This window comes from Lepidochelys kempii, chromosome 4, assembly GCF_965140265.1.
Source record: "Lepidochelys kempii isolate rLepKem1 chromosome 4, rLepKem1.hap2, whole genome shotgun sequence".
NCBI lineage: Eukaryota > Metazoa > Chordata > Testudines > Cheloniidae > Lepidochelys > Lepidochelys kempii.
This window is the reverse complement of record NC_133259.1, coordinates 87,859,580-88,095,278: the sequence shown is the minus strand read 5'-3', so window position 1 is coordinate 88,095,278 and position 235,699 is coordinate 87,859,580. Positions and strand designations below refer to the sequence as shown.

The window sequence follows — 235,699 nt, the reverse complement described above, 5'->3', positions numbered from 1 at the left end:
GTTGAAGGGTCAAGCAATAATTTAAACACTGAACTACATAGGCTTTCCAACACTAGCAAAATAAATTAAATAATAACCAACAACTTTATTGTGCTGCTCTCTCAATCATTAGTTTTAAAGAGTACAGATTCATTACTCTTCTTGTTAACTGATCAAGATAGAATGGAATCAAAATAGAAATTTACTTTAAAAAAAATCCAGGCTTCTATATAATAAAATCAAAGTGGCATGTGGCACCTGAAAGTAGTAGAGCATTGACCGTTTTCAGGTTTGCTTCTTTTCAGCCCCCAGATGAGAATGCCCTAGATCCCTTTCAGATCATCTAGATACTGGAGTATCCAGAATTTCTGGTACTGGAAGCTGGCATCCATAATGCAAACTAGCCATTGTAACTTGAAGTAAAACCAAGAAACCAGGGTGGAGGGGAGAAAGACCAAAGATAAAATTTGCAGAAGCACCCAACTCCCATTTCAGAAATGCCCAGGTCACTTAGGACTTTCAATAGGACGTGCAGATTTTAGCTTCATGACTTCTTGCCTTTAAGTGATTAGTGGTCTGTAGTCATTGTGAAAATTTTGTATAAAGATGGGGAGAACCTGGCAAAATTTAGATATAGAATATTGTGAACTTTGGATTTGTTTATGATTTATTTGGACTTGTCTAAACACAGAAGTTGTACCACTTTTTAACTATATAGAGATAGTTAAAGTGGTAAAACGCTCACAGTGTGGATGGAGTAATATCTGTATAAAGATCCTTATGATGATGTAGCTCGTTCCTGTACAGGAAGAGGCATAAGTTATTCCTGTATAAGTCATTTTTATATTGAGATAATTGCATTGGCACAAGTGTTGTACTGGTTGTAGAAGATTATTATTTAGAGACGCTCCCTCACAAGGGACAGTATTATCAACATAGGACACATCTCCAAATTCCTGGAGGTGGGGATTGGGAACACCGCATGGCTGGCTGTGTGCAGCATCTCCGAAGCTCTCCAGTTTGTTTTAATAAAGTTTTATTCCTTTCTCATTCACTGGTTTTGTTATTTAATGAACCCCAAGATCGGGCGGTTTAGGGATCTGGAGCAAAAATTGGGGATTGGTCCTGCTTCAAGCAGGGGGTTGGACTAGATGACCTCCTGAGGTCCCTTCCAACCCTAACCTTCTATGAATCATTACACTAGTCTAATTATTTTGGATCACACCCCTAACTGCCACAGTTATACAAAATCTGTATGTAGGCCAGGCCTTTAAGAAAACATCAGTGTTAAAACAGGATACAGTGGATGAAATCCTGGCCCCACTGAAGTCAATGGGAGTCTTGCCACTGACTTCAGTGGGGCCAGGATTTCTCTCAGTATGTGCCTCTTAAAGGATAATGAAAAATTTGGAACAGTATGTAGGTGATTTTGACACACCAGATGGCTGTGTTTAAACCTCTGATGGTACAAAAGGAATTCATTTAGCTTTCTGGCATAAGGCTTATTTTTTATCCTGTGGGTTAGTGCTTGAGTTTAAATTGAGTATTATTATAATGAAATAGAAAAAGTACTAATATAGCAACATAATGTTAAATTGTTATCCTGTCAATTTGCATTGTTTTGTAAAACATGAGAGTAGTTGCCAATCCGTTTTTTTTTTTTTCAGTACCAGCAATCTAATTATGAAAGCTTAATATTCTTTGTAGTTGATAAAATTCAAGTTAGGAATTTTTTTAGCAAGTCATCTGATTTATCACTTCAGATATGTAAAATGTAGCAATCTTTTCTCCTCCTTTCTTTGGTGGTTGGAATTTTGTTGCTGCTCCTAAACTCTGTTTTAGGTTAGGAAGTGAAAATATTGGCTTTGTATAATTCAGTACATATATTTTGCATACAAAATAATGCTAATTGTTTAGTAATAGACAGTGCTGAAACAAAACATAGAAGGCTTAATTTCAGCATTGAGTCCTACCTTGTGCATTGCAAACACTTAAATATCCTACAACAAACACAACAGCTTTTAATGTATTGCTTCTTTCTAATTTTACTGCCTTGGATGTGTTAAAATGCAGTCTAGTAAAATGAGCAAGGGTCATTGGGTTTATGAAATGTAATCATCTTGTAAAAAAAGACATTTGTTTCAGGTTCCGTGCCAAGTATAAGAAATTTAATCTTAAAGGAAAAAAGGTCTGTGGGGTAGTCACCAGATTTCCCGCCCCCCCAGCTCTATTTCTAATTTTTAAAACGGTTGTGTTAGTACCCCATCACTGATTTTGATTTACTAACTACCTTTCCAGGAGCACTGAATAGCAGAGCCTTTTCTTATATTAATATTTATGAGATACTGAGAGCACTGTCATGCAAGGAGTCAGAGGTTCTGCTGGAAGACTTATTGCAGTAGAAAATTGGATGGGAAAGCTGTCCATTTGTAAAAATAATAGTTTTCTATTAATACATCACAAAGAGCTGCATTGGGGGTAATCCCTTATTCGTTACCTCACATCTTACCAACTATTATTTTGTTAAAAGAATGTAAATAATTTTAGTGGCAAGACTGACCAGTGGAAAAACAACATATAATGCTCCCTGACTTCCGTGTTGCATGTAAGTCATCTAGAAGCTGAGGCCATAATGATAAACTCTATTTAATTGGGGCATGCTAATAAGAAAACCTGTTTAATTGAGAGGTCTTCCATGGAAAGTGATTAGTCCGAGATTGAAAGGAAATAACAGCTGCTTAAACAAGATGTTATAAACAAAAAATAATTCTTAATGAGGATGCATTTGGCTTAGGCCAATGTATTAAATAATGCAAACCAGGTGTTAAATAGGTGAGAAATGTTAAGATCCTTTTCTATTCTAAGATCCTAGATTTTCTATTAAATGCAGAAAATATCAAATGAAATTAAGGAGCAGAATCTTAGCTAATGGAAATTTGACATAAGTCCCTTAATTTCACTGAGGCTCTGTCCCTAAAAAAACCAGGAAATAAAAATGAAATGCTGTCATGGATCCACAGGATCTGTTCTATGCCCCAGTTTTTAGACAGTCTCTTGGAGGCACCACTTTAGTGTGCTAGTTCCCCAGGGCAACTCACTCTTCCTTCCACACGCTAACTCATTGCCTCCTCAACTGAGCCACAGCTCTCCTGCACTCCTGATTCACCTTGTGAGCTCTGCTCAGCGAGTCCAACTGAGATAGACTCCTGGCAGTGACTTGTACACTCTTCAGGAACTAGTGTACCTCAGCAAGTATTTTCAGTGACCTCCAAGCTGTGTTTCAAAACAGAGTAGGTTTTATTAGTCAACTGGAACACAGCATTGAAAGTCCTTAGGTGAGCATAGAGAAGTAAAGGTTAAAGCATAGTCCAGTCTGGCCAAGTCAGAGAAAGTCACTAGCCAAGCTGTAGGGAACTTCATTTCAGGTGTGCACGCTTTCTCTCTCCTTCATCATTCCCCTGAGAAAGCAGCCAGGTTCCTCCAGAAGCCCACACTTTATTCCCTGACTGTCCTCTTTCAGTCCTTTGTATTCGAGCTGGGGTCTCTGCTCAGTTTCCCTGTTGAGAGGTGGTGAGAAAACCTCCTTTCTCTTGGTCCTTGTGTCCTAGGTGTCCATGTTTTGGTCACTGGGGTTTTCCAGTGTCTCTTTGAGATTCCATATTGGTATGGGTCACTTTCAGCATGTTCCAGCTATTCATTCATTACAGCCCAGACAGCAAGGCAACACCTACACCTCATGTGCTGCGCTGCCCCCAAGAGCAGACTTGTCACTTTTCCCTCCACTGGGTAACCACACACCAGGCATTATTGGACAGCTGCTGAAAGACTGTGGGGGTTGACATCGTTAATGCAGTATCTACACTCATTCTGCATCAACCTCAGTACATTGACCATGGCTCAATGCCACTCAGGGAGGGGGTGTTATTGCATCACAGCAATGGGACACTTACATTGGTGGGAGACAAAGTTATGTGTAGACACATGCACAACCTAAGCCAGAATTAATATAATGGTAGAGGTGAGTAATTAATTACTGATATTAATTTCTGAGTTTAGATTGACCCAGCCTGTATGCTACTTAACTGTCAAATTAGTGTGTCCCTCTTAATTCTCAAAACGTCTGAATTTATCACTCCCTTTTTAGCAGAAATATAGGTTTAAAAATATTATCTCATCTGTCTGCTTGTGGACCTTGCCAAATCATCGAGAACTATATTATTGTACATTTTCTGTTTCAGCAGAACAGATATTAGATACACAGGAAGGCGTTTGTCACTAAATTTGTTAGCAGCTACCAGCAGGATGGGTTAATATTAAATAGCCTCATTTTCAGAGTGCCCCATTCCCCTTCTTTACCTGCCAAAGCCCTTTCACTTCTGAGTCTTTGATTTTCCTCTCAAGTGAGGCAGTACAGAGGGCTACCTGCTCAGATGGTCTTAAACTAAGAGCAATCATCAGTGTACCACACCTCTCTGAATGTAGTTCCTCAATCCCATGGCTTTTGCCTTACTCAGTCTCTGACTTCAGGTCTACTTCTGCTTCAGTGGGAATTTTGCAAATCACTTCAATGGCAGTAGGATCAGGCCCTTCTATAGAAACATCATTCTGTAGAAGTGAAATCTAGCTGACTTAAATATATCACAGAATGAACTTTCTTCTAACTGTTTTGCTAGACCTTTGGTTGAATCTGACATTTCCAGTCTGACTGTATGCATCTCTTGGATGTGTTTATAATAAGCATTTGTCTTAACTTATATTTGTTGCCTTCCTCAAACCAGTCATAGTCTTTTTGGGTAATTATGCCAAATCTTGCTGCATGTCACAGATCAAGTACTCAATCTTCTGAAATGCTGTACGTTTTCCAAAAGCAATGATATGTATAAATGTAAAATGAATCTGGTTGTCTCCTGTTGGCATAGCTTTTATCAGAGGCCATGTCACTCTGTTGTAGACTTAAACCCATGGACTTTAAGGCCAAAAGGGATCACTATTGTGATCATATAGTCTGATCTCCTGCACATTGCAGGCCACAAAACCTCACCCACCCATTCCTGTAATAGACCCTAGCCTCTGGCTGAGGTCCTCAAATCATGATTGCAAGACTTCAAGTTACAGAGAATCTACCATTTACTCGAGTTTACACCTGCCAAGTGACCCATGCCACAGAGGAAGGCAAAAAAACTTCCAGGCTCTCTGCCAATCTGACTTGGGGGAATATTCCTTTCCAACCCTAAATATGGCAGTCAGTTGGACCCTGGGCATGTCGGCAAGACCCACCAGTCACACGCCTGGTAAAAAAAAAAAAAAATTCTCTGTAGTAACTCAGAGCCCTCCCCATCTCTGGCTATTGGGAATATTTGCTACTAGTAGTATCAAATGAGTCACATGCCATTGTAGGCAGTCTCATCATATCATTCCTTCCATAAATTTATCAAGCTCAGTCTTGAAACCTGTTCAGTTTTTTGCCCCCTCTGCTTCCCTTGGACAGCTGTTCCAGAACTTCACCTCTCTAATGGTTAGAAACCTTCATCTAATTTCAAGCCTAAACTTGTTGATGGACAGTTTATATCCATTTCTTCTTGTGTCAATACTGGTGCTTCACTTAAATAACGCCTCTCCCTCCCTGGTCTGATGTACTTATATCTCACCTCAGCCTTCATTTGGTTAAGCTAAATAAGTCAAGCTCCTTGAGTCTCCTCTCGTATGGTAAGTTTTCCATTCCTCTGATCCTCCTAGTAGCTCTTTTCTGCATCTGTCCCAGTTTGAATTAATCTTTCTTAAACATGGGAAACCAGAACTGCACACAGTATTCTAGATGATGTCTCACCAGTGCCTTGTATAATGGCAATAACACTTTCCTATCTTTACTGGAAATACCTTGCCTGTCGCATTCTAGGGTTGCATTAGTCTTTTTCATGGATGCATCACATTGATAGCTCATAGTCATCTTATCAACCAATACACCCAGATCTTTCTCCTCCTCTGTTGCTTCCAACTGTTACGTCCCCAGCGTATGGCAAAAATTCTTGTCTTTAGTCCCTAACTGCATGACCTTGCACTTTGCACTATTAAATTTCATCCCATTTCTATTACTTCCATTTTTAAGGTCCTCCAGATCTTCCTGTATGATATTCTGGTGTTCCTCCATATTGGCAATACCTCCCAATTTTGTGTCAGCTGCAGATTTTATTAGCACACTCCCACTTTTTGTGGCAAGGTCAGCAATAAAAATGTTAAATAAGATTAGTCCCAGACTGATTCCTGAGGAACTCCACTGGTAACCTCCCCCCAGCCTGACAATTCACCTTTAGTATGATTCATTGTGGTCTTCTCTTTAACCAGTTCCTTGTCCACCTTTCAAGTCTCCGATTAGTCCCCATCTTCTCTAATTTTACTAATAATTTCCTATATGGAACTATATCAAATGGCTTACTGAAATCCAAGTAGATTAGATCTGCTGCATTTCATTTGTCTAAAAAATCAGTTATATTTTCAAAGAAAGAGATTGTGCCAGACCAACCTGATCTATCTTTTGTAAAACCATGTTGTATTTTATCCCAATTACCATTTACCTCTGTTCTTAACCACTTCCTTTTTCAAAATTTGTTCCAAGACCTTGCATATAATTGAGGTGACACTCCATTTATGTTAAGATATAGCACTTTTGCCTCCCTCTGAAATACTGGCGTCATCTTCTCCAGCATTCTACTTAGTTTTAGTCTAATGAGGCATGGAACTCATCCTTGTGACTTCCAGGAATAAGAGAAAGGGCTCTCTGTATCTAAGATGGCACTAAAGATTTCTTTAGCCAAGCAAACAAAGCTTATTTGTGTCTGTCCAAGCTAAGCAAGCACAAGTCAGCAGTTCAGTGGAAGTGAGGCTGACTTCTCACAATGCATGTGTTGATATTGCCCAGCAGTGTTGCCCAGCTCTGTCACATTGCAGAATGTTGTGTGGCTCAATGTGGCCTGCTGAGGTCCAGCTACTATAGTAATGTAATTAAATACTGGATGATATAGTCTTTGTTTTTCAGTCAGGAACAGATGCATTACTTATTCATTGTGTGAAATATGAATAGGTTTTTGATGTTAATGCTTTCCCTCAGTAAAATGAACAAACATTTTTTGATTCACAGGGAAGGAAGGACTGGCCTTTTGTAATTTAAAGTATTTCATGAACAGCTGAATGCTTCTCCTTAAATGCACAATAAACTTATAGTATTTCTAACATGGAGGTCAGGCTGGATTAGTTACGAGAGGCAACAGCACAAGCAGAAGTTGGATGGGGTGGGCTGCGTTCATTGTGGTGGAGCAAGAACTGATTTCCATTTAATGCTTCCTTTCCACATGGCTTCTCTTTACATAGTTCAGTGAATATCAAGGGTTAGATTGTGTCTGTGTACAAAGCTGGGAGGGCTCAAGGAACCTAACACCCCTGTGCTCCCTTCTGCAATGGCTAGACTGCTCCCTCCTAGAACTGGCTCAAATGTGCTCAGGCCGGGGGGTGAGGAGAAGATTGGGCAATGGCAGAGATTGTGCAGTGTGCCCACTTCCCTTGTATGCCAAGGGCACAGTCCTTCCCAGAAGATTCCCTTTTCCAGTGTGGTTCCATGCTTACCTCTTAATGGCACAAACTGGCAATGGGTAATATTGAATGCTGCAATTTCAGCTTCTGAAAATGTATTTTTCCAGGCTGAGTGGAAGGAATATTATTTGTTTGCATTTGCTGAATTTCTTTAGAATTGAAAAGTATTTACTTTCCATGTTATATTGAAACGGTATTGCCGATATAACCCTTGAGGCACTCCACACCATGTGAGAGTTATTATAGACACACACCTTTTTTTTCTCTTTCCTCCAGTCAGTAATGAAATGGTGCTTGGGAATATGAAAGCATTTTCTAGTCATAGTGGTGATGCATTGTTCCCATGCAAGTTATAAAGTTTGAAGATCTCATGGTAAAATCAGTTTCTCAATGGCAGTTTCTCCTTCACTGGTACTCCATGTCCTGATGCCTTGATCTCCAGTTTGTGCCCAAGGGCTATTTTTGACTTCCTTTAACTTTTAGATGAAATGGTCATATTGTTCCCCTGAAACTCAAAGACACTGGTAGCATTTAGAATGGAAACCTATTGAATCTCATGGCAAGCTGTACACAAAGCATGTTAATCAGCCTGTTCAGTGGGGACTTTAAATCTGATTCAACCCCAAGGCCAATTCTACCTAGCTACAGAACCCAGGTCTGCAGGGGGCCCTAAGTTGAGAGAGAGATTTCTGTGCAAAGTTACTCTGCTCCGCCTCACTCCTTCACATACCATGTTAAGAGTGCATGTGAGTAGAGCACCCCTTTCTCCTGCAAGGACAGAACTGCTGTCAGGAGAGGACAGATGGGAAACTGTCCGCGCTTGGAGCTCCTACTGACCTGTCTGAGCATTTATATTCAAATTAGCTGTTCTACGCAGAAGGTATGCTGGAATCACCTCTCTCTCTTTCTCCTCTGCACAAAAACTGGATGGAAAAAGGAGCAAAAACCTCAGGGGATGGGGAGAGAGGCCTTGCCAAGGGGAAAGGTGACTTAATCATGGTCAGTGAGGTCCTACATGGGAAGAAGATTTCTCATAGTAGAGAGTTCTTTTATCTTGCAGTCAAAGGCATAACAAGATCCAGTGGCTGGAAGCTGAACAAACTCAAAGCAGAAATGCAGTGCAAATTTTTAGTAGTGAGGGTCAGTTACCATTGGAGCAACTTACTTGGGGGTGTGGTGCATTCTCTATCCCTCAAAATCTTTTTGGGTGTTTTTCTAAAAATCTGCTATAGTTCAGACAGAAGTAATTGGGCTCAATGCAGGAATTCTTGGGTGAAATTCTGTGGCCTATGTTAAGCAAGAGGTTAGACTATTTGATCATAATGGTCCTTTCTGGCCTGAACATCTATGCATCAACAGCTTGCACTGGGTGATACTTCCCTTTCAGCCATCTGGAGAACAACAGTGTTTCCCTCTTCTCCTGGAAGCTAGGAGGAAACAAAGAAGCCCTGACCCTGAATAAAGGTTACAAAGTAATCTATATTTTTGAGAAGCTATTTTGCCCACTGGAGAGGGGCATGGAATTGCTGCTAAACTAACTAGATCAACTTCTGTATTCATCAAAATCCTAGAAATCAACTGAAAATAATCCTGTCACTGAGGGCAAATTTAGTCTACTACATTTTATATTTATATTTTATATATTTTTTCCAGGCTGCCTAACCAGAAAATGTGTTTTCTAAGTGAGCAGTTTTAGGCTCCTATCCTGAACAAACAGCAAGATCTAACTGCTAGGAGCTATTCCCAGTGACAAAGTCATTCATATCGCTCCTTCCTTTGACAGAGCTTACTAAAGTGATAACCAGTACCACTGTCCGATTGGATCCCTGCCCTCCCAAGTGTAAACCCAAAACAAGCCTCATGCTACTGCATGAGCAATGTGCTGCCAATATTTTAATTAGAGATGCATGTAATGTGTTTGACACCATGCAACATTTTTGTTTGTGTGCGATGGGCGTGTGCCTTGGGCAGCAGCTCTGCACTTCTCAGAGAGACCAATGCAATGAAAAGATGTACTGGTGATACGCAGCAACTTCTAACAAGAACTCCATCACAACTAACCATATCCAGGAGCTCACTATCTATACAATTACTAAACTAAAGTTGGTGCTATTATAAATAATCTTAGGTATAATTACTTCCAATAATATTAAAGCTTCCACAAAAAAAATCTTTTAGCCTGTTAATCCTGTGTATCTGGTATGTGTGCACTTGCAGAAGAGGGGGCTGAGAAGCAGGGGAGTCCACTGGATTGTTTTCATTTCAATGGGAAAACAATTTCTCAAACCATATAATCAAAAAAGGAGACAATAACACCTGACAAACAAATAGAAGAAATATGTAATGTAGTACAGATTTGTTGAAATGTGTTTAGATGGTGCCTAAAAATATACTGATAATTGTTCAACTTGGGTAATTTGGAGAAGAATGTGTATGTCTTTACAGAGGACACTAGGAGTTTCCTACCTGTGGAACGATTTTGGAAAATATGTGATATTTGTTGCAATGTGGTACCTTCCAAGGTAAAAAATAGTCTCTTCATAGTATTTGTATGAGCCTTCGAGAGCAATCATCTGCAGCAGGGTGATTTAGCAGCAATCAGAGAGGGTGAAAATGCCTTATGTCTGGGAAACCACCTCTACATTCCCTTCAGTCTGAAGGCAAAGTTATAACAAGGAGTCCTCTCCAGCACCACTGCTGCAAAGGTTTCAAGCTCTTGTCAGGAAAGGGAAAAGAGCAGCCTCCTGATTAAGTCCACCAGGGACCACGCTGTGCGTACCTATTTTTCCTAGAAAGTGGTAGGTACTGTAGAAAGCAATAAAATAGATTCCCTATCAGTACTGGCATTTGTATTGCTGTTGTTTTTAGAAAATCATTTAGATATCAGGACTCGTAATTTAGGATGCTACTCACAAAGCCTTAGCTTTGGAGGAACAGTTTTATTCCACATTTGAAAACCCATCAAAAGTTGATTGTCTTCTCACCAGTGTGTTCAAAATTTAAGGAAGTTACCTGAGTATGGAGAGATCACAACTTGTTAAAGTGAGTAGCAATTCCCTTTTATCTGATTACTGTGGGAGAATGTTCTTTTTCCTCCCTCTGGGTCACAAGTAAGGGAGAAATAGTCTTGTGTTTGATTGTCCTGATGGTGCAGTGCCAGAACAGAACATCAGCTCATTGGTATGGCAAGAACTGGAACTGTAGTTCATCAGGATGTAGTGGTCACAGTGTGTCGGTTGCTCAGTGTGTCTCTTTAGTCTCCAGAAAGGAAGCAACTTCCTTGTTAGAACACTCCCACCTAGCAGCAGATCCCAAAACATCCACGTCAATACTGATAGACAGGCAGGACACTGTTCTTCTGATTTTCCTTACAGCCGGAGCTAGCGAACGTCTGTGCTGGTTACTGAAACTGTGGGGGGAGTAATACACTGAAATAGAAGAAAGTGGAAGATATTGCAGGATTGGGGGTTTGATACAGTAACCATGAGAACAGGTAGGGTACTGGTAAGGCAGAAGTCTAATCTCCAGGCGGTATTGCTTAAAATAATTTTTAAAACAAACTGTGGACCTCTTTTTATTTGCCTTTGCCTTCACCTTCACTGAGTCTTTAGGGTCTGCATTTTCAAGCTTTCATCCATACCCATGAGGACTAGGAACTTACCTTAATATTAAAGTTGAGATTCTTGCATAATCATGTAATTCCAGGAACTGGAGATTTAAGAAACACACCAAATGTTGCGGAATTTGCAATTTTGGATTCTGAGCATCCGAGCTAGTTAGAGAGTAAATCTGTGTGTGAAATTCATAATTTAAAGGGAAAGAGAATTATTTGGCACTAAACCAACAGTCTCAGGGGGCTATGAGTTGTGAATCAAGCTTAGCTCTCTATTGTGTTAGCCAGGAGTGCTGCAGAGGCAGCATGCTCAGTTCCCAGAGATGGGCGAAAGAGTGTGTTTTGCATTGTTCTTGAGTGGTTTCTTCCAGCTGATGCATGGAGTGGAGATTGTGGGTTCCAGAGAGAGGGGATGAGTCTTGTTCTCCTTGGCAGAATAGTGGAGTTGTCATATATAAGACTTTAGAAGATGGAGTGGAGAAAAGAGGAAAACCCTGTAGAGTAAGGAAGCCAAAATCAGCCTGTGTCCAATAGTAAACATCTTTTATAAAGGAAAGTGTTTAGTGAAGGCTATTATTTTTAGTACTAGAGTTAGTAAAACACACACCTGCATGGGACTCTGCATGGGACTACACGCTTTGAAATCTCACTGTCCGTTTCTTTTGGATGTTCTTCTGAATTTCTTTTGCTTTTTACAAAGGCATAACTCTTTCAAAGTGTGGTTTTTCTTTCTCCAAACGAATGTGGGTGTTTGTGAATACCTAATACAATTAATTACTCATAATAGATGACATTTCTTTTTTTAATGGTGCTGAAATAGAAGTCAATTATCACTCCAAAACAGCTCAAGTTTCCAGCCTTCAAACAAATCCAAAATGATATAAGTTTGGTACATGATGACTATACTGAAGGCAGACTCATCTCCCTGTGTTCATGAAGGCTCTTACATATTATTGGAGAAAATAAGCTTCTCTCAACAGAGCATTACCTGGGATTATGGACTGGTTTGATAGGCTACAGAAGAAGCTAAGATCCTTGTTTTGCCCAACTGTCCCACAATAACCCAGTAAAAACTGCTTATTTCAAAACTTTTTTTTATTCCTAGTACTGCGAGTCAAAACTTGCTTATTATTGTTGCATAAAACGTTCTTCAGGGTCTCATATTTCATGTATGCAGGCAACTCCCACAGAGAGGGAAGAATAGATGCTACTCTTTGGTTTAATTTTTGTGGGCTGTATAGTTAAAATTCTGGGCTAGATCCTCAGATGTACCAGAGCAGTGCTTGGTGCACTTGTGTGGAGGAATAATAAGTGGGTTTTCTTCCACTTTTGCTACACAGTACCCTTGTAATGTTGGATGCTGTCAGTCTTGGAAACTCAAGTTGCTATTTCTCTGGTGATCTTGGTTGGCGCCCATCATTCTCCAGCAACACCCTGGAATACTGAAGACACTTCCCATCTTTAGTCCATGTTGGAATGGTGGATCCTTAGCTGCTGCATTGGAATAAGAGTTACCTTTCCATCAGTGGAGCAATACCAATAAGACTTAGGAGGGCTTGGGGATCTGTCCCTTTGTCTCTCTCATTTTTCTTTTACAGACGGTTTCTAAATACTTTTGTTCCCCATCAGTTTGTCCTCTTGCATTTATTTGGTCTTTTTTGCTTTGATATGATTAGGTTCTGCTGTGCAATGACTGCACATGGGCAAAACAGTGTGTTTCAATGTTGTCTGGCAAATGGTGCAGGTGTAAAGGAACAGTGGTTAACTACAGCTACAAGAGGGTTATTTTTGTTTTGTTTAGTTTTTGCTGTTTATGAAGTTATTTCTGACTGACTATTGATAGCTGCCATATTTGGTCATTTGGATGCATATCAGCAATAAGAACAGGAGTACTTGTGGCACCTTAGAGACTAACAAATTTATTAGAGCATGAGCTTTCGTGAGCTACAGCTCACTTCATCGTAGCTCACGAAAGCTTATGCTCAAACAAATTTGTTAGTCTCTAAGGTGCCACAAGTACTCCTGTTCTTTTTGCGAATACAGACTAACACAGCTGCTACTCTGAAACATATCAGCAATAGGCTCAGTCCAAACTATAAGGGTGAATGGAGAGGATGGGTGGGAATTCTGCCATTGACTTTAATGGGGCCAGGATTTCAACCTAAGTATTTCATTAATTGCTGTTTAAGGTTGGGTGCTCACAACTCTTATGATTCCTTTACAGGTAAACAGTAGGCAAAATTAAGACGAAATCTAATATTTGCTTGCTATCCATGGCAATCCACAGACGCAGAACATCTCTAACCACCACAAGAACATTTTGTTCTCTTTCTAAAACAGAGGCTTCTGTTGCTAATGTACTAGCACCCACTCAGCTAGGAATGTGTTCTTTTTTTTATATACTGTGTATGTTACTTGGGAAAATGCTTGTCCTGTGTCAATTTCAACACTTACAACTATATACAACACTATCAACTATAAACTCTTTCAAGCGGGGGCCTGTTTTAGAGAGATGGAACTGAATCAAAACCCTGCATCCAAATCTGGATCTGAGACTGATCTTTGTATCTCTTTAGTGAGCAGAATTGAAATCCTCAGATCTGAGCTGAACCCTTCCCAAAGTTCAGGGTGTTCAGATTCAGGCCATAATAGACATAACTTTCAGCCACAAACTCGTTGTGTTCGGTTTGAGAACCCATCTCTAATTGTAAATAGTTGAAATACTTGAGAGTCATTCCAGCAGCCTGTGCATTTCTGATATCTATAGCATGGTATTTAGGCACCTAATACAAAATTAAGACATTAATTTTTGTTTGCAAAGGATCGTTCTCTGTGCCACGCCTTGATTCAGCTTATTTTAATTAAGGACCCTTATACAAGCCACTTGGAATGTAAAATCTAGTCTATTCCATATAGGTTTTTATACCACCATTGTAGTGTCAGAATCTGTAGATTTCTATAATTTGTGTTGCCCAGAAACCCTGGATCCTTTTTGCTGGATTAAGTCCTAACTAGATGAGAGGTTTTTCTCTTCTGGGGAAAACTATTATACCTATCATAGGAAAATACTACTAGAGGCTTTACAAGAGAGTGATTTTTAACTAAAGACAACACTAATATAAAATCCCTTTTAACCAAGGTATTTAATAGCCAAATGAAATATTTTATATGTTCAATAGAATATAATAAGCTATCAGAACAGATACAGACACTTCTCTTTGCACCTGCTGGGTGCAGGGAGGCCTGCTACTGCCACTGAACAATGGTACTATAGCCCAGGAATCTCCACTGTTGAAACACACTAAAGGTGAAAAAGAGAAAGCTGTTAACATCCTGAAGCTGTCATCACAATATAGCACACATCAGAGTCAAATAGTGATAAACATATACGAGCTGGCAGATTGTTGGTAGGTGGTTATTTTTAGAAGTAATTTTAAAACATTTTTAGGGCATGTAACATTTATTATTGCTCCTATTTTATAATATATTGTGGTGGGATTTTAAAGAGGCTTTTAAAAGTACAAGGAAAGCTGGCCAAATAAATGATTTCCCCCCCCCCCATTCCCAAATTAAACAATTGCATCTCTGAGACTCTAAAATCTGGGTTTCTTTTGCTAGCATCCAGACCAGCAGTCATTAAACATTGTTTTTCAGTGAGCTGCAAAACACACTTTCACTTTGAGAAATTCCTGACCTCCAATCATCCATTTTCTCTTTGGTGACCTTTCTTATCAGTCCTGGTGATCTACTTTGCGCATCCAAGTATGAGAACTCCAGGTCTAGTGTGTTGATAATTATTGCTTTAAATCGTGTGGTAATGCTTGAGAACCAGTGGCCTAAGCTGCTATGATGAAATCCTGGCCTCACTGATCAATGATAAACTCCTGTTAACTACAGTGGGATCAAGGATTTCACCCCAGGAAAAAAAGGTGTGATCCCTGCTCTGAAAAACTGACAATCTCTATAGTCAACACAAATCAGACATGCAACACTCATATGACAACACCCAAATGAAAGTTCTTAAATTTGCTGTTCTGTTTTTATGTACCATAATGAAGCCATTTATAAATATTACTATTTCCTTTTTATCTATGTGCTCTCGGTGTAATATTGCTGCTTACTGCCTCTGTCATCAAAAGACTAGTCACATGTTCTCTATCCTGGAAAGAAGACCCAAATTGTTAAAGTAAGAGTATATTTATAAAAAGGAAATTCTCTGAGATAGGACTCTGTGCCTTTAGAAATAAACTTCTCTGTTGAAAGGACCAGACTTCCTGCAGCAAATAATTAAGTGACAATACACTGAAAAAGACAAGGAGGGTGAGAGAATATCTTTTATTGAACCAACTTCTGTTGGTGAAAGAGACAAGCTTTTGAGTTTGCAGAGTTCTTCTTTAGGCTTGGTCAGGACTGAAAGGCAACTGGGGTAACAGTTTGCATTTCAGTATGCCATTGGCATTTATAGTAAAAGGGACAAAGGTTTGGTAATTGAATTCTACCTTAGTAATAAATGTCTCAACCAGTACAAAATGCCTAGACTATCACAGTACAAAGAGCAGAAAGATTATTAACATGCTGATGGGTTAGCCCTCAGACCTGTAGCCATCAAACCAGGCAGGAACAAGATACAGTATGAAGTGGTTAAAATATCTTACCTGTTAGTATAACTAGGTATGAACAATTCTTTGAGAAATACATTGCATATTTCCCCATGTGGTGGATACATTTTTGTCCCTGATACTGCTGAGCTTCAGCAACCATTTAGAAATCAGTGTCTTTTGGGGGCAAAGGAGGGCCATTTCACAGCACGGAAAGTTAAGAGCCATGAACTCATCACCCCAGTGCTCCACACACTGCATTAGGTTCCTATTGAATACAGAGTCCAGTTGAAAAATTCTGTCCTGACACACACACACAGCCTTCCTGGGCCTTGCTGTCCCTGTACAACCATGGCACTCCAACAATAGATACATTCCGTCAAAACAATGAAACTATCAACCAATAAAGTAACCAGTTGGAGGTCATCATGTATTGCTCCTTCAGCATGAAAAGTGACTTGTGGGGTCAAGAATCAGACCCACTAGTTTCAATACATCTTTATAGACCAATTGATGATGTGGTATTTCATTTTTAAGACTTATACAATAACAAGACAGACAAGATAAACTAGAAGAGACTTCCCTCTGAGTTTCCCAGATTTTGAGAGTTAGATCTTTGTTACTGTACTTACTTACAAGAGACTGGAAGTAACTATCTGGCACACCTGGGTGTTCATGAGTTCATGAGATCTTCATTCCCTGCATGTGTTTCAGACCAGCTGCAGCTGCCTTTCATGCTCTTACAGGAGCTGCCACTTCTAAAATGCTATACTTGCATAGGTGTCAGCAGGGCATTGCCCTTTCAGCATTGTCCAAGGTTATATCATCATTATAGAGAGTTCTATTCAGTACTAGTATTGGAAAGCCCATTACATTGTTGTATATCACAGTGTGCTGCCTAATGAATATAGGGTTACTCTCTTGTTTCGGAGGGGCTCTACCCTGGGCTAACCGGGTTCTCTTTACATTTACAAGTACCTGCTCCAGCGAAGTGTAACGGCCCATCTCTAAGTGCCTTAGCTTTTTGAGTTGATGTTGCTCTGTGTCTAAAATACTGTCACAGATGGTATTGTCATGTTACACTTTGGGATTTTGGTACATTCCTCAGCTGCAACTCAATAGGCACGTGAGTGTGTCAGTAATTCTGGAAAGGCTCATTAGCCCTCTGCTTTGCTCCACAGAGGATGAAAGGGATCTGGCTGCTCTGTATATGTGACACAAAACAAGAGTTAACTGTCTGACACAGCACAAAGATCTTTCTATTTGTTACATTTTCTCCAATGTCAGGGGAAGTAGGAAGACAAGAAAGGGGAAAAAAATGCCCCAATCTTCTGTACGGGGGTGCTGTTACACAGCTCAGAACACTGATTTACGTGTAGAAAATATTGATGTTGTCATAAGAAATAAACCTGAAGTGGCCTTTAATGCCATTTTATCCATGTTTCTTATTTTTTCTCACATTTGTGCACCTGTACTTCACAGAGATGCTGCTAAATTGACCTGAGCTGCTGCCTAGATTGTAGGCTGTTAGAAATAGATCTTAAATTATTAGTCTCGATAGTCTAGTGAAAAGTGGTTTGTAAAGAACATAAAGCATGATTTAGGACCTCTGGTATGAGTTATTTTCACGCTTTCAAAAGCATGACATACTGTGACTTGCTTCTACAAACTCCTCCCCCAACCCCCCAACACCTGAACAGACAAGAAAATCATCCTCTGATTCTGTCTAATAAATTCATAAGAATGACACCTCATCTCGTAATTAATTTGTTTTTGTTACATACCCTTCATTGTTGCTGTCATGAATGCTCCTTGACATGGGCTGATGAGGGAAGATCTGATCTCAGATTTTCAGAGTATAAATATATTTGACAGATAATTAAAAAAGTGTTTGTTTTAATTTACCTGGATAGATTGATAGATAAATAATGCATCAGTCCATATATAAATAAAAAGCATTCATTAGTACTTTTATAGCCCCACCTCCAAAACAAAACAAAATCCTCACCAGAAAACACAATACACATTGCACCACAGTAAGGATGAACTGCTTGATGTACATGAAAGCAGATGGTTCAGTGGGCTGCATTTGAATTGCAGGTATGCTGTTCTTGTGGGCATGAAATAGAATCATAGAATATCAGGGTTGGAAGGGACCTCAGGAGATCATCTAGTCCAACCCCCTGCTCAAAGCAGGACCAATCCCCAATTAACTCATCCAACCAATTTTTGCCCCATATCCCTAAATGACCCCCTCAAGGGTTGAATTCACAACCCTGGGTTTAGCAGGCCACTGCTCAAACCACTGAGCTATCCCTCCCCGAAAGTTCCTCAGTTAAATTAATACCTTTGTTCAATTTGTTTTGCACAGGAACTTCTTTAAGTGCCAGTAGACCTATTTATTCCTTTATAATGGAGAAGATAGTTCTGTTACCAGGTGCAGTTCCTATTTAACATTCCAATACATTCGTAATGAAAGATAATAAAAAAGGGCAACTGTGAGAGTCCTAAAGTGCTCATAATTTGATTATGAAATCCTTTATTCAACAGAGATTTGGGGTTCTGAGGTTTTGCTCAGAGAGGCTTTGTAAGGGTGTTTCAGGATTAGCTCTTACAAGGGCTACACATAATTCAAGATGACATACTTTTGTGGTTGTTGCAGCTTACCTTGATTATGGGGCTTTGATAATATTTCGCCCCTTTCCCTCCATGTGTCCTAATTACATCCTCATTTTGAGGAGGACATGCCTAAAGCTGATTGACAGCAGTAAATTGCTGTTAGATAAACCTGTAACCTTAACGCCTAATTTGAAGCCCACTGAAACCTCTGGGAGATTTTTTTATTGACTTCGTTGGATTTTGGATGAAGCCTGTAAAGAAGAAATGCCACCTAGAATTGAAAATAAAATACTAAGAACACTGAAGAAAGTAGATGATGGATATGGATAGGTAGATGGATATGGATATGCTCATTAGAGACTTGCAAGAATTTGGCTGCTAAATTCTCCAGAGATTCTGTCTGCACTAAGCATACTCTCTCCCCGCACAATACCTATGTATTGACTGAACTGCAGATGTGCCATCCCCACAGAGTGACTGCACGTGCTCCATCCCAGGGCTTCAGGAGCAGAGTAGGACTTTCCCCGAAATTGCTTCATGTTATCTTCATCCAATGTGTGGCACCCTGCCTTATTTACTTCACACCTTTCAAACCTGGCTCTGAATACAGAATTACTAATTTCTTTGTGTTTTTTTTCACGGAGCCTCAGTTCCTCAGCCGTAAAATGGAGATAACACCCCTGTGAGATAAGGTGGTATTAAATCATTATTGTTCATGAACCAGTATAGTGCTGCAATGAGAACACTAAAAAGACCATGAAGAAATTAATAGTTCTTTATTCAGAGTCAGATGTGAATGGTGTGCAGTAAATAAGGTCTATGGCCACACATTCAACAATGAGGATAAATTGAAACATTGAATAGTTGCTCATTATTTGAGCATTGTTCATCCTGTGCACTGAACGAGGCAGGCAAAAAAAAAAATCATGAAATTAAAGACAAATCATAAAGGGGGTCAAATTAAGGTTGCTCAAGCAACCTTAATTCTGGTATTTCCTAACTTTTTAGTGCTTGAATTTGCAACCTAAATGACTCTTTAAATTAGTCATTTGGTTGTAATTAATTATCTGTGTTCCGGGTTCACTAGACACTGTCCAAACAGACAGGAAGATACAGTCCCTGCCCCTTCTAAGAAATTCAGTAACTGAGTTATTCCTTTAGCTCCAACAGTAGTGAGCTGGTATTTTGGGAATTAAGATCCTTATCAGAGCCCCACTGATTACTTCAATGTCTGTATATCTGTGGTGATGGCTTGTTAAATATGTGGTTTTTAAACCTGGTGTCTGAGACAGAGCTCTATTCTGTTACCAACATTGATGTATGGGCTCCCTTCTTAATATCAGTTAACTGCTCTGAAAAGAATTCCTGGCTCATGTAGAGTGCTTCAAAGTGCTTTACAAAAACAAGTGTATTCCTTTTAATGTTTTTTGTTTTGTTTTTTATTTTTAACTATTTCAGGCTGCTTGATTTTTACACCAGTTCTTCTACAGAGTGCTTTGCTTTAGTCATAAATAAATTTGTGGTTTTTTGCTGCATAGTGTGTGGACTTTTATGGATGGCTGTTTTTCTCTCACTGAAGGAAGGTATGCATGTCTGGGAGTACTGAATATTTTACAGAAAATGTATTCTTTCCCTCCAGATTTTTTTTTTTTTAAATTCACCTTTTGTACCACAATGTGTAGCTGACACCTAGGACTGTGGCTTGTAAAGGTGGATGGAGGGTCCATAATTTAACGGTAAAATGCCATAAGATGGCCCGTTTCAAGATCATATGCTCTGCATCTATCTGTAAAGCAGTAAAAGGCCAAGCCCCTGCTGCAGCCATTTGTAATAGTGCCTGAATAATTAAGTTCATCACAGCTGCAGCTGTTTCCAGGGAAGATCACTGAACTCCATGATTATTACTTCTCTAATCCATATTCTTTGCATAATACCTTCATTCTTCTTGGCGGGGGAATCTTACCTCGTTCCAATTTTAACATACTGTAGGCTGCTGAGGGACAGATGATGTCATAATAGGTAATTTGCATCTCTAAGTCTTGTGATTCTATGATGTATCATTATTTAATTTGAAATTTAATTATTCATCCGTGTGCATTAGAGAAAATTTTAAAAAAATGTTCAGAAAATAAAATAGATCCTTTTAAAAAAAAAAGTTGCCTTTATTTCTGGATCTGAGTCATGCATTTGAAACTAATAATTGAAATCAGTCCTTGTTTCTGCAAATCGTGTATTTCTTCTGAGGCTGTTAAATTATATCCATCATTGCTTTTCCTGGTTAAGCAGAATGACTCATATGAAGATTTTTCTCTCCCACCTAACTCCATCCCAACCAGTTGTTTCACAAATAAGGGTTTTGGCTTGAGTGTAGATCTACTGCTTTCCTCTTACCTTCCCAAATACCTGTTTACATGTACATCTCAATAACTGTCTTTGATTTCTGCTTGTGGAACTTGCCTACTTGTCCCTTGCTAAGACTTTGTCTACATTACACAGTTTTGTCGGCAAAAGCTGCCTTTTGCTGACAAAACAGTGGAGGTGTACACACTGCAAAGCTACTTTTGGAGGCAAAACTCTGCTGTTTTGCCAACAAAATAAAACCACCTCAATGAGAGGTATAGAGCTTTTTGTGGCTAAGCTAAGTGACAAAGCATCTGTGTAGACATTGCCATTCATTATGTCGACATAACTGGCCTCCCCAGCATCCCACAATGCCTGCCGTGACCACTCTGCTCATTAGGCATGCACCCTTCCCCTTTCAAAGCTCTGGGAAGCTTTGACATTCCTCAGACTGAGAGCTCACAAAGCTACTGAGGATGCTGCTTCCAGCAGCTGAGGAGGTGTGGGAGCACTCTGAGGGAATCAGACCCATTGGCAGGCAGAATGGACTTCTGCTGGGGGTGGGGGAGGGAAGGGGAGACTGCTTAAACTGCTGTCTGAACTTAGAGACAACATGCCGACACACGCTTCCCCAACACACACTCTGTCTCTCTCTCATATATACACCCTCCCACACACACACACACTTTCCCAACACACACTCTGTTTGCCTCCCCCCCAACACACACACACACACACACTCCCTGTCACGCACTCTTCCCCCCCCCATACACTTCAGTTGAAAAGCAGCTGGTAATCTAGTAGGATGCCCATGGAACAACGGGATTGAGAAACCTGCAACATGTGATGCCCCATGAGGCACTGCAAACCCTTCCCAAAGCACCCTGCTGCCAGTTTCACAGTGAGATAGCTACACACAGTGCTCTGTGTCAATGCAAGAGCTGCTAGTGTGGATGTGCTCTGCTGACACAAGGAGCTAGTATGGACATGCACCAGTGGTTTAATTAAAGTGGCATAACTTTTGTCAACAAAACTCTGTAGTATAGATGCCTAAAAAACTGCAGTGTAATTGTCTGGCTTAACTAGAGCACCTCTGGTACTTACTTTCAAATTGCTTTCCTCATTCAAAACACTGAACTGTACAACATTCTAAAAGGCATCAATAACCCATATTTTGCCAAGACAACAATAAATCATAGTTTAACAAGAGGGATAAGTCCCATCCCGCCCCTTCCCCCCCAACACACACACACACACACTAGAGCAGCCATGATCGAGACCAGTGTTTACCGTATGGCATTTTGACACTCAAGACCTGTTCATTGTGTTATGGATTTGCAGTCCCAAATCCTATTTGGCAGCAGGATATGAACTCCTTACCTAACTATAGCAGCTTCAGCGCAGCAAAGGGATACAGTAATATGATATAAATGCATCTGTTTCTTCCAATTACTTGTTCAAAGTTGATTGCATCCTCTTAGCCGCCTACAGGTTACAGCTGTTTAACTGGCTCACTTTTCAAAATCAGGTGTCCAATACCAACACAACATTAAAGTTTTCAGCACAAGGAATTCCGGTTAAAACACACTGGGTATGTACTCTGCAGTGTAAGCCCAGACTCAGGCTTGAGCCCAACCTCTCCTTCCCTCAACACACAATTATGTCTGACTTGGGCCTGGACCCCATAGGGGTGAAGAGTTTGAGCCCAGGTCCTGCGGCAACTCTGTCCCAAACTTCATCATTTTGAAGTATGGCTGCAACTTGGGGCTGGAACACCCGGATTCAAGCCCTGAGAGTCTGCAAATTCTATCCCACAATCCCATGGGCCAGTGTTCTTTGGCTACTCTTAGGATAGAGAGGGCAATCTGACTCTCAGAAACTGGAAGCAATTCCCCTTGTTCAAGAGTACAGCTGCTGGGCATTTAACCCTTCCATTTTATTCTGACCACTGAGCTGCAAACAGTGAACCTTCTACATTGGCAATGGCCACTGACCAGAAGTCCTTTGCCAAGGGTGCTGCTACCTAGGTGCATGAGCATAGACAGGTTTTGGTGAATCTCTGGTATGAGATGAGCAAACAGTTTGACTTTAGCAAGAATTCCAGTAATGATCATACAAAGAAGCTGGCAGCACTGGGCATTCACTGGACTCATGACCAGTGCAGGAAGAGGATTAAGCAGCTCAGGCCCAACTACTTGGAAAGCGAGGGATGAGAGGAGCAGCCTGTCACGGAGTTGGCAGCAGAAATTGGAGAAGCAGAACTCACCCTATGGCCTGCTAAGTTTCTGGCTCCGTGTTTATTGTTGTTAATACATGATCCAACGCAAAAGTTATGACGAGAGCTGTCGGTGGTAGTGTATGTCTGAGAATGGCAGCCTTAGCATCTCCCCGCTTTTCCTCCCTCACATGGAGTTCAAAACTGAGATGGAGAGGCAAACAGTGAAACAAGCTTTTAAGATTTAAGTTTTGCTAGAAAGTTGCACATTCTTGCTAAGATGTGCTGGAATGTTAAAAATAAGAACCTTACATTGCCTTCCTGTGACTACAGTGTAATGATCCATCTGTAAACAGGGAAATGTATGGCAGAGGTTTGGGGGAGGTTGAAATGTAGTCCATTTACAAATGCAATCCATTTAGTTAAGGGTAGTCCATCTGGGTGATTAATTCATGTGTCTGAAACATAGCTGGGGGTTTGTAGGCAGTCCAGAAATGTGCCGGGGGGAGGGAGGGAAGAAAAGGTTGTGATGGTTGTGGAATTCTGTGTGTTTGCATGCTATCATAATAGGCTGTCGTGGCAGCTGTGGGGAGGCACTAATCCATGTGGACTGTAACACAACAGCCTCTTGTTTGCCCCAGGAATTTTGGCAAAATGGAAAGGCAAGTTGAGAGTCAAGAAGAAAGGCACAGGAAGGCTGCAGAGCTTGCGGACAGAATAGCAATGCATAATCGGACATTTGTGTTGCAATTCCTGGAACAGGAGCGTCAGTTGAGGAAGGAGGATAAAGCTCAACAGAAAGACCCATTTGAGTAGCTGCGTTCGCTAATGGCTGCAAGACTGCAGGCTCCTGCATCACAGCCTAAATCCCCTCCACATTACCATAGACTGCATACCGGGAACACATTGGACAATTCCATGACTGGCTGGTCCTTGCAACCGCAACTTAGCAGCTGGACAGTGCAAATCTATCCACTGCAGTCTTCCACCCTTGGACTGATTCCCTCCAGCTTGCAGTCTGCAACTGCCCCACCCCCCTGTCGGCCTCCGTAACCATGCAGCAGAGGCAAGCGTGTGCTAAACCCATGAGAAAGGAAAAGGAGAACATGCCAGAGGACGGCCAAGATTAGGGCACTTTTTGATGGCACTGTTTGCACTATTCAATGTTTGGTTTATGTACTTTGTGTTTGTATTATTACTGGTTGTGGTGTTGGCTTATTACGGTTCTTTCAATGTTCAGATGGCAACAGTATGTTTTCAACTTTTTTTGTAATTCAAATAAAAGCTTTTATTTTATTAAGAAAGTTTATTGGCATCGTTACATCCCATCTTATAATGTGAAAGTTGAATAATAAAGAGAAACACGTGCTAAAGCACAAATGGGGAGTTACACTCAAACACAATTTCTCAATACATGACCGTCATTGCATTGTGTGTTGTGACAGTTCCTCATTTACTGTAAACATTGCTGTACAAAAACATACCGTTCTGCCTTTCCCATTGGCCCATTCAGGTCTGTAATGTGGGAGCATAGAGCATCCCTGATTTCTGTTGCCAGGGGCCATCTTACTGTAAGCAGTGTCAGGATGAGGTGTGACATCTGGTGGTGAGGTGTGGCAAGTTGTGGAAAAGAACTTCAGGGGCCGATCTCATTTGCATAGGCACACCCACCACGCCTAGAATGAGACCATAGCTGCCCAAATGGTCACTTTGGCTGCTGTGGGATCCCCAGTGTCTCTGTTATTGGGGCAGGAAGAATAAATTGTTATTACCCTGATTATGGGAACTGTGCTTGGAACTGTACGTGGCCTTTTGTTATGATGGAGGGATTCACCATCAACTAAGTAGCACTCGCTAGGCAAGGGTCATGGGTTCCAAAACTGTGTGAATAGAGAGAGGCTGGGGACAAGTATTAATACTTGGTGGCATGGGCCCCTTGGTGAGGGCCTTACATGCTAATTGCACTTCCTCCTCTCTCCACTGTGGAATATCAGAGCTAATTTTGATTTCATTAGAAGTCTAGTTATAGGCTGCTGAGCTCACTTTGGGCTGACAGTGCACCAGCACTGGGGCTCCCCTACTATAAGCTGAATTCACCTAAGAGCTGAAATCACTGAGTGTTGTGTTAAGTAGTGGGGGAGCCTGAAGATATATTGTGGAGCAGTTTGCGGAACGGCTGGTGAAGCAGTTTGACGCGGAGCAGTGTGTGGATGGCAGGAGCTGCTTGTGGGCCGTGGAGCTGAGCGAAGGAGTTCGTGGGGTGGCTGGTGGAGCGGAGCGCAGCTGAGCGAAGGAGTTCGTGGGGTGGCTGGCGGAGCGGAGCGCAGCTGAGCGAAGGAGTTCGTGGGGTGGCTGGCGGAACGCAGCTGAGCGAAGGAGTTCGTGGGGCGGCTGGCGGAGCGGAGCGCAGCTGAGCAAAGGAGTTTGTGAGGTGGCTGGCGGAGTGGAGCGCCGCTATGGGGCTATGGGGCGGTCAGCTTCAGATCACGTAAGGTGCCTCTTACCCCTGTCCCATTTCCACCCAGGTTGGGAGGTAAAGCTCCGCAGATAAACTTTCGAACTCTGGGGCTGCCCTGACCAGGGACAGAGACTTTTGGGGCATTGGACTTTTGGGACTTTGGGTGATTTGGGGTTGCTGGACTCAAGAACCAAAGGGAAAAGGGCATGCCCCAATTTGCCTGGGGTGGGGTTTGTTTTGCTCATGGGTTGTGTTATGAATCCTGTTGGTGGTGTTTCCCCAACATAATGCCACATTGTTTCTCTCTGTTATTAAAAGGCTTTTGCTACACTCAGACTCTGTGCTTGGGAGAGGGGAAGTATTGCCTCTTGGAGGCGCCCAGCGGGGGTGGTATATATTTGTCCCAGGTCACTGGGTGGGGGCTCGAGCCGGTTTGCATTGTGTTATTGGAATGGAACCCCTAGATATTGAACCCGGCCCTTGTTGCTGCCAACTCTGACGGGCAGAAGGGTTACATTACTGCTGCTGTGATAGGTGCACTTTCTGGCTGAGTGTACTGATTTCAGCAATTCATTGGTATCGTAGGTCTATTCAGGGGCAAATGTCTCACCTTTGTCTTCACAAAGAGCACAGCAAGCCACAATAATGTGGACAGCATTGAAGACTCTGGAATCCAAATGGGTCTGTAGACAGCACCAGTGGGATTTCAATCTGCTGAATGCCCTTTTAGTTATTATTCTGCATCTACTGAGAGTGTAATTTAACCTTCTTCTGCCTGACAGTCTGAGATCAGGATATGGTTTCATAAGCCAAGGCAAAAAGTGGTATGTGAGGTCCCTCAGGATAATATAGGGACAGTTATTCCATTTATGGCAATGTCATTTGGCGGGAATAATGTCATTGCCTGTCCATGAATGTAGACTCTGGATTGTTGGACAACCCTGGCATAATGAACATTTTCAAGTGCAGTCCATTCTGGCGTCCATAAATCAGCCTTTGTGGTCCACAAGGGCCTGCATAACAATGGAGTAGTATCCTTTGAGGTTTATGTACTCATGTGCCCCTTAAGGAGGGCAAACTATCCTATCAATGCCCCCCCCCCCCACAGTTTGGAAACCCCATTCTCTCAAAACCAGCAATTACTTCAGGAGTATTTTTTATGTTCACCTCATTGCATGTGGTTTACTGTCTGATTGCCACAGAAACCTCTGCCATCACTTTCTCTCGGTCAGTGTGGATGCTTAAGCTCTGGGCTTGCAAACCCAGTGTCCGCAGACCCAAGTTCCACTAACCCTGGGCTTACACTGCAGTGTAGACATATTCTAAGACTTCAGTTGAATTCTCAGATAAGCAACAGAGTTACCTTTGGAGAATACTTGACAGTTGCTTTATTTCTTAATATTTTTGCTAGAATCCCCTAGGACAAGCACCCAGGGCACAGAGAGGATTCATAATCCATATCTTCAAAGTTCTGTCTCTGTAATATGTTCATACCAAGTGAAGATTCCACATAACTGCAGCCTCCTGGTTATCAGATTAAAGGTGCATACATTCTTATGCCAGAAATTAGTGCTGACAGTTTTAAAGGAGGGGGAGTTTGATTTTCATAGATTTACATAACTGGGAGACTAAAACTGAGTAATGAGAGTATTACTCTGTCTCTACAGAAGTGTATATGTCATCCCTGTATTAGTAATAACCAAACCATACTACTGAAGTGGGCAGTACTACTCAGAAGTTGTCCCAGTTGTGTAAGCACATAACAGTTGTGCTCATATCTTTGCTTTGGCTTCCTATTCAGTTCTATGTACAGTTCATGTTAGTGAAAATCTTTGAAGCCCTGTATTTGGCCTGGGGACCAGCTATCAGTGAAAATGTCTTTCCCTCTATCTCTGTATGACCTGTTCAGCAGAGATGCTCTTGCTATTGGTTTACAGAGCAAAATTCTCCAGGGCTAATGGCAGGGATTTGTCAGTCAAGGAACATTGCCTTTGGAATATACCTATTTTTACAGTTTGCAAGAGCACAAGTTTTAGGTTACAGTTCAAGATGTATTTATTTGGTTTAGTATTTGTATTTTTACTGTAATTTTATATAATTAATTTTGTAGGTAAGTGCCTTATTCTATAGAAATAAGATATATCTAAAATTTTGGTGGCCCTCTTAAATCCATATTCATTCCCCCTTAAATAACCAGATTCAGCTTTAGGGTAACACCAAGGATGAATTTGGCCTAATATGGTCATCTACTCATGAGCACAGTCATAGTTCAAATGGAAAACTCAACCTCCATAGGCAGCAACGTCACTACCTAAACCAACCATGAACCTTTCTTAGGCAAACAAGTAGAAATCGTGTTACACTTGACTTGGCTGGAAGTCACTTTGCCTGTTTAATACAATTGACATTTTAAATGAGGAACCCATCAGGAATCTCTTGTTTTCAGAATCTACATATAACACAGTGTCAATGACAGAGTCAGGGGTGGTCTGGACTCTGTCAGCCAGTGCAGTCAATCTAGGGGCCATGGGACCTGGTTTTGCAGTGTAGTTCTAATGGGAGATATGTATGAGTTCTGGAGCATAATGTTTTCTCCTGGCTCGCACAATCACTATTCTAGTCTATAGCCCTCCCAATCCACCAGATAATAGTTTGCCTCAAACTCACTTGGAGTCTAGGATTTTCCAGACCTCATACTTCTCTTGGCCCTGGGCAGATACAGGAGATAGTGGTGGAGCAGAGTGGCTGGGAAAGAAATTCTCCACATAAGGTTTGAGAAGGAACACACAGAAAACCAGGTGGGCCTTCAAGGATTCCAGTAGCTGGAGTGTAAATGCTACAGGGTCCATTTGTTTTGTGATCTTAAATGGGCATAGCTACTGGCAGTCAAATTTGTCTGAGGATGGGTGGATTTTAAGTGTCTGGAGGAAAACCCAACCTTATCTCCTACAGACATGGCCATTGTGGCTTGGCATTTTCAGTCATCATGATGTTTGCCTGCCTACTTGGAGACTTCCAGGTGTTCGGTAAGCTCTCGGTGGGCCCGGTGAAGGTGGCAGAAACTTGGGAGTCTGAAGGTGTGGTCAAATTAAGTTGAGGGTGGAAACAACAGTTTGTGTAGAATGGGCTGTATTGGGTAGATGTGTGGCTGGAGTTGTATAGAAACTCTGTGTAAGGCAGTAGGATGACCAAATCATCTTGACGATAGCTAAGAGAGCAACAGAGGTATTGCTCAAGGACCTGGTTCCATCATTTAGTTTGCCTGTTGGTATGTGGGTGATAGGTCAAGGAGATAAGCAGTTCCATTCCTAAGAGTTTGCACCAAAAATAGGAAGTAAATTGCAAACCTCGATCTAAGACTATTCTGGTCAGCAGCCTATGGACCCAAAAACATGGTGTAGAAAAAGGTGAGCCATTTCCTGGGCAGTTGGGAGAGAGTGAACAGAAATAAAATGTGCCATCTTAGTGAGGAGGAGGAAGGTGCAGCCCTGGGGGTGGGGTAACTCTACGATGGAGTCCAAGGATACCAACGACCAGGGTCAAAATGGTGTAGGCAAAGGCTGGAGAAGACTGAGTGGTTTGACACATATGCACTTGCTCACCACAGATCACATAAATTACCTCTTAATATCAAAACTGAACCTTGGACATCAGAAACTCTGTAACACTAGGTCTTGGGTTTTGAAGCAGCCAAAGTGACCGGCAATTGGTGTATCATGACACATCTTTAACAGCTCAGATATGGACTGGCTGGGTGGAATATACAGGACTCCTTCCATGATAAAGCGGACCATCCTTTAAATGAAAACCTGAGCTGTGCAAAAAGTTAGGATCATCTGGGTGTAACAGATCTTAGCAGCTTGGAGGTCTTGGAGAAGCAGGGACAGGGTAAGGGACATCCGCTCCCTATTTGTTGTCCCTTGAATAAAATTTGACAGATGTAAAATGGTAGCCAAGGGAGCTGTATCTGTCTCAGCATATTCATCCTTGTGGCATAGGGCATTTGCCTTTCTATTCTGTGATCCATGCTGGTAGGTGACAACAATATTGAATCTGGCAAGGAAAAGTGACCAGCAGAACAGTAGCTAGTTAAGGTTACAGGCAGTTGGAAGATAGTCCAGATCAATGTTCCCTCTAATTTTTGACTGGCCGTGTGCGCAAAAAAATTCTTCTGTGCAAATTGTTGTGCTTCTGTGCAAATTTTTGTGTGCACGGTGTTTTGCCGTTGCACAGGGTTTAGGATCTGTGCGCACACACACAGCTTAGAGGGAACAGTGGTCCAGATTCTTGTGATCAGTGAGAACCTGGACTGGGAACCAAGCTCCTTCTAAGGTATCTCCATTCTTCAAGTGCCACCTTGATTACAAGATACTTCTTGTCACAGATATCATAATTCTTTTCAGCATGGGTTATTTTTCATAAATAAAAGGCACAGGGATTTTGTTTTATTACAAGAGCTAGTATATTGTGACAGAACCACTCCAATGGCAGAGTTCAAAGCATCTGCCTTTATGGTGAAGGGCTTGGGGGGGATCCAAATGCACAAAAAGAGGAGCTGAGGTAAAGATCTCTTTAGCTGATCAAACATGAACTGTGCCTCTGGTGGCCAGATGAAGGGGACTCCTTTTCCAAGGAGTGCAGGTATCAGGGCAACTAGGTGAGAGAATCTTTTAAAAAAACATCTGTAGAAATTGGCAAACCCAAGATACCACTGAATGCCTATCATGTCCTTTTGGGGCGTTCCACCTGGAGATGGCAGATAGATCCATTGTTAGCCCTTCAGGGGAAACAATATACTTGTGGAATTCAATTGTATGTCTATCAAACTCTCATTTCTCCATTTTGGTGTAAAGATGGTTTTAGTGGCATCTGTTGAGAACATGGCATATGTGTTGCTCATGCAGTTCCTGGTTTTGTGGGAAAAAACAAGAATAGTGTCCAAATAAGTAGCCACAAACTGGTTCAATATATCCTGGAAGATATCACTGATGAAATGCTGGAATGTTGCCAGAGCATTACATAACTCAAAAGGCATAACTAAATATTCAAAATGTCCATATTGGATGCAGACTGCAGTCTTCCATTTATTACCTTCCCTGATTCAGACCAGGCTGTAGGCCCCACAAAGGTCTAACTTTGTAAAAATCTTGGCCGAGTGGAACCTCTCAAAGATCTTGTTAATAAGTGGGTTACCAGCGGGTAATGGTTTTGGACTGTCACTTTGTTCAGAACTTAATAGTCAACTCAAGGATATAAGGAGCCATCTTTCTTTGCCACAAAGAATATTGGACCCCTGCCAGGGGTAGAGGGGTGAACAAACACCTTCTCCAGTTTCTCGCAGAGGTAATCCCAGAGCACCTGGAGTTCATGTTCTGAGAGAAAATATATGTGGCCAAAGGGGATCTCAGCTTGAGGTTGCAGGTCAATTTTCAGATCATAACTGTGAAGGGGTGGCAAAGTATTTGCCCTCTTTTTATCAAAAACATTGGCCATAATCCCAATATTTCACTGTGATTTCTGAAGCTATTGAAGGGGTTGCAGGGATGGTGGTAGTCATCTTTAGTGTACCTTCTTTGGTCTCTGAACCTCAGATAGGTGGTGAAAATTCACAAGGGGTTTCTGGTTCTGTCTCATTTTGGAAGGCAAAGTTGACAGCAGTCTTGACATGAAGCATACCATGCCTGTCCCTCAGTGGATACATGATTCATGATTGATGAGCCAGGGAATGAAGAGAATGACAAGGGAGTGAGGTGCATGGATCAAAACAAACTGTAGAACCTCCCAGTGATGCTGCAGTGTGGTAAGCACCAAATGCCATTTGTTGAGTAACTTGGCCACAGGAGAGGAGGGATACATCAGTAGACTCCACAAAACTGGCGATGCTCTAGTTCTGAGTTAGACTGTTGTGAACCTGGGCAAAGTGTGTTTCTCTGGATAAAGCTAAAGGTTGTAAAGGATGCAAAATGCGTCCAGTGAACACCCAGTAAATAATCTGTGCAGGCTTTATTAATGAATTCCTCATATCACTAAAATGAAAAATAACTTGTTTTACAAGGCAGTAAAAAAAAATGCAAAGGGCCTTTTACATCCAGTCCAATTTTCTTTTTGTAACTGATGGCTCCTGTGGAAGATGCATATGCAAATTAGAAAAATAAGCACAGAAAGATATTCATTATCTTCTGCTTCAGTTTGTCAGGAGACAGAGCTATTAGGTGAAGAGAAGGAATGACCTCTGAATAACAAGAAAGAGCAAAATTCACCTTCTTTTTCAGGAAATGGGATTCCAAGCAACTGCAGCAAACCAGGATGCTTAAGGTGACCTCAAAAGGTTTTTAAAAATATAAATATCTTTCTTTTCTGTTTTGGGTAAAGAAGGTCTGCAAAGTGGACTTTGGGAAGGAAAAAATATTCCTTATTTATTTTGTTATTTATTTTAACAGTTGTCATGAATTTCAAATCTGGCTTTCCTTGGTTTTCTTGGAGAGTTTCTTGCAAGTGTGTCATGAGTTTCTCTCATCTTACTGGAAAGAGCAGGATGGAACCTGAATTGCTAACGTAAAAAACAAGGAGAAAAAACACTTCTTGTTTTTAGAAAATTACCTTTAAGGCTCTCTTTTATACATCGTAAAAAGGCAGTAACCCATTTTCTCCTTGTACATCACTTTAAAAAAAACTATCATAAACATAACTAATGAGGGATACAACTCCACCTGGGGAATGAATTGATATTTGATATTAATGTGCTTGCTGGAGAAGTTTATACTTTGTTGACAGTACACTGAGATTATTGATAATATTTTACAGTGTTCAACTTGGGTCACTTCAGAAGACGGATAAGCAACAGAGCAGTAATATGCACATATTGGTAGCTAGCACACTCAATAGTCATGATTTAAGATTGCAGCCCCTCTGGGAATGTATTTCTTTACTCTCTTTGAGCCTTTTTGCTTTTCTTATGGGAGACTTGCTAAGAGTGTCCCCCAAACATGAAGCATTTAAAAATTATTCTTAAAGGGTAAGATTATTAAGAATCAGATATACTTTATTATATATATCTTTTGTTTTGGTCTGTTTTATTATCATGATTCTCACATTAAATATCCTTAAATTAACGCCAACAACAAAAACATTTAAGTGAAGAGACATGGAAATAGCAGTTGGTTTACAGGAACTTGACTCAGTAAAACCAAAGTATAAAATCCATGAGTTGTCTCACCAATAGAAATATGAGGGATTTTCTCCCGCTCCCCACCACCTCCAAATTTCTACAGTTCTCTCAAAGTATTAACCAAGAAAGAGTTAATTTAAAGAGGATTAAAATCCCCACAGAGATAGGACCAGTTATGAGCATTAAACAATTCTAAGTCTGTCTGTATAAAGTAGCTTTTGCTTATGTATTTATTACAAGCAAACAATGATAAATCTCTCCACAATCCCACCTGTTTACTACTAGAGGACAGATGCACATCCTAGGGGAAAAGAAAGCCCCATCTGTACAGCTGGCTGTTGCCTGAGCAATGATACATCAACACTGGAGAGGTGGATGTGAATCACAATGTGAGGACAAACAAAAACACCCATCAGGATGAGGTTACCGAGCTGCCGGTCATAATCAATCAGGCTTTTCAGGGTGCTGCCTGAATTAACACACATTAACATAGAGGTAAAAAGCCATAACAGAAACAGGCTAAAAAAAAAGTCATCTGAGTTTGCTTTGACTGGCTAGTAAGGAAAAGACTGATATTTTAAAATCTTTAGCAAAGGAGGCATCTTAGAATATTTGTACATGATGTTTAAATCACTGCTGTGCTGAAGATGGTGTGATGTTGGGTTCTGAGTTTCTTCCCCCTGCTGCCATTGTTGAAGGGGTAGAGGGAATCGATCAGTGAATTATTCCCTCTCAATTTTCTGCCAGAGAAGACAAGACTGGTCTGTAAATTGCAGATCTTACATGAAGCTTTTGGCCCCAAGAAGAACAGCTCTGCAAGTGTCCACTTTCTCTGCTTGCTTTGTCTCTTATCGTGGCGTCTTTTATGCTCCACCAATGAAGTCTGTCTTGCAAGGCCCTCCTCCCCACTTCTGCTTTTTTCCACAAATGTGTCGGTGTTTTCTTCCATGCTATCCCTTGTGCATGGAACACTCTCTCCAAAACAACCTATAAGGTCACTCCCCTTTCCTCTTTTAAATTCCCCCTCAGGAACTGGTAATGTTATGATGCCTACAAGAAACCAGCTAATCAATTATTGTTAGTTTGTGCAACGGTCTAGGGTAGCTGGTTGTATTATAGGCCATGCAGGTAGTGATGCCTATATCAACACTTTGTCTTGAACATTTACCAGCCTGGACATAAGGTCTGGTCATCCACTCATCATGATGAAGATGATGTTAATGTCAAATGCATATTTTATACCTAAATCCAGAAGAATTACTTAAGGCCAGCTCTGTGTGAAGATCAGAGATCTAATTATTGTCCTAGATGCTAGTTTGTACTCAGGAAATTTTGTTTTTCACCACAACAGAGGGATTTAGCAGCCCTTCATCACTGTGAATCCATGGCTGATGAGATGAAAACTAGAAGCTTGTCAAAAAGAATTTTCTACCCACTGAAACATAAGGATGGATGCCTGTGCTCTTGTCTGACCACTGGTGCACAGCATTGCTGACTGGCTTCTCATCTATAGAGCATATTTCTTTTATGCTTCTTTAGTTATGAAAGGGACAAGATCACTTGCTTTTTGCTTGTTAATGATTTATGTTTGTACAACACCTTTTGTCCAGAAGGCTCCCAAGGCACCTTACAAATTTATTCCTATACAATATAATATGAGACGCATTGTTTGTTGCCTTGGCGCACACACGGATTGTGGGGATAAAGAACCACAAGGAATCCTCAGTCACGCTTGTCCCCCCACTGCATATGGGGCTAGAGATAGATAGTCCATGTGATTTTTCCCAAGTGCAAGGATTGCGCCTACCTACTGCCTCCAAGGGTTCAAGTTCCATCAGAGGTGGTGGAAAGTTAGAGCCACCCTCCCCCCCCCCCAGATCTCTAGGAAGCTGAAATCATAGCCAAAAGGCCTAATTCTGTCACCTTTACTTTCACTGAATGAAATCCGACTGCATGTTTAACCCCATTGACTTCAGTGGGGCTACTTAGAGTAAGAGTCTACACAGTTTGAAAAAGGGTCATAGAATCTGGCCCCAGAATGAATATTGGGAATGATTATTTGCCTAGCTGTGTATTGCCAGAAGATATTAGAAATGGCAGTGGTATACACCTGTAAAATGTAAATACTGAAAGAACCCTGAAACTATCAGCAACCGAATTTTTTTATTTAGCTTTAAATGGAAAAAAATGAACGTTAGGTCTTGTTAAGGAATTTTACCTGTCATATCCTGTGTTAAGGGGATCCTGCAAAAGCTGATGACCTGTTATCTAAAGCAGTGTAGGGAATGCAGCCACCTACTTTGTGTTAGGTGTTCAGGGTACAATCAGCAGGAACAACAGAAAATCATAACACACAGGTCTTGGCAGGTAAGTAAATGAATGGTATTAATATTTAGCACTTCTTGTCTTCAAAGTACTTTACACACATTAATTATTAAGACAAGACATTTCTAGTCTTCTGTAAAGAATACAAATAAAAACAGGAGGTAAGTATTCAGTCTCAATTATGCAGATGAAGAAACTAAGGCAAAGAAGCTAAGGAGGGGGGAGGGATAGCTCAGTGGTTTGAGCATTGGCCTGCTAAGCCCAGGGTTGTGAGTTCAATCCTTGAGGTGGCCATTTGGGTCAAAAATTGGGGATTGGTCCTGCTTTGAGCAGGGGGTTGGACTAGATGGCCTCCTGAGGTCCCTTCCAACCCTGATAGTCTATGAATCTCTATGTGCAAATAGTGACATGGTCCTCAGTTCACATTTGCTAGATGCTATGCAATTACTCCTGCATCAAAGTGAGATGCGAATGTGGGGAAAGTGGTCCTACACTCCCTCTTTCTATGAGACTTTTAGGCCCACCTCTTTTGAAAACAACTTGGCAGTTGGACATTGTAATGGACATATGCAATCCTTTGAAGAAGAAAGAACAGTTAATCACCTTCTAGTAACTGTTGTTCTTTGATGTATGTTGCATGCAATGGTGCTGGAATGATTTGTATAGTGGTGGTGCTGAGAGCCATTGAACCAAACTGTAAACCCTGTATATGATGGAAACCACTTCAAGGGGGTGAGGCAGTACCCCCAGCACCACTAGTTCAAGCACCTATGGTTGCATGTATTTTACTCAACTCACCCTCCTTTCCCAATAAAGTCTAGATTCTGGGATTATGGAACTGAGGGATGGGTGGGGCAGCTCCACACTTTATACCGTGGTCTTGGAGCATGAGGGCAGTCAGGGCATGTGCCTGGTTGCCCCTACACACATTGCTAGGGAAACCTCTCTGGCACTGGTGCATGAGACATGCACACACCGACAGTGTAATAGACATACAGAGCACATCTCAAAGTTATGAGAAGATGAGTAACCATATTTCCTCTCTTACCCTACTGAAATGAAATGAAAGCGGTAAGAGGGAAGTGAAGGGTAAGATAGTACAGAAGGTTAATGAAATTGCATGGATCAACAGGATGGCTTCATCCTGAAACAATAAGGTTATACAATGTAAATAAGAACATTATTTGACCTGCAGAATCTTTTACTGATGATTCATGAGAAAAAAGAACTCGGCTTGACTCTTCAGGCTGGTTATTCCAGATTCCAAGCTGTCTATGCTTTTTTGGGTAGAAAAGAGGTAAGATAGTGACATGTAAATATTTCATGTAAATTTGAGTTTCACCTTTGCAGACTAATCTTTTGGTTTCACCATCATAAGTCACTGAAAATGGTGTCTGTGGGATTTTTGTGCATGTGTCACCATGTTCCAAAATATGGTGGTATAACTAATAGACTATCTTAATATCTGCATGGGCTAATCCATTTTTAAAATTCCTAATTTGATTAGAATATAGTGTGTGTAATCGGAAGACTTAAAAAATAAGAGTGGCCGTATTGTTAGATCAGTGGTCCATCTAGACCAGTATCCTGTCTTCTGACAGTGGCCAGTGCCAGATGCTTCAGAGGAAATGAACAGGACAGGGCAATTTATCGAGTAATCCATCCCCAGGTATCCAGTCCCAACTTCTGGCAATCAGAGGTGTAAGGAAACACAGTGCATGGGATTGCCCTGACCATCTTGGCTAATAGCCACTGATAGATCTATCCTCCAGCTGATGTGCTGGTGGGAAATGACAAAACTGTTAACATTGTGACCTGTAGCAAGAGGGAATGTTTTGAGTTCCCAGAAGTAAGCTCTGAGGAGAAAGAGACAGCTGAAAGGGGAGCCATCCATTGTCATCCAGTCCCAGCTTCTGGCAGTTGGAGGTTTGGGGACACCCAGAACATGGGGTTGCATCCCTCACCATCTTTATTATAGTTTCAACCAATTTGCCTTGTACTGAAGTTAGGCTCATCATCCTGTATTTTCCAGGATCACCTCTGGAAACTTTTTTTTAAAATCGGCATCACATTAGCTCTCTGCCAGACGTCTGGTACAGAGGCCGATTTAAATGATCGGTTACAAACCACGGTTAGTAGTTCTGCAATTTCATATCTGAGTACGTTCAGAACTCTTGGCTGAATACCATCTGGTTCTGGTGTTTTATTTCTGTTTAATTTATTAATTTGTTCCAAAAAAAACCTCTGTTGACACTTCAGTCTGGGACAGTTCCTCAGATTTCTCCTGATGTGGTAAGCAGAGGTGGTTTAAAAAAAAAGAATATCTTGTCACCTGCTCCCTGTCTGGCATAGGGGCTTGCTGCAGGAGGATGTATTCCAGAGTGGCCTGGGTCATTGCAGGTTACATAAAGCAAGTGATGTTGATAGAGGAGATCTAGCGGTAGGTTCAAATCCTGCTCACGGGTGTGTGTGTGTGTTTGAAATTGTTAAGCAAGAGAAGGAACTCAAAGGAGGGAATGGGAGTCATGAGATCCAAGAAGGGTCCCCACTCCCATAATCAGCATTTCTGAAAATAATCCCTGCGATCTTGAGCTATTACATTTCCAAGCACATAAACATTATGGCTAGGGCTCTACCAAATTCACCGTCCATTTTGGTCAATTTAATGGTCATAGGATTTTAAAAATAGTAAATTTCATGATTTTAGCTATTTAAATCTGAAATTTCACAGTGCTGTAATTGTAGGGGTCTTGATCCATAATGGAGTTGTGGGGAGGTCGCATGGTTATTGTAGGGAGGATTGCAGTACTGCTATCCTTACTTTTGCGCTGCTGCTGGCAGCGGCGCTGCCTTCAGAGCTGGGCAGCTGGAGAGCAGTGGCTGCTGGCTGGGAGCCCAGCTCTGAAGGCAGAGCCACTGCCAGCAGCAGCAGCGCAGAAGTAACGGTGGCATGGTATGGTATTGCCACCCTTACTTCTGCACTACTACTGGCGGGGCGCCACCTTCAGAGCTGGGCGCCTGACCAACTGCCGCCTCTCTCTGACCACCCAGCTCTGAAAGCAGGGCAGAAGTAAGAGTGGCAATACTGCAACCCCCCTGCAACTCCCTTTTGGATCAGGACCCCCCAAGGTCAAAAACACTAGTTTCCCCTGTGAAATATGTATGGTATAGGGTCAAAGCACACAAAAGACAAGATTTCATGGGGGGAGACCAGATTTCACATCTGTGACTCGTTTTTCATGGCCATGAATTTGGTAGGGCCCTAATTGTGGTATTGAATTATACTTTTCAAAGCTTGGAAATCTGACATTCACTAAAAGAAAACAGAGAAGCTAAGGACAGTATTTGCTTTTGTTTAAATAACAAACCAAAATTAAATAACAAATCATAAAGCCCTTGGGCACCATTCCCATCCCCAGGATATATGCATTTATTTTTAATTTATGAATATTTACTAAAATATAGCTTTATTTTTGCCATTTTTTGCTGCACTTTTAATGGCTAGTTATCAATCTTCAGATTCTTAGGGATAACTGGCATGAGATTAGTTTGTTTTTACAGGGAAAGCAAGTAATGAATGTAATTTTGTCAGGAAGCACTAAAATAAAATTTTATTTCTGCATATATTTACATAGTTGACAAGCAGTGCTTGAATTCTCTGGTTCTGAGATAAGACTAGATAAAAGCCTCCTGTTTTTTCTAGGTATATGTTAAAGAAATACATATACTGCTCTCATCAACACTGATTTTATATCTGTGTAAGTCCACTGACTTCAGTCAAGTTACTCCTGATTTACAGTGAGAGCAGAACTAGCCCACTGTATTTTAATGGCTGGGGAAAATGTACTTTATTGTGCCCAGTAGACCATTTGCTTTTCTGGTAAATAAAATCATCTTGATTATGATCTGTAAATTGTTTTTTTGCCTATTTCTATTTCCCTATTCTGTAAAGAAAATACTCAGAACCAGGATGGGACAAGTGAAATTACCTCTCCTTTGATAACAGGGAAGCTCAAGAACAAAAGTAGATTACTTCACTTTTTTTAAGATAAGTGACTATACATCCATTGTAGCCTAGTGACAATTGAACAGCTAGGTCAGTTTGGCCCCCTTTGTCTTTGACTAACTGTACGTACCTAATACTTTACAGAGTGAGCAAGGAGTAAAGTTGCAGTTAAGCTGACCTGCAGTTTCAATGCTTAATACATATGGAAAAATTATGTGTTCTTAGAGGGCCGATTTCACTGAACTCAGTGGGAGCTGAAGGTGCTCTGCCACTGGCAGGATCAGGCCCACAGTAAGGACCTGCTTTTATTGAAGTCAAGACAGGGCTGAATTATGACATTCTGAGGCCGTAAGCTATGTCAAGTGTAAGAGGCTTCACACCATAAAAAAAAAATTATTTTCACAGAAAGGACATTGAATATATAAACACGAAAGCTTTATATTGGCATATATACAAAGGTGAAGTTATAAAAATAGAATAATAATCTTCATTTTCATCAGCCCTCTCTGTAATGACATCATGACAGAAATAAATTTTAGAAAAATTCTTTGAACTAATTGTGTATGTAAGTAAAGCAGAAGTAAACAATACAATATAAAAAAAATACAAAATCAAACAAAATTAGAGTAAATAATACAGTTTACTAGAAGAGTTCTCAGGAAATTTTTCTTCTCTGTTGGGGCATCTAAATTGTGGGATTCCTTGTCTGAATAAGCAATGAGACTCTTTTGTTTTTTGAAGGTTATGCTGAATTACCTGATATTGGTACTAAAATTAGTAGCAAAAAGTTTTTATTGAAATCAGTAAAAACTTTAATTTTATAATATAAATATTGAGATTTGTATATCTATACAACAAATATATAGTCTATATTAATATTATATATAATATTATATATAATTATATCTATTATATTATACATGTATATATTAATATAATCTATTCTATATAATAATACGCTCCAAAAACCTATGGCTTTTTACCAGGATATTTCTGTGAAAGTTAGTGCTATTTTGTCTATGTTCTCACAGGAGAACAAGAGAGGATATATCTTTTTTTTTTTTTTAACACCATGAATAAGGAAAATTACAAAACCCAGCATTGCTTTTCACTGAAATGGCTAGGCCTTTAACACTGGCTTCCTCCCCAAACCAACCCCTGTCAGAAGCATTGTGGTGAATTTCACCGTCAACAAACCAGTTTTGAATTTTCAAACTGATGAATGGTTTGAAAAAAGGACACTCTTTCATGGCTACTAGGCTTTCCTTCTTGATATCTTCTTGATATTCATTTCTGTATACCTTTCACAGTCTTTAAATTGTAACTGTTACTAAACAACAGTGGCAACTGTGAATAAAACACATACATAAAAACAACTGAAAATACATTAGTGTAAAGAAAAAATCCACATAAATGTATCTTTTCATCCTGAAGCGGTTTCTGTGGTTTTGTTTGGATTTTTTAAAATAAGATTATAGAATTTTTATTGATTCTATGAAAAATAATTTTAAAAATACATGAAGAAGTGATTGTCTCACCTTCTTACATCACTTGTAAGTGTTCATTACAGCACTGTTGGTGATATTACTCACTGCATTACATAAATCTCTGGTGGCTTGGTTGGTTAAATCATACAATGTGAGCCCATGGGATTCTTGCCTGAGTAATATGCTACTTGCAGTTTTCATATCCAATGGAAATGTATTTTAAATGTAACCCTTCTGCCCGTCAGAGTTGGCAGCAACAAGGGCCGGGTTCAATATCTAGGGGTTCCATTCCAATAACACAATGCAAACCGGCTCGAGCCCCCACCCAGTGACCTGGGACCAATATATACCACCCCCGCTGGGCGCCTCCAAGAGGCAATACTTCCCCTCTCGCAAGCACATAGTCTGAGTGTAGCAAAAGTCTTTTAATAACAGAGAGTAACAATGTGGCATTATGTTGGGGAAACACCACCAACAGGATTCATAACACAACCCATGAGCAAAAACAACCCCACCCCAGGCAAATTGGGGCATGCCCTTTTCCCTTTGGTTCTTGAGTCCAGCAACCCCAAATCACCCAAAGTCCCAAAAGTCCAATGCCCCAAAAGTCTCTGTCCCTGGTCAGGGCAGCCCCAGAGTTCGAAAGTTTATCGGCGGAGCTTTACCTCCCAATCTGGGTGGAAATGTGACAGGGGTAAGAGGCACCTTACGTGATCTGAAGCTGACCGCCCCATAGCTCCATAGCGGCGCTCCGCTCCGCCAGCCGCCCCACGAACTCCTTCGCTCAGCTGCGCTCCGCTCCGCCAGCCGCCCCACGAACTCCTTCACTCAGCTGCGCTCCGCTCCGCCAGCCGCCCCACGAACTCCTTCACTCAGCTCCACGGCCCACAAGCAGCTCCTGCCATCCACACACTGCTCCGCGTCGAACTGCTTCACCAGCCGTCCCGCAAATTGCTCCACAATATATCTTCAGGCTCCCCCACTACTTAACACAACACTCAGTGATTTCAGCTCTTAGGTGAATTCAGCTTATAGTAGGGGAGCCCCAGTGCTGGTGCACTGTCAGCCCAAAGTGAGCTCAGCAGCCTATAACTAGACTTCTAATGAAATCAAAATTAGCTCTGATATTCCACAGTGGAGAGAGGAGGAAGTGCAATCAGCATGTAAGGCCCTCACCAAGGGGCCCATGCCACCAAGTATTAATACTTGTCCCCAGCCTCTCTCCATTCACACAGTTTTGGAACCCATGACCCTTGCCTAGCGAGTGCTACTTAGTTGATGGTGAATCCCTCCATCATAACAAAAGGCCACGTACAGTTCCAAGCACAGTTCCCATAATCAGGGTAATAGCAATTTATTCTTCCTGCCCCAATAACAGAGACACTGGGGATCCCACAGCAGCCAAAGTGACCATTTGGGCAGCTATGGTCTCATTCTAGGCGTGGTGGGTGTGCCTATGCAAATGAGATCGGCCCCTGAAGTTCTTTTCCACAACTTGCCACACCTCACCACCAGATGTCAGGGTGGAGCTCATCCTGACACTGCTTACATCCTCCCCCCAGCCGAGACTTTGTCGTCCCGACAAATCACACTCCCTTTATACCAACTCATTGGTTTCCTCCAAAGGGCCTCAGGAAGCCCACTTTAGCTTCCACAAGCCTGTGTGCTAAATGTATTGGCTCCTCACTAGTCACCCCAGGTGCATCATAAGTTAACCGTTTCACTGGTCTTATCACCCTGTCTCGTCTATTGAGAATCTCTGTTGCCGAAGTAAGGGGAACATCCTCTTGAGTGACGGATGGAGAGGCTTCCCTGGAGGGTCCCTCGGCTACTGGCGTAGGCCCCTGCACTCCTAGTTCTAACGCTGGAGGGTCCAAGGTGCCCAGGACATCCTCTACCTGTCTGTCCCCATTGTCCAATAACCTGTGTTTGTCATCACAGGGGGGTCTCATCAGCAGCACCGGGGTATCAGAAAGGGGCCTAAATAGTTCCGCCAATGGGTTTAGGGCGGAAAAGGGAGAACTCTCGTTTGGTTCAGCTGATCGAGACTGAAATCTTGTCTCCATCCCAGGATACACCAGGGTTGTGTCTTCCTCCTCAGACTCACTCTCAGATGTGCAGAATAGGGGTAAGTTAGCTGCAGGGGGCCCACTGTCTGTGTTGGATGGCGGCTTTGGTCTAGCACCTCTGTTCTGCCCGGCGGCCCTGCCGTGGCCCATCTCACAAGGGGTGCTTACCAATTCCCCCACAGGGAGCAAAAGGTTTCTATGCACCGTCTTTATTTGCCCTGGACCGTCTTCAGGTTTGATCTTGTAGACCGGCAGATCTCCCAGCTTTTCCATCACCAGGTAAGGTATTGCCTTCCATCTGTCAGCTATCTTGTGTTTGCCAGCAATACCCAAATTTCGCAGCAGGACTCTGTCCCCCGGCTGGAGCTCCTGCGAACGCACTCTAGCATCATATCGATGTTTGTTGCGGTCTGCGTTCTTCCGAGCCGCAGCGGTAGCTAAGCGATAAGCATCCCGCAGCTTTTCTCTTAGTCGGGATACATATTGCTGATGAGTTTCATAGCTATCTCCATCCTCTGATACACCAAAGCACAAGTCTATGGGTAATCTTGGTTCTCGCCCAAACATCAAGAGATATGGGGTGACTCCCGTAGCATCGTTCTTTGTGGCATTGTAGGCATGCACCAGAAATGCGACATGCTGGCTCCAGGTTGCCTTCTGCTCTGGTCGCAAAGTTCCCAACATATCTAATAGGGTTCGATTGAACCTCTCGGGCTGAGGATCACCTTGGGGGTGATAAGGCGTTGTCCTAGACTTTTTAATTCCTGCTATCTTCAGCACCTCCTTCAGAAGGTGACTCTCAAAATCCCGCCCCTGATCAGAGTGTATCCGAGCCGGGAATCCATAGACTGAGAAATATTTGTCCCACAATACTCGAGCAACGGTGGTGGCCCTCTGATCACGTGTGGGATATGCTTGTGCATACCGTGTAAAATGGTCAGTCACTACTAGAATGTTTCCAACATTCCTCTTGTCTACCTCTACAGACAAGAAATCAATGCATACCAACTCCAAAGGTTTGTTGCTGGTGATGTTCTTGAGATATGCAGCCCTCGTGGGCAGAGTTTTCCTTTGAACACATCGAGCGCAAGTCTCACATTTCCTGCGAACATCTTCAGCCATTCGGGGCCAATAGAACCTACTACGAATAAGTTCCAGGGTCCTCTCCATCCCTAAATGCCCAAAGTCATCATGCAGGGCCCTCATGGCCAGGGCTCTGTACTTTTTTGGCAGTACTAGTTGTGCTCGTTGTTTTTGTAAAGGGTCAGTGGTCATTCGGTGTAGCACTCCCTGAATCAGTTTTAGTTTGGTCCATTCTCTCAATAGTAGTTTACCCTCCGGGTTAGGTGGGACAACCGCAGTTGGGCTTCGCCCCTCCCTTTTGGCAAGTAGTGTATCACGAATGTCAATATCTTGCCGCTGGGCTTCTTGCCAGTCAGCCGCATTGAGCATGGGCAAAGGAGATTGGTCTAATGCAATATAGTTCACCGAAGCAGAAGGCATGCATTCAGGGGGCAGGCCCAAAGCTTCTGCAACACATCCCTGAAAGTCTTCACGGGCCTCTGGCTCTCGGCGACTCACACTGCAAATAGCTCTCACTCCATCTGTGGGTATCACAGCAACTTCTGGAGCCTGCGGACGCCTGGACAATGCATCTGCATCTACATTGCTTCTCCCTGATCGGTACTGAATGCTGAACTCATAGCTAGCCAAGGCGGCCACCCATCTCTGCCCTGTAGCATCCAGCTTAGCACTTGTTAACACATAAGTCAGTGGATTGTTATCTGTCCACACCTGGAACTGAGCACCATACAAGTAGTCTCGAAATTTCTCAGTGATGGCCCATTTCAAGGCCAAAAACTCCAGCTTGTGGGTGGGATAGCGAGTTTCACTATCAGACAATCCTCGGCTGGCAAAGGCTACAGGTTTACATTTGCCTTCCACTTCCTGGTACAGGACTGCTCCCAGACCCTCCAAACTGGCATCAGTATGCAGGATAAATGGTTTGCTTGGGTCAGCAAAAACTAGGACTGGAGCATGAGTTAGGCAAGTAATGATTTCTCGAAAAGCCCTTTCACATCTCTCATCCCACCGTGGCCCAAATGGTGCAAAGGGGCCATTGTGTCTCTGCACAGGAGGCTTTGGGGACCTCCCCTTATTCTTGGACTTAGATTTGTTCTTGCTGAACTGATGTCCCCTGGTAAGATCATTCAGAGGCTTTACAATCGTAGCATAGTTTTTCACAAATCTGCGGTAGTAGCCACTAAATCCAAGGAAGGTCTTGAGTTCTCTGTAGTTACTTGGACGTGGCCATGTAGTGAGTGCTTCTATTTTATCAGGATCAGTACTCACACCTTCTTGGGACACAATGTGACCCACATACTTCACTGAGGTTCTGCAGAACTGGCATTTGTCAATTGAAAGCTTCAGACCATAATCCTCCAACCTATCAAGCACTTTAAGAAGTCTTTCTTCATGCTCCTCTAAGGTTCTTCCAAACACAATCAGGTCATCCAAATAAACTAACACTTGCAGTAAATTCATGTCTCCCACAACTTTCTCCATGAGACGTTGAAAGGTGGCAGGTGCTCCAGAAATCCCTTGGGGCATGCGTTCAAACTCATAAAACCCTAATGGGCAGATGAAGGCTGTCTTCTCCTTATCTTCTTCTCCCAGAGGGATCTGGTAGTATCCACTTCGAAGATCCAACACAGAGAACCACTGGCTTCCCAGCAAACAGTCTAAGGCGTCTTGCACTCGAGGCATAGTGTACTGGTCGACCACAGTACGGCTGTTTAGGGTGCGGTAGTCAATACACATCCGGATTTTCCCATTCTTTTTGCGGACTACCACAATGGGTGAGGCGTATGGGCTGCGGGACTCTGTAATGATGCCATTCGCAGCCAGCTCCTGAAGATGATGTCGCACATCTTCCATCTCAGAGAGAGCAATCTTCCTAGATCTCTCCCTGAAAGGTCGAGAGTCATGTAGTCTGATATTGTGCTCTACTCCTTTTGCACATCCCACATCCCACTCATGCAGTGAGAACACCTTGGATCTTTCACAAAGTTTCTTCCTCAGGCGATCTTTCCAGTCCTCGGACACTGGTGAATCTCCAAAGTCAAACTTTGCTGGGTCTATTGCCGAAACTGGAGTTTCATACTGGGGTTTTACAATCGACTCAGGCTCAAAGAGGTCTGCTATCTTTTGTCCTTGCTTCACAAAAATATCACGACTCGTTTCATTAGCAATCAATATAGTCACCCTTTCCTGGGCTTCAGCAGGTAGGGTTATGACTCCACTGGGGACCAGCACTCCTTCAGGGAGCTCTCCTCCCATCGGCTGCTCTATCATTGCTAACGTCCCTTTACTGCCTTTCAGACAGGTACTCATGACAAGCACTTCTTGCTCCGTCCTTGCAGGCACTACTAAGGGGGTTGTGCCCGCGTACTTCAGTGCCCCAAGCGGTAGCTCAGATGTGTCCCTTTTAGCGCTCTCAATTTTCCTATAGGCTTCAGCACAAAGCGTATGGATCATCAGGGTATTCAGGTACTGGTCCCCAGCCCGCCTTCTGCAGTAATCCGCGAGTACCTTGAAGAGACTGGAGTTGGTCCCTATCAGCACAGACACATCAGAAGTCCCTTTAGGGTCAGGGCATATTAAGGCAGCTGTGTCTACCTCTTCTCTTACCCCAGCAACCTCCTCTGGGAATTCCAGGTGCACTATGACATACCCTTGATAGGGGTATTCATCCATGCTGAGGCCACATAGGCCAAGGCCAGTCAGTGGCTGTATAGGCAGGTGCCTAAGCATCTGTTGGTAGAATGACTGAAATATAATAGTCACTTGAGATCCAGTGTCAAGCACTGCTTTACACTCCACCCCTTCGATCCTCACCATGACCTCTGCTCGAGGCCCTATCAGTCCTGCAGGGATCCCAGCTGGACAGTCTTTTCTGGGGGAATCTTCAAATCCTGCAGACCTGGGGGGTCCCCGTCCCCAGACCCTCTGGCAGCTACCGGATCTCTCCCAACTGATCCTCAGCTTTCCATACACTAAGGAGGGGTTTTCTTCATTACGGCACTTGGCAGCACTGTGTCCATCCTGACCACATCGGTAGCAGAAGAATTGACCTTTCCCCCTTCGCCTGGGGGGGATGGTGGCTCTAAGTGCGGGCTTCTCAATCGCCACAGTTTGAGGCTTCTTATTCCTAGAAGTCTTAACTCGGTCAACGGTACTTTGCAGCTCAGCTATCCGTTCCGTCAGGACCTGCATTTGTTGGGCAAGTTCCTCTCTGGTGCTCACCATCAGTACACTGGCCATTTGCAGTGGTGTTGTGCTGGCTGGCTCCGATGTTTGGGCTTCCCAAAACTCACTGGCAGCCTGCCTTTCTTCCTCCTCTCGGACCTCTTTTATCAGCTGGGAGTAACTTGGGGGATGTTCCCGTCGTTCTCTTAGCCGGAGATGAAGTAGAATCGGGTTCTGATACTGAGTTCCTCTTACAATTTGAGCCAGTCTGGTCTGATCCATCTGCTCAGCAGTCACTGCTCCCCTCATGACAGCTCTCTGAAGCAGTCTCTCCAGTCTCTGTATGTAGGCTGAAGCCTTCTCGCCCTTTTGTTGTCGGGAATTAAGGAACTTACAGTAGCTGTCTTCAGGGCCCTCTACGCTCCCAAAGTTGTGTTCAAGGGCCTCTAGGCAGTCCTTCACACTGACCCCAGGGTCAATGAGCTTCAGGGTGCGAATCACATCTAATGCTGGGCCGCCAAGGCTCTCTATAAGGCATCTTCGCTTTTCTGCATCTGGTACGGCCCACTCTTGCAGCATTTCAGTGGTATGCTCTAACCAGGGTTCAAACTCCTCCTCCCCAGCAAATAATCTTAACTTACGACAAGAGTCTGACTCAGCATGGGGAAGCACAACCTTTTCCAATATTTGCCCCAGAGCTTTTGTCCAATCATCAGCCGAGGCTGCAGCCTCTGAGCTAGAAGCTGCTGAGCCAGGGCCCAACAAACCTGACATATTAGCCATTATACAAACAGTAATTTCCTCAAAATATAAGCACAAACAAAAAAAAATATAAATTGTTTCCCAATGTAGTGGATCACTCAACAGGTGCTTGCGAGGGGTACTGACCCAGGCGATCCCGGACGAGCCCCCAAAAATGTAACCCTTCTGCCCGTCAGAGTTGGCAGCAACAAGGGCCGGGTTCAATATCTAGGGGTTCCATTCCAATAACACAATGCAAACCGGCTCGAGCCCCCACCCAGTGACCTGGGACCAATATATACCACCCCCGCTGGGCGCCTCCAAGAGGCAATACTTCCCCTCTCGCAAGCACATAGTCTGAGTGTAGCAAAAGTCTTTTAATAACAGAGAGTAACAATGTGGCATTATGTTGGGGAAACACCACCAACAGGATTCATAACACAACCCATGAGCAAAAACAACCCCACCCCAGGCAAATTGGGGCATGCCCTTTTCCCTTTGGTTCTTGAGTCCAGCAACCCCAAATCACCCAAAGTCCCAAAAGTCCAATGCCCCAAAAGTCTCTGTCCCTGGTCAGGGCAGCCCCAGAGTTCGAAAGTTTATCGGCGGAGCTTTACCTCCCAATCTGGGTGGAAATGTGACAGGGGTAAGAGGCACCTTACGTGATCTGAAGCTGACCGCCCCATAGCTCCATAGCGGCGCTCCGCTCCGCCAGCCGCCCCACGAACTCCTTCGCTCAGCTGCGCTCCGCTCCGCCAGCCGCCCCACGAACTCCTTCACTCAGCTGCGCTCCGCTCCGCCAGCCGCCCCACGAACTCCTTCACTCAGCTCCACGGCCCACAAGCAGCTCCTGCCATCCACACACTGCTCCGCGTCGAACTGCTTCACCAGCCGTCCCGCAAATTGCTCCACAATATATCTTCAGGCTCCCCCACTACTTAACACAACACTCAGTGATTTCAGCTCTTAGGTGAATTCAGCTTATAGTAGGGGAGCCCCAGTGCTGGTGCACTGTCAGCCCAAAGTGAGCTCAGCAGCCTATAACTAGACTTCTAATGAAATCAAAATTAGCTCTGATATTCCACAGTGGAGAGAGGAGGAAGTGCAATCAGCATGTAAGGCCCTCACCAAGGGGCCCATGCCACCAAGTATTAATACTTGTCCCCAGCCTCTCTCCATTCACACAGTTTTGGAACCCATGACCCTTGCCTAGCGAGTGCTACTTAGTTGATGGTGAATCCCTCCATCATAACAAAAGGCCACGTACAGTTCCAAGCACAGTTCCCATAATCAGGGTAATAGCAATTTATTCTTCCTGCCCCAATAACAGAGACACTGGGGATCCCACAGCAGCCAAAGTGACCATTTGGGCAGCTATGGTCTCATTCTAGGCGTGGTGGGTGTGCCTATGCAAATGAGATCGGCCCCTGAAGTTCTTTTCCACAACTTGCCACACCTCACCACCAGATGTCAGGGTGGAGCTCATCCTGACACTGCTTACATCAATAAAATCTAAACTTAGCAAGAGTTCTTAGTAGACACAGAAAAAATTATTCTTCTTGCTCTGCACAAAGAATAACATTGAAAAGCTGTAGTATTCCATTATTAATGTGTCAGTTTCTAATCTCCAGAAATACAAGGCTTTTCTCCTCATGTTGCAAAGCAAGATTATGAAATTAAAATATGCACACCTTCTGAGGTGAATGTTATAGGGTTTTAGACTCTTTTATAACAAATAAACTGTAATAGTATTCCCAACAGAGATATTCAAAAACTACAACAAGTTCATCAATGGATAAAGATGGATGTCCTTAAAAGCTGGGATTCTATGTTCCATTGGAAAAAAGGATCGGAGACCCCTTACATATTTTGAGTCTTCTTATAGAAAAGGAGAGAAATTGTAGTTATATCTATTATAGTTGTTCTGTCTCTTATTCCAATTTCCACATTTTCTTCAGAAGGTTGTACCTGTGATATCACAAAATTCTCCATTAATGTTGGAACTGCTTGCTACTGTTGAAGCTATAGATGTGTTTTCTTCCAAGTTACTGGTTACAGTGTAAATTAGTGTACATAGAGACAGCGGAGAAAGTGGTAAACTTGTCTAACAAAATTTAGAACAATGTTATTTTCATGTGTGATTTTTGAAGCCAAATTTCTGCCCATGATAATACTATTTCTGCATTGCTTAGAGAGAGTATAATATTTCATTGGCCAGAGAGAATCCTAGAATAATAGAATATCAGGGTTGGAAGGGACCTTAGGAGGTCATCTAGTCCAACCCCCTTCTCAAAGCAGGACCAATTCCCAACTAAATCATCCCAGCCAGGGCTTTGTCAAGCCCAACCTTGAAAACCCCTAAGGAAGGAGATTCCACCACCTCTCTAGGGGTATGTCTACACTACGGAATAAGGTCGAATTTATAGAAGTCGTTTTTTTAGAAATCGGTTTTATATATTCGAGTGTGTGTGTCCCCACAGAAAATGCTATAAGTGCATTAAGTGCATTAACTCGGCGGAGCGCTTCCACAGTACCGAGGCTAGCGTCGACTTCCGGAGCATTGCACTGTGGGTGGCTATCCCACAGTTCCCGCAGTCTCCGCTGCCCATTGGAATTCTGGGTTGAGATCCCAATGCCTGATGGGGCTAAAACATTGTCGCTGGTGGTTCTGGGTACATATCGTCAGGCCCCCCTTCCCTCCCTCCCTCTCTCCGTGAAAGGAAGGGCAGACAATCGTTTTGCGCCTTTTTTCCTGAATTACCTGTGCAGACGCCATACCACGGCAAGCATGGAGCCTGCTCAGGTAACCGTCACCGTATGTCTCCTGGGTGCTGGCAGACGCGGTACGGCATTGCTACACAGTAGCAGCAACCCATTGCCTTCTGGCAGCAGACGGTGCAATACGACTGGTAGCCGTCCTTGTCGTGTCCGAGGTGCTCCTGGCCACGTCGGCTGGGAGAGCCTGGGCAGACTTGGGCGCAGGGACTAAATTTGGAGTGACTTGACCAGGTCATTCTCTTTAGTCCTGCAGTCAGTCCTATTGAACCGTCTTATGGTGAGCAGGCAGGCGATACGGATTGCTAGCAGTCGTACTGTACCATCTTCTGCCAGGCAGGCAAGAGATGAGGATGGCATGCAGTCCTTCTGCACCGTCTGCTGCCAGCCAAAGATGTAAAAGATAGATGGAGTGGATCAAAACAAGAAATAGACCAGACTTGTTTTGTACTCATTTGCTTCCCCCCCTCCCCTGTCTAGGGGACTCATTCCTCTAGGTCACACTGCAGTCACTCACAGAGAAGGTGCAGCGAGGTAAATCTAGCCATGTATCAATCAGAGGCCAGGCTAACCTCCTTGTTCCAATAAGAACAATAACTTAGGTGCACCATTTCTCATTGGAATCCTCCGTGAAGTCCTGCCTGAAATACTCCTTGATGTAAAGTCACCCCCTTTGTTGATTTTAGCTCCCTGAAGCCAACCCTGTAAGCCGTGTCCTCAGTCGCCCCTCCCTGCGTCAGAGCAACGGCAAACAATCGTGCATCTGAGTTGAGAGTGCTGTCCAGAGCGGTCACAACGGAGCACTCTGGGATATCTCCCGGAGGCCAATACCGTCGAATTGTGTCCACAGTACCCCAAATTCGAGCCAGCAAGGCCGATTTAAGCACTAATCCACTTGTCAGGGGTGGAGTAAGGAAATCGATTTTAAGAGCCCTTTAAGTCGAAATAAAGGGCTTCATCGTGTGGACGGGTGCAGGTTTACATCGATTTAATGCTGCTAAATTCGACCTAAAGTCCTAGTGTAGACAAGGGTTAGGTAACCCATTCCAGTGCTTCACCACCCTCCTAGTGAAAAAGTTTTTCCTAACATCCAACCTAACCCTCCCGCACTGCAACTTTAGACCATTACTCCTTGTTCTATCATCTGGTACCACTGAGAACTGTCTAGATCCGTCCTCTTTGGAACCCCCTTTCAGGTAGTTGAAAGCAGCTATCAAATTCCCCCTCATTCTTCTCTTCTGCAAACTAAACAATCCCAGTTCCCTCAGCCTTTCCTCATAAGTCATGTGCTCCAGCCCCTAATAATTTTTGTTGCCTTCTGCTGGACTCTTTCCAATTTTTCCACATCCTTCTTGTAGTGTGGGGTCCAAAACTGGACACAGTACTCCAGATGAAGCCTCACCAATGTCGAATAAAGGGGAACGATCATGTCCCTTGATCTGCTGGCAATGCCCCTACTTATACATCCCAAAATGCCATTAGCCTTCTTGGCAACAAGGGCATGCTGTTGACTCATATCCAGCTTCTTGTCCACTGTAACCCCTAGGTCCTTTTCTGCAGAACTGCTGCCTAGCCATTCGGTCCCTAGTCTATAGCAGTGCATGGAATTATTCCATCCTAAGTGCAGGATTCTCTCTATGTAATATCTCCATAAAGTATGTGTTTTGGAACCTAAGGGGAGAGTGGAAAATCAAAGGATTGGAGCACCTGAGAGAGCTGAATATATTATATTGTTCAATTAAACAAACAGAAAAGCTAGCTGTATGACTCCAGCTCAAGGCTGCTCTCAGCTTGCTATCTGCAAGAAAATTTCTAGAAGCCAATATACTACTACTCCTAACCCAGTACGACTCCTCTGTGAAACTTAAAATCCAGTTCTTCTCAATTAAAGGGCAGATTGCCAGAGAATTAACCTATATACTTTTAGCACTTTTGATCTGTAGATGTCAAAATTCATTCCTAATAATAATAATTCTGCGAGGAATGAGTCTGTTTATATGGAAATTAATTGATCTTTAAATATTTGTGGTAAATAGGCCCAATGACCTGTGATGGGATGTTAGATGGGGTGGGATCTGAGTTACTACAGAAAATGCTTTCCTGTGTATCTGGCTGGTGAATCTTGCCCATATGCTCAGAGTTTAGCTGATCGCCATATTAGGGGTCGGGAAGGAATTTTCCTCCAGGGCAGATTGGAAGAGGCCCTGGAGGTTTTTCGCCTTCCTCTGTAGCACGGGACACGGGTCACTTGCTGGAGGATTCTCTGCTCCTTGAAGTCTTTAAACCATGATTTGAGGACTTCAATAGCTCAGACATAGGTGAGAGGTTTTTCGCAGGAGTGGGTGGGTGAGATTCTGTGGCCTGCGTTGTGTAGGAGATCGAACTAGATGATCATAATGGTCCCTTCTGACCTTAGTATCTATGAATCTATAAATGATTGAGAGTGAGACCTTCCCCTTGTTCATATTAAAAAACTATGAGACACAATCACTCTATCCTTTCCATCTGAGCCACAATCAACATCCTAATGCTTTCTCCAGGGGTCATCAGTATTATCTATGTTTGAGGGAAGCATATACATCTTACTCTGAGTCAATGCCATCCTCTCCATGGAGAGAAAGTGTTTTATGAATAATGTTGGTAGCATCCATTATCAGGATGCAAGTCACTTTCACTTGTCCTGAGGTTTTTTCCCTAGCTCCAGTGTTCTGCAAAGAAGAACACTGAAATATTTTCCCAGGAAAACAGAATGTGTCAGTTGTTTACCCTAAAAAGTAATCAGGTTTTACCTTTCTATTGCACATCTATTAATAAAATGTGAAGTATTTTGCAAACTATAAATGTTTGCTGGTTTGCTGTGTTTACCTACCTCCCTGTCTCATGTTGCATATCTGAATGACAACCCTGTGGAGTATGTACAAGAACAATTGTCCTTGAGAAGTTGAAAATAGAGCACTAGATCAATTTACCTGCTTGTAACTCTAGTACTAAGAGGGCTATTTTTAGGGAGCTACTTTTATAACAGGCTTCTTTTGCTGCAAAGCTTTGTACTAGTGTAGTTCTGGAGGCAGGATGCAAAGAAGCGTATCTGTATGTTTAGTTTGTTTGAACTGTAAAAAGGTCCACTATATAGAGTCTTTCTCCACTTCTCCCACCCCAATACAAACATGATAAATTCACACAGTTTTTCCTTTCCTGAATTTCATTCCAATTAGTTTTCTTGTGTATTCTGTGTGCCTTCCCAGTTGCTTCCTTCCGGGTGTTAATTATTAAGTGGGCCGTGATAATTGCTCCTAAGTGTATATAGAATATGCATCTGCTTAATTTTTCTGTTGGAACTGTACGTTGTAATGCTGTATTGAATCTCACGGCTGCTTTGGAAAGAGAGAATTTAGGATGGTATCCTGAAAGAAATTTCCAAGGACCTCTTCCTTCCCAGAAATCTGTGGCAACAGTGGCAGCAGAACGCTTCTCATCTGGGGAGGAAGCTGAAAGCTACTAGATGTGGGAAGAGCTTTTGTTCCATCACATTTCTGGGTGCGTTCCCAGTGCTGGTATACAGTGATTAATCTAAGTGTTTCTCTTCCTCACAGCTCTGCAAAGCAGGTTTGTGCTATGCTTCAGGGTTCTGTTCCTTTGGCTTTTCCTTCTGGTTTTTATGTTTTGTTAGGCACAAGCTCAGTGAAAAGTCACACCATTGTATACACGCCTCAGAACCTTAAGGGGGTAAAAGGAAACATGACACTATATAGTAACAGCTACCAATAGGCTAACTATTCCCAGAGGGATGCAGCCAAGGTAATTGAACTGTAGTCTGTCAGTTACAGCAGGTTCTTTTTGCCAATGCATTGAACCCTTGACATCTGCTCTGCCAGGACAAGTATAATAACTGAAGTAAGGGGGGGGAAATGTGTTTAAATGAACTAGGGAGCAGTCCCACTGAGGGAGATATGGGTTTGACTTCCCATGCTTGCCATTTAGCACTGCCAGGACAAGGAGTGCTAAAGAGGTTGCATGCTTGTTATGACTTATGGTCTCACATATGGTTTACAGAAATCAACTAACAAACAGCACTGTGACTAGAATTCACAGCTTTTAGCTCTAAAAGCACAGAACTGATCTTTGTGAGCTAAAAGAGCAACTCCACTATCACCATGGGCTTTTCACAGACATTAATGCATGCTGGTCCGGAAAGGTGCATGACGCACGCATCTTTCCGAACACAGGCCTGTTCAGGAAGCTGCAAGCAGGGACTTTCTTCCCAGACCAGAAGATCACCGTAGGGGAAGTCGAAATGCCCATTGTGATCTTGGGAGACCCCATCTACCCCTTAATGCTGTGGTTTATGAAGCCATACACGGGGCAACTTGGCAGCAGCAAGGAGCGATTCAATAACAGGCTGAACAAGTGCAGAATGACTGTGGAGTGTGCTTTTGGCCGTTTAAAGGCCTGCTGGCACTGCCTATATGGGATGCTGGACCTGGCCGATGACAATATTCCTATTCTTACAGGTACATGCTGTATGCTCCATAATATTTGTGAAGGGAAGGGTGAAAGCTTCACTCAGGGCTGGACCACTGAGGTTCAGTGCCTGGAGGTTGAGTTTGAACAGCCAGTGACCAAGGCTATTAGAGGGGCACAGAGCGGGGCCACGAGAATGGCCAGTGGGATGCTTTGAGGCATCAATCTGAAGCTGAAAGCCACTAATATTTGTTGCTATGCTTGGGAGTGCAGTGCTTGTAATGCTAGGAGGTAATTGTAATTGTGCAGACTATGCAATATGAAGGTTTAAGATAATTGTCTGTTGCTTTGCAGGGCTCTGTTTGCTTTCAATTAATAGAATAAAGATTGCTTTCAAACCAACACAATTCTTTTATTAAAACGAGAGACAAACAAACCAACACATCAGCAGTGAGGGGGATGGGGGAAGGGAAGGTCCCAAGAGGAGGTGGGAACCCTGGGACGGTTAAAGATTTGTGTATGCCCAGGGATCATATCCAATCTTCTTTGGAGTACAGTGCAGCAGGTGCTGTACTTCAGCAGGGCCAAACTGCAGAAGGATGGGTGTTGAGTGCAGTGGGTACTGGGAGTCCGCAGGACAGGACTGTGGCGGGGCAGGAGTGGAATGCAGTGGGTACAAACTGGAGCCAGGTCAGAGTGTGTTGGCGGTGTCTGGAGGCACATGGGAAAGAGTTTTGCGACAGCGGCTTCAGGGGAGTACGGGCACGTTTGCAGTGCTAATATCAGCTGGAGCGTGTCCGCTTGGCGCTCCATAACATTTAAGAGCCGCTCTGTGGCTTCAATCTGGTGCGCTGCATTCTTCTTTCGGTCCCTCTTCTCGCTGTCCCGCCTCTCCTTCAATTCCTATTTTTCAGCGGCAGAGTGAATCATAACGACACACAGAAAGTCCTCCTTAGTTCTTTGTGGCTGCTTTCTAATTCTATGCAGTTGTTCAGCTGCCAATAACGAAGAGGGAGGCTGGGCTCCCAAGGCCATCTCTATGCAGTTTAAACGCAACATTTTACAGAAGCAGTATTGTTTGCAGCACAGACAAGACTGATTCAGTGCTTTGACACACAGCCAGTACTCATACCTGTCACTCACTGGCTGACCCCAGGCAAGCACACATGAGCCACAAGACCCCACAAATGGTGAGTAGCCACAGGGGCAGGGTAAATCAGTGTTCCTGGTCCCTGCTCTACACTGGGCACGTGGCTTTTGGGGAGAGCCAGCACTGTAGGGGGGGCCTGATAATCATTCCTGTCCCCACGTTTTCCACAGGCTGTGTTCATTATAGAAGATATCTCGCTGCTGAGGGTGAACAAGGAATCAAGGGAGGGTCTTCTCCAAGATTGCGGCTTCTGCCCTGGCCCTTATGCGGCTCGTCTGTGTGCAGCAATGGTCTCCCCGCCCCCGGTGATGGCAGAGTGGCACGGGAAAGTTACCATTAATGGGGCAAGAAACAAAGCAGCTCTGCCAAAGAACCTGCAGCAGTGGATTGCCCAGTATCTCCGTGAGAGTTTCATGGAGCTTTCTAAGCCAGATTCCTGTGAAGTGAGGGAGTCAATCGCCTGTTCCGCCGCTCAGACTAGGCATGTGGTGGTACGTGCATCATACAGACACAAGCCTGCCTTCTGCAGTCCTCTTGCCCCCAGTGACTTGCTTCAGCGATTCCCAAAATCAAATCCACTTACCAGGGGCCTCCTCTCGTATTTGCGTTTCGCCTTGAAATATTACAACAAAATAAAAAAATAAAAACATTATCTTTCTGGAACTTTTTAAAGCAAATAACATACATTTTTGACCAACTTGTGTTTTGAAGAAAACAGTTTGCTTTTGTTAAAGCTATGATGAAAAATAATCTAATTTTAAACTTTTTTTTTCTTGAGAAATTTGTGGCCAACAACTGCCATCATTACTCTGACAAAACTCCCATTGAAACCAGTGAAATGTTTTTCTTAAATGAGAACTGATTTACAACTGCAGGATTTGGCTCTTTTGAAGGAAAAGTAAGAAAGTATTGCTGTTTTGCCAGTCAGTGAGGGGAGAAAAGAGACTATTTTGTATGAAATTCTGCCTCATATGAAAGTAAGAAGTTCATCCAAATCTCCCTTGTGTAATATTTTTCTAAGTGGTTTTGAAATGATCTAGCCAAGAGATGTGACAGATAGGAAGTATTCTGTTCATAAAGCACCTGCTTCATATGGGAAGATGTAAAATATTCTAAGGGTATTCCAGTAAAGATTGAAGTAAAAGCTCTCTCTTTCTCTTTTTCCCTCAACAGTTGGGAAGAACATCACTGGCAATGCAATTTGCTTTCTGATATCTGTTATTAAAGAAAGCTCCCAGTTCCAGAAGAGACTCTAATAGGAGTATATAACAACAATACTTGGCTTAAGAAAGGTAAGGAAATTATTGCTCTCCAGCTTTTGAATTAATACTGTAAGGAATATCTTGGTTTTAACAGTTCAAGAAGTTGGATGGAGGGGGAGATGTGAGAGAAGGTAGATTATGATTGATAAGAAAAGGACATGTCTTAGCTATTATGCCTTGAGTTGTAAACATACAGAACAAGAAACTCTAACTTCATGCTAAAGGTAGAAAAGCATGCAAATGTGTGTGTTACTGTACTTCTAACCACCACTGTATATGGAATCAGACATTTTATTTTCTTCTCAGCCAAAAGGGTCAACATGGGCTATCCAGAGGTTCAGGAATGTCTCAGGTCTCCTGTGCAACTCTGTCTTGCTTAGATCAGGGGTCAGCAACCTTTCAGAAGTGGTGTGCTGAGTCTTCATTTATTCACTCTAATTTAAGGTTTCATGTGCCAGTAATACATTTTAATGTTTTTAGAAGATCTCTTTCTATAAGTCTATAATATATAACTAAACTATTGTTGTATGTAAAGTAAATAAGGTTTTTAAAATGTTTAAGAAGCTTCATTTAAAATGCAGAGCCCCCCCGGACAGGTGGCCAGGACCCGGGCAGTGTGAGTGCCACTGAAAATCAGCTCACATGCCGCCTTTGGCATGCGTGCCAGAGGTTGCCTACCCCTGGCTTAGATAGACATTTTTCCTGTTTGCAGAATGTGTCACCATTGGCAAATTATTGACAAGAAGTGATCCATCTTTTTAAAACCTAAAGTACTGATCTGCACTTCATTTCTTAATGGAGGATTTTAGATTGACTAGTGGCACATAAAATATTCTTAACTCTCCTGTCCCAACCCCCTCAGCACTAACAGGAAGAAGTTGGAAACAGCTAAAACTTATTGTAAATGTTTCTAATGAAGGTTCAATGACAATAACAGAAAATAAATACTTTGCACCCCTCACTTCATATACTTTCCCATATGGAAAGATCACATGAACTGTACATGGTAGATTTTAATATCTCTGTAGTGTATATTTGGCCAAGCTTGCAAAGACTTCACACTCAGCTTGATGGCATTTCTGTGTTTGTCTGTCTGTATGTAATGCAATAACTTCTGAATGACGCATTAAATCAATTCCAAAATTGCAGGTGGTAATCTAGGCATTAATGGCAAGAACCCCATTATTTGGGGGAATATTGAAAAACTAAAAGGGGGAGAAATGGGGACCCATGTAGCCCCTACCCTCTGTGTAGCACAGCTAACAGCTTCAATCACCTCTACAATTGTGTATCGATCAAACCACTGGCTGATAGGATAGATGAGCGGCAGACACCACCAATCTGATTGACTTAATGTACCCTCCCTCCACACATGCACATGATATATTATTTGAAAGCTCATATGTCTATTTTAAGATTGAGGTATTATGTGGAACTGTCCTGTGGTGCCGTTCCCATATAAAGGGTAATAAACAATGACACCATCAACACATTAACATGACCACTTTGAAAGATCTGCATTCATTTCTGTTAGTTTAATGACTCCATGTATTATTTCAAGACATAAAATTGGATTTTTTTTGTGACCTCAAAGGATCACAACAACAATCTAAAGGGTAAAACAAAATCTAATAATAAATGTGGATATGTATCGTTGAAATGTAATAGCGTTGGTGACACTTCTAGTCAACATCATTATCATCAGCTTGTTCATCGGTATGATCTCTGTCAAGAGTGCTTGGTTTAACATAGTCTTCGTTGTCCTGGCATGCACACGGTTCTGTGCAGGGAAGATTGTTCTGACTACAGACACAGTTGACTGACAAATAAGGTCCAGTAGAAGCTCAGGTGCCATTGGATCCTTGAAGAATATAAGTAGTAGTTCATTGTCCACTTTTTTCCATCCTTGTTGCATGGTGATCCAATAGTTTGGTCTATCTATGTGTGAAGCCATCCAAACCTTTGTATGCCAAGATGCTCTTCTGACCTGCTCTTCAAAACTGTTCTCATATGGTGGGAGTTTGGCCGGTGACTTGTCCTTTTTGATGGCTAGATTGAGGCACAAGGAATTCAGGTCTCTGGGCCTATTCTTTTTCTCTCTGATCATACAGCATTGCCACCAACTTCCTTGCTGCAGAAATTGTAGATTACGAGTTGATTTTCTCAAATACTTGTTGATGATGAATCAGTTCTGGATGTGATCTAGGTTTTTCAGATGCTGCCTACTTCATAAGAGACACTAATTACCTGGGGAGAGTAAGTGACTTTTCTTCCAGTGCTTCAGTGATATTTCTTGTGATGCTGGACTGTCTGCAGACTTTTCTTGATATAGCATCTTGCCATTGAATGAACAATAGTCTCTGTCCTGATGTCTGTATTATCATCTTCTTCATGGATGAGATTTCCACCAGCATGCATGGCACAATTCCATTTGGAATGAACATACCTCCCTGGAGTCTGTCTATTTTAATTTTTGCAGCACTAATGATGAACCACCTCAGCTCATCATAATTCATGCAGAATCCATGAAAGTGTAATCTTTCAATTACATTGAGAATTCATGGTGTGGCTGTGCAGCAAGGCTTGTATGAAGTTGTGTTTATAATTGTGGTGTTACATACTATGCACTTCACAATTGACAGGCACCTTCTTTGAACGTCTTCTGAAGGATGATGCTCACTGCAGGCTGAATTATATGGCTTTTTGTCTATTAACCAAAGGACAAACTCCTGCACCACTTGGGGCACAAAAGTAGCTGACGTCTGTAAACAATCACTTGGCTTTGGATAATATTCTGAGGTTTACATTTTGGTTATTTCAGACCAAAGAACTGAAGTGGGCATTAAAAAAAAAACACTTGTTCATTGGCAAGTTGTTCATCAGGCTCCTTCGCCAGAACAACATCCACAAAACATTTGGATGACGCAAGTTCCTGCTTCACACTACTAGCAGATTGAATAGTATCAGCTAATGTTGTTGTTTCATAGAACAATGGTAGATTTGCCTTGTCCATGCTGTGCATGGAATGAAATTGCAGAACCATAGTGTTTTTTCTAATCTTGCCTGTAATTTGCTACTGGAATAGCTTGCAGTTTCTACAGCTGAGGGAAGTAGGGCTTTATATCTTTGTAGCAGCATAGACAGGAGAAGAGTCTTCTTGTTGTATACAAGATCATTGTCTATCTCTTCAATCAGCTGATCAAATGCAATGTCATACAGTTCCCATATTGCTGCAGTGTAGGTAGGCCGTTTTGCTTTAAGATTTGTTTTACTCACATAGGAAGAAAGGCATGTTGAGTGATCTACTACATCCTTAGCAATCAAGTCTTCTGCAGATATTCTGCACACCATGTCATCATCTCCTCTTTGATGTGCTGCCTCCCTAAGATTGATTGCTCTCTCAAATGTTTCTATTTTATGAGGGAATGGCGAACCATGGCCACTGGGAGCTGCAGGTGGCCATGCAAATGTAAACAAACTGTCTGGTGGCCCACCAGTGGATTACCCTGATGGGCCATGTGTGACCTGTGGGTTGCAGGTTGCCCACTACTGGACTAGATGCTGCATTGTATGTACAAAAGATTGCAAATGGAGAAGCATTATATTAGGAATTCACATTAATTTATATCTACCCACTATACAGTACAAATTATGGGCACATATTCTCCTGCTACTGGTGCACAACCTGCAGCATGAGACTGATCGGGTCAGCAATTCTCAACTAAAAATATAGAAAACTATTATAGTCACTTGTGAGATACTTTGACAATTCAGAATATATAATGTGAAAATGCTTCATGTAATATTTTGCAAAATATTGATATTTGCCATTTTTGCCATGTGCTAAACAGGTTCATTTCTGAAAAGAAAATACTTGCCTATGCAAAACCAATCATGTTTTTAAAATACATTGTTGTTTGATAGCTTTTATGAATAAATATCACATTATGGGTGTGAAAATTAGCTTAAACTGTAGTCCTAGTCATGTGGTAGTGTTTCTGGAACTGCAAAAAATGACACTTTCTCATTCTGGGTTCCATTGTTTCACCTCACCTGCAGGCTTACAGCACCGCTTGAAAGCTCCACATCATACCTCATCTAAATGTACATAAAATAAGCTTTCAAATGAGATGTGATGTGGGTGTAGCTCCTTTTGGAGAATTGCCACATACCGATCAATGCCTTCCAGCCTAACAATGTCCCTGCTCATCCTCCCAATAGAGTTTAACATGTTGACACCCTGAATGACTTGTCTCCTAGACAAATAATAATGATGGGGGAAGGGGAATGGGGGTGTGCACAGATCCTGGCATGGGGGAAGGGGAATGGGGGACACAGGTATGGAGGAAGCGAATGATGGGAGGCACACAGAACCTCGGGGCGGGGGGACTAGAGAAACCTAGTATGGGGGTGGGGAGCATGCAGAGCCTTTGCTGTGGAGGTAAGGAAAGAATGGAGGGCATGGGGGAAGTGGGAATGTGGGCATATACAGAGCTGCTGGCATTGGTGGGAAATGGGTGACCCTCATACGGGAGGAGAAGGAATAGTGGGCACACACAACCCCTGGCAGAGGGAAGTTTGGAGGGAGTCCTTAAAATAGAGGGGAATGAGAAGGTGACATATAGGGAGGTTGTGGATGGAATGGAGGAATGCAAAGAGCTGCTGGTGCAGTGCTCTTAGTCTACAGAAGCAACAAAGTATTGGACTCCCTAGTATAAATGTATAATAGTACATCTGTATAAATTTAGGTCCAGTTTTTTACTTAATGCAGGGATTCAACCTCTTTGTTTTGTATGAAGAATATAGTCTGTCTTCCTAAATTTACTACACATAATCTGGGGATTAATGATGAATTTTCAGCTAATTCTGTTACTTAATGTATGGGGGTGTAGCATTAATTTTTTTAAAAAAAAGTTAAGTAATGTTTGCTGTCTGACCGAATTTTCACTCTTTTGCTAACAAATGACTAGCTCGTTACCTTTCACAGTTTCCACATAGTTAAAGCTCATTGCCAACATTCCTCAAAAGTATATTTAAATAAATTATGCTGTTATCAAGCAAAGTTTATAATATGATCCTCCCCCACATTTTTCCTGTTATAAGGTCATAACATATCCCTCCATAAAACTTAATGCAGGGCACACTTAATCTGTGCATTATAAATTGCTGAGGTTGTAATTAAGGTTTAGAATTATTCTGTGAGGGAGATTAATGTGTTTGTTTTCTTATTAGCTGAAGGCAGAAGGAAGTTCCTTGTGAAGATGTGGAGTCAGTCTCCATCAGTGGAAAGATGCTGTATGAAAGTTAGGGTATAAAAGGCATCCCATAACTTTGTATTTCCATGCTTTTTAGGATTTGTGTAAGGGTGATATCCCTCTGAGCCAATTTTTATTCCTTTTTAAATGAAGCTTTTGTTTATACATAAACAATATGGTAGTTTGCAAGTGGCATATATTTTACTCTCCTCTAGTCTATATAATACCACACATTTTTAAAATAAAATACTTATATGAAAGAGGCCACTTTCATATTAGTTTATGTATGACACTGTATCTCATAAGTACTATATGCAAAACATACACTACTTATTCCGAATTTGCATGTATGTTTAACAGGTTTTTGTTCCATGAGAGTTAATAAGAGTTTTCTACTACAAAATTCTGTGACAAGAACACACTGCTTTATACTATAGAAAGTAAGAGGCAAAAATGTAACACTGAATAATTTATACATTTTTGAATCTCCACATCATTGTGTTAATGCTCTTTTTTTATTTGTATATTAAAATGCATCATCTTATTTTATTTATTGTAGTATGCTTCTGTTGTCTTTGATGTAGTTGTAAATAATTATTTTAGTATGAATTTTTTTTGGTTTATTTAGTTCTAGTTCCATCTCCTCTCCTTTATTTATACTTAAGTTTTCTCGATTCTCAGTCTACGATTTCATTTTCTTTCTCAGTGTAACAGCTGATGGCATCAGGCTTGTTTTGCTTGTAGCGCCTGTCCTGGTGATCCAAAAGCTTAAAATTTCCTTCTAGGCGTTCTTTTGCTCTTTCATTCCTTGAGCAGATAGGGGGAATAGAAAAGCCTTCGTTTTCTTTAATTCTGTTAAACTTCCTATTTCCATTGTATCATTCATAGCAGTCTTTTTCCTTTGCTCCATTAATTTCTACACTAGCAATGTCTACGCTAGCACTTTGCTGGTAAAACTTTTGTCTCCCTCTCTTGTTCCTTATACTCATCCAATTCAGGCTTCTCTCTTTTTCTTATAGCAGCACAATGACTATAGAGGATAAATGCTTTGTCCCTTCAGATATTTGGAAGTTCCATACTACAGTTCTTCCTGTTCATGGAAAATTGTTTGACAAGAGCCCGTTGGAGTTTTTTTACAAAGCAAGAGATGAAAAAATGTGAACAGATAAATCACTGTGCAGCAATCAGCTAAGCGGATAAAATTCTTTATTTTAACAGAATAAGTAGAGGGCCTGGTAAGAGACCTTGGTTTATGTGACTTTCTAACGTAGCATTAGATGACTCATTTTCCAGTCTTCTCTTGCTATATTTACAGCATGTTTTGGTGATAAACAGAATTAATCCATGTACATACTGTCACTGCAACCAAATTGATTTTCCATCCAAGTTTTTACGGATGCAGGTTCTGATCTCCAATGACTCCAGGGCAAAATTGCCCCAAAGCTTTGTGACTGGTCTGCTGGTTTTGGCTCCAGTGGCTAGAGTGATGAAATTCCAGTTATTCTGACGGTTGGAAATGGGAGGTTCAGAAAGGTCTCCAGAACAAATAAAAGCTAGGGAAGTTTCCCCAAGGGGAGGGTGAATAAGAGTTGGGCTTAGGGGAAATTTGCAGAGCTGCCATTGCCTCATGCATTCCTACAAGCAGTGCTGAACAGTTAAGCAGGAGGGTTTGGACCGTAGTTTATCCTGAACACCAGCAGGGGGTGCAGTGCAGCCTACCCAGTGGACAAGCAGCGGTTTGCCTTCCCCACTTTTAGTCACCCTGCTGATTGCCAACCAGGTGGAACAATGGGATGGAAGGAGGGGCTGTGGGTGGTGTGAGCACTCTACGGAGTGGGGGGGGCGGGCTGCTGGGGGAGAAAGGAAAGGAGAAGGGACAAGGGCTACTGGGGGAAGAGGCTGCTGTGAGGACAAGGGCTGCTGGGGAAGTGAATGGGACAGGAGCTAAGGGAGAAGCCGTCCCCACTGTCAGGGGAGCAAGGAATAGAGAGGGAATGGGATGTAGGGACAGGGGGGCTGCTAAGAGGAAACCCTGCAGAAACTCTCGCTTCTGGTGGGTTTCCTCACACCCAGAAACCACCCCTCATCCACCCTATCCTCAAAAGTCCCTGGTCATCTCTAGTTCCCCCCCAAGCCCCACACCCTATGCCTTCTGAGAAAGGCAAGGAATAAGGTCCCACCTACCCTCACTGTTTAGGGGGAGCCCTGTGAGGAAAATGCATTGTAAATCCAACCCGTTTTACCTGTACTAAGTCCACACGTTTTCAAAACTGATTTTTGTGGTTATATCAAAGTTACTTTCAAATGTGCAGATTAGTGAATTACATGGAGCGGCACAAAACTTGGCAGCTAAGAATTTGGGGGAGTCAAACAGGGAGGAGAGGAAGGGAGAACACAACCAGAGTGCTCAGTTTATCCTCTGCAAGTTCCTGCCCCTGCTACTGACACAAGGCACCTGAAATCATGTACATCACTTAAGAAGAACCTAGGTACTGGCAGGCCAAAGACTAAGAGGAGATTGCCTGATCATGCCCTGCTCAGAAGCACCTGGGCTCCCACTCCTTGCCAGGAGGACACAAACTGTGAGTGTGTGTAATCTCCACCCCTGAAATTGATAGGTGGTAATTCCTGAGAGATCTTTAGATCCTTTGTCCCTCATCCCATCATATCATTGGAGTTCCTTGTCCATGATGATGGGTTCTTCCATCTATAAACTGGTCAGCATTTGTGCATTTCAGACTGAGTTTTTAGTAACTGAGTACTCAGGTGCTTTAGCTTACACATATAATGTGTACTGGGAATTAGTCTTTGCACCAGGGGACTCTGTTCAGAGGAGTGTTTGCAGGGGAAGTTGGATTGCAATTTGTGGGGTTTTATATTATTAGTCTATTTGCAACAGTTGTTTCAAAAGCTTGGGCTTTTGTTATAGTTTTCTGTCTGCACTTTCCTTCCTTTGTTAGGACATAGGACTGTCCACATTTTGTGCTTTTACTATCTGCTTATGTGTGTGTTGTTAGGGTGCAATGGCAGCTGTGTAATAGTTAAGTTGGCATTACAAAGTTCAGTTTTAACAGGAGATTTAAACCTTTATCTTGTAAAAATCTAACTGAAATTACAAAAAACAAAACATAGATTATAAACTTTGAGTACTGTTTAGATTTTTCCTTGGTGGTTTGATGAAAAATGAATTGGCAAAGAAAGACTAATAATTCAAAAATCACCCATTCTAATGATTTCCCCCTTCTCCCACCATCCACTGGACTGTCTCACTTTTCTTAGTATCCTTTTTGCAAGAAATCTAAGACACCCTGAGACTGTCCTTTTGCCTCACTGCTGCTCCTCATGCAGATTCCTGAAATATCATCTGTTATACCTGGGTAGTGTTTGTTTACAGTGTTATATAACTTTTTCGCTACAATTGAGAATGTGTGTGCCAAGGTGAACCCACCAAATTTTAGTTGGATGAAAAATCAGAGTGAGACACACACAGTCTACCTCCTTCCCCGACTGCATATCCCTGTAGTTTAGGAGAAAGTTCCCAGATTTGGGAGGGGACATCAGGAGTTCACATCTCACCTAAGTGCTGTTTGAAGTCCTTTGAAATTCACTACCATTATTAAAAACTACAGATGTGAACGCCAATCAAGAAGACAAGTAGGGAAGAGCTGCTAAACAGTCTCATCTCCCTGTTCTGCTCCATTTTTAAAATAAATTAGCAGAGGACTTATGCAAGGTCACTGCAGGTCCAGACCATAGGTCTCTAACATTTACTATCACGAACATTATTTATTGCATCACACTACCTTTTAGAATGACTGACTAATTTAGTTTGTGTTATCCTGTCTCTAACCACTATAACCCGCTCTTCTCTCCCAGACTCAGGGATAGAATTCAGGGTTCTTGATTACCAATATTATACAGCTGATTAATAAACAGCTGTGTAAACCACTATGAAAATGTATGTCAAGTCTTCCTTTAGTGAGTGGTCTATGCAGAGGCTAACCGTTATTCTGCATAGGCTGCAGAGATGCGGGGTGTGGTTTGGGGGACCATCCAGTCCATGGCCCGACCACTTTTTGGCTGGGCCAAACCTGAGTGGTGCTGCAACCCCGTGTGCCAGGTCACAAAACCACTTGCTCAAATTTGGTGGGGATGGATGTGATGCTCATGGGCTGGGAGGATGGGGCCTGGGGGGTCAGGCTGCTGATAGGGGAGAGGCACCTGAGAAAGGAAGAGGGAGTCAGGGAAGGGAAATCTGTGCCCCCCAGTTTAATAGCATCCTGCAGCCCCTGTTCTGGTAGCTAAACAGAGAGTGGTTAAGTTAGAGATCTGAAGGTGAAGGGGTTCAAAAGCCTGCTTCTGATCCATGTGGGAAGATGCTATAGTTACATGCAAGTCACACAGTGCAAAGATTATTTTAAAACACATTTGTATTTAAAAACTATGTAAATTATGGTCTGAATCACCAAAATACACGTTTTACATTTAACTCCTTTGTTACACGGTTTGCATGTGTAACCTACTGATCGGTGTGTGTGTGTGTGTGTGGTATATCTCCTGCTGTCCAATCCACAGAGGATCTAAGCCTGTGATTGCTCTCATCTTGAGATAGTGGCTGTTAGGACAAGCTGTAAAGGATCATGCTTTTATCTCTGGGGATCATAAATTCAATCCCTGGTATTTGCCAAGATGGTGACTGTCACACTTGCAATGCAGCAAGTTGGTATGTTTGAGGATGAGAGGAATGCTTCATGCTGGCCCTGAAGGGGAGAGCAATAGGCAGATCTGCTGGTGTAATGTAGGAGAAAACACCCTGCAGCTCTCCTGGCTGTATCAAATGTCCAGAGATCTATGAGGCTACAAAATGTTTGGGAAGTGAGTGATGACACAGCCTCCTTCACAGAAGTTCCCTCTAGCTGACAGGTTATATTGTCACTGCTAAACATTGAGGGCTGCTCTTGCTGAACTTACTTTCAGTCATTTCTAAATAGGAATAAAATATGAACAAAGAAATTACCAACGCCCGCTAGAGCCTCTCACTCTTTGAGTGCTAACACAGGAGCAACAGTTTCTCCCTCTGATTCCTCGGCAGTGTAGCTCCTCTTCTCCATGGCTTTACGGAGCTATCCACTGAGGTACACAAGAGATGTTAAAAAAAAAATGCTAGGAATTTAGCACAAAACCTATATTTAATGGCAGTTTAAATTGTGTCAGGAATAGAGCTGTGTGAATAACTGATCTTTTGGTTTGGTGGCTAACCTGAAATATTGGGGGAAAAATAATTTTGGTTGAACAAAAGTTTTGGGTTTTATTTTGTTTTTCAGAGTTTTTGTCTTAATTGTTTTAAATATAATTAAAGTAAAATTCAAAATGAAAAGTCATTTTTAATTGAAAAGTCAAAATGCTTCATTTAGAAAATGTCAAAATGAAACATTTTGACTTTTTAATTTTTTTTCCAACTGAAACAATTTGATGAATTTGACATAAATTTTATCTGAAAAATTCCACCCAGGAATTTCACCCAGGTTTTGTATTCTGATGTATAACCAGCATGAAACACAGTAGGCAAAAGGAATCCCAAGACACTGAAGGACTCTCCAGATATGTGGACTCTCTACTCGGACCCTATGCCACCAGCACTCACAGCTATCTCCGTGACACTACTGATTTCCTGAAAAAACTACAATGCAAAAAACTACAATGATCTTCCAGAAAACACCATCCTAGCCACCATGGATGTAGAGGCTCTTTACACAAACATCCCACACACAGATGGAATACAAGCTGTCAGGAACAGTATCCCTGATGATGCCACAGCACAACTGGTTGCTGAGCTCTGTGACTTTATCCTCATGCACAATTATTTCAAATTTGGTGACAATAGATACCTCCAGACCAGTGGCACCGCTTTGGGCACCCGCATGGCCCCCAAATGTTGTAGTGGCAGTGCATTAATTGGCTAAATAATCTTAGAGGCCCCAGTTCAGGAGAACATCCCTATTCAGGAAAGCGCAGAAGCACATGCTGAACTTTAACCACATAGTTAAGTGTGTTCCTGAATCAGGTACTAAGTGACTGGCAAGATATCAACAGAGGCAACTTTTCTGAGAATTCTAGAAGAAAAAGAACCAATATTTAGATTTTGATGATCACTTGATGATCACTTTAGATAAGCTATTACCAGCAGGACAGTGGGGTGGGAGGAGGTATTGTTTCATGGTCTCTGTGTATATAATGTCTTCTGCAGTTTCCACGGTATGCATCCGATGAAGTGAGCTGTAGCTCACGAAAGCTCATGCTCAAATAAATTGGTTAGTCTCTAAGGTGCCACAAGTACTCCTTTTCTTTTTGCCAATATTTAGATTGGAACTCATGACATAACACTATTCTCTGTGATCTCACTGTAGCTTTTCATCTTATGTCTGTATTGGTAATGCATTTCTGTTTATCTCTGCAAGTAGTCATGGGACACTGTGGGGTACATTTTCAAAGCAGTGCGGAGGGCATTATACAAGTCTCATGAATCTACTTGGTAACCATATGCAAAATGCCTTCTCCATCTCCATTTCAAAAATTTTCTAAAACCATATATTCTGTGAAGCCTTTTTTTCTTGAATGACCATATTCTGCTCTGTTTGTGTTCAGCTCTTCAGTGTACTTTTACCATTAGGCTACAAGTTCTTAGGGACAAGAATCTGTTAATTGCTGAGCAAGTCACTTACTGTACCATGCTAGCCTATGTATGCTTATGTTGCTATATAAATAATAGTAATTAGAAACTTTTTATAAAATTATGCTGCGGTATTCTATGGTGATAATGCAAAACTGTTTCTTACAGTAGTGTTATTACAGTGCTGAGGGCCATAATTGTACAATATTGCAACATTTTTAAAATAAAGCCTGAGACAATTAAACTCGAGGACATTGCTTCCAAAATGCACCTCAGAAATATTGCCACATTTTCAAACATATATTTCATACACCGCACCTGCAAACGATATGCACACACTTGCAGCAAATAAAAGTACATGGAACACACACATGTGCAAAAGTTATAGTTACATGCAAATGGTTCACTCACAGTTCATTTTGCATGTGCCTATTTTGTAGGTGCAACTTAAAGCACGTATACGATGTTTGAAAATTTGGCCCATAATGTCTTATATACCTCTGCCTAATGTTCACTGCTGTCTATAGTTGCCTTGAAGTTCTGTGATTTACTGGATTTACAATAGAGAGACAAGGTGGGTGAGGTAATATCTTTTATTGGACCAACTTCTGTTGGCGAGAGAGACAGGCTTTCAAGCTTACGCAGAGCTCTTCTTCAGGTCAGCGTACAGCTCTGTGTAAGAGTGAAAGAGTTTCTCTCTCACCAACAGAAGTTGGTCCAATAAAAGATATTGCCTCACCCACCTTGTCTCTCTAATAACCTGAGACCAACATGGCGACAACTACACTGCATACAACAATGTACTTATAATAGGCAGAGATGAGTTGGAGAGATGTCTCCAAATCTGTATCCTGGCTAGTAGCAAGAGTTGAATTTTCCCTTTAGAGTGACAACCAGTTAATTTAGTTTCCCATCATCAGGTCTTGAAAAGGTGTACTTTGTGTTAATGCAGTATCCAGTAGAAATAATATCTTACAGTATTGTCTTATCTGTGCCCATACTGTATATATGTACCACTGTGTCAAGCAACACACCCCCACCATATCATCCTTCTCTCCCCTGAAAAAAGAGAGGAGAAAGTAATTCTAGGAGATTGAGATTTAGTTTGATAGCAGGTACACAGCCTACAGGAAGATCTCCCTACAATAGTTTTTGAAGACCTTTTAAATGGTTATCTAAATTTGAACCTATGTTTACAGAAAGATAAACCCCATAATTATTTAATGAATATCCTGCTGGTTCTGGAAGGTATAGTCTACTGGTATGAATAGCATTCTTAATGTAGGCAACAAAGTGTCTCTTCCTTTAGTGAACCTGTAACATTAGTTCTTCATCACCTGGTAGAACTTAAAATCTTAAAAATATACACTCTTCTGTAAGTGAAAGCTTAGGGAACAACTGAACTTCCAAAGAGATGTGTTCACACCGTAGTTGTTTGGTTAAGTAAAAATATTGCAAACATTGTAAAAATATCTGTAGACCTATTACTTCTTTCCATCATCACCAAGAGAACAATTCTCAATAAGCTAGACACTGACATTAAATACAAACATATTAATATCATACAGTCTCCTTATTACAAGGCTCCATAATTTGAGGGAGGTATAATTTACTGGAGCTGCAGTTGTTCATTTCTTATGAAATGCAATTATAATTCTTATATTGTATTGAAGATTTAATAGTCAAACTGGATAAGGCATTTTATTGCATATTTTAGCATCTGTATCTAAATAATGTTAAAACATAAGAAATTTCATTGTAAAAGGACAGAGAAACAATGAGTGGAGCAGAACTATGCATTTCGGTCTTCCTAAATTCATTGGTTATGTAAATCTGCTGTGTTGTACTTTTTGTTTCAGTAACATTTGACAAAACCATGGCTACAGATGAAAGGGACAATAAACAGAATGTTCAAGCTGAGGTACTGGGTACTGATGCTTCAGGTACTGTAAAAATAAATTGGTGCTTTTGATTGCAACTTAAAGAGGCAGAATCCATTTTCTTTTTCATTTTGTTTATGTATGAAGCTTCCTTCTTCCTCATGAACTGGGCAAAAGAAATGTAAAGCAGCCTAAAGGATCTGTGCTCTTGCTCTGACTGAAAGGTTGTAGTGGTGACCGTCTTCCAGGTTTTATTTATCACAGACTGGTCTCCTGACATGCTCCATTTTAAATAAAAGTGATATATCATAGTTTGAGATAGCAAGTTCTTAGTGATTGTAAACCACTGTTTTTTTCAAAACAGGTCTTTCTTATTTTTAATAGGTCAAATCCTATAGCCCTTTTTCAGGAAAAACTCACGGGAGTTTTCTCTGCATAAAGACTAGGTAATGACAGCAAGCATTTGGCCCAATATTTCTTCCCTTTCTTATAAAGTTGCAGTTATGTCTTCTTATTATTTCACATGGGTTTCTATGTTGATCTTATATAATATTCAGCTCAGATTTAGCCTCATGTGAATCAAAGAATTCTAGAAATTAGATATGGAGAGGTAATCCTGTATTAGATTATTTTGTTACCCTTATTTCAATGCGGGTTTGTTCCATTTAGTATATTCCTGTGTATACCGTGTTACCCCCCATGTTAGCAACAGTGAGAGCTCTGCTGCTGCTAAGCTATGTGTCAGCTCTCTGACACAGCATCCTGATCTGCCTTGCCAGCAAACTCGTCAAGACTTTGCCAGTCTAAACCTTGCCATGCTGATAAGTCAGTGAACCCCAGTTCCCGAGTTCCCCAGAGATGTCCCCCTACGTTGTCCAGTCCCTCTCACTGTACACTCACAGAAATTATTGAGTTTGCTGCCTCCAGAAAGGTAGAGCACATATCAGCCAGTTAGGCTAGCTGAAGACTCACTCTTCACTCTAATGCACAGCACTTGAGATGCTTTGTAATAAAACTAGAATACGTTTATTAATAAAGAACAGAGATTTAAGTGATATTAAGCAAGAGAAAAGAGACAGGTCTGGTTACAAACAAAACAAAATAAAATAAAACACGCTTTCTATTGACTAAAGCTTAATCTTGGCAAGTTACAGTCTTTGCCGAAGCAGTTTTCTTACTTACATCAAGTTACCAGCATCTCCAGCCCAGGGGACCCAACATTCACAAAATGCTGTTCCCATGGTTCCCTAAGTGATGGATCCCTAAAATGCCTTTTTGTATGCCTTATATTATCCATAGTCCAGTGTGTCTGCCTCAAGAGCTAGGAAAGATTCCTGGGGTGCAGACTGTGTCCCCCAATGTGCTCAATAAACTGCCACTTGATTGTTAGTTTATCATATATGTAAATGTGCTTTCATTGCCCTCTGCCAATAGTGAAGCTGGTCAGACAGGTAAATACACATTCCTTTTGTCTTGGGGAGGCTGGGTTTATACGCCGCTTCCCAAACATATTTTAAGAACATATTTCCTGCAGGCGGATATAACTCTTTGTACACAAGCCGTACATACATCACACAGTGATTTTTTTTCAGGGCCAGCGTGTTACCAGTTTACATATGATATCTTACATGACACCTTTTAGATACATATTAGGACAACAGTATGTTGGGGGTAATGAGTGTGTCAGGCCTGATCTGAGTTACAGTATGGTGTGCCCTCTGCCAGTTGGCATTGTGGGGGGCTCCCAGGAACAGAGAGGAGGCCACAGATACGTGGAAGGCCAGAGGATAGGAAGAGCAAATCTGGCTGGTGACAGGAAGCACTTTATGTGCTCTCAGCACTGTTGCACAATAAATGCCAAGAAACAAGTTGTCCGCTGTCCCAAAAGATGTATTCAAACCAGGATAAAACCATGGAACTTTTCAGGAGGACCCAGGGGCTATGTACTAAAATAGGGATGTCTGGTCTTTGTATCTGGGGAAATATGCAAGGTCACCCTTGCTGTAGTTTCTCTTAAATTCTCTGTTTGGCTACAGAGCCAGAGGAAGGCTAGAAGGGGCCAATTAACTGGTATTTTTATTCACCAATGAATAAGAAATGGTTCTGTCTCTTTAAAATGGCTAACAGTGTGGTATTTTTGTGTTGTGATTATTACTGCAGTATATGAACATGAAATTGTTCAAGTGAATAGAATAACTTCATGGTATACTGTGGTGTGATGTGGCCTCATTCTACTCAATTCCTTTTTCTTTCTGCAGGGCTGTCTCAGCTTTGCACTTTCAGTGCTGGCAATGATTAGATTTCTATTACTTTGATTTAAAAAATTTAGAATTGAAAAAAGTGTCAAAGTCTTGTCAATGTAAGTTGGTGAATGGAACCTATCTGGTAGAAATTTAGCTGATCAGATCTGAGATGAACAGTAATGGACTAAGGGGTCTGTGGTTTAATGAGATAAGAAAGGATAAGTGCCCAGGTCTTATTTGGGTAAAATGCCCATAATAAGAAGAAGATTAGTGGTGAATTACAAGAATGATCATTAAAAGAAGAGACTGTTCTCTCCAATGGCAAGCTTAGGGGCACACCTTCAAAGATCACTTCATGTGTGTCTCTCTTTGTCTGTGTGAATTTAATTTGTTTGAAAGGTGTTGGACTGGCAGCCCTAGCAAATGAAGACCTCTGTTTACCCTCAGAACAGGTATAGCACAGACAGCAGCAGTGTACATTTTTCCACTTTGCGTTCAGTGCCTTACACCTAAGGTAATGCATATTGAAAAGAAAATAACCCATGTAATGAAGCAAAAATTAAAGAGCCATGTCTAGAATTAGCTAGAATTATATCTCACTCTTAATGGTCCCAGTGGTTTCACCTCACCTTGTATCCAATATAAGACAAGATGAAAATGTGAGGTGAGCCGTGCTGCCAAGAGAGCACAAATTTCAGGATGTCATCAATATTATTAATACCGCTAATGGAGCTTCTTAAGGGTGAATTTACAGTTACATTCGGGGTCTTCTCGCTGTTGCTCCCTCTGGAACCAGGTATGAAAGTAGTGCTATTATCTGCATTCCTGATTTTTAAAAACTTATCTCATGGTTTCCCAACTAAGGCTCCAGAGCACATGCTTAACCTTATTACTATGAGCAGTCCCATCAAAAGCCCACCCTAAATACATTTGTGCCTTAAAACCTTGAAGTTCCCCAGGGCTCCCATGGTTCTGCAGGAGTCCCTACATATCTATATTGACCTCTAGTAGTGTCACTTGTCCAGTTCCTGGCAGCATGTTCCATTGGCAACAGTCTACTCATGGCTGTCTGCTGGGTGTGAGGTGGGGGTGTGCACAAGCTGGGGCTGGGGAGGGTGCATAGAGGTCTGGCTGGATTAATTTTTCCAGGAAATCTCTGCAGGGCTGGGGAGGTGAGTGTCTCCTTCCCATTTTAGCCTCCCTAGTACTGACCCTAAACTGCACAGTCTCCATCTGCTTCCTTCAGCATTGATCACAGACCCATAGACTACCCTCTGAAGATAGGGAAATGGTGTCGTGAGAGTGGTTAAACCTAACCATGTAATTGCATGGGAAGGGGAAAATCTGTGTGGTGCATTTCCTCTGCATATGGATCTAGTGGTTGGGATGGGCTGGGGTGATCCACATCCGGTATCCTTCCAGACCACGGTCAGGTACTGTTTTAGGAGGGCTCAGTAAGAAATTTTTTGTAGCTCTGAATATTTCAGGTAACATGTCAATGTGGCTTAGCCAGTAGAGCTTTGGCAGCTGTTCAAGATACAGATATTTGTGTATATAAGATATAATATGTATGCACTACCAATACACACACACACACACAGAGTTCCTCATCGAATTCTTACAAAAATAGTTCTGTTTTCATCTACAGACTTGATAACAGTCACGTTTTGATATCAGTCAGTTCCCACTTACATGGGCGGTGGGTATTGCAGGCCAGGGGAGTCTGGGCATCCCCAAACAGTCAGGCATAACCCTGCCTATGCTCCGCCCCGAGGCCCACTCCTGCTTTGTACCGCTTCCTCCATGGCCCCAGCCAAAGCAGGCTGTTCCTCTTCCCCTAAGCAGGCTGGGGCTAGGGTGGGCTGGCCTGCAGCCGGGGACTTGGGGTGGCTGGGGACGGCGCTGGGGGGACCTGGCGCTCCGGGGCTGGGGGTGTTGGGATGGGGTGGCGGGCATGGTGTCCACAGTGAGGGCTTGGTGCTCTGTCAGGGGAGGGAGGGCGGATGTGATGGAGGGGGCAGGGCCTCAGGCAGAAAAGGCAGGGGCAGGAGCTAGCCTCTTCAAACGGGCAGTTCACGTGCTGTCAATGCCCACTTGCTCTCCGACCAGCTGTTTAAACTTGTCAGAAAACAGGACCTAACTCTCTGTTGTTAGGCTTAAATTTCTTCCTCCTTTTTCTCTGCTTCTTTTTATTGTTCTTTGTAAAACTGCACCCCACCACTCCTTTTCCAAATTGAGACTCAGTTTTAAGAAACTCATGCTACTTAGAATTCAGTTTTTTAATTAATCATTACCCAAATTTGTCTCTAGTTATAAACTCTTAAGATCTACAACCTTTTCGATGTATGAATCAACTCAAAGTAAATTGCATAGATTTTAATCAACTACCAATATTTGAACAAGGGAGGCTTTTCAAACATGCTGCCTTCATTTTTATATAAAAGACTATTCAGCTTTTGCAGCTAGTCATTCAATAATTTAAAAGATGGCTTGTATACTTACTTCATTTTAAAACAGGACAAAAACATCCTGCCTGTTTAGGTTAGTGGAAGTACTCATGGTGCATTGAACCCAACCATGTTTTCCCCTGAAATGTTTGTCTTGGCCCTGATTTTGCCAAAGCTTTGAAGTCAATTGGAGTTTCTTGTGTTGGCGGCCGGGGGGGGGAGGTTAATCAAGACCCTTTTAATGTTTGGTCCATTATGTTCTCCAGTGGCCAAATCTTGTTTCCATGGAAGTCAATGGAAAAACTGCCTTTATTTTCAACTGGTCCAAATTTTGACCGCGTCAGCTTTATAGCCTCTGCTTTCTCTATAGTTGGTGGGTTACCACATTCTGAACCAGTTTAAGGAATGCTTCCAAGTGTTAACGCATGACGTCTCCAAGATCTGTACTACCTGCCTGTTGGTCTCCAGACTGAATTCAGTTGTTGGTTTTTACCTATAAATCCCTAAAGACCTTAAAGTTTAGACCTTGCCTTGTGCAATTTTGCCACAGTTGTTGTCAGTGTAGGCACTCAAAGTGGTGGTAGTGTTCTCTGTGATGGGTCCACTGTTCTGTGTAAACTCCTTGTGGTCTGAAATAGTCTTGGTTTTCTGACTGTTAGGGCACACTGCAAGGCACATCTATTTGTGGTGCAGGGTGCTATGGAGGGAGGGGTTTGGTGGACAAAGGAGTTTGAACTGTGGGGATTCAGGTTTTGTTGATGAGGAAAAAGCTGCTTTTCAAGATTTGTGTTCTGCTCATGTAATTTGTCAAAGACACTTGGGGAGTTGGATAATCGCTTTTTAAATTAGAAATAAAAGTAAACTCAGACAAGACTAGTCCTCTTATGTCATAAGAATCTATCAGTTTCACTAACAGAATGAGTCTTACAAGAAACATACTGATAATAAAATTTACCCCTTTGATAAATGTACTGTAAAACTCTTGGTAATGCCCTGGGAGGCAGAGGATATGAGGAGCAAGTAGGTATATTCCCAGTTCTCCTTACCTGTTCCTCTTCCTCCCCTATCACCTCCATCTCATTTGTCTGTCTATCTGTATTTTGGGATATAACTGCCTTTATGTTGTGTGGTTTTTGAGGTGCCGGAGCAGTGATTGGGATTCTGAGACACTGCCATAATCATAGTTTGGTTATTTGAACTGTGTTAACTTGGCCAGAGAGAGAAATCGTGATCCAAGAAATCTTTTTTTGAATGTGCCATGGGTTTAATTAAGGTGCTACCCTGTTAAGAAACATTTGTTTATCCCTTTCAAGAACCACCTTCACTGGTATGCAGGAGCCAGGATCTCTGTCACCCTAAGCAGAAGATAGCCATTAGCTATTTTCGTTTCTTATAAACCCAGTCTCATCAGAGTATATGTGACAGCAAAAATTCCAAGTGCAGAGCTGTGAACAATTTTGCCACTAACCCAAATGTGTTCTGGGGAGAGAGATCAACTATAGGATCTAAAGTCTTTGAGGTCAAGATTTTCAAAAATGGGTGCCTAAGTCTAGGCTTGAAAACCTATGTTTGAAAATCTAAATAAGTGGCTTTAAAAGGCTAACTTTAGCCACCAATTTTTTTTAAAAAATCTGTCCAAAACCTCTAAGACATCAGATTGTGAATCACAGTGTAACAAGAGATGGAGAAAGAATTTAATTCAGGATTGCCTAGCAAAGGGCTACAAGATAGTAGCTGCTGGGTGCTCTGCACTTTGAAAACCAGGCCGCTTATTTAGGTGCTAAATATGGACCTAGGAGCCTAACTTTTGGCTACTATTTTTTCAAGTCTTGCCCTCAAAGACTGGAGGTCATAGATGTTTGAAACTTCTGTAAAGTAGTAGCCAGTGGCGTAATACATTAAGGGCCCAATACAAAGCCTATGGAAGTAAATGAAAGGACTTCCACTGATTTCAGTGGGCTTTTGCTGGTGGCCAAAATGTGGGACTAGAACTGATTAGTAAAGCCGCCTTTAGATATTTGAGCTTTTCTCACTTCTGGAGAGGAAATCTCATTATTTTCACTTCCTCTGTGAAGATGGAGCAGTCTGGCTAAGGCCTGGTCTACACTAGAAAATGAGGTTGGTTTAACTACATCGGTCAGAGGTGTGAAAAATCCACGCCCCTGAGCAGCGTTGTTAAACCAAGCTAAGTCCCTGTGTAGTCCGCGCTAGGTCAACAGAAGAATGCTTCTATCAACTTTGCTACCACCTCTCAGGGAGGTGGAGATAGTGTCTACACTGAAGCGCTACAGCGGCACTGCTGCAGTAGTAGTATTTTAAGTGTAGACAGGCCCTGTCTCACTTCTCATCTCCATTTCATACCATATAACCCTTTCTCAGAAAGTACTAGTACCTAACGACAGTGTTTCTCGCTAAACTCAGGGAGTGGATTGCATGGTGATTACTTGATGTATAATAGTTTCTCTAGATGTTGGAAATGTTAATTGTAAAATAATTTTAATTTTTTAATCTGTTGCCTATTAAAATGACTGACTCTTTTATATAGCAGTTGTTATATCTTCAAAGTACCATGCCACCCGTTTACTTTGTTTACCTCTTTAAAAAAGGTAAGTTGTCATTTTTCAATTTTATAGGTGGGGAAACTGGAAACAGAGAGTTTGAGTAATTTACCTCATTTCACATAGCAAGTGAGTGGCAAGTGAAGAGTTAGAATTTAGGAGTTCCTGGCTCCTAATCCCATTATTTTGGTTCATAATCACACTGATTTACCAGCTAAGAATTACCTTTTGCATTTTCTTTTAGAAGCTCCTTTACTTTATGAGGACTTTAGTGCGGTTGAGGGAGTGTTAAATAAAGCTAAGTATAAGAGTGCATGTGCAACTTGATCCATAGGGCTGCAGCCACAAAGTTTCCTTTCACTTTACAATATGTCCTTAAGGGCTCTCTAAAAAAAAAAAAAATGTTCTCTTGGTGATTTCATGGCTTCTGTTATTTCCTCCTCAGAGAAGAGAAAGTCTGGAGGTTTTCTGACTACATCTGAATTTGTAGGGATGATCAATTTGTTTAAGAAACCTTGTAAGTACACAGCTGGTTTTGTGCATTCTGAAGCATACAATGTTCTGTAAGTCAAACGGGTGTTGTTAATTTTTTGTGGTTTAACTGTGAGTACTCCCAGTGAATGGCTGATTGAAGGCATAGTGTTCTGTGCTTCATGTTTGTAAATTTGAGCTGCTGCTAATTTATGTGCTGCTTTCCTTCATTTCATCAGGTCTTTAATAAAAAAAAAAAAAGTGTGTGTATGAACTGGAGTCAAATCCAAATGAAAGAGTAATAGAGGGAATGTTCTTCCATTATTCTGTTTGCATTTTTGTAGGCAACTAGCATCAGGGGGAACTAGCTTCACCTCGATGGGGAGATTTTAATCCTCATTATTTCTATTTCATAGCTGCAATCTATATCTGTCTACAGTCTATATTTTTCTGTTGTCTTTTGAATTGGCCCTTTTGACCTATGAAGGTACAGAATTCAAGTATGTGGAGCTAGAAGATAACTTTAGTGAGGAATGTGAAAGTGTGTGTGTGTGTGTATGTTGAGGATCATTCTGATTATTTTTCAGCATCAACAAAGATTATTTTTAAAAGCTTTCCTCTGAAATTCCATTGCTACTGGATTTTTCTGTATTGTCAAATGGTACCATCTTTAATTGCGCTGATATTCGATGATAAGAATGGAATGATACTAACTGTTTTTTATCTGCTACATGGGATTTGCAGGGATTATTTGACAAATTTAATATTAATTTGATTTATGCGAACTGAATAGACACCAATAATAGATTTGTGTCTCTGTAATTACTGAGCATTATATGATGCACTGAAGCTGGGTTAAATGTGTTATCTTTATTTCCTAATATTTTTTTCTGACCAAACTGCTGTTTAAATGAACAGGATTTATTTTTAATAAAAGCCAATGGACAATGTTTTTATATTATAAAAGACACTGCATAAGATTTCAGGCTTTCCTGATGTATGTGAACAATGATTCACAAGCAAGTAAAACAATAGCACTCTGTTCTCATTAGATTAGATGAAGCTTCACCTGAGCCTGCATGCTTGAAAATCCACCAAGGGTAAAAAGAATTTTTATTTAACTCACATCTTACCATATGGAATAGTGAAGTAAATCCCACTGTAACTAGCTGTCAGGTCAAACCTTTCATCAGGGAAATAAAGAACAAATGAGTGAGTACATTGAGATCTTGAGCACTCAACATATTATATAACCAGCTCTAAATATATATTCAAAGGATGGCAGAAGTAGGGAGAGACAGACATACAACATTAGGAGGAAAACATTTAGGAAGAAGACACAAATTATTTAACATTTGAATTATATGAAACACCTGGCCAGCTCTGTATTTGTAATATATTAATAGATCATATGATCATTTGATTAGCAATTCACTGAGAAAAACAACAGATTTTATAGTATAAAGAAGCTCTTCCTTTGTGAATATGTGTAGGAGTACAGTGTGTTCGTTCAGTACAAAGGAAAGGATTTACTCTTGTTACATTTTCAGACTTTTTTAGGTTTCCTCTTGTTCCATAGTCAAGACAACTTTGCCATTGGCATTGTGGGAAGGAAACTGCCCTCCTTTTATTATGTGGCTTTACAATACAGTGTTAGCTATTACTAGTTATGGGACTTATTGAGATTTCCTCTGAGACATCTTTCCACTTGGCTTCCCAAGAACTCAGCTCAAGCCTGACCTGCAAATTCCAGATCCAAACTTTCTCAGACTTAGGAATGTTTGAATCCAGGGTTTGGTTTGTGGTTACACACTTGCTAGGACCTTACCACTGACATAATGATTGTCTTGTCTTATATTACATGTTTGGCATAGATCATTAGATCACATTGTGATGGATTGGATCACGGAAACCCCCTTGGGACTGCCACCTAATATGCCAAAACTACTTCAGCCCTTGCTTTCCTTGCCAGCTTGCTGAGCCAGACACGCCAGTCTGCTCCAACACACACCCAGGGTCTCAACTACGTGCCCCAAAGCTGCAGGCTTAGCTGAAAGCAACTTAAGAAGTGTTCATGTCTTTGACACTCAGATGCCCAACTCCCAATGGGGTCCAAACCCCAAATAAATTCGTTTTACCCTGTATAAAGCTTATGCAGGGTAAACTCATAAATTGTTAACCCTCTATAACACTGATAGAGAGAGATGCACAGCTGTTTGCCTCCCCAGGCATTAATATATACTCTGGGTTAATTAATAAGTAAAAAGTGATTTTATTAAATATAGAAAGTAGGATTTAAGTGGTTCCAGGTAGTAACAGACAGAACAAAGTGAATTACCAAGCAAAATAAAATAAAACACTCAAGTCTAAGACTAGTACAGTAATAAACTGAATACAGGTAACATCTCACCCTCAGAGATGTTTCAATAAGTTTCTTTCACAGACTGGACGCCTTCCTAGTCTGGGCACAATCCTTTCCCCTGGTACAACCCTCATTCCAGCTCAGGTGGTAGCTAGGGGATTTCTCATGATGGCCGCCCCATTTGTTCTGTTCCACCCACTTATATATCTTTTGCATAAGGCGGGAATCCTTTGTCCCTCTGGGTTCCCACCCCTCCTTCTCAGTGGAAAAGCACCAGGTTAAAGATGGATTCCAGTTCAGGTGACATGATCACATGTCACTGTAAGACTTCATTACCCACTTGCCAGCCCACAGGTATACAGGAAGACTTAGAACTAAACAGAGCCATCTACAGTCAATTGTCCTGGTTAATTGGAGCTATTAAGATTCCAAACCACCATTAATGGCCCACACTTTGCATAACTACAATAGGACCTCAGAGTTATATTTCATATTTCTAGTTTCAGATACAAGAGTGATCATAGAATCATAGAATATCAGGGTTGGAAGGGACCTCAGGAGGTCATCTAGTCCAACCCCCTGCTCAAAGCAGGACCAATCCCCAATTAAATCATCCCAGCCAGGGCTTTGTCAAGCCTGACCTTAAAAACCTCTAAGGAAGGAGATTCTACCACCTCCCTAGGTAACGCATTCCAGTGTTTCACCACCCTCCTAGTGAAAAAGTTTTTCCTAATATCCAACCTAAACCTCCCCCACTGCAACTTGAGACCATTACTCCTTGTCCTGTCCTCTTCTACTCCTGAGAATAGTCTAGAACCATCCTCTCTGGAACCACCTCTCAGGTAGTTGAAAGCAGCTATCAAATCCCCCCTCATTCTTCTCTTCCGCAGACTAAACAATCCCAGTTCCCTCAGCCTCTCCTCATAAGTCATGTGTTCCAGACCCCTAATCATTTTTGTTGCCCTTCGCTGGACTCTCTCCAATTTATCCACATCCTTCTTGTAGTGTGGGGCCCAAAACTGGACACAGTACTCCAGATGAGGCCTCACCAATGTTGAATAGAGGGGGACAATCGCGTCCCTTGATCTGCTCGCTATGCCCCTACTTATACATCCCAAAATGCCATTGGCCTTCTTGGCAACAAGGGCACACTGCTGACTCATATCCAGCTTCTCATCCACTGTCACCCCTAGGTCCTTTTCCGCAGAAAAAGACTGGTGATACATTTATACAAATAGGATGACCACACTCAGTAGATTATAAGATTTGTAATGATACCTTACAAGAGACCTTTTGCATGAAGCATATTCCAGTTACATTATATTCACACTCATTAGCATATTTTTATAAAATCGTATAGAGTGCAACGTCACACACATCTCCCATAAAAACTGCTAAATATCTGGCAGCCATCCATGAGATACATTCAAAGATAGATTAATTGTCCTGAGAGTCACCATCTCTTTTTCTGATGTAGGAAACTTATATCCTGAGGTACCTCCTACTTTAATAGAGAGAGACACATAAATTGGGTTTGCATCCCACATCTGACCCATACACCTTGAGTTCTGTGAGGTGGTAGAAGGGTAGAAGTTCTTGTGGAAAGGTAGATAGAACTACCACATAGCAATCTTTTGTTACTGAAATATAACCCAGGTAACTGGCATGAAGCTTCCTTTGAATGCCTCAGGCTTGCATCCCTTTCATTGTCCAGAATGGGCATGGGTATTAAAACCTAACTGTTACCATTCCTCAGACCTTCCCTGATCCAGTCTCTGGTCACTCCAGACCTTTCCATCTTGCATCTATTTAGCACACATAGATTATATATGAAATAGCATGTGAGTTGACCATAACACCAAATAAATGATAAATGGCTGATGAAATGAATCACTTGGCTACAGTTCTGAACTCCTGTATGTGATTCTGCCACTTGCTAATCAAATTCTTACGCAAATAGCACGCTGACCATGACTGGTCCTTGTCTACACTGTGAGGTCATGGTCATCATTGCATTGGCAAACATGATTGTTAGAAATTGTGTTTAAAGACCTACTGAATTCCAAAGTGCAGATGGCCACAAGGGACATGGACAGTCTCGGTCCCTAAACTCAGAGCAGCACAGGGACTGCTCCCTTTTGTCACCACTATAGCTGTACATCCTTCCAAAGGGAGTGGGAAGGGATGGATGGAGGTGGGAGCTGTGCCTCTTCCTTAAGCTTTGCAACAGCCCACACATCAAGCCAGGCACACCCAAGGGATCAGACTGCACACCAAGGAGCTTCCGGGGTGTTTGTGCCTCTTTAAGGAAAAATTACTTCCCAACCCACCACCCACCTAGTGTGATTCAAAAGCGGGAGGAAGTTTGGTTTAAATCAAAAGTGAGGAAAGCCCCTGGTAGCGAGAAACATTAGAGATGATGCTTCTCTCCCCTGGTGCTGCAACCTGCTGCTGCCCAGCAATTGACAAGACTGACCTAATTTATTCTTTCATATAATCACAAGAGCCTATTTTTAAAGAAAAAGAGGGAAGCATGAGCTTAACTTACATTACAGATAAATATTTCATTACCTTACACATACCTTAACCATCTTTGCACAGTTACCTCAGATATGCAGACATTTTTACACAGTGTCAGGAGTCATGCAGAGCATTAAAGGGTCTTCCCCAAAATGCAGTAGGAAATCTGATGAGCTCTGGCATAGTAATCTGATGTTAATAACTGGGAAAACAAGAGCATTGAAATTTGGAAAGAACTTTCTTTAAAGTAAAATGTTAATTTTCCCCTTCTACAAGTCATGATTGAGATGGCTGCCTACAATGCAAGGTGACTACAGCTTTTGTTTTAATGTTCAAACTTGACAACTCTTTCAGAAGTGGTGGTGTGAGGAAGACCCCCCCCCATATCAAACAGCTGCAAACTGGATTTGCTGCTTGCTGCATCTCAGCTTTAAAATGCATGAAAAAGAGAGAGGTGTTCATCTGTCCAGAATAGCCAGTCACACAGCTGAGAAGGATTCCTTTGCTATTGTTCATTTCTTTTCAGTAGCTTATTCATTTCCACGCATCTCACTTTTTGTATTGAACTTCAAATTTTAGCATTTGCATACAGTGTTATTGTAACCCACACGCCTCCTGGGTGTGGTGCTTTGTCTCATGTAGTGGTACCGAGACCACTTAGAGAGAGTAAAATGAGTCTGCTCTACAGCCTTAGCTAGCAGCCAGTTGGATTTTAGTTCATGCAGTAGAGGCTCATGCACTAAGCTCCAGAGGTCCCTGGTTTGATCCCGCCTTCTGACGACTGCGGTCTGTTGGCGTTACATAATCGCTGTGCATGGTGCTGTACAGACAGAAGGAAGACCCTTTTCTACCCTTTCTAGGTTAGTTATGACACGATGCAAGAAGACATGACATGAGGCAGATGGGAGGAATAAACTACATTAATACCTCCTCCTTCTTTCTTTCTCATCCCACCAGCTCCCATTCTTCCCCCCAGCATGGATTCACATAAGAATGTCCTTTTGAAAATCCCATAGTTGGACAATGGCCTCTGTAACCATATGTCAGGGCTGGCCAAAGTTACTAACCATCCAAGCCGCATACAGCAATCTTTAGAAGTCAAGAGCTGGGGTGTGCCTGCCATGGCTTGGGGCTTCAGCCCGGCGAGAGATGCCTGCCAGGGCTCGGGGCTTCTGCCCTGCCCCTGCTGAAGCCCTGAGCCACGGCAGATGCACCCTGCCCGGCTGAAGTCCCACATTCAGTAATTGGTGCCTGGGCCAGGATTAGAACTTGGATATTTCTGGCTCCCAGAGCTGTACTCAGATCACTAGACAACACCTCTCTGGGGAAAGGCACCTTAGAAGTGATACTTTCTAGAAAGATGCTGCAACAAGAGATGTTCTGGTGGGCTGATACGGAGAGGTCACTGTACCCATTTGCAGTGCCTACTCACGTGTGTAGGATACCACCTGTAAGGAGAAAGTATTTCAATGATCTCTAATTTAATTTGGAAAAGAGAGACAATTTCTGAATTTCTCCTTCAATATTATTGTGCTAGTTTCATTCAATCCAAAAAATATTGAAACAAAATCTGATATCCAAATATAAACCAGTTAAAACACAAACCAGTGTTCTCATTGGTTGACTAGTGTTTCTCTTGGAGGAATTGATCCTATCATATGCTGAACATCTCCTGCACGGTACTGAATCCCCTCAACTCTCAGTGAAGTCCATTGGAGTTGAGAGCACTGGGCACCTCACATTATCATGTCCATAGAGAGTCTGAGACAGTCTGCTGGTGTAATCGCCTGGGAACACCAGGAGTGATGATGGAGTCTGTCCTAGGAAGCAAAGAGCCTAGCAATGTAGCACTTGTAATCTGCACCTCCAGTTGTTTGTCCATCTAGTGTTGATATCTAAGATACATGTTGTTGTGGTATCTTAGAACCTGTAGTGCATTAATTTCCCTTGAAAATAGATACACTTAACTGCCTCTACTGATCCTTATAGGACCTGCATGGAAGATTGTGTCCTTTTATTAGTGTACTGAGTCCTTCCTACATCCTCTCTTAAACTGTGATGATGTGTTATACAATTGTAGGTTCACAAAAACATAGGACTGGAAGGGATTTCATGAGGACATCAAGTCCAGTCCCCTATGCTAAGGCAAGTAAACCTAGATCATCCCTGAGAGGTGTTTGTCCAACCTGTTCTTAAAATCCTCCAATGAGATGGGGATTCTACAACCACCCTTGAAAGCCTATTTCAGAATTTAACTAGCCTTATATTTAGAAAGTTTTTCCTAATACTAACCTAGATCCCCATTGCTGCAGATTTAGCCCATGGCATCTTGTCTTACCTTCAATGGACATGGAGAACAATTCATTGCTGTCCTCTTTATAACCGCTTAACAAATTTGAAGACTGTTATATCAAATAAAATAAAATACAATGAAGGTTGATGATGCTGAATAAAAAGCACTGGCGGTCTCCTTTGGCATTCAGATGTAATTGGGTTCAACTTTTATTCCTAAATGTAAGGCATTTTACTAGTGTAATGGTATTAATGATTTGTAACCCACACAACAAAGAAACTCTGCATAATTAGCATGATTTATCATAATGGCAAACTTTGCCTGGAACTAAGCTGGCATGGAAATGGAATAGTGTCCCGTTCTGCCCCCACCTCCCAAAAATTGTCTGGTTGCAGTAGCTCAGGGATAAGGACATTTGCTCATTAGTTAAAGGCCCTTTCATTATTCAATTACTTTATGTACTTTTCTAAAGTTCATGCTTTTTTGTTCGTTAGCTTCATTTTTATGGCTTCTGCTCTTTTCTCTTGAAAGTTATAAACAATCCCCACTGCCATAAATTAGAACCAACAAAACTGTAATGAAGATTTCATCATTCTGAATCATCTACAACTTGTTTTTTCATTTTGTCAGCACAGATCTTATAAAGGGGTCTTTTTTGATACCTTATAGTTATTTTTTTAGTAGATGTACAGCTTTCTTTTTGGGCTGACATTAAAATATCAATGTTATGTTTATTTTATTTTTATAAAAGATTAAAAAGATACTTAATGCTATACAGAAAAATATGAAAACAAAGTTTTTTAATTTATATACTTCATGCAGCAGAAGACAGTGGTTTTGCAAAGATCAAACTAACAAATATCCACAAGAACTTTTTTTAGATGTAAATGTAAAAAGACTAAGCCCAGGAAATATGCTTTTAAATATTTAATCTGATCTGAACTTTGAGTTCAAGTAATGAATATTTACTGTGTGGTATGTCTACACTGCAGTTGGACACCCGCGGCTGGCCTGTGCCAGTTGACTCGGGCTTGCAGGGCTTGGGCTATGGGGCTGTTCAGTAGTGGTGTAGATGAATGAATGCTAGCTCGGGTATGTCTACATGTGCTGCAATCACACCTCCCTGTAGGAGTATAGAATACCCATACATCCCTGGTGATATGCCAGGTTTGGGAGTGGCCCCACGGTTGCTTTCTGTAGGGTGGACAAACCTCACCTGTCCAACCAAAGGAGGAGGGAAGGGGACCTGTACGATGGAATCCTCAGCTATTGCCTCTCCCAGACCCCCTCCCAAGGGTTTTACCACAGCAGGGGTATCCAGGCATTTGCTGTTATTATTTAGTTAGCAGTGTTGTGTAGAATGTGACTGGTGCTTTCCAAATGCTGAGGATGATGCAGTCGCTGCCCCCAAAAGTGTCTGATCTAATATACTTTACTACTCAGAGCTCCTTTGCATAACTTTCTGATCTTAACCTCCATTTTATCAATGCAAGAAAATAAGCCAGTCAGCACATTCTACTTGTTTTACTTAGGGTCTGCAGAATTCAATTTTTTAAAATAATTTTGACAGATAATATATTTTATTTTCAAGCATTTTCCCTTTTTTATTGATTTAAATTTTCACAGTTGTGGGAAATTATGGGGAGAGGAGTGTCAGATAATGTGGAGATCAGGCAATAAATTATTTAATGACCATAGGAGCTGAGATTCAAAATGTTAAGGCTTTATAAGAGTTAAACGCAAACAGTCAACATCAAAAACAGGCAATGTAAATATCCTTAAATCAAACTCCTATAAGTTCTTAAGCAGCATTTTGCTTACTTTGCCTATTTGTAAATTTTGATGATCATCAATAGAAATATTTTTGTCAGTTTGTGTGTGTACAGTGAAATCCTTGTTTACCAACATTTACCAATAAAAACCTAATCCTTCCAATTCTAATTTTATTAGACATGCAGAGTCTGAATTCAGATTCCCATCCATCCCCCAAGGTTAGGGTCATTTGGAATCTGGAATTTTGTTTAGGTCATTGCAAAATAGAAGACTGTTGTGAGCTGGGGGTGCTTGGTTTGAGTCAGATCCACTCTACAAGGTAGAATCATAGAACTGGAAGGGACCTAGAGAGGTCATCTAGTCCATTCCCCTGCACTCATGGCAGGATATGCCGTGAGAAGATTATAGACATATGGTATTTTCCAGCCTCATATTGTTCAGGCAGCAAGCAATGTTGCAGTTGGTAATTTGCTTGGAACCTGAGTCTTCATGTTCTGTTTCCTCACATCAGACTAACTTTCACAACTATGAAAAACCGCATACAACATATTTATCTTGTCTGTGTCTGGCACTTTGTATGTGGTGCAGTGCTGGTGGTAATGCTGGCTGCATTTTTCTCATTTGGTATTTCTGCTTCATAGAACAAGTAGTGTAAGAATGACTTAATGGATTCTAAGTAAACCAAATCAAAAGAAGTGCTGGTTGGAGAAAAAAAAATACTATCCATGTGTGATGGCCTTCAAGTAGGAAACATCTTATAATGAGAATCTTACTCTTTTTACTCCATCTGACCTCCTTTTCACCTGCTAGTAAGAATGTCATATCAATGTGTCTGTGTTATGGGGGTGAGATTCATGTTTTTGCACTTGCCCCCAGAAAATATATCTAAATGCATCTCCTGTGAGATAATCTTCAGCTGGGTTTTTCTGATCCTTGCCAGTCACAGTGACTCAAAATATATTTTTATCTACTGCTTTGCTTCATTAATAAGGTTCTGTTGTTTTGAGTAATGACACGCTGCTATGGAAGTGCTTCATAAATTTCCAGTTTTAGTGATTCCGGCTGCTTTATGAAATACTGTATCTAGATGTTTGTCGTGTCAAAAATCCAGCTAGAATTTCATTAAATAATAGAAACCTTATGTGACATTCATAAAAGAACATTTCTTTGTCAGAAAGTCTTAGGAATGTGTTTGCTCCTTTTGTGTCTCACCTTGCACAAAAAGAGAAAAATGATACAACTGGCATTATCCAATCACAAGTTTTTAAAATGGAAATCTTGATTGTGTGTCTTCTGAATTGACTATAGGAATAGAAAATGCGCAAAACTGTGCTGTGAGATAATTTTATTGGCCTGAATTTTGGTTGGAATCATTACTCATAACTGGTGAAACCATGTCTGTGATCCTATATAACTCATGGTAATCAAGACCTAAGTTTTCAAAAGTGACTTGTGATTTTTGGGGTGATTTCTTGAGATAGCTTAAGGGGACCCAAGTTTCAGAAAGAGCTGAACAATCAGTCTCTGAATGTTGGGCCTCTTTTAAGGTGTTTTGAATTGGGCACCCAAAACTTGAGCCACTCAAAATCAGTAGTTTGTTTTTGAAGATTTACACTAAAAGTCATATATTTTGTTTGTTACATTGTACTGAAAAATGTTTTTAGAAATAAGGTAATATTCAACGTGCAACAAAAACTTATTTATTTAAAAAAAACCTGAGGGAGTAAACCCCACATGGCATATATATTAATGATAAAACTCTTTACTTTATGAAAAGCATGATTGGCCACAGTTCCTCCCCTTTGCTAGCATAAGCCTCAGATTTTACTGGAGCTACATTTATACTTGGGCATATCATGTTAATGTGAACATGGTATTTTTTGTTTTGTCCTTGGTCAAATCAGGTTACAAACATCTGGATATTGGTGGTTGGGCTGTTATACCTTTTAGGCTGTTGGTTCCAGATAGTTTTATTAGCTATATGATAGTGGTTAGAGCAGGAGAGCAGGCAATTCGCTTTGGCCAAAATTTTCTGGAGTCTACTAACTTTGTGTTTCCAGTTTTGAATGCTCAGTTTGGGACACACAGGGCCAGAATTTCACAGATGCTGAATTCTTTTGAAGATCTAGCCCTCCAGGTCACAGTGAAAATCTTGTGCCTAGAGCCTGATTTTTTCAAGACATGCTAAGCACCCGTAACTCCATTTGAGTTCAGTGGCAACTTTGGGTGCTTAGTGCCTCTTAAATCCAGCCTTCGGTGTCTCAGGTTGGATGATAAAAATAAGGAGATACTTCGGAATATTTTGGCCTTTACCTCTCTGTTCCTCAGTTTATCCATGTGTCAAATTGAGATGGTGATACTTAAAGTACATGGGTCTGTTACCACTACTGAAGCTAGTGGCACAGAATCAGGCTCTAAGACTGTGTGTTCTTTCTTCTTTTGATCTGTACACACTGTGACAGGGTCAGGCCAGATGGCTACAGGGGAGTGACAGAAGATAGATATATTAGCCCCAGATTAAGCAGGTCCCTTTTCCCTAAGTAAGAGAATGGGCTGTTCCAGAAAAATCAGGAAATTGATGGAACCAATTAAGGCAGGCTAATTAGGACACCTGGAGCCAATTAAGAAGCTACCAAAATCAATTAGGACAGGCAGTCTAATCAGGGCACCTGGTTTTAAAAAGGACTTCACTTCAGTTAGCGAGGTGCATGCGAGGAGCTGGGAGCAAGAGGTGCGCAAGAAGCTGAGAGCGAGTAGGCGTACTGCAGGAGGACTGAGAAGTACAAGCATTATCAGACATCAGGAGGAAGGTCCTGTGGTGAGGATAAAGAAGGTGTTGGGAGGAGGCCATGGGGAAGTAGCCCAGGGAGTTGTAGCTGTCACACAGCTGTTACTGGAGACACTGTAGACAGCTGCAATCCACAGGGCCCTGGGCTGGAACCCAGAGTAGAGGGTGGGCCTGGGTTCTCCCCACCCCCCAACTCCCTATTTGATGTAAGAGGAGTTGACCTGGACTGTGGGTCCCACCAGAGGGGAAGGTCTCTGGCCTGTCCCCCTACCCATTAGGTAGGCCAGCAGAGACTGTGGGGATTGTTCTCCTCCTTTTTCCCATTTTGGCCAGTGATGAGGTTAGTTGAGCAAACGGCAGGTTTGTGCCACTAACAAAAGGAGCCAAAGTGAGGACTGCCGTGAACCAGCAAATCCACCAGAAACTGAAGGACCCACCAAGGCAGAGGAGGAACTTTGTCACAATACATACAATTGTGTATTTTAGTGTGCACACCACTTTCTGCTTCATGCGCTATCCATGCTTCACATGATTGAGTTTGCAGGTGATCATTTTATGGACTTGGGTTGAGTGGATCTTGAGGAGGATAAATTTGTGTTGGCTTCCCTCCATCAATTTCGGGAACCTTCACAGTAAATATTAGAGAGTGCTGATGAAAGGATAGATAGAGTGTTTTGAGAGAAGTAGAGGAAGATATACATATCTATCAAAATATTCTAAGTACTTGGTGAGCAAATTATTTCAAACTATGTGCATATATGATTTATAGGCTATTAAAGCCTATAATGTTCATTATATTTGCTTGAGTATAGGCTAGTTTTTCTCACTTTCTCAATGGCCGCCTAGAGATTACTAGTCTTTTTTCTGGTAAATTCTTTCTTTCTCTTTCACGCACATAGCTTGTTGTCACTCTGTGTCTCCAAGGTGTTTACTTGAGATTAATTAGTGGTCCTAGGGGAGACAGGATAGAAAAGCGAATGCGAAGAGAGATGTCTGCCTAGAAAGAATACTGAGATTTTCTGCTCAGTGATTTTGGAGTACGCAAGATAATATTTTATTATAGATAGTAAGTTATGTAAAAATTCTTATATAGACTTGTCCATCACATATCATATGCATAATACATTGTATTTTTATAGTATGGCAAAAGAAAAATACCAACAATTCATTGTGAAAATTAAATTGGAGTAAACATTTGAAAATATATTTTATATATAGTCTGGATAAACTTTGGATTTCCCTAACAAAATTAATCAAACATTTTTTCCTTTATTCATATGAAAAGAAGGATAATTTTCCTTATTCATGGTGTTAAAAAAAAAGATATATCCTCTCTTGTTTTCCTGTGAGAACATAGACAAAATAGCATTAACTTTCACAAAAATATCCTGGTAAAATAACACAGGTTTTCAGTGTGTGTATGTGTGTGTGTGTGTATATATATATATATATATGTGTGTATATATATATATATATATGTGTGTATATGTATATATAATGCGCACCGGAAACCTGTGTGTATATACAGTTGTTGTATAGCTATACAAATCTCAATATTTATAATATAAAATTAAACTTTTTACTGGTTTCAATAAAAACTTTTTGCTACTAATTTTAGTACTAATATCAGGTAATTCAGCATAACCTTCTATAAAAACAAAATAAATCAATTTATTGGAAAAATATAACCCACATACAATATTCTGATGGTTTGCTTGTTAACAGGATGTAATTCATATCAATATAACTAATAGTTGAGCTTTAAGCTTATGGGTATCTGCATCCTATATCCTCTGTTGCCATTTTAGGTCCTCTAAGAGCCTCATTGCTTATTCAGACAAGGAATCCCACAATTTAGATGCCCCAACAGAGAAGAAACATTTCCTGAGAACTCTTCTAGTAAATTGTATTATTTACTGTAATTTTGTTTGATTTTATATATTTTTATATTGTTTACTTCTACTTTACTTACATACACAATTAGTTCAAAGAATTTGTCAAATTTATTTCTGTCATGATGTCGTCATTACAGAGAGGGCTGCTGAAAATGAAGATTATTCTGTTTTTGCAACTTCACCTTTGTCTGTATGTGAACATAAAGCTTTCGTGTTTATATAGTCAATGTCCTTTCTGTGAAAATAATAAATTCATTTTTTATGGTATGGGCCTCTTTTTTTTTTATAGCTTAGGGCCTCAGAATGTCATAATCCGGCCCTCGCTCCAGTCCCTCAGTAAATATAGCTCCAGTCCCTCAGTAAATATAGCTAAGGCTGACTATATCTGCCCTTAGCATTCTAAGGGTTAAAACACGTTCGGACTCAGCGTCACATGTACACATGCAAACAGGTTTTACATTTTCTATAACTTCCTGCTTCTGTAAACAGAAGTGTTGAAATATTTGATCCTGATGGTAAAGGACTTTACATAGTATTTGGACTCTGATGCCTTTAACAGAAGTCTTAAGTTTATTATGCTGATTCATATATTTTATCCTAACAAGTGACTATATCAGCCATGTGTGGAGCAGCAGGCAGGAAATAAAAATCACATAGGTAGGGCCCTACCAAATTCACAGCCATGAAAAACGCGTCATGGACTGTGAAATCCGGTCCCCCACACCCCATGTGAATTCTGGTCTTTTGTATGCTTTTACCCTATACTATACAGATTTCGCAAGGGAGACCAAATTTGGCATCCTGACCCAAAAAGGAGTTGTGTGTGTGTGGGGGTCACAAGGTTATTTTAGGGGAGTTGTGGTATTGCCACCCTTACTTCTGCACTGCCTTCAGAGCTGGGCGGCCAGAGAGCGGGGGCTGTTGGCCGGGTGCCCAGCTCTGAAGGCAGCGCCCCACCAGCAGCAGCGCAGAAGTAAGGGTGTGAATACCACACCATGCCACCCTTACTTCTGTGCTGCTGACTTCAGAGCTGGGCAGCCGGAGAGTGGTGGCTGCTGACTGAGGGCCCAGCTCTGCAGGCAGCAGCACAGACGTAAGGGTGGCAATCCCATACCGTGCCCTCCTTACTTCTTTGCTGCTGCTGGTGGTGGCTCTGCCTTCAGAGCTGGGCTCCCGGCCCTCAGCTGCCGCTCTCCAGCTGCCCAGCTCTGAAGGCAGCGCAGCTGCCAGCAGCAGTGCAGTGCAGAAGTAAGTGTAGCAGTACCACAACCCCCCCCCACTACAATGACCTTGTGACCCCCCACAACTTCTTTTTGAGTCAGGCCTCCTACAATTACAACACTGACATTTTAGATTTAAATCGCTGAAATCATCAAATTTACAATTTTTAAAATCCTATGACCATCAAATTGACCAAAATGGACCATGAATTTGGAAGGGCAATGTCACACATAGGGCAATGTCATCTGTGGAGATATGTTTCCTTGCAAGTAGCCGAGAATCTACAAGAGATAGATTTGTCTTGACTGTGTTATTGGCATTTAAGTCAATATCACCAGTTCGTATCAATCCCATGTGAAAACCAAAAATAATTTAGCTTCTCTCGACACCTCTGGACTTACATAAGCTCTCTTTCATTTGAATGTTTCTCAGTTTCATCAAAGAGGTTAGACATGTAAAAGACCATTTATATAACCTAGTTAAGCTCCTTGCCAATAGAGAATTGTCCCTATACTTGTCAGCATTTTATCCAGTCTAGTTTTAAATATCTCAAACAATTGAGGTCTGAACTCTCTGTCTAGAAGTTATTCATGATATCTGATCTAAATGTTCCATTTTTTAAATTTTCATCCCATTATCTTTCTTGTACTAACTTAAATAATTCCTCACTCTCCCTGGCATTTACATCTTCTGCATTTGGACTGTTTCCCTCCCCACATTCCCCGAGTTCTTGTTTAGCCAATATATGGAGAAGCTAGATGAGTGGGGGGTCATGAGCGAAGTAGGCCAGAAAGTGGATCTGCTGTGATGTCTAATAAATGAAAAGAGACACAAGAGCACCAGTCTGTTAAACCCTAGGCAATTCAGCAGAACAAACCTCCACGCCACTCCTCTTCTTTGCCCCTCCATGTCATCCCCATTCTTCCCCACAGAGAGCCCTGCTCCCCTACCGTATTCAGCTTATAAGGGTTGACATAGATCTAAATGTGGATATATCAACAATAATCAGCAAAGTTTGGGATATTCAGGGGAGGGCATGTTGAGGAGGAGGCCACGATGGATTATGGAGGCAATCCAGGCTGTGAATGGAGGAAACTTGGGGAAAGGTCTGGTCCCTATGAGGATAGATTGTGGGAGAAAAGATTGTGGGAGAAGGGAGGACAGCCCTTCAGAGGCCAGGAAGGGAAACAAGTCAATGGGGGGCACATGGGTGCATATAGAGGGAAATACATATCAGCGTTACTAGTTAGCAATATAGACAGCTATCAATGTTGATACATACTTATTTTTAAAAAGTGGAAATTCTTACATAAAAATTCCATTAACTTAGAGCTGAGGTTGCTAGAATTTATCACCAATGCAAATTGGAAAAAAAAACCCCAAGGAAATAAGCATTTAAGTTCTTCAGCATTCCATCTCTGTTCCACTAATTGGTTCCAGTTTACATTTTGTTTCCCTCCACTCCACCACTTGCAGCCCAAATTTCTTCATCTTCATCCTAAACATCAAATTGCTACCTTGATTCTGACACCACATGTAGTATAGCAGTGTCATGGGTGGGTGAGATTCTGTGGCCTGCGTTGTGCAGGAGGTCTGACTAGATGATCATAATGGTGCCTTCTGACCTTAGTATTATGAATCTATAAGCAGATTTCAATTCAGTAATTTCCACGTAAAAATTCATACCAAATTTATTGTGACCTCTAATCCAGATGACCCATTCACAGACGTTTTGAAACGTTAGAGAAAAACATGCATTGCAGCCACCATTTGTAATCGGCTACTGTAGCTCTCACTTACTTACGCCGATCTGTAGCTGAGTACATTTTTATGAAAGCCACACCAGCCCTATGTACATAATCACCCACCCACATGATGAATAAACATAATTTAGTTAGGGCTGCTGCCTCCAGGTCAACGCCCATCTCCAGATGTCTAATAAATAGGGTACTGGACTAGGAGTCAGAAGACCTATATTCTGTTCCCTGCTCTGCCACTGACCACTTGTGTGATCTTGGGAAAGTCACTTTGCATCTCGGTATATACCTCTGTTTCCCCTCCCATCCACTGTCTGTCTGTCTGTTCTATTTAGACTAAGCTCTTTGGGGCAGAGCCTGTCTCTTATAATGTTTTTGAACAGTACCTGGCCCCATGGACTTCAGTCTTAGAGTCTTGAGTCATTACTGAAGTACAAATAATAATAAATGTTGGTGGACAGTGTAAAGAAGCTTGCACTGCTGCTGCCTGTTCTGTCTATTTTGCCAACAGAACTGCAGTTTTAGGGGTTGCCTGTCCAGTATATTTTATGAGTATTAAATTCACTGACAAGGAACAAAGATAGTTTAACCTCCAAGGACAATGTCTGAAGTCACTTTATGCCCCTGTCTAGCGAATATCTTGTACCAATGTATAAAAGATAAATGAACACAGTACAAAATTTAAAATAGAATATAATGCTGCTTCTGAGAGTCTGTATACCTACTGTATGAACGCAGGTGTTAATGGGCAAGCTACTACAATCTGGACAGTGAATGGACATATTGATGAGTTTTGTGTGATCTTCACAAACTAGCACCTACCCAGCTGAAAATCAGGGTTGAAATCCTGGCCCTATTGAAGTCAATAGGAGTTTTACCACTGACTTCAAATGGTCCAGGATTTCATCCTATCTTTCAATACTCCCCTTTTTAACTAATGTAATTCCTTTTCATAGTTTCCCTGTATCCCTTCTCTTTAAACACAGCCCGCAGCATCTGTCACCTTCATTTGCTTCCTGCCTATTTTGAATCCTATTCTGTGTTGTTCTGTATAGGTTCTTATACCACCCTAATCACCATGGTAACTGAGGGCCTGCCAGTAGTGGATTATGGGACGTGATTAACATCTGTCACGTGAAGTTTGTTCTTTTGATTCAGAAGTGCCTGTCTGGTTTAACACCAATTTTTGGCATCTCCTTTTCCTGTCTCTTATCTGTTGCTTGGGAACACTCTCCCACTCGCTATCTAAGCAACTGAGTTTCTTCTACTCTTTAAGTGTCACATCTAAATTGTTATCTGTTTATATGACCCATAATTGAGTTGAGTGCTTTATGCTATTTGTTCAAAGGGCACTATAGAAAATGTATTGCAATGGATTCCATTGATATTTGAGTACCTTATTTACAACTCTTATTGTGAGTTTAGCCTAGGCAGGGGATTTGTCAGTTGCCACACTTGTTGGGGCAAGGGTGTCCATACTCTGACAAACCGAAAGGGTGCTTTGGGCTTTTGACAGGAGTCCAAGGGCCAGATCCAATTTGCATAAAATACAGCAGATTGCAGCTGTCTTCAGCTTTATTGGGGAGGTGTCGCTGGTAGAGATTACAAGTTTCAAGTGTAGTGGACTAAGATGAAAGATGGATTGTGTCTCTGGGACCCATCTTTCTAGTAGAGATGAGTATGATCATGTGCTACATTGTAGCATGCCAAAAGTTGCATCAGACTTCACTTTAACTAGATCTCTGTGTTGCAGTTGTTGCATCTGTTGACCAGGGTGCAACTGAGGAATTATATCCCAGGTTAAAGATTGTTTTTAATGTGTTCATGCTACTCCACTGGAATCAGATACAAAAGGAGCATATACCATATATGATGAGTTATTCTACTTCCTGTATCCATTTCTGGTTAGCTATTGCCTTCACACTTTATAGTTTCCCATGATTTAGACTCTGAAGTACAACATTCCTCAATTTGCTATTAACTATTCATAGTGATTTTCTAAAAGAAATAAAGGAAAAGGTGTGTAAACCAAGCAAGGACAAGGTTCGAGTGCTTATTTCATTTGCTGTCTTGGAGCTGGATTTGTATAAGTCCAGATCTGGTAGGTAATAGAACACGAGGAAATTGCACATATGACTAGAGTTGTTTTCAGGCTGTTTCAGCAATTGTCTTTCAGGCTATTTCAGCAATCAGCCCTGTAGCATCTAGGTCTCCACCATCATCATCACCCTCCATAACATTTAATATGGTAAGGAATAAGTCAGCTTTCATCTCAGAGCACCAGACACATTATGGCTTTGGGAGATCTGTGTCCACCACATTTCCAACTTTTTGATTCCTCTTAGTGTCATATCAGCATAGAAAAGGAGACTTGTCCCACCTTCTATCCCTTGGGAATCATCGAATGTCTTGTTTTATAAAACAACATTTATGAAACAACCAAAAGCCTGTTACAAAGGCCTTGCCCAAGTGGTAGTGAACTGCACTATCCTATGGAAGACATGGGTTTGACTACTACTTGTGTCAATGCTGGAAGGATCTGGGGAAGTTGTAGGCACAGCTTGCTCAGCCCTGAGGGTCAAGGGCTGCCTCAGATTGCCCATCCATTTAACAGTGAGCCATCCAGCTTGATTTAAAGGATTGACTTTTATTGGCTCTGGAGAAAAACTTGTCCTCATATGAAAGAATGGCAGCTGTGATGTGCAGATATAAAGTGAGGGACATGTTGCATCACTTGGGAAGACTAGAGAGAGTGAAATGTTGCCATAATAATATATACTGATTTATTTCTTCATCAGGGCACCGATCGTAAGTTAATTAAGCATATGCCTGTGTGTTTGTATATGTTACTGACTTCAGTTTATGGTTTGTATCAACCTATTCTAGCCCGGGAACTTTGGTTGTATGCTTATGTCATAATTTTCCTCCTGGGCCTGATCCTACAATTGTCCTCTCAAAACTTTCATTAACTTCATTGGGAGTTAAATATATGTAAGGAATGCAGGGTTGAGCCCATTTAGTATTGTTGTTCTAAATTAGTTCAAATATTTTGTTCTCTGCTGGGATTATCAAACTGAAGCTCCAATATCTGCTCATTTAAAGCAAATGGTCTGTCGGTATCTCTGTAGAAAGCTAAACACATATTATTTGCTATGTGCTTGGAGACACATTATGCACAATTTCATATATTGGGGTATTTTGAATAAAAATATGGTGCACATTAAAAACATCAGTTGTTTGTGATTTCCCAAATGCTCTATGGTGATCTTCAAACTACATGTTGATATGTGGAAGCAATACCCAAAACTGCTTCCTTTAATGAACATGAGAGTTTGAAAACCGTAGACTACAAATATACAAAGATATTTTAATTATAAGTACTGTGTTCACAGCTGTTAGTTTAATGAAAAATCTGTGGCTTGAATTTATCTCCGGACCCATGTCCAATGCGGGTTTAGACTTGATGTTCTGTTGCCAGCCTACAGAGGGGACAGGACAGCAGCAAGTGGGCTGAAAATACAAGGGCCCTTTCAAAAAGTCGTTGTGACTGTACTGGCCTATGCTATATGCTGTGTGAGCTAGCTGTGCTGTTGGAATGGTATGGACTGAAATCCTTATTGAAAAAGAAGGGAGAGATCTGTCTCTGTTACAGTGGCAGGCATATGAAAAATGTGGCAAACCAGTGCCTTCCATAAGTCTTGTTTCTGGTAGTGCACAATTTGTTCAGTGCTCTACCAGTCTACAAGAGCCATTTTCATTAATAGTGCCTATGATGTTATAAATGTTATATGTATCTTTATGTGCTTGCTAGTGTTTGTAGTTCCTGGCTAAATAAGTAACACAAGGAATGCTTCCTGCAGGAATTAAAGATAATGGAGGTAATTGAGGCAAATCTTCAATTCTGAAATAATCCATGTAACAAGTATTTTGAAGTTTTACCCCCTACCCCTGCCCCTGAGTCGGAAGCTTTATAGACTGGTTTGACCTAGTTTAAGAGGCCTAAGAACACAAAGGACTTGAAATGGTATAAAAATAGTGACCTAAGAGGGGGGAAACTCCGTCCAAGAACTGACAAGCATGAGACTATGACCAACAGAACCAAACCCTTTGGAAGGACCTGAAGTATTTTACCCAGGTCCCCAAGTGAAAGATGGCTGACCACTTTGTAAGCTCATCATGCATATAAGCTGTTTATTGTTTTTAAGATATGTTTTCTCTGAAATGCTTTTGTTCTGAATAAATAGTACTTTGCTTTATGAATGTGATTGGCCACTGGATAGCCCTGTCATTGCTCCTGGGGGAATGCAGGTGCTGAACTGAAGTCAGACTTGATGAGTTAACCACAATGATTTGGAAGGGTCTGTAGTAAAGACCTGGACTAAAGGGAAGGAATCATAGGGTTCTGTCATAAGAAAAGTGATGGCTGGAGGCCTGACACCTAAGTGGGGTGCCCTTGAGGAGCACATGAGGGAATCAGACTCAGCCGACTCAGGAATTGTGACAGTGTCTTTTCCAAATGTGGAAAAATCTCAAATGTGTGTAGATTAGAGCCAACTGTAGCCTAATGCAATGGTTCCCAATCTTTTTTAACCTGAGATTTTAACCGAAATCTCCTTGTAGTTTCATGCCAGAACGTTCTTGCAAAGAATTGTGAGTTGGTAGGGTACCAGGCCTGGCTAGAGGGTGAATGGTGGAAGAGTTTCTCCCTTCTTCTCCACAATCCCTGCAACCTGAGAACTGTGCAGGCTGGAAGGAGGAGAAGCTGTGAGACGGGGTTAATTGAAGGTGAGCAGGGGCTGAGCGGGGAACATAAAGGGCTGAGCTACTCCATTCCCCCCCTTCCTTTTCTCCTGCTGGGTCCTAGCACTCATGAGATTATGCTGATTTAAACATTTTTTTCCTAGCCCTACTGTGGGTCACGCTGGTTTGAATTTGGTTCTGGAAATTAGGCAACCAGGGTTCTACTCGTGGCCCTACCACTGACGCACTTTGTGACCGGGGTAAGTCACATAAACTCTCTGTTTCCATTGCCCCATCTGCAAAATGAGAAGAATGATACCCTCCGTTATAAACTTCTTTTAGAGATTTTCAGATGAAATGCTGACTGGAGCAGAGTGTTATTTGTTTGGCTTTAATGTTTTGGGCCAATGTCTCTACTGCATGCATTATCTGCTTGGCATACTGATTGTTACCTATCAGCTCTGTGCTCTTGGGAAACCAGGGCACAGTTCCCAGCCTGTCTGACTCACGAAAGACCTCTCCCCTTCCCGCCCCCCGCCCCGCCTCTGCTTGAACCAAAACCGATCAGAAGAAAGACTTACAAAAAGCAATGAAAAGGCAGTGGAAGACACAGCTAAACCCCTGGGATAAGGGTGACAGGATTAAGGAAACTCCCCTAGCCTCATTTACATCAAAGATGGGACAGGGAGGCATCTCCATTAGCATACAGAATTTAGAACAGAGACTGAACTTTGGGACTAGAAAAGCAGGGAAGCACTGCATGATGGGGAATCTCTGTTCCAGATGTTAATGAACCCATGCCTGCACACACCCAGCTCAGTAGTTAGCAGACCAATTCTAGTAATAAATCCTTTACTGGTATCCAAAATACTGAAGTTGCCTAATTGAATTGTGAGCTCCCTGCAAGGAACACCGCCCATAGCCAGGAATGATCAGTTTATTGTTTAGCCTGAACAAAACAACTTTGGAATACTCCCTTGAGCCATCAGTTTACCCATAAACAAATCTAATGTTCTCCCTTGAACCATTGTTCTTTCCCTACAAAACTCCTACCCATGGTCAAGTAAGTGTTCTGATGTCTGGATCCAAAATCTGCATCAGTTCCATTGAGACTTCATCTTCTCCTGACTGATCATGCTGGGGGCTCTGCCTGTCTCCAGCACTCTGGATCCTCAGCTACCACCACTATCTGGGAACCCCGATGGATTCAAGCTTCAAAGAGTAGTGAAAATCCATCTCTCGCTCTCGGTATAGCCTTCTGACCCTGACTTGTGTGATCAGTTATAGTTTTCTAAACCTGCCCTTTTTATAATCAAATTTAAGTTAGATTTAATATTATCACTGGTTTGTTTGTTTGGCACCCCTTGTATGGTTATTACCCGGCAATAAATAACTGTCATGGTTAAACTGGTTTCTTCTCTTTCTCTCCCTCCCCCTCGAGGGTGTTTTTTGGCTTCCCCATTCGCTCTGCAGCACCGCTCCTCGTATCTAAGCTAAAGATCCCTGCAGCACCCAAAAATTCTGTGGGGTTTGCTCATCTAGTGGGTTACTACCAGAACAATTGTAACATGAAAGTGGGGATAGGAACGTGCTGAACCTGGGGCACATGAGGTGGCAGCTTGGAAGTGTTGCTCGACCCAGCCTGCTGAGTCCAGGGACATATAAGGGGTCAGCTTGGGAGTGCTGATTAACCCAGTCTTCTCAGACATGCTGTTAATGTTTGTGCGTTCCTCTGACTCTGGGGCTGGAAGAACCCAGCCCTGGGGAACCTAGGTCTTGCAGGATAGCTCCATTGAGAGGGAACTTACAGAAGGGAGAAGTAGAGCTCCTTATGAGAACACAAGTGAGACAAGCAGTACATTGATAGAATTACAGACACCCCCCCCCCAAGAGAAACATTAATAAACCCAAAGTGACAGGAAAATCTGATAACATGATGGGGGGAAGGGGAGTGAACTAACAGGGAGGCTCTTACAGCTTCTAATTCTTTGTCTAGCTCTGTCCCTGCTCCTGGGCTCTTCTAGTCCACCCCAGCTGACTATCTGCCTGATGGGCATAGCTGGATTGCAGTGTACTCTGGCCATACCCCTCTCTGCCCCTGACATGCCCCCTGTATTGTAGAGGGGTGTGGCATAGAAGCCGGATATGTTGGTGCTTTACCCATTAGGGTCTCCCCCACTTTGGGGTAATTTTAGCTGGAGAGATGAGGACAAATGCCGTGGAGAGAGGTGGAGAATCTGGCCCTTTAATCATAAGACTACTACAGCACAGTAGTTTCCAGGTTTATTGGTCAGTTCATAGAATAATAGAATATCAGGGTTGGAAGGGACTTCATCTAGTCTAACCCCCTGCTCAAAGCAGGACCAATCCCCAACTAAATCATCCGACTCAGGGCTTTGTCAAGCCTGACCTTAAAAACCTCAAAGGAAGGAGTTTCCACCACCTCCCAAGGTAACCCATTCCAGTGCTTCACCACTCTCCTAGTGAAAAAGTTTTTCCTAATATCCAGCCTAAACCTCCCCCACTGCAACTTGAGACCATCACACCTTGTTTTTGTCCCTACATGTGTATAACATGCATCTTGCAACAAAATTCATACTTTTTGCTGAGCAGCAGCTCCCTGGGGAGGGTAAATGAGAGAGAGAGAGAGAGAGAGAGAGAGAGTAGGTAGTATGTATGAGAATTCTGGATGGCTTATGAAAATGTTTGTCACAGGTGAAACAGTGGAATATTAGAAGAGCTGCAGTTCCAAAAAAATGAGAGTGCATTCTAAGGTATCTGAATGCAAAATTAAGTCAGGGTAAATTAAATGAAACTATGATAGTTTCGAAATGTTTGAAATTCCTCCTTTGTTACACCATGCCAATATTTAGCAATAAGCTTTGATTTTTTATATAGTTATTTATTTATTTTAATGTTTTTGGTCTAGGCTGTGAGGAAAAAAGTTTAGCTTCACAAACTTATTTATTTGTCTTCTATGTTATCTCTGTGAAAGGTGGCATCCCCTCTCTTTTTGCTTACTGTTTCCTTCCTTGTGCCTGCCAAATTGTCTTTCTCTGAGTTTTGGGTCTAACTTCAGTTTGTAAACATTACAGGGCAGGGATGCTGGGCCAGATTCTGCTCTCAGTCACTCAGGAGTAAAACCAGAGTAACTTAATTGGCTTCATTTTGGATGTATATTGATGCAACTCTGAGAATTTAACCCATTATCTTTGTTTGTCTGCAAAGTACCTTGTTCACCTATGACACAATATAAATAATATATACTAAGTTATTTTCAGTTTCTTTCATTCAAACCAGTGCATGTAGCCCCTGCTGCAGTATGGTAATGAATGCAGAGCTTTTCTTGAGTGACTAGGACAAAACAAAAGCACTCCACAAAATCTAAAAATGAATCTCCTCCTGTTAGTTTTTCATTCTGTCTCTTGTAAATGATCTTTTTGCCCTCATCCAAGCATTTGACCGCACTGACACCTTAGCATGAATCTTTAATCCAGAGAGCAGGTGTTTTAATGCTCTTTGTTTTGCTCTGTCAATATTGTGCCTTGACAGTGAGTTGCAGCCGTGCATTTAAATTCCAAGTACAGGGTTTGCTCAGGCTGGTGATTGCTCTTTGACCTCATTTTTCCTTTGCAAGTGCTAGCTGTTGTGATTTTCTCGCACACACCAAAGTACCTTCTTGATAAGCTACCATATGTGTTTGTCTTGTGATCTGCAGACAAGAAAAGGGCAGGCAAATTCCAGCCTTTCAAGAAGTTTTTTGGTAAAAGGAAAAAGAGAGAGACAACATCAGACTGTGTGGAAGCCAAATTGAAACCCAGCCACTCTTTTGGGAATGTATGCAATGGCACCCTCTCTTCAGATGAAGAAACAAACAATGGTTTGAGGTAAAAACATACATGTGTTTGTTAAATTTGTTTGTTTTAAACTGAATCCATAAGAATCATTGTAGATGTAATGAATGTTGTTCCTGTTTAAATTTCATCGCACTGAATGATAAGTGGTACACTGCATATTTGAGTGTCAGTGTGCCTTTCTAGTCATATTCTTATACTGTAGAATCTAAGTGTTTAACTTCTTGCACATGTCAATTATTGGTTCCATGTGTAGATGAATAGAAAAAAGAAAGTCCAGGGTTAAACCAAACAAATTCAAACCTACTTTCATGGATTAGTAAAACTTAAGGACAGACAGACAGACATCAAATCACCAGCACAATGGGTACCCTAGTTAGTACCTGAACTGACTGGACATGGAGACTCTGCTCTACTCTCTTTGCCCTCGAGGTGGTACCTTCAGGTCAGGAATGAAGCCTGCAGGTGGGAAGTGTGGGGGAAGCTTGTCACATTGCGGCGTGTGATCTGCCTGATCTGTTGATAGAGCTGCAGTCTTTAGGGCTGTCAACCTAGCAACTTTTTCTGTTATAAATTCAATAATAAGGAAAAACGTTATTAACATAAAATCCAAGGGCAATGTGTCAGAAGCTCCATGTGTAGCAGAAGTGATGGGGAGGAGAAAAAATAATGAAATTACCAAAGAAGCTGCACAAAGTGCTGGGCTCAGGCCGGGGACAGAAATGTCAAAAGTAGAGGCAGAGGCATGTGCCGAAATGATAGCAGGGTCAGTAGAGCCGGCATGCTCTGGTAGCCCAGAACCTTATGTCCCTGTGCTCATTTCTGGTCAAAGCCCATCACCATGGGGTGCTAGTGTCTCATACCTTCTGTTTGCAAGATGGGGATTATAAATGCACTTTGTGAAAAGTGTTCCTGCACAGGTGATATGCTGGTTTTGTCTTTTGGCATTTTTCTGAGAGAGTTCATTGGAGAGCTTAGTGATTGTCTGGTTTCACCCACCTGGTTGTGGCTGGGGCATTTAATACACTGGATGAGGTATACCACATGTTGTGATGGGCATGCGTAGGACCCATGGATCTTAAAAGGTGTGTTGTGCGGGGGGGGGGGGGGGTATTGCTCATTGTAGCAGTGCAGATATGTCTGCAGGTTTTGCATCTGTTGTTCCGGCAGGGTCTGGTACCACCAGATTTGGCGTCCTGGTCTGTGAGGAGCTTGGTTCTGATTATGAGCTTGGAAAGACTGGGGGGTTGTTTGAAGGCCAGAAGAGGGGGTTCAGGAAAGATTTCTTTCAGGATGGGGTCTCCATCAATATGGGTATAGGTGTTTGATGATACCCCATATAGGTTCCAGTGTGGGTGGTAGGTGACAGCTAGGGGTGTGCGGTTGGAGGGGGTTTATTTCTATATTGAAGCAGGTTCTCTCAAGGCATTTGGATGGCCTGTTCCATTATGTGACCTACTTCTCTGGTAGAGTGTCCTTGTTTGGTGAAGGTAGTTTTGAGTGTGTTAAGTTTTATATCCTGGACTTTTTCCTCTGAGCATATTATGTGGAATTTGAATGCTTGGGTGTAGATAACCGATTTCTTGGTGTGTTTGGGGTGGTAGGTGTCGTGATCCATGGGTGTCTTGTATACAGTTGTCTGTTGGATTCCACTGTTGAAGTTGATGCTAGTGTGGCAGTGTTCCAGAAAGGGTTTAATGGACAGGTGGTGGTGGTTCAAGTTGTGTGGAAATCTGTGAGGGAGTTTGTCATTTGTCCATAGGGTGAAAATACGTTGATCTGTCTCAGGCATATCATTGGTTTCATGGTGTGTTTGTCCAGAAATTCTTCTTCAAGGTGACCCATAAAAGGTTGGCATATTGGAGAGTCATCCTAGTACCCATGGCTGTTCCCATGGTGTGGACAAAGTGTTTTGTTGTTGAATGTAAAATTCTTATGGGTGAGGATGAAATGGATGTTCGGCAATGTGTTTGGAGTGGATATCTGAGGGTTGTCCATTGTCTTGTAAATATTTGAGGCAGGCATTTATGCCATCATTGTGAGGGATATTGGTGTATAGGGAAGTGACATCCATCGTGGCAAGAATGGTGTTCTGAGAGAGGTTGTTACTGATGCAAAGTTTGTGGAGGAAATCAGTTGCCTCTTGGAGGAAGCTGGCCCTTTGTATGGTGAGTAGTTTGAGAATAGTTTCTGTGAGTCCTAGTATTTCTTCGGTAAGAGTGCTGTGGCCACATGTGATGGTTTGCTTGGAAAACATGCAGAAGGACTGTGGGGTGGGTTTGTGTGGGATGAATTTGTAGAGTTCCTCTTGGAGTTATTTGAGGAAGGATTTGATGATATCCTTAAATTCCTGCGTAAATTGTGGTGTGGGGACTTCTTTGAGTTCTTTATAGTAGGTGGTGTCAGCATTGTCAGTTGGCCTCATTAACATAGTCATCATGGTTGAGGACTACAGTGGTGCCCCCCCTTTGTCTGCTGGTTTGATGGCTATCTGGTGGTTAGATTTCAGGGACTGTATAGCTGTCCTCTTGGCGGTAGAGAGATTGTGATGGGTGTGATGTTTGTTAAGGATTTCACAGCCAGTTTTTTTCCTGAAGCAATCAATGGAATGATCAAGAATGTGACTGTGGTTTCATCCACACTGTTAAATTAAAAACTACAGTATTAAAACAGATTGCAAAATTAAAATCACAGGTGGTCAACAAATGGGAAGGAGCCTGATTCTGAGCTTACTTGTGACAGTTTTTGCCTGTGTGAGTCCTTTGCCATCAGTGGAGTTGTGTCAGATTTATGCTGATGGAAATGCAGTCAAAATCAGGCCTAACGTTCCAACAGAAAGCTTCATTGTACAAATCTGGGTTTTTATCATTATTGTTGTTGTATTGTATTGCTAGTTTAGTTAAATGTATATCTTTATATATAATGTGCATGTTGTAAGGTGTGTACTATAAAGCAGTGGCTCTCAACCTTTTCAGACTACTATAACCCTTTCAAGAGTATGATTTGTCTTGTGTACCCACAAGTTTCACCTCACTTAAAAACTTACAAAATCAGACATAAAAATTAAACAAGAAAAAAGGGTCATAGCACACTATTACTGAAAAATTGCTTACTTTCTCATTTTTATTACATAATTATAAAATAAATCAACTGGAATAGGAATATTATACATACATTTCCATGTATAGTATACAGAGCAGTATAAACAAATCATTGTCTATGAATAGGGCTGTCGAGCACTTAAAAAAATTAAATGCGATTAAATGCGCTATTAAACAATAATAGAATACCATTTATTTAAATATTTTGGACGTTTTCTACATTTACAAATATATTTATTTTAATTACAGCACAGAGTACAAAATATAAAGTGCTCACTTTATATTTCTTTTTGATTACAAATATTTGCACTGTAAAAAAACAAAAGAAATAGTCTTTTTCATTTCCCCCATTGCAAGTACTGTAGTGCAATCTCTTTATCATGAAAACTGAACGTACAAATGTAGAATTATGGACAAAAAAACCTGCATTCAAAAATAAAACAATGTAAAACTTTAGAGCCTACAAGTCCACTCAGTCCTACTTCTTGTTCAGCCAGTCGCTCAGACAAACAAGTTTGTTTACATTTAAGGGAGATAACACTGCCTCTATTATGGTGTCTTTTAAGAGTTTCCATTCAGCTTGCAGGGATTTTACTTTTGGTGCTGTACCTTTTAATTTCTGTTTAACTAACCTCCTCATTTTTGTGTAGTTCCCCTTGTGGAACTACTTCTGCATTGGAGTGTTGCTCTTCTAAGACATCTGAAAGCATGGTCCACACCTCATCCTTCTCAGATTTTGGAAGGCACTTCAGATTCTTAAATCTTGGATCGAGTGCTGTATCTGTCCTTAGAAATCTCACATTGGTACTGACAAGGCTGAATCCTCACTCTGGAACTTCGAGTGCAGAAGGTGGGGGCCCACAAGGATTTTAAAAATGAATACTCGCCACTCCAGGCTTGTATTACACTCCCAAGGTTACAGCTTTTCTCTGACTTTGGCTTGGTAAACGCTGTCACCACCCAAATGCAAAAAAACCCCTTGAACCCAGGAAGGAGCACTTGGGAATTCCTCCCTGTGGAGTACCCTCAAGCCCTTTCACCCTCCCTCCAGGAAAGACCTGAGAAAGCAAACAAAGGAAATTAGCTGTTGCCACCAGTTAATTAAACAACATGCACAAACCTCTTAGGACACCAGAAATCCAATCCTGTTCTTTAAAAAGGTAAATTTTATTAAAAACAAAAAGGAAGAAAATACATCTGGAACTTAGGCTTTTGCTAGATTTTAAAAGAGCAATTCCAAAAATTAAGCACCCAAAATAGCTTTCTTGGGGGTTCATCTTAAAGGCTACAAGCAAACAAAAGCATCTGGGATTAGCACAGAGGAGATCCACAAGCCAAAATAAAGAAATAAACCTGATAGAGTCTATCTAAACATTTCCTGTCCCAATAATTCCTTCTAGGTATGGAAGATAATTTTCATACCTGGTTCAAACCTTACACATCATTCCTGCTTATAGCATTGCTGCTCCATGTCCCTGCAGCCCAGAGAGAACAACAGACAAAGGGAAAGTTTCTTTCCCAATTTTAAAAAGTTCAACCTTCTCATTGGCTCTTTTGGTCAGGTGCCCACTTCCTTTTCTTTACCTGGGGGACTTTTAACCCTTTATAGGTAAAGCAAGCAGAGAACAGCTACCAAGAGGGATTTTACAGCTAGCTGGCTGGTTGGGTGCCCATAAAAGGGAGCCAGACCCCACCCCCCCCCCTTCATTTATCACAAGTACGTTCTTTGCATTTTGTCAAATCTGCAGTGAAAGTGTTCTTAAAATGAACAACGTACTGGGTCATCATCTGAGGCTGCTATAACATGAATAATATGGCAGAATGCGAGTAAAACAGGGCAGGGGACATACAATTCTCCCCCAGGAGTTGAGTAACAAATTTAATTAACGCATTATTTTTTTAACGAGCATCATCAACATGGAAGCATGTCCTCTGGCCGAAGCATGAAGGGGCATATGAATGTTTAGCATATCTGGCACATAAATACCTTGCAATGCCGGCTACAAAAGTGCCATGGGACTCCTGTTCTCACTTTCAGGTGACATTGTAAATAAGAAGCGGGTAGCATTATCTCCCATAAAAGTAAACAAACTTGCTTGTCTTAATGGTTGGCTGAACAAGAAGTAGGACTGAGTGGACTTGTAGGCTCTAAAGTTTTACACTGTTTTGTTTTTCAGTGCAGTTATGTAACAACAAAAAAAGCTACATTTTTAAGTTGCACTGTCACAATAAAGAGATTGCACTACAGTACTTGTATGAGGGAACTGAAAAAATATTTCTTTTTATCATTTTTACAGTGCAAATATTTGTAATAAAAATAATCATATAAATTGAGCATTGTACACTTTGTATTCTGTATTGTAATTGAAGTTAATATATTTGAAAATGTAGAAAAACATCCAAAAATATTTAGTAAATGTTAAATGAGGTTCTATTATTCAACAGAGTGATTAAAACTGCGAATAATCACGATTAATTGTTTTAATCACAATTAATTTTTTGGGTTAATTGCCTGAGTTAATTGCAATTAATTGACAGCCCTATCTATGAAATTTTAGTTTGTACTGACTTTGCCACTGCTTTTTATGTAGACTGTTGTAAGACTAGGATACAGCTCTATGCCTGGTTTCGAAGGAATAAGAACCAATAGAGATCAAATACATTTAAAATTTTAATTAAAGTTTCAGTTTTTCCACAAAATTGGGCAGTGTTGCCCATCACCACTAACACTGTCATGTTTCCTCAGTTATTTTGGAACAAACCCCACAGCTTTTAGTTGTTTGTACTAGCTTTATTTGTTGTTAATCTTTTAGGAAGAAAAGAAAGCAAAGAAGTCACTTTGGAAAGGTGGAGACAAGAAAAGAAGTGGGAATAGATAGGTTTCTTTTTATTGCTGTGTCTATTTTCACAAAAGAGATTAAACTACCTGCCAGTACCTAGCATCGCAGGCTCTACAGCAAACCCTCTGGACAAATTTTGACTGGCTCCTGCTCTAGGCATAGGGAACCTCTTCCACATCCTGAACCATCTCTGGCTGGCCTGGCACATGATGGACCACCCAAACTGGCTCCCACTGTCCTCAGTAACTATCAGGCAGAGAGGGGAGAATACTGGGTAAAATACTCCTAAACATGTTTTGATAGTGTATAAAACAGATGAGGATCACTCTTCTCTGGTAGGAGATAGCACAGGTGCTATTCCCTGAGACACACAGAGAGGTTGTGTCTAAATTCATTAATGTTTGTAAAGTGCTTTGAGATCCTCAGATGAGAAAACACTAAAATGCAAAATATTAATTTTTTTTAAATTGCTATTTAATCTTTATAAACACACGTGAACTTTCCATTCAAGTGCTAACAAATCTTCTTCATAATCTATATTTGTTTCCTTTAAATGACCTATTTGGGATTGGTTAACCTTTTATCATTAGCTCTGTATTAATTTTGTTTACAATGAGTATTGCCCCCTGCCTTCATGATTTATGTAAGTTTTTTTTTTATCCCTGTTTTATTCAGGTGTGACTAAGACCCAGAGATCTTAAATGACTTTATATGATTTCATTTTGAGTAGCAGAGCAGAAACAGAATCTGGGACTCCTGCCTGCCGGTTCTCTGTTCTAACCAGGCATTGGAATCATCAAGTACACATCATTCACTCAGCATCCTGGCATGTGAATGTTAATATGTTCCACCATCTCATTTTACAATTCCCTGGTAGGAAGAGAAGCTACTTCGACATAGCTCACCCTACCTGGCTCCCTTGAGGGGAGAGAAGAACCTTTTATCTGCCTCCATCTTGCCTTTCTCAAGTTTACAAACCTCAGCAGATACTTATTAACCTATGTCCTTAACTGCTGCGTGCAAACTGTAACAGCACTTATTACAAAGTAATAGTAAAGTTGTTTGTAAGGCTTTACACAAGTCTCTAGAAATCACCCATCACAGAACTTCTATTCTAGAACTGTGATTTGCCACTTCTTATTCTTAAATTAATTTTACTATTTATTGAACTTGATGCTGTGCAAACATCATAAACAAAGACACGATCTCTGCCCCATGGAAAGTTCAGCTCTCTCTGCTCTGGAAAGTCTCTGCTAAGGCTCTGTGGACATTGCAGACAGAGGTTTGTAAGCTTGAATGTTGTAGTTTGATTCACAGGAGCTGGAAGTGAACCTGCCTCTGCACAGTCTAGTCTGACAGGCTTGATTCTCCAAGGAGAACCTTAACAGTCAACAATTTTCCATCCCCTGAAGAAATCTGTCTGTTACCCACCTAAGGAGTCCCCTACTCCCCTTCTTTAGCTCAACAGGAATCTCTGGACAATCCGCACAAGTATTCTCAGGACCCCTTGATAAAATCAACTTCATTTAGAAAGAAGGATCCAAAGTCTGGGTCCCAAGATTCTCTGGGGTGGGGAAGACCAACTGGGAGGAGGGAGGCTTATGTTTGCTGAACTGTTGTAAGCATGGTCTGAGATTTGTGTCAACAAATGTGTTGGGTGTGTCAACCCCACACCCAATAGACCTGTGCAAATAATTCACAGCAAGTAGTTTTAATACAATGAAATTAGCCTCCTTTTTGCTTGTGGAATGTCTGTGAACAGATTCTGATTTCTTTGAACACATTATTTATTTGAATTTCTTTTTAATTTCTTTTTAAACTCTCTTTGGCTAGTGAAGAGTTTTGCAGATATTTGATATCCACTATTTGAGCTGTGGTTTTTGGTTGCAGTTTGTCAGTTAAATCCCATGGTATTGGTTCATTTCCCTGACTGAACGAGTGTGCAAGCCAAATACTTTCCTATACTAATCAGAATTTGGTTTCTGTGAATATTCACAAAGGAGACTTTGAAATTCTCTTTTATTCACCATTTGCACCAGAAAAGATCAACTGAAAAAATATCCATGAAAAGTGAACACAAAAGGAGCATAAGCGTAGCTTAAGCAAATTAATTTAGAAATTTTTAGCTAGTGTTATTACTTTTAGCAGTACTGTATTTGCCCAACTCCACACCCAAAAATCATTGCAAGTAGATTTGAGGTTTAAGACAAATATTTTCCCCAATTTGAATCACTTGGTACATAGATCAGCAAAGTAAGCAATAAACATTTTATGGACTAAAGCTAGAGCAGTGGGTCTCCTCTGTAGCTCTGCTAGATCAGAACTACTGTTTACCCCTAGAGCCTTCCGTCAGTCAGATGCAGCATGGTGATAGTACTATACACACAATTTTAACACAGCAGTACAAAATAGACTACACTTCTCTATGTAGAGCTGTATGTTGTATATGTGTCAGTCTCTTGACTGGAGAAGCATACTTCTGATTTTCTCCTAAGAAACCTGCCTCCCACCATCACCCAATCTGAGAAAAGCGAAATAGACAGGCAGGGCAGAGGGAGAGGGTAAGGGAGAGGGAGACGCTATTACATAAGTGAATCTGTCTTAGAGGATCCCACTCTTGAATTTTTATTTCTATTGAAGATTTATTAAAAGTCATTGTGTATTAGGAGATTCAGTGGGCTAGTTTACTAGCCTTTTACGTCTGGATGCGTAAATCCAAATCCTGTAGGAGTACGTCTACATGCAGTGTGGGGTGGCATTTCCACACTAGCTTTAATCTAGCTAGAATGGCTAACAATAGCAGTGAAGACATGGTGGCATGGGCTTCAGTGGGGACTCTGGGTGTGTACTCTAATTGGTAGATCATGCTGAATCCTGTACCACCACATCGTTACAGCTATTTTTAACTGTGCTAGCTAGATTAAAGCTAGTACGTGGATATGCCAACCCATGCTGCAGTCATACTTCAGATTGCATTGCAGACATATCCTGAGGGGTTACAACATGAGGTTGGTGGCTTCATCCCAGTCATCATTTGTCCACTGTATGATTCAGCAAGGTTGTTTTTCTCTGCTTAAGAGAGGCCAAGGACAGGAATAGCAGGAATATTGCAGGTGCATTGACAAAATGATTGTGAATTGGAAAACTTGCACAGCACAAAATTAGGGGCTAGACATTTGACCACTACTGGCCTTTGTCACGATAGCTGACCTTTGACAATAAAAAAATACCTGACCAAAGTTTGTCATTGGTTTAAAGTCATGCTAATGACTGCGGCCAAGTTGAAAATAGGAACATACCACAGCCATTACTATCTACTACAGATAGGCTCAAGCTGCAAAACTCACATGTGGATTTTAAATCTCTAAAACTGGAGAGTGATTCTATGCAGGTGTTGGGCTCAAACAGGTACCGAAAAAGAAGTCAGCCTTGAATTTACATCTAGAAGCTGATTCCTAACCCCTGTACACTCAAAGTTCAGAGGTGTTTAAATCCAGGGCTTTTTTTGAGCCTATCTCAGCTATTGTCTTTCTATTTTATATATAGGATTTTTAAACTTGATGAAAAATTTAGGGTAGAATCATAGAACCCTGGCATTAGAAGGGACCACAAGGGTCATCTAGTCTAACCCCTTGCCAAGATGCAGGATTTGTTGGGTCTAAACTATCCAAGACTGTTGGCTACGCAGATTCCCATACCTGAGCCATTCCATTTAGGTGACGGAACTATCCCAAACTGGGGTGTCAGATGAGGTTTTGGAACAAACTGTTTAATTTAACAGTAATAAATCACTACAACCAGATGGTGTGTAACTGTGGTATGTAACCTATCACTTAAATCAACCTCTGTACCAGATGACTGTTTTAAAACAAAAAGAGGCAATCCTGGCCGTTAGAGGCTGATGAACCTAACTTCAGTACCAGACAAATTGGTTGAAACTGTAGTAAAGAACGGAATTATCAGTCACATGGATGAACGCGATATAGTGGGGAAGAGTCAGCACAGCTTTTGTAAAGAGAAATCATGCCTCACCAATCTATTAGAATTCTTCAGAGAGGTCAACGAGCATGTGGTCAAGGGTGATCCAGTTGATATATTGTACTGGGATTTTCAGAAAGCCTTTGTCAAGGTCCTTTACCAAAGGCTCTTAAGCAAAGTCAGCAGTCGTGGGATAAGTGGGAAGGTTCTCTTGTGGATCAATACCTGATTAAAAGATAAGAAACAAGGAGTAGGAATTAATGGTTAGTTTTCACAAAGGGATCCCCCATGGGATCTATACTGGGACCTATGTTATTCAACATATTCATCAACAATCTGGAAAAGGGGGTAAACTGTGAGGTGGTGAAATTTGCAGACACTACAGAATTACTAAATAGTTAAGGCCAATGCTGACTGCAAAGATTTTAAAAAGGAACCTCACAAAACAGTGTGGCTGAGAGACAAAATGGCTGATGTAGTTCAGTGTTGATAAGTAAGGCTAAGATTTTGTCACAGATATTTTTAGTAAAAGTCATGGACAGGTCACGGGCAATAAAGAAAAATTAATGGAAGCCGTGACCTATCCATGACTTTTACTAAAAATATCTGTGACAAAATGGGGATCTGCGGGTCCCCTCACAGCCTGCAGTGGAGCTAGGAGCTCTAGGGGCCCCCACCGTGGGTTGGGTGTTGGAGCTCCAGGGTCCTCTGCTGCCCATGGCTAGGAGTTGCAGGGTACCCCAGCCACCCGCAGCTCAGGGGGCCCATGGCTGCCTGGAGCTGCAGGGTTCCCCCATTGCCCACAGCTTGGGGGCTCCCCTGCTGCCCACAATAGTGGGGAGCTCAGGGGTTCCCTCGCCACCCGCAGCATCTGGGAGCTCGGGGGTTCCCCCTCAGTGATGGCTGGGAGCTGCAGGGCTCCCGCACTGCCTGCAGCTGGGGGGCCCCCACTGTCTGCTGCCCGCAGCTTCTGACCACTGCAGGCTGAAGTCACGGAAGTTGCTGGAAGTCACGGATTCCATGACTTCGGCGACATCCGTGACTAAATCGTAGCCTTATTGATAAGTGTAAAGTAATACATATTGGAAAAAATCCCAACTATACATACAAAACAACGGAATGTAAATTAGCTGTTACCATGATCTTGGAGTCGTCATGGATAGTTCCCTGAAAACATCCACTCAGTGTGCAGTGGCAGTCAAGCAAGCTAACAGTGTTAGGAACATTTGGAAAGGGATACATAGTAAAACAGAAAATATCATAATGCCACAATATAAATTCATGGTGTGCCCACTTCTTTAATACTTCATGCAGTTCTGGTCAGCCCATCTCAAAAAAGATACATTAACATTGGAAATAGTACAGATCAGAGCAACAAAAATGTTTAGGCATATGGATTAAAAAGATTGGGATGGTTCATCTTATAAAAGAGATGACTAAGGGGGGTTATGACAGAGGTCTATAAAATCGTGAAGTGTGTGGAGAAAGTGAAGAGGGAAGTGTTATTTACCCCTTCAGATAACACAAGAACTAGGAATCACCTAATGAAATTAATAGGCAGCCCATTTAAAACAAACACAAGGAAGTATTATTTCACTCAATGCCCAGCCTACCTGTGGAACTTGTTGCCATGGGATGTTGTGAAGGACTAAAGTATAGCTGGGGTCAAAAAAGAATTGGGTAAATTCATGGCAGATAGGTTCATCAATAGCTGTTAGCCAAGAATGGTCAGGAACACCATCCCATGCTCTGGGTGTTGCTACACCTCCAATTGCCAGAAGCTGGGCCTGCATGATGGGACGGTTCACTCAAAATTGCCCTGTTCTGTTCATTCCCTCTGAAGCATCTGGCATGGGCCACTGTTGGAAGTCAGGATACTGGACTAGATGAACCATTGGTCTGACCCAGTTTGGCCATTCTTATGTTCTTATATTCTGTACCCTCCCAGTTCTCTCAGTACACTGAATTCTATAAGTCAGGAATAGAGTATAATACAATGTATATGCTATGGCTATATAATACCACTCTTCTGCATCTCCAGTGTAGTTTATGTGAATATTTAATTTTCTGTTAGCATTTTATGTGACTGAAAATAACTAATCTATTCAAAAACTACAAGGAGTCGGGTGGCACCTTAACAGATTTATTTGGGCATAAGCTTTCATGGGTAAAAAAGCACTTCAGTGTTTTTTCACCCACAAAAGCTGATGCCCAAATAAATCTGTTAGTCTTTAAGGTGCCACTGGACTCCTTGTTGTTTTTGTGGATACAGACTAACACGGCTACCCCCTGATACTAATCTGTTCAAGATATGGCACTAGATAGAAACTGTTGATCAATGATATTCACTCTCGTCATAGAAACTGGCTTTAAAATGCGAATGTTTTCCTTATTTCTAAAGTGATTTTTATCATTACCAAAGTAATTACTCTATATTTACCTTAAAGTATTACATAATATTTAACGAAGTAAGCGAGAGATAATGAATAGAAGAAACTCCTTTGCATTCCTGCTTCTGAACACTGCATCATTGTCTCCTTATTTAAATTTGCTTTACTATTTTTAAAACATCTACTCTGGTGATATGTTCACCACATGGCTCCGATTTCTATGTAATTTAAAGGAGTACAATGCAGCTGGGAATCTGTATTTCTCTCCCATTACATTTTTTTGGACCATCACAAAAATATTGCTGTTTGTGTGGTCGGGGGGAGGGGAGAGAAAAGTGTAGGGTAGATGTATTATTTGGTTACTTATGAGCACCATCCATTGTTTCCTAAAGATATCATTGACTTTGTGCTTATGCACTATAGATGGGCCTAGTCCAGAATCTCAAATCTGACTCCATCCCCCTAGATTAAAGAGGGCTAAGATTCAAATCCATGATCCAAAACACCCACCAACGTTTTGGTGCTAGGTTAGCTCCAAAACCACAAGTAACCTATTTTTAGTCCCAGTTTGGATGTGGTCCAATATGACAGAAATCATACCAAATTAGTTAATCCTACACCATCTGTACTAGTTGGGGCCAAAATCTCACAAGAATAATTTGAGATTTCTTTGCTTCCAAATTCTAGTCCTGCTCTGCCTTCAGCTCAAACTCCAAACCCTGATGTAAGCTTAGTAGAGATATGTGCATTGTCTCTTCTTCCTGGCTACTCATGAATCATTTTCATAAACTCAAATGCTCTTATACTTTCGTTGTTTAGTTCCCCAGTTAAAAAAATAAACACAAATTATAACTTGTAAAAACTCACCTTTGTTACAATAGAAAAAAAATGAAGGAAACTTATTTTTCATTTCTCTTATCAGGGTTTTTTTATACATCATTCACGTGCACATTCATACTCCACTCATAGAATCATAGAATCATAGAATATCAGGGTTGGAAGGGACCCCAGAAGGTCATCTAGTCCAACCCCCTGCTCGAAGCAGGACCAATTCCCAGTTAAATCATCCCAGCCAGGGCTTTGTCAAGCCTGATCTTAAAAACCTCTAAGGAAGGAGATTCTACCACCTCCCTAGGTAACGCATTCCAGTGTTTCACCACCCTCTTAGTGAAAAAGTTTTTCCTAATATCCAATCTAAACCTCCCCCACTGCAATTTGAGACCATTACTCCTCGTTCTGTCATCTGCTACCATTGAGAACAGTCTAGAGCCATCCTCTTTGGAACCCCCTTTCAGGTAGTTGAAAGCAGCTATCAAATCCCCCCCTCATTCTTCTCTTCTGCAGGCTAAACAATCCCAGCTCCCTCAGCCTCTCCTCATAACTCATGTGTTCCAGTCCCCTAATCATTTTTGTTGCCCTTTGCTGGACTCTCTCCAATTTATCCACAGCCTTCTTGTAGTGTGGGGCCCAAAACTGGACACAGTACTCCAGATGAGGCCTCACCAATGTCGAATAGAGAGGAACAATCACGTCCCTCAATCTGCTCGCTATGCCCCTACTTATACATCCCAAAATGCCATTGGCCTTCTTGGCAACAAGGGCACACTGCTGACTCATATCCAGCTTCTCGTCCACTGTCACCCCTAGGTCCTTTTCCGCAGAACTGCTGCCTAGCCATTCGGTCCCTAGTCTGTAGCGGTGCATTGGATTCTTCCGTCCTAAGTGCAGGACCCTGCACTTATCCTTATTGAACCTCATCAGATTTCTTTTGGCCTAATCCTCCAATTTGTCTAGGTCCTTCTGTATCCTATCCCTCCCCTCCAGCGTATCTACCACTCCTCCCAGTTTAGTATCATCCGCAAATTTGCTGAGAGTGCAATCCACACCATCCTCCAGATCATTTATGAAGATATTGAACAAAACCGGCCCCAGGACCGACCCTTGGGGCACTCCACTTGATACCGGCTGCCAACTAGACATGGAGCCATTGATCACTACCCGTTGAGCCCGACAATCTAGCCAGCTTTCTACCCACCTTATAGTGCATTCATCCAGCCCATACTTCCTTAACTTGCTGACAAGAATACTATGGGAGACCGTGTCAAAAGCTTTGCTAAAGTCAAGAAACAATACATCCACTGCTTTCCCTTCATCCACAGAACCAGTAATCTCATCATAAAAGGCAATTAGATTAGTCAGGCATGACCTTCCCTTGGTGAATCCATGCTGGCTGTTCCTGATCACTTTCCTCTCATGCAAGTGCTTCAGGATTGATTCTTTGAGGACCTGCTCCATGATTTTTCCAGGGACTGAGGTGAGGCTGACTGGCCTGTAGTTCCCAGGATCCTCCTTCTTCCCTTCATAACATTATAGCACTGACAAAACATGAAAATAGCTGCATTTAGCACAGTCATAATGAATGACTACTTTTAACTATGTCTATTTTTCAGATATTTTTACAGTGTCATCAATTTAAAAAACATTTTGCATAAGTTTGTTTTCCCAGATACTTCATATGGCCAAAAAAAATACTTTATCATCAGAACTTTGTGAAGCTTTTGGGATGGTATTTGAATGTTGGTACAACACAAAACTCAGGTGATATTTACAAGTCTAGACCTTGATTTAAGTGAGGCTGGTTGAATTTTCTGGTTTGGGTGACAACTTTGTGAAACTTGGGTTTGCGGGTGGGTTTGTTTGTTTTTTTCCCCCCAGCGTTTCAGCTGGAAGGTGGGGAACATTCTTCAGTTTGGGCACTTTTTAGCTTTCACAGAATTTTTTTTAAACCTCTATTGGGGAGGGGGATAGAGAAACTTTAAAATATAAAAATAAAAACTTGTCAGGTGTCTGATGAATTCAATATAGCAACCTAGACAGATAACTTTGCTTTGGGGTTTTGGATTCTTTCAAATCCAGTATTCCAAACAAAACACAGGTATGAACTTCCCACAAAGCAAAACCAGGAAAAAATCTTGAACAAACCCTTGCAGACCAAAAGAACTCAGTTCACTATTCAACCTAATCACTAGTCCTGGTCCCTATAAAAACAGTTGTTAAACAATAATTTATATTGATGTCCAGTCAGGCAAAATCGATTCTCCTGCTGTTTGGGGAGTGTGATGTCTGAGACTTCCCTGCTGTGCCTTGTCGAGCTAAGAAGATAGTGTTCCTAACTGCCCTTCCATTTGTTCAGCATTATACAGTATCCTATGTAATTTATGCTGTTCTCATTATTATGAAATAGGATTTAGAACATTCCCATGAAAATTAAAACAAAGTTACATTAGTGTTCTAGACTGCAGGCCAGACTCTCAGCTAGTGAAAATGGGCATAGTGAACTGTGGATTAGTAGAGGAATTCTGTAACAGACAGAAGCCCAAACACTGGGCAGGATTCTTTGATGCACCAGCAGAGAAATCCCCTTTCACCGGGGAACTCCCAATGGGCACAAAGGTTTAGCTGCATCCTGCATCAGCACCTCACCCTTCTCACATGAAGGAGGCATATTAGGAGGGTGAAGGTGGATGTGCAAGGGCAGGCTGGGGGTCGGCAGGCTGGGGGTCGGAGCTCTGCTGTGTCTGATTCTCTACTGCCATGGGGTTACTTAGGGACCTTATTCCAGTGGTATAAATTAAAGCAACTCCTCAACTGCTCTAACTGACACTGGGGCTGGGCACTGCAAGATTAGGGAGGTACAGCCATCTCCTTCATGGCTTCTCCTGTTCCATGTACTGAGTGGCATTCAGCTGCAAAGGAAAATCTATCCCATACGCTTTGAAATATCTTGACAGACACAGAGATCTCTTTATGTTACTAAACGCAGCATTTGCATAGTTCTCTCATTCACAAAACACCTTCCACAGGCCATCTGTCCTTCTTATTTATATTCTCCCATTATTTAACAAACCTAGTTTAGTGGCAGTCCTGCAGAGGCTTTATTCTCAGATATATGCACTATAGCTTTTTACCACTTATTATCCATAAGTTACATCTACTACTCTCAATCTGGTACTTTTAACGGGAAATACTTGATTCCAAGAGGTGGCTCATTCTGTAACACCATAGCCTGTCTGTCTGTCTCTGCCTCTGATCCTGCCCTCTCCTGTAATGGACTCTGCCATTTTCCCCACTCATCCCCATACACCAATTGCCTCCTTTCCAGTCATTCTCAAAACCTCCCTTTCACATCTTCTCTTCTAATATTAGGTCTACCTGATATTTCTCTTCTTACACCAAGTTGCTGGGATCTACTAGACCTGGTTGAAATGTTCCACATTCCGAATTTTTGACCAAAAATGTAAATTTGATTTTGATGAAAATTTGCATTGAAAATGTTGGCGTTTGGAGGGTTGTTGCCCTGCTGTATGATCTGCCATTCACCTGATACCCCTTTCTGTGTCCCTTATGCAGGCAGAATTCCAATTGACATCAAATAAGAGCTTTGCCTCAGCAAGGACTGAAGGAATTCATCCAAAATGAAAGAAATGTCAACTTAGATATTGCAAACTAATCCACTGACATCAGTAGGTCTCTACAGGTATAAGGACTTGTCTGTGCAGATTGCTTTGCAGGGTTAGTGTCTCTGGGATTAGTTCTGCCCTCAGATACACAGATGCAACTAGGTTTGAAGGCAGTGGCAGATGCATCCATGGAACTGAGTAGAACTGGGCCCTAAGTTTACATTATTAAACGTGATTGCTTCAAATAACATATTAAACATTTCCCCTCTGCCTGTTCAGTTTGTAAGGACATGTTTATGGGTCTGTGAGTGCAATGAAATACCCTAAATTTTTCATCAAGTTTAAAAATCCTATATATAAAATAGAAAGACAATAGCTGAGATGGGCCCAAAACAAAACCCTGGATTTAAACATCTCTGAACTTTGAGTGTACAGGGGTTAGGAATCAGCTTCTAGATGTAAATTCAAGGCTGACTTCTTTTTCTGTACCTATCGAAACACGGTTCTGACAGGCAGCTATTGCAACATGTGTAATATTTCCTATTTGACCATAATTTAGAACTAAAGCTCATATCCCTGCACTGCATAAGATGATGGGGAAAAGACTATAAAGGTATAACTCAGAATCAGAATACATTTTCTTCCCTTACAGTATTGATCCATGTCTAGAAGGACTAGACAATACATTTTATCTGTTTTTCATCTCTGCCACCTTAGGGCTATTCCTGAGGGAAAGCAGTTGGAATCAGCCTTCTTACAAAACATTCAGGAAGGGGAAACTATCTCACATGCACATGTAACTCTCCTGGGGCACTCCGATAGTATGGTGATGGTCACAATATAAATGGCAGAACAGCTAACTAGATAGGACCCTACTGCAAACTTACGCTTGCTTCCACATGCTTTGTGAATGTAGAGTGTTAAAAAAAATTCTGATAATACTAAAAAATAAGCCGTTGTTCTGTAATGATATTTGTTCATGTCTACTGAGCATTTCTAAAAAGAGTAGCAATCATAAGATTGGCTCAAAACCCACCCCCACACAACACCCCAAACCAACCCCATATCCACAAAACTCCAAGCAGAGAAGTGCAAAACATTTCCTTTTTTATCCTTTTTTTTTCTTCTTCTTTTTGGCTTCTATTTCTGGACTCTTCAGTGTGGGAGTGGGAGGTACATTTATGAAACACTAAATGGGCATAATTGGTGGTGTGTGCTTTTTCTACTGTACTATAACAATGCATGGAAATGGAATTACCAGCAAGACAGTGGGGTGGGAGTAGGTATTGTTTCATATTCTCTGTGTATATATAAAGCCTGCTGCAGTTTCCACGATATGCATCTGAGGAAGTGAGCTGTAGCTCACGAAAGCTTATGCTCTAATAAATTGGTTAGTCTCTAAGGTGCCACAAGTACTCCTTTTCTTTATGTAAGAAATGAAGACACAGTATTTCCTTTTGATAAAACTTTTTGTTTTTAAGCACCAAACATTTTTTCCTCCACAAAATAAAACTGAAGATAAGAAAAAACCGAGAAAGGGTCTGTAAACAATCCTAGATATAGATAATCAAATGTATCAGTCTATTATTGCACATCAGGACCATTAGGTATACACAACTAGTGTAGGACAGCATTAATCATAGGGATACAGAGCAAAACATCTCTCAAAATCTTCTGACTTTTATCTTGAACAGAATATTATATTTCCTTGGTTAATAAATTCATGTCATAGTGCCATTCTGCAATGAGCAACTTGTTTAGCAATTTCCAGTTTCTAAGTATGGTTTCTTGGCCCCTGCAAAATACCTCAACAAAATCTGAATTTGAGACTTGCTTCAGCTCTTCACAAGTTTGAAACCATGCAGCACAAAGATCTTTTGGCCTACAGGGTTATCCCTTCTTAATATTAGTGATGGGCCTGTACCAAAATCCTGAATCTGAAAGTCTAAAGTTCAGATGTGTTTAAAATCCATATCGTGATTGCAGTTTCACAGCTGGTCACTCCTCCTCTCTATGGGACCAAATCAAAATCCTGGATCTGAACACCTTTGAACTTTTGGGTGTTCAAAAATCCAGACGAACATTTTATGGCTCAGGTCTATCTCTACTTAAAAGTATATTTACTCACCTTCCAACCTTTACCCAGTACCCAGGGGCATTAAGACAATTCTACAAGAATCATAACATTTCTTTCTTCTCCGTTGCTTCAGCAGAGGTCCAGCACTTGTATCCTTACATTTGCCAAGTTGTATCCTCAGTTGCATGTGTATGTGTGCCCCATTGAAGAACTTGCCCCCAAGTGTTTAATGCTGCACATTCAAGAAGATGTGAAGGTTCTTTCATATCTGTGTTTCTAGCAATATGAGACTAGTCAGCATAATGCCTACTTTAGTGGAAGGGTCTCCAAAGTCTTAATGCAGATGCCCAGTGTTTCTTTAGTAGGCTCTGATTAGTAAAATACGTTATTCACAGAACCACATAAAAACGTAGAGATAGCTATCAAGTCCATCCCTGCTTAACACAGTATTCCCTACAATAACAAATAAAATAAAATAAAAGTTTAATTAGAAATATCTATGATTCTTATTCATAATCTGTTGCCACTAAGAGCTGTCTTTCTGTTTAACTGCTGGATGCTTCAAACTATGCACAGTTTAAACAAGTAACTCTAAGATTTTCTCTTAACAAAAGGATTCTCTATCATCAATAGCTCCTGCCTCTGCAAATTATAGTTGTCATTGAATGTAAACTAGTCTTTCTTAATATATGTGTATTGTAAACTTCAACTGATCGTCTTTCCCTTTTGAGTTTGTTCAAGCCACATAGATCATTCAGCAAATGTCACAGTCCAACCTGGACACAGTGTATACATAATGGAGAAATAATACTGAAAAATCAGTTTCCTGTTTTTTGGGGTTTTTTCCCCTATTGTAACAAATTTAGGGTTGTTCCCCCCCCCCCCCATCACTTATGTTTATTTTCTCTAAATGTGGGTACTGAACAGCTAAACTTTAAGTTTATTAGTGCTTCTGAAAATGATGCAATAAATAGCTCAGGGGCTCTCTGGACACGACTGAGGGGCAGACTTCTTAAGAGGGGTAATCACAACACAGACATTTGTCCTTTAACTGGTCCATTAATTTTGAGGGCTTAAGTGAGACCTAAAGGATGGACAGGTCTTGTGCTGGCCCTCTGGGGGGGAGTGAATTTCATCCCTTAATCCTGATTTCTCTTGCAACACACTTGAATTTCTAGTAATGGGCCTCTATCCAGAAAAGACTGCTTGCAAACACCCCAAATTATGATGTATACAAATAGGAAATTAGTATAAATCCATCAGTCCAATTTTCACTTGTAAGCTGTTAGAGAATTTGAATTCAGATTTCCTGAAGTGAAAGTCTAATACAGTAATTTACTGTTCTACATTACTCCATGGCCCTTTTCTACTTTTAGCGAACATAATGACAATAGACTTTTGTTGAAGACACTACTTTGTGTTAACTGGATTATTTTCTGTTTTCCCATCAGATCTCTAACAGAACTAGAAGCCTTGTTTCTGTAGATTTGTGTGGTGGTGACTTCCAGATCTAAGTCAAATGTAGCTAAATATTGCAGAAATCTCATTATAACATCTGATCCTACATTCTTTCCACCATTCAAGATGGCCAAAATCTTGCAAGATTTCTGCACTATTGAACCCAAACCTTGGAGTCAATTTGGACTCTAACATCAAAATCCTAGTTTAAACCTAATCCAGATTCAAGCACCACCCACTTGATCCATCTCTAGTTACACTATACCAAATATGTTTCACCTTATTTTAACTTTCACTTTGTTACCGCTATGTATTTTTTAAAAATAATTTTGTAAAGTATTAGACTAATTGGATGTTTTTAAATTCCATCCAGCTCTCTCAACAGTTGAGAGCTGAGAGTGGGCTATTTCAGCAACCATTAAGAATCTCTTCTTTTTACTTTCAAGTTTTTCTTTCTTGTGAAAATTATAAAATATAAGACCATAAGACATAGAAGCTGAAAAATGTGTTTTTAGTTTTATTAAAAACCTCAACATCCCTCTTAGTCACCAAAGGAAAATAATTGCATTGTATTTTCAGATATCTGAGGAGACAAGGAGTGTGTGGCAATGAAAACCCAAAAAAGAGAGAGAGTAAAAATGAACTTTGTTTTGATCAATAAATTGGTTAGTCTCTAAGGTGCCACAAGTACTCCTTTTCTTTTTGACTTTGAAAAGCTACCTACTGGAAGTAAAAATGAAACAGTATTCCATGCCACTACTGATCTTTGAAGAGAACTTGTTTTAAGAATTCCCTAAAAGTGCTTCGTATTTGACGACAGCACATCCGTAATTCAGTTAATCAAATCGGCTTTCTACAAATGAGTTAGCTCATGAGTCAATTATTTTCAGTACAAATAGGTTCTGAAGTGTCATCATCAACTCAGTATTACCAACTGAAGTGTTAATAAATTGCTGCTATGGCTCTCCCAAGTTTTCTGGAGGCGGTATTACGGAACAGGCTGATGCCTCTAAATGTGGTCAGGATTGTCCAGGCCACAGATTCCACTATAGAAGGCCATTCTGGCATGCCTTTTAGCTGAGGGGAAGGAGGGTTTTCTGAAATGTAATCTATAGAGGCATGTTGAGAGGAGGGTTTAGGTTGTTGTTTTTTGTACAATGACCGTTGAGCAAATCTTCACAGACAAGAATAATAGTGGTAGTGAATGAAACACAATTATACCTCTTATACCACATCTTAAAAATATCTAGTCTTTCTGAAGAAAGAACATGATAGGAAAACAAAATGAAAGAGGAACTTTTATAATATGATCTATTGAACATGCAGTTGGAAGGCTTTGAAAAGCACTGTGAGTTGAAAGTGAGTAAAACCTAGGCCCTTTCTGTACAGTTCAAACAACCTTAGACACAGTTTACTTTCATTTATGGAAAACCAGGTTATACTAATGTATATAGTTGTTCTACCCAAGTAGAAATTTAGACCAGGACACAGTTTTTTAACCTGATTATACCATGGTTGGTCCTGGGGCCAGACAAACTGTATTTAAACCATGCTTAGACTGCAGTTCAGACATGAAAAGTGGCTCTATAGAAATGGCGTTTAGGGGTTCCATGTTGTATTGTGTTCCAGTAATTTGGAGCTTGTTCACCCTACAAATTAAAAAAATATAATAAAATCTAAGCATCAGCCCTTCAAATTCAATCTGCACTCTGAGAATCAAATTGGGCTCTTCCCTTCTCATGTGTCCTCATCTGTAATTGATGATTTTGCAGGCTCCCAAAAAAGATCAGTGCAAACCATTGTCTTCAAGTATAGCCCTAAATTAAACTTGTACAAATGTATGGAAAGCTGATGGTTTTGCACAGCTGTAACTGAGAGATCAACATTGCTTAATTGTTATCTGACTCGCAGCTAAAGCAAGGTACATATACAAATCCTGATTCTGAAAACACCCTTTTAGTGCTTGAAATGTTACCATTATCTTTTAATTTGCTGTGTGAATATCCTTAAGATTAACAGGGATGGATTGGGGATAAACATGACCTGCTTTAATTAAAAATGTGGAATCTAAAACTTTTCTCTGGGGAGAGAATGCTGATGAAAAAGAAAATGGAGGAGATACGGTAGGTGGCTGAGAAACAAAGTCAATGGTCACTGAATGATGCTGATATTAGAAAAACGTGGGTGGGGGTGTATTAAAGCACAGTATATGGTCTGGATGTGTCCTTCATCCAGCGCTCATCTCAATTGACAAGGGTAAATACTAAATGAAAGTGCCCATTAGCCCTGCTTTGAGCAATGCTGTCCATGTTACCCTTAGCTGCTTCACATTAGATTTGTGAAAAGGATGGTGGTTTCTGTTTGTCATGTTTCATGTGCACAGTTTCTTCAGTTATGGATTGTGTGAGCCCATAAACTGCCTCCCCGTGTTTTCAGTTCAAACAAGTCTAAATTAGTCATAGGGGAAATTCAGTCAACACTACCAAATTTCTCTGGGTTTCATATCAAAACCATCTAGTATCATGTGGCTTCAGAAGTTGGCCCAACTGGGTCCAGACTTTTTCTACAGCAGAGGTTCTCAAATTATGGTCCATGGACCACTTGGTGGTGGTCTGCAGAAAGACACCAGGTGCTAGCTTGCTGAGGCTCTCTCTAGGGAAGTGTGGTTCTGCAGCACTCTCTTGTTCCTTGATGCAATATCAGACATTCAAAGAAGGGTTGGATTTGTTTGTTTGTTTGTTTTTAAATGTAATAGATTTTCTGCTACAGATTTGTAAACTGAGATGCATGTACCTTTATTAGGTAAACAGGTAAAGGCCATGGAATTTTTTTATCTAATACGTGCATAGCGTAAATGAACTGTTGTATTTGTTTTCTGGGTGAAAGTGTTATGAAATATTGAACTGCTCTACATTCGATTGATTATTTCAAATGCAATGTGCTGTTCAAAAATTCATTTTTCATAAAAATATGAGTTGCTTCAGTTTTGATTTGTCTACATGGGGGGAAACAGTTTAATGAGTTGGGCTTCCCCACTGCCCCAAAAAGCTTTATTAATGATTTATTGGGTTTTAAAATAATCTGTATATATATATTTTTAAAACCCTTTGCATTTTGCCTGTAAGAAATTTTAATATGACAACTGATATGAACAGAAAATAGTGATAGTTGGTTATTAGTAAATCTTTATTTTAGTTTTTAAAATATAAGGATTGTGCCCATGGAGTTAAGCAATGATATTGGGCTACATTAAATACATTCCCAGCAAACTTTCTCAGAAGCTGAATATGACTTTTTTGAAAACTTAAAAACCATTACAAAGCATTGCGGGTGGAGGAGTTGGTGGGAACAGCTCATTTAATATTTTATATTATATAATGTAAAGGGTTTTTTATTTGTGTTTTACTCTAGAAACACCAGGACTGTCAATCCTGGTCTTCGCTGGTTTTCTTGGAAGACTTGTTGAAGTTTTCAGAATATGCATATTTTTTGCCTTTACACCTTAATTCGAAGGAACAGGATGGTTGGATATTTTAACAAAAACATCTTTTCTTCAAAATGTCAATTCCTTTTTGAAGTTTTAAACTTTAAAAGTTTTGAAGTTTTAAGGCTATTTTTCCACGCTTGCCTCTTGTGATATCTTAATTTTACTAGTTCTCCACTTGCCATAAAATATTCCAAGCTAGTCATGGTATGAATTTCTAATGTTAAAAAAACTTCTTTAAAAAGTCATGTTTTCTTTATGCATTGTAAAGAAGCAAATAAGGACACTTTTTTTTTGTTAATCACCTTTCTTGTGGATTGAGGAGACATGGAATTAACTTGTTAGCAACATGATGTTCCCTTGGATACCATCTCTGTGTAAATCCACATGTTTCTGTGGTATTTAGCAGTGACATAAGAGAGTTTTCCAGTATGTGTTACTAATCCAAGTGGCGTGGCATTGTATAGAAGCTGCTACTCTCTAGTACAAGCATTTGGTGACTTAACTAGTGATTGTATCATCTTTTGTATCAAAGCAATCCTACATTGGTGCTCATATGTAAGAGGCTTCTGGCCATTCAGACAATTGACTTCAGCAATGCAGTTCTTTAGAAGTAGGCAAGTAGAATACATTGACGTCCTCTCTCTGCGTTACAGTAAGTGATGTCTTTATGTGAGGCTAATTTTTCTCATTGTATACAATTCTAGTTGCCAAGTTAGTACATGAAGGCAGACTTTTTAAATATGCTGTTTGGTATACCACAGCCACAGAGCAGTCAGAGGGAAATAAGAAATTGGCATAATCTTCTCTATCACAGTTCACATCCATCATCATCATCATCAAACTTAGTGTGTACCCTTATAGCAATATTCACATTCCAGGTTTTTCATGAACATTAATTTAACTTCTCAACATTCCTGTATTATCCCAAGTTTACAGATGGAAAAAACGGAAGTATAGAGGCTAAGTGATTTTCCCGAGATCACAGAAGCAATCCTCATCAGAGCCAGGATTAGAATTAAGAACCACCGAATTTCTAGTTCCCTGTTGAAATCACTAGACCTCTCCCTCTTCATTGTGTAACAATCCACCTTGCTCCTCCCTTTCTGGATCCTGCCTTGAGATAGAATTTGGAGTTTGCAATGTCCATGAAATCTTATTTTCACAAGTGGTCAGTGAGATTGCTCAGTCACATGAATGATCCAGCCAGAGGTGGGGACAAATTGGCAACTTTGCATGAAGATTGGCTTTGGTTATGCTATGGGTGGGTTTACTTCCCTTGAATTTTGCTTCAAGTTTCTGGTTCAGGCAAATGAAAAACTCAAACTAAAACTCAATTGATACCACCATGGTTCACCTAGTTTTGCATTTAACCCCACCTGCCAACCCTTGCCCAAAAAACAAAACAAGCAAACAAAACCCCTACAGCTTTTGTGTGGTTATATGTGAAATTATAAATTAATACTATGCCCACACTTCCTTGGGAGGCCTGGAAACTTTTTGATACATGTAACAAAACCAGGTGAGTTTCATAAGGTTAGAGTTTTTATTATGAGCATGAGGCCTGTCTCCAATTTCAACAGGTCTCTTCGGAAACAAAAGACACCTGTAGACAAAAAATCTATCTCATGGACCACCCCATTTCAGACTAGGGCAGGAAGAATGTTCTTTTCAAGTATGAATTATTTTTCCTTTCAATCAAAACTGCTTGTGCTTTACAAAATATTACTAATCACTTCTGATAAAGTTAATTTCTTTCTTTTAGGGTCAGTGTGTACACATGAGGAAAAAACTTCCCAGTTTTATTTCTTGGTCTTTTCTTCTTGACCAAATTGTTCATGTGACAATGTTCAATACCCAAAGAAATATCATTAAGTAGCATTTAATATATAAAATAGAATGTGTGCATTTAAAAAATAAAATAAAATAAAATAAAATCCTACCAAAACAACCACTCTGCTCTGCACACAGTTCTCCCTCTGGGCAGTGGATGAGAGCGAATGAACCACATGTGACAGATGTCAGACAGGTTGCTTAATGCACTACTGCAGGCCACTCAGATACTACAGTGATGAGGATAGTATAAATTCTAGGTAGAATAAAGCAGAGACAAGGATATAGGTCAGGGGAGTTACTGTAAGAATGAACTGCAGAAATCATTTGGGGTATCTTTATAAAATTAAGTACTGTGTATATGAATTGCATTTCAGGTCCTCCGACTATACTATGGGCACTCGAGCCTTTTCCCATGACAGTATTTTTATACCTGATGGGCAAGCAGAGAGTGAGCAGGCAGTCCAAGCAATGTCACAGGACAAAATCCTAGGCAAAGTCAAAACCCTTCAGGTAAGAAGGAACAAGCATGTGACTATGCAGGTGTAAATGTTAAAAACAAAATGTTTTTTTCATCATGTGCCATAGCATGCTAAGCATGTAAGAAGACCAGTCACTTCCCTGAAGAACTTAGGGGCAGATCCTCAGCTGGTGTAAATTGGCATCGCTGCAGTGGAGCTATGATAATTTACACCAGCCGTGGATCTGCCTTTACAACCTATGGCCCCAATCCTGTAAGTAAATATGTGCGCCCTGCAGCCATGTGGTGTTCCATTAAAGTGTACGGGGGGAGGGGACTTCATATGGATGTATATGTTGACCCCCTTGGATCAGCCTGCGTGGTCGGGGCCTAAGTAAACAACAGAGGAGAATAATGGAATACAAGACAAAGATTTCCTTTGTGTTTTTTCTTGTCATTTAAATATTTTTTTCTCTTTTGCCCTCACATATTTCCCCATTAATTTTTGTTAGTCCTTGCCTTTTAGTCACTTAACTCATGTCCATTGGTTTCTTGATTACCAGTTTGTTTGTATGCTTTCCCATTGTTTTTCAAATGCATTAGACTTTTTGCATGATGTAGAAATAGTCAATCCCCAAAGGTCTTACTTTTCATTTGCCTTCCATTTTTGTCCTTGAAGTTCTAAATGCATACAAAACAAGGCTCTTGAGGAACCTTCCCACTGCTCTTTCCCCAGTCCACCTGCATTTCAGATACATTTAGTCTTCAAAATAAATTAATACATAAATGGCTTCCTTCTTAAATAAAACCATACCCTGCTGTTAAGAAATTACTTACCAGCCCTCCTTTCATGCCTGGCTTCCATGATTCCTGTCCCATTAATGCACTAATTAATTTTGTGCTCTGTAATATACTTGAAAGATTTGCTCCATATTCCTAATTGGACTTTGGAAGAGCTGAAGAAGAGATACCTTTCAAAAATTCATCTGTTTTTACAGTGGGCACAGGACATGTTGGGGCAGGACTTTGAGAGCTTGTCAGTGTTGTGTAACTGCCCACTCACAGGGGTTGAATTGGAGGGTGGGGGGAAATTAATTGTATTCCTCTAAACTCTGCTCACAAACCAAACTGTGCCCACTTGAGATGCCAAAATGAGATACCAGACAGGATAATAGCTGGAAAGTTCTTCATGGTCAAGTAACTGGCTTCTTTTGCAAAAAGAAAAGGAGTACTTGTGGCACCTTAGAGACTAACCAATTTATTCAGTTTATTTATTTAACCTTAGTCTCTAAGGTGCCACAAGTACTCCTTTTCTTTTTGCGAATACAGACTAACATGGCTGCTACTCTGAAACCTGGCTTCTTTTGGACTTCTTTCATGTTTCAAGGAATTGGTAGGTGTGCTTCTTAGAAGCAAGCATTAACAATTCCCATTAATAGTGGGTATAGTTTTTCTTCACTGGCTTTCATCAGCCAGGAGAGGCATGGATCTCTTAATGTTAATTCAAAATACATTGTTGCATTGAGAAGAGAATAGTCTTCAAAAGCAATGCATGAGGATACTTACAAATGGCAGGTAGCTTTTAGAATTAGGTAGCCAGAAAACATAGAGATACAGGAAATTTGGAATCATTCTAAACATGTCTCAGGGGACTATTATATATGCAGTCTTTCAGATTCTGCCCTTGGTTCAACAGGAAAATATTATAAACTAGTAAAGGGAACATAATATTTTCCTTGTCTGCATCTCACTTTCAGATGACAAAGTAATAATGAGCTGTTTGGGATTTTGACATTTAGCGGTCAACATCAGCTCTTGGAGATTAAAACGTTGAAAAAAAATTGGCCAGTGGAAAGTTATTAATAGAGTTTATTCAATTAAAATAAATGTATTTAAAAATGCTAAGAGTAACTACAGAAAAGAGTGTTCTGTTCCCTGAGGAAGCCAGCTACATGCAGAAATGTGGGCATTTGTAGACTTTCAGCCTTCAAACTAATTTTTGTAAGTCTGAGTGAATAAATCTTTAATCTTGGGAGTAATTTTGAAAACTGCATATGTGCCACAAAGTACAAATGTTCTACCTCCTGGGAATATCAATAAAATAATAAAAAAAACTCATACATATGGAGAGGCATTTTTACAGCCCATTTCTCAAACATTCCAGATTACAATAAAATTCTTTAATCTGAACAAATAAAATAGAGCTTTTCTTTTATTGCACATACCATTCTCTACAATAGCTCTATTCATAGGCATCCTCCAGTGTTCACTGCACAGTTTGTACATGTGAAATGTCATAATATGTGTAGAAAAAGGCACCCCATCCATCCCTCTATTCCTCAGCACTGTAATTAGTATATAGTCAGGCACATTTTATAAGCAATAGATCAGTGGTTCTCAAATTTTTGTACTGGTGACCCCTTTCACATAGTAAGCCTCTGAGTGCGACCCCCCTTCGTAAATTAAAAACACTTTTTTATATATTTAACACCATTATAAATGTTGGGTTTTGGAGTAACAGCCGTGTTAGTCTGTATTCGCAAAAAGAAAAGGAGTACTTGTGGCACCTTAGAGACTAACCAATTTATTTGAGCATAAGCTTTCGTGAGCTACAGCATCCGATGAAGTGAGCTGTCGCTCACAAAAGCTTATGCTCAAATAAACTGGTTAGTCTCTAAGGTGCCACAAATCCTCCTTTTCTTTTTATTATAAATGTTGGTTGCAAAGCAGGGTTTGGGGTGGAGGCTGACACCTTGCAACCCCCCGATGTAATAACCTCATGCCCCCCAGTTTGAGAACCCCTGCAATAGATCCAGAGAGACAGCAGGCACATTTTCTCACCGCGAGCCAGATTCTGATACCCTTACTCACATTGAATACCTCACTCTGAGAGTCGTACCACTGCCTCCAGTGGGGCTACTCAGAGCAAGACCACTATCTGTTGTAAGGGTATTGGAGTCTGGCCCTAAATTAAGGGTTCATTTTTAATTTAAGAAAGAAATTACTAAATGAAAATTTAGGTTCTGTGGGTCCTAGATTCACCTAGATCTGAATCTAGGTCCCGATTCAGTTTCCACTATAATCAACGAGAGCTGAGGGCACTCAGCAGTTTACTGGATGATACCTTCCCAGGGCCATTGTTTTGCTCTGCATGTGGAATTGCTGTTTATTTCAGTGCGGGTGTTATAAATCCAAGGTAGAATGCAGACCTAGAGAAGGTAAAGTCTGAAAAGACTGGCACCAACTGACTCCTCTTAAAAGGAGTTTTCTATTGACTTCAGTGGGACCAAATTTCCTTCTGGGTATCTAAGCAGGTGTGACTTTCTGCCATTAACTTGGTCCATTTAATCACACAAGTTATGTTTGATCATCCACTATCAGGATGCAGATGGGCAGCAGCAATACCCGTGCATACCTGAGTGAGTTGGTGGAGGAACATCAATCCTAGTTCATCAACCTAGTGATAGAGAAATTCTCTCTTTCTACACTCCCTCCCCCCCACCAACTGGTTTTGCGCTATGGGACATTAATGGCTTCAGTTAATCTGACTAAGATTTAGACACGAAATGCAAACTTCTGGATAGTTATGTGAATTGAGATTGACCTTTGTGGTTTACCACTCCTATTAAAAACTGTGTTTCCGTGCCAAGTTCTCACCTAAACCATGCTATTGATTCAGAGCTGAAGTCATATTTTTACTTTACATAATTGCTACTGTAATCTACATTGTGTCTTTCTTAAATTCAGAGGGGTAAATTCACGGCAGACGTCTGTGCTTGTAATTGACATTCACAGGAAGGGAAGTTACTCACTTGAATCCCTGCTATGAGCATTAACTTGTGGAGATTTTCACAGTGATAGGAGATCCTCTTTGGAGAATTTCCTGTCCTTGAAAGAGAGTAAGAAAATTACCACACGGTCTTATCTCTTTTAACTGGGTGTGGTTCTTGTAAATATTCAGAAAGAAAATCAAATACTAAAGCATCCTCTTTCCTATTCATTACTTCTTCTAAATCTCATGCTAAAATATGTTCTCTTTCAAACATTTGATTCTTTTAGGCATACATAACAGAAATTAATTTCTGTACATTAAAGGAGGATCTTATTCTGTGATCTCTGTGTAAGCCCAAAGTCATTACTGCCGAAAAGCACCAGTCAGAGGCTCTGTCTCTAGACAGCCATAAAATGCTCCTTGTTTTGTTAACTTTATCCTTGGTGCAATTCAATCTTACTTTATTTATAGGTCTTTCAGAGAGAAGGTTTTAAATCATCTCTGGAAAAGAAACAGGATTAAATGAAAATAAAAAGGGAAATAGAAAAGTAAAAGTTGAATGATGGAAAAGCTACAAAACTCACATTTTCTGTTGACCTATGTGTTACAGTTCTCCTTATGACATTAGTCTCTGCAGAGCCTCAGTGTGGGATTTCTGTGCTCTCTTGTACACGAATAGCCTTGTGGCATGGCAGAAGGGGATCTGCAGTGGGAATACATCTGGTCAAGATTTGCAGAAGTGACTAATGACTTTGGTAATTGAATTTTTGGGAACTCAACCTGAGATACCTTAAAGGGGCCTGATTTTCAGAGGGTAGATGCTCTGCATTCTCTGAAAATCAGGTTCCTTTAATATGCAGTATTGCCGATCCTCAAACATTTAAAAATCATGTCTGGTCCCTCAAATTGTGAGATTTTTTTTAAAAAAAATAATAAATGTAGGGTTCTTTTTATGGCCTTCTGGATTGAGACCTTGGAGGATGCACGTGGGTCATGAATTCAAGATTTTCTCTGCAACCATGAAGCCTAGAAATATACCTTTTTGTTTTTGTTTTAATGAAAGCTTGATTTTGGTGTGTCCACATGACTCCAGAAAACACCAATATTATGAAAGTCATAATAAAACAGCGAATAATAATAATAATAATAATAATAAAACAAAGAGTCTTTGTTAACTCTTGATTGAGGAGGACAATAGTTGCTACTGATAATTATGCTTCCTTTTCTCTGCCTTGTTGCGGCTGTTGAATCTGGAGTTGGTTTGCCTTTTAGCCCTGGTAATCGGTCTGCGTATTTCAAATTGTTTGCAGAGTATGCAGATTCCATGGGGAGAGAGGGCATGTGCAGTAGAGTCAACTTATTTCATTTGTGACATAAATACATTTTTCTTGTTTTTCAGCAACAGTTGTCCAAGACTATTAAATTTGGACAACTACCACAAATGACCATTTCTGAGAGGACAATGGAGGAGGCAAATGCTAGTTTAGAAGAGGACTTATTACTCAGTAGCCCAATGGAGATTGAGACTCAACAGGACACAGTGCTCTCGGACAGTGATAACAAAGTAAGCATTTTAAATGGACATATTCACTACATCACACTATCATTGAAAGCATAGAACTCATTGGGGCATAGACGCAATGTCCAGTAAGCCAGGGCAGAAGGCTTTTGATGTGCGGACACACACATTTAGTAGGACTTTTCAAATTCTGCACCCTAGACTAATGATAAGTATATGCACTGGGGGGTGATGTACTTGGTGTCCTGGGAGGGAGGCCATGATATTAACTATTCTAAAGGCCCACAGTTAACATCCCACAGAGCAGGTGGCAAACATAGCCTCTCTCTAAAGGTCAGGAAAAGGCTGGTGAGAGAAAGAGAACACTGGATTTCCCAGAGTGGGAAGTTGAGCACAGGTGATGCATAGCAGCCTACAGGGGAAATCCTGTGTGAGAGGGATTGGCGCCAAAGCCAATTTGCCTGTGGGCCAGTTACAGGACAAATGTCTGTGCTGTGATCAACTCTCTTCAGAAGTCTGCCCCTCACAGATTGGAGTGAGAGCCGGGGTAACCTCCTCTGATGATAGCAGTGTCTACACTGACATGACACAGTGGCACTACTGCACCATTTTAAGTGGAGAAAAACCCAAAGCCAGTGGCAGACTGAAAATAGAACTGGCTGTCTAAAGCTCAAGCCACTGTACCTCCCAAGCCTCGGACATACCGGGTATATGGGGTAGTCTATGGGTACGTTAACACAGCAGCTTGGCATGTGCTTCCCAGTGCGGGCAGACTGACGCACGCTAGGGGCTTGTCTACGTTTAAAACCTTACTGCAGCATCATTGCAGCTTTGCCACTGTAGTGCTTCAGTGTAGACTCTGCCTACCTTGACAGGAGGGGTTCTCCTATCGGTATAGGCAGGTGGTCACCAGCTGGTAGGTCATGATCGACTGTTCAATCCTGGAGCCTCTGATAGTCGATCACGATCTCCGGCCGCTAAAAGTCCAGCAGCACAGCAGGGATAAGGCAGACTCCCTGCCTGACCTCCCCCTGCACCACTCCTGGAAGTGACCAGCATGTCCCTGCGACCCTTGAGGGGGCGTGTCTGCATGCGCTACTCCTGCCTGCAGGCACCGCCCCGTCAGCTCCCATTGGCCGGGAACGGGGAGCTGTGTGGGTGATGCCTGCAGGGAGGGGCAGTGCGCGGAGCCACGTTCTCATCCCCAGGGCCACAGGGACATGCTGGCCGCTTCTGGGAGTTGCATGGGCCCAGGCAGGCAGGGAACCAGGAGCCACCCAAGGTAAGCACTGCCCATCAGGAGCCCACACCCCAATGCCCTCCCTGAGCCCCCTCCTGGAGCCAGCACCCCAAACGCCCTCCCATACCCCAGCCCTGAGTCCCCTCCCCCACCCCACCCACTGCCCCAGCCCTGATTCCCCTCCCAGAGCCAGCACCCCATACCCCCTCCTGCACTCCAACCCTGCTCCAGCCCTAAGCCCCCTCCCAGAGCCTGCATCCCAAAACCCTCCTGCATTCCAAGCCCCCTCCCAGAGCTTGCACCCCAAAACCCTCCTGCAACCCAACCCTCTGCCTCATATCCCCTCCTGCACCCAAAAGCCTTCCCAGAGCTTGCACCCCTCTCCCACATCCCAACCCCCTGCCCCAGCCCAGCAAAAGTGAGTGAGGGTGGGGGAGAGAGAGCGATGGAGGGAGGGGGACGGAGTGAGTGGGGTGGGGCCTCAGGAAAGGGGTGGGGTAGATCCTGGGTTGCCCTTAAATTCAAAAAGTGATCTTGTGTGTAAAAAGGTTGGAGACCACTGGTATAGGTTAGTCCACCTCCCTGAGAACTGGTAGCTAGGTCCATGGCAGAATTCTTCCATCAACCTAGCACTGTCTACACAGGGATTTAGGTCAGCTTAAGGACAGTGCTTGGGGGTGTGGATTTTTCACACCCCAGAGCAACATAGCTATGCTGACTTAATATTCTAGTGTAGACCAGGCCTAGCTCTTCTGAGCTAGCACACTGAAAATAGCAGTGTGGACACAGGCAGTAGCTTGGGCTAGCCCAAGCTACCACCTGTGCTGCCAGCCACGCCGCTCCTTTTAGCATACTAGCTCAAGCAGACGCTATCTATGCTGGGAAGCAGGCTCCCAGCTACTGTGTAGACAGACCCTCTGGGCAGAAGGAAAGCATCTGTTCCCACCTGAGCATTTATCAGTTGTGTTTTTCTGTATATTTAAAACTGTAAACTCCTGGGAGCAGGGACATAATCTCCCTGTGTATTTGGAAGGTACTGTATCTATCCATCTTTAAGAAATGATCATGCTATTAATGGAGAAAATAGCAAATACTGCAGCCTTCCTTCACTACACAAATCCTCAACAAACAGTAGCACTTCCAGATGAGTTAGCACCTTTCTCTGTCAACTTGGAGCACACCGAGTGACATTTGGATCCCTTGCACAATGCCCTAGCAAAGGAGCTTTGTGCAGTGGGTGGTTGAGGAACATAAGAACGGGCCATACTGGGTCAGACCAAAGGTCCATCTAGCCCAGTATCCTGTCTAGCGACAGTGGTCAATGCCAGGTGTCCTGGAGGGAGTGAACCTAACAGGTAATGATCCAGTGATCTCTCTCCTGCCATCCATCTCCACCCTCTGACAAACGGAGGCTAGGGACACCATTCCTTACCCATCCTGGCTAATAGCCATTAATGAACTTAACCTCCATGAATTTATCCAGTTCTCTTTTAAACCCTGTTACAGTCCTAGCCTTCACAACCTCCTCAGGCAAGGAGTTCCACAGGTTGACTGTGCGCTGTGTGAAGAAGAACTTCCTTTAATTTGTTTTAAACCTGCTGCCCATTAATTTCACTTGGTGGCCCCTAGTTCTTATATTATGGGAACAAGTAAATAACCTTTCCTTATTCACTTTCTCCACACCACTCATGATTTTATATACCTCTATCATATCCCCCCTTAGTCTCCTCTTTTCCAAGATGCAAAGTCCTAGCCTCTTTAATCTCTTCTCATATGGGACCCATTCGAAACCCCTAATCATTTTAGTTGCCCTTTTCTGAACCTTTTCTAATGCCAGTATATCTTTTTTGAGATGAGGAGACCACATCTGTACACAGTATTCAAGATGTGGGGGTACCATGGATTTATATAAGGGCAATAAGATATTCTCCGTCTTATTCTCTATCCCTTTTTTAATGATTCCTAACATCCCATTTGCTTTTTTGACTGCCGCTGTACACTGAGTGGATGTCTTCAGAGAACTATCCACGATGACTCCAAGATCTTTCTCCTGATTAGTTGTAGCTAAATTAGCCCCTATCATATTGTATGTATAATTGGGGTTATTTTTTCCAACGTGCATTACTTTACATTTATCCACATTAAATTTCATTTGCCATTTTGTTGCCCAATCGCTTAGTTTTGTGAGATCTTTTTGAAGTTCTTCACAGTCTGCTTTGGTCTTAACTATCTTGAGCAGTTTAGTATCATCTGCAAACTTTGCCACCTCACTGTTTACCCCTTCTCCAGATAATTTTTGAATAAGTTGAATAGGACTGGTCCTAGGACTGACTCTTGGAGAACACCACTAGTTTCCCCTCTCCGTTCTGAAAATTTACCATTTATTCCTACCCTTTGTTCCCTGTCTTTTAACCAGTTCTCAATCCATGAAAGGATCTTCCCTCTTATCCCATGACAACTTAATTTACTTAAGAGCCTTTGGTGAGGGACCTTGTCAAAGGCTTTCTGGAAATCTAAGTACACTATGTCCACTGGATTCCCCCTTGTCCATGTGTTTGTTGACCCCTTCAAAGAATCATGGAATCTCTTCCCACTAATTCACAGAGGGATGTAGAGCCTCAATCTGTCCACAAAGCCTTCCTCCTCCCCACCCCCCAGCACTATTGTGGAGTTAAGCTCTGAACTCTGAAGTGTGTTCTGGAATCTCCTTAATTGATCTCTCAGATTCACAGCTCCCCTGTGCAGCAGAAATGTATTGTTTCCACTGTATTTGTATCCTCCAGGGCTGTACAGGAGGTAGGGTTTGTGTGTCTCTCAGTATTTTCCTATCTGACCCATGGGTTCCCTGCAAAAAGATTTGTCTATCCACCTCCCATCCTACATCCCTACCCTTGCAGTAGGATGTTTGAATAGAGCTTGAGGGCCAGATTGTGTTTTTAAGTCACAGCCCTTCCTGGAGGGAGGTTCAGAGGAATTATGTTGCAGCCTGAGGAGGAATTTGGGTTGTCTCAGCCAGAATTCTTCCCAAGGCTTCTCAGGGAGAGCATACCAGAGCTGCAGTGGTCACTCATTCGCTACCACTAGTTGGCTTGGTACCACCTCTCACTGGCTTTCAGGTGTTGCCATGCCCCTACGCGGAGCCATTTGGAGGAGAAGCCATACTACACTCCCCCAGATGTGCACATGCCCAGGGCCAGGCTCCACCATATTCTTTATCATTGGCTGATTTTCCTTTTCTCTTTCATTCTGCACTCCCTGTTCACCTTGAGTACAGTTACTGAATCATACAGAGCAAAATCTGCCTGTTAAAGGATTTCCAAAGAACTCACAACTTTTTATCTGTTTTTTGCTCTATTTAAACAAGCCCATCTACTCGCCTGAAGCTTTACAGCGTGTAATATAAAAATATTTTGGATTTTTCACATCTCGAGTGGTGTAGTTATGCCTACCTAATTTTCTAGTGTAGATCAAGCCTTTGTATCCTCTCTGTGCTTCCATTTGTACACAGGGAATAAGAAGGCATATGCATTTTATGCAGCACTTGGAAAGCTACAGATTAGAAGTGCTAAGTATTGTTGGTGTTGTATTTCTTATATTCCATGTGGTTTTTCATTATTATTATTTAGGTAAATTGGATTATTGGCTTCAGTTCTCAATTTGATTTGGCATGTGTTTGAAATGCTAATTTTGAGGCTATCTACTAATATCTGCTAATGAGTCATAAAAGGAGAATCACAGAGTGTACATAAAATAGGTCAGAACTGAAAAATGTGGGATTAAAAATCAAGCCCGTCATTTTATATCAAAGATGCAAATAGGCTATAATTCATATCACAGAAAGCTTCACAAGCTCCTAGCTAAAACGAGTCACTTAAATACGCTCTATAATGCATAAACATAAGAACAATTATAAAAAGAAAGACTGTTAAGTTAATGCCCATAAATGATACAGTAATACCAAATGTAGGGCCCCAGTACTTTCCCATGCACCCAGGGATTGCTTTTTAGGGGGCAGAACATAGGGGAGTGTTGCCTCCATGGCATGGTGTCCACGTCCCTCTTGGCCCCACTGAGGACCACTCCAGATCATGGAATTGGAGGGCACAAGGATGGGGATTGGGAAGGGGATGAAGGTCAAGTTTCATTGAATAATTTTCCCCACCAAATCCACAGGCCAAAGCAAAGCAAGTTTGTCTGTGAATAAGGCATTGGACTAGAATGTAGCAGACCTGGGTTTTGTTCCTGCCTTAGCTACTGACCTTGGGGAAAGTATTTTGCCTTGGTTTCCTCTTACCCTTTGTGTGTCTTGTCTAGTTAGATGGTAAACTCTTTGGGACAGGGACTGTCTCTTACCGCATGTGTGTGTACAGCACACAGCACAATCTTGGTTAGGGCCTCGAGGTGCTATACTAGTACAAATGGTTAATAATGAAGTTCCCTCAGTCTTCAGGAATTAATGTAGTTCTTCCTCCATGGTTTAGAATCCATTCCCATAAGATGGGTTCTGATGGCCCTGGACAGCACGACTCTTGCAGCATTAATGAACCCTTACGGATGGAACTAAAAGGTCAAAGGGGCCTCCCTGTGGATCCCATTTGGCTCCAGAGGAAAGGAGTTCACAGGAAGCACTGGGTTGAAATGCAGTATTTCCACTCCTCTATGTAGATAATGTCTGCCTAAGAGAAGATAGGACTCTTAATTCCATTTTATTCTGGTCTATGCTTCAGTCAAGTTAATACATTGATTCTTAATATGACAATATATCAAAACTGCTAGAAATCATGATAGGTTGCATTTTGCTTTGGTGTTAAATCTAATTATCTAGTGCTAAAGAATAAGAGTGAACTCTTATCATTTAGCCTGTGTAGCCTGTAGGGTCTCATTAGTTTGATATCTACAGACTCTTCCTTATAGGCAGCTATAAGATTATAAAAGTGTAGAAGAGAAAACTGTGTTAGACCAGGAAGCAGAACTGTGCATCCGTCAGACCTATGGTGCTAGTGGGGGTGGAGGAAAAGTCCTAACCGGCCTTTTCACTCTCACTTTGTGATTTCACTAGTTCTTTTAATCATATTTATTAAATCCTTTACATTCTAATATCTAGCTGTGCTAATCTTATTTTCCAGTTAAGTGACACTCCGGATTCATTAAGCCCTATGAGCGTGCCTGGGACAGGACATGAATCGGAGAAGAAGGTAATAAGACATGAATAGTTAATTGAATATGTATCAAATTCTTTTCTATTTTAATTACTTTTTCCTCCTTTGTTTTAATTTATTTTTTAGTAAACCGCCAGTTATTTTACTGCAGTATTCAGTTTCATTGTCCCAAATTCATCCAAACCTGCAGTGAGGCTGTACAATTCTGAGGTACTGGATTTGAGGAGACACTGGTAAATGAGTAGTGACTGAAGTTGGGAAGTCTGTTACTATGGTAATAGATGACTACAGAAAACTGAACATAGCTCTATCTCATCTGCTCGTCAAACATTCAAATTATTGCAGAACCATCATTTTCATAAGTACTTTTACTACTTTATTATGCCTAGATGTAATTTAATAAGGCTATGCAAAATATTTCAAGATCTTTAAACAACTGGCTCTCTGATAAACCTGGGTTTAACCTTTGTGGTTTTCAGAGCTGTCTTGAAAAAAAGATACTAATTTTTCCTCTGTAGAAGACTTTTCCTCCCTTTCTGAGTTCACACCAATTGCAAATCTAACAGTGGTAGCTAAATGGACCATATGGAGACACTTTTGATTTTTGTCACCTCTTAAAGGTTACTTTCTTGTGTACTCACTTGTAATTTCCCCAAGATAACAGCATCTGCTGTTGCGAGACCTACAGTGGATACAGTAAGATTCAAGTGCTTCAGCCAAGCATTGTAAGGTTTTTTCTTTTTGTAGGGTGCAGCGTGTTTTCAGTATGGCTGGAAAAAGTCCCAGTCCTGCAAACAGTTAGTTATATGTACAACCTTATTCATGAAAATAATCCTGTTGTGTTTAATGGCAGCTGCCTACATGAGTGAAATTACACTCATGCATAAGTATTTGCAGTATCTGGGCCGAAATATTTGCAGTCCAAAAGACATGGGCTCTGATTTGATTCTCTGATTTCAACAGGAGACTTTCACATGCAATGAGAAATGTTACTTGTCACTTTATGCTTAGAACTCAACACCTATTTTGAGGAATGTATACTTTAGTGTTGCCTTATACCAATTAAATATAGTTTTGGAAACTCAAGTAGTAGTAAGTCCAACCCAACTGATTCAGGCCTAAAGGCTGAACATAACTAAAATACCTGAAATACAACACGCCCTATGTTAGCAAACCTGAGATTTAAAAAAATAATAAATGTTAGGTTCTTGTTATTTCTCTGCTGATTTCTCAGCTTCTAGTGTGCCCTCATGTAATATTTTCAAGCTTTTCACCACAACCATGAAATCTAGAAACTTAATTTTGTTTTAAATAAAAGCTGAGAGTCTCTCATAAGCACTTGCCTCCAGGTTGGGCGTAAAGAAAAACATCAAAATATTGTGAAAGTCATGATAAAATCATGAGAGCTGGCAACACTAAAAAATGTGACCCGGCTGAAACTTTAGCTGCTAATCTGTCTTCAGAACTGATTCATTGGCATTTATAAAAATTTGTAATGTTAGTTATGCCCCAGTTGGGGTATCCAATTAGTATGAATGAAAATTATTTCCTTAGTCATTGAGTGTTTCTTTAAAACAAAATACCAAGTTCTTTCTTGAAAGTTGTTAATAAATGAACACATCTGAAGATAAACCTTTTTTTTTTTTAACTGCTTAAAACTGACCAGCTGTCCTCGTTTGGTTCAGTGTGTGTGATCCAGGAACCTCTTGGTGCCAATTGGTGGAGGGCACAGGGAATGCATAGGATTTTACAGGGATCCCTGGGTCAGACATGTCCATATCAAATTAACCAATGGGTGGTATGTAAGGTCTCTATCAAGAGCCAGTAGCCCAGTGATCATTATAATCATTCTGAAATGCTATGTACGATAATATTTAAGAAGTTATGTATCCACACTGGAAATTCTTCTTTGAGTGCTGGTCCCTGTGTGTATTCCACTGTGGGTAGGCATGTGATCCATGAACCTGGAGCTGGAGTGTTTTGAAAGCAGTGTCCATTGGTCTACACATGCGTCCTGTCTCACCTCATGCCTCTGACTGAGGAGATAAAGGTTGGAGTGGACCAACCATTCCCCAGTTCCTTCTCACCACTGCATGATCTTGGTCCAGTGTCCAAAACTCCAGTGTCCAAAGCTTTGGTTTTATTCCTTTATCTGTGAACATATATATAGATATCTGTAAATTGGTTTTAGAAGTTTTTACAGTTTCAAGTTTTATCTGATAGTTTTTAATGTTTTATAGTTAGCCTCCCTGACCTGGGGAGCCCCCTTCCCCCTCTATTACCCTGCTTTGGGTATTGGACTATGCCCAGGACTTGGGGCTTCAAAATCTGTGCTTCCTGCCCAGGCTCCTTCTCCATCAGTGATGAGTACCAATGCTGTCTGTACTGCCTTGAGGAAGCCCACTTTGTAGCAAGGTGCACTATCTGTAGTTCATTCCTCAGTTGCACCTGGAAAGGGCGGGAACTTTGCCTTAGGAAGCACCTAATGGAAAAGACCTTAAGGCCACTGTCAGACTCAGGCCAGGGGACCCACCCTGTACAGCCAGACTCTGCAAGGAGTGCGCTTCCTGCCACAATGTTCAACTCAAGAGTGAGGAAGTCCACACCCACAGATTCCTCAGCAGGGTTTTTGGTGGAAGAGCAGGGAGCCTGCCTAAATCAAGCAAGTCTCATTAGAGATTCCAGGGAGGGTGGCACTGAAGCAGAGGGGAACTGGTGGCTGAATAAGTGCAAAGGTTCAAGGAGGATTTAAAGCAGGGGTGGGCAAACTAGAGGCTGCGTCCAGCCCATCAGACCTTTTAATCTGGCCCTTGAGCTCCATTGCCCCACTCCAGCCAGGAATCAGGGTCGGGGGTTTGTCCCACTGCTCCCGCCTGGCACTCCCGTGTGTTCGTGACTGCCGTGAGGGCACACATGTTATCCAGCTGCACAAACCAGACATGCCTCATGTGCCATCAGAGCCTGGAACGTGCAAGCCCACATGCCTGCTGCTTGTTGGCTTAGGTGACTCTGATGTTTTAGTAGTGTTAATTTTCCATTATTGATGAGAAAACAGAGTAGTTGGCCAGGGAGTGCTCAGTGGTGGTTTTCAAAGTTGTGGGGTGTTGGGACCTACATGGGAGGAGATTTCTGAGAGCAGGGGGCTGGTGAATCTCGATAAGTTCCAGTGACTGGAATCTGGTGCCCAACAAGTCAAGGCTAGAGAGAGAGGGCGTGGAAAGGGGGTAAATTGAGTTTAATTATTATAATACATTGTTATGATGTGGTGTATTTATAATAGTAGTTAAAGTTTTATATTTATTTCCACTAAAATGTATCTTTATTAAATAAAGTTTATTTGAGTATCTCTGAATTGTTAATTTCATGAGCATTCATGGCCCACCATACAATTTCCGTACCCAGATTTGGCCCTCAGGCCAAAAAGTTTGCCTACCCCTGATTTGAAGTCTGTGCTAGGGATGGTGCAGCAAAACCTCACAAAAAGCCACACAGCTCAGAATCTTTTTTTTTTTTTTATTAATTAAACCTCTCTGTCTAGTTTTCTTGAACCTGTTTAATATTCATTGTTGAAAACAACTTGACCTATTTTCCACCAACATTTGTTGTAATGGGTTATTGCAGGGATCAGCAACCTTTGGCCCGCGGTCCGCCACAGTAAGCCCCCTGGCAGGCCGGGCCGGTTTGTTTACCTGTCCCGTCCGCAGGTTCGTCTGATCGCGGCTCCAAGTGGCCGTGGTTCGCTGCTCCAGGCCAATGGGGGCCCCAGGAAGCAGAAGGGGTGAGGGATGTGCTGGCCTATAGGTTAACCAGTGGCTAACTCTACTGCATCAATATAAAGGGTGAGCTATAAGCCAGGAACTTCTTGGTGCCAACTGTTAGCGGGCATAGGGAATGCATAGAGTTTTTATAGGGATTCCTCGGGTCAGATATATGCATATTAAGTTCACCAAAGGGTGGCATGTAAGGTCTGGATCAGGAGGCAGTAGCCCACTTGTCATCATAATAATTTCAAAATTTATGTACAGATAATATTTAATGGGTTATGTATCTATACTAGAAATTGTGTTCTCAAATCTTTGGAGTTAAGGCAGGTAACCAAGAGGTGCCATGTCTTAAACGGGTTACTTTCAAACAGTAGGTACAGACGCTTATCTTTCTGTCTGGTCTTGGGTAGTGAGCATTGTAAGTCTCACAATGGAAGACTGTCTGCATACTGAGCATGAGACCAGTCAAAATCTACAGAAGAGGAAATTTACAGGAAAAAATAAACAGCAGGAGGGGATCCTATTTACTAGTAAAGACAATAGATTGTGGGGGGATATATCTGAGAACTAAGAGGATGCTCTCGTTCCTTCATCTAGGAGACAAGCTATGTAAACACAAACACATATACCACTTGAAGCACATTAGACATGAGAGGATCTTGTTAATTAAGTCTAGGTTCTAGAATGCCTGTTACAATTTTATTTTATATGTAACTAATTGTTTCCAATACTACTACTTGCTGTCACTTGAATCTCTATACTTTTTAAAATAAACTTCTACTCATTTTCACTATAAACTTATCTAAACGGAGCAGTTATCTAAGATGTAATTAGTAAGCTGGGGTGTTCTGCTTATTTGGGAGCAGCAAATCTGTGAATACTGCGAATGTCCAGTGGACCAGGAGCTGGACACGCCAGGTGAATGCTCAGAGGGCTTGGGGGTTGGAGTGTGTCTATCGCTATGCGTTCTGTGACATGTAGAGACATGACCTATATTACATATGCATTTAGGGCTCAGTTGTGCCCAGCCCTGCACAGGAGGAGGGTGGGTGAGAGGTTGCAAGGAACATCTCTTCCCCTTGTATCCTCTGGTAGAGCTAAGTAGAATGGCAATCCCTGTGCTTCCAGCAGCACAAGGATTGCTCCAAGCTAGTTCCACTACTACTGCTAACCTCTCCAAATGAGACAGAGAGAGGCAAAAAGGGGCGGGAGAGGCATCTTGTTGCCCTGCTTCTGCATCAGTCAGCACAGCTGGCCACACATGAAAGAGTACACCAAGCATGATGCACTGGCCATGCTCCCACTGTGCTCCACGAAGCATTGTACCTGCCTGAGGCATAAGGTTTCTAGCATTTCCCACTGGGGTGGGGTGGCTCTGCAGCACTCCCTACTGTAGGCTCTGTTGTAATGCTTAGATTGGTTTATCCTTCCTATCTTTCAGCCATTTCTTGATGTAGCCTTACTCAAACGAGTGTGGTGGGCAATACTTACAGAAGAATTAATTGATTAATTGATTTAATTGGGGATTGGTCCTGCTTTTGAGCAGGGGGTTGGACTAGATGACCTCCTGAGGTCCCTTCCAACCCTGATATTCTATGATAAGAATTCATGTCTTTTTTTTTTACCTTTGGCAAACTTAAAATGTCCAAGGGAATATTGCTGGAAATTCTTTCCTCGTTTTGCATGTTTTCTACTAACCACTCTCTTGAATGCATACATACAGAAATGTTTTTTGTTTTAAATCTTTTTGTATGGTTTTAATGAGAGTTACTTTGTATATATGGTACAAAACAGGTCACTCCAGTCAAATCGTCTCGGTCAAAAAGACACATTTCCTCTGCTGGCACAATTGAATCAATCAATCTTGATGCGGTCCCCCAGGCAATCGCTCGTCTGGACAACAGCGCGGCTAAGCACAAACTCTCCATAAAGCCAAAAAAACAGAGGCTGTCAAGAAAACACAGAAGATTAACAAAGGTATTGAACTGATTTGGGTTGTCAAATGATGAGATGAGATGGTCTGCTTTAGAAACTGTAGTAAGTACTCACAAAATAGTTGCAACTGAAAATAACAAGATGAATGGTAGGTATGATGCAGGTACAGACCTGGCTGGGTAACACCGGGGAGATCTTTGGGAAACTTTCACAACGTTGACTTTGTCTTCACTGCAAAACGAGGCATGTGGTTTTTATATTGAGAGAACTCAAGATAGCTGTCTGAATGTAAAGTTCTAGTGGAGACAAGGGACAGGTAGTGTTTAGCTCCGTGTAGCTATCTGGGGCTGATGATGTGCTGCACCCATCCAGGAGAGTTCCAGGAGGCACTGTGAGGGTGCAATGTGCTCTCTTCTCCACAATCAGCCAGCTTCATTGACCTGTGTGGAGGGAGGGTGGGCCATGGTCCTTTCTCTTTTCCCTTCCTCACTCCCTGTGCACCCTTCCCATCCTGGTGTGCCCCTGCCATAATCTGGCCATTGGGCTTCCAAAAGAAATACTTCACAATCCAAACAACGATAGGAAAGGAATGATGGAAGGAGCCCTACGTCTCTCCCACACTGTCTTCCCTCCTCTCCAGGAACCCGAAAGAGGCCAGTGGGCAGCTTCCCTGGAGTTAACAGGAATTTCCAGATAAGGGAGGGTAGGTGGGGCAGGGAGGGAGCTGCTGGGCTAAGACATTTATTCACGGGAGGACAGCAGGACAGAAAAAAGAGCCCAGCCACCCCTTTGTTTTGCTCTGTCTATTCCCTCATCCTCTCTCCCTTCTGGTGAGAAACGTGTTGGCCCAGCATCTCCTTCCCCCTCAACTAACAGAAGGCATTTTAATGGTAATGGTGTTGTCTGAGGAGCTGCAGAGTCTTGGTGAGCCTGTTATGTCTACGGAAGGTCCATGTAGCTGGGAGGAAGCACGCCCTGTACTGGGCAGAGAGTGAGTCAGCTGCTTGCCTAGAACCAGCAAGACTCCTGAAGTGGCGTGTGGAGCTGACATGCAGGAAACAAATTGGCAGTCAGAAAGAGGCAGCAGCGAAGGACTTCATACAGCTTCTGCAGGTATTGCAGCTTAGTAAAAGCTGTTGATAGAGACGGAAACGTGGAATCAACAGGAGACTGAGGGTACATCTCCACTGCAGCTGGGAACCTGCTTCTCAGCTTGGGTAGACAGACACATGCTAACTCTATTTGAGCTAGCACACAGCAAAATAGCAGAGTAGCCAGGAGTAGCTCTGGCTAATGGCCTGATACAAACCCGTCTGGAACCTCTGGGTACATACTTGGGTGGCTAGTCCAAGCTGCCGCTTGTGCTACCTCCCGACTACAGTGCTATTTTTAGTACATTAGCTTGAGCAGAGCTAGCACATCTGTCTACCCAAGCTGGGAAGTACGCTCCCAGCTGCAGGGTAGACATACGGTCCCTGAAACAAACAAAATACCTCTTGTACCACTAACCCACCTCATGGTATCCCATTTAATCGCAATGGCTACCTTCATTAAGCAGCAGTCATCACACCTCTCCACTAGCATAGAAAAGCTAGGGATCTCCAGGTTTTTCATGATTTTTAGGTAGCTCCCAGATTTCTGCATTGGAACCACCAGCGTGGGGAGCCCCAACTAACTGGGGTTTAGCCAGGCAGAAAGTAGCAGCCAAGCAGCATTTCCTTTACCATTGTTCCTCCTGTCCTTGCCGTCACCACACAGCTGCTCTCTGCAGGGCTGCATGCTCATTGTGTGGAAAGAGCCAGCCCTGCAGAGAGAACTGACACAGACAATGCTTTTGACCAGATGCTTAATGTTTTTGAGCCTTAACAGAACAAATTCTGGAGCTTACAAAGTGGTTAAATGTGGGACAGTGCTGGAAATGTGAATGTCACATTCTAAAATCTATTCACATCATGGGTGGCCAAAGAGAGGCCCGTGGGCCGGGTGAAGCCCCTGTGTGATTGTGGCCACCTTCATGTGGCCTGTGGTGACTACAGATCCCAGCATACAATATTCCCCAATGAGCCCGGTGGCCTCCTTAGCTTTTGGCTTTGGTGGTCTGTATCAGTACGCTCTGCGCTTCAGACCCAGTTTTATGGTGAGGGTGGCTGCTGCCTACTCCATTTTACACAAATCAGCGTGGCCCTTAGACTTCCCTGAAGGTGCTGCTGCAGGTCTTGGTTAGTCAGAATTTGGGCACCATTGATTTACCTGCATTAGTGTAAACTGTGATTTATTATTTAGTATTACCATGTTGTTGGTGCCAGGATGTGTCCTTTCTTTTACAAAATATCACTCCTGTAAAGTGGTGAAGCAGATCAACCCACATGTTGTTCAGTTACTCTAATATGTCATGGGTTATGATACTGTAACTCATGAGTTAGTGTGTGTAGTCTGTACTCAAATACAGTAAAAATATGACTTTCTAACAAAGGACGAAAATAAAATGATCTATATCTCAAGCCAATTGTTAAAAAATAGAGACTAGTCAGTTTGCAACTGATCAGTTCACCATTCTGTACAGTGAAGAAAGGGAACAATAACCAATATTAAGTAACTCTGCTTTTGTTTCCCAACATTAGGAGTCACAAAGCGTAACAGTGACAGAGTTTGAGCAAGAAAACCCAGAAACCCCCCAGTACAGAGAGAGATACCCAGATGACCATGGGCGCATTGCCACAGCGAAGCCAACCCAGAACAGAGAGGGCCGAAAGCATCTTGAGTTAGCAGATGAGAAAAGAAAGCAAGAAGATCACTGGAGAATCCTCGAGGCTGAAGAGAAAAGACAAATGGCAGAAGCAGAGGGAAAAAAACATTTGGAAGAACAAAGATGCCAGGAAATTGAAGAGATGCAAAGGCAACAGGAGAGAAAGCATTGTGAGAAAGAGAAAAGGCAGCATCTCCTTAAGGAGGAGAAATATTTGAAAATAAAAGAGCAGAGGCACCAGGAGGAGGAGAAAAGTCAAGAAGAAGAACGGAGACAACAGGAACTGGAGGAGCAGAAAAGACTGGACGAACGGAGACAACAGGAACTGGAGGAGCAGAAAAGACTGGACGAATGGAGACAACAGGAACTGGAGGAGCAGAAAAGACTGGACGAATGGAGACAACAGGAACTGGAGGAGCAGAAAAGACTGGACGAAAGGAGACAACAGGAACTGGAGGAGCAGAAAAGACTGGACGAACGGAGACAACAGGAACTGGAGGAGCAGAAAAGACTGGACGAAAGGAGACAACAGGAACTGGAGGAGCAGAAAAGACTGGACGAAAGGAGACAACAGGAACTGGAGGAGCAGAAAAGACTGGACGAAAGGAGACAACAGGAACTGGAGGAGCAGAAAAGACTGGACGAACGGAGACAACAGGAACTGGAGGAACAGAAAAGACTGGACAAACGGAGACAACAGGAACTGGAGGAACAGAAAAGACTGGACGAACGGAGACAACAGGAACTGGAGGAACAGAAAAGACTGGACAAACGGAGACAACAGGAACTGGAAGAATGGAGACGAGTGGAACTGGAGGAGCAGAAAATAAAAGAACTGGAAGAACAAAGGTGTCATGAGATTGGAAAACAGCATCAGGAGGAAGAAAAAAAGAGACAAGAGGAACAAAAAAGACAAGAATTGGAAGAACAGAGACAAGAATTTGAGAAAAGGCATCTTCAGGCTGAAGAGAAGTTGCAGCAGGAGGAAGAAGCTAAGAGACTGGAAGAACAAAGCCAGCATCAGAAGGAAAAAAAGAAGAGACAAGGAGAACAAACTCTACAAAAACTGGAGAAGCAAAAGACACAAGAAGAACAAAAAAGACATGAGCCAGCAGAACAAACACCCCTGGAGAGTGAAGAGAGAGAACAACAGGGGAAATTTAAAATAAGGCAAGAGGAATCAAATGAACAAGAACTGAAAGAACAGGCAGAAATACACGTGGATGGACAACAGCATTTGGAAAAGCAAAAAGAACAAGAGCAAGCCTTAAGACAGCAACAGGTCAAAGAAGAAGTGTGTTCTGGGGATGCTGGTAGTGAATCTATGGAGAAGCAGCTTCAAGAAGAATCAAACCAACAAAAAACAAAAGAGTCACAGAAAGGGAAAGAAACAGTGCTTGAAAAGCTAACACCAAAACAGAAGAGAGAAGTCGAAGCTCAGGAGCAGAAGACAGGTGAAGAACTAAGGTGGCAGGAAGTAGATGAAAGGCAGGCTATGCACAGACCATTCACATTTCAAGTGTCATCGGGAGAGAAACAGATCATATTTCAAAAAGTGAATTTGAGCCCCGTTACTCCTGTCAAAGAGGCAGCGCACCTTTCTGCCCTCAAAGAATCCAAGACCCACAAATTTAGCAAAGGTTCTCCTGCACTTCCCTACTCTTTGTGTGTCCCACACACAGCTATTTTGGTTACTGGAGCACAGCTTTGTGGCACTGCCGTAAACCTGAATCAGATCAAAGATACAGCTTGTAAGTCTTTACTTGGTTTGACAGAAGAAAAAATAAACCTGGATTTTCCCCCACCAGAAAACACCCAGAAAACTACTCTTGATTCCAAATCTAGCCGCAGTAAAATGAAGTATACACAGGAGACATTGAACAACCAGGATGTATTAGCTGAATGGGCTTCTATTAGATCTAGAATCCTAAAGAGTGCAGAAAACAGCAAGCTAAATGAAAAAGACCGAGTAAGTGTCTGTAGATACAGTGATGACTGGACTCCCAAAGGACGAGGTGCTTCCCATGCCAATTTAAGGAAAACACTTTCTGCGAATGCAAAATTTTCCATAACACCAGCATGGCAGAAATTTTCAGAAACCTCAAAAGCCAGTGCAGATGCTGAGAGTGCCTGTGGTACAGAAGGTACTGAACCAGAGAACACAAGAAAAAAGACAGATTCATCCAATGATGCAAATGATGATGTGGCTGCTCGCAATGAGACTCCAGCTTGTAAAGATAATGTGACTGAAATGGCAACAAAGAGTGAAACACACCTTGAAATGGCAAACTACACAGAAGGCTATAAGTTTGCCAAAGATCTTCCATCTTTCCTTGTTCCAAGCCTCTCTCATTCTTCAGGAAAAGAACTGCCCCCATCAGAATCTCCAGCTACTTTGGAAAGTCAGCAGAACACTGGTACAAGAAACCTGGATAAAACAGCACCACATGAAGAAGAAAATGTTTCTCCATTTGGGATAAAGTTAAGAAGGACAAATTACTCCTTACGTTTTCACTACGATCAACAGGCGGAGCAAAAGAAAAAGAAAAGATACAGTGCAGGAGATAGTTTTGATGGTGTACCTGCCCCACTATTTACAACAGAAAGTGGAAAAGAAACCATTAATACCACTCTAAAAGACAATATATCCCCTAGCCTAGAGAGAAGGGATGCCACTGTTAATGTTTTAAAAGACTCTTCAAATAACGTTTCGGAGAACTCAGACACAACAGTTACACTTCTATTCCCATCGACCAACAGCCAGATTCCTTTACCTAGTCATGAGAAACCTGTGTGTAAATCGTCACTCCAACAAAAACCTGCATTAGCTCCAAAGCCCACAAACCAGACCCCGCCATCCTCTCCTCTCTCTAAAAGGAACAGATCAAACTTAGCTGACACATTAGGTCAAAAGACGGCTAAACCAGAGTTAGACACCACCTGGAAAAAAGAAGACAGTAAAGTGAACGTGATGCACTCACCAGCACAGAATGAGAACAAAAATGAAGAGGAAGAAACCAGAGAAAAGAAGTCATTTTTCCCATCTATCACCATGCCATGGAGAGAGAAAGCTGATAAAAAGGCTGAGCCACTGAAAAAAGGTAGGCAACATGAAAGTGTCACATGTAACTATGGGCCATGTTTCCAGAATGAGAGGCTGGAGGTTTGTGTGCAGAATTTTGGCCTTAAATGTAGACTATTATTAATCCTTATTTGGCCTGGTAACAACTTAGTGCAAGTGGTGTACAAATAAATCAGGAGACTAATTCCAGTCACAACTAGCTTACAGTCTAGTTTAGACACAGACAAAACAGATCAAACATAAATAATAAGTGATATACTGGTGTGTCTGGTAGTGGCAATCTAGACATCTAATTGTGATCTCTCAAGGAAGTGTGTTTTAAAGAAGCAATTGAAGTCTCTTGTTCAGTCAGGAGATATGCATATGGATGGAGGCCCCCTTAATATTTTTAATTAAATAAATACTACTGGGAATTGTGTGATTATGGGAGACTTTAACTTCCCAGATATAGATTGGAAGACAAGTGCTACTAATAATAGTAGGGCCCAGATTTTCCTGGAGGTGATAGCCAACAGATTTCTTCACCAAATAGTTGCTGAACCAACAAGATGTAATACCATTTTAGATTTGGTGATTTTAGATTTAGATTGGTGAGTAGTGAGGACCTCGTAGAAGAACTGGTTGTAGAGGACAACCTTGGTTCAAGTGATCATGAGCTAATTTAGTTTAAACTAAATGGAAGGATAAACAAAAATAGATCTGCAATTAGGGACCTTGATTTCGAAAGGGCAAACTTTAAAAAATTAAGGGAATTAGGAAGTGGACTGAACTGAAGAACTCAAGGATCTGAATGTGGAGGAAGTTTGGAATTACTTTAAGTCAAAGTTGCAGAAACTATCTGAAGTCTGCATCCCAAACAAGGGGAAAAAATTCATAGGGAAAGGTTGCAGACCAAGCTGGATGAACAAGTATCTCAAACAAGTGATTAAGAGAAAGCAGAAAGCCTACAAGGAATGGAAGAGGGGATGAATCAGCAAGGAAAGATACCTCTTGGAGGTCAGAAAGTGTAGGATTAAAGTGAGAACAGACAAAAGCCAAGCAGAGTTGGACCTTGCAAAGGGAATTAAAATCAATAGTAAAAGGTTCTATAGCCATATAAATAAGAAGAAAACAAGGAAAGTGGAATTGCTAAACACTGAGGATGTGGTGGAGATTAAAGATAAACTAGGCATGTCCCAACATCTAAACAAATACTTTACCTCAGTTTTTAATTAGGCTAATGAAGAACTTAGGGGTAGTAGCAGGGTGGCTAATGGGAATGAGAACATAGAGGTAGAAGTCAAAGTCAAACTCAAACAGTTTATGGTGACTAAATTGGGAGGTCCAGATAATCTCCATCCAAAAATATTGAAGGAACTGGCACATGAAATTGCAAGCCCAATAGCAAAGATTTTTAATGACTCTAAACTCGGACATTGTACCCTCTGACTGGAGAATTGCTAATATTGTTCCTATTTTTTTAAGAAAGAGAGAAAAAGTGATCTGGGAAACTACACACTTGTTAGTTTGACCTCAGTTGTATGCAAGGTCTTGGAATAAATTGTGAAAGAGAAAGTAGTTAAGGACATAGAGGTTAACAGTAATTGGGATAAAATTCATCATGGTTTTACAAAAGGTAGATCATGCCAGACCAACCTGATCTCCCTCTTTGAGAAGATAACTGATTTTTTTAGACAAAGGCAATCCAGTAGAGCTCATCTACCTGGATTATAGTAAGACATTTGATACAGTTTCACATGAGAAATTATTAGTGAAATTGGAGAGGATGGGGATTAGTATGAGAATTGAAAGATGGATAAGGAACTGGCTCAAGGGAAGACTACAACAGGTCATACTGAAAGGTGAACTGTCAGGCTGGAGGGAGGTTACTCAGGATTGCTCTTGGGACCAATCTTATTTAGCGTTTTTATTACTGATGTTGGCACAAGAAGTGAGTGTACTAATAAAATTTGACACAAAGTTGGGAAGTATTGGCAATACGGAGGAGGACTGGAATATCATAACAGAAGATCTCAATGACATTGTAAACTGGAATAATAGAAACAGGATAAAATTTAATATTGCGGAATGAAAGGTCACACATTTAGGGACTAACAAAAACATTTGTTATAAGCTAGGGACATATCAGTTGGAAGTGACAGTGGAGGAGAAAGACCTGGGTGTATTGGTTGATCACAGGATGACTAAGCTGCCAGTGTGATGTGGCTGTGAAAAAAAGCCTAATACAGTCCAAGGATGCATCAGGCGAGGTATTTCCAGTAGAGACAGGGAAGTGTTAGTACCATTATACAAGGCACTGGTGAGACACATCTGGAATAGTGTGCAATTCTGGTCTCCCCTGTTTAAGAAAGATGAATTCAAAGTGAAATATGTGCAGAGAAGGGCTACTTGGAGGCTCCAAGGAATAGAAAACCTATCTTATGAGAGGAAACTTGTTTAGCCTAAACAAAAGAAGGCTGAGGGATATATGATTGCTCTCTATAAATACATCAAAGGGATAAATACCAGGGAGGGAGAGGAGTTATTTAAGTTAAGCGCCAATGTGGACACAAGAACAAATGGATATAAACTGGCCAACGAGTTTAGACTTGAAATTAGGAGAAGGTTTCTAACCATCAGAGGAGTGACGTTCTGGAACAGACTTCCAAGGGGAACAATGGGGGGCAAAAAACCTTCTGGCTTCAAGGCTGAGCTTGATAAGTTTATGGAGGGGATGGTATGGTGAGACTGCCTACAACGGCATGTAACTGATCTGTGATTGCTAGCAGCAAATATATCCAGTGGCCAGTGATGGGATACTAGATGGGGAGGGCTCTGAGTTACTACAGAGAATTATTTCCCAGGTGTCTGACTGGTGAGCCTTGCCCACATGTTCAGGGTCCAACTCAGGTCGGCAACCTTTCAGAAGTGGTGTGCCAACTCTTCATTTATTCACTGTAATTTAAGGTTTTGCGTGCTAGTAATATATTTTACATTTACAAGGGCCGACGGACGGAACCCCAGACTGGCAGCGGGCTGAGCGGGGCCAGCAGCTGGGACCCCGGCTCACAGGGGCTGGCGGATGGAACCCCAGACTGGCATAGGGGGCAGCGGATAGCCCACTGCCGGCCTGGGGTTCTGTCCATCCAGGCCGGCAACAGGCTGAGTGGGGCTGGCGACCAGGACCCCAGGCTGGCAGCAGAGTGCCATTGTAAATCAGCTCGCATGCTGCCTTTTGCATGCGTGCCATTGGTTGCCGACCCCTGGTCTAACTAATCACCATATTTGGGATTGGGAAGGAATTTTTCCCTGGGTCACATCGGCAGAGACCCTGGGGTTTTTTTGCTTTCCTCTGCAGCATGGGGCATGGGTCACTTGCAAGTTTAAACTAGTGCAAATGGTGGATTCTCTGTAACGTGAAGTCTTTAAACTAGGGCTGTCAATTAATTGCAGTTAACTCAAGCAATTAATGCAAAACAGATTAACTAGATTAAAAAATTATTTTTGATTAATCGCCATTTTTATTGCACTATTAATAATAGAATACCAATTTAAATGTTCAAATATATTAATTTCAATTACAACACAGAAGTGTACAACACTATACAAAGTGTACAGTGCTCACTTTATAGTATTATTTTAATTATCTTTTTACAGTTCAAATATTTGTAAACAAAAGAAATAGTATTTTCAGTTCACCTCATACAAGTACTGTAGTGCAATCTCTTTATCATGGAAGTGCAACTTACAAATGTAGAATTAATTTTTGTTACATAACTGCACTCAAAAACAAAACAATGTAAAACTTGAGAAACTACAAGTCTACTCAGTCCTACTTCAAGTTCAGCCAAGTTTGTTTACATTTACGGGAGATATTGCTGTCCGCTTCTTATTAACAGTATCACCTGAAAGTGAGAACAGGTGCTCACGTGGAACTGTTGTAGCCCACGTTACAAGGTATTTATGTGTCAGATATGCTAAATGTTCGGATGCCCCTTCATGCTTCTACCACCATTCCAGAGCACATGCTTCCATGTTAAAAAAAAATATGTCAATTAAAATTGTGACTGAACACTGTGGGGGAGAATTGTATGTCTCCTGCTCCATGGTTTTCTGCCATATATTTTGTGTTATGGCAGTCTCAGATGACAACCAAGCAGATGATGTTCTATTTAAGAACACTTTCACTGCAGATTTGACAAAATGCAAAGAAGGTACCAATATGAGATTTCTAAAGACAGCTACAGCACTTGACCCAAGGTTTAAGAATCTGAAATGCCTTTCAAACTCTGAGAGGGACTAGGTGTGGAGCATGCTGTGAGAAGTCTTAAAGAGCAACACTCCAATGCGGAAACTACAGAACCCGAACCACCAAAATCAACCTTCTGTTGGTGGCATCTGACTCAGATGATGAAAATGAACATGCATTGGTCCACACTGCTTTGGATCGTTATCAAGCAGAACCAGTCATCAGCATGGAAGCATGCCCTCTGGAATGGTGGTCAAAGCATGAAAGAGCATACAAATGTTTAGTATATCTGACACATAAATCCTTGCAATGCTGGCTACAACAGTGCTATGCGAATGCCTGGTCTCACTTTCAGGTTACGTTGTAAATAAGAAGCAGGCAGCATTCATAGAATCATAGAATATCAGGGTTGGAAGGGTCCTCAGGAGGTCATCTAGTCCAACCCCCTGCTCAAAGCAGGACCGATTCCCAATTAAATCATCCCAGCCAGGGCTTTGTCAAGCCTGACCTTAAAAACTTCTAAGGAAGGACATTGCACCACCTCCCTAGGTAACGCATTCCAGTGTTTCACCACCCTCCTAGTGAAAAAGTTTTTCCTAATATCCAACCTAAATCTCCCCATTATCTCCTGTAAGAATAAACAAACTTATTTGTCTTAGTGATTGGCTGAACAAGAAGTAGGACTGAGTGGACTTGTAGGCGATAAAGTTTTACATTCTTTAATTTTTGAGTGCAATTATGTAAAAAAAAATCTACATGTGTACGTTGCATTTTCATGATAGAGACTGCACTACAGTACTTGTATGAGGTGAATTGAAAAATATTATTTCTTTTATCATTTTTACAGTGCAAATATTTGTAATCACAAATAATAATATAAAGTAAGCACTGTACACTTTGTATTCTGTGTTGTAACTAAAGTCAATATATTTGAAAATATAGAAAATATCCAAAAATATTTAAATAAATGGTATTCTGTTATTAACGTGTGATTAAAACTGCAAATAATCATGACTTTTTTTATCTCACAATTAATCACAATTAATTTTTTAATTATTTGGCAGCCCTACTTTAAGCCATGATTTGAAATCTGCGGTTAGTGGTTATTACAGGAGTCGGTAGGCAGGGCCGGCCCACAACATTTTGGCACCTCAGGCGGGGAGCTCAAATGACACCCCCATGTCCCCTTGCTTGGGCCAAAACTTTGAAAGGTCTCAATTATGCCTTCTTCCTGTTCTACTCTTCTCATGGTACTGCTCTGCTTCCTACCCCAATAAAGGAGAACTAACAACTTAAAATGCTTTGTTCAAAAATTTTAAGTAACACTTAACTTTCAAACGCCTGAACAGCAAATGTAAATTTTCTTGTCTGCATAGTAAACACTGGCATTTTAATCTGTTTGAATAATCAAAGTCGTGCTTTCCGTGCCTTCTTGGTTGCAAAGATTTGAACTGCTTCCTGCTGAAGGTCCACGGTTTGGGCCAGCTCATGCTCTGTTGAGATGGTTGCAAGGCCGACCAGCCTCTCCTGTGTCATTGTGGAGCGTAGATGTGTTTTTATTAACTTCAGCTTGGAGAAGCTGCGTTCTCCACTGGCAACTGTTACAGGAAGTGTTAGAAGTATGCACAGAGCAACAAAAGCATTTGGAAAGAGGGTGGTCATCTTATCTGTGCACATACATTTCAGCAGGATCAACTCCAAAAGCTGTTCTGGAATATATCTTGAAAGGGCTTTCAATTCATCACCTAAATATCACGCATGTCATCATGTGTCAACACTGGCTCTAGTGCCCTGCATTGCTGGTGTAGGTCTTCTTCTGGTATGGTGAAGAGTTTTGGAATATCAAACAACATCCCAAATATACTGATGTGTTCCTTAAGCTGCATGAAACGTTCTTCAACTGACTGTATTGCACAATCTAGCACCTGGTTAAAGAATTCAACTTTGAATTGTTGTTTGAGGTCTCTTATGGGATTATCCCGTGCCTCGTAATCAAAATGTCGTCTTCTTTGGTGACTCTTATATTCTTGAATGGGTGGGAAAATAACTTCAGTGTGAAGTTCCTCTGCCAACTTCTGTGCACTCTTCAGAACGTTTTGAAATCCCTCATCTGACTGGTAAGACTAAAGATATGACTTTGTTTTGTCCAGTTGTTCCATTGCTCCAGATATATATCAAGGTCAACACCTTGGAGTCTCTTGCTTACAACATTTATTTCAAACAGTATGTCATGCCACAACACTAAGCCACACAGAAATTTGAAGTGATGTATGTTTCTGGAGATTCCATTTCCCTCTGACACTGTTCTCCCACGAACAGTTCCTGTCATAGCAGTATCCTCCATAATGGCAACTATGCCATCATCTATCTTCCCAATTTGGTATTTGATAGGCTTTATCGCCTCCACTTGACTTTCCCATGAAGTGAGCTGTAGCTCACGAAAGCTCATGCTCAAATAAATTGGTTAGTCTCTAAGGTGCCACAAGTACTCCTTTTCTTTTTGCGAATACAGACTAACACGGCTGTTCCTCTGAAACCTGTCAGTGGTTTCAGTGTCAGAGAGGATGTTCCCAGATGTTGCTTCAAAATTTGCCATTGATGAGAAAAATACATAGATGCTTCGAATTACATTAAAAAATTCAGCAGCCTCTCTAGAAGCTGATGCTGCATCACTGACCACCAAGTTCAATGATGAGAACTGCAGGGGACAAAAAAAGCTCGAGGGTTTAACTCTCAGATCCATGCCTACACTCCTCTATTCTTTCCTCTCATGTTGGCACCATTATCGTAGCCGTGACCTCTCATGTCAGCTGTCACAATTCCCGTAACTTCCAGCGTTTTAAGAAGCACATTTGTCATACCAGCTCCTGTAGTATCATCAATGTCAATACATTCTAGAAAATGCTCTCTGACCATCACCATTGCAGGGACATTTTCACTAGGTTCTGTTATTGTTACAAAATGCACCATTAAAGTCATTTGTTCCGTATGGCTGATGTCAGGTGTGCAGTCCAGGATAACGGAGTAATATCTTGCTGACTTCAGATCTGCCACAATTTTCTATTGGACTTTTGTTGCCAGTAACTGTATGATCTCATTTCGAATTGTTTTTCCAAGGTAGTGGTGTGTGTACATTTCTTGGGTGGTGACTCTTCTTAGATGCTCCCGGAGTACAGCATCAAATTCAGCCATTAGCTCCACAATTTTAAGGAAGTTTCCATTGTTTGGTACATACAGCTGATCTGAAGTGCCACACAGTGCTAGGTTTTGGTAGCAAGCAGTCTCACAATGGCAATGAGCCTTTTCAGAACATTTTGCCTGTATAGAGACTCTGATGCAATCTTCTCTTGATGCTGATCATCTATGGTGGCCTTTAACCTTAGTCTCATCTCAAGCTCTTTCCACCTAATGAATGCTCTCTGGTGATTTGCTGGCTTCTCATGGCATGCCAGATTTCCAGCCAGATTTTTCCAGTCCTTTGTTCCTCTAGAACCCAATGTGGCTGGAACATTAGACTGGCAGAGTTTGCAACAAAAACAGTATGCAGCATTCTGGGTTTTTGAGTACATAGGCCATGGCCTCTCCACTTTGTCACCATTGGGGATTTCACGCCAGTAATGCTTTGGATGGAAACGTCTATTTTCATTGTCTTTGGGGAACATGAAGTTTTTCACTTGCTGTGGCCTAGGCAGTACAAGGAAGTCCCTCAGGCTACTGCTCAAGTGGGTCCACAGTCCTGGATCATCTAGACTTAAGGAACTAACCTCAGCAGCAGCTGTTTCTTGTGCCTCCACCACACTCTTCTCTGATCAACACTTTTCTTCAGGAATGTGCATGGTTACATCCATTTCAGATGGAGATATGGATGCTGCAGTAGCTGCCAGGTCACCTGCACTCTGACTAAATGGAAGATCAGGCATCTCCTCACCACTCACATCCTCACTGGAGCCGGAAGGCTCACCGTGAACATTTGTGTCTGTGTATCTCAGGAGAGTTCCTTCCTGCTTAGATAGAAAAGCTTCCTTTGCTTTCTTTTTCTGAATGCTGCCCCAGAGGGGCTTTTTTTTCTTTCACTCATGACTGCTGTTCTGTGCCAGCTAGAGTGGCTCTCAACACTCAGTTGAAGGGGACAAATAAGCAGGCTGGTAGCAGGGCCTGAGGGAGGGAAGATATCAGTGACTTAAGGGCCTAACTGGCTCCTACTCTTTCAGTTGACTGCCTGTTCTCCTCAAGTGGGTTCAGGGAAGCAGCAGGAAACAGGAAGCTCCCTGAGAAGCTGGTGTTAATCAGTGCAGGCTCCTGGGGGTGCTAGAGAGGTACATAAGAGGCTCCTCCTCCTCTCTCTCCCTGCAGCTCTGGCTGCTTTCTGTTATTCCCTCTCACCTTTTCTCCTGCCTGCCTGTTATGTCTCTTGTGCTCTCCTTCCTCCTGCACAGCACTCCACTATCTCTGTGCATCTAGAGCAGAGATAATACATATGCGCCAGCAACAGACGCAATTTTCTACACTCTGGGTCGTAGTGGCGCCCCCCCACAGTTTGGCACCTGAGGCAGCCACCTCAGTTTGCCTCATGGTAAGGCCAGCCCAGTGGGTAGGTGAAGTTCTGTGCTGTGCAAAGTGCAGGTCAGACTAGATCAGTGTTTTCCAACTGGTGTGCTGTGGCACACTGGTGTGCCATCAGGCCTGAACAGGTGTGCTGCAGAATTTTTTTTAAAACTATATGTGGAGTGGGGATAGGACAGGGGGAAAGAAAGTGGGGGAAGCCATCTTCTGATTGTCTGCCTCATTGCCCCATCTCCTCCAGGGGCAGAGCAACCAATGGGAGCTCAATCTCCCTCTCCTCCTCACTCTCCTTTTGTGAGCAACTGGTCGGTTCCTCTGTCTCTCCCTATCCCTCCTGCAGCCCCCCTCCTCCCCCAGGATTGGGAGGGGGAAGAATCTCAGGAGAGGAAGGGGGACTGAACTTGGGGGTGGGGGCAGAACTGGTGTGTGTGTGGGGGGGCAGAATTGGGGTGAGGTGGGGGCTGGACAGGCTGGGGGGCAAAGATGGGCGTGTTGACCCCCAAACTCAATAAGTTACAGAGGCAATGCATGCGTCTGGGGGACAGAGTTCTGCCTTCCATTTGGCCCTCCTCCCTTTCCAAGCCCCGTGCCCCTCTAGGGGTGTGGCCAGAGTCCCTTGTGGGGGCACAGAGGAACATTTGGGGATCGGGGGGGCACGAGCAGTGATGACAGCTGCTGTGTGTGTCCAGGTCAGTTTCTCCACCTGGGCTGGGTAATGACCACTGCGCCCTCCAGGCTCAGATACACAGTCCCCTGTGCCGCAAACCACTGGGTGCCGGTGGCCATGGGGACTGTGTAGGACGGCATGGCCAAGCCCAGCCCAGCGTGCACATGGCCACGAGTGGAGCAGCCTCCACTGTGCCAACTAGGGACTGATCACATGGCTGGGCCCTGTAGCGGCAGCACCCCTTAGGACACAGTCCCACCTGCACCCTGAGCTACATCCTCTCTGCACACAGCCCCTAGCTACCCCCCACCTACATCCTGAGCTACACCCCTCTGCCCACAGCCCCTAGCTTCTCCCTGCCTACACCCTTCTCTGCACACAGCCCCTACAGACTGTGAATGGCAAAGGTAGTAAACAGCTTAAACCAAGGTGATAAGGAGGCCAGTTCATTTGGAGACAATATGATGGTGTGCCTCAAAATAATTAAAATTCTGAAGGTGTGCCGTGGCAGAGAAGTGGTTGGGAACCACTGGTATGTAACACTACCCTTCATGTATTATTCTTCAGACAGCTTGTATATATCTTTATAAACGGCTATGTTCTAGATCCTGTTGTAATTCAGTGGCTTTGTGCCCTACCACTGGCAGATTGCCATAAACCTCACAACCCATCAGAGAGGGACCCTGCAGTGGCAGCGAGATAGGATAGTGGCTCCTCAGCCATCTTCCTTCCCCGTTGCCAGCAAAGGGATATGGTCAGAGCTTCCCTGTGTCCCATTACTCCTCAGTTGTTGCATTGTGGAGGGAGATCTGTAGCTCCAGCATAGTGAGAATGTAATTTGTAATTTCTAGGCTCTAGAAATATGAGACCATGCAGAACTGTGTCCCGTTGTCAAAAGTGGGCCAACATTAGGATAACCATATGTGGTCCAGTGTGTTATGTGAGATCAACAGCTATCATTTGTTTTGAAATACAAGTTGGGCCTGAAAACACAACAGCTTCCAGCATGTGATCTCCACTGTGATATTGTTCAGATTAAGATGAAGCATTGCATACTGGGACCACCAGTCTCTGTGGACTACCCAGCTGACCTCCATTTTATACAAATAGCATTTATGGCAAGTCGTCACTTGAGCCCACACTTAGGCAAAGCTGGGCACATCTGGTCTAAAGGGATTAAGAATCAAAATAGATAGAAGGCCAAAAGTGAAATGGGAGGTTGCGGAAATCCATCCATGAGGGCTCCTTCACCAAAGGATGCAAGGATGTGGTTGGGTCCATATGTCAAATTAGGATACAAGACTGAATTCCTGCCTGGAGTAAGATCACCAGTGAAGTTAAACCAAGGATGAATTTGGCCTTCTAAGTATTAAGGCTGGACTACTGTAATGTCTCTTCTTGATGAGTAACAAAATCTGCTTCAGAATGTGATAAATGCTTGAAAAGCTGTGACTGACACTGAGTTCAATGTGTTTAAACAATGTTTACTGTCTATATTGCTGTATTTTATTTTTTTAAGGTAAGGGACTAAGGAAAAATGAACACCTTTTGTATTGCACTCAACCAATCTCCTTGTCCTTTCCTTTTTCTTACAGAAAAGCCAGTTCTCCAGAGCAGGCATTCTTTAGATGGTTCCAAATTGATGGAAAAAGTTGAATCTGCACAACCGCTGTGGATTACATTAGCACTACAAAAGCAAAAGGGATTTCGTGAGCAGCAAGCTACCAGAGAGGAGAGGAGACAAGCCAGAGAGGCAAAGCAGGCTGAGAAGCTCGCTAAAGATAATGTAAAATAATAAACAAAGAAGCTTCAGAAAACTTTTTTTAAAAATAACACTGATATCTTGATTTAGTTGTATTTGAATGCCTGTTCAGTTTGTGAAATTTTATAAAAAGCTTAAGTGTCAGTCAGTAAAATCAGGTGGTAAGTCTGGCGTTTAACTTTGCACAAATGAAGAACGTTGCAAACCAATTTTCAGTACAAAATGCTGTACACTGTTATTGAATTTCAATCTGATCTCCAGCCCTTCATGAATTTCACTAACATTTTGCATGTTTTTATCATCAGTTACGTATGAAAGATGTGCACATAAAAGCATCATTGTTCATTTGGGGGTGCTGTCACTACAGGCCATCATCTATATCAGGGGGTTCTCGTTTTTCTTTCTAAGGTTCCCCCCCACCCCAACATGCTATAAGAACTCCACCATCCACCTGTGCATCAACTGTTTTTCTTCATATAAAAGCCAAGGCTGGCATTAGGGGGTAGCAAGCAGGGCAGTTGTCTAGGGCTGCATGCCATAGGGAGCGCTGCCAAGCTAAGTTGCTCAGGCTTCGGCTTCAGCCCTGGGGGGGGATGCTTTGGCTTTCTGGCCCGGGCCCCAGTGTGTCTAATGTTGGCCCTGCTTGGTGGACCCCCTGAAACCTGCTCATAGCCCCGCCCCAGGGGCCTCGGATACCTGGTTGAGAACTGCTGATCTATATGAAAGCCAGTGAGAGCCCTGCATCTGCTTCTGAGGGTAGTGTTTGGTACTAAAACTTTTCTAGGCTGTGCACCAGAAAGAGGAGTGTACGTCGCACGGTTCTTCAGAGCTCAAGCAAATATATGTTAGGAGGGTAAGGCATCGTATTTGGGATAGCATCAAGTATGAGATCTCTTATTTGTATATAATAGACCAGGGGTTCTCAACATTTTTCTTTCTGAGGCTCACCGCCCCCCACCCCGCTATAAAAACTCCACGGCCTGCCTGTGCCACAACAACTGGTTTTCTGCATATAAAACCCAGGGCTGGCATTAGGGGGTAGCAAGCGGGGTATGAAGCAGGGAAATTACCTAGGGCCCCACACTACAGGGGCCCCCTTGAAGCTCAGTGGCTCTGGCTTCAGCCCCGCATGATAGGGCTTCGGCTTTCTGCTCTGGGCCCCAGCAAGTCTAACACTGGTCCTGTTTGGTGGCTCCTGTGAAACCTGCTTGAGGCCCCCTAGGGGGCCCTGGGCCCTTGGTTGAGAATGACTGTAGTGGACAATACATAATGGATTGGTTCTGATCTAACACTTTTCCTTTTCCATCCTAGGCTGCTGTAAGCAATCCGTCAGATGATAAAGGCAGCAATATCAGCAAAGCAAGTGTACTACAAAAACCTACACCTCAGGAAGATGAGAAGAAAATTGAGATGGCTATGTCAAGACTAGAACGCAGAGAGCAGTTCAAAAAGTCCAATACCCTTCCTACTTCTGTGACAGGTACAGTGATAGATTTAGGTTTTCAATAGTGCTCACTTTCTTTTAGTGGTAACATTGTAGAGCTCTCAGGAGGGAACTAGATTCTTTTTTGGTTTACACATCATCATCAGAATTGTAAACTAAGTTCCAGCTGCAGCATCTTTATTATTTCAGCAAGGAGGAACCCAGCTTGTCTGTCAGATCCCTGGTAAAGTCTGATGAGCTGGCAATTAAGTAAGATCCTTTTTCTACTTTTAAAATGACCACTGGAAGGCCCATGAGAGACTATAAGTGTGGAATTCACAATGTAATTTTGACAGATGCTTCCAGATTAGCACTTCTGTTTCAAGATTTGGTTTATAGGGCTGAGACTAGGGTTGCCAGCCATCTGCAGCGGGGCTAAGGCAGGCTCTCTTAGCTAAGACCCAAAGCCCCCTCCTGCAGCCCAAATCCCCAGTGCCACCCTGGAGCCCGCACCCCCAAACGGAGCCTTCCTGCCCTTCCACCCCTTGCCCCAGCCTGGTGAAAATGAGTGCGTGAGCAAGGGTGAGGGAGAGCAAGTGATGGAGGGAGGGGGGATGGAGTGAGCACGGGCAGGGCCTCAGGGATGGGGCAGAGCATTTTGTTTTCCGTAAATAAAGTTGGCAACCCTAGATGAGACTGGTACTGTATGTATGTCCATAAAGCAAAGAGGCCATACTATTCCAAGGTTTTGTTTAGTTATGAACTTTGCCAGATCCAGACACAGGGCTGGCCTTAGGGAAAATGACACTCTGGGCGAACTTGGTGTCCCTGGCCCCTGTGGGTGTGGTGCCCCCCCCATGGGCTCCCCACACTCCTTAACCCCTGCAGTGTGCCCCCTTTGCCCTTACTGCCTGCTCCCCCTTTTGCACCCCTAATCCTTACATCCCCTTCACTCCCAAGATCTGCCCCCCTCCTGTGCCCTAACCCCTACACTGTGCTACCTTCACCCCTAATCCCTGCACTCCCTCCTTAGCCCTAACCCCTTCACTGTGTGCCCCCTCACCCCAGCCCCTGTACTCCCTTCATTCTTACCCCCTGCACCTCCCTCCTGCACCCCTAACCCCTACTTTTCTTGAAGTAACTGGCAAAACATTACAGGGAAAGCACTTTCTAAATTTACAGAATAGTGTGAAGTGGAAAAGGGTGTGATGGGTGTCTTAGACATCTGTATTTTAATAATGTGCTTCTCCAGCTATGTTAGGGCTATAATCAATAGGGCTTTTCAAATATTTCTCCACACAGCATACTTGTTCCTTGCGTGTTTCACTGTTAAATCCTGTCTATGCAATGAAGAGACCAAATTAGCTGATACAAACCATTGTGCTGTGCTGATCAGGGCAACAGTGCAGGGACCAGGATTTATTTTACCGACTGATACAGGACCCATGTATGTTTTGGTGTTGATCACAGTATTCTATAATACACGGCTATAAATTAAAGCTAAATTGAAATGGGATTCCTTATTCACATATACATGAAAAACATTTTTACTACTACTACTACAAATAATAGATAATGTTTAAAATTTAAGGTACTATAATATTTATAATAAAATAAGGATTAGTATGAAGTATTGCTAATGCTCTTTGGTTAGAACTCCTCTGACATAGCACATTTGTCTCCAAATAGTAAGTCATAAGAAGGCTGAGAGAATGTTGCTAAACGTTACGTAGTATCTGATTTATGTATTCTCAGTAGAAGTCGGTCTGAATCTGTATATTCTGTACTACTACGTGCTAAGGGTTATGGTTTATAGTTGGCTGAAAAGTGATGAAGTAATCCAGTTAGTGTTGTCTAATGCCTCATAGATCAATAATAATGAATACTGTAACATTATTAACCACTCAGCCAATATATACCAATGACTATATCTTGATAGCAGAAGAATTCAGTGAAACACATTTACCTCTGAACTGCCCACCAACTATATACTAGACTTTTTCCTAATTAGATCATTGGAAGCTAGTTATAATTTTTCTGGCCCTCTTAACTCAGCCTCACCGCCCTAAAAACTGAGTTTCACAGGAAAAATTACTTTTGCAATTCATAATGTAGAGATTTTCAAACAGGGTCTGAATGTCTTCAGAAATATGTAACAATGCCTGTGCTGACACCTCTTGTTTTGATCAAAATTCATTGTGCCTCAAACATATATTGAACTAGATTTCATCTTGGTCACTATTTACCTCTGAGATCAAATAGCGATATTGGAAGAACAAATATAACAGGCATCATATCTGCTTATTATGAATATAGATGTGGTTGATGAAGGTTATGACCATGCAGTCATTTAATATAAAGGCCTACACTGGAACTTGGCAAATCTACCGTCCCTTATGACATTATGCATGTTAAAGATATCTTTAGAGAACTGAAAAATATTTGAAAACCAAGATACTTCAGCCTTGCACTGAAAGCAGCTACAACAGGGGCTGTTTGGAAAGTGATATTTCAAACACTCTACCTAGAGAAGCAACCATCTTTCCAAATTCTCTGCTACCAGCTGTTGTGCAGGCTTATAGAATTCCTACTGACAAAAAAATGGGTCAGATAGAATTTTAGAGAAACACTGATTAGTTTAAAAACTGTGGGAAACAGTCTGCTTTTTAAAGTTTTGGGGGTTTTCCCCCACACCCTGCCCCACCAGTTACAGATTCTTTTTTTAAATCTGTTACAAAAGTTGGGCAGACTCAGTCCCATAGATAGGGGACAGCTGTCCACACAAAGTGCCTCCACATCTGATACTTATTCCAGTGGTGCTAATCTAGAGGTGGTTCCTTTAGGTCAGGGTTGAACAGGATAGGGCTGCTTGCACTATACCTGAGCCATGAAAATAAAGACAGGGGTTATAGAGTTATCTTTTAGTGTGGGAGCATAATGTAGTAAAATCTCATTTTGTGGGCAAGTTAGCAACAGAAAGGTAAGGGAGGGGCCATCTGGTTTGTAAAAAAAATCTACAGAATCATAATTCCAATAGTGTCATACTTTGCAGCGGGGTGAAGAGAGAGAGACGACATGCTACATCCCAGCTCCTCCGGTTGGTGGAAATTTTAATAATACAATGTTGTTAGAAATGGGTTGAGTTGGGTATATGTCAAAAGTCCTTTCTCCTGCAAACACAGTGGTACCAAACCTAGAACAATTAAATATACACATATATACATACACATATATATACACACACACGAAAATGTTTAAAAATCAATGTTTGTTTTTAAATGATACTTTAACAGTGATTCATTGCTTACATAAAGAGAGATACTGATCTTTCACTGATCCTAATGAAGTTAGCCTTGACATGTAAGACTGAAACCATTTGTTAATCAGTGTCATCTCAGTCTAGGGCTTCACTGCTAGACACGGGACACTGATCCTCATCTGCACAACACACTCACATCTCTGTACAAGGCAGACTTCTGGCCAAACATCTGCAGGATGGTGAGCATCTGGTCTTTGACACAAGCATTTACTTAGTAGAAGGATTGTTCGGGGACCACATAGTATTTCACACATAACTGGCATGATCAGTCCATTCTCCAAGACTCATTTATGTCCCGTTGGGAAGGGTAGTTTCTGGATGTCCTAGAGCCATTCTACTGCATGGAATTTTCCCTCTTGACTCTTGTCAGTGGCAGTTTTTCTCCTTTTTCTCCATCTGCTTTTGGAAAACATTCAGCTATGTAGCTGTGCATGTGCGGTAATGCTGGCCTTCAAATGGTAAACTCGGCATATGAACATCTTTAGTGCTTTTGAATAAGATAATTTGGTCTTTTCAGCCAAACTTCCAGTATTGTCACATCCTGAAAGGGCATGGAAACTTCGCAGTGTGGCAGCTTTTAATGGTCCAAGGGATAGGAACACATTTCTGAGGGACATACAGCAATTGTTCCCTAGCACCAGCCACAAAAACAATCTTGCAGAAATCTTGGGTAGCATTTCACAGAGAGCACTAAAACATCTGTGTCTTGTGCAAAAATCCAGAGTTTAGTAGTACCTCTGTGGCACTGACGGCATTCAAGATAATTTTAGTATCAGCCTCCTCACAGGAACTAGGAAGAAACTGCACTGAACGGAAAGAGGTAGCAGCTTCATTATGCCATGCAACAATGAAATTCTTCAAGCAATTCTCCATGGTACCAGGATTGATGTGGAAGAACTCGGAGTAGTTTGTTGTAATCAATGGAGGAGCCAATGCTGTGCCTAAGCTGCTTGAGGAATTTACTATTGGTTCTGGAATGAATTGTTAAAGCAACAGCCAATTGTAGTGGTAGATTATGCACATACCACAACATTGTTGTGTGTATATTGGAAAACTGCCTTTCACTCAAGCACTCATCCATGAGGCTTTTCGATAAAATGACAGCTGTGTGCTCCACTTGCTTACCTTCATGCTTGCTGGTGCTGAAGTCAGTGCAACCATCAATGCACCACTTAAAAATGAAGTACAGGTCATGGGGTATTATTTTTTCAGGTTTGGCATCAGCTATGGATCCTTGAAACTCCTATGTACTACAGGACAAAATGCTTTTGTTTAAAAACAAATTTTAGTAGCTGCACCTGGAGTCTTCATACTATTGACGACATCAGTGATTTCACTTCTCACACCACACCTTTTGTAGCTGTTAAGGACATACGCAGTGATTCATTTCTGCAGACAGGATTGCTAAAAACTATGTCCCTATCCCACAGTTCAATAACTGCTTTATAAGCCTTTCTGCTAAGCATACGTTCCTCCTCACTTTCATTTACAGCACATATTTCTCTGTACTTCACCTCTGCATTGACCATCTCTACCACTTTCCATCCATTAGAGCCTGAGGGAATTTATGAACTCCAGCTGAGTCACACACTTTGCAGTAGTAAAATCAGTATTTGTTTGTATTGTTTTTTTCTTGATACAACACATTAGATACATTTTCGGTGCAGTCCTCGATGGGATAAGCAGTGGTGTATTCATGCGTATCCTTTGGGTCAATGCACCAACTTAACTTTCCATGCAACATTCTCACAAAGAGCGACTGCTTCATACAGTGTCTTATGTTGAAACTGTGCTTCATGGAGGCCTCCATGCTTTCAGTTTAGGGCAGAAGGTGGTGGTCTTCTCAATATAAGTACAAGGCAAGTCTTGTCCACACCCAGCACTTGTCCCAGCATCTTCAACTTTTTTCTGATGGTCGATGTACCTCCGCTCCAGCCTTGCCAAATTCAGTTTAGTGGGTGCTCTTCTTATAGCAGGTAAGGTGCCACTGAATGTTGTGTTTTAACCAGGTCCTCTTCAGTGGTATTCTCCAAAGTGGTGTTCTTCAGCTACTAGTTGGTACTCTTCACCTCCCCATTGATACCTAAAAATGATCAACTCTTTTGTAATAAATTACTTTGATTCTAATTACGTAATGTAATGCATGTTATGTAACTACGTGCATGCAGTTTTCAGATGAATTCCAGTGATTTCTGGCTCGATGCTGATGTCTTAACCAGTGCCTCATTACAAGTCTTTTGGCCTGATAATCAATACTGAAATGTTTCTTTATCGCCAATGACAACAAATCAACTTGAAGCACTCCTTCCACTTTTAGTAATCTGTAAACATGAAAAAAATTAATCAGGTATTCTCAGCATTAACTGATAATACAACACCGTCAGTTGAAGCCACAATTTAATTTTGTGAGGGCTGCATATCTGACATACCTCCATTAAAGTATAATTTTTTTTTAAAAAGTTGATTTTTAAACATTTTCTCAAACATAATTTACATAATTGTTCTAGGTCTGTAATGTCTGATACCCTTGTATTCATGGGAGACAGGGCTTTTGGTTGATACCCATTTCCAGTGATGCTGGATTATAAACATTTCCACCACCCAGAATACTGGGAAATGGAGCAGGCAACGAGTCCTCTCTGCCACACTGCAGAGGGTGACATAATTGAAATTATGATTCTGTAGATTTTTTTTTTTTGACTCAACTGACCGCTCCCTTACCTTTCTATCATTAACTTGCCCATGGAATTACACATACTCCCAGCCCATTGAATTCTACAGGCTTTGATCAAGGAAATTTATTCTAAAATTTCTAGTCATAAAATAATTGGGGGTAAAGCAGAGATTGTCCCTGTATTACAGAATAATAGACTTGCAAAAGTCTATTTAAGGGTTTTTCTATAGCATCCATCAGTATAGTATTTAGTAATGTTGTCATCTGATCCCTGCATTATACTTTATGCAGTTCTGCTCTGAAAAGTGACTCTGCAAAAGGCAATTTCTTATTCAACAGATACGCCACTTGTATATAATCAGAGATATCAGTTTGTTTTAGTGATAAATGGTTTTGGTACTTGTTAAGTTTGCAGACAAGTAGCTATGGGAAGGGGAGCTAGATTCTACTCCTACTTAAACAGTAACATCAGAATTGATAGCTCTGCAGTTTCTACTTAGTTACATTTTTCTGTGTAAATGTATTGACCTTGATTTGCCCAGGTGTCTCAGAGGGCACAATTTGGAGACAGTGGGTTGCATATGTGTAAGAGAGCAGAACTGTGCCTGGAGAAACTTGGTTATTGATTATACATAAGGAGGAAAAAATCTAGCTTGTCAGGGTGGGGAGGTTCCAAGATTGACAACAAAATTAAAAACAGCATTTTTACTTATAATCAGAGCAAATTTGCTCTGAAAACCATTGAGACTATAAAAAATAGTGTCCTACCATTCCATGTTCGCTGAGTTACTTTTCAGCGTAGCACCATGTTCAAGTGTGTGGGTTAGTCCAATTTTAAATGACCAATTTTCTTCATCTATAAATCTGAGCCAAATTAATTTGGTTTTCAACATATATAGAAAGTTAAAAAAAGGAAGACTGAATTATAGTTTTAAAAAACAACAAGGAGTCCGGTGGCACCTTAAAGATAAAGTTTTAAAGATACGGTATCTGTACATTTTGTGAACACATTCACAGCAAAGTTCATAGTTCTCTATTATTCTACAGTGTAGCATGTTTCATCTGTTTTATTTTTTTCTCTCCCAAATCAAACAGTGGAGATTTCAGATTCTGTTCCATCAACTCCATTAGCAAAAGAGGTTACCAAGAGATTCTCTACTCCTGATGCTAACCCTGTGTCAACAGAACCAGCCTGGCTGGCCCTAGCCAAGAGGAAAGCAAAAGCCTGGAGTGACTGTCCACAGATCATTAAGTAAACTAACCTTTTTGCTTTTTACTTTTGTTTCTTAGTTGTTTTCTCCTTTTTATTGATTCAGCTTTTTACACAGGACAAAAGAAACTGAACAAAATTTAAATGCATTCCGTGAAGGATTTAAAACTGATCACCATTTTGCTCTAGGTACTATAGTGTGTGCTCACATCATAGATCCCTTTGCTTTGAAAAACTAGGTAGAGAGTGGGCCCAGGCATACAGTTCAGATCCAATTTATCAAAATTCAGTGCTACTCAAATGTGAGATTTTGGTTTTGCCCGGTATAAAAAGAGGGGACAGAACTTCAGATCAAAAGCTCTTTCAAATTTTGTGAGCATTTGAGTCTGAGGTTTTGGATCTCTCTTCTCCATGCAGACAAAGAAAAGGTTCTGGCCACTCAGGCATTTTACATTCATTTTTTATATCAGTTCCCTCCTCTTAGCCCCAGTGGTCGCTTTTGAACTCTGTTTGATGCAGTTTATTTGCAATTTGAAAACCTCTCCCCATCCAAGGCATTTTGGGAGACTTCTTCCCACCTGTGAATGAAGTGATAGCAAGTGATGGTAGCATCCAATTACTGAGGCACTATTGTCTTTCATGCTGGGGACTCAACACAATTGCTGTACCTCCCTCCTCAAAAAAAGTAAATAATTTGCCTATCATTCTAGTTAACATTCATATGGCAACCAAACAAAAAGTGATGGAGCAGGGATACAAAAAGTGTTTCCCCCGTTCACTCAGAGGCAAAGTCCATCCATGTGCTCAGAGCACTTGCAATCTAAGACCCTATTCCTACAAATAACTGTGTCCATGAGTTGCTTTACATACCTAATGAGTCTCCTTGAGTTTAAAGGGACTGTTGACAGGTGTAAAGTTATTCATGTGTAAATGTTTGCAGGACTGGGGCCTAAAAATCAGAAAACCAAGGCTCTGGGATCCTCATGACACGGTAGTAACTTAAACTTATTTAAAATTCAGTTTCCTGAACAGAGAATAAAACGGGTTTGGAATGCTAATTCTTGCTAAGGTTGTTCCCTGAGTGACTTCAGACAACCCAGCTGTAAAATTGAGTAAAAAATTTACTTACATGGGGAGTTGGAGGAATCAGTTGTTGCAGCTGAATTTTTTTTAAATTAGTCTTTAAAATGTAATAAAAAATGTTAGCATCCTTAAATTTTCTACCCAGGAAGTTGTGCTTTTTTTTTTAAAATGGCTTTTTACACATAGTAACTACACCAACAAAAAGCAAGCGTCATCTTCCTTAAAAAATTCCTGTGTTTTCAATGAACTTTGCATATTGCTGCAAATCCCCCTCTGTTTAAAAATATATGTTTTCTTTTGAGCCATAAGAGCATTTTAAGAGGAGGCAATTTCAATGAGAGAGGAAAAATTGCATTACTACAGCATAATGTATCTGATAACTTCATATTATTACTTTTCTTTAGCCACATTGCTATACATCGCATGAGGAGGGGAGCAAACTGTAAATAAAGCAGAAAACAATGAGCCTTGTACTATCATCCTTGTTCTAAGAACTGAAAAAAGCTAGTCAGCAAAAGTTATTGAATAGACTGCATCCTATGTAGGAAACAAAGGTTCAGCAGCACACTTAAAATAGCACAAACACAGACATTAGATTCAATAGAGGTGCAGCTGGAAATAGGTTTGCTCTTGTGGCTCTTGCGCAATCAGTGTTCCACTCTTTCATATTTAAACTAGAACCTTTAAAAACTCTCTCCTTGCTCCTAACATATTAAGTATTTAAAATTTTTATACACAGAGGAACAAGTGAGCTCTCTGGTACCTGCACACAACTCCTATGGACTTCAATGAGAGGTCTGTGGTTATCTGAAGGGGGGATTGGGCCCATAATATGTGTGTGTTTAATTAGTCCCATAAAGTAGCACTACTTAATGTACATTTATATCTCATCTGGGTTTTGAAGTGTGCAATAGAGTTGTTCTTGTAATTATAACTCTAAACTGCTTGAAATCAAACACCAGAATTTTGGATGCAGTTTTAGAAGGGGGGTGGGGGTACCAGGAAGGAGATGCAGGGGGTTGGTGGGAGCAGGCCAACCACAAAGGTAGAGAAAAAACAGTAGTCATGATCAAGGAACGTTCAATGATTTAAGGTGCTATTGTGCATGACAAAATGAACTGACCTACCAAAACAACATTAGGCATATTTATAGCACAGTTTGAATTGATTAAGGATGGTTGTAACCTAAAGATTCAAAGCAGAGTCTTTCCAAGTGTAGGGTATCTAGTATACTAAAAACTGCACTCAGTAGGTACAGTACTTGCTTGGAAACACTTCTAAAAAGTCTACAAGTTGAACACTGACACTTCATGTAAAATCAACACTGAAATTTGCACTAAACACCTGTGAAGTGTTACTTTGCTTTAACTTTGTTGCGTCTTCTGAACAAATTGTCAGAATTCTGTAAAATAAAAAAATTGTTACTACTGAATTTATTCAAATCAGCAAAAATGTTTTAAGAACTGAATGAACCACTATGTAGAAGGTCTCAATTTTTTTGTAATTTATAAACACAAAATACCATTTCTTCTGAACAGGTTATATATGATTAACCTCTATGTTCATATAGTAATGTACAAAATGTATAATTGTGAGGTTTTTGTTTTCTGTACTTTTTTAATTTTTCAAATGTTTTACAGTGCAATTGTTTCTTATACAAACGTCATTTTAATTCCTATTAAATTATAATCCAGTCAAAATTATCAGATGATGTATGTATTCACTGTCTCCTTCTGTTAATGATATAGGTCAGATTTATAAATAGAACTTTTAGTGCTACAGGTGTCTTGCTATGTGTTTTTATCAACAATAAAACTGAGTAACAAGACCTATGAAGAAAGGATACATTAGTGTAATTTCTACTTTATTTTCATATTTTAACGTAAATGGTCCCATTATTGAAAAACGTTCTACTTAAATAAAAAAATGGTTCCTGAGTTTAAAATACAGCTTTTGTCATTGATAGACACTGGAAATTTAGATGCAACAAATTCACATCACTGCTGCTGGTTACTTTGAACTGGGAAAAAATGACAATACAAAATTAATTTCAACATCACCATTTTAATTGTTCATGCAGAAGCTTTAAAAGTCACTAAGCTCAATGGCTTCACAGCTGGACATATGTTGAACTGAGTCTTGAGTTTTACTCAATGATCCAAGCTAATTAGTAAATGCTTAGTACAAAAACTGCTAAATTTTTTTAAATGGGTCATTGTATTCAAAGCCTAATACATTAGAATACCATTGGTAAGTATTATTAATGTTTCAAACCTTTGTCAAGGTTGCTACAAAAGCAAGCTTACCTCCTCTCCTTCTAGCTTGTCAGGAAATTGAATGTTTAGCTGTAGTCAAGTCAGCAGTAGTACTGCTGAAAAGGATCTGGAGTCAAAGTGGATCACAAATTGAATGAGTCAACACAGTGATGCAGTTGCAATAAAGGCCAATATTCTGGGAGGTATTAACAGCAGAGTTGTACATAAGACGAGTGGTAACTGTCCCACTCTACCCAGCACTGATGAGGCTTAACCTGTCCAGATCTAGGTGCCACACTTTAGGAAATAGGCAGATGATTTACAGAGAATCCAGAGGACATCAACAAAAAAAAGATTTAGAAAACCTGATTAAAAAACAACAACAAACCAACTGGGCATGTTGAGTTGAGCCACAGCAGGTGGCAGGCAACCCTCGGAGCACCAAGCAACTCCCTGCGGTCCTGGAGCGCTGAGCCCACAGGCAGTGGGGACCCACAGCTCCCAGCTGCTGTGAGCAGCAGCAGCAGAGGGGTGCTAGACCCCCCTATCCATTGTGTCAGGGTTATTTTTAGTAAAAGTCAGAGACAGGTCACAGATGTCCATGATTTTTGGTTATTGCCCATGACCTGTCGGTAATTTTTAGTAAAAGTCACTGACAAAATCTTAGCCTTAACTGCAACTACAGCTACAGGAAAAAGGTGAAGACAGTACTTGTAGCAAGCTAAGAGCACCAAGGAACAGAGGTTCTGACTCTGGCCATGTGGCAGTAAGAGGAAACTGGACCTGCATGGCCTCTTAAAGCCTCAGATGTGTCACACAGTTGACGCATGACCCACATGCGGGTCAACCGACACTACTATGAACAGTTCTGGCTCCAGCACATGGCACGCATGCGCACCCCACGGTCGGAATCCAAACAGAGATCATTACTCGGAGAACTATTGAAATCTGACTTATGAACAGCAAACACAGCCTTTGTGCAGAATGCAGGGATATCCTGAGCACACAAGGTCCGCACAGCACTGCGTGATGCAAGTTCCTGTTGTGCATGTGCTGCTAAAGCCCTGAGTCTGGGAACCTCCTGCGGGGCTGAAGGCCCGAGCCCCAGCTCACCGCACTAACACTAAAAGAGCCACATGCAGTCATGAGGTGCAGTTTGGCCACACCTGGCTTAGATCAAAAATGTCTACACAGCTGTTTTTAGAGCATTAATGAAAGCTCCACTAGGCTGAGTCTGTCGACCCAGGCTCAGAGCTTGCTCCCACCTGCTCCAAAATGCTGCATAGACATATCCATTGAAATATCCTGTATTTAAAGTCAAACATGGGCTTATAACAATCATGCAATTTTGGAATGGGTTCCAGTTTAAAGTTCATAATGTTGAAATCAACTATTTTTGGGCTAAGCATTTACTAATGGACTGTGTAAAACTGAAGATTCAGTTTATTCTTGCAAGTTAGGTTAGCTTCCCTAGATACCATAAAATGATCGAGACATGGTCTCCAAACTTTCCACTTCATGTCCCCCCTTACCCGTCTGCTCCCTCCCTTTCCCCCCAAACCCGGGGGGGGGGGGGGGGGGCGCGGAGAAGGAAGCTGCAGCTGGGGACCGAGGCTGGGCCACGCTCGTCTCCCCCCGCCCCCCCCATCAGGGCTGGCCCAGGCCCTGCTGCATCCCCTGAATGCATTTTAAAAACCTATATAGAATAGAATAATCGGCCTTGAAGGATTCCCCACAACAGGTAGCAAGCTCAAGTGGAAGGTGCTGGGAGGGGCAGAACACCTTGGTCTATGCATGTGAGTAGATACACGGAGACACAGTTATCTGTTTACAAAATATGTTAATACAGTCAATAAAAAGACCAAATTTCCCAACCAAATACTGGAAAACTTGAGGCCAGACAGACAAGCTATTTTCACATTTTCATGCTAGACATGACATATGGCACAAAATTCAATATAAATTGCCAGAAACAGTTATATCAGAGCGAACACATTTATTTTCCCACCAAAATTCATCTTAAATCAGACAAGTGATGCTGAGATATCATTAAGTCAAGTGCCCTCTCTTGATTAGGAAAATCGCTTGACTTGGAAAACATGTTAGCTAGCACCAATGTCCACCTAATGCAGACACTAACACCTTAAAAATGTGTTCAGAGATCATGATTGGGGGGATGGGGGGGAGTTTAATGTTGACCATGACCACATAACTTTTTTTAAAAATATTACACACTGTTGCCGCTAAGCACTCTCGTGTTTTTAACAGCACATAGGCACAATTTTAAAAGAAAACCACACATTTTTCCTACTCCAGGCATGAAAACAGGTACATTGACTCTGCGATAACAAACCTGCAGAAGCAAGTCTCAGAGCTCAGGGTCAACTGACTCGAGCTCCCATTACGGAGCTAAACAGAGCTCTTTTTAGCCGCACAGCATGAGTCCAAGTCAGTTGATCCAGGCTCTGAGACTCACTGCCACAGGTCTTTTATTGCAGCGTAGACATGCCTGTTGGTGCAAAATTGTTAACTAAAATGTTTGCAAACATGATCAATTTTACAAAAGTAGAATGGGCTAAGAGCAGGACCGCACAGGCCTGGGTGCTTTAAAGTACAATTCAAGGATGTTCTTAACATCCAAGTGTAAACACTAGAGATGAGGCAGTTTAACACATCCTAGTAGTTCTTGTTTTTTCAGCAATGCACAAATCCAGGCAATAAACGTAATCATTTCTACAGCCAACAACAAGCCTTGAGCCGCATACTACAGGGGAAGAGAATACTTCTCCTGGAAGTTTCTCGACACCTGCTACCAATCCATTTTTAGCATTCAGGACCCACACTGTACCATCTGTAGATGTTGCTGCCAGCAGCGTTTCACTCTCCAAGTCATGACTATGGAAAACAAAGGGAGTTGCATATACACTTGAAGTGGTTTCAAATTTCCACAGTAAATTACCTTCCATATTACAGCAGTAGATAAAGCAGTCATGGGAGCCAAAATATATTTCTTGCTTAATTAAACTTGAGATACATGGGGATGAAAAGACTGGTCCACTGGTGGAAAACTGCCAAACCTACAGAACAGTATTAAAAAATTAATCCATTATTGCAGGTTGTTCAGGTTATCAATGAGATATCATCTAATCTTCAGGGACAAGCTGTTAACAGAGAGGACAAATATACTGCATCATCTGGATTCTGGCATATGCTGTATATCATACATGGCTAGAAAATATTTGCAACATTCACAAGCTAAGCTCCACACATACATTCAGCAGGCAGGCATTCACATGATAGTTTCCTATAATGCAGTGTTGTAGCCATGTTGGTCCCAGGATATTCCAGAGAAAAGGTGGGTGAAGTAATATTTTTACTGGACCAACTTCTATTGGTAAGAGACAAGCTTACAAAGAGATGAACTGAAGAAGAGATCTGAGTAAGCTCAAAAGCTTGTCTCTCTCACCAACAAAAGATATTATCTCAACCCCCTTTTCTCTCTAGTTTCCTGTAAATTATTCACCTATGTGGAGGCTCTACTGAAAGGAGGCTAAACAGGCAACACAATTAGTACCTCAAGGCCATTACAGTATAGGTGTCCCTCCAGCAGGGCAAACCCCACATCCTCTCTCCATGCAGTCTATAGAGAATCTTTTCTCACTGTATTGGTGTAGTGCAACAAATCCCCGTCTTGTGGGATTTCCAAGAATCACCTACATAAAGGTCCCTGCAAGCCAATGAAGAGGGGGAGGAGTCCTAGCATCACTGTTTTAGAACATCAGACACCCAAGGCTGGGAAAGCTATCCAGCTAGAGAGGGCTGCGGTCATGCCACCCTGAGAGGAGGATATGGCTTTGTCAAAGGGAGGACACTGGCTGTTGGTTACTTCTTGCAGCAGGCAGTGCTCCCCCCCTACTCCCACCCCACCCACCACAGTGATGAAGAACCATTATGCTGCCCTGACAACGAGGAATCACCTGCAAATATGGAGGAGGAGAAGCCATGTACCCCCAAGGCTGGGAGGATCGCAGTTCCCAGGAGGAAACGTAGGATAGTGGTGGTTGGTGATGCTCTTCTGAGAGGGATGGAGGCACCCATCTGTCATCCTGACGTATGCTGCCTGCCAGGGGCCCATATCCGAGACGTTACGGAAGGGATGTCAGGGATCATCCGGCCTTCTATTACCCCAAGCTACTCATCCATGTGGGAATCAATGGTACTGCAAGGTATGACCCTGAGCAGATAAAAAATGACTACAGGGCTCCGGCAGTAAGGGTGAAGGAGTTGGTGGCACAGGTGGTGTTCTCTTCGATCCTTCCAGCTAAAGGTAGGGGCCCTGGCAGAGACAGTTACATCCTGGAGATGAATGCCTGGCTGCGAGGATGGTGTCACAGATTTGTTGAAAGTCTCTGAGTAAGGATAAAAAGGTAAAAAACCCAAGGGTGGGGTCATGGTAGGGGTCTACTACAGACCACCTAATCAGGAAGAAGTGGATGTGGCTTTTTTTTAAAACAACTAACAAAATAATCCAAAGAAAAGGACTTGATGGTAATGGGGGACTTCAACTACTCAGACATCTGTTGGGAAAATAATATGGCAGGGCACAGATTATCCAAGTTCTTGGAATGTACTGGAGACAATTTTTTATTTCAGAAGGTACAAAAAGCTATGGGGGCCAAGCTGTTCTAGATTTGCTTTTGACAATTAGGAAGGAACTGGTTGAAAATCTGAAAGAGGAAGGCAGCTTGGGTGAAAATGATCATGAAATGGTAGAGTTCATGAATTTAAGGAAAGGTAGGATGGAAAACAGCACAATAAAGATAATGGATTTCAAGAAGGCAGACTTTAGCAAACTCAGGGAGTTGGTAGCTAGGATCCTATGGGAAGCAAGTCTAAAGAGAAAAATAGTTCAATGGTTTTTCAAAGAGACATTATTAAGGGCACAAAATCAAACTATCCCACCGCGTAGGAAAAATAGGAAGTATGGTAAGAGACCACCCTAACTTAACCAGGAAATCTTCAATGAGCTGAAACTCAAAAAAGAATCCTACAAAAAATGGAAACTAGGTCAAATTACAAAGGATGAATATAAACAAGTAACACAAGTACGTAGAGACAAAATTAGAAAGGCCAAGGCACAAAACAAGATTAAACTAGATAGAGATATATAGGATAACAAGAAAAAAGTCTACAAATACACTAGAAGCAAGACGAAGACCAAGGAGAGGGTAGGCCCGTTACTCAGGGAGGAAAAACAATAACAGAACATGGAAAAGGCAAAAGTGTTAAATGACTTTTTTTCTTCCAATTTTCATCAAAAAGGTTAATAGCAATTCAACATCAAACGTGAAGAATGCCAGTGAAAATGAGGTATGATCAGAGGTAAAATAGGGAAAGAATAAAGTTAAAAAATTACTTAGATAAATTAGATGTCTTCAAGTTACCAGGGCCTGATGAAATATATCCTAGAATATTCAAAGAGCTGACTGAGGAGATATCTGAGCCATTTGCAATTATCTTCAAAAAATCATGGAAGACAGGAGAGATTTCAGAGGACTGGAAAAGGGCAAATACAGTGCCCACCTATAAAAAGGGAAATAAGGACAACCCAGGGAATTAGAGACCATTCATCTTAACTTCACTGCTGGAAAGATAATGGAGAAAATAATTAAGCAATCAATTTGCAAACATCTAGAAGGTAATAAGTAAGGCTACATTTTAGTGACGGGTATTTTTAGTAAAAATCATGGACGGGTCATGGGCAGTAAACAAAAATTCAAGGCCCTGTCACCTGTCCATGACTTGTACTATATATCCCTGATTAAATCTTGGGTGGGGAAGGTGGCCCAGGGGATGGTGCGGGTGCTTATGGTGGGGCAGCCTGGGGGTACTGCAGGTGCTCAGGAGGGGAGCACCCTGGGTCCCCTGCTGGTGCAGGGGGGAGAGGGCAAGCAGCAGTGCACGATCCTCGCTGGTGCTGGGTGGGGGGGGTGGTTGGCAGGGCTGGCAGGCTCCCTATCTGGCTCCTTGCAGCTCCACAGAAGCGGTGACATGTCCCTCCCTCAGTTCCTAGCTCTATGCGCTGCCCCACCCCCAAGCGCCAGCTCCACAGCTCCCATTGGCTGGGAACCATGGCCAATGGGAGCTAAGGGGGCAGTGCCTGCAGGTCCCAGAAAATCATGGAAACCGTGACAAACTCACAGCCTTAGTAATAAGTAACAGTTAACATGGATTTGTCAACAACAAATTGTGCAAAACCAATCTAATAGCTTTCTTTGACAGGGTAACAGGCCTTGTGAATAACGGGGAAGCGGTAGATGTGGTATATCTTGTTCTCAAAGAGTAGTTATCAGCCGTCCACAGTCAAGCTGGAAAGGCATATTGAGTAGGGTCCCACAGGGATCAGTTCTCACTCCGGTTCTGTTCAATATCTTCATCAATTATTTAGATAATGGCACAGAGAGTACACTTAAAGTTTACTGATGATACCAAAGCTGGGAGGGGTTGCAAGTGCTTTGGAGGATAGGATTAAAATTCTGAATGATCTGGAAAAACTGGAGAAATGGTCTGAAGAAAACAGAATGACATGCAGTAAGGACAAATGCAAAGAACTCCACTTAGGAAGGAACAATCAGTTGCACACATACAAAATGGGAAAGGACTCCCTAGCAAGGAATACTGTGGAAAGGGATCTGGGGGTCATAGTGGATCACAAGCTAAATATGAGTCAACAGTAAAGCAAACGTCATTCTGGGATGTATTGTAGGCATATTGTAAGCAAGACTAGAAGTAATTCTTCCATTCTACTCAGTACTGATTAGGCCTCAACTGGAGTATAGTGTCCAGTTCTGGGTGCCACATTTCAGGAAAGATGTGGACAAACTGGAGAAAGTCCAGAGAAGAGCTACAAAAAATGATTAAAGGTCTAGAAAACATGACCTATGAGGGAAGATTGGAAAAAAAAAAAAAAGGGTTTGTGTAGTCTGGAGAAGAAAAGACAGAGGGGAGATAATTTTCAACTACATAAAAGATTGTTACAAGGAGGAGAGAGAAAAATTGTTCTCCTTAACCTCTGAGGATAGGACAAGAAGCAATGGGTTTAAATTGCAGCATGGGTAGTTTAGGTTGGACATTAGGAAAAACTTCCTGTCAGGGTGGTTAAGCACTGGAGTAAGTTGCCTAGGGAGGTTGTGGAATCGCCATCATTGGAGATTTTTTAAGAGCAGGTTAGACAAATACCTTTCAGAGATGGTCTATAATACTTAGTCCTACCATGAGTGCAGGGGACTGAACTAGATGACCTCTCAAGGTTCCTTCCATCCTACGATTCTATCAGTGACAATTTTTACCAAGGACAACACTTTTGAGTTAAGTACGCTATGGCTGTACCCAGGCAAACAAACAGTTTCAACAGCAAAAATTAAACCAGAGGTGCAGATCTTGTACATGTCTGAGAAAACAAATCTTACCATCGCATCCAAGATTCTAAGAACGAGACCAAGCCACACAAACACTTACACAGATACCTCTGCCATGACACCAGCACTTTGTTTGACACTTTGATAAACATGTGAGTGAAACTTTAATTCCAGTCAGTACCTTTATAAAACAAACCTGGAAGAAAGGGATGGGACTTGAAAGCAAGAGTTGCTTTCAACCCTGCTGTATATGTCCCTGGCATCTGCTAACAGAATTCAAACCAAAAATGTCACCATCCCTCTCATCCTCCCCTCCCAAATTAAATGATTAGAATTTGAACTGAGGTGCTCAAGATTTTTACCTGTGCATTAGAAATGGAGGGATGGCTGGGGAGAGACTGGGATACTGGGTTCCCATTTCAACTCTGCCACTGACTTGCTGGATAGCCTTGGGCAACCTGCTTTACCTCTCTCTGTTAGAATTTACCTTTCTGTAAAATGGGTTCACACTAATACTTGTTTTATCTGGCTGGCATAAGTAAGAGCTAATATATGTTAACCACTGAAATCCTCAGAACAGTTTATAAAACTGTGATTTATTACTAAAAGGTAAATCAAAGCAAGAGTTTGTGATGTAAGAAAGTACAATAATCTAATAGTGATAGTTTTTCACCTTTTCTCCTGAGTGGCTAAAACAGTGCACATTCCCATCCACACATCCAATGCACACATACTGCTCGCTGCAGTGGGGAGAGGAGAAGAGGGGTTTTCCACAGGAACTTTTCCAGATCTTATTCCCCGTATCCTGTGAATGACAAAGTACAAGACATGGCATTTAATGTGACTGTAGAAAGCTGCACAAAACTACTGGGCAAATCTTCTCCCTAGTAACTGGGCTGGGCCCTGGGACTAGCCACAAGAAAAGAGAATTCAGTCCCCCAAGCGGCAGAGCAAGAGCAGACCTTCTCTCCAGAGATTACTCCAACTTAATACCTAGAACAGACTGTGACCCTCATGCCTCTATCCTATCCTCCTCCAGGGACAGATGAGAAAGGACCAGAAGATCCACGCAACTAGCTCCTAATAGCATAAAACTTGTTACTGCACATGGTGTTAACCCTAAACAGCGTATGAACAGCGGCAACCCATAAATCACAATCATCACTATAGCTCAGTAATATAGCTGGTACATTAACAGTTGTAATGTAGTGAATTATCTGAGCCAGTGCCTCTGCTACTCTGTGCCATTTCACTGTGTTAACACATACAGCTGACGAGAAAACTTGGATGAAAGCTTGTTGAAAGCTGCATGTGGAAGCTCAATTGTGGGGCTGACTGCTAGTGATGGCTGTTTCCTTTCCCTCTCGCTTCCCACACCCATACAGCGCTCAGCTCTGGACTATTGTTCCTTCAACAAGCCATGAAGCTGTCTCCACAGCCTCTAGAAGTGCAACTTCCCTGGAGTGGTGTACTGTATGGGAAGCCGGGTGAAAGAAGTGGAGAGTTCCACTGGGATTGGCCTCTGCAGGTGAGAGACGTGGAGTGGTGACAGTAGAAGGAATGGCGGGAATTAGTTTCTCCTTTATTCTCCCCAGGCTTCAAGAGATTTTGCAGATTTTTTTCTTTAGCTAGGGAGATGAAAGCTAGCAGGCACTTTCTCACAAGCCCCTAGTTCAGAAACACTGGTTCAATGGACAGAGCAACAGATGGGGAGTCAGGAAACATGATTTCCTACAGATATAGAGCAGGTTGCACAGAGGAGCCAAGAGACCAGTGAAGAAGCTTGGCAACATGTGACCTCCAGAAGAGGTAAGCGGAATGTCCGGGTTCCAGTAACACAGACACAGGTAACTAACCGCTTTCATGTTCTCTCCACAGGTATCGTTGCGGAGAGTGGACCAGATGATATGTCTGGGGCGAGAAAGCAGAAGGAGACTCCGCTGGTTGGAAGGCATGAGATGCGCTGTCCTGAGGTTGGGGGTTCCACGACCACCACCCCCAAGAGGAGAAGGCGGGTGGTGGTGGTCGGGGACTCTCTCCTCCGGGGGACTGAGTCATCTATCTGCCGCCCTGACCGGGAAAACCGAGAAGTCTGCTGCTTGCCAGGGGCTAAGATTCGTGATGTGACGGAGAGACTGCCGAGACTCATCAAGCCCTCGGATCGCTACCCCTTCCTGCTTCTCCACGTGGGCACCAATGATACTGCCAAGAATGACCTTGAGCGGATCACTGCGGACTATGTGGCTCTAGGAAGAAGAATAAAGGAGTTGGAGGCGCAAGTGGTGTTCTCGTCCATCCTCCCCGTGGAAGGAAAAGGCCTAGGTAGGGAGCGTCGAATCGTGGAAGTCAACGAATGGCTATGCAGATGGTGTCGGAGAGAAGGCTTTGGTTTCTTTGACCATGGGATGGTGTTCCATGAAGGAGGAGTGCTGGGTAGAGACGGGCTCCATCTTACGAAGAGAGGGAAGAGCATCTTTGCCAGCAGGCTGGCTAACCTAGTGAGGAGGGCTTTAAACTAGGTTCACCGGGGGAAGGAGACCAAAGCCCTGAGGTAAGTGGGAAAGCGGGATACCGGGAGGAAGCACAGGCAGGAATGTCTGTGAGGGGAGGGCTCCTGCCTCATACTGGCAATGAGGGGCGATCAACAGGTTATCTCAAGTGCTTATATACAAATGCACAAAGCCTTGGAAACAAGCAGGGAGAACTGGAGGTCCTGGTGATGTCAAGGAACTATGACGTGATCGGAATAACAGAGACTTGGTGGGATAACTCATATGACTGGAGTACTGTCATGGATGGTTATAAACTGTTCAGGAAGGACAGGCAGGGCAGAAAAGGTGGGGGAGTAGCACTGTATGTAAGGGAGCAGTATGACTGCTCAGAGCTCCGGTACGAAACTGCAGAAAAACCTGAGTGTCTCTGGATTAAGTTTAGAAGTGTGTGCAACAAGAGTGATGTAGTGGTGGGAGTCTGCTATAGACCACCGGACCAGGGGGATGAGGTGGATGAGGCTTTCTTCCGGCAGCTCACGGAAGCTACTAGATCGCATGCCCTGATTCTCATGGGTGACTTTAATTTTCCTGATATCTGCTGGGAGAGCAATACAGCGGTGCATAGACAATCCAGGAAGTTTTTGGAAAGCGTAGGGGACAATTTCCTGGCGCAAGTGCTAGAGGAGCCAACTAGGGGGGGTGCTTTTCTTGACCTGCTGCTCACAAACCGGGTAGAATTAGTGGGGGAAGCAAAAGTGGATGGGAATCTGGGAGGCAGTGACCATGAGTTGGTTGAGTTCAGGATCCTGACGCAGGGAACAAAGGTAAGCAGCAGGATACGGACCCTGGACTTCAGGAAAGCAGACTTCGACTCCCTCAGGGAACGGATGGCCAGGATCCCCTGGGGGACTAACTTGAAGGGGAAAGGAGTCCAGGAGAGCTGGCTGTATTTCAAGGAATCCCTGTTGAGGTTACAGGGACAAACCATCCCGATGAGTCGAAAGAATAGTAAATATGGCAGGCGACCAGCTTGGCTTAATGGTGAAATCCTAGCGGATCTTAAACATAAAAAAGAAGCTTACAAGAAGTGGAAGGTTGGACATATGACCAGGGAAGAGTATAAAAATATTGCTCGGGCATGTAGGAATGTTATCAGGAGGGCCAAATCGCACCTGGAGCTGCAGCTAGCGAGAGATGTCAAGAGTAACAAGAAGGATTTCTTCAGGTATGTTGGCAACAAGAAGAAAGCCAAGGAAAGTGTGGGCCCCTCACTGAATGAGGGAGGCAAACTAGTGACAGAGGATGTGGAAAAAGCTAATGTACTCAATGCTTTTTTTGCCTCTGTTTTCACGAACAAGGTCAGCTCTCAGACTGCTGCGCTGGGCATCACAAAATGCGGAAGAGATGGCCAGCCCTCTGTGGAGAAAGAGGTGGTTAGGGACTATTTAGAAAAGCTGGACGTGCACAAGTCCATGGGGCCGGACGAGTTGCATCCGAGAGTGCTGAAGGAATTGGCGGCTGTGATTGCAGAGCCACTGGCCATTATCTTTGAAAACTCATGGCGAACCGGGGAAGTCCCGGATGACTGGAAAAAGGCTAATGTAGTGCCAATCTTTAAAAAAGGGAAGAAGGAAGATCCTGGGAACTACAGGCCAGTCAGCCTCACCTCAGTCCCTGGAAAAATCATGGAGCAGGTCCTCAAAGAATCAATCCTGAAGCACTTGCATGAGAGGAAAGTGATCAGGAACAGCCAGCATGGATTCACCAAGGGAAGGTCATGCCTGACTAATCTAATCGCCTTTTATGATGAGATTACTGGTTCTGTGGATGAAGGGAAAGCAGTGGATGTATTGTTTCTTGACTTTAGCAAAGCTTTTGACACGGTCTCCCATAGTATTCTTGTCAGCAAGTTAAGGAAGTATGGGCTGGATGAATGCACTATAAGGTGGGTAGAAAGCTGGCTAAATTGTCGGGCTCAACGGGTAGTGATCAATGGCTCCATGTCTAGTTGGCAGCCGGTATCAAGTGGAGTGCCCCAAGGGTCGGTCCTGGGGCCGGTTTTATTCAATATCTTCATAAATGATCTGGAGGATGGTGTGGATTGCACTCTCAGCAAATTTGCGGATGATACTAAACTGGGAGGAGTGGTAGATACGCTGGAGGGGAGGGATAGGATACAGAAGGACCTAGACCAATTGGAAGATTGGGCCAAAAGGAATCTGATGAGGTTCAATAAGGATAAGTGCAGGGTCCTGCACTTAGGACGGAAGAACCCAATGCACAGCTACAGACTAGGGACCGAATGGCTAGGCAGCAGTTCTGCAGAAAAGGACCTAGGGGTGACAGTGGACGAGAAGCTGGATATGAGTCAGCAGTGTGCCCTTGTTGCCAAGAAGGCCAATGGCATTTTGGGATGTATAAGTAGGGGCATAGCGAGCAGATCGAGGGACGTGATCGTTCCCCTCTATTCGACATTGGTGAGGCCTCATCTGGAGTACTGTGTCCAGTTTTGGGCCCCACACTTCAAGAAGGATGTGGATAAATTGGAGAGAGTCCAGCGAAGGGCAACAAAAATGATTAGGGGACTGGAACACATGAGTTATGAGGAGAGGCTGAGGGAGCTGGGATTGTTTAGCCTGCAGAAGAGAAGAATGAGGGGGGATTTGATAGCTGCTTTCAACTACCTGAAAGGGGGTTCCAAAGAGGATGGCTCTAGACTGTTCTCAATGGTAGCAGATGACAGAACGAGGAGTAATGGTCTCAAGTTGCAGTGGGGGAGGTTTAGATTGGATATTAGGAAAAACTTTTTCACTAAGAGGGTGGTGAAACACTGGAATGCGTTACCTAGGGAGGTGGTAGAATCTCCTTCCTTAGAGGTTTTTAAGGTCAGGCTTGACAAAGCCCTGGCTGGGATGATTTAACTGGGAATTGGTCCTGCTTTGAGCAGGGGGTTGGACTAGATGACCTTCTGGGGTCCCTTCCAACCCTGATATTCTATGATTCTATGATTTCCTTTCCAAATTTTGCCTTTCACTCAGCATGTGGCCCTGGGCCAGGTTCACAAAGATTCACAGTATCTCTGGGCCAGATTCACAAAGACACACTTAGGCACCTTACTGCTCTTTAGATGTCCAAGGCCAACATTTAGGAAGCAATTCACAAAATGGCTGTTCAGCTGCCACCTATTCCTTTATGCACCCAAGTTTCTGCCAGCACCAATGCACAAAATACCTAAATCCTGATGCTGCCCCCCAGCTAACAAGCTCCTTGGATCATTAAGCACTGGTGAGACTCTCAAACTAGGCATTCCTAAGAGCATGCTTAACTTGCACAAAGACAACCAGTATCTAGCAAATCAGGAATTTTTTTTTTTTTAGGCGGGGTGCAGGGGGAGTAGAGTGAGAGACCCATTAAAAATCCTGCTCTATTTGCCTGATTCTGAGCAGTGACTTGAACACGACTCTCCAAACATGCCAAGTAAGTATCCTAACCACCTGGTTATAGAGTCTCTCTCTTGCTTCTCTCTTCCTCTCTATCCCAATGAATATTTAATTATTTATACAAAGTGGAACAGCTTCAGCATGAGAAATTGAGACCCAGCCCAGATTACCCAATAGCCCATTGGTTAGGGCACTCAGCTGGGATGTGAGTTCAAGTCCCTGCTCCAAATCAGGAAAAGCAGGGATCTGAAACTCTCTCTCATATCGTAGGCAAGTACCCACTCTGCCATGGAGAGGGTATCTGTGTGTATGTCTTTCCCTCTCTCGTTTTTCACATGAAAGAGCTGACTTGGTTTAGGCAGCCAATTCCAGGAGAAGGTTCATGGCCGAGAATCCTGAGAAGAGACAGACACCTCCCTCTGGCCCAGAGTTAGGCTATGCCCGTGCTGCTACAAGGCGCACAGTGTAGCCGCTATTTGTCGGCAGGAGAGAGCTTTCCTGCCAACAAAAAACTCCCACCCACAATGAATAGCATTAGCGTTGTCAGCAGGACAGCGCTCCTGCCAACAAAGTGCTGTTCACACCAGCGCTTGTTATTGACAAAACTTTTTTGGTCTTTTGGTGGGTGGGTGTGGGTTTTTTTTTTTTTGTTTTTTTAATACCTGTGAACGACAAAAGTTTTACCAATGTAGACAAAGCCTTAAACACCGAAATACCTTTGAAAGGCAGTGCTCAGGCCACACCCCTCTCCTCAGCATCTCCTACTGGCTAAGTTAGGCAGACCCCGCTAGCCTCCATGAATCCCTTTCTTAGGCACCTGACTCTCCTCACACATTGTACAGGAAAACTGGACAACTACCTTAAGGCCAAGAATCCCACTGGGAGGTAGAGGATCTCTGAGTCAGGAGGTTCACAGAGTCCTTTTGTGAATCTAAGGGCTTGGCTACACTTGCGAGTTAGAGTGCATTAAAGCAGCCCTGGGCACACTAGCTCACTACCTGTCCACACTGACAAGGCACGTAGAGCGCTCTGACTCCACAGCAAGAGTGTTTCTGGTACTCCACCTCAGCGAGAAGATTAACGCTTGTTACCTCTTAGCTGGGGGTCAGTGTGAATGAGGTGTTGCATTACTGAGCTCTGATCAGCCTCTGGAAACGTCCCATAATCCCCTTAAGTCAAGTGGCCACTCTTGTCATTGTTTTGAACTTGCTGTAGGAATGCGGATATGCCCTCTGAAAGCTCCATTTCTGACAGGTGGCATGCTTATCTGCTCCGAGACAAAGCAACCATTACTGTGGAATGCTGTGTGTGTGAGAGAGAGAGGCAGACGGGGGGGAGGGGGAGGGGAGGTCTGCTGCTATCTGAACTTACAAGACCGCATGCTGACATGCTCTCAGCCCCCCCCAAAACCCACTCTCTCTCCCCCCACATACACACAACACACTCCCTGTCACACTCTATTTCCTCCCCCCCCATTTGAAAAGCACATTGCAGCCACTTACATGCTGGGATAGCTACCAAAATGCACTGCTCTCTGTGGCCATTGCAAGAGCTGCTAATGTGGCCACGCCAGTGAGCTTGTAGCTGTCGGTGTGGACAGATTGCAGCGCTTTCCCTCCTGCACTCTATGAAGGCTGGTTTAACTCAAAGTGCTCTACATCTGCAAGTGTAGCCATGCCCTAAGTCTTCATCTCTCTGCGCCTCAGATTCCCCATCTGCAAAAATCAAAATAATACTGCTCTCTTTTGAAACGCAGTGAGATCCTGGGATGAAAAAGATTGTTATTAGAAAGTATGACCTTACAGTCCTTACTGATGCAAAACTTCTACTGACTTCAGAGCAGGTTTTGGCTGAATAAGGATTCAAGATCTGGCCCAGAGATAGCAAGGAAGGTACATACTGGATTTACAGCCAATAAAAGTCCGCCTAGCGTAGCAACATACAGGTGATCTGGCAAGATGCTTAGATATGGAGACGAAAACACAGCTCCACCTTCACAATGCAGCTTCCAGACACGCTCCTCCTTCTGTCAATCCAAGAAAAAAGTACATAAAAAGCTATACAATCTGATAACTGAGAGTTAAAGTTCATTATGCTATTTGCAAGGACTCAAATGTCAAAGTTTTATCAACAGCAAGTTTAGTATTTTCCAAGTAGTTATTAACTGAAGATTATAATTTGCCAGCAATCAAAGAGACCCATACAGCTCAAGGCAGTTTCTTCTTTCATAGAGCTAAATATTGGAAACTCAGTTAAGAAATACGTAACACTCACCCACATCACTTTCCTTCTCTCAACACATTCTGGAGAAAGGGAAGAGATTCAGTCTCATCCACACCAAATTGTGGGGTTATTACAAGTTGCCAGCACTGGGAGCACACATTTTAGATTTGCCCTAACCACCCAGTTCCGTACTAGTGATAGAGGGTAATTTGCCATATAGTTCTCAACTGGCATTGGCAGTGCTGGGAGTGTAATGTAGGGAGGCCACAGACTGCCAACAGCACTTTTAATCACTGTCATTTAACTCTACTCCAAGCAGTCCTAATTAACTCAAGGCTAAAATGAAAGCAGTTGGCAGTCTGTCTACATTAGGGCTCCCAAGATTGCCAACACTGATGGAGCTTATAGATATGGTTCAAGAGGGTCAGATGTTTTACTTTTGATATACATAAAGTTAGTCAGGGTGACTTCTTACATAAATATCCAGAGCATATATGTGTTGGTCATGCGATCCAATGTAGACTAGTCCAGTGGAAGGATGCACAACTGCAGAGCTTTTCACAGCATCTTCAGTGGTAAAGATACAGTGTATTTCCCCATTCTGGCTTCTGAGTACATACACTAAGCCGTTATAGCAGCCTGCATAAAATAAAGTGCAATAGGGAAAAAACAGGTAATGATATTTGGATTAGCATTTTCACTGCATCATTGCTGATCAAAAGATAGCTCATGAGTCAACCCATCACCTCCAAACATATTTCCCAGCACTTTTTGCATTCAAGCTTCTTGCTGAAAATAAAGCCTCACAAGTGCATTTGACATTAAGCACTCAGTGCTCTTCTTCTGAGTCATTTTAAAGCTATGCCTATTTTTACTGTGCTATTACTGTGAAGTTTGTTGGAGGATAGGGTGAGCTACTGAATATGGACAAGGGAAGTGCAAAGTTTGTGCATATTAATGAAATTACTTTTATTCTCATTTATGTTTCTGGCAATAAACACAAAGCTTGCCTCTCTCACCAACAGAATTGAGTCCAATAAAAGGTATTATCTCACCTACCTTGTCTCTCTAATATCCTGGGAACAACATGGCAACAACTGTACATCTGGCAATAAAGACCCTCCATTTTGTTTAATAAAATGCAGGCTCTGCTTCAAGACACGTTAGGGCATAACACAATATCAGCACAATTTTGTTACCTGCAGGCTCAACAGCAATCAAAATATCAGCCAAAACTTTGGTCACCACTACCTTATGTCAAGCCAAAAGGCAAGAGATCCAAGCTTTGTATTATTTAACCTGTTAGACCACAGGTGGTCAAACTATGGCCTGGGGGCCACATCCAGCCCTTCAGACATTTTAATCCAGCCTTCGAGCTCCCACCAGGGAGCGGTGTCGGGGGCTTGCCCTGCTCCAACCTGTTATGGCTCCACACAGCTCCTGGAAGCAGCAGCATATCCCCACTCTGGCTCCTATGCATCGGGGCAGCCAGAGGGCTCCGCATGCGGCTCCCAACCCAAGCACTGCCCCCACAGCTCCCATTGGCCGGGAACCGCGGTCAATGGGAGCTGCAGGGGTGGTGCCTGTGGATGGGGCCACGCGCAGAGCCGGAGCGGGGACATGTTGCTGCTTCCGGGAGCTCCTTGAGCTAAATGCCAACCGGAGTCTGCACCCGAGCGCCCCTTCCCCATGCTCCAAACCACCTGCCCTAGCCCTGATCCCCCTCTGAACCCCTTGGCCCCAACCCGGAGCACCCTCCTGCATCCCCAACCCCACCCCAGAGCCAGCACCCGCAGCCGGAGCCCTCAGCCCCCCCCCACACACACCCCAATCCCGTGAGCATTCATGGCCCACAATACAATTTCCATATCCAGATGTGGCCCTCGGGCCAAAAAGTTTACCCACCCCTGTGTTAGACATTTTATATTTTATATATATATCTCAATGTGCATGCACCACATAGAAAAATAATATTAGTAAGTATTTAATTACTCTCTTTTCATCTAAGCAGATGACAAAAACCCTCCTGATTTTTCATGGGGAAGTCAGTTACAGGTGACATATTAATCCTGTATGAGGCAATTATGGCCACTTTGACTTGCCAACAACAAACTGCTTTAAAATTCAGACAGCATACACCGATGGGGTGGAAAGTGAATTCACCAATATCTTGTATAAGTGACCTTTGCTCAAAGTACCCACAAAACGCTTAAAAAAAAAAAGATTATTTTGCATCAGATTTAACTATCTGAGGTATCATATGCTAAGTTCTACTGTAACACCGAGTCTTCGGCAGGCAGGATTGAACCTGGGACCTGGAGCTTAGTACATGAGCCTCTACTGTAGGAGCTAAAAGCCATATGGCTGTAGAGCAGACTCAATCTCTCTCTCTAAGTGGTCTCAGTGCCACTAGATAGGACAGAGCACCGCACTCAGGAGGTGTGTGGTTACATTACCTCTTAATTTTTAAAGCTTACTTTCAAGGCAATTTTAAAACTTATCCCACGCTTTTCTAAGCAGTTCAATGATCATGTTCTAACTAAATTCTTCAAATGGAACTTGTACCTGTTGATTATCATTGTACTAGTACAATACAGTTAAGAAAAGGAGAATCCATTGGTGCATAATAATCCTACTTGATTGCAATACTTTAAATAAGTTGTCCTTCCATTATTTTTTATGCCTCCTGAACACCTACTCAGGGGACCTTAAAAAGTCCATACTGTCTAGATATTCCCTTCCCATAGTTCAACGTATTAAGTGCTGCACAGAGTCATTCAAAATAGAACTCAAACCTACAGAATCTTCACCCCAGTTTCAATATGGGCCCAGCCCGTCCTCCCTGAGTATCTGTCTTCCTTTCAGAGTTCAAACACAAACAGGCTCCTCTACGCAGTCCCCAGCTGAGCCCAGATCCTCCCACCTGCAGATCTGTCTCTCTAGGTCTCCAAAGTCTTCCTCTAACAGAGGAGCCTCACAGTTCCCCTCCTTGGAGCTGTGCTTATTCCTGTCAGCTGTGACCTTGGATCAGCTTCCCTCAAATGGTTGCTCCTTTTCTCAATCTTATTCCTTTCTAGATTGGAAGAGATCAGCAGACAGACCTCTTTCCCCTCTGCTGATTCAGGGCCCTGCAGGAGCTTTCTTTCTACCTGAGGAATCTGCAAACACTCACTTTCTCTCTCTAGGCCTCTTGCTTATCTGCCTTAGGGCTGATTCAGCCACCTGACCCACTTGTTACATGACTTCACTCACTATCACACATCTTCCTCACCTGGGGAGATGAGCCACACTTGTCACAAGTGGACTGGAACCCATCTCCCTTTAAAGGGCCCAGCCACCCTCAATAGTGGCATTGAAACTGCTTTCCCCTTTTGTTCCCATTTACTGCAGTTTAATTTTAGACAGACACAGAACACGGGTTAGTGGAAGCAGAGATGCCAGCTACATATTGCTTGACATTGAACAAGCTGCTGTGTAATTTGGTTACAATTTTGGGGGTGGGGGGGTGGAAGGAAAATCATTTAAAATACATACCAACAATAATGAAGTTTCCACACTTAGACACACATGCAGACGATTCAATACGATCTCCAAGGATTCTCTCCCACTTGATTTTTCCTGAGCATAAATCAATTGCCTGCATTGTGTGAGAATGGGACCCAACATATACAGTTGCAGATAAATCATCCGTGGCTGGTATTATAACTAATGGGGAGGCATCAACACATTTGCCCATATTTGACTTCCATCTTACATGTAATATCAGCTTCTCAGGCATTTTTGAGAAAGTCTCTTCTGAAGGAGCTTGTTCTACAGAATGAGTACCTGTTTCATTTGCCTTCCTTGCAATTTCTGGACTGCTTCTGCTCTTTCCAGATTTATTCTCTGTCACTTCATATTCCATTGTATTAGAAGTTACAGCAGATGAATAAGATGCTTGTTGTCTTAACATTTTTCCTGCCTGTCCTGCATTATATGGGTTCATAAGAGACTCAGGGGAAGTCATCGACAACATCCGATTTCCTCGGTTTAGTGCAATAAATGCAACCGATCCTGCAGCAGCATTAAAGTACCTTCTAGATTTTTGTTGTGTGTGTTCTCCATGGAATTCCCCTCCACTGCTCTCAGTCAGTGTTCTTTTCACAGTGTTACGATCCATTATTTGGTCCTCACTTGGGAATACAGCTTTAAGAACATGTTGGTAAACCTGAGCAATGGAGCTGCTGAGAATAACTTCCAGGAGCCCAGGGATGGCTTTGCCTGTCAAATTCTCAATCTCATCATGAAACCGTAGTGACTTCAAGGAGTCTCCACCACTGTACAGAAACAGTGAATCTTTGGAAATGCTGGGTGAATCATCTGGAAGATTCAGGAGAGACTAGAGAAGAAGCAGAGAACAGAGCTTGTGAGGTGAACAATGTCCCAGTGCCACAGGGAAAAGATGGTTACTCACCTTTGTGACGGTTGTTCTTCGAGATGTGTTGCTCATATATATCCATTCCAATTAGGTGTGCGCACGCCACGTGAACGGCCGTTGGAGAATTTTTACCCCAGCAACACCCGGTGGGTTGGCTGTGGAGCCTCCTGGAGTGACGCCTTCATGGTGCTGTATATATACACCCCAGCCAACCCAGAGCCCCCTCAGTTCCTTCTTGCTGGCTACTCCGACAGGGGAGAAGGAGGGCGGGTTTGGAATGGATATGAGCAACACATCTTGAAGAACAACAGTTACAAAGGTGAGTAACCATCTTTTCTTCTTCAAGTGCTTGCTCATATTGATTCCAATTAGGTGACCCCCAAGCCTTACCTAGGCAGTGGGGTCAGACTGAAGTACCGTGGATTGAAGGACCGCTCTACCAAACACCGCATCGTCCCTGGCTTGTTGGGCGATGGCATAGTGAGAGGCAAAAGTATGTACTGAAGACCAAGTAGCAGCTCTGCAGATCTCCTGGATTGGCACCTGGGCCAGGAAAGCCGCTGATGAGGCCTGGGCCCTTGTAGAGTGAACGGTGAGGGGCGGGGTTGGAACACCGCCCAGATCATAGCAAGCACAGATACAGGAAGTGATCCAAGAGGAGATCCACTTGGATGAGACCGGGAGGCCCTTCATCCATTCCGCCACTGCGACGAAGAGCTGGGTCGTTTTCTTGAACGGCTTTGTATGCTCAACGTAGAAGGCCAGGACCCTACGAACATCTAGGGAGTGTAGCCGTTGTTTCTGACGACTAGCATGTGGTTTTGGGTAAAAAACCGGGAGGAAAATGTTCTGGCTGATATGAAAGGTTGATTCCACCTTGGGAAGAAAGGCCGGGTGAGGTTGTAGCTGCACCTTGTCCTTATGGAAGGTCGTGTATGGTGGTTCCGAGGTAAGAGCTGCGAGCTCGGATACACACTGTGCAAACCCATTTTCCAACAGAGGTATAGGAGGGAACAGGTGGCCAACAGCTCAAACGGGGCCCCCATAAGCCTGAAGAGGACCAGGTTCAGGTCCCAGATGGGGACTGGCTGTCGTACCTGTGGGTAGAGATGGTCCAGGCCCTTAAGGAACTTACTGACCATGGGGTTGGAGAAGACAGATCAGCCATTCGCTCCTGGGTGGAAAGCCGAAATGGCAGCCAGGTGAACCCTGATGGATGATACTGTCAGGCCCTGCTGTTTCAGGCTCAGGAGATAGTCCAAAATGAGAGGCACGGACGCCCTGGGGGGGTGTGTGTGTGTGCTGCGGTGAGTGCATAAGCATGAGAGTCACCCCGAGTGGAAAGTTTCCTGCTACCCAAAAAAACCTGCTGTACCAAATGAGAACAGAGTAGCTCAGAATGGCTCAGCCATGCAGCATCCACGCCGTGAGGTGGAGGGATCGTAGGTCAGGGTGACAGAGGCGGCCGTGATCCTGAGTGATCAGGTCCGGGAAAAAAAAGGCAGCAAAACTGGGGCGTCCACCAAGATCTCCAACAGCGTGGTATACCAATGCTGTCTGGGCCACGCCGGGATGACCAGAATCAGTCATGATCTGTCCCTGCGCACCTTAAGCAGGACCTTGTGTACAAGAGGAAATGGAGGGAAGGCATAAAACAAACTGCTCTTCTATGGGAGTAGGAAGGCATCTGTGGAAGAGCCCGGGGAGCGACCCTAGAGGGAGCAAAACACCAAGCATTTCCAGTTGCTGTGTGAGGCAAACAGGTTGACCTGGGGAAACCCCCACTTTAGAAAGATGGAGTGAATGACAACAGGACAGAGTGACCATTCATGGGATTGGAAGGACCTGCTGAGGTGATCCGCCAACATGTTCTGGACCCCTGGGAGAAACGATGGCACCAGGTGAATGGAGTAGGCTATGCAGAATTCCCACAGTCGAATGGTCTCTTGACAGAGGAGGGAGGAACGAGCCCCTGCTTGCTTGTTGATGTAAAACAAGGCCATGGTGGTATCTGTGAGGACCACCATGCAACAACCATACAAACGCTCCCCTAAGGCTTGATACGCAAGAAGCACAGTCATCAGCTCCCATATGTTGATATGGGGAGAGAGAGAGATCGGATGGGGCCCACAGACCTAGTATCTGGATGTCCCCGAGGTGGGTGCCCCATTCCAGGGCTGACGCATCTGTGATGAGGGACAAGGAAAGCTGAGCGGTATGGAAGGGGACTCCTCCGTATACTGCCTTTGGGTCTAGCCACCACTGGAGGGAGGCCAGGGACTCCCTCCGAAATAACCACCAGGTTTAGGCTGTCTCGACCTGGGTGGTAGACCGATTCCATCCAGGCTTGAAGAGGGCGGAGCCATAGTCTGGCATGTCTGGACATGTACGTGCAGGACATGTACGTGCATGTGTCCTAGAAGACTCAATAACCTTCTTGCCCTTGAGGTTGGGAAGCTTTGAAGGCTCCTGATGAGGCCTGAGAAGGCTTGGAAGTGAGCATCCGGAAGGAGGGCTCGAGCCCGCACGGAGTCTAGGAGCGCCCCGATAAATTCTATTCTCTTGGTTGGCTCTAGCGTTGACTTCGCCATGTTGAGCAGAAGGCCTAACTGTTGAAACGTGTCTGTGATGAATCGAAGAAGGTGAACCTGCACTTGCTCTTTGGTGCGCCCTCGGATGAGCCAGTCATTGAGATACAGGTATACCTGTATCTGTCGTCGACGAAGGAAGGCTGCCACTATGGCCATACATTTGGTGAACACTTGAGGGGCCATGGAGAGGCCGAAGGGAAGGACCGTGAACCGATAATGTTCACAGTTGACAACAAAGCGGAGGAAGTGTCTGTGAGCCGGATGAATCGCAAAGTGGAAATATGCGTCCTTCATGTCGAGGGCGGCGTACCAGGATCCAGGGAAGGTATAATGGTGCCCAAGGAGACCATGCGGAACTTCAACTTTACCATGAATTTGTTGAGTCCACACAAGTCCAGGATAGGCCGAAGCCCGCCCTTTCCCTTGGGGATTAGGAAGTAACAGGAGTAGAACCCCCTACCCCTTAGCTCCCTTGCAACCTCCTTGATCACCCCCATAGCGAGGAGTGACTGCACCTCCTGGATAAGCAGTTGCTTGTGATAGGGGTCCCTGAAGAGGGACAGGGCGGAGAACAAAAATTGGAGAGAGTATCCCCTTTCCACCGTGCGAAGAACCCAAAGGTCTGCGGTTATGAGGGACCAGGCACGGTGAAAACGAGATAAATGATTCAAGAATGGGGTAGGATCCGGAGTGAGGTTGGGTACACCGTCCTCAGGCGTCCCTTCCAAAGTTTTGTTTGGGACCCGCTAAGGGCTTGGAAGGACCTTGGGCCTGGCTGGATTGGTGGTTGGAGGGTTTTCTCCTGCCACCGAGCCCCCGTCTCCTATAGAAGTCCTGCCTCGGCCAAGGAGGAGGGTAGGAGCATTGAGGCTGCATTTTAAATATGCCTCATTGCTATCCCTGAAGAGAGGGTCCGAGCGGCAGAGTCCACAGTGACCAATGAGGCCTGCAAAGCGGTTCGCGCGACCGTTTTGGCCTCCTCTACCAGACCCCAAACTCTTCTCTGGACTTCAGAGGAGCCAATTCCTTGAACTTCACCATGGAGTTCCAAGAGTTAAAATTGCATCAGCTCAGGAGAGCCTGCTGGTTTGCAATCCAGAGCCGGAGCACCCCTGAGAAGTAGACTTTGCGCCGAAATAAATCGAGGCTCTTGGCCTCTTGATTTAGGTGCTGGGGCTTGCCGACCATGACATTCCTTCTCATTCACTGAGGCCACCACCAGTGAACAGGGCTGTGGGTGAGTGTAGAGAAGTCATATCCCTTGGAGGGAACGAAATATTTTTGCTCCACCCCCTTAGCAGTTGGGGGAAATGGAGGCAGGTGTTTGCCAGATTGTTCTGGCCGTGGTTTGAATGGTCTGGATAAGTGGTAAGGACACCCTGGAAGGAGCCTCTGAGGACAAAATGTCAACCACAGGGTCCTCCACCTTGACCACCTCCTCTGCTTGCAGGTTCATGTTCCGCGCCACCCTGCGCAAGAGTTCCTGGTGAGTGCGGAGGTCTATGGGGCGGGGGTAACGGAGGGACAGACACACCAATATAGTAGTCCCCGCCGCAGCCTCATCGGGCGAAGATGTGGAGGATGCCACAGGAGGGAGAGGATCATCTGGGGCCTCTAGCTGAGCTGTGCCCCACTGCTCCAGTCCCGAGACCTCAGTGTTCGGGCCGGAAGCTGGAGCAAGAGGAGCTGGTGCCTGTAAGGACGATGCCACCATCTCCATGCCTCCAGGAGCAGGACAGCTGGCAGAGGTCTCAGGCACTTGCGGCTCGGACAAGGCCGAGCGAGAAGTCCCAGAGGGAGCACCCTGTGCCTAGTGGTACACGCAGGGTGTCCAAAAAGGTCCACTGGGTGGACCCTTGAGCGGGCTCCAGTTCTTGTGTCTGCCACTAATCTGCCCCTGAGCCCAGTCGGCCGTGATCAGAGTGGTGGTGGTCTGAGAAGCGTGACCCTGCCTCAGACCGTGATGAGCGAGAGGTGGAACGCGATGGCCATGGTGGTGCTGAGTGGGTCTGCGCCAAATCACGTTGATGAGATGAAGTTGATCGGTACTGCAAAGCTGGAGATCGGTACTGAGATGGAGAAGAACGGTGCCGCGACGCTGGGGAGTGGTGTCTGAACCTAGATCGGTTCCAGGACCTGGACCAGTGCCTAGATCTGGACCTGGGTCTCAACGACAATGACTGGTGTCGGGAGCGGCGTCGGGACCGGGATCTACTCCTGGATGGCGACTGGCAGACGTAGCAGTGTCGAGACCGGTGCCGGGAGTCGGAGCGGTGCAAAGGCTCAACTGACAGTGCCAACAGGTGAATAAGAGTCGGCTTGCCCCTGGATGGTGCCATGGGGACAGGTGGCGGTGTCTTGGTCTGTTGAGGAGATGCTGATACCGTCAAGGCAATCAGATCCCTTGTCGCCACAAAGGTATCTGGTGTAGATGGGAACTGGACCTCAACCACGCTGTGAGTCGGGGAGTCCAGTCACACCGGACTCAACGGCTCTGTCCTTGGTTCTGGAGTCAACGGTACCGAGGCCGTCACCTGTGTCCCCGGACACTCTGCTGTGGGATGAGGTTCTGTAGGTGGATCCGGAAAGGGTGGTGCCTGCTGAGGTGAGCCAGCCTTTGCCGGCTTCCAGTGCCACTTCGGCACTGCTCTCGCTCGCCTGGTCAGGACTGAAGATGTTGGTTGCGGTGCCGGGGAACCTCAGTGCCGCGGCTCTCTATCAGAGTCCGACCGCAGTACCATTCCTGTAGCTGAAGCCAAGGTGCTGCATACCGAAGTGCTCGGCATTGGGTCTTGCCGCACCACTGGAGGCTGAGGACTAAGAGCCGCCTCCATAAGGAGCTGTCTCAAACGAAAGTCCCGCTCCTCCTTCGTTCGGAGACGAAAGCTCTTGCAAATCCTGCACTTCTCTGCCTCGTGAGATTCCCCCAGACACTTCAGGAAAGAGTTGTGGGGGTCACCCGTTGGCATGGGCTTGGAGCAGGATCCGCAGGGCTTAACGCCCAGAGCTTTGGGCATGAGCCCAATCAAGTAGGGGGAGGAGGGGAAACCCCCTTCTCTCCCACTAATACAAACTACTATACTATAACTAGAACCACAACTATTAATCTATAACAACAAACTATGAACAAACCGTAGGGTAAACTCTAGGGAGAGTAGCAAAGCCAAGCTCCACAGTTCCAACGACCATCACGGGCGGTAAGAAGGAACTGAGGGGGCGCTGGGTCGGCTGGGGTATACAACTAGCACCATGAAGGCGCCACTCCAGCCGACCCACCGGGTGTTGCTAGGGTAAAAATTCTGCGACGGCCGTGCACACAGCGCACGCACACCAAATTGGAATAGATATGAGCAAGCACTCGAAGAAGAAGTAGGGTCTGAGCCTGTCAGTGTCTCAGACCCCCACTGAAATCAACAGGGACTAAAAGTATTCAGCACCTTGCAGGATTTTATTTGCACTTTTTGGTGCTCTTTGAGAAATGCAGGCTGATCAAGCCATGGGGGAAGTGTCAATTTCAGCAGTGCTAACCAAATTTTAGGCTTGATTCCGATTCTGCAGTTCATTCCACAGCCAAAGAATTAAAACAGTTGCAAAGAACTCTTTAAAAAATGCATATCAGAGCACTTTACTCTAAGATGCATTTTTTAAAAAAAAACTTTAAAGGAGTTTCTGCTGCTCAGATCAAACATTGTTGCCTTTGACAAACAATTTTATTTACAATTCCTGAAGCACTTTTTTAATGTAATTTTATTAGGGAGGCATGAGACTAATTATTATGGCTTTTTTATTGTTAAAATAATGTAACCTACCTGGCTCTGAACAAAAGCCCTAACCCCCTTCCAACAATGTCACAAAGGATTCTGGGTGCAGCACCCCCAGCACAGAAAGAGCAACATACTGTGTACCTCCTGCTGCTGCACCTCTGCTTGTGAAAACTAGGCCCTGTTCTAGAAAGCCCCGTTCTCTAGCACAGCAGATCTAGGCCTAGGATGTGTCCACCAAGATCTCATTCATGTCCAATCTCCCAGGGCTACTAGGGTAGTCATGCAGCACTACCCATTGCAAGTATCTGACAGGGCACAATTTATAGCCACACCTGCTTGCCTTTATCAGAGAGGCCTCACCCACACATAGGGGTTTGTGGAGAGAAGCTCAGGAGCCCACTTCTGAGGCACAATGAGCACTGTTTTCATTTGCAGCTTAAACTAAATACAGAATTCTTCACTTTCTGTCTGGTGATGTAACATTGCCATGTGCTGTGAAACAGCTACTGTGCTCCATATCAGTAATAGCTGAAGTGACTCTTGTAGTCATACATGAAGGGCACGGCCTAAAGGCAATATGTTTGTTATTTTACTGCGATGCTGCTGCTGCTATTATGAACATGTATATCACCACCACAGGATTCAGCATATAACAAAACCAGATTGCTCACAAGATAATTATGACAATAATCTCTCATAAAAAAATTAAAAAGTTAATAAAAAGTAATATATATAAATTGGGGGACGCTGGTAACACAGCAGTTTGTTTGTTAAAAACTCCATGCCCCAATTATTGGCCTCCCTTATGGATATCTTGCTTGGCATGGGAAGAAGTATTTAGAAACGGCTGACAGATTATGTGGTGGCATTCACCCTACATACACTAACATCTTAGCCCATTACAGTTTGCAACTTCAGCTTATGGGAAAAAATAAATGGCTCCCTCCTGGCTGTTACAGAGAAACTGTATTTAAGTATTAAATGAACGGATGGAGCTACAGTACATAATGTATGTGCAGCAAAAATATTCTGGTTGCATTAGTCACACTTATTAAAACTATTTAATTCCTGACATATGCATAATGATCCACTGGCAATGATAAAAAGGCAGCTTAAAATACTACCTTCCATAAATACTGCAATCTTTCCCACAATTCCTCTGCTCCACTCAGCTTACTGTCATGCCTTCTGAAATTTAGATGGTTACTGTAAATCTTGCTCAGCTCAGAAACATCGATTTTGCCTTCAAACAAAATAAAAAGCACAAGATTTTTTCATTGCATTTTAGACTTTGTATTTTCAAATTCTTGTTATGGCCTACATGTTCATCTGGGTCTCAGTCTAGACCTTCTTTATTTGTGAGCAAAATTGCATCCTTTTTTTTACATCAGCAATCAACTGCACCCACAGAAAAGGGAGCAGGTTTTTGAAAATTTATCATATGACACACACCCACATATCATGCCTTATCCTGTGCCAACTGAAAGCAGTTGCCATAGACTTCAACGGAAGAAGAGGAGGTCAAGCAAATACATGTGTGTGTATTTTCAATATTAAAATGCTTTTAATTATTATTATTCAATTACAGAGAGTTTAAGGGTATCAAATAAATGCTATAGAGGAATGCAATGGAGAACAAATGAGAGCCAGGTAGATTTGCTACAGAACAGAGCTATAGCTTACGGTGATGGCTTAATACCATGGGTCACATCAGAGCACAACGCTATAAAATAAATGGTGCATGAACCAGCTACTACTGTTTTGGGGTAAAGTTTCAGTAAAGAAGAAAAGACAACAAATTTAGCTTCTAAACCAAACAGAAAAGGCACACAGAAGCATCTGCACTGAAGAGCACTTGTTAAACATTACTTCATTTACCATGCAATGTGAAAGGCAAAGTTTCTATCAGCACAAGTTCATCAGGGATTGCATAGGTTGGGAGATGTTTCTGGAGTTCCTTAAGAGTGTCTCTTGCTAAGTTGTCTTTAGGTACAACAAACAAGATTAACTTTTCCTGTTGATACCATGTCACTGCACAGGCTTCCACATGACAAAGACGTTCAGCAGCCTGCAATACAAGAACATTAGCCTTATTTGTGCTGAAGTGCAGGTAAAAAGCACCACCAATAAATAAGAAATTGTTGTGAAGTTTATATTTTGTCACTGGCAGCTACTGAATTTGTTGCTTCACAAACATCATGAAGTCCCCCTTGCCCATCCCCTTGTTTTTATTTTTGTTTAATTTAAATAAGGATTTAGCTCTCACAGAAAGTGTCAGAATGGCAGCACTGAAGAATGAATGTATTTAATCCCACAATGCAAGCACAGCACAGGCAGCAGCAGTACGAACTTCTCAATGACCCACACCCCTGTACCTCAGGAATGACCTGGAAGAGGCACATATAGGAGTGGGAACACAATTCACTCTCCATATTCATTCTATGGTTAGCATTTCTGCTGAGACTACCGACAAAGAGGCCAAATGTAATCCCAGTTTTATCATGGGAACACCTCCCCTCTAGGACAGGAGTGACACCACCACTGTACACCAATCAAATCTGAACAACTTTTGTTACCCTACCTGGTTTGGATTTTATCCATCCCTTGTACGGTGACCAGAGAGCAAGTATGAGAAATCGGGACAGGTTGTGTGTGTGTGTGGGGAGGGTATGTGTGTAAATAGGAGCCTATATAAGAAAAAGACCCAAAAATCAGGACTGTCCCTATAAAATCAGGACATCTGGTCACCCTAATCCCTTGAGTCATCCAATCCGCTTAAGAATTTCAAAGTTAAAGCTTAGTCCATTTTACAGTAAGTGACCTTACATATCCTATTCAGTATATATTGATTTAGCTAGACCCAAAGGTTTAGACCGGGGTAGTCTACTTTTTGTCTAGGTCCAAATTTCTTGGTCAAGGTATAATCAAGGTCCAGACCCCAACACAGCTTCCCTCCCCTACCTCCCAATTGCCCCCCCAAGTTCCCTGATTGCCTGCCAGCTCCCTACCCGGAGAGTTAGGTGACCTTATTTCCCTTAACTGAAAATGGGACGCATGGGGCTAGCCCAGGGGTGGGCAAACTTTTTGGCCTGAGGGCCACATCGGGGTGCGAAACTGTATGGAGGGCCAGGTAGGGAAGGCTGTGCCTCCCCAAACAGCCTGGCCCCCGCCCCCTATTCACCCCCTCCCACTTCCCGCCCCGACTGCCCCCCTCAGAACTCCCGAGCCATCCAACCCCCCATTCTCCTTGTCCCCTGACCACCCCCTCCCAGGACCTCTGCCCCTAACTGCCCGCTGGGACTCCACACCCTATCTAACCCTCCCCCTGTTCCCCATCCCCTGCCCGCCCCCAGAACCTCTACCCTATCCAACTGCCCCGTTCCCCATCCCAACCACCACCCCCCATCCCAACCGCCCCCTGCTCCCTGACCGCCCCCCGGGACCCCCTGCCCCTTATCCAACCCCCCGGCTCCCTTACCATGCTGCTCAGAGCAGCATATCTGGGAGCTGTGCCGCACGGCCAGAGCTACACACGCTGCCGCTCAGTCCTGCAGGAGCGCACAGCCCTGCCGCCCACAGTGCTGCCTGTGCAGCAGTGTGGCTGCAGAGGAGGGGGGATAGCAGGGGAGCGGCCAGGGGCGAGCCTCCCCTGCCAGGAGCTCAGGGGCTGGGCAGGACGGTCCTGCAGGCCGTAGTTTGCTGCTCGCATCCTCCCCCCACAAACATTCCTTCATGCCCTCAACTGAGCCAAGTGGCAGAGATGTAGTGGCATGGCAGAGGAATGAGCATGGGCTAGGATCTAGGCAGCAAAGCAGGGTGTGAATGTGAGAGAGTACTTTTGAGCTTAGACCCAGCAGGTGAAGCTGCTGGACTATGATCCAGTTAGTGGTGCAAAGCACCTTTTGGGGCTGGGATAGCAGAGGGGCAGGAAAGAGGCTCCAGATAGTGCGAGGAACCAAGGAGACTCCAGACAGTAGCCCTGGGAACATGGGGGGAACCTGGGATGTGGCAGGGTAACTGGAGGCAGACTAGGGAAGGAGAGGCGGATTGGGGCAGCGGGAAGGGCTGGAGATGGCTCCGGGGACTGGCCCCAAAGAACTGGGCCTAGGGAGAACATTAGGCCAAGGTGGGGGGCTCTGAGAACTGCTCAGGGACAGGGGGCATGAGACCAGGGTGGGTGGGCTATGGGGACCACAGAGGGGCTGGGACTTGAGGTGGGAGTGGGTGGGAAGGCTCCGGGATGGAGGCACAAGGTTGGTTTCAGGGGCAGGGAACATGGGGGTGGGGCAATGGGCTCCAGGGACCGTTTGGAGTACAAGCACAGCTCTGCATGGCTCCAGCCCCAGCTCAGCTTTAGCCTGCACGCAAAGGCAACACATACCTGTGACTAGTGAAAGGGGGAACCACATATGAAAGGTTCCGGGGGGTTCCCCCCCTCAATTTATTGGGACGCCCAGAAGCGAGGAGGCAGCACTTCCCCTACCAGCCTCACTGTCCGTGTGTCCATGCAGCAGGGGGAGAAAGCAGGGTGGCTGGCTGAGCTCCTCCACTCCCCCCCACCATGGGGCTGTTTGCCCCACCCACGCATCGCCTCTGTCGACCATGGTCCACTGAAAAACATCTTATGGTCTGGATTTGGACCATGGTCCACCTATTGACTATCCCTGGGTTAGACTAAAGATAAACATCATCTTTGAATATGAATGTCATTGTATGTGTTCGAGTCAGATACCTAACATCAGATGCACTGATGTGAACTGAGGGCACAATCTGGAACATCCTTGAGGATGAGCTTTCTGGGTTAGACAGCAAAAATGGCTCCTACTGAAAAGATTAAGGAATGGACTCAGTGGGCCAAATTCTGCCTTCACTTACATTTGTATCATCCAATTGAATGCAATTAAATTGAACCAGTTGTAACTAAGGGTAGACTTTGGTCCAATCATTTCATTTTTCTGTGCCTCAACTTATTGGACGAAGTTTTAAATTTTTTCTGTAGACACATACTTCTGATCACTTTATGAAAAACAAGAGCAACTAAAGGATACCTTCATTCAGCCACAAACATCCTCTTGTCCCCAGAGATACAACATTAATTTAGACATAAATACGATGCCCTATGGGACAGTAAGGAGCTACTTGTGCATTCAATGCAGTTACAATCCTAGTTCTACAGAAGGCTCTGTTTCCACAGTCATTTCCATTGGGTCACAGTAGGGAGAACTTGGATCATTGCTATCAAGCATTAAGAATACTGTACATCTCTCTGCCTCATTGACTTTCCTAGCCAAACACAGCCATTGACTTTCCTAGCCAAACACAGCCCTGATGTAATAACACTGATTGCAACTGAGTTGTGCCTGCTAACAAGACAGCTTGGATTTGATCCTCTTCCTTTTCCCAAACTTCATATCCCTTCTTCTCCTTCTCCCTTCATCTGTTAATCTCTCTCTGCTGATATTTGACTCATTACAGATCTAATTGTAATCAACATTTAGTACTCATATAGTGTCTTTTGCCCAAGGTTCACAGTGCTTTAGAAATATTAATCAATCCTCAGAGTACTTGGCTGAGGTAAGAACTTATTGTACCCATTTACAGATGGGTAAACTGAGATAAAGAGGGGTCACATGACTTTCCCAGACCACTTAAATTAGGAACAGAATTTAAGAGTCTTGATGCCCACCCTTGTGCTCTAAACACTACACTATCCTTTTCAATGACACACGTTAGTATTCTTCAGTTGTCAAATTCTTTATACTTAGTTTTGAGATTTAGTTTGCATAAAATAAACTATAAACAAAGGCCAGATTTTCAAAAGAGCTCAGCATCTGGTAGCATTCCTGAGAACAATGGGAGCTGTTGGAATGCTGAGCACTTTGAAAAATCTGCACCCAAAGTTTGATTCAACTACATTAATTCTTGCACTTTTTTGCTGATGAACAAGTCACTGTAGCTTTCCGTCCAAAATGTTCCACATTGCATAAGTTCTGAGCACTACACATCATATTACCTGCTGTACACATTCAATATTAAGACGTTTGCCATGACGTTTAATCTGACTGTCCTTCCGTCCTAAGAAAAACATCTCTGCATCCTTCACTCTCACAAAGTCCCCTGTTTCTCTCATTGTGTTCAAAGGGACAATTACTTCATCATCAAGGAAGCAGATTCGTTCTTTACCACCTATGCAAAAGAATGTAATATTATAGCTTATAACTACAAAATTATGAAGGTCCTACCTCATATTTCAGAACGTTACAAGTATTAAAATAACTTGGCAAAGAGCTGTTGACATTTGGCATACATAAAGGCACTAATGATTGGAACTAAACTTCTGAAAGCAGAAATATCAGTGGGACTCTATCCTACAATTAATTTAACTGATACAGTTAACTAACTTCTATTTATACTGAGCCAAATGGAAGCAGAAAACAAGTCATTAAAATAAACTGGTTGTGTGTGTAAAATAATGTTAATTTCTTGCCTGTTAATCTGATTTCCCGAAGACAGTTTATATTGCTAAGTATGTGGTCCCCATTAAGGTGGTATCTGCTAATTTAGATGCCCCACCCTGTTTCAGGCTGTAATGAGAGAACTTGAACCATTTCTCTGAATGTTGTGATGCAGTCTTTTTAGGATTTATGGAATTTTTATTCCCTGAGCATTTTCTAATTGAGAAGGATCAGCCACCATGTGTTGCTAGGAGGGTTTACATCCACCAACTGTGCTGGCACAGAGGGCCTATGGAGAATAGATTGGATTCTTTCGCCACTGAAGAGCACATGACACTACTGAAGGTAGTTTTAAACTGAAAAGTTACAAGCAGTGGCTTTTAGATGTTAATATCTAAATGTATGAAACAATAATTCTGGCAGTCCTTTAAAGAACTTTGACAGGGTTTTATCACAAAAATCAGTATCCAGCCAGGTAAATTGTTTAAATACTGTACAAAATTTAAAAAGAACATTGCTAGAGAAAAACACCAGATTTCACTTCTGTATTTCAGAGTGTTTTGTTATACAGGCTGTGGCACTTTAGAAAACAAAATGCACAGAGATTAAAACATTAAGATATTTTTTGAAACTAAAAAATTAAGAGAAATAAATATAAGAACCTATGAAAACTTGTCCCTCTCCATCTAGAACTGCAGAACCAGTGACATCTCTGACTTCAACTGTTGTTCCAAGCAATGGTGATCCCAGTGGCACAGGCGAATCAAATCTAAACATTTAAAAAAAAATGTAAAAGTAAAAATATTTTCCTTCAGATAGCAGACAAAACAAAAAATTCAAAATGCAGGCCAACCACAGACATTGCAGAGGTCGGTGGATATGTCTACACTGCAGTTGCAAACATGCTACCCCAGGCTACACTCCTATTTTTAGGACTCCATGCATCTGAAGAAGTGTGTTCTTTACCCACGAAAACTTATGCCCAAATATATCTGTTAGTCTTTAAGGTGCCACCAGACTCCTTGTTATCTTTGTGGATACAGACTAACATGGCTACCCCCTGATACTTGACTCCTATTTTCAGTGCATCAGCTCAAACAGAGCTAGTGCATGTCAGTGTACCCAGGCTGTAAAACATACACTGAACTGCAGTACAGATATACCCCATGTGAAGTGAGATTTGTGGGGCCCCATCCAGCTTCCTCCTCATCATGTTCCCCACTTAGCAGTTCCTCCACCAACTCCCGCTATTTGGGCTGTGGCAACTCCTCCCAATTTCCTGTCTGCAACTCTGGTCCACCAATGAATTCCCTACCTCTTGCTGATTAACTGGAAAAGAAGCACCTTTGTGAAGTGAAGCACTCTGTGAAGTGCACCTTTGTCCCCAACAATAACCTCTCACCTCCTTTCCTATCCCACTCTGTTGCACCAATTTGCAAATTGTTGGGTGGGTTCAAAGTTGACACGTGTTACAAGCAGATGGGGAAAAGACCTCTTTGTTAAAGGAGAATAGAACACCCACGCTTGGAACTGAAAGACCACCAGCAAAAACAAAGATGACAAGACTATTTTTCTTGTTTTTACTTTAGGACTATAATCTTATTTAAAAAAATGCCAAGTCTTCTATATACACTACAAAGCAGCAACAAAGGACACTCCCCCCACCCACAGACACAGAGACACAAATCCACCCCTCCAGCAAATCACCTTTAAAACCCTGAGGCTACATTCATAGCTGTGTCTAGCATAAGCAAAACACAGAGAGGAGGAAGCCTAAGGAGTCAGCTGCAGCTCTCTGATCTTAGGGCAGGTATTCTGCTGGCCCCTACCATTAATTTACATTGGTTGACTATCTGCCCAAGGAGCCATTCATCACTCAGAGCACAGCATGCTCCAACCATGCCCCCAGTAATGGGGGCTGCTGGGGATGGAGCAGGAGAAGTCTATATCAGCTCTGCTGCAGCTTAGAATTCTCCATGCCAGGGGAATCACCAGCAAAGGAGATGCAAAAGGAATGAAAAACCATTGTATCATCAGTGGCACACAGTGAGCAGAGTGAGGCCCAAGAACCAGAAGTTATAAATATTCCCAATTTACTGGCACCTTTGTAAGTAGAAATTAAAAGTAGCACAGCTACCTCTGGAGCGCAGCAGCCAGGCTGAAAGAAAGCCAACATTTCACTTGGAAGTTCAGCCATTGGGGAAATGTTGGCAGCTGGACTTCCAAGAGAAACCACCAGATCATTTCTGCTGCCAGTTATAAATTTCTTCAGACTGGAACCCCAAGTAGGCAACAGAAATATGAGCAAATTTGTTTACAGAAGTTATGTTTTTCTTTTCACAAATGAGAATTTATTTTTATATAAATAACTGCCTAATAAAAAGTCATATTGCAACACCAGATTTTGAAGACAGCTCTTTACTGATTTCACTGGGAGTTTTGCATAAAAAAGTATGGGACTTTAAGACTAATCACCACCATTTGTTATTGAGGATCCAATTATATCTATATCAGATTAATAAGGGATATCGTTTGTGCAAAAGAAGATGCTTGTTTGTATTCAGCAGACTTCAGAAAATACATCTAGCACAGGTTACACATGTAACTAAGGATGCCAGGCAATGAGTTTGCTACCCCATTTTCAGGGCCACTGTATTAAATTAATTGTTTATGTATGAATGTGTTCTATTCCAGGGGGGAAGGATTACACCACTCGTACAAGAACTAAAAACAGTGGGAGGTAATTAAGGTGCGTCACTAAGATTAACCACCACAAATTAGTTACCAACCCCTGCAGTGATTTGCTTATACTGGTTTAAGATGGGTTTTCCAGGAACTAGAAGACAAAGAAGGGGCTTTTGGCATAAAAGGATGAGCTTGAACTGACACAGGGCCTTCTTTCTGATCCAACAAACAGACAGGACCTTGCAGAAAGCATAGAAAGACTTGTGCCGACTAGAGCCCCATGAGACTGACATGTCTTCTGGTATCCAAAGAGGATGGAGCTCAGCTGTTCTCAGTGGTGGCAGATGACAAAACAAGGAGCAATGGTTTCAAGTTACTGTGGGGGAGGTCTAGATGGGATATTAGGAAACACTATTTCATTAGGAGGGTGGTGAAGCACTGGAATGGGTTACCTAGGGAGGTGGTGGAATCTCCATCCTTAGAGGTTTTTAAGGCCTAGCTTGACAAAGCCTTGGCTGGGATGATTTAGTTGGTGGTGGTCCTGCTTTGATCAGGGGATTGGACTAGATGACCTCCTGAAGTTTCTTCCAACCCTAATATTCTCTGTTTTATGTGTTTAAATCTCATGATTGTTTTTATTATGTTTTCTCTGTAATGCTTTTACCTTAATGTGCTTATTTAGACAAAGATACATGGTAATTTGTAACTGATAGCAGCACACTGTTCATAGCCCTCAGAAAGAGAGCAAAGCACAGGCACTTGTCTTTAGGCAGACTGGCTTCCTGGAGATATCACAGTGTAAGGCATGGATCTGTGCAGACTTAAAATCCCTATCACAAGGGTAAGACTCAGGGCTCCATCCAAGACAGGTAATAGCTGGGAGCTGGAAACTTTAAGTGAATACCCTCAAGGGACCATAGAGGGGAACTACAGGGGCACTTAATTTGAAAGTGTGAGCATGGCTACATATTTCAGAAAGCAAAATGAAAACTGAGGGTCAGGAGCATCATGCAGTGCTTAAACATTTCCACAGCTCTTCTGGGAATTTCTAAACCCTCTGTAATTAATAAATTACCTGACCACAAACACCAGGAATTATATGAAACTAGTAGAAAGCATTGACAGAATGGTTAAAAAAAGTATCATGCCAAAGAGACCAAGAAAACCATTAGCAATTCATCATACATCGCGCTGAGGAGAGGATGGAAGCTAATTATAGTATTTACTTATTTTTACTGCTGGGTTCTGTACTGTAACAATATCAGCTGGACTCCCCTGTTCATATATATAAAGTTAACATGACCTCTGTTAAACTTCTTCCAGCATAAACAGCCTTCTCATTATTGAGAAAACCATGTGACCAGTGGATAGCGCACTAGCCCATGAAACAGGAAATCTGGTTCTATTCCCAGCTCTTCTTCTGAAGATATGTCTACATTGCAATTACACCCTCGGCTGGCCTGTACCAGCTGACTGGGGCTTGGACTGTGTAACTGCAGTGCAGACATTCTGGTTCAGGCTGCACCCCAACCTCTAGGACCTTCCCGCTTCTCAGGGTCCTAGAGCCTGGGCTCCAGCCCAAGACTGGGACATCTACACTGCAATTAAACAGCCCCACAAGCCTCAGTCAGCTGGCACTGGTCTGCTGTAGGTTTTTAACTACAGTGTAGACATACCCTGAGTTACTTCAGAAAATCAGTTAGGATCAATTTCTATTGCCCTTACTCATGGAATAATTTCAATGGAACTATCTGCTGAACAGTAAGGTATGCCATAATGAAAGGATGGGTGGAATAAATAACGCGTATGTGCCTCAGTTTCCCATCTATAAAATGGAGATAACAATGCTTCTCTGCTTAGCAGGGCACTTTGAAGTGAATGAAAAAGCACTATATGTGCGCTAAGTATTGTTACTACATCTATTATTGGATTTTCAGGTCAACTTCTTACAATAATCTTGCCAAGAAACCACGGTGAAAATATAACACATTTTGAAATTGATAAAGCCAAGCACCATTACTCTTTCTAAACCTATGTTCATCAGCAGTTATCCTTCCACATATGCAACTTCTAGCAAAGTGAATGGGAATTCTGCCTCCAATGGGCTTGCAATGTTGGGCCCTTAATACTTGATCATTGACAATTGCACACTTTGTGTGCACCAAAGCAGCAAGCAAAACAGTGAAATTTCTCACCGAAGATCAGAGCTAAGAACTTCTTCAGGAATCCTGTAGCAAGTGGCCCAGCTTGACACTTCTGTAATGCCATAGAGATTAAAAACATGTGTTTTGTTTTCCCTGCTTTTCCAGCTTCTCAAGACATTCAGTGCAGGAAATGCTTCTCCACCGAGGGCTAAAACACGGAGTGAAGTGCTGGCAGACAACACAGTTGACTTAATAAGTTGAGCTCCAAATCGTCTGAGAAATGTTGGTGTTGCCTGAGCAATGTTTAAAATAAAAAAAAAGAGCACGTCACACACAAAGATATTTATGCTCTTACAGGTTATGGAAAACTGCAGGCCTACAAACACACAATAAGGTTTTTCCCAAATGCAACGAAAAGCCAAACGGATTCATGATTACAATAACATCCATCATCAAAGTACTGAACAGATCTGCTAATGATCTGAGTGGTGAGGAAGAATGTTTGTAAGGAAAGGAAGATTATCTTCAGTGGAATTTTACAGGTGTAGACTGTTATCCAGTCAAAGGAGTTCTTCAAAACGGTCTTATCTGCAGGTCAAACAGCAGCTGATTGTTGATCCACATGATACAGGCCCTGATTTTGCTTTGGGATTCACTAATACAAACCCCTTCATCAACAGGGAGTCCCACTGCATTGACATGGAATTCTGCGTAGGAGCAAGGATCACACAAATTTATTCTAATGTGGGATCAGGGCCATACAGTGCAACTTACATCTAAAAAGAAATTACTCACTTTGTGCAGTAATAGTGGCTCTTTGAGATGCATGTCCCCATGGGTGCTCCACTGCATGTGTGTCTGCGTCCCTCCGCTGATCTGAGAATTTTGGTAGCAGTGTCCGTTTTGCATGCACATGCACTGCCTCCCCCTCATGCTCTGCCACGAGGCTAACCAGTGCCGTGCAGGCAAACCCTCCCCAGTTACTTCTCTACCACAGAGTTTATTATGAGAACGCCAAAGTACAGGGGGGGGGGGGGGGTGGGTCGTCTGTCCGGGCCACGCGGGAGCGATCAGTATCATGTTTGCTTTCTCTTTTTATTTTCAACAGGACTTTTAGCAATAGAGGGAATGGGGGAAGACATAAAGAAGGCCCTAGTGCCGTAAGAAGAGGAGAGCGTCTCCCGTGGAGTCCGGGCTGATGTCTGCTCTGGAGCAGTACCGTGGACATTTTTTATTCTGGTAAGTAACCAACAAGTCTATTATCAGCACCCCCCATCCTCAGAATATGTCTCAGAGTATCACTGAGTCCATCTCCCATTCGTGGCTGCGTGGGAATTTGTGGCTGAGACGGTCTACTGTCGTGTTGTGCATTCCCAGTAGGTAGGCCATCAATATGGCAACACTGTGGAAAATGTATCAGTTCCATAGCTTTAGTGCTTCCCTACAAAGGTAGGGTGATCTGACACCTCCTTGATGGTTTATGTAATACATGCACACTATATTGTCTGTCATGACCTGTATGCGTGTACCTCTGATCAGTGGAAGGAAGCATAGGCACTGACTCCGTGGGTGCTCCGGGAATGGAGAACCCATGGGGGAAAAAAAAAAAAAAAATAGGGATGACCACTGGGATGACCAGCTGTTGGTGGCCAGGGATGAGCTGTTTCATATGGGTAGCCCGCACACAGCTGCAATCAGCGGTTTGTCAGGCAGGCTCAGATCAACTGTTTCATGCCTCCCTAGTCCGGCGAGTGAGCGAATCTCAATCTCTCTCTCTCACACACACACACACACACACACACACACAAAAGCCTTAGAGTTAGGGGCGGGCAGGAGAGCTGGGCTATCAGCAGCAATGCAGACAGCCCCTGCTCACCTGTGGCCGCCCCATACCTCTTAGGCTGGTGGCCATGGCGTCCACCTGTATGGTTGCTCCCTCCCAGCCAGGCTCTACTCCAGCCACAGCAGGCATCAGGTGACCCAAGGAAGCCCAACTAGGCTAGAGTTGGGTACAGTGGCGGATTTGGGGGAAGAGAAGCCCCAGGCCCTGTCAGAAGCCACACAGGGCAGGCAGGAGAAGCCCCGGATCCCAGCAGGAGCTGCGTGGGGCAGGAGCCCCAGACCCTGACAGAAGACGTGGGGCTGAAGCCCCCAGCTCAAGAGCCCCAGCCACCCTAGTGGCAGAAGCTGCAGGACTGAAGTGCCGAACCCCCCCTCTGTGTGGAGCTGGCCTGAGCCCCTCTCGCTGCCATCCCCCCACGCAGAGCTAGCTCTCACTTTCAGGCTGTGGAAAAATTCAGTCCAAATATCTCCATTTCCCACATCATCACACAGCCATGAATGGATTTAGCCTAGGAGGCAGGGTCAGCACTAGCCCCATTTGGCAGGTGGGATCTAGGGCACACAAAGGTGTAATGACTTTCCCAAGGCTAAGCAGAGAGTCTGTGGCAGAGCAGAGAATCAAACCCAGAACAACCTGAGCCCAAGGCCTGTGCCTTAACCACTAGACAACCCTTCCTACCTGAGGAGGGGGAACCTCCTCTGCTGCTTTGAGTGCATGGGTGGGGACTAGACAGAACCACCAGGAGGTGGAGAGCAGAGAGAGATAGGAAAAGGGACATGGGTGGGAAGCAAGAAGGGGAGCAAGGACTTAGAGAAGAAACAAGAGAGAAGGAAAGAGGCAGGGAAAGCAGTAGGAAGGGAGAGGAGAAAGACTCCCCACTGCTTGTCCCTCCCATCCACCTTCTTCCCACAGCCATCAGTGTCCCTCAGCTCCCAAACAGGTATGAAGCACAGAGCGAACGTAATGTCTTTAATCTGGGATATTAGTGAAGACAGCTTGTATTTGAGCGTCATGATTTTAATATATTGTAATTCATGATAATGTAATGATATAATTCATTACTATTTTAATAATGATTATCATTGGTATCTTAATGTAGACACACATTCAATAACTAGAATATGAAAAAATGTATAAATATGCTGAAAACTGCTAGTTTTGGGGGGGGAAGCTGAGCCCCCCCAAACACTCACACCTCACCCTTAAGGCAGGAGCGGGCAGAAAGGAATAAGCAGTGGGCAGGAGGCACTCAGGGGAGGGCAGAATGAGGGCAGGAAGAGGTGGAGTGGGGCAGGTCTTGGGGGAAGGAAGTGAAGCTGGGGTGGGGCACCCACCGGCAAACCAAAAGTCATCACCTATGGAAGGAAGTGAGCACATGCGTTCCTGACTGTTCTGAGTTTGAGATATTGATGTGAAGGCATATCTTGGATGGAGACCATTTGCCCTGCACTGTGAGATCGTTGAGATTACCCAATCCTATGAGGGATGCATCAGCGGTAAGAAGTAGTGATGAGAGAGGCTGAGCAAACAGGATTCCCGTGTAGGCATTTGCTGGGTCTTTCCACCTGGTCTGGCTGACAACTGTGCCCTGGGAGGGCTGCCAAGAAGGACACACCAACTAAGGGTACCATGATGCACCCATTAGAGTGTTAGGTAAGGCAGTGTCTCTGGGAAGGAAGCCTTGGTGCTACAGCCCCATACCAGGGCCATGAGAAAGAACTAGACACTGTATACCCCTGAAAGGGGCACAGAGCATGTGACTCAGCCAGAGAGCTGAGTCCCTGAAGACCCATCAAAAGAACCACTGGCCAGGGTGGGGAGGGGGGAGAATGAAAGGGGGTGCGCTAGCGAGAGGTTTGTCCCACCATGTTGTAAGAACTGAAAGAAAAGCAGACTCCGACCTAACCAGAAAGGGGGCACCCACGAGAGGTGGGTACTGCCCCATTCAAAACCGAGTGATTGCAGGCACATATCTGCCAGAGAGGGGGCGCTTGTGAGAGGCAGATTTATTATGGTACCAGAAGTGAGATCTTTGTACTGACCCTGATCTACAAGGATGCCACCCCATTACAGGCGCTTCCAGTCTCGGTCATAGGGGGTGGATTTCAGGTGATGATGGCCTCTTGAGTTCACCACGTCCACAATGATCAAATTAGGGGGTGGGTGGGAGAAGAAAAATTCAGTGTCTTTTGCTGGCATGTAATTTTTTTTTTAAATCAGGCCACTTGCATGTTGGTGGGACCAATACAGGGATCTGCCATATGAGTTTGGCAAGCTCCAAGAGAGCCTCATTAATAGGGAGGGCTACTCCAGAAGAAGCAGAAGAGTGTAAAATGTCTAATAGTTTATGGTGTATCTCGGTCATCTTTTGTAATGGTAATTTTAATGCATCTGTCACCCTCTCAGCTGGCTCCTGGAAAAGCTTGAAGTCATCTGCCAATGACGATGGAGGGGGCATCACTGTCTCGTCTGGTGATGACTAGGAGAAGTTAGTCTGAGACATAGCCTCCTCCTCGACTTCAGACTCTTGTTCCTTTCTTAACTGTTCAGGGGACTCGGATGTCCTCGATGCAGCAGTTGAAGGAGAGTGTCTCGTTGGCTCCTGATAGGCCCGAGCTAGAGCCATGGTGTCTATGTGCTTGCCAAGGGTCCAATTAAAGCCACTGAGAGGGTGGGAAGGGTCCTGGAGGTGGGTACCATGGCTCCCCATACCCAGGGACCTGAGGGGTGGTATGGTTGAGGTCCATACTGGAAAGGGGTACAGTAGGGTGGATAAGAGGACCAATAGGAGACTGTCTTTTTGGTCACTGACTCAGCACTTGAAAATGGGGGTGCACTGCATGATGTCTCTGGCAAGCCTGTAGCTCTCGGTGGACTCAGTACTGTGATCCCTGTAGCAAGTATAGGTGAGTCCAGTCCATCAGACATTGAAAGGTCTGTCATGTACCAGAAGTCCAGCAATTTCATAGGCATTGGTACTGGTAGTGATTGGAGGTGCCAAAATGTCTGCACCAAAGGAGTTGGCAATTCAGTCACGATTGAGCAGACCACTGGTTTCTGGCATGCAACCAGTGCGGACATCTGCATACCAACTCAGATGTTCGCACTGAAGGAACCTTCCCCAGGGAAGTTCTCTTGTTTTCTCACGCCCTGTTGGTACCGATGATTCCCTCCCTGTGCCCATCAGGTCCTTAGGCAACCCAACACGTTCAGGGGGGCGTGGTGTTGTGCAAGCTCTGGGTACAGGATTTAAATAGCTTCAATGCTGTCGGTACCGATGATATTGAACAAGCCAGAGATCATTTTAGTCTTCATCAGGGCTTGCTGTGGAGACGTACAGCCCTTTCATTAGAAGCCTTGTGTGAGTGGCTCATAGTTGTTTTCTTAGGCTCACCTCAGAGGGTTGCAGTGAGGATTCCTGATGTCCAGAGTCTTGGCGTGGCAAGGATGGTGGTTGGAGGGCCGCTTCCATTAGGAGAAGCTTAAGTCTCTGTTTTCTATCCTTTCTGGATCTGGGTTTCAATTGTTGGCATAAACCATACTTCTTGGGGATGTGGTTCTCTCTCAAGCAGTGGACACACTGAGAATGACCATCACTCACTGGGATAGATTCTTTGCAACTGAGGCACTTCTTAAAGCCCGGTGAACCATGTATACCCTGTGTCCAGGGAGGTCCCTAGATGGGGTGAGGTCGATGAAAAACAAAGTTTTTTTATTATTAAATAAAAGATAAAGGAGCAAAAAAGGGAGCTCTAAAAGGGAGCTAGAGAACCAATTAGCAATTCTATAGAAGATGGCAGAGCATGGGAGGAGGGGAGGTGCATGCGTGGGCTGAATGGACAATGCTATTAAATTATCTGATCAGCAGCCAAGACAAGGCAAGGAATGAGTTATAATTGGCAAGAAATGTTAGAGACAAGAGATTCTACAAATATGTCAGACAAAAAAAAAAAAAAATCAGGGATGGCATGGGCCTGCTGCTCAATGGAGAAGGTGAGTTGGTAACAGAAAATAAGAAAGTGGAGTTGCTTGATGCCTACTTTGCTGCAGTCTTCTTACAAAAAATAACATGACTGACCTACAAGCGAAGTTACAGACAATAAAGGGGAAGAGATGTGGATTGGGATAAGTAAGGAACACATCAGATCTTCTGACTAATTTGAATTAATTTAAGTCAGCAGGGCCTGATGCTATTCACCCAAAGGTGCTCAAGGAATTAGCTGAAGAAAGCCGGTGCCACTGCCAATAATATTTGCAAACTCATGAATGACAGGAGAGCTCCCAAAAAGACTGGAGAAGGGCTAACATAGTGCCCATCTTTAAAAAGGGGAAAAAGGAGGAGCCGGGGAACTATAGTGCAGTCAGCCTGACCTTGATACATGGGACACTACTAGAGCAATGTATAAAATACTCCATTTGCAAATACCTGGAGGATGAAGAGGTGATCACTAGCACCCAGCATATATTTACCAAGAACAAATCATGCCAAACTGGCTTGATTTCCTTCTTTGACAAGGTAACCTGTTTGGTGGATAGGGGAAATGCAAGGAACATAATATACCTGGATTTATACCTGGGACAGCAGCCTTGAAGTTTGAGAAACACTATCACAGAAATTAATCATCAATTAAGCCCTAGAGTGTCATTTATTTCATTAAGGGCCCTTCCCTTTACTGATCAAGATAGTGATTAAACTCAAGGAAATGCAAATTAAAAGCTTCTTATCAAAATGACTCAACCACCATCAACCCTAAAAACAGTTCAGCTGCTTAAGAAACATCTGACTTGCTAATTATGGTTACAACTTAAGAGAAATAGGCCAGGAAAAAAACCATCTAAAAACATCAGGCAAGACAGTGGTCAAGATGTTTTAGTGTGCCAGAAAAGAGTCTGTAGGTATGTCTACATATGGCATGACTCACTGCTGTGGGTCTTTTTTTTTTCCCCTCTGTGTAGAAGTATCCTGTAGTACCAGGATTTTACTTACTCCCTCCATTGTAAACAGAGCAGAAGTAAGAGGACCTGACCATTAATATTTTGTAACAGCTGGATTATTTTTGCTGTGGTGTCTTCACTTAATTGTTAAGTAAACCTGAATTTACACCCACAATCACTTTTCTCCAGGAGAGAAGGAAATCTCTAAAAAGAGTGTGTGCATGCAGGAGGGAAGGCTAAAAAAAATGACTTGGGAGTTGGAGGGAAGATAGTGAGGCTGGAGACAGAACTGAACAAGAAAATACCTTTTCCTATGCTGGTTGTGTGTCTGGCTAGTAAAAGTATTGCAGTTGCAACGTTAATTAAAAGCCTGTCACTTTAAGAGGCTGTGTTGTTTCAATAATGGATACTCCTCACTAACCAGACTATTAACATATTACTGCCTATAGATAAAACAGACATTCTGCTTCAAGTTTTAGATTCATGAGAACAACTTACATAGATCCACCTCTCCCGCAAGAGCAGATATTTTTGAAGTTTTTTACTCAAGTATTAGCCTTTGCATAGTACCATATCGTACCACAGAACATACAATTCGGCTTATCCAGTTAGTAAGGATTACAAAAGACTTATTTCTAGTATACTTCATAGGCAAATTAGATTTTAGTCTGTTAAAATTCAGATCACACAGGAGTAGCTCTCTCTCTCTCACACACAGGAAAGGAAGCCAGTGCAATCTTGGGTGAGCTAACAGCTTATAAATAGCCAAACTTATTGAGGAAATAACCATTCTGTTTCTTATTACTCACACTTTATCATGTTATAAATGGCACTATTGAGGGGTACTTTAGTTTATCGCGTTTCTGGCAACAGGTCTATTTCCATGATTAAGAATTACTTAGGGCTGCAAGATCAAGCCCATTATTTGGTGCCAGAGTGAATGTCAGAAGAAATTAAAAAGCTACATAATTAGCAGGAGCCTTCAGCTGAATGTCAGCCTTGGCTTCAGTCCAATCTCATCTGTCATACATCACTGAGAACAATCCTTTCAAATGGTAATTTCTTATCTTTATGAAGCTCTAGTACTATGTAGCAAAGAGGATAACAGGTGCATAAAAACCAAAGGTGAACTGATGCTGCAGGAAAAACTTCTTTATCGTTACTGTCTGGTATCATGAAGCAGCAGCACACACAGGCAAACAAAGAAGACGACACAAAATACATCCCTTGTATCTCAACAGGACCCCATTGTGAATGGCCTACCTGTAATACTGTGACCCTGTGACGGTGAAAAAGAGCGGCAGACAACTTCAGAGGCATCATTTTTATGGGGTTTGGTACTATAAGCAGAGAGGCTCCACTTATCAGAGAAACGAACAACTCAACTACAGATGGATCAAACGTCAGAGGTGAGGCCATGAACAGCATATCATCTGGTGTGATCTTAAATAGGGATCTAAAACAAAAAAAGGCCAGAGTTATTAAGCCTGGTGCATATAAATGCTGGTAACTGGTTGGCATTATTTAAAAACAGAAGGGGTCCTGAGTTGGAGCACTTGTATGGCATAACATCTGTACCCAGATTAATAAAAATTTAATGCCAGAAGGGACCATTAACATCATCTAGTATAACTGCCTGCATACACAGGAGAATTTCACCAAGTGATTCTTGCATCTTCAAACCCGTAACTTCTGGTTGTGCTAGAGCATGTCCTTCAGAAAGGCATCTGCATCTACCTTCTGCATGCTGGGGAGGAAGCTCTGTGCAGATTTGAATGGTCTGTGCTCATTCATCAGTACCGCTCTATAGCTGCACTCCGTATTGGGCTAGCAGTGTTTTCATTACTAGTATTTTCCAGCAGGTATTTACCAGAACAAAGAAAAGCCAAGAAAGCTAGAACAGTAATTAGGACTTACAGAGGAAAATAATTACTATATGAGAGGTGGAAAGAGGTATCTGAGAATCACAAGTTCAACTTTGAAGTTTCTGTATTTATTTCATTTAGAGTACCAGCAATAAAATGTCTGTATTATGATCAACATGATATATGGGAGTAATGAAATCAGGTCAAGCATGTTAAGAATAATGAATATCCAAGAAAAGTAATAAATATTATTCTATTCAGAAACTGACTGAAAGAAAACTTGGAGGGAGAGGGGGAGCCACCCACACACACACCCTCCCCCCAATGGCAGCTCATAGAATTTAAGGCCAGAAAGCACCATCATGATTATCTAGTCTGACCTCCTGCACATTGCAGGCCACAGAACCTCACCTACACTCTCCTGTAATAGACCCATACCTTCAGGCTGAGTTACTGAAGTCTCAAATCATGGTTTAAAAACTTCAAGTTACAGAGAATCCACCATTTACACCAGTTTAAACCAACATGTGACCTGTGCCCCATGCTGCAGAGGAAGGCGAAAACCCTCCAGGGTCTCTGCCTATCTGACCCAGGGGAAAATTCCTTTCCAACCCCAAATATGGCAATCAGTTAGACCCAGAGCATGTGGGTCTTCAACTCCAGTTGGCTTCAACTGTTTGCCAAATGAATCTGTGAAGAGTACTTCTACTGTACTGAAGTTATTCTTGCCTCAGTCATTCCTGGTAGTTCAAAGCCATATCTGATACTAGACTTTGGCACAATCCCCCCTTAATCACACTTTTGTAATCACCTTATTTTGCAATGTACTTTGTGAACGTAAAATATGATTACTTTCAAGTTAATAACACTTTCAAAAGGGCACCAAGTCTTGGCTTTATATACTTACTCAGCTGCAGCTAGCTTTTGCAATTTTTCCCTTTCCTTTGCAGACCAGTGAAGATCACCTCCAGTGAGGTGATTCACAAAATAAAGCAAGACTATAGCTATCAGTGACAAACAAATACAAGCACTGTTAGATATTAAGATATTTTGAAAATCTGGCCCCTAATTGTCAGTCCTTTGAAAAGTGAACTTACTGAAGATGAAGAATATTTGGCACAATACATTTATGAGGTACTCTGACTATTTTGGGGATCCCTGTAGTTCCTGACGTATGCAAGATGTATGCCAAAGAATGTTGCTGCCTGACATCCATGTACCCCCTTTGTGATGTCTTTGCTTTAAGTTGGTCCAGGTCAGCTACGTAATCTGTCTCCCAATTACTTGTAGCTTTGGAGATTCCAGTTTTGTCTTCTGCGCCATCTAACAGCAGATTTACATCAACATCATTCCAATTAATTTGGAAAAGAGTTAAACCAACATGATCTATTGCAAAAGAACTCTGGTAAAACCAGCCAGCATGGGATATTTTGAATTTCTGTAAGAGAATAAAATAGTTTACAAGCAAGTTAAAGGCAAAGCTCAGTGCACAGTTTTACTGTCTCCATTCTCACATTGTACTACTAACAATAAAGATCGAATTTTTCAAAAGTGACTAGTGATTTTGAGCGCCTCCACTTTTGGGAGTCCAACCTGAGAAAGCTTTAAGAAGTCTGGTTTTCAGAAAGCAGCTGCTCACTCTTTTTTAAAAAATTGTGGATGAATTTAATACTCATAAAAATGACGATCTAATAATCAGTAGTAAATTAGATGTTGTGGAAGTTTCCTCAAAGAGCTCTGCATTCCATCTTGATGTGCAACACCTATAGGGGAGGAATACTGCAAGGGTTCCTGAATACCAATACCCACCATTGTAGAATGTGTTACAAAACCATGGAAGTGAATAAGTGAACCGGAAAATAAGGTGATGTCTAGAGAAAAGCATCCGGGTACTTCACATTATCTGAAAATGTCTGTGTAAAACCAAGGTAGATCACCATTGTCATGCTGGCAAACCAGGTGCTAGCTCATACCAAGGCCTCTAGGTCTCAACGGAACACCGACAAACATAGAGCTGGAACCTCCTGTCCCCCGAGAGGTAGTAGTTCAACAGGAGAATTCTCCTCTTGACCTATCTAGTGCTGTCTACACTGGGGTTATTGGTTTAACTATGTCACTCAGGGTATGGATTTTTCATAACCCTGAGTCATGTAGTTATACCAATCTAATTTCCTAGTATATACCAGGCCGTAGTCTCAAACAGGGGGTGTCTGTCCAATAAACAAGGCCCAACCACACCAGAGGAACTACTGTGGAATATCAGAGGTCAAAAGACTTTGCCAATTCCACCCCACCCCCCAGGAAGAGGAGACATGTAAGTGAATTCCTCCCATTAGCTCATTGGCAGCTCACAGAAGACACTAGGGGACATATAGAGTTTTCTTATTATAGAAGCTTCTATTACTCTTTGAAACTTAAGACTAACATTTCTGTGCGTGTTCACCTGCTTTAACTTTGTAAATAACTCTATTTCCTTTTCCTACTTAATAAATCTTTAGATCTGTTATTATAGGATTGGTTACAAGCACTGTCTTTGGTGTGAGATCTAAAGTGCAACTAACCTTGGGTAAGTCACTCATCCTTTGGGACTGGGAGAAACCAGTAATACTGTTGTGACTTTGTGTGTAAGAGACCATCTATCACAAAGGCAAGCTTAAATGGGTGGTACCCAAGGAGACTGTCACTCCACATTAAGACTGTAATAGTGCCAGAGGCGTTTACACCTGATAATTGGTTGGAGAAATCTAAGTACAGAACTCCAAGCCAATTTGGGGTTTGTGCCCTGTTTCTTAACAGTCTCCCCTAAGGTTGAGACTCATGTTCTTGACCCACTGCAGAACAGCTTGAAAACCACTCGCTGTCAAAACGAAGACAATTACATCTGAGCATGTGGTAAATAGAAGGCAATTAACTCAACTGCTGCAATTTTCTAAATCTCATTTTAATGTTCCTTTTAGTATTCTTAACACTTACATTTATTTTGTCATTCTCAACAAGGATATACTGGAGGTTACATTTCTTCATAAAATAGGTAGATAATACTGGTGGTGCATCTGGATCAAGAGGAGAATATGCAGCTGGAACTTGGAGGATTCTAACAAGGCAAAAATTCAAGTCAATTAATAGCATTGTAAAAGAGAGTTAAAAATATATCTTAAGTTTTACATAAATTCCACAGATGCTTCTTTTATGCTATAAGATCCCTTAGTTTCCAGACACAGGCGGAATGTGAGTCTTCCATTTGGGGAGGCTTAAACGCAAGCGCCAGAAGCTCCCTAGAAGTGGGGGAGCCCCCGCCGGAGCCTGGATTGTGGCCCAGCCCCTGCTTGCACCTCTTTCCCTGAGGCTCCCCCATCCCCCGCTGCTCGCTCCTCTTCCTCCAAGGCCTGGGTACAACATGTAGCACATGTGTACATGGAGCAGATACATAATACATGCTAGGAACATCAGTTTTATTCTCACTTGTTCATGAGATCTGACTTGTGAAGATTTGAGTTATATCTGTCTTTGTTTTAGAGAAGAGATTATATAAGTATCATCCCACTGTCATCAGTTATGCTTCTTTTATACTGCTGTGTTTCTTCAGTGCCTACTATTATCACTACTGTGCATATGAACCACCTAGTGGCTTAATTTACCAAATAAGAATTCTTGACTTTTTGTCTTTATCAAAAAGCCTTGAGCATCCAGATTAATGAAACTGATGGTATATTAATCGGGTTTTTAAAATCTGAGGTTTCATTTTTGAAATAAATCAATCTATTTCTATTTGGCTTTCCCTTACAAATTAATTCTCATCACACTAACAGAACAAGGGATAGCTGGTGTAAAACACTACATGAACAAAACCAGCCAAATTTGGCAGAAAGAGCATATAAAGGGATCAGCAGTTGCTCTAAGAGCCTGAGCAAAACAGGTTCAGTACATAAAGCCTGTTTTAACTCACTGTTTTCTTGCTTTCCATCAGTGAAGTTGAGCATGTGCAGGAGAAAATGCCATTAAATCTAAAGGTGCAAGTACACACTCATTGGTCAAGGAACTTACAAGTTATATTGGTGAAGCCAATGGAACCTTTAAGCACTTGTCACTCAGTATGCATGTGTAGCATAATGCCTCCCAAAGCACCAAGAATTGTGTCCACTGCTGCACACATTGGTCACATGTTAATAAAATGTTATGGTTGTGACACACAGTTAAAACAGAGATTTAGGAAGTGCAAAAGTTAAGATTCCAGCAGTCACATGACTTTAGCTGTATTGCACAATCCATACGTTTGATATATTTTATGATTAGGCCTGGAAGAATACAATTTTTATTTTGTTACGATTTTGACAGATGTCTGTTTATTTGTAGGCATTTTTAGATCAATTTAAATTTTCACAATTACATAAAATTATGGGTTTTAAGCATTTTTTAAAATCTATTTATATTTTCACAGTTCTGGGAAATTATGGGGCAATGGTAAGACAGCTGAATAACTGATGTTGAGATTCAAAAAGTTAAAGCTTTATAAACTGTTAATACACAAACTGCCAACACCCCATGTCAAAATATACAAAGTATACTTAAATCAACAAATCATACCTGTTTTTAATATTTATTCACTAGTCCGTTTGTAAACAAGCCTAATTCATAAGTCTAAATCACTGGATTTTGACTCTAATATGTTCTCAAGCAGCATTTTTCTTACTTTGCCTGTCTGTAAATGTTGATTGTGATCTATGGAAATATTGTATCATCTTTTTAATATGAAGAGTGAAATCAAACGTCTACTGACATTTACTGACAAAAATCGTATTCTTTCAAGCCTATTTCTGATGTATATGGTAACATTTTAAACTAGTTAACCAGAAAACAAGGGAACAAGGGAATAGTGCTTATGTGCAATATTCTTGAACTGACAGTGCTGAAGCCTCAACTTTTACATTTCCTCACTATTTGTTATTTTAATCGTGTGTCCTTATTGTTCCAACTTAATTCTGCATTTCATTTTCTAGATTTTCTTTTAGAGAAAAGATCCAAAGCAATCAGGCTACAGCCAAATCAGATGGATTTAAAGCCTGAAATTTGGACCTAGCCTTAATTCTGAATTAGTACCTTTGTTTGGGGAGGGAGGAGAGACGGGGCTGGGGGCGAGGAGATGGAGAAAAGGACGGGGGGAGTTAACTGAACAGAGGTATGACTGTCTGGAAAAAAAAAACCATATAAATTAGACTATATGCTTCTGTCTGTAGATATGCATTTAAACAAAGATGTGCTGCATATTCATGGACAGTTACGTAGATATGCACTGGTACAGGGAACTTAAAAGTTCTAATAGCTTTGCTAGCGAATCTAAGAGCCACAAGCCAAAGTGCTCTGGAATTTTTTTTTTTTTTTACAAGAAAAAACACCACACCACACCCCCCTTGGATTTACCAATACAGCAATAAGGATGCATAACATTCCAAACAGTTCAGTTAAACCAGTTTATAAAATCAGTTAATATGGGTCTAGCTACTAGTGCTCCACTGGTTTTGAAGTTTGTTGATTTAAAAAAAAAAAATTCTTTAGTGTAGACTGACTATAGAGAAGACAAGAGGTAAAATAGAAGTATTACCCTAAAATCCAAGATGGTAAATTTATTCCAGGATAGCAGTACAGGCCTATTTCAAATGTTCCCCTGTGATCACAGTAGTGTTGCAGGAAAACCGTTAATTCTGTGGCAAGACTAACAACCTCCTTGTAAGTGTAGAAAACTGGAGGCTTATTACATTCATCAAAACATACTGCTTTTCTATCAGAATACAGGCTGGCTGCCTGATGCACCATCTCCTGAAGAGTCATTTTAGGTGCATAATCTTCAGTCCCTAAACAGATAAAAATAATAATCAGAATTCATTGTAATCTTTTATTAACATTATAAATATAAAAGGCAGCTTAGTCTAGTGAAAAAGAAATCCAAGAAAACAGCATGACACTTCTTCTAAAAGCTATTTAAAGCGACAGTGCCCAATTAAAGACTATATCATTTAACAAAAAGTTATTCATATTACAAACCTTAATCTGAATTTTAAATGTTTTTTATTTTACTATTTGCTTACTTTTAAAATTAGAAAAATTAAAAAAAGTCTATTCAATTTCCACTCAGGTTTTTATGCTCTAATGCAATGCTTAGATTGCAAACGCTGGAGGAAATTATTTTACTTTTGAGGGGGGAACGGAAAGAAGTACTTTCTATTGGATTTGTTTAAAAGGAAACCACTTCTACTGGTGTTCAGTTTTGTAAAAGCTTGTGTTTATAAAACGTGTATTTTGGATCCTTTAGAGGTAAACTGAAATACTCGTTTTAAAGAAATAAAATTTAAAGATCCCAGTCTTCCCACTGACTTCAATGAAGCCAGGATTTCTTCACCAGAGTATGTCTGCACATAAACATTACAAACACTCACAATATAAATTAGTTTCCCCTTTATTTACCTGGCAAGAGTTCAATGTTCTGTTTTTCTCTAACAAGGACTGTAGACATCACTATTTTAGTAATCCTTCTTTCCCACATTCCTCAAGTACGTAATTACCACATTTGTATGACAAGTCAATTTTTACAGTGTGAGATCTTATGGGTAGGGCCCTACCACATTAACTGCCATGAAAACCGTATCATGGACTGTGAAATCTGATCTCACCCCCCCCGTGAAATCGTGTCTTTGTGCTTTTACTCTATATTATACAGATTTCATGGGGTTGACCAGCAGTTCTCAAATTGGGAGGCCTGACCCAAAAGGGAATTGCATAGGGTCACAAGGTTATTTTAGAGGGATTGCAGTATTGCCACCCTTACTTCTGCACGGACTTCAGAGCTGGGTGCCAAAGAGCAGTGGCTGCTGACTGAGGGCCCAGCTTTGCAGGCAGCAGCGCAGACGTAAGGGTGGCAATACCATACCATCCTTACTTCTGCGCTAGTGATGCTGACAGTTCTGCCTTCAGAACTAGGTTCCCAAACAGCAGCTGCTGCTCTCCTGCTGCCCAGCTCTGAAGGTAGCATTTCCCCCAGCAGCAGCACAGAAGTGAGGGTAGCAGTACTGCAACACGCCCCACCCTACACAACTCCTTTTTGGATCAGGACCCCTACAATTACAACACTGAAATTTCACATTTAAATAGCTGAAATCATTAAATTTACTATTTTTAAAATCCTACAGCCATGAAATTGACCAAAACGGACTATGAACTTGGTAGGGCCCTACTTATGGGTTGGGGCCTGGCTTCTGTGTGTTCTCTGTGCAGATCTTATTACGTGTGTGGGCATGGTAAAACAAAAACAACTAAAAAACTGCAAGGAGCCCAGCTGTCTGCATTGATTAGGGACTATGTTCAGTTTGCCTTACTTGTGCAAGCAGTCCTATTGATTTTAATATGACTTCGCATATAAATTAGGTGAGCAGAATTTGACCTTAAGTATTAGTGATGTGTACTGCTGCAGAAGAACCACGTACAATTCTCAAAAACAAAGCAATCCCGTGCACCAAGGAGCGAAGAGATCAAAGTATTTAAAGAGGTAATTTAAGGCCATTTAAATAAAAGTGAAGATTTGTGGTATTAAAAACAGAAAAGTGCTTTCAAAACCAAATCTCCTAGGTTTTCCTCATACATATGTATCATTTACTTACTGTTATGAAGGATACATAGATTCTACTTCCAAATATTTGATGACAAACTCTTCGACCTGTTTATAACTGCACAAATTCGGTTATTTTTTAATCACAATTGTCCACATATGTTCAATGTCATCAAGCTGAAATTCTGCATGAGCTTGAAGGAAACAAACAAGAAAACTTAAGAGTTGATACAATTATTGTTAAATAACTGCTGGAGTTTTCCTGCAGGTTGTAATTCCACTCCCAGGCAATTTACATTGACTGTAAACAAATATCCACCACAAAACATTACATAAAGATAACAGGCTTTCTCGCATTAAAATAAGTGGCATATTCTCACTGATTTCAAGGGTGCAGAAACAGACCCGATGTTAGAGGAGAGATCAAACTAAAATTTCCTAAAGGTAAGATAACCAAACTTTCTATCATGCCTAGGCATTGACTTATATAGTGAGAAATATTATGAGGCATATATCCTCAATCATCTACACAGGCTTTTGCCTGCTTATCAACATTAAACAACATATTTTTATAAACATGGCAGAGGAACACTTACAAATAATACCCATGATCACTAAAACTAAAAGAGCTTTCTGTTAAGATTAATGAGAAAAATGTTTCTAGTTCTTCAGTTTGTTTTATTTTGAATTTGCCAGCATTTAGTGTATGTGGATCTTTCACACAGTAACATTTTTGAAAAACCAGGAAAAATTTGAATTTAAAACCACAAAAATTGACAGGGGACAAGGAGGAAATTATTGTTTATGGAATTGTTAGCAATGTTGAGTTGGCATTGCCTTTTAAAATACAGAGGGAACATATTTTTGTAACCAAAGCCACAAACTTCCAGTGCTAATGGCTATCACTCCATTTTATATGTTACAATATGTTTATATAAACCATTGTTTTCCAAAATAATATATATCACCAGATTACTTGCAAGCGCACACATCTTAAACTAGGAATAAATGTTTTTGCAACCTGGTTGGACAAAAGTAACCATGACCTGTAAAACTAGCACAAGAATACGCTTCAAAATGACATTTAACTACCTAAATGTATGACACAATCAGCATTGCTCATTACATCAAAAATATACTGTAGAAATTAGAAATATACTTGGATTAAAGCTGATTATTTATTGAAGCAAAGAGCGTTGGTTGATTGTTATTTATTCAATTTATTGACAGACCTCAAAACAATTAGCAAGATGGTTAAACACATCTGTTCTCTCCGAGAAGGACGTCCAGGGCACACATCCCAGCATATCTGGATCCAAGCGCAGGAAACAGAGCAGGACACGCTGGGAACGGCAGTCTCCCTCGGACGCACCTCACATCAGCCCAGACTCTGCAGGTGATAGCAGCCCCAGGGCCCCCGCAGACGAGAGCGACGAGGTGGGTGAGGTAGTACGGCCTGTCGGCGACACGCTTCCCAGCACCACCGAGCTCCTCTTCAGGGCGGAGCGGCTCCGCGGAGCGCCAAGGCTGGGGTCCCCGCACCCACCGTGTCCTCTCACAGCTGAGGGGCGGGTACGCTGGGCCAGCCTCTTCCCCGAGAGCGGTTTAAATCTCCCGCCGGCCGCGGTGGGACCCAGCGCCTTGGCTACCGCCCACGGCTCCTCTGGCCCACGCAGGGTACCCCCGCCCGGGGTCCTAGGGACCCCGACAGCCGGGTGCGTGAGGGGAGAGGCTGCGCTCGGACGAAGGCGGCTACAACCCTCAGCCCCAGCAGCGGTTTAGCCAAGTGCCCCGGTCCGTTTCCACCCCCCCCACCGGGCCAGCTCCCCCCGCCGACACCTGCCCGAGAGCAGCCGCCGAAGCTCGCACCCACCTGCGCTCGCCGCTCTCCAAGGCCGCCGCGACGCCATTGAGCGGCGGCAGCTAAAGAACGCCCTAGGCTCGCCCCCAGTCTTGACGCAGCAACAGCAATCCGCCACTTTTGATTGGCTGAATGAAGCTCTTTTTCCGATAGGCTCCTTCTAGGCAGCTTCGGATTGGCGGAGCTCTTTCAGCGCAGCGGTGTTCGCATTGGTTAGTAGCTGCATTTTGATTGGATGCTGAGGCTCCAGGGTCGGGCTGTTCCATTCTTCCAGCAGCGGGGGGGGGGCGGGCCTTGGAGCGGACAGCTCAACACCAACCTCTGAAGTGAGCTGTAGCTCACGAAAACTTATGCGCTAATAAATTTATTAGTCTCTAAGGTGCCACAAGTACTCCTTTTCTTTCTACTGAGAGAGATTCCTGGTGATCGGGGATAAACCATCTCCCCCCGCGCGGCGGAGATAGGACAGTCCGCAGCTCTCCGCTCGTTTAGAGGGGAGGTAGGGTTTAGTCAAGCGAGTGCCCCCCCCCCGGAGCATGCGCGCTGCTGGCTCGGAGCGCACTGGGAGGCATCAGCCGCCACTAACAGATAGTACCTCACTCACCCTGTGTCTTGACTCAACAGTCACTCTTGGAAAAAGTGTAATAAAATGTCTATGCGAAACATGATCTTTTGTGTCTGCTATTTACAGTTCTGGCTCTTAAAAAAAAAAACCACACTCCAAGCTGACATAGGAAATGACAAGTAGCTAGAACTTCAGGCTGCAGGAAATTATTTTTAGTTGATTGAATACCAGTGACAGTGTACCTAAACTGAAAAAGTTTTAGGAGTGTAATATCAATGTTTTTAAAAAATTTAAAGTACTTTTGGCTATATATAAGTAACTGCTGGGGAATGAATCAGGACTTTGATGCAGATTCTTGGTATGTTTGAAAAGAGGGAACACCATAAAAAATATTGACCGGTCAGCAGAATCCACTGCAAAGGAGTCTCCTTTATTTTGATAGATGAACAGTGTCAGAGGAAAATGTGTATGTGGAAGGAAATAAAATGAGAAACTTGGAAGGGAAAAAGTTTAGGAAGCAATTTTAACTGCATACAAGTAAGCTACCATACCATGCACTGAACAAGAAACAGTGTGGTCTTGATTTTTCTTAGGCTGGAGTAAACCACAAGTGAAAGTCAAAACCTTTGCCTCTAAATGCAGAGGCTGATACTATGATAGCCCTTTATAGTCATATTTTTACATTTTAAAATGCACAGTTGCGATGTTCTGTATCTTGGGGGAACACCCAGCACACCCAAGTTCATCCTTATGGTTGTGTGGTGTCTAATGCAAAGTTTTTCATGGCAAGTGTCTTCAGAAGGCTCATGATGTACTGAGCATTGTTATGGTAATATATATAAGTTTGAGGCTGAAAATGTGTCCTCATGGCTTAAAGCAAGCCCAGGCAAATATTGTCCAGCAGCAGAGGGGCAGTTCCCACCTCATCAGGGCATGTATAGGACAAACCTGGGGCCCAGCCTCACAGGAACAAAGGACACTGGCCTAGGCAACAAAAGGATCTGTTGGACTCTGAGTGAGTCACCACCCTTCCTTTGGTCAGTTTGGAATGCGATGAAGTAATGCTCACCAGACATGCTCACCAGACACTGGGGGGGGGGGGGGGGGCGGCGCAGGCGTGGAGGGGAGGGGGCAAAGCTAAGAGGGAAGAACGAACATGATAAAAGGGAGAGAGCTACAGCCACCACACCAAGTGACTGAAGCGCTGATCAAAGGGGAGAGCATTTAAGTTTATAAAGGCATTGAAAGTGTTAAGATCAGCTTAGAATGTGTTTTGCTTTTATTTCATTTGACCAAATGTGACTTGTTATGCTTTGACTTATAATCACTTAATCTCTTTGTAGTTAATAAATGTTTGGTTTGAAGAGTGTCACTCCCCTTGGGATAACAAGCCTGGTACATATCAATTTTTTTGTTAAACTGACAAACTCCTATAAACTTGCAGCATCCAGTGGGCATAACTGGACACTGCAAGACAGAGGTTCCTAGGGTTGTGTCTGGGACCGGAGATATTGTCTAGTGTCATTTGGCTGCACAATCCAAGGAGCAGCTTACCTGCCAGAGGGTGTGCGTGAACAGCCCAGAAGTGGGGGTTCTCACAGCAGAGCAGGGTAAGGCTGGCTCCCAGAGTCAAGGATTGGGGTGACCTAGTTGATCACCAGTCCAGACAACTCCAGGGGAACGTCACAACAGTATATGTGGGAAAAGGAGAACACTTGATCTTTAAATGTTAAGCCACTAGAGAATCTGTCCTGAATGAAATCAGAACCATGTTAAATGTACAAACTGTGTTTACAGTTAAAAGTAACAATGCTAGTCAAGTTTCAGAGTAGCAGCTGTGTTAGTCTGTATCCACAAAAAGAAAAGGAGGACTTGTGGCACCTTAGAGACTAAAATTTATTTGAGCATAAGCTTTTGTGAGCTACAGCACATTCTAGGGTACATGCATAAGTTCTATATAATTTTGTTTGCCATAATTTTTCCAAATTGTAGACAGGTTAAAACCCTCTTGGCAACATCTGTGATTAAATATGGCTTTAGATAAAGTTCTTATCCTAGAGTGGAAAGGACTCACTGTAAAACGATAGGATATAGGACCAAGTTACTCCAAGTCCTTCCCATAGAAATACCTGCTTTTTGGTGGTGGAGGAAAGGTAGGGAGAAAAAACTCCAAGGGTCAGGCTGGCATGGGCATCATTCCTCACACTTCCATTTGTGGGATGCCACTGTTTGATTCTGTAAGAGAGGCTTACTACCCACTTCTTGGTGAGACAGAAGATGGACATGCAGCGAGCCTCTCGCTACACGTGTGGACCTGAGCTTGGTGAGGAACAAAGTAAAGGCCCAATCTTGCTCTCATTAAAGTCCCAAGAGTCTGATCTTAAACTTCAGTGGAAGCAGGCCCTAAACCTAACTCAAACACTCATTAGGCAAAGTACTTAGCTTTGTGCTTAAATCTCAGTGACTTCAAAAGCATGCTTAAAGTGAAATCCTTATTTAAATGCTTTGCTGAATGGGGCGTTAGTTCTGAGGTTATGCATCACACACAACTAATAATACTTGAGTCAAAAGATCGAGGTTTAATCACCATCACTCTGGCTCTCAACTACATCATACGGGGGGGGGGGGAGGGAGGAAATAAGGGGGAGACTTTCTAAACTTTCTCTTTTGTAAAACAGTATTTACAAGCAACCTTAACACCAAAAACATTAAAAACATCTAAATTAAGTTTCTGACATACATAAGAAAAGTCTAAGGTATAGTGAACATTTAAAAAAATGTGAAAGTTCATAATTAATAGTTTTGTGAAAGGTGTTCATTTTAGCCAATTACTAGCTGTTAATTGAGAAGTATATACTTTGTTATCTGTAACATTATTTAAAAAATATAATGCATTTTGCCACTTCATAACCAAAGTAAGTGTTCTTTATAACCCACTCATTTCATGATAAAAACATTACATTCAGTAACCCATACAGTACTGCTGGAAAGCAGTAGACTAATAGTTGGAAATACAACTTAGTGTATTTCTCATGAAAACTCATTCCTCCACCCTTTTGCAGTTTTTACAGTACTGTATTGACATATCATGTTGATT

General features: G+C 42.4%; 2 protein-coding genes across 15 annotated transcripts; one reads left to right on the top strand and one right to left on the bottom strand.

Annotated features, from left to right (window-relative positions):
- The first annotated feature begins 103,689 nt into the window (after positions 1 to 103,689).
- CRACD (capping protein inhibiting regulator of actin dynamics) lies at positions 103,690 to 174,190 on the top strand. 2 transcript variants are annotated; one of them, XM_073341966.1, is made up of 9 exons: positions 103,690 to 103,858; positions 129,824 to 129,959; positions 135,078 to 135,242; positions 141,564 to 141,632; positions 147,155 to 147,337; positions 149,917 to 153,142; positions 164,177 to 164,367; positions 165,655 to 165,823; positions 172,855 to 174,190. In XM_073341966.1, exons 2-9 carry the CDS (start codon positions 129,840 to 129,842, stop codon positions 173,013 to 173,015), a joined length of 4,284 nt encoding a protein of 1,427 aa, XP_073198067.1. In that variant the 5' UTR covers positions 103,690 to 103,858; positions 129,824 to 129,839; the 3' UTR covers positions 173,016 to 174,190. The 2 variants fall into 2 exon arrangements, with proteins under 2 accessions (XP_073198067.1, XP_073198066.1); XM_073341965.1 differs by lacking the exon at positions 129,824 to 129,959 and having other exon boundaries at positions 103,776 to 103,858.
- Positions 147,116 to 232,139, bottom strand: AASDH (aminoadipate-semialdehyde dehydrogenase). 13 transcript variants are annotated; one of them, XR_012158665.1, is made up of 18 exons: positions 231,409 to 232,027; positions 230,229 to 230,370; positions 228,179 to 228,428; positions 225,553 to 225,673; positions 223,677 to 224,017; positions 221,978 to 222,170; positions 213,988 to 214,229; positions 209,770 to 209,876; positions 208,666 to 208,838; positions 204,531 to 204,720; positions 203,777 to 203,895; positions 195,415 to 196,258; positions 192,356 to 192,519; positions 191,558 to 191,683; positions 184,399 to 184,530; positions 179,267 to 179,384; positions 172,528 to 172,623; positions 168,330 to 171,406 (listed from the first exon to the last, which is right to left on the bottom strand). XR_012158665.1 is itself a non-coding variant. In XM_073341970.1 (17 exons), exons 3-17 carry the CDS (start codon positions 228,403 to 228,405, stop codon positions 147,270 to 147,272), a joined length of 3,135 nt encoding a protein of 1,044 aa, XP_073198071.1. In that variant the 5' UTR covers positions 228,406 to 228,428; positions 230,229 to 230,370; positions 231,409 to 232,028; the 3' UTR covers positions 147,116 to 147,269. The 13 variants fall into 13 exon arrangements, 10 of the variants coding, with proteins under 10 accessions (XP_073198071.1, XP_073198072.1, XP_073198073.1 ...); XR_012158666.1 differs by having other exon boundaries at positions 191,601 to 191,683; XM_073341970.1 differs by lacking the exons at positions 168,330 to 171,406; positions 172,528 to 172,623 and adding an exon at positions 147,116 to 147,307 and having other exon boundaries at positions 231,409 to 232,028.
- Between the last annotated feature and the right edge of the window lie 3,560 nt (positions 232,140 to 235,699).

What these genes read in the sequence shown, in the direction of transcription:
- AASDH (XM_073341968.1), bottom strand. Translation starts at nt 228,405, where the DNA reads ATGACTCTTCAGGAGATGGTGCATCAGGCAGCCAGCCTGTATTCTGAT. An exon ending in TTACCATCTTGGATTTTAGG is followed by an intron (nt 225,674 to 228,178) that starts GTAATACTTCTA and finishes TTGCCTTGTTAG; the next exon opens with AATCCTCCAAGTTCCAGCTG. An exon ending in GATTGCAGTATTTATGGAAG is followed by an intron (nt 196,259 to 203,776) that starts GTAGTATTTTAA and finishes CTTCTTCTCTAG; the next exon opens with TCTCTCCTGAATCTTCCAGA.
- CRACD (XM_073341966.1), top strand. Translation starts at nt 129,840, where the DNA reads ATGGGCACTCGAGCCTTTTCCCATGACAGTATTTTTATACCTGATGGG. An exon ending in GCAAAGTCAAAACCCTTCAG is followed by an intron (nt 129,960 to 135,077) that starts GTAAGAAGGAAC and finishes CTTGTTTTTCAG; the next exon opens with CAACAGTTGTCCAAGACTAT. An exon ending in GACATGAATCGGAGAAGAAG is followed by an intron (nt 141,633 to 147,154) that starts GTAATAAGACAT and finishes GGTACAAAACAG; the next exon opens with GTCACTCCAGTCAAATCGTC.